General features: G+C 48.6%; 1 protein-coding gene across 1 annotated transcript; it reads left to right on the top strand.

Moving 5' to 3' along the window:
• The first annotated feature begins 17,982 nt into the window (after nucleotides 1-17,982).
• Nucleotides 17,983-209,120, top strand: ankfn1b (ankyrin repeat and fibronectin type III domain containing 1b). Its single transcript, XM_029246519.1, has 24 exons — nucleotides 17,983-18,236; nucleotides 35,377-35,502; nucleotides 71,222-71,400; nucleotides 75,828-76,066; nucleotides 152,674-152,714; nucleotides 168,210-168,332; nucleotides 187,038-187,239; nucleotides 188,038-188,245; nucleotides 191,102-191,299; nucleotides 192,072-192,185; nucleotides 192,448-192,545; nucleotides 194,978-195,068; nucleotides 197,130-197,237; nucleotides 199,232-199,331; nucleotides 200,716-200,848; nucleotides 201,394-201,513; nucleotides 201,636-201,851; nucleotides 203,332-203,498; nucleotides 204,407-204,557; nucleotides 204,890-205,058; nucleotides 205,354-205,520; nucleotides 206,322-206,529; nucleotides 206,653-207,275; nucleotides 208,373-209,120. Exons 2-24 carry the CDS (start codon nucleotides 35,486-35,488, stop codon nucleotides 208,658-208,660), a joined length of 3,960 nt encoding a protein of 1,319 aa, XP_029102352.1. The 5' UTR covers nucleotides 17,983-18,236; nucleotides 35,377-35,485; the 3' UTR covers nucleotides 208,661-209,120.
• Nucleotides 209,121-232,914: the final 23,794 nt, after the last annotated feature.

Genomic DNA, 232,914 nt, shown 5'->3' with positions numbered 1-232,914 from the left:
ACGAGACGCTGACCCGTACCGGCATCATCTCCCGGTTTAAACATCACTCAGCATGATCATCATTATCATCGTCGGCTCGGTACAGTTTGATGCTCGGACTCTGCGCTAACCGTGTGGCAAGCTAACCACTACGGCAATTAAATATATAGTAGTTATAACATTCATATTTAAAACTCACCGGGCGTCGGTGACAACACAGCAATCCTAGCACATCCTAGCACAACAACAAGGTGAAGGTGTATTTTGCGTCGGACCCCGAACGAAGCCCCCAGGCTCAGTCCGGTCAGCGGTTCACTTTGCCTCACAGTGAGTGACACTTCACCGCGGAGCCTTAAATTCCGCCAAAGATGGCTTCTGTGTGCGCGAGTGGCCACGACGGAGACGCGCTAACGTACCACAGCCCCCTGCATCACACTCCGCACGGCTACTAGTACTACCAAACACACCGCTCCGCCGTGCGCTGCTTTCCCAGCCTCTGACTTTCTTCCAGTTGCCAGCCTCCCAGCGGCGAGCCGGCTCCCTCAAACATCATCACCTCGCTCGGCCCGCAAAGCGGTCCAACACAGCCCTAGCCAGCGCCTAGCTCCATCCCACGACACCGCGCGGCTTCGCGCGCCGCCGCTCCTTCCGCTGCATCTTCTTGTATGGTTCGTTTCTTCTCCCCGCGACGGTTTTATTTCTCTCACATATATGCGCGGCGACAGCCGACGCGCTCCGCTCCTTCGGTCCTCTGGCTGCGAGTCGGGACCGCGCATGCGCAGAGGCAGGCTATCAGGACAGCGCAGCGCGAGGCCGGTCACGCAGTGTCCGTCCAGTTCGCTCGCGCCACACAAAACGCAGAACGGCGCGATGACGATCCTGCGCTTCCCAGCTATTAAAGTTAACCAGCTTAACATTTTTTATTTTAAAGACAAATAAACTTGGCGTTAACTGTACCCCATGTACAGCCCTTAAGAGTGATACAGGATGTGCTTCCGTGTAGAAATAACATCTGGAGGCGCGAGGAGATGGTTCCCACTGACCTGCTCGCGTGCTGCTGAACAGTGCGATAAAACTCGTTAGTGACATATTTACTGCTTAGTTTCTACACCAATACACAGCACAATGTACATGCTTCACACTGGGAAATCTGTGCAGTGACCTGGTTCGAGTAATGTACTGAGTGACAATAATACATATCTGAGGAATATCTCAATTTCATAAAGACTGAGAAGATGTGGCCCAGTCCAGATATGAACCTTCTCCTCTTCCATCACCAGAGAAGAATAGTCACATCTTTACTGATGTTAATCAGCTATCTTAGTAATTCTGCTTCATGAAATACTCCCTCGGTACATAACTAAAGCTGATTTCAAGTTTATAAAAAAAAGATTAATTACCACAGTTGCTGTCAACAACCGTCAGTCAACAGCAACACCAAGGAAAAGAGCACCTCTAACAAGAAATTAGCAAAATTACATATTTTCATTTATCTGATGCTTTTCTCCAGAGCAATTTACAATGTTAATCTACTTAGAATTATTTACCCATTTTTACAGCTGGGTAATTTTACTGGACCAATTTAGGGTAAGTACCTTGTTCAAGGGTACTACAGTTGTAGATGAGATTTGAACCAGCAACCTTTTGATCCAAAGACAGCAGCTCTAACCAAATGCGGATGAGGAAAGATGAAGTTTCGTGCGGCAGTAGGCGTCAATTTCCGCGGCATTGCTAGCGCTGTCGACGAAAGTGTTCACCGGCACCACCCCGTTGGGAAACGGTCCCATCAACATCCCCAAATATCCCTTAGATGCAGGATATGCAGTCTGCCATCATATGTAAATGAAAAGAAAAAAGAAACTGCATTAAGATTGAGGAAATGGGTGAATTCCTTCATACTTTATTGTTCAAAAATAAGACCTAAGTGAATGTAAATCAGGTGCATAATGATAGGAACCTTAAGAAGGCGGGAAAAAAAAAAAACAGCAGGGAAGAGGCCCATTCTGGACTGCATTTTTAAAAGCAATGTGTGCAAGTGTGTGTGTGATTATATATATATATAAAAACACACACACACACACACACACACACACACACACACACACACACACCTCAGTGATGTTGGGTTTTTAAATAAATATAAAAAAATGTCGTATGGTCAATGCACTCGCAGTTTCAGCACGTGTAAATATCAGCCTTTAAATATGTGTAAAATATGTATCTAAGGAATTAATTCACACAGCAGCATAAATCTCATTTATTTGAACTAATATTTAGACTGTCTGGTCCAAATCAAGACACGGTCCAATTATAGCTTTTTTAAAAGGGGGGGGGGGATTAAAAATTGATCCGAGCTTATCTTTCCAGAAGAGTGGTCGTACTTCAACAATCCACACTATGCGTCTAGTCTCATATGCAGGTAAAGAATGAGAAGACTTGTGTGAAATGACGGTACCAGCAATAATTAGAATTCCACAGGCCGGGCCAATTAATATTTTTATAAAGCAGGAGCAGCAGAAAAACGCAACAAACCTGGTATGAAAAGCAAACCTGTACATTTACAAACACTCCCCGTCTGGCTCCAGACCAGTTACCTGCTTCCAGTTGTCACCTGAGCAAGCAGTAAGAGTACCTTTGTTAATGCTTCAAACTTTGCCCTAACCAAACATGGAAAACTGCAAATGACTTCTCGCTAATCTCTGAATTTCAAAGAAGTGGAGGACTTTTGGTTTTCATTGTTGCACTGCCAATAAAGGAGAACAACAACAGTAGGAACAATTTTTTTTTTTTTTTTTTTTTTTTTTTTTTAAAAAGTTTGTTGGACACGCAACACAATGTGTCCACAAGATAAGACCAAGGTAATGACATGGATCCGAGGGACAGAAGAGGAAAAATGCGTCGCTGTTGCTACAACACAGTTTCTCAACACTTGACATTTAAAATGAAAACGGTACGAGTTTTAAGCACAGTTAAGCAGCAGTTGGCACACTTTTCCTGCGCCCCAATATAAGCCGCATGCTTCAAACTAAAGGACCGGTACGCATTGTAACCCCTCCATCGGTAGGTGATCCAGATGGATTTCATAAGCGGAGCACTTGAAAGAGGTTATTTTAGGTCATTAATATTACAACACACTGCCTCCGCTCTTTTGAGCCGAGGTTTTTGGCAAGTAGAAGGAGGGAGGCGTGGTAACAGGGCGAGCAAAGAAAGAGGGAGAAGAGAAGGTAACCGGAATGGTTGGAGACAACCCTTGGTCTCCCTATGGTGCCTCCACTTTGCACGTACTGTAAAAGGAGAGGTGCAGGGAGCACATGTGGCTTTCCCGAGCCCCAGGCCTCCTGCAACCACAGGGACACAACAGGTTTGCTAGGTAGAAAGACAAAAGCGTCAGTAGACCATTCCTGAAGCACATGAACACACACACACACACACACACACACACACACACACACACACACACACACACACACACACACACACACCTGCATTCAAAGTACTATAAAAAGTTTACCAATTCCATCCAGTAACCTTACATCACATATCATAATCTTCAAGGAATAAAAGGAGACTGCAAACTGGGGTATTCTCCTGCTTTTCAATGGATATTGATTGACATGTCAGTGCACCGTATCAGCTACACATCTGTCCAGTAATCTGACAAGATATTCATAGGAAGATTGCCGCAAAAAAAATAAATAAATAAATAAATAAAAAATTGATGGGCAATGGCTGCACGTGGCTGAGTCTACACTGACTGTGCATTACAGTTATAAACTCTCGTTACAACATTATGGATTCAACTTTCTTAATACAACATATTTGTTACATTTTTTTAAAATAAAAAAAAAAAAAAAAAAAGAGCTACCTGGGAGAATGGAAACCAAAACACAGCGTATAGCGATCGTTGTGAATACTGATAGACTTGACACAGAAATACAGTGACAGCTAATTTTATTTTTTCCTCCACACTGTTCGCAAGACAATTGTGGCCAAATGGCCTTCTAAGGCAGTGACAGCAAATGTCAGTAAGAATCTAATGACATCTACGGAAAACCCTTTCCTTTCGGAATACAAATGAAGAACTCCTGAACTCAATTTTAAAGGATACATGAATTCCAAATAACAAGGAGAAGATTAAATCCTATGAATTTTGCATTAACAGGTCAACAAGCTGTCTATAGAGATAATAAACCATACTTTCAGACTGAGGTCTAAGGAACTGCTAACTTCAAACACCATCCATATAACCCAATTACAGAGAGTTAATTATAGTACTTTTACTACGTTTAAGGCAGAGCAAAAGTCAGTATTTTTATGCTGATTAGAAGGATTATCTTTGAAATTATTACCAATGAGACTGTAAAGCACAGGGGTGCCATTGACCTCTGGTGGGATGCAGTCCATGAAGAGGCCTTTTAGATGCCCCTTTCTCTGTTAATGGAGAAGAAAATTACCAAAAAAAAAAAAAAAAAAAACTTCAGAAACTCTACTTTAGAGGTAGTTTGGAGAAATTAAATATACTTTCAAAACTGAAGTTAGGAAAACAAATTGTTCAATAATTACATAGCAACACAAGTGTATGAGAGTCCACCAGCAGCTAAAATGTCAGACAGAGAATCCTGCGCGCGCGCGCACACACACACACACACACACACACACACACACACACACACACACACCTGAAACCGCTTGTCCCATGCAGCATGGCGGGGAGCCAGAGCCTAACCCTGGAACACAGGGTGGAAGACTAAAGGGGAGGGGACACACCCAGGAAGGGACACCAGTCTGTCGCAAGGTACCCCAAGCGGGACTCAAACCCCAGACCCACCGGAGAGCAGGACCCCGTCCAACCCACTGCGCCCCCAAAAATCCTGTAGAACATGGTAAATCATGTGTATAGCTTCTGGAGAACACGTGACACTATCATTTGTTGGATATAAATATCGTACATTTCTTATCCATTGATGTGCACGTACAAAACGATGAATTTTACCTCTTATCTCATCCCATGGAGTGTGTCCCCTGTGGTCGCAGGCCTTCTGCGTGCGCGCGCGCGCACACACACACACACACACACACACACACACACACACACACACACACACACACACACACACTCTTCCTTATCAGCTGGTGTTGTTGCAGCTGCTGAATGCAGCTCTTACACAGTGGGGAAGGGCTGCGTTTCCATGACCGGCACTGATAAAGAATGCTGATGCTGACTCTTACGGTCAAAGTCTCAAGGAAATATGAGATGAGATTTCACAACGTAGCACAAGCATCTCTCAAAACGATATCCGAGGAGATACGAGGCACGGTTGTTCGTTACTTCGTCAGCAGTAACGCTTCCGAATTTGACACTTTGCAGCTTCTATATCGATTGGATTTTGACCGAATTCAACCAAATCGGCTACAGCCGGATTCCAGTTATTTGTAACACGTTGCTACAGAGACGAAAACTGAGAATTTGCCATTCGTGCCGTTTTTCAGTTTGAGAAAACTCCGGTCACTCGTGACAACACGTTTTCTTTCTGGTAAGGAGGTGGAAATCGACAGGTGTTGGACGGATGCTTCTCACAGGATCGCGTTACCCGCCGAGTACGGAGCCCGTGAGCGCAGATGCACTTCGGGGGCTGGGATTCGGCACGTCTCGGCTGTCGGCACCCGTCACGGCGGGCCGACGGTTCCTCTCAGCAGCTGACAGGGGTCTGCCAAGGGTGGGCTCAGGTTTGGCTGCTTCCAAGAGACTTCTGCTTCCTAGCAGTTTCCAGCGAACGCCTCCTGCCAATGATCACGGTCACATCCTCCCTCGTCTTTCCAATACGTCGTGATGGTACCTGAAACTCCAACAGCAGCAACCCCAGGCTTGCAGTACATGTAACATATACACTCAACCAGCATTCCACGTTCTTACAGAAAAGTGGTCACAAGTAATCAAAATCTTTTCTTGTTAAAGGAATTAAAATTAAACAAAAATATAAAACCATTTGCCAGTATGTATATTGGGGGGGGGGGGGGGGGGGGGATGACCATCAGAGCCCCGAAAAAGGTGTCATCACAACTTAAGACAAGTATTATACAACTGTTGGCATAAAAAGGAATATAATGATGCAAGTGCTGACTGCATCAGAACTGATAATGGCCATGTTCAGTTCCCCCCCCCCATGCCTCACTGCCTTATAGTGAGTTTTTTTTTTTCCCTTTAAAAAAAAAAAAGCACCATAAAGACACCCTTCAGTTGCAGCTATTAGTCGATACAGTACAGTACACCCAGTTATATAAGGCTCCTGTATTACATACAAAGAAAGCATTTACTCTACTGGGAATAAAGAAAAATGACCACTTTCACATCAGCTCTGAACACTTTTATGCGAACTTCCAGTGTTGAAGGAGCACCGAGACGTTTCTGAAACATTATTTATATTGAACCAGCTGCCCTTTCCTGCAATTCAGCACGTCTCCCTCCAAAATTGAAATGCAAAGGTTTTCAGAGGGCAACTAAATCTGCAAGTGTAAAAACAATCTCTGTACTGCACCCAGAAAAAGTAACACAAATGTGGGCTTTTCGCATTTGAATGCGGGGGGGGGGGGAGAGAATGGATGAACTCCATTCAATCCAGGTCTTAAATTCAGACAAATGGATTCCTTGCAGCACTTATTTGCATACATTAAAGAATATCTAGATTGACGTAGCCGAGAGGCAGCCGACATCCCGAGTAAGCATATTATCCCTGCATCCTTAGGAGGACCGTAGAATAGCAAATAATCACGCCACTTGGCCGACTGCAGCACTGAAGGCTGCGCCGCTCCCAAGCGCACGGGAGCAAACAGACGGCTTACATACATGTTAAGAAAATAAAAAGCTATGTATTTCAAATGATGCGGATTACGATTTTTTTTTTTTTTTTTTTAAATTCACCTTCAAGTTTTCGGTCACAGAAAGATCATTTGCTAGTCCTGCCTAACGCATGTACATTTATTCATTTAGCAGATGCTTTTGTCCAAAGTGACGTACATCTCAGCAAAAGTACAATTTATGCATTACATTAAGAGAAGGAGACATAGCTGCAGACATGAAAGTCTCAAGCAAACCTAGTTTGTTCCCTACCACTTGCTGCACCGAGGTTCATCGATCAAGTAGGTGCACAAGACACAGACAAATCCAGATACCCACACTGATTTTTTTTTTTTAAATTAAATATAAGATACACAAATGAGCAGAACAATACCAGAGTAATGGCTGAATAAAGGTTGTATCTGGGGATGCTTCCGGAGTTACGAAGAGTGAACAGTTACACCATAGACGATCTGAAGAGATCTTGGGCAAAGCGGATCTGGAAAAAGTGGGTTTTCAGACCCTTCTTGAAAACAGACAGAGAGTTTCCGCAGTTCCGAGTGACAGGGGAAGGTCGTTCCACCACAACGGACCCAGAACCGAGAACCTCCGACCTTTGCCTTTCGTAATGTACATGTGGTCTTCAACTTTATCTGACGCTTTTTTCCCCCCCAAAGCGGCTTGCAACGTTAAGCTACTTAGTTATTTACCCATTCATACAGCTGGGTAATTTTACTGGAATAATTTTAGGGTAAGTAATGTCCTCAAGAGTACTACAGTTGGAGGTGGGATTTGAACCTGTGATGTTTGGCTCCAAAAGTAGCAGGTCTAACCCTTATGCCACCAGCTGCCCCTTTGCAGCATACGTGACTTCCGACGACTGTCCCATTAACCTCACTGCATTGTTTTACGAGCGCTCCGTCCGCGGTACGATAACATCAGCGGGCCGCGTTGCTGCAAGGCACCAGACTCCGGAGTTTACTGCTTCAGCCTCAAAGTTTGGGTGTCCAGCAGGGATTGCGTTCCGTTTACAAAACTCCGCATTTACGATCCCGCTACTTTTTAATTTAAAATAGAGAGCCGTCGAAAAAGTGAACATTCACTTTTTCATTTTGTCTATTAAATACAGTATTTATAATCTATACTGCATTTCATTTTATAATGGCTGCACTGCATTTATATCCTGTATTAGCTTAAAAATAACGTAACTAAAACTTTATTATGTTGCTTTTTTTTTTTTTTTTGCGTTTTCCATTCAGTTCTGTTAGATTAAACAACCGTTTGACCTTCATGCCATATGTCATTTTTCTAAAAACTATTCCACATTCCTGAAATCAGCAAATTTTGGCATTGGGTTCCAGGCACCAAATATTCCAGGACCTTTTTGGATCTGATGTTTTCTACAATGTTTGGCACTTTTACAATGTTTTAGTGCCTTCTAGAATCTTCCAAAGACTGCAAGACACTATGGTTAAAAGTGGCACACTAGAAGACCTAGTTGTATTTTTGTAGTCGGTAAACTTTAATCACAACCGAAGCAAAAACTGACTCCTTTGAAAAATTTTGTATTGTGTAATATGTGCAAGAAATTGATAAGATGCATCAATGAATATTGGGCTGTTTTTACGTATTGGTTCATATAATACAGCATAAGGGTATTTTTCGACTTATGACAAGGTCATCGGAAAAGAACCTCATTGCAAGCGAAGGACCACCTCTTTCTCCTTTAGTCCAACGCTAACAGAGGCATCGCATTCTTTATCAAACCAAAACACTTAGATTGCTGAACCCAGTGCCTCTTCATTCAGGAATTTGCACTGTAGCCCTTCAATGAAAAATTACATCTTTAAAATCCAATTCAAAAATATATTACAAAAACCATAAATCTCGTACTCCTTGCCATCTTTGCGTTTTCAAAAGTCACATACAGTTTCAGGAGAACTTAAGAATTTAACCTTTGACTTGCAGGACAAGCTAGGCCATCATGATCCCATACCTGCACCGCATGCATACATCTGGAACAGGATACGGCGAGCGAATCTTCCGGGCCCGAACGACCCAAATTAAGCAATTTTCCAGTTATTTCACGAACATTACATCATTGACAGACAAGCAGCGTGAGCTGTTCCTGAGCAGTGGTGCGCAATCCCAAAGTGCTGCAGAAATCGAGCGCCACGCAAACCCAGCCGGGTTCCCTGCAGACTCCACCCGTGCTGCCGCGACTTGTCCGTGACGCATTTTTAAGAACGCAAGCTTGCCGACATGTTAGGACACACGTCGGCGTGTCACACACTGCTAAATAGCCGCTGATCAGGGCAGCATTTCGACCTTAATGTTCGAGTTTGTGCCTTACAGCTGAAATATCAGCACAGAATACTCCTCAACGTGACCAGACTGGAGAACGGCAGCACTCCAGGAATCCAAACCTCTATCCTTCCGTTTCTCAAACTCTGCAACCCAAAAAAAGAATTATATAAGGGGATGTGCAAAGAACCAACTCTCGATCTGACACAAAGGAGAACGGCTCACGTTTAACAACAAATCGATTAATTTTTTAGATCATAATCCAGTTTAAAAAAAAAAAAATTCTTAAAATATACCCAAGTGATCCTAGGAGTATGACTATATTACTGGTGAAAAATTATTGCCACTCAAATAATGGAAAGAAAGGTGTATATGAAGCTTACAGATGATTTAAGGGAAACTGACATCCTTTCTCATTTCGCAATTAGCTTTTGGCTGCTCGGAAGCAACCGATATTAAACCCCCCCACAAGAAGCCAGAGCTAAAAGAACAGCCTCTGTGCTTTCAAATGCAACTTCTATAAAAAAAAAAAAAAAAATTAAAGCTGAAGATGTCTGGCGAGCTTAGATTCCCAGCTTCCTGAGCCATTACCTTAGATTCGCGAGCGCTGTGGCTCTCTCCGCTGACAGCTGGGAATTTATGTTCCGTATCTAATTTTAAAGGGCGTTAGTCTGACTTTGGAGGAAGTCTCCGGCAAAAAAGGCTGTGATGGCAAAACACAAAAACTGTGGAGCAGTAATGATCCCTCCTTTGATTTCTTATTGTAAAAGTTAATAACTGGATGTTCGCTGCGGAACGACACAGACCGTGATTATTTTATTATGCTGGTATCCAGGGACAATATCAATAGACAAGGGAAAGGGTGTGGTAAGAGCTACATCGTTCCGCTTGAAGGACCCAGGTTCGAACCTCACCTCTTGCTTTAGTACCCTTAATCAAGGTACCTACCCTCAATTGGCCCAGTAAAAATTACCCAGCTCTATAAACAGGTCAATATTTCTAAGCTGCTTTGGAGATAAAAATCTGCTCAATTAATACACGTAAATGTGAGAAATACTTTATGCATGGGAGGCGTGGTGGGTTTGGGGTTCGAACCCTGCCTGGGGTGCCTAGCGACAGACTCTGGGTGTCCCCCCCTCCCCCTTTGACCTTGTGCCCTGTGTCGCTGGGTAAGGCTCCAGCTCACCGTGACCCCACTCGGGACGGGCGGTTGTTGACAATGGATGGACGTTATGTGTAGTTACACATAACGATATGATTTTTAATAAATCAGAGAAACAACCTAATAAAATAGAGGTAACGGGGGGAGAAAAGGATTCAATATGTGGACTACAGCCTTAGTTACACAACAATGGTACCATTATTTTAAATGTCTTATATCTCAAGCTCTTCGGAAAGGTAGAAAAGAGAAATAGGTTGCATCCACACAGATGTATTGCAGAAAAAGAATCTTTTAAAACCGACTTTAAGCTTTTCCTCTGATGCTTCTCCGCACACCGCGGAAACCCCTGACCAGCCGATGGGCTCCAGCAGAAGGGCAACTCCAAGACCCCAGCTGATGAACTGACAGATCCTGTAAAAAGCTTCTGGAAAACTCAGCCGCCCAAAAGTGCTTCCCCGCATTTCAGCAGTTCTGCAGTGAATGTGTCCCAAAGCAACAGAGTTCCCTCATCAGGTTTAATATTAATGTCAGATGTGAGAGTCAAAATTTTAAACATTTTACCAGTGCTGCGGAGCTGGGAGCAATTATTGGGTTACTGGAGTTGGTAAAAATGTACGGACTCCGACTAAACGTACTATATGTGCTGGTGACCCCCCTCCCCAAAAAATTAGAGGTGTAATATAGGTTTAGGCCCAGAAGGCAGATAAGTCGACCCCCAAAATGGGCAGTGCTGTGGAGTCGGAAGGAATTATTGGGTTACTGGAGTCAGAGGTTTTGTGTACTAACTCCAAAGCCCTGCATTTTACCAAAATCCCAGGTAAAAAGCTCCCCCCACCCACCCGTTGCATTTGCTATGTGAAGGAAGGGGGGGGGGAAACACCCCCCACAACATCACACAGAACCAGGAACATCACTTCAGCTGTCAGAAGCACATGCAGAGGATGCAAGTTTTATATTCTACCATTGCCGTTTAAAATCAAATAAAGCCATAACATACACCTGTAAGACAGAAAGCATGTATGAAAATAAGTTCACAAAATGCTGGAGGAAGAAGCCTGATGCTACAGGTATTGGAAACAACAAAACATTTCATTCAGTCATAGCTGCCATTGATTTACTTTACAAAGACCTTTCAGCTGACTCAGTAGAACACCACGAGAATCCCGTTCGGAAGAGATACGTACTTGGAACAAAATCATACCCATCTGCACCTCACACCTTGACACTGCATATGAGAATAAATTTTAATAATTATTCTATGGACTAACCAACCACCCAAACTCAAGTGTTCAACACATTCACTTCCCTATAATATGATTTCAACCTAGGGTATATTAATTGGTTTTAGACATTAAACACGTAAAACTGAATTTCTCCATACACCACACATATGTTACACACACATCCCATAAATGGATTGTAAGAGTCCCGCAGTCATTCATGTCAAGACACATGTATCTGGTGAAGGTTAGTTTATCAACTGCTTTCAGAGTATCAAACATATCATGGTGTAAAAAGTTAAGACAGCAGGAGTTGATCTATACACCCCAGGGCTTTTCACAAAGACCAGGCACACACACACACACACAGTTTGATGGAGATGGTCGCCGTTATGGCGAAGATAGCTGACGAGCAGATGAAGGTGGTGTAGTGAAGGCGATCGTGGCGGAGATGGAGCGGTGCTAATTGAGATGGAAACGGTTGAGGTTATGGTGGAGGTGGTTAACAGGGGAATGAACTTGGTGAAGAGAAAGTGATTGCGGCGGGTATGGGTGGTTGTGATGGTGGAGATGGTTGACATGGGGATGAAGGGGGTGTAGAGAAGGTGATGGAAAAATGGTTGAGGTGATGGTGGAGATGGTTGACATGGGGATGGAGGTGATCATGGTGGAGAATGGTTGGTGGTGATGGAAAAATGGTTGAGGTGATGGTGGAGATGGTCGACATGGGATGGGGATGAAAGCGGTGTTGAGAAGGTAGGCGACCGTGGCGGAAACGGTGTGGCCATGGAGGACATGGTGGCACAAGTGGCGTGGTCACAGTAGATATCCCTGCGATGGTGGGACAACAGCGTACATGACCCCGTTGGTGGATGGCGATGGAGATGGAACAGCGATGGTGCTGGTGATGTACGGCGATGGCGGAGACGGTGGACACCACACTCCTGTTCCCGCCTCCACGGAACAGGAGAAGTTGGGGTCGAAGCCCAGCGCCGCGGTTCAGAGAACTCTCGGATCACGACACGTGTTGAAGGATACAAAATTACAAATCCGTGTCGGCTGGAGCTCCAACCCCGGAAAGACCCCACACCACGGTGACGGTCAGGAGCAAACAAACAAAGACTCCGCTGTCTCTGGACTCGTGTCGTGAACCAACGCGCGTGGACACGGAACTCGTCCGTCACGAGAGGAGGCTGGTGGTGGAAACCGGACTCACCTGAGGACCGGAGCCGGAGCGGAGCGCTGGACCCGCCGGAGCGCTCAGTCTGAGGAGACGGAGCTGTCCGTCCGCGGCGCCGCCGGCCGCACGCACGGCTCTCAACTTTTCTTAACCTCCTCAAATGTAAAGCCGCGTCGTCCTCTTGGGTTTTAGGGGTCGAGTCGGCAAACTGCCCGGTTAACTCGGTAGCTCCGCTGCTAGCATCTCCGAGCAATTCCTCATAAGACTAAGCCTGTCTGACCTATTTTCCCCTTCTTCCGAAGCGAGCGACTTTGCTTTTTGAATACGAGTCAATGTACTTGAAGCTATGCCTAACATTCCAGGAAGGGGAATCGCAAAGACGGCACGGGCTTTACGCATTTATCGTTGTTTCGAACTACCCACTCTCGGCGGCCGCAAGCCGATTATCGAGAGATTGCGTACATCTCGTTCGAGAATACAACTGAAGAACTACAATTCCCAGAGTGCCGCAACCGGATTTCCGGAGCTGTTTGACAGCGGTTGTGGGGAAGCAGGCATGTGTTTCTGTGTCAGTGTTGTGCTAGTGCGTTATTATATAGAAATGGTTAACTGATTATTTAATTATGGCTACAGTACTTTGGACTTCTGCGGCGTGTTGAAATTACTGTCGAATTCGAAACTGCAGGCCTCATTTTTCTATGACAGGACTCATTATTATTGTTATTATTATTATGATTATTTTTATCATTGCTATCAATTCAGTGTTAATAAAAATAGCCTGTTGAATCATGTCAGTTAACTAGTTTTCCAAATAGAGGTTTTCAAAGTATGGATTTAACGAGTGCAGCTTTATTATCAGTTTTATGGGCTACGTCTGTACAGCACCTTTTAAATTTGATTGCATAATCGATTAATGAATGAATTACAAAAGTAATGAAGTCGTAATTTTCAGGCACCGTTCTGCCCGGTGTGCTGGACCCCGGGCTGTGTCGTCCGTCCTCATTCTCGGCGGTTTCTTTTTTTTTTTTTCTCTTCAGCTTCTTCATTTATTTATACGGCTCGATGTTGCCCCCCAGCGGCGCCGTTGAAACGTGCCGAGTGCCAGGGGCCCAGATGGCGCGCGCGCTGCCCTCGCGGCCCCTGCGGGGTTCGAGGATGTACTGTCACGTCTTCATTCTTGCACCAGCGCTGCGGTGGAAATTGCCCAGCAGTCACCGTTCCCGACTTCGGGCCCAGCTTGTCTCAGAAAGTGCATGAAGTGAACTGCTGTGATTTAGCATGTTTTTACATCAGTACCAGCGTTTACAATGATTCTGTTTTACCCACAAGGGGGCGTGGTGCCATAGTGGTGCAGCGGGCTTGGCCGGGTCCTGTTGTCTGGTGGGTCTGGGGTTCAAGTCCCGCTTGGGGTGTCTGCCAACGAACTGGTGTCCCCTCCTCCTCCAGCCTTGCGCCCTCTATTGCCGGGTTAGGCTCTTGCTCACTGTGACCCTACTTGGGATAAGCGGTTTCAGTTAATGTGTGTGTGTGTGTTTTTACCTACCTGGAAAAAGTCCAGCGATGGACAGAATGGTCGTCAGGAGCTGCGCTGCACTTAGGTTCCATCATAATGAATAATCTCAGCAGCACAGATAACAGTCCAGTCACAGTTCAGTCCTGCATGTGACACATAAAACTTAGCTCACAAACCAATACACATGTTCAGTGCTGTAATACATATGTAGAATAACAGGGTAAGCCACGGGAGTATGTTCCCATTCATGATGTAGCTTTTCCACTTCTGATAGCACTTGCAATCTATCCATTCTAGGTAGCTGATGGTGTAGTAGTTGGAGCTGTTGCCCTTGGATCTGAAGGTTGCTGGTTTGAATCTCAATGCTGTTATAACCTTGAGCAAAGTACTTACCCTAATTTGCTCCAGTAAAATTACCCAGCTCTACGAATGGGTGAATAGCTGTAGGTATTTTAACTTTGTAAGTCGCTTTGGAAAGAAGCATCAGCTAAATGAATGTATGTACCTGTAATGCAATGAACCCGTTCCCTGGTGGATACATGGCCAGCTGCCCAGTCTTTTGTATTCACTGTGAACTGAAATGAAAGGCAGCGGCACCGGTATTACAGGAGCTGCTTGGCACAGATCAACTCAAGTCAGCTCCTTTGCATTTACATTGTGTTCTATGTAAATACGGTCAATTGCAGAGGAGAGTAATATTGAAATTGCAAGGTCAGGAAATCATTAGGAGAGATTCATTGATTGAAGATGTTTGAAAGGGCTCAACTGAATGGAATGGGTAAAGAGTCCACCCCCATAATTTGCGATGCCATAAACCCATGTACAGTGACACAACCTTAGAATGATAAATATTATGCATAAATCTCAGTAATCAATAAAATTATTCAGTCATTCTTAAGTGACCTGTGCCCCCTTTCTTCCTTAATTCTGCACTCAATATTACTGCATTCAATTTGCCTTGGAATATGGACTTAGAATGTTAAACATCAGAAAAGTCTATTAATAGTTTAGTGCGTCTCCCTATTTGTGAATCTGACCTTTGCATTAAGCAGCTTGTTCAGTGTTGTGTTTATAGATTTTTAATCTTAAAAATCAACTATGTGATTATCATGAGACACGAGAGCAGCCAGGAGATCAATATTTTACAAACATTTTGTCAAATATCATTTCATACAAAAAAAAAAAAACTAATTGTACAATACAATACCTGAACATCGAAATGATGTCACATAGTAAATATGCATTGGAAGGTTGTGTCAATATGACTGACATTATGCAACATGAAAACTACAGTGAAAGCAGCAAGGTGCAGAAGAGGGTACAGCACCAGAGATTTTACATGTTCAGGAATTGGGAAAACTGGTGTTCATCCTTTATTTTATATAATTGTCCTGAACTGACCTCCTTATGTAAGATGTCACACAGTGTAAATTGGTGAAACTCTTAGCTGTAGAAGTCACTGGGAATTAAACCATGAATCTACCACTCGTTTAGAGCCTTAAACTCTTAACCGCATTGAGCCGAGGGACCCTGAGCCAATGCGAGGCCGCACATGGTGTAAAAGCAGGGTACGCTAGACTGGCCATTGGTTCAGTTCAGGGAAAACACGCACATTCAGGTTCAGCCTTGGAACTGTACGATAAGAGCACCACTGCTCCAGCAGAAGAGGTAACAGGCGGTACCCTGCTTTACTGCTTGCCACTGAGCAGCACAGTGTCATCTGCTGAGAAATTAAGTTTTAGTTTTAATTCTAGAATACAGTTTAATCATCTCTTTGTGGTGTCACGTCAAAGTCTTGGGTCCCCCTACCCCAGGTTGCGCGGCCTGCTCAGCTCCAGGGTGACAGCAGCCGCGTTACCCTGCTGTCGGTCAATTCCGAACACAGCTGATGTGCTGCACATCTGGATCTGGAGATACCGATACCGGGGTCAGGCTCTCCCGCACCTCTCCCGCCGTCCGCATCAGACACGTTGGGCCGAAACCCTGCAGACATACCGCAGAGCTACATTCCACCCCCTCAGCCCTTTTTCATATCACTGCCACTTTATTTGCCATCTTTGCTGGCACCATTCTGTTCTCTCCCCTGATAATAAAGACAAATTTTGCATGAATGTTTCACACATGTTAAGGACTTACACTGCGGCAATGAGCATTGCTTTGGAGAGAAACATCTGCTCAATGAGGAAATGCAAATGAAATATGTTATCCTGAGGGGATTAAAAATGAATAAAACTGACTTCAAATAGAAATCTATATTTTATTAAAAATCCCTTCCATTATTTTCATTTTTCTGCCAACAGAGTGGACGCGAGCGATGTATCCATTGTAGTAAAATGATGTTAATGGTAACTTCAGCCTATTTCTTTTATTTATATATCTAAGGCCAATTTTAATGTAGATATGACATGTTTCTAGCATTAGAAAGGAATTATTGGAATTATTTAGAGAAATCAGCTAAACAACTCTGGGCACCTTTTCATACTGCCGAGCATTTTAAATACATCAAATACATTTGTACAAAACGATGCAGATATGTGGTGCGCAGAAATTCTTATCTGTACGCAACAGTACAATTACTAGTGCAAAGTGAAACAAAACTGAACGCATGTAATCATTCAAAATGTTAAGAAATAAATAAAATAATAAAATAAAAGACATCTGTGCAATTTTCAGATCACGTTTTTTATATACTTTAAACTTTCTCAGGAGATTTACTTAAACACACATTTTACACTTTTTTATACCTTAGCTGTAAGTATATGGACATTGTTCAGTATGTAATCCTGTAAATCACAGAAATCACTTTACTTTTACTTTACCTCCTTAATGGTTGCTACTGCATTACATTAATTTTAATCTGAACTAGTTCCACATGTTGCAGGCCTGCTGTTTTGGTAATTCAAGGATGGCACTGCACTTACCCATTGGATTACCCTACTTTGAAGGTATTACTAAAATTTGTGGTGTGAACCGTGCACGTTGTTGTGCTATTAATTGTCCGCATTGCTCTGTGCTGTTTTTTTTTTGTATTTCATTCGTTGTATACAGTATTATATTTACAAGAACTAGATGGTCTCAACGTTGATAAACAAAAATTCACATGAATAAAAATTTTGCAAGCCCTGTTTAATCTCTTTAATACTGATGTCAGTCAATTTATTCAAAGCAAGAAGGGGTTTGGGGGATTATGTTCAGATGGTAATGGCTCCAGGCAGTAGCTGGGTTACACATTATTGCACATAAAGCCCGGTGTCCATTATTAAGAATTCATCATGAGGGAAGTAGTTAAGGATCATTACTTTAAAACAGTGAATTGTAGCATTTAATGAGTTAGGATAATTTCGTTTAGGTAATGTATTTACTTTATAATGAAATATTTTGAGTTATTATGAAGGGATTTGAGAAGTGTTTTACGGATAATATTTTATAATGGCAATAATATAATAACAGTAGTTTTTTAAAGACATCAAGTAGAGGTTAAATACTGAAAAACCTGCCAGGGCTGTACAAACTTGTCAGGTATTGGGGGGGTCCTAAAAATATTAGGAATGTTAATCTGAGAAGTTATTCACGGACACTGGAGGACACAAGTGGCTCACTCGGACATATACACAGTTTTTAATCGCCATAAATAATTACAAAGGCACGTCTGAACGCGTTAATCCAGCGCTTTTAAAGGAGGGAAAATTTGCCGTGTGGGCGGAGCTATTGCAAGGGGGCGTGGCGGAGGTATTCCAGGGGGCGGGGCGGCTTTCTCTTGCTGGGAAGCCTCGCGGGCTGGAATAATGAATGAGGCACAGACCGAGCGCCCAGTGGGGTTATTGTGCGCGTGTGTGTGTGTTCGCGCACGGAACGCCTTCAAAGTTCAGTCGCACATTCCGATAGCGAGACAAGAGATGTAGAAGCGGAGCGTCGGGACACGTGGAGGAGGATTCCGTCTCTTCTTTCCCCCCGTGCCGTGTTAGGACTTCAGTGGCTCGCGAGGAGCGCGTTCCAGCGCAGATCGTTTGTCCGGCAGCGCGCAGGAGCTCTTTGTGAAGAAGGTATGTGACGGAGAAGCGGAACTCGCAGCGCGCGCTCCATCGCCCGGCCAGGTCCGAAACGCCAAGCGACGTCGCGGGCGCACACGCGGGCTCCCAGGCTGTAATAAAAGAGCAGAGCGGCGCTCCAGGGGCAGCGCCACTTCTCCGCCGCGGGAGACTCACGCGCGGAGCGTTTGGTCGGATGCGCGAGAGGTGGCGGCGGCGAGGAGACGCGCACACTTGCCCCCCCCCTTCCGTTGTCATGACGAAGTCACGCCTTTGCGGCCGCGCGCGGTCCTTTGTTACGCGGCAGCTGCGCGGCTGGACGAAGTGTTGACGCGGAAAAAAAAAAAAAAAAAAAAAAGAAAGGTGTCTTAGCTCTTCGGGGACGATGAGTTTCGAGGAAAATTAAGTGGCGCCTTACGCGCTGCGAGGCTTCAGCGCGTGCAGTCGTTGCTCAGGTACCGCGCGCGGCTCGCGCTGTGTTTACTCACTCACTGGTCGTGTCTCCCATCCATTGTCGGAAATGTTTGTCTTTCGAAAAGCTTCCAGTAAGTTCTAAGAAAGGAGAGGGGAAAGTTCTTTGATTATCGGGCCGCGTATAAATAAAAACTGATTTAATTCTATCACGCTCAAAACAGATCTTAAACATCTGCAGCTTCTGTTTCTCTAGGGGAAAACCCATAATTTGAGTATAACGGGGAATAAGCATTTAATTATGATGAATAAAAAAACTTTTATAGGTATATAGACGAATACAGACTGAGCGGCTGTAGGAAGTGCTGCCCGCGAAACTTGCTCACCTGGAGACACGTGTCAACGTTGTTGCGCCAGGTGGGCTATTTTTGCGCACGTGACTTTTGTGTCCCTCCATCTACCTGTCTTATTTGTTTATTTTTGCAGTATGATCCAGCTGCTGTCAAACAACTTGGCCCTTAGAGCGAGCCCTCGAAAGCAGTGAGCCAAGGATAACAGTGAGCAGCCAAGCAAAATAATGCTCCATGCAGACATTCTCACTCGCCAGAGGTTCTTACTGTCAGGCTTTAAAAATTCAGGAGAACATTGGTCACCAAAAAAAAAAAAAAAAAAAAAAAAAACTCCCAGGAGCTTGCAATCCATACACTTCTGCAATTCTCGAATGGTTGAATGTCCTTTGGACGTGAGTGGATTTAACTCGACGAGAAAAGTATCACAAGAGAGGCTTTAGAAATTCCTTCGGGAAGGGAAAAAAAAAAGTTTGTGTTGGTAACGATAATCCCTGCGGTGTAGATCGGCTTAAACTGCCGGTGAGCAATGGATACAAACCCAATTTTTCGACACGCTCTCATGTGATGGATACCTGGATGGAAGCAAATTGCAATAAATGGCTTGCTGATGAAGTCAGTGTGTTTCTAAGTGCTCTGTGAATTAAAACCTTGTTAAAAAGCTGGGTAGATTTCTTCTTTGCACCCACTTGATGACAGGTGTAAATAAGTGTCGGGTGAGTCATCTGTTGAGGAAGGGAATGTTTCAGAAGTTAATTGCACAGCAAATGGTTAAACTCTGTACCTACTATGCAACAATGATCCACGAAATAGACACATGTGCAGTATTTAGTGTTCAGGGTCCCTGGATGGTACAGTGCAGCAGTGGGCAGAAAATGGTTTGAGAGCAATAATTTGCTTTATATTAAATTATTTTCTGATCAGCTGTCACACACAGTTACTTTGTTGCTGGTACGGTACTAATGTGCACATTGGTCAGCGGGGCACTGATGTATTGGCTTCAGTTGTGGTTCAATGAGAGGTGATGGTTATGAGATTTTCGGTTTATAAAGTCTTAATTCTAAATGAATACTGATTGGATGTAGCGGATTTTTTTTTTTTTTTTTCTTCTCCAGGAGGTCATAAAGTTATCCTACTTTTCTGTCCTGGGTTAATGATGAGGAAATGTAATTAAAATAGGGTTTAAAGGTCCTTCCAGTAATAAAGGCAAGCGTGCTCATTTTCCAGCCCCTTACTGTATGGTACAATCTTCAAGGGTGGAAAGGAGAATGTGTTTGTTGCTTCCCTGAAAAGAGAGGAAAAAAAAAAAGAAATCGCAGCGCATAAGTTACCGTTTCTGCGCTCCGTGGAGCCCAAAGGCACTGAAACGGAGCGTACGTTAGGGATCAGACTGCGTGCAGGAAAGCCAAGACCAACGGTTCTGTGTGAAAAGGCCGTGACAAGCATTAAATAAAGAGCCAAAACGAGGATACTCCGCTTCTTTTCTCCTGTCTCCACATGAATCACGCCTTTTGTTCGCCATTCAATGGTAATTCAGCAGGGCCTCTTTGCATCACAGACCAGCATGGTGGGCACGCATTTTTTCCAGTCATTGTGAGTTATCTGTTTGTGGACAGCATCCCTCCCAACGCCGGCATTAACAGCCAATCTCATGTTATTGGGAAGAACCAAATATTTGGCATTGTAATGTACAGCTGCCCTGTTACCAGGCATCCTTGAAAGCATTTTTTTTTTTTTTTTTTTTAAAACCAGTCTGGTCTGAATGTCCTAAGACCGAGGCTTTGCTTTAGCTTGAGTGATGGTGGGAGGGGTGTGTCCTACGCACTGCCAAACGAACGCAGCGCAAATCTGTGTCGACGAACCTCAGTCTTGGGTCGTCCCGCAGTACTACTTGGCTGACCCTCGCCTTTGTCCCCATGTCCAGCCTCGGGCCCTATGGGACCACTCAGCGGAGCCTGTTTGTGCCTATGAGTATCTTGAACTTTCCATCCCCCCAAGACTGCAGCATCTTTGGCATGTCGCGGATTAATGACAAGGGTCACTGTTGTTTCCCATGAAAATGAGGAAAAAAAATCCATAATTCTGTCCTGTGCTTGTCGTTTTGGAATTGTGGATGTCTGGTGTAGATGGCTGTAAAGCCAAAGGCGCTATAGTCCTGGGTGCAAACTGGCTCACCACATGGGCTATGGAGCTCGTGAAGTTCCTGAGATGCCAGGATGCTGGCAAATAGCAATGGGAACGTGGGTTCATGGGACGGTGGAGAATCACGAGGCCCGGGGCTGCGGAGATCCTGTGTTGACATGAAAGAGAGCGTCTGGGTTGATCTTGACTTCTGCTTAGGAAAGGGATGCTAACAGGTTGGACTGAATTTCCTTTAGACTTTTTTTTCTTTTTTTGGTTTTTCTTGCACATCTGCTGCAGTGAGGGAGCTCACAATGGAACCAGGAAAAAGCTGGAGGGGCAAATGGGAAATGCAGGGGGTGCAGCCGGAAATGAGAAAAGGGCTTTTAGACTCATACAGGGGAAGCAGGACTGACAAGCTTGTGTTTTTTTTCCCCTTTTTAAAAGCATGATGTAATATTTGAGCCGTTGTCTAATTTGGTCACAAAGGCTTTTAGTTAAAACAAAGTTTATTTCTGTATTTTCAGTAATGCTTTCTGTTTGTTTGGTGTCTTAGTAGACACTTTTGTCCCTGGGTGTCCCAAAACTCTACATGTGTACAGAGTACATCTCAGGCGAAGATCTTTACCTAAAACATCAATAAGAAAAGACTTTATGTGGTGGTTTTTTTTTTTTTTTGCTGATAAATTTTTAATCTGACATTTGTGGAATGGGTTTGACTGTGTCAGCAAACATTTATTCATTTAGCTGACTTTCTTCTCCAAATCAACTTACAGTATTAGGGTTACAGTTATTACAAGCTTGCAATTATTTACACAGCTGGGTAATTTTACTGGAGTAGTTTTAGGGTAAATACCATGCTCAGGGGTACTACAGCCATAGGTGGGGATTAAACTTGCAACCTTCAGGATCCAGAGACAGTAGCGCTAACCACTATGCTACCAGCTGTCCAAACTGAAGAAGCAAACAAAGTTTTATACTTTAATGCATAGAGTGAATTTTTTTTCCCATAACTACAGCTACATTATTTTCCTATCATTCCTGTTAAAAGATTTTTGAACTTAGTGATTCAGAGTAATTGTTGAGTTTACATTATATTTATTTAGGTGATACTAAAGGGGCCAACTGGTAGCAAAGGGGTTAGAGCTGCTGCCTTTGGATTCGAAGGTTACAGATTTGAATCCCACATTGAGCAAAGTCCTTCTCCTAAATCTCTTCACTGAAAACTACCAATCTGTATAAATTAATAGATAATTGTCAGTAGGTTAACATGGTAAATTTCTTTGGAGAAAAGCATCAACTATGTGTCAAAATGTCAACTCTTTTCTCACAAGCTATTTACAGCTTTTATACAGCCGGGTGATTTCAGTATAGTAGTTCAGAGTAAGCACCTTCATCACGGGTATGGTGGCAGAACATCGGATTTGAACCTATGACCCCCCAGGCCCAGATATAACTGCACTAACCCTTGCACCACCTGCTGCTCTTAACCATGAAAAGTGATGATGGTCTATTTATGGTGATATCAAGAAAAGCAGCCTTGCTGGTTTTACTCTAGATGCGTATTTGACTTTTTTCTGCAGCACTAAAGTAGATCCTATCCCAGAATGTACCGCAGAAATAAGCGTATACCCTAGATTCCTGCTCAACGTTACACAAGGGAGCATGGTGACCATCCTAGAGATTTGCACAGAGATGACCTCAGAAGCATGGAGTCTAGAGATTGACCCAGAGATTACTACAGATGCCTGGAGCTCTTCCACCAAACTGGCTAAGAAGTTACCTCATTGTATGGTGTTCGCAGTACAGATTAGAGCCCTCGAGTCCTCTCCAGGGATCACCCAAGGGCCCAGGTGTTTGCCTTGAGCTTCATTGTCGTTGACCTTACCCTAAAGCCCTAAAAATGCCATATGCTCAGTTCAAAGCTTTGTGGAGCAATGTGAAGAACATCACTTTTCTTGTCATGTAGACAGATGGTAGAAGTGTAGTACAGTCACATAAATATCTAGAATTAGACACAGATAAGGTGGTGGTTAGAAGTGCTGTATAAAAATCTGTTTTCCTACACTCAAAGCCAGACTCATGCACATGAATGCAGATTGATGGGCCATAACTGTGTGACAGGAGGTGCCACCTTGACCCCGTGTTGGTTTGCTCTCAGACAGATGGAGATAATGTACTTTACAGACCAACTATCCAGGACCTCCTGTTACAGGGAGGGGCCGTACTGGGCTCCTCTGTGGGAAGCATACCCTCCTCCTCTCGGGTTGGTTAGGATCAAAACTTCCTGGGAACAGCGTGCCTTTTCTTTACTGTGGTGTGCGCTGGTGGAACGATTCCATTGATCATTAATTGGCTGGTGGAAGAGCCGAAAGCAAGCAGTCGTGTCACCTCACTGAGAGCAAATGGCCAAGAAGCCACAAGTTCATATGCGGTTCAATAACTCGACTCACCCGAGTCTTTGTTTAAACTGTGCCTCCCGAGGGAAGCCTGAGAAAGTCAGCAACCAAGACCAAGTGTGGTCAAACATGTAGATGAACCTCGACCTCTCTTAGCTACTAACGTTACAATTTCAACCTGTAATCCCTGGGATGGTTCACTGCAGAACTTCGTGCTCTATTCTTTCAATCTTTATTGGCGCAAAGCATGTTGGAAGAAATGGAAAGACAGAGGAAGGGCAAATGTAAGTTTTATTGCTCTCAATCCCCAGACTAGAAGTTCTTCCCAGACTCAGACCAGAGAAAGCTCGCTGCCAAAGGTGTATGATATTCATATTAAATTTGCCACTATTTTATAACTCTTGTTCGGTTCCCAAAGAAAGAGGAAATTAAGACACGAAATTAAGACCCGCAGGGTTTTGTTGCTTTAGAAGGGTCAGATTCTCCCAATTTAAATTACGAGAATGCTTGGTTGTTTGGTTTGGGATACTTTTAACACAATCAAGGTTTTCTTTTTTGTGCTCTATGAAGGTGATTTCCTGAGAGTCTGGATGATGCTTCAACTGTGGAGTTCCTCCTATAATGATTAATTTAAATTAGCTGGGACTTGCAAGGACATCCTTTTCAATGCCTCATAGCCGTTTGCCTTTTCCGCCGCTTCATGCTTTGTTGGCTGAGTTGCTGGTTTGCAGCCCGACAGGGAACTTTCATTATCATTAGGAGGTATCACTCTGGGATGGGGGGATGTGGTGGCGCGGCAGGTTTGACTGGTACCTCGCTGTTTGGTGGGTTTGAGTTCTGCATGGGGTGTGCGGTGGGTCCGTGTTTCACCCTGCATGTGCCTCCCCAACATACAGAAGACGGCACTGGCAACCCCCATCTGTTTTTCCCTTGCCATGAAAACCATGCAGGTGGTCACTCTGGGTCAGGTTTGACTCGAAGGCATCAGCAACAACTCTGGAGTGGATTGATGTGCATTACCTTTCCAACCACGAGGGGATGTCCAGGTGGTGTCAGCCCAGGGTTTGGAGTGATGGGCTAAGGAACCGTGGAAGGGGAGGTGGGCTGCTGGGTGGGAAGGAGTGCCAGGTGGGGGACATGCAACCTCATTACGGCAGAACAGCACCACAGGGAGAGCGTAGGAAGAGCAGCTCATTTTTCCCGCAGAGATGACAGCATCCATCGTGTGTTTATACTCGGCATATGGAGAAATTCAATCCTCTGAGATAATTCGGAGGCTGGTTCCTCGCGACTAATCCGTTCTCTTGGGGAAACTGGGATGTTGTATAATGCAGAGCTTTTTTTTTGTGTATCTCCATCTTCTGTTGAAAGCAATTCTTTAACAGTGACTTTTGCATGTGCGATGATTCAGAACCTAGACATCTCCACAGCCACCTCAACCACTTGATATCATTCCTTTTTGTACATTGGTGATAATAGAGCAGCAAAATCTTTCAGTGTCTTTCGACAAGCTGATCTCTGCAGACCATCCATGTCCCGTGTCTTTCGGTTCGGTCTTGAAGGCGCAGAAGTTGCATTTAAACTGCAAAATGCTGAACAAATTCTTCCTGTCAAGAGGGGTCATCACGGTGATGAGGAAATGTAAGATGAAGAATCCATTAGGGATTCAATTGTAGGAATATGCCTGGGGAAGAACGCTGACAATGGATATAATTTATTTCTTCATCTCAGTTCATTGGGACAGTAATGGACCGTGTTCTGAAGGAAAGCAGCAGGAGAAATAGACTGAGGAGCAGTCATTTTCACACAACTGAAAACCATCACTCTTGTATGAATGTTTGAGATACTAACTATAGGCCACATTAGCTCACATCACCACACACTGCAGCGTCCAGTTTATTTCCTGAGGCACGTGCTGTTTTTCCACCACGTTTGGGAACTCGGCTCCCGGTGGCTCTCCCCGAAACGGCACTAGCCATAATAACCATTTGAGAACTTCAGCTTATATCCACCGGTACTTATCTGTACTCTTAATAATTGCACTGAATTGTGAAAGTACACAAAAATGTGCTGTCATTGTAGGGGTCATACGAAAGTTAAAGCGTTGGTGTAAGTGCAAACTTTGGAAAGTGACAGATCTTTGTCGTCGTACCTGCATTGTCTCGATACTGCTTTAGCAGGTGCTATGCAGTGTGTTCGCTGTACCTGTTTCTACTGCGGGACATTAACAGGTGAAGTGTAATGCCAAAATTCCACGTGCTTTAGTAGTGCTGCGGTTCTAAACTCTGAACTTTATTACATAGATAGCTAGATATGGAAGAAGGTAAATCGCTGGCTAGCTAGGTGAGTAGGTAACTCGATTAGGCAGGTAGTTAGGTAGCAGACTAGCTTGGTAGGTAAGTTGGTAGGTAGCTGGAAGGGTAGGTAGTTAAACAGGTAGGTAGCTAGCTAACTACCTGGGTTGCTAGGAGGTTAGGTAGGTGGGGAGCTAGCTAGCTAACTGGCTGGATCACTAGGATTAGGTAGGTGGATAGCTAACTAGCTGGGTTGCTAGGAGGTTAGGTAGGTGGGGAGCTAGCTAGTTAACTGGCTGGATCGCTAGGAGGTTAGGTAGGTGGGTGGGTAGCTAGCTAGCTAACTAACTGGGTCACTAGGAGGTTAGGTAGGTAGGGAGCTAGCTAGCTAACTGGCTGGATCTAGGTAGGTGGATAGCTAACTGGCTGGATTGCTAGGAGGTTAGGTAGGTAAGTGGGTAGGTAGGTTGTTGGGTCTTCAAGCCCTTTTGTCTGACCTACATCAACTTGCTGAAAATACTCCATGAGCTGTTAACACCAAGCAACATGCACTTTCAATAGTGAATAAAGAGCGTAAACCAGCAATGATCTTTGAAAGAGACAAAATTGTATGTACAGTCTAAAGGTCCACTAATGGTTTACTGTAAAGGCTGTGTGTGTGTGTGTGTGTGTGTGTGTGTGTGAGAGAGAGAGAGATGGCCCAGCAGTGGGAGTCAGCCCTGACACCCACCGCCCACTACAACAACATCTGGGTTGGTGGCAGCCTGACGTCACTCGTAAAATATCTCGGAGCATAATAGGATCAGGCTGTCAAAGTGAAAGCGAGGATGGAAACACAGGCCCCCATGAATTATTCATACGTTTTATAAGAATCCAGCGCCGCGCAGAAACGGGAAGACCCGGACGCGACCCTGGACGAACAGGTGGACTACAGCCGGCCGCAGCTTTGTTTGTTTCCGTAATGAACCCTGTGTGCTTCTGCTTCTCGCAGCACTCACAAAAAGCACCAAGGCCATCTTTTCCACGAAACTTCCTCAAAGAGTGAATCCACCTCCAAATGATCACCACGAACAACAGCGTAAGCATTCTCAGCAGACCAAAAGGGGAACGTGTTCGCAACGGGAACACTTTCAGGTTTAATTCCTCTAACCTTTAGCATTCGTAACATACCGTGGTACTTGTCTCCAGCAGCTCCAGCCCATGGATGACCAGTGTTGCTCTTCAGAGCATCATAAATAATAGCTAGTCTTTGAGATAAGCCTTGAACCCTTTCTTCTGAAGCTCACTCCATATCGCAGGGAAGAAAACTGTTAACTGCTCTTTGTCACTGGTGAGATTATGAATTCAAGCCCTAAACTGCTGTGCCCATAATTAGGATTCATAAACTGGACTACCACTGCAACAATCTAGTTATATGAAGTTCTTTGGATTGTACAATATTCACTGGCAAATGAATAATTGTGAGAACTCTCTATCCATAACCATAAGACCGCTTTAAACAGATGGATTTAATAATTCAAGAGTCCACTTAAGTATATACCCTTATATTTTACTTTATTATTTAATGACCTCTGTATTCTTGTCTGTTCACATAATCGCATAAACAACAAACAACATTCGGACCCCAGGTCCAAACGAAGGATCTAGAGCGCAGCCAAAGCCCATCCAGGCCTTCATAGAGAAGAAGTTAAATTTGTCCTCTTAATAGACCCTGGCATCTAGTTTTTGTGAGCCAGTAGCTTAATAATCATGTTTGCAGCTTGTTATTCAATTCTACCAGCTATGACAGTGAATAGATTGACTGCCATTAGTTTAGTGACTTGATAATCTGTTCAGTGGATTTCATGAGACATCGAACAGCACAAATTGCTCAGCCTGAAATCCGGCAGGACTCAATGTTGTTTAAATTCATCATAAACCGATTTCAGAATTGTAATAACAAACCATGACTGGTGTGTTGTTCAGTTGTGTGGTGTGGCGCATGCCCTGTGCTTCTGGGATAGGTTGTTGGCCACTGTGATCCTGCACTGGACAATCATGATGGATGGATGGATGGATGGATGGATGGATGCCCAGGAGGGGTGGGCAGCCACTGGCGCTTGGACCCTCAGAGGTTTTATCTCCCTTAACTTTCGCTTGGGAGTTTTTTTTTGTTCCTTTCCTCTGTGGCCAGTAGGCATACTTATAACTTTAATAAATGCACTGATAATGAATTATGCTAGTCTGTAGTCAACTGTCTTGTTTGTTGGATTTCTTTGCTCTATGCCTTTGTTCAAGTGCTCTGTGTCACTGCATGAGAAGAGCACTCTAGAAAAATTAATTGAATTAGGTGGATGGATGGGAAAAGAAACTGAAGTATTTATTTTCATCATGGTATCACTAGTTCTTTTACTGTCATGTGTCCCTACTTTTAGTGCATCTTCTGTTAAGCAATCTGTCTCAGAAGGATGCTTTAGGAAAATAGACTGTACTGAATTATTACGGCGGGGGGAGTGGTGGCACAGCGGGTTTGGTCGGATCCTGATTTCTGGCGGGACTGGAGTTCGAGTCCTGCTTGGGGTGCCTTGCGGCGGAGCAGCATCCCGTCCTGGGTGTGTCCCCTCCCATCCAGCCTTGCACCCTGTGTTGCCCAATGCTAGTAGACAACTGACAAATCTGGCTACAAAAAACTATAGACTGTCTGCATCCAGTTGAAGAGCATCTTCACGACAACAGTACGTCTGAAGGTTATAAAGAAACACTTCAGCCACGGTCTTTACTGCAGCATAGATGCTTTTTGAAGTGTGGGTATATGTACAGTACAAACAAACATAACAGCAAGGGCTTTTGCAAACTACAATTTTCAGAACACTTGGAAAGTACTATAAAACTGGGTTCTGCAAAATTATTAACTTTCACTTATCACCAGCTGTGCAACAGTTCGCTGAGTGTATTAGTGTTCCTTTTGGTGTTTATCTTTTGTTTTGTTTCTGTTTTTTTCGGGAGGGAGGTCTTTCTATACTACTCATGCAGCTACACTAATGTACTTAGCAGCAACTTCTGTTTTATTTGTGGGCGGCGCAGCAAGTAGCACTGCTGTGTCACAGCACCTGGGTGGTGCGAGAGGATGTGGGTTCGACCCCTGCTCAGTCTGTGTGGAGTTTGCTTATTCTCTATGTGGGTTTGCTCCAGGTGCTCTGGTTTCCTCCCACCATCCAAAGACATGCTGTTCAGGTTCACCCATAGCGTGTGTGTGCTCCACTGATGTATGGATGAGTGACCCAGTGTAAGCAGTGTATCTAGCAGTGTAAGTCACCGTGGTGAATAAGGTGTGTGGGCTCATAACACTACATAGATTCACTGGAAGTCGCTATTCATTTAGCAAATGCTTTTCTCCAAAGGACGTACATCCCTTAGAAAATACAATTTGTACATTATATTAAGAGAAAGAGACATAGCTGCAGATGTGTGACTCTTAAGTACAGTTAATTTGTTTCCTTCACCATATGCACAGGTGTTCATCACACAGGTAGCTGCATAAAACTTTACCAGAATATTGTCGATTTCTAATCAGCTTCCTAGTAGTTTTTTTTTTTTTTGTGAGGTACATATAAACATTTCTGTTGCATTGCGGAGCGGCTCTGTAAAGGATTGATCCGAGAATGATCATGAACATTTATACCTTGCGTGGGCGAAGAACGAAGAATCATGGGCGAAGTAAGTAAGTCTGGAAGAGGTGAGTTTTAAGACACTTTTTAAATGTGGGCAGAGATTCAGCAGTTCTGAGTGACAGGGGGTAGTCGTTCCACCGCAACGGAGCCGGAACCGAGAACCTCCGCGCTTTACCTTTCGTAGCTTTAGGGAAAAGCATCTGCTAAATAAATAAATGTAAATGTGTTTACTATGCTCACGGCGAATGCTAAGGAGCAGTCGAGATGGTTTGTAGTTGTACTGTTTCCTCACTGGATGCTTTATCCCGCTGAGGGCCGAGGCTATGACATCAGTGGGATTTGTATGTGTATTAAGGGATTAGCAGTTGGCCCTGAGCGGACCACCTGCACCGGCCCAGGCCCTTGGTCTTCGGGTTCAACGCTGTTCAGGGGGTCAGAGATCAGCAGCAGTGCAGTGGGAAGAGAGGCGGAGGGCTTAGAAAAGCAGTTCTTGTTTTCAGTAAAAAGTGAGGAAGCATTCTTTAATTTGTGTTGCTTTTTTAAAAAAAAAAAAAAAAAAAAAAAAAAAAAAAAATGTAAATACCAGCTTTGATGAATGATGCTTTCACAGCTTTCCAGGTATTAATGCAATAATGGAATTTTAATCGTTGACTTGCTTGAAGAATGTGCACGTTTGTTGTCAAAATGAATGAGTTACGATCCGTTGGATACAAAAACCGGTAAAAAGCGTATACAATTTAATTTTGGCCATTGTTTTATGAACAGGCTGTGTATTTTGTTCATTATGATGAACAGCAATAAAACAAATCCTAAACTGGAAAAATGTGGCGAGGTAAAAAAAAAAAAAAAAAAAATGATTTTGAATCTAATCAAGATTTTGAGGAGCATTTCCATTATTCTGAAGTTCTTCGTATTTGTTTAAACTATTTATTTTGTGTTCTTTAGGATGGTAAATAAGCATGCAGTCAAAAAAGAATAAAAAAAACAGTGTATAGAATTATGAATTCACTGTAGAATAGGATAATATGTGGTGAAACATATGTGAATCTGTGGTACCGGTCTCTTGCTAGAACATCCCCAAATGGAAATCATTGATGTAGACATTTTTGAAATGGGGGAAATAGAGAAATGAGAAATTTTGTCGTATCTTGCATTTGCCATGGAAACCTGGTCGTAATGTGGACTATGTGGCACAGCGAGTAGCTCTGCTGTCTCACAGCGCCTGGTCGGTGCGAGAGAACGTGGGTTTGATCCCCGCTCAGTCTGTGTGGAGTTTGCATGCTCTCCCTGTGTCTGTGTTGGTTTCTTCCAAGTGCTCTGGTTTCCTCCCACAGTCCAAAGACATGCTGTTCAGGTTCCCCCATAGTGTGTGAGTCTGTTTCACAGGTGCATGGAGGAGTAACCCCTTGTATGTAGTGTATCAAGCAGTGTAAGTTACTTTGGTGAATAAGGTGTGTAGGCTAGTAATGCTACATAGTATCTGTTGTAAGTTGCTTTGGACAAAAGTGTCTGCTAAGTGAATAAATGTAAATGTTTGCACAACTACACTGTGGTCCTGATAAAAGGCGGTCGGATCTTGCACCCCATATTTTTTTCGATCATCTCCTTTCCATGTGTCTCAGATCTGAGTGGTTTCCAAACACATTTCCAAAAGTCAAAAGGTAAAGTTATGCAATATAGCAATTAGTACAAAACAGACCTACGGTGAAAAATAAAAAATGTTGATGTTTGGTGAAAAACCTTTTGAACGATGCCTTGTGGCATCTGTGCTGTTTTTATCGCTCTTGTTGTAAAGCCTTTTACTTCCATGATTTTTTTGGTGTAACTTTGCTCTCTGGCTCCAAAGCAGTACGGCTTTACGCTGCTCAGATGCCGGGTCTACAGTGTCAATTGCTCAGATGTGAGATCAGATGTGAGATCAGGTCTACAGTGTATTTTGAATAGAGAAAGGAGTTTGGTTTTATTTTGTTTGGTGGGGGGTGCGGTGGGACGGTGGGCTTGGCTGGATCCTGCTCTCTGGTGGGTCTGGGGTTCGAGTCCCACTTGGGGTGCCTTGAGAAGGACTGGCGTCCCGTCCTGGGTGCATCCCCTCCCCCTCCGGCCTTACGCCCTGTGTTGCCAGGTTAGGCTCGGCTTGCCGCAACCCCACTTGGGACATGTCTCTCTCTATTATAAATACTGTACATAGTTACATTTCTTATTGTTATTATTATAGATGTTATCGTTATCATGACATTGTATTATTATTGTTATTACTGTATTATATTAAAGATGTTTTAGTGTATCTGGAAGTGTTTCTTTAATTATTTTTATGCACAGAAAGGTACACAATATATTAGATACTAAGACAAATATTTGACCAACTGACGTTAGACACGAACCGTACCTAAGTCTTCCGACTTAAGACGGACTTAGGAGGAGATCAGGGACTGCCTGCAACGTACGCGTGCATAAATGGTGGCACTGGACAAACTGAACGTGGTTCAACAATAACATCTGCACCCGTACCGGTCACAATCGTGACACACACACATCATCTGAACCGCTTGTCCCATACAGGGTCACGGGGAGCCAGAGCCTAACCTGGCAACACAGGGCGTAGGGCTGGATGGGGAGGGGACACACCCAGGATGGGATGTCAGTCCGTCGCAAGGCACCCCAAGCGGGACTCGAACCCCAGACCCACCGGAGAGCAGGACAAGGTCCAACCCACTGCACCACCGTGCTCCCCTACAATAATGAGACCTAAAGCAAAAAAGATGTTTTAAAGAAAGCGGTAAAAGAAATTTTTAAAAAAAGGACGATATTTTTGCTCTTCTTCATTTATTGTATTTTTTGTGTTTCCCGTTTACCATGCATAAAATGCCGTAGTTCCAGGCTTTGGCATACAGGATTCCTTGGTCAGCAGTAAGAGACTTCGTAGTCAGTGTGACATTTCATTATAATAAGAGCAATATGGTTACCTTCAGACTAAGATACTATAGTACCTGCTTACTTGGTCTCTGTTTGTGTTTCCGTTCGTCCTGCATTGAACTGGAGTTTTATTTTCCCCTTTGTCTGGGAAATACATTAGTTTTGCCGTTGGGAGCATTTTTTTATTTTTAAATTTTTTTACGTTTTTTTTTTTTTGTTTAAACCAAATAAATCCAGAAATACTACCACAGCTATGGAAAACTTTGAACTAGCGGGTCAGTTACCAGCATCGCTGACGGCCAGACAAACGATGAGTATAGACCTCGTATGGGTTTGCTTTACTCTAATAGGGAAACGTGGAGCAGAAGATGGACTGAAGATGAGCCCATCATTTATCTATGCGTCTGCAAACAAATTTAATAGAAAAATCACTGTATTATGGAATTGTACAGATAGCACTCATCTGAGATAGTTAAGTTAGTCTCCTTTGAATGCTTTTAGCATCATAAGGTAGTTCAGGAGTTGAGTCCAAACGTGGAGAACATTTTAGTACCAAACGCTTGCAGCGTCAACGTTCTATATGCAAGAGGGTCCCTTGCGAAAGGTACTCAACTGAAATTGCTTCCCCAAAATACATGACTTTATGATAATTATGCAAGTCATCTTGATTTAAAAATTTAACCGGTAGACTTGTCGGCCTTCATGCAATGCAGATTATTCTAGAAAGGGGCTTATGTGCACTTGTGCGCATTATTCTTTTGAACTGGGTTTTCATGTTTTGCGTTTTCGAATTATGCTGCGCGGTTAAATTTGAGATATACAGGTGCCTCGAATTTAGTCCTTAGGCCGTATGCGTCAGTGGATTAGCATAACTGGAACGAAGGAGTGATAGCGTAGCCATGGAGTGGATTTTTTCCCCAACAATGTATGCATTGAAATGAATTTTATGTGCTATTTTTCCAGTTCAACTAATGGGGCCAAGCTGCACCCAGGGACCTTTCTTGGCTTGCAGTCATGCTAAAATGCTTTAAGTGGATCTAAGCAAGTGAAATTATGCATGCAAATGAGTCTTGTAGTATTACTATGCTGGAACATGGGATTTGCTTATTATGGGAAGACATTTCTGGGGGGGGTATTGATAAACCTTTGTGTTTATCACAACAAATGTTGCATTTTACATGGAAGTAAAATCTAATGTGAGAAAATTAATTCTCGGCTCTAATAAAAATTTTAAAATGCGAAACTAGTAATGAGTAAGTCGTAGAGCAAAAAAATGCGTATATTAAGAGCAATAATGTTGGTGTTACTGTTAATAATCCTACTGTGATTTTAACGTTGTTACGTCATCATGTCCGGTCAAGAATGTATTCATGATTATTTTTATTATTGTTCATCGTTTCATTGTTTCCAACTTTGTTAGCTCATCCCAAGCGGATGGCGGCGTGCGCATCGCGAGACGGAGGGCATATAAAACCGACAGCACCGCTCGGGGCGGAGGGGTGTCGCTACAGGAATGGAATTCATGCAGGTGCTGTGGGTGGGGATCTTTTTCTTGTAAGACCGTGTCAAAAGAGGGTTCTAACATTCGCTCAGTCAGATTTCATAATTCCTTCAATATTTTCTTTACCGAGGAGCTGTACCTCCAGAGTGGGGAGGTGGGGACGTCTGTGTGCGGAGTGTGTCACGGTGGGCAAAAGGACAAATTTCTCTGTAAGGCGAGCATGCATCATCGTACATGTCACGCTGCAGCTTGAGCCGCCCGTGTTTCTTCGGGCTTGAAAGAAAGCCGACTAAAACCGTCTTCTCGTCCTTGAGATCGATGGGTGGAAAGGAACGCACACTCACGCGCGCATTTGGTTTTCACCATATGTGTGGTGGACAATGAGAAACGTCAGCGTGAAGGGAACAAGTCGTGATGTACTCATCTTCAGCAGCGTGTCGAGCACTGATAGACACTTCCTGTTGAGTCAGGGTGCGCAGATGAGGTGATACGCCCTCAGCGGGAGGATGATACGCTCTTTTCGGCGAGACCCGACGAGGGGGTGCCAGGTAGACTAAAGGTTGGGCTGCTGGAGACCTGCTGAGGGAAGCTTTCCACACCTGTTGCTGGCTTCCTGACCTTGGGACTCGGCAGGACCTCAGACCCTTGGACTTTGAAACTCAAGTCTGTTCCTTCTACTCCTTTGAGGCTTCGATCTTCGGTAATCAGTATTTGCTCTACTGGATGGATTCTATAGTTAGTTATAATCCCCTTATTATTGTTGGCCTATATCTTCTAATTAGACATACTATTATTTATTGAGAGGAGTACGGTGGCGCAGCGGGTTTGGCCCAGTCCTGCTCTCCGGTGGGTCTGGGGTTTGAGTCCCGGTGGGGGTGCCTTGCGACGGAGTGGCGTCCCATCCTGGGTGCGTCCCCTCCCCCTCCAGCCTTATGCCCTGTGCTGCCGGGTTAGACTCCGGCTCCCCGCAACCCCACGTGGGACGAGCAGTTTCAGCTGGTGTGTGTTCATAAGTGTTATAGGTTTTCTGTGTTGCTGAGATTGATAAGTTTTTGGTTTTCTTCAGCTTGGCATGTAATTGGGTATTGGGCCGTCTCTCGTTATCACTTGGAAACATTTGCCAATATTTATGGTTTGATGATGGATACAAGCATCATGTGATGTTAGCTGGGTACTTATGGTGGGTTAAGTGAATTTTGTTTTCGAAATAACATTCAGGAACAGACTCGAAGTACTTCTTGTGACTAAAATGACAAATCCTCTCCACTACTGTCTCAACTAAGGAAATGAATGGTATGGGGAGATCATATCTACACCAGTCAGGTAGTAGGTGGCCCTAAAATCCATGAATTACATGGGACGCAATCAAGCTCTTCAACAGCCAAGTGGATGGAGTGGATGATTCAGACAGGAGATTCACATAGCACTGTTAGTGTGCGGACCAGCACTGATGTGTTGATGTGTGGCTTGCGCTCATCTCACCGGGGATCCTTATCAATGTTCCTGTCTTTCCTAGCAGGTGCTGGGACCCTGGCTCTGTGAAGGGGGCGTCCACGCGTTGCATAACAGGGTCTTGGTCAAGCCCTGGACCATGGAAATGAGACAGAGGAGAACCTGATGGGGTCAGAATGGAGGTTTTGATAGGGTGAGTAATGACTTGTCATGGTACAAAACGTTGTCACACATCAGCAGCGATGCATTGGTGCATGTGACTTTTTTTTTTTTTTTTTTTTTATAGATGTGAACCCATTCCATCCTTCCTTTTGAACATAGTGTAGCATGATCAGATATTCAGCAGTACGTGGAATGAAGAACAATTTTAAATATGCGGAAGGAAGTTCCAGAGAGTGTCTGTCTGTCTGTCTGTCTATCTATCACGATGATCAGCTTATTGAAAATTCAGCACCTACTGAGATGTAGATGAATGTTTAATGGTCCAGAATGAATTGCGAGAATAGGTTAAATGTCAAGCAGCTTAAATCAGAATAAATCTTTTAGAATTACGTCTCACTGTTCAGGTCCTAAAGAACTGCATTCCGATGACCTCTGGGTGTTGTGCCAGATATCGTCCTTGGCATTTCTAATAATGTTTTGAATCTGAAGTTAAAGGGGGTGCAGTGGCGTGGCAGGTTTGACCGGGTCTTACCCTCTGGCACGTCTGGGGTTCAAGCCCAGCTTTGGGGTGCCTTGTGATGGAGTGGCGTCCTGTCCTGGGTGTGTCTCCTCCCCCTCCAGCCTTGCGCCCTGTGCTGCTAGGTTAGGCTCCAGCTTGCTGCGGCCCCATTAGGGACAAGCGGCTTTAGCCTGTGTGTGTGTGTGTGTGTGTGTGTGTGTGTGTATGTGTGTGTGTGTGATCTCAAGTTAATAAGCCAGCACTGTGATTACTGAGACCATCAGGAAATTACCTGCCATCCCTACTTACTGCATCATGAGTGTAAGACAGTGTGTTTATGCTGCAGCACAATATGATGTGGTCGTAGCAGTCAGCCGTCCAGCTGAGTGTTACTGTGGTATAATACAGCGGCCCCGATCAAATTTCTTCACCGTGTTTATGTGGCGAATCGACCGGAGAGGCGTAACGGCCTGCCGTCTTTTTCTGTGATTCAATCTCCAGCGTGACGCGGCGTGGACTTCGCGGCCGAACGTGTCTCGGCACTTTCGTTGCTTATAAGGTTCTATTTTTAGTCGTTTGGGAATTAAATCCCTTCAAAGTTCCAAGGAGATCGTTGCCTGCAGCATGGCGTGTTTCCTCTTCAGCTGCCGAGCGCATCTAGACTCGATCACTGTGACACAGACGTGTACGCGGGCACGTTCACACACATCCTTACACACACACACACACAGTGGCTAATTCTTGAAAACTAATCAGGAAGCGCAAACACAATAAGGTTAGTGTTCGAGTCGGGGATTCGAGGGATGGGCGCTAACCTCAGACGAGACAGAGCTGTGCTCTCATAAAATTAATATTAGATATGATGGATATCTTTGTGGCTGTGTATTGCGATAATTGTGTGAATGTCTTTATCTCCTTAGAAATAATAAAGCCGTGCTGTAAAACGTCAGAGTCTGAACTGTCCCAAATGGCAGGGTTTAATTGTTATTTCTGTGAATCATTTCCCTGACCCCAAGATGTGTGTTGAATGAGGTGTTTTGAGGAAAAAAAAATGTGTTGATCTCCACAAAATCAGTCAGATGGTGTTGACACACTGTTTTCTCCAGTTATTTCAATGAATTATGTACTAGTAGAATGAGCAATAAATTTATCCACCGCCAGCAATATATTTATCAGCCCACACACCTTATTCACCGCGGTGACTTACACTGCTAGATACACTACTTACACTGGGTCACTCATCCATACATCAGTGGAACACACACACTATGGGTGAAACTGAACAGCATGTCTTTGGACTGTGGGAGGAAACCAGAGCACCCGGAGGAAACCACACAGACTGAGCGGAGATCAAACCCATGTCCTCTCGCATCCCCCAGGCGCTGTGAGCCAGCAGCGCTACTCACTGTGCCACTGTGCCGCCCCACATCGTTTATGCGGTGGAGTGCAGTTGTGTTACAAAGCAGGATTTTTTTTCGATGTGCGGTAATGTAGTACTCGTGGAGTTTCACAAGATGGAGCTTTTGCACCTTGGTTTACATGGTGTGTTACTGTAATTTGTAAAGCACACACGGCGTTTCCCCTCAACATCTTGTCAAAAGGAGTGATAGCCAAGAACGAGTGTGGAGAGCTTTCCGTCAGCTGCACCTTCAAGATCTAACAATGTAAAATGAAACATAGTGCAGTAAATGACAGGAGCTGCTCTCCATTGTCCTGGTTTTGTTTTGATAGGGAAATGGTTGTATTTGTGAAACGCTGAAGCATATAGGCTCTCGAGAGCTGGAAACGGAACACCTGGGTACCTGCTGGAAGGAGAGTGGTGGTACTGTGGTAGAGCACTGGAGGGAAGTAGTCATGTTGGTGAGGTCTGGTGTTCGGGGTTTAGGGTGGCACGCTGGCACAGCGGGTAGTGCTGCTGTCTCACAGCACCTGTGTGGTGCAAGAGGACATGAGTTCGATCCCTGCTCAGTCTGTGTAGAGTTTGCATGTTTCCCCTGGGTGCTCTGGTTTCCTCCCACAGTCCAAAGCCATGCTGTTCAGGGAGACTGGTGTGTGAGTGACAGAGAGTGTGTTCCACTGATGTTTGGATGAGTGACCCAGTGTAAGCAGTGTGTGTATCTAGCAGTGTAAGTCACCACGGTGAATAAGGTGTGTGGACTGATAACACTACAGACAGTTCATTGGAAGTTGCTTTGGAGAAAAGCGTCTGATAAATAAATGTAAATGCTTGGGTAACCTTGCATAATGGCTTGCGGGAATTTGCTGTGGACAGGAGAGCGGTGGGTTCAGAGGAGTGGGAAACCAAATGCTGAGGTTGTAGGCAAATCAAAGAGCCACCTGGGAGTTTGGAGCAAAAAGTCAGTGTGAAGGGGTCAATGAAAAGACTGGAAAAAACTGCCAATTTGTGCCGGTGCATCAGTTTTCTCCAGGTTTCCCCAAAACTATAAACCTCCTACTAATTATACGTGCTCCTCAGTTAACGACGGGGTTCCATTCTGACAAGTCGAAGACCCCCTTATATGGATTAAAAGGATAAATGAGCCATTAACATGCTGGATTGCTACACTGTATAATAGGGCTTTGTTAAATTTTTTCATTGATTTCACATATTATCCATATTAAAGTAACACAAATAGGGACTAACAGTAGAAATACAGTTCAGTATTCTGTTTTCATGCAGCACTACTCATTTTCATGTCTGAATTGAAATCTCCTGCTTTTTATATATTTATCTGACACTCTTCTCCAAAACAACTTACGATGTTTACCTGCAATTTTTTACCCATACAGCTGGGTAATGTTACTGGAGCAATTCTTAGGGTAAGTACCTTGGTCAAGGGTACTGCAGTTGGAGGGGGGGAATCAAACCTGCAACCTTTGGGTCCAAAGGCAACAGCTCCAACCACCACACTACCAACTTTCTGTTCTGCATCACTGGAACACTCACTGTTTTTGCCATTTCAAATGAAAAGTAGCTTGAAGGGAATCACAAGAGGAAAGTTCTGTAAACAAAACACAGTCTCTGACTGACACCCGAACACTGACTGAGAGCCAAGCAGTAAGAAATATGGTGCCTTGGGGGAAGGCGAACAGCCGACGTTACCGTACGGCACGCGGAACGGATGTCTTCGGACATTACGGCTAAACGTCGGAACCCGAAAATAAAATAATGAAGTTAATGGGATGACCGTTGTAAGTCTAGGTTGTTGTAAGTCTCATATGTTGTAACTCAAGGACTATCTGTACTGTAAGTACTGGTACATCTTCCAGCGAAGGTAACCTTGGTAGCAAGAAGCTCTAACCTAGGTTGGTGTCTTCCATTGATTGGTCGCAACCCTAACAGTGGAGATATTGATGAATAGTTGCTTTACGGGTGGTCCTCGACTTCTGACGGTTCGACTTACGATTTTTTCGACTTTACGATGGTGAGCTGGGGATAGACATTCAGTAGAAACTGTACTTGAATTTTGAATTTTCGATTTTTTTTCCCAGGAAGGTGGTGCGATACTCTTTCGAGATCCGCAACTCCCGGTCTGTCACGCAGAGGTGTGTATTAAATGCATTTTCGACTTATGATGGGTTTCGCTGAATGTAATCCCATCGTAAATTGGGTACTACCTGTGTACAGTATGTGTATTTAGTAATACCTAAATAAACTATACTTTCTTGTACAAAAAACTATTTCATTGTAACCAGCTATGCACTAGATTGATCGGCATTGCCTTGCCAATATGAGCTGCACTGGCTGCTTAATTCAAGTTTTTGTCCATCTCAGGAAGCAAGGAGGTAGCCAGTATGCCAGATTCTAGGTAGAGGCTTTATCGTTCTTTACAATTGGCCCTTAAAGGCCTTAACTTAATTTCTCCTGTGCCTTACAGGTACCTTGAAACGCAAGCGGGTCTGCACATTTACTGAGGACTGCAGGGTTCATGGTGAAATTTAATCTCAGTCTCTGATCCATTTTTTTTTTCATGCTCTTGAGACCCAACTCAGCTTTAGATCTGGTCACAAACAGTGCAGAAGAACTCCTTTATTCTGACATTAAGACATGCAAGTCTGGGTGTTGTGAAACATGCTTTGGTTGTGTTGTGCGGAAAGCGCTTAAAAGGCTTGCGAATGCCAGCGGGGAGTGAGACACTAGGGAATCTTACCCGTTGTTGTGGCTCCAAAGCTCATGTAGCTGCGCTTTGAAGAGCGGCTTTTGGAGAAACTCGAACCGCGTGGTCGACTCCCGGGCGTCGCGTGCTGACGGAGAAAAAACCCATGATCCTCCCAAGGCAAGGGGAACGCTGACACCTCTACTTGACCATAAATCTCCCTAAAAAACTTGAGCTGGAGGTGAAGGAAGTCAAGCTACCCATACATACTCTCAGCTCTGGCTCCAAGAAGGAGCACATGTATGGTACTGGAACAACGCCTACTGTCCGTCCGTCCATCCAATGTCAATAACTGCTTGTCCTGAGCAGAATCACAGTGATCCAGAGCCTGTCCCTGAAGCACTGGGTACAGGTTCACCCTGCATGGGATGCTGGTCCATCGTAGGGTAATCACACATGCACGCACTACGGCAACGTAGAGTCACCAATCCACTTGAACCGTATGTCTTTGGACTGTGGAGGGAAACCGGAGTACCTCGAGGAAACCCACACTGACATGGGGAGAACATGCAAATGGTACACAGACTGAGCGGAGGTCAAACCCACATTTTCTCGCACCACCATGGGAATCCAGTAATTCCGTAACTGAGCAAAGCTAACTGACCATGCTTCTGCGTGTTGAAGCACATCTGAGAGAAGGTCGTGGCTGAAAGCTGTGAATCAAAAGGGTTAACGGGAATGTGAGGTAAGTGAAGGCCGGGTGCGTCCCTGGTAACTGATAGGTTATCTGCAGTGGTATATCGTCCTCAGGGCCTGGGGACAAGTCGGCAGGCACTCCGACAACATTTTTTTTCGAGGCTCAAGCCAAGTGATGAATTGTCTGTCTCTGCACTGCGGCCTGTTTCTGGAAATATCTGTTCTGTTCCTGGACTGATAAAAAGAAAAAAAAAAAAAAAAAAAAAAAGAAAATCCAACAAATTGAGCGATCTGTGATTTCATTCCTGGAGCCATGTTTCATTTTCTGTGTCCTCCACTGTACTCTTCTAGAAGCTGAAATTTTGCTGCGACCACATTTAAGGTAGCCGTGCTACTGCAGGGAGACCAAAGAGCACCCAACGTACTTTCGCACACCTCATTTATCGCTAATGAATGAACCTGGCCAATCTAATCATATTCGTGGCACCTATCTCTCCGAATGGCCCAAGGATGTCGATTGCCTCAACATGAAATCCTGACTATTAAAAACACCTGGAAAAAGATTTATCACCTATAAGTCTTTGTTATTCCGTTGATTCATTATCCTTGGCTGCTCCTCATTTCATGCACTTTGGTAATGACACCCTGTGGGCTGATCTCCGGGCTGAAGACGATGCCCTTTTTAAGTAGGCTTTCATGGCCTGGGCAACTGTATGACACCCACCCCCTCCCTCCTTGAGCCCTTCAACTGCCCGCTGAGCCTGAAAGTCTTTCGCATACCCGGCCCCTTAATTTTCTCTTCCAGATCTTGTACCTTGTCTCGAGCGGCCCGTGACAGTGTAACATCTGTGTGCCAATTTCAAGCCCAGACCTGGCGTGTAGCCTCTCGTTCATCTGCAATCACCTGGCTTTGTGGAGACCCACCCTTTGGCTGCCACTTCCTATACAAACCAGGCCAGTCTTAGTTACGGCTGGATACCTGGACTCTTAACATCGTACGAACAGTTTAGCCACATTATCCATTTCTGTTGCATACGGTCCCTCGCAAAAGTATTCACACCCTTGGCCGGTTTTCTCGTTTTTACTCAACCACAAATGGTGCTTTGAAATTTTGTTCTCTTTGATATTTTATTGTGAGGGGGTGCGGTGGCGCAGTGGGTTGGACCACTGTCCTGCTCTCCGGTGGGTCTGGGGTTCGAGTCCCGCTTGGGGTGCCTTGCGACGGACTGGCGTCCCGTCCTGGGTGTGTCCCCTCCCCCTCCGGCCTTACGCCCTGAGTTGCCGGGTTAGGCTCCGGTTCCCCGCGACCCTGTCTGGGACAAGCGGTTCTGAAAATGTGTGTGTGTGTGTGATATTTTATTTCAAATCCCTGAGACTGAAAATGAATTAAAGATGACTGTTTTGATGCCAGAAAATACCTTACGAAAAACTGAAATTTTATGTTTGCGTAAGTATTGACTCCTCGCATGTTAATGTTCGGTAGAGCCAGCTTCTGATGCAGTGTAATTTCCAGAATAATTCAGTGTGCTGTATGAAATGTGTCCTTTTTATTCTCCTGGCTGAGACTGATACGGCCTTGTCTTTTTTGGCCGAAGCCAGTTTCCAGAAACGGGCGAGTGCCACGCTTTTACTTCGGTAAGGGACTATGGCTTTAATACTCTCTTTGAGTCTTTTAACCAGTCGACAGTCAACCATCGATCACAAGCTTCCTGTGGGACATTTACTTTACCTCCACAGACGTGCTGCTCTTTCGAAACTGGAAGCCACTTCTGGTCATACACATTCATATTGGAGTACTTTAGGAGAAGGGGCTTGGAAATAGTAGGGGTAAAATAAATTACTGGGTGGAAACTGCTGACTGTCGGTCCAAGTTGCCGCCATGTAAATCAGGGAGGAAGAGTTTTGCATTAGAGAAATAAGTCTGTTGATGTTTTTGCTTTAGGCCCATGCTTATGAAATGACCGCAGTCAAAGACGAAAATATTACGTTGCACAAAACACGAATGAAAGGCTATTGATGGCAACGCGTGCTTCGGAAGAGCATGTGGAAGGCTTTGATTAGTCGCGATCGAGGCTGGATTATCGCCCGTAGATGTCGTCGCTCGATGAAAGGGTGCGGAGCGGCTGACGCCGATTTTAAAGTAAGGCTAATATTTAAGCCATGGAATCTAAATCGTAGCTTTTGAAGGAGCTGCAAAGCATCACCGTGCGTCTTGTAACCCCCGCACAATCAGCCATCGCTAATAGCCCTATATTTTCTGAAACCGACCGAGATCATATTTAATTGGGCTTAAATAAGTAATCTGTGGAAGACGCGCTGGCAGTCTGAGGCCCATTCATAATTCATCTTAAGCCTTCCAGCGGAAGTTGCTGTTGGTTTTAGTAGTTCAGCGTTGCCATTGACATCTCTCTGCTGGATCATGACTTATTCATACTTAGCTCTAAACCATAATCATGCTGATTTATTGAGGCCTTGCTGTAGCAATGGCAAAAGGAAGAAAGGTGAAGAGAACACTTGAGGCCAAACATCCTTGAGGCCAAGGGTTCCTCTGAAGATGAATTATCTGAGAGCATCTCAGCAGTGCAGGCACGCTGCTCTCTTTTAGGGTGTTCTGTTTATGGCGCTGTGTGTGTTCCGTGTGTGTGTGTGTTTCTGTGTGTGTGTGTACCAGCAGTAGCTGCTGATCAAGGTAGAGGAGCTGGTATTCATCCGTTTCACCTCATTATTCCCATCATCCAATTCTAACCTCGTAACGGTTTTTTTTTTTTTTATCTTCTTATCTGTAGACCCATCTGGAACATTGCTTAATTTTGATGCTTTTATTCAAAGTGGCTTGAACTTAGGTTACAGTTTTAACTCCATATAGAACGGAATATTTGTCTTTCTCCTGGGATATGAACCCGCAACTGTTTGATGAGGATTCCTCCAGATGCCATCATTTTATGTGTAATAATGAATGTTCTGTCAGTCAGGTGTTGCTCCGAGGGGGTGTTGTTCCCCTCCGTTTTTATTAACTTGGGTTAAAGGCTGCATTTTGATTATATATCTATTAATCATTTATATGAGAATCCTTTCATTTTCTGAGCCTGGACACTCATGTACTAGTATTTTAAAAGTTCATAAAAACACACACACACACGTTGTCAGAACCGCTCGTCCCATACGGGGTCACGGGGAACCGGAGCCAACCCGGTAACACAGGGCGTAAGGCCGGAGAGGGAGGGGACGCACCCAGGACGGGACGCCAGTCCGTCGCAAGGCACCCCAAGCGGGACTCGAACCCCAGACCCACCGGAGAGCAGGACTGCAGTCCAACCCACTGTGCCACCGCGCCCCTTCATAAAAACAATTTTTTTTTTTTTTTTTTTCTTTTCCCCCACCACTTCCCTGCTCAGTCTGTGTGGAGTTTGCATGTTCTCCCTGTGTTTGCATGGGTTTCCTCTGGGTGCTCTGGTTTCCTCCCACAGTTCAAAGACATGCTTTCCAGGTTCACCCATAGTATGTGAGTGACAGAGAGTGTGTGTGTGTGTGTGTGTGTGTGTGTGTGTGTGTGTGTGTGTGTGTGTGTGTGTGTGTGTGTGTGTTCCGCTGATGTATGGATGAGTGACCCATTGTAAGTAGTGTGTCTAGCAATGTAAATCACTGCGGTGAATAAAGTGTGTGGGCTGATAACCCTTCATAGAGTTCATTGGAAGTTGCTTTGGTCAAAAGTGTCTGTTAAATATGTAAATGTAAACTGGCATCCTGCCTAGGTAGAGTGTCTACCGTGCCTTAAGCACTATGCTTCTTTGGACTGGTTCTGCATCACTGCCACCCTAATTGGGTTATTAGGCAGGCATAGAAAAGGCAAAGATAGACTGATGGATGGATATTTGCTGTGACCTGACAGGTTGTATTACCGAGCAGTTGGTCTCTCTGCAGACCGACAGTGAGAGATCTTGAGGCTCCCGCACAGTTGGTTTACTCCTGCTCTCAGTAGCCTTTACGAATTTAGGAAACAATTTGGTTGCCTGGTTACACATAACTGGGCACCCTGGTACCTGAAAGGAGCTTTAACTCACCTGTTTGAGCTCTTACTTACACACGGAAGCTCATAGAACGAGAAAATCCCCGGGGATCCTCATATCCGCATATTCACACTCTGACAACCTCCCAGTCCCCTTTACGCACACGCTGGCATATAAGCATGCTGTTTGCCTGCAATGTTGTTGGATCAGCACAAGTCACCTGGGACACCAGAGAAGCATCAACACGAGTACATCATTTACTTTCATCAGCACCAAGTGTTTAGTATAAGAAATCGAAATTGTCCCAGAGTCGGTTTTTAACCCCCCCCCCCCCCCCGAATACACACACACACACTTCCTCCGTTACACCATTTCAATGGGAATAATATAATACAGGTGGCCCTCAACTTGCAGCATACGTGACGTATAATGACCTGGACTTACTTTGGTCGACCTGTTAACCTTATTGTATTATTTTCGAATCCCGACGTTTGGTTTAACGTGTAACAACGACCGCTCCATCAGCCGAATCAAAGGCACCAGCTCTCGTGACTACAATACCTGCTGGGTGGGTTTTTCTACTTGTCACCTTATTTGTTTATTAATAGTAATACAGTTGTCAGGATCATGTGAACCTACTGTATGCATTTGTGTGTCTGTTTCTATTGTTTTGTGTGGGAGAATGAGGTCACCTTTGTCTTTGCTCTTGTAAACTTGTATTCTAGGGGTGGAGGTGTATAAGGACAGCTGGTAGCGTAGTGGTTAGTGCTACTGCCTTTGGACCCAAAGGTTGCAGGTTCGATACCCACTTCTTGTTGTAGTACCCTTGTGCAAGGTACTAACCCTCAATTGCTGTAGTAAAATTACCCAGCTGTGTAAGTGAGTTAATAAGTGTAAGTTGCTTTGGAGAAAAGTGTCAGCTATGATGTCATGTGGTATATATGATTAGTTTAATTCATTATAGAATAGCACCCCTCCCAACATTGACTTGTGATTGCAGTTTTGGGGTACAGTTATTAGTTATTAATTCAGGGTCAGACTGGGTTTCTTGCTGGAGGAAATCCAAATGAACGATTTCATATTGTAACGCTGTAAGGTACACAGATTTTTTTGGGGTGGTGGTTCATATGATTATCACAAGAAAAAGGGCAATATTTTCTCTTAAGTTAGCTGAATTATTTTATTGTTTGGTTATTTTTATTATGCTCCGCTGGTTACTCAAAAAAAAATTGCCCTGTGTATTATTTAAAAAGACAAGAACCACATTTCTGCCCTTACATGTTGAGTCATAATTCCAACAGAACAATGCTATAACATATTGGGTGTTGAAAAACATCACTGTCAAAGACAATACTGTTTGCTTATTTGCCATGAAATGAAGTCATGCTGTTTCCAATAGACTGTAATTAATTGGTAGCAAAGACAAACACTTTGCTTATATACCATAACATCTAAATCTCAAATGTTCTCTCTCTCTAAAACAGTAGTTTGTATTCTGGGGGGCACACATGGAATTTATCGTGTTCCATATGCTCCGATGTACCAACACCGCATAGGAGTGCCTTCATTCAGCTCCCTTTCACCGTGCTTTACATCTGGTGTTTGGTGTGTGTCTGTGATCAGTAACATGCTGAACAACTAGTCAACAGTCAGCATTAAATAGGAGGTTGTGGAGGCTCTAGATTTTTATTTTCACTCATTTACAATCAAGCTGAATGTGACTTAATAAAAATGTCATAAGTCAAAGTACTGTGTTTTTAAGCTAAATTTAATTGGGTCCAAACATGTACAATTTCTCCCTTATCTTTTAAATGCAAAGAACATCCAGTTCAGCAGTGTCCCAGCTGGGACACTCAACTGGGCGGCAGGTTCTGGTCCTCCAGGGGACGCTGAGTGAAGAAGGTGCACTACACATTCGCCCGAACTCTTGATCGCAGCCTAGTACTTCCAAATTGGGGTGGGATGGTGGTGCAGCAGATCCTGCTGGTGCCTCACAGCTTCTGGGCTGTTGGTTCGGACGTAGGTTAAAATGAGCCTGTACGACGTTTTTATTGTCTCCTCGTGTTCATGTGGACTTCGTCAGGGTGCTCTGGTTTCCTCCCACAGTCAAGAGACATCGCTTCATGGTGAACCGGTGACTCTAAATTACCTTTAGCATATATAAGTGTCAGTGGCCTGCAACAGACTGATGGCCCATCCAGGGTGTTGCTCCATATCTCACTCCATGATAGGGTCCAGGCTACTGTGACCCTGCACTGGACAAGCAGTTATTGATAATGGATGGAGCAAGGATCTAGCATTCATACCTCTTTCCAATACCCTGCAGGATCACAAGATTTGTCAGACTTACAATGGTAAGGTTACAATTATTTTTACAGCTGGGGAATTTTACTGGGACAATTTAGGGTAAGTACCTCGCTCAAGGGTATTACGGTCGCAGGTGGAGATTGAACCTGCGCCCTTTGAATCCAAAGGCAGTAGCTCCAACCACTATGCTACCGGCTGTCTGACTTCACACACCTATTGGTAAAAAAAAAAAAAAAAAAAACGTATGATTTGACTTATAGAAGCACCTCTACGTCTAATGACTTAGTATGAATCTGTGTGAGACTTGAAAAGTGTCCTTTATATCTTTATAGCTGGTATTCTCAATCCAAATCAACCTTAACTGTAGTGTATCGTACTAATTCCAAACCCGCCACTAGGCCGCCGTGTTTTTTTTCCTTTTTTTTTTTTTTGTGTTGAATTTACTTCACGCAGTGCTGGCAGTGGCAGTTTATCCTCCGCCAGAGATTACTGTAGCTTAAGCTGTGATTGCTGGGCCTCGAGACAGAACAGAAAAACCATTCCTCCCGTTCTGTTCCAGCAGCGCAGCCGCTGTGGGCACGTTCCGGGTTCGGGGGAAGGAGCCTGCCGCCCGGTTCTCGTTTATAATTGGACCGACACAATGGAGCCGTTTGAAAGAGCACAATATACTGTATTTTCTATTTTTTTATCTCTATTCATTAGGAAAAACTCTGGGTTTAGAAGCAAATTTGTGTTAACAGTTTTGCCCCGAGCTCCTTCACTGCGTGTATTCAGTTTCTGGATTTTGAGCACTCGGATAAAGACATTTTGTTGCCTGGTTATCATGGTTTAAGAGACTCCATTCGTGCTGCGAAACAGATTTTAATTTGCAACCTGTTAGGGGTATGGCAGTTCCCTGGGTTCCGCGTGGTCCTGTTCCAAATTCCATTTTCCGAACGTTTCCCAGCAATAAACGTGGTGAGGATGAGCGGGTCTGAGGTCTGTCTATCTTATCAGGGCAGACCATAACCCTCACGCTCATGTCAGCTGGAACACACTGATGCTGGGGTCGGCCAACATCCATCCATCCATCCTTGTGTTGGTGCACTGATGTTGGAGTAGAGGGGGGGTCCGGCCCTGTCCAGTCCACTTTTAAGAACGTCAGTGTTTGACCAGTAAGTTTGACCAATACGCTGCCAAGATCATCATCATTATTATTGCAACGGTTTTGTTGATCCCACTTTTATGAAAAAATCCATCCCTTTACACTGCTGGATGTCTTAACGGACTGTCACGCCCACGTCCTCAGCACAACCGAAAGCACCCGGTCAAAGTCAACGCAGCCAGGTGTGAAGGGCACCAGTCCACCGCTCCCCTGTTGCGGAATCTCATCCAAACAACCATCCTCGTTGCATTCGTACCTTACCTGTCCCGCTCTCTACGTTTCCCTTCCTCGTTCTTCCTCGCCCGTCTCCCTGTCCTCGTATCCCGTCTCCCGTGGCCGTGATCATCGCTCGTCCGTCCGACCGCGTCTCTGGATCATCCTTGGAACGACGTTCGCTCCTAGGTTCTGACCCTTGGCCCGTCCCGACGTCGAGCTTCGCTTCGCCCCAAGAACTGCCACCTCAACGATCCCGCATCTAGGTCCACTTTCCCGCTCCCCGACGCGCCGGTGCCACATGGACATGCTCTTTTTAGATCCCTTTCCGCAATGTGGTCAAACGGTAACCTTCAAATTGCAGCTGAGGGCCGTTACCCATCATGCTAACATTATAGAAGGCGATTTCGAAATCGCTGTGTGTGTGACTCTACATCGGTATTTTTTTGTCCCATTCATACACACCACTAACTGTCTACCTCATGGGCTTTGGCTCAACCCAGGGACTGGTGATTTTGGACACCTTCAGGAGTGTGACGGAGGGCAGCTTTTTGGAATCCACCATCGGCGAGATCCTCACGCTCGTGTCCTCCCGTCCACAAGCCTTCGCTCTGCTTTCCTTCCCAACTTGCGCTTTGCTCTCTGCACATTTTCACTTTTTCACGTTTTCAGCGTTTGCAAAGCTACTTGCTGGGGACCGGAATGACTTAGAAATTGGTTCCCCCTTGCGAGCCGTAACTTCTCGATGTTTTCCGATGAGATTGTCTCCGGCGGAGCCGGCTTGAAAAACACAAGGCGGAAGGAGATGAGGGGAGCTATGGAGATCAGAAACGATTGTGAGCATTAGTTAATATTCATGGAGACACTCACAGCCACTCCCCCACCGCCTCCCGCCAACCTACGCTGGCACTCAAATCACCTGGAACGCAAAGACCCTTCAATGACTCACTGATGAATTGCTGTCTTAACGACACTCTCCACTGTTTCATGTGAACAAGGAGCGATGATATTTCTTTTTTTGGGTGAGGAAATGAGCACGCGTCTGATTGCACGCCTTCACGCGTGGGTTCGCGCGTTCTTGACGTCCGTGCGCTTATGTGCCATCGTGTGTCTTTGCATATGTTTCTGAATGGCTCCCTGGGCGCTGCCTGTTGAGTACTTCCCTTTCGCGTGCCTTGCATACAGACGTGTGCGGTCGTGCGCTCGGACTCGGAGAGTGTCCTTCCCAAGAACCCGCGCTTTATTTTTGACTGTCAGTCAAGTCCGCACGAGCCGCACACAGATTTACATTCATTTATTTATTTAGCAGATGCTTTTCTCCAAAGCGGCTTCTACTGAACTCTATGTAGTGTTATCAGCCCACACACCTTATTCACCGCGGTGACTTACACTGCTAGATAGACTACTTACACTGGGTCACTCATCCATACATCAGTGGAACACACACACTCTCTGTCACTCCCATACTATGGTTAAACCTGCATAGCATTTCTTTGGACTGTGGGAGGAAACCAGAGCACCCAAAGGAAACATGCAAACTCCACACATACTGAGCGGCGGTCAAACCCACTTCCTCTAGCACCACCCAGGCGATTGTGAGACAGCAGCGCTACTCGCTGTGCCACCGTGCCGCCCAGATGCAGTTGAAGGAGCTCTAATTAAAAATTTCTCTTCATTTGCCTGGATTGGGGAATGAATGGGGTTCAATGGGTGAACAGAATTCCATGGACGCTTTTGCCCAACTAGACCCCGTGGCTGTTAAAGTTTGGGCCACAGAGTTGAAGACCCCAGCTGCGTTTATTTGGTTCACTGGAAGCGCTCTGTCACTCAGCTCTCCCGGGCTCCCTCCCGGGTGTGATGGTTGGTGGGGTGAGGCAGGAATGGCAAAGAGAGAGGGGGGGCGTACCACTGGGGCCCGGCTGAGAAATCTCGGAGGCGAATGTGAACATAAGCGACGCTGCTTTGATGAGGCTGAGCATCACCCGTGGCAGGGAACCGGATCTCGTTCACTTCTCAGTTGTCTGGACAGAGTTGCAGAGCAATGGATGGAGATGTGTAGCTGATACCAGAGGAAAGACACACGCAAAAGCCACATCCATAGCGGTGGAGGCACTCCGTCGGAGATGGACTGGTACGCGGGTCAGTGAAATAATGTCTCTGAGTTCCTCTATGAGCATCTGCCACTCTTCTGATTGAGTCAATCTTCATAGGGCCTATAGCCCCAAATCTGATTTCATCATGACACTCCTGCCTTAGTCTTCCCATGTTCTCCATGGAAATAAAACATCACAGATTCATACGAAAAGGATCCCTGACAATAATCAGGACTCCATCATGAACTAACAAAGCCAACTTCTTTTTTTTTTTTTTTTTTTTTATTGATTCAGACCCCTTTCTTCCAGTACCACACCGAATCCCATTACCTCCCACCTCCCTTCCTGCCCCGTATTCAATTTGCCGTCTTACATTCTGGAGCGGTGTGCTCTGCATCAAATGCTCTGCCTCACCGATCCAGGGCAGGATGCTCTCCTTTTAATGAATTTCGTGCATTTCGTTTGGCGGCTCCCCCCAGCCCCAAGTCCTCCGCGCTGACGTCAGCGGGCTTAATGTATGCCGAGCCCTGATGTCTGCCTGCTGACAGCACCCTTACTGGACCTGCGGCAGGGTGGGTGGGGGAGCTCTTATTGAGATTCTATAGGCTGCTGTCGCCCTGGCGGAGGCTCCCTTATGTCACAGAGGGCCAGCCTGTCGTCACATTAATTCAGCGCCGGGGCTTTATGACCGGCCTGCGCTGACATGCTCTCCCCAGGCCTGTGCCCGTCAGATTCCCGGAATACATAACAAGACCTGCTGCCTGTTCATTCGGAGCCTCCTTTGCTCGGGGTGAAGGATAATTCAGGTATTGTGTGGTGAACCAACACAATGTGTGTCTCCTCAAAACAACTGCAAGCACCACTTATGCTTGGGAGAGGCTCCCCGGCCCCTTCTAGGGTAGAGTCAGTGCCCCCTGTGAATGACAATGAGCTTGCGGAACCTTGGGAAGAATCCAGCTTGAGCTGTGGCTTTTCTCATCCTATAGGGAACCAGTCATCTTTTTTTGATCTCCTGCGCTGACTTTCGGGAGGGATGGCTTCTGCTGGTTGAAGTCCTGCGGATTTACTGGTGCTGGTTTGTCCCTGTCCTTTTAGCGTATTTCACTGATTTTGGGGAGGTGTAGTAGTTTGGTCTCTCACCAGTCAGCATTCACTGAGGCTCGTCTTTAAAAACGTAAAATGCGCACACAGCCGATTCTGCGTCCGGTGTCTTTACCGAAAAGTTAGAGCACGGTTAAAGCCTTTGTTTAGGCAAAGTGAAATATTTCTGCTGCATTATGACAAATAATCTGGATAAAAGGTATATTCTTCTAATTGCTACGAGACAAATGTCAAAGGTTAAGAGAGACATCAGCATCAGCTGAATGTTAAAGGTGGAAGGTGGTATTATCATCACCATGTTCCTATGAGTTATATCTGCTATTAGGGCCATATTAAAATTAGGCAAACCTAGAAAATTGCCTAGGGGTGCCCAAATTCAGCAGATTTTACATTTGTTCATGAGATGCTTTTCACCAAAGCAACTTCCAATGAACTCTTATGTAGTGTTATCAGTCCACACACCTTATTCACCGCGGTGACTTACACTGCTAGATACACTACTTACACTGGGTCACTCATCCATACATCAGCGAAACACTCTCTCTGTCACTCACACACTATGGGTGAACCTCAACAGCATGTCTTTGAAGTGTGGGAGGAAACCAGAGCACCCAAAGACTTCCACTGTTAGATACACTACTTACACTAGGTCACTCATCCATACAAAAGTGGAACACACACACACTCTCTCTCTCTCTCTGTCACTCACACACTATGGGTGAACCTCAACCGCATGTCTTTGGAGTGTGGGAGGAAACCAGAGCACCCAAAGGAAACCCGCACAGACATGGGGAAAACATGCAAACCCCACACAGACCGAGTGGGGAATCAATCCCATGTCCTCTCGCACCGCTCAGGCACTGTGAGACAGAAGCGCTACTCACTATGCCACTGTGCCGCCCATGATTTTACTATGACCTGACCAGCTGCCTTACCTCTTTTCCTAAACTTTTCTTTGAATAGCCAACAATTGGTTTTGAGTGCGAGGGGGTGTGATGGCGCAGCGGATTTGGCCAGGCCCTACTTTATGGTGGGTATGGGGTTCGAGTCCTGCTTGGGATACCTTGCAGTGGGCCAGTGTCCTGTCTTGGGTGTGTTCCCTCCCTTTCCAGCCTTGCACCCTGTGTTGCCGGGTTAGGCTCCGGCTCGCCGCGACCCCAGTCCGGACAAGCAGCTGTAGACATTGTGGGTGTGTGGTTTCCACTGAGTTGAAAGGACATGGGATGAGCACTTGGTGGATATACACCTATGTAGGCTCAACAAATGACAGTTCCCTTCCATAGTTTCACCTCAATCAGCCCTCAGTTGATTCCTTTATGCAGATGACAGGATGTCAGATAATCAAGGCAATGTGGGAGAACATGCCTTCTGTGCCTTTTAAAATTATGCGGGGTTAACAAAACTGAAGTTTTACTTATTTCAGGTGGATTGAATATTAACTTGTGCTGAGTAGGATTGATTTGAACAAAACAACTAAGTCAGCACTCAATTTGTCTAATAATGTATCTTCTGGCTGCAGGTTTTTTTCCTCAGTTCATTTTATACTTGCACATTCCAGGATTTTGCTTCTCTGGTGCAAACATCTCAGGTTTTTCCTTTAGGATATCAAAATTACACCTCGGACAACTAGTTCATTAGGTGTTAGTATTTTTTCGGGCCACGTAGCCATCTGAGAGCATCTATCAGCGGTTTAAATCTTACATATATAGAAGGAAATTATTTTTTTTTGCATTATTAAGTATACATTTAAGCTACAGAAGCTTAATCATTGGAGGAGGTGTACCCCAGGGTTCTGTCTTGGGGTCTTTTTTTTTTTTTTATAAAGGTGTGGGTTATAGTCTGTTATTTACCAGTAAATGTATGTCCATATTGAGGGAGGTGCGGCAGTGCAGTGGGTTTGACTGGGTCCTGCTCTCTGCTGGGTCTGGGGTTCAAGTCCCCCTTGGGGTGCCTTGTGATGGACTGGCGTCCTGTCCTGGGTATGTCCCCCATGCCCTGTGTTGCCAGGTAAGGCTCTGGTTTGCCACAACCCCACTTGGGACAAGTGGTTTCAGTGTGTGCGTGTGTGTGCATATTGTCTCATTCTATAAACTGTAAATAATGATATTTGCTTTTGAAAATAAGAGCTGACTTTAGGCCCACAGCTGTCAATTCCTTTAAAAATGCAAATGGTTTGAAATACCTTTGGTTGTTTGAAATAATGTTGTATAGATTTTGTAAGACAATACGTAGTACCAGATTGGTCTGAAGCAGGACTCTCCGAGTTTGGATTGCCATTTAAAACAGTAAAAGAAAACGTACGATGGTGTGTCATCTGTAGAACAGATATAGTTCAGAAAGATTTTTTTTTTTTTTTTTGGTAGATACTGTAATACAGTCCATTCAAAATTGGACTGGCTTGAATGGTGCTAGATGCATCAAAAATTCCCCCAAACCCTATCTAAGCCATGTAATGTTTGAATAGCAATGTATACGTTTCCTGAATTCAAGAAAATGTTTTAAGTCCCAAGGGTAGATCAAAAATCCAGGAAAAAATTTTTGTTGTTCTTTAGACTTCAGTTCATGTTTTTTCATTGAGGCACTGAATAGATTTCTCATTTTCACGTTTTACCCTTTTTTTATTCAAATCTGTTTTCTATCTATTGATTTGTCAGTTTTGTATTGTCAGGGTAAGTCATTAGATGCGCGTGTTTGACGTGCTCTACCTTGTGCTGGTTTGTTGCGCCTCTCGCAGGATCCCCTTGAAAACGAGATTATTCGCCTCGACGGTTTTATCGTAAAATGAGAAAAATGCAGAGATGCACGGAGGCGGAAGTAAATGCACCCGAGCACGTGGAACCGTGTATTGAATGAGAGAGCACGGATAGAACGCGGACCGTTCCTGAAGGGGCGAGAACAGACCTACGCGTGCATGCGCGCGCACACGGAGGCGAAAAGCCACACGCGTGCACACACACCGACGAAGACGAACGCACTGATGCCCAGGGCCTTGTAGCTTGCTAATGAGCTCTGCATACTAGAAGGTGCTCCCGGCGGTATTGAGATGCCCTTCCCCCGTCGCCACCCCGTTGCTTTTTTTTTTTTTTTAAATGAATTGATTTCCTCCAACTCCTGCCTCTTTGCGGCAAGTGGCCATTCTTTACAGATCATTTCCGGCGTATCGCTTTATCGGGTTTTACTATCGATCCCAGGATTTCGGAGGGTCCCTGGGCCGGGTTGTGTGTGCGTGTGGTGTGGTGTGCCTGAAAAAGACAGATGGGAAGAAAGAGTGATTGAGAGAATCGCACTACTAATTCAGGATATTTTGAGATGTTACCCAGTGCTGATGCCCTGAGGATGGAGATATTCGGTCCATCCTGGGGAGGGCGGCTGATGCGAGAAAGACTTACGAGCAGAGATTACACCCCCGCCCCCGTTCTTTCATTCCCCGGTTTTATATGCTCGGCTCTTTGTAGGGAGCTCGCTGTAGCCGGGGTTCTGCGATGTGATGGAACGCAGCCTGCGTGCGTCTGCGCCGCACGGACTGGAGCGGAGCGCGCGTGTATGTGTGATTAAGAAGCGCGAGGGAGGGAGGGAGAGAGTGAGGATGGGAGGGAGCAAGGGCGAAGGGACCCGAGGCGGGGAGATGAGGATCGCTGCGTCTCGCATGCTGCTGTAGCTCGGCGTGCTTCGGGAACGGGGAAGGGAGTCATCTGATCGGGCGGCGAAGGCATTGGAGTACTCGCACCCTCCCTCCCATCCTCCCTCCCTCCCTCGCTCTCTCCTCTGCAGCAGGTGTACGCGGTCCCGCTGCGCTCTTCTAAAGGCACCTACAAGCATGGCTATTTCGAGGCTGCGTCTCCGGCTGCTGCGCTGAAAGAGCCTGTCCGTCCTCCTGCTGTAGCTGCTTTTTTTCTGGGGGCCACATCTGGAAAATGGAATAGAGGGATACATGGCGACAGGGTGCCCTCTGAGATAGACGGAGGAAGGCTACGGGAATCCGGTGGCTTGCCGTTCGACAGTTGGCGGGGGGGCAGAGCTCGCTCACCCTTACTTTTTTTTTTGGAGGCAGACAACCGGCTGGACGTCTCTGGGACAATGTCGAGTTTCGGGAAACTTACGGACTACTTTAACCGTCGCAAGTCCCGGGAGGAACTGCAAGGGGCGTGGAGGGACTCGAGGCGGAGCGGTAGTTACTGCTGCACTGTAGCCGAAGCCAGGTAAAGGCACACAGTGTGTCTATGCACCTGGCTATATGTGTGTGTGTGTGTGTGTGTGTGTGTGTGTGTGTGTTCTTCCTCGTTGAAGTCATCATCAACACATTGTCATCCAGAAGCCTTTCATTTTTTTTTTTCTTTTTGGGCAGGTCCTCCTCATCTTATGTAAGCTCTAAGAGGTTTGCTCCGATGCTTGCTGGCCTGCCTGAAAGAGTTCTGCGCGCAGCTGGCTCTGCAGAGCGATGCAAATCGGTGCGAAATGTGTTTTTCCCTCTCCTGTTTTATCGATATCGCACTCGCAGCCCGTAAAGGGAACACGGTCGCTGCGATTCAACGAGACGGATCGCGCCGCGAGCCGTTACCGTTGGTAACGTCAAGACGCCGCGGTTCGCCGCGTGACCGTGTAAGAACCGCCTTAAACGCTATTCGCTGTTACTGCTCGGATTATGACCGGTTATTGTTGTTCGCGTTGCTGCGAGTTAATGGTTTCGTCGTGACCGGCATGTGACCGTGACCCGATCCTGGGTTCCAGGCAGGTTTTCGGGTTGGTTAGAGCTGTGGTTACATGCACAGTCTGGGGATTGTGAATGGTTTCCTGTCCTGTGCGTTGGGGTTACCCTTTATCGGGAGCTTCGGAGTCATCGCGCACACCGTGCCCCCCTCACCACCCGCCTGCCCTCCTCCACCCTATCCGGGGAGCCCCGAAACCCTTATGCAGCGTTGGTGGAATCCCTCTATTTGAGGATGCAATGTGAAAAACAGCCATTTTCCCCAACACGCTCCCAGACCGGCGCAGAACCGACAGTGTGAATGACAGCGTAAATACTTCCACGTGGCGCGAAATGAATTTTCGAAGTCAGCTTCCACCATCGTGGAGCGTGGCGCGAACCCGTGTCGTCGGCACCGAGCCATCGTGCGGTTTCGGGTGTCCGTTGCACGGACGACTCATCCGGGGCCCCGCTTGATAACTCGGCAGGTTTAACACCGAGAGCGGGATGTCGGAAACGGAAAGGCCCGCCGAGTATAAATCCCGTGTCGTGCGGAACCGAGCGCTCCTCGATGCCTCTCTGTTGCTTCGCTCATGAAAAAGGTCCAAGGTCCCGGTGCGTTTCTCTTAAGGGCCAAGAGAGGAGACTCGGGTAAGCGCTGTTGAGTAGCAGGTTGTCAGCAGCGCTTACACCTGAGTGTTAGCGGTTGTGTGTTCGCGGGTGTGTGTCTCAGCGTTTGAATCCCGCGTGTGACTCATTGATGAAGCGGCTCCGTTCTCGTGGCTCCGGTGCCGGTGCCATTCACAAATTAGGCTGCGCGGAACGGCGCGGAGGCTCAGTCGTGGAAAATACACACCGACACTCTTCGCGCTCTCGAGCCTCGGTTGCAAGCGGGCTTACGTGTGCTCAGGCGCCTCGACGCTCTGGTTTTTAAAATTCGATCCGACGACGTGTGAGAAAATTAAAATTTTTGAACGGACCCGATTATGAAACTGCAGGAAAGCGTACGTCATTTTACGCTGTTCCGCAGTATGCTTAAATAGGTCAGCTCTGATTAGACATTAATGTTTCATCGTGAGAGTATTTTTCCCCGTAATTAAATTTCTGACGGTAAATAAAAGTAAGAATTATTTTTGCTGGAAAAGATGCATTATCTTCTTGTTTGTGTCTCGGTAATATCCTCCGCTGAGCTCAGAGAATCCGAATGTGATGCTCCAGTTGTGGAAATGATGCTCCTGTTGGGATGAAACGCTTTCATGGCGACAAAACCATAGTGCTTCGCACCTGTGCTCCCGGTTCCCTTTTTAATATCTCACTTGGAACAAAATTGTACAGGATGTCTGGGAGATATTTCCCACAATTGTCATTTCCTGCAGTTCCCAAATAATAATGAAAAAGGAAGAGCAATCCTTTCAGTTTCCTATGGGAAATTTATACCGTGAAATCACGAGCGTCACTGTCGATTTATTAATGTTGGTCAAACATCCTGGTCAACGTGAGCGTCTTCTGGATGTGGTGCTACTGGGAGGGGGGGGGGAATGTATTTCTTTATGTTTTTATACTTTCTGCTGCCTAAAAAAAATCCAGTTCAGTTGCGCTGGAGTTGAAGTCGGCCTCATGACGTTGGAAAAGGAACGTTCTAGGCCCACAGTGTCAGCCCAGCATCTCGTACCCCATCGACTAGGGTATCGCCATTCATCCGGTCACTCGAGCAAGCCACCGAAAGCCTTTAAGTTGCGGAGAGAGTTCGGCCCTCTTCGGCGTTGTGCTCGGATTGCAAGGCACGGAAATGATGAAATTACGATAATAAAAAATACGCTTATTTCTGGCTACGTATTTAAAGGCGGTTATATTATACCTACTCCTCATAATGATGTTGATATCCTTACAGCCAATGGAATGAAGGATGATCCAGATGTGACAGGGAACAAACGTTACGTGCGCCGTTGTGATCTATCCTGTATATATTCGTGATGCAGAAGGTGGAGGTGAAAGAGCTCCAAAAAGAAGAGGGAAAGGATACCTTGTATAGCTGTGGTCATTTTTTGGCTCCTGCTGCCCCGCTTCCTGAAAAAGGATGACGTACTGGTACCATGGTGCATTTGTCATCAGTCTGTTGCCTGTCTGTTGCTCCCTTATTTCTCAGAGAGGAATCGGTGTCTTTAACAAATACCTTATATCATTAGCGGTGTTACCGGGTTAATGTATTTTTCCCACAAACCGAAACAAAACTGCGTCAACAATGCAGCCGCGATGAATATAAATGAGGTGCTGTGATTTATTACTGTAAACGTTGGCTGTGATTTAGCCCGAACCGGTCGAATACGGGATATTAGGATATTTTTTTCACATTACCGTCTTCATCTGTCAAATGTGCACGTACACATTTGCTTTATGTGCTTGTACTGTAAGTTATATAAACTGTAGATGTATCATGAGTAATGTAAGATGTAATGCACACAAAGCAGTTAATACAAAGTAATATATACAAAGCAGTCATAAAGTATGTATCAAAATATGTGCAAACCAAAAAGTATTCAGTTGCAGTCATAGGGATGTTTCTTTGGATGAAAAATTGAAATAGATTCAAATCCAAATGACAGTACAATATATCAGGAATCACTACACTGTTACGGTTATTGGCACCAACGCAGTATATTTTTATTCGCTGCTGAAGAAAAATAAAAACGGAATAAACACATTCGCAAGTTGCAGCACTTTTTTCATTCTCGTAATTCTGTGCCAAGATGAATAGTTACCAGATTTATGGATAGAGTTGTATATAAAATATAGTTTTTTAGAATCAGCACTGCTAACAATACTCTTTATATATCCCAAATATGAATGAAACCATTCTTTTAAGCATCACCAGCAGTATTAATGTATTTTTTTCCACTGTTTTATGGATGAGTGACCCAGTGTAAGTAGTGTATCTAGCAGTGTAAGTCACCGCGGTGAATAAGGTGTGTGGGCTGATAACAATACATAGAGTTCATTGGGAGTCGCTTTGGAGGAAAGCATCTGCTAAATAAATAAATTAAAAAAAAAAAATGTAAAAACGAAAATTTTTGTGCCGTCGTGCAGCAATGGGAACAGATAAAGTTTGCCGGTAGTCTAGAAGCACTTCTAATCATATTTAAAACTCTAGGAGAATTGCTATTAAAATAAGCCCATTGCACTGTGCTTCATTTGCATAATTCCCATTAGGGTTTTGTTGCAAATGAAAATAGCATGTATCCTTAATCATGTAAACATTTGCACTATGCACAGGAAATTGTTTTCGGTTTATCCTAAGAGGAACTGATGCCCCAAAGGTGAGTAAAAATGTGTTTTTATGTCACAGAACCAAAGAACCACTGCAGCAAAAAGAGCGATGAGAAAAGAGCCGGGCTATACGTCCGTCGCCTTTAATCGCTCGTCGTATTCGACCGACGTTGGGTTGGACTACAACTAGAAAAAGGGATGAAAAATGGCCAAAATGCAGCTCACGAGGGGCATCTGGGGTCACGTGCGTGGAAAACCTAGCACTCATTGGCTTACTTTTCACATGTCCTACCGTCATTAAAAAAGCAGATGATAAACTGAGTATCGTCCCTGTTATCATGGAGTCATGGAACAAAGTCACCGAAAATGGAAATCCGTGACATTAAAACACAAGATAAATGACACGTTTCCACAAGTAATGCTATTTCGGAGTACAGTAGTTGAGATAAGTTATTTATTTCAACATGTTGGTAGACCCAGTGAGGGGGCATGGTGGCGCAGCGGGTTTGTCCAGGCCCTGCTCTGTGGTGGGTATGGGGTTCGAGTCCCGCTTGGGGTGCCTTGCGATGGACTGGTGTCCCGTCCTGGGTGTGTCCCCTCCCCCTCCAGCCCTACGCCCTGTGTTGCCGGGTTAGGCTCCGGTTTGCTGCGGCCCTGCTCGGGACAAGGTTTCTGTGTGTGTGTGTGTGTGTGTGTGTGTGTGTGTGTGTGTGTGTGTGTGTGTGTGTGTGTGTGTGTGTGTGTTAGACCCACTTCGGAGTGAAAAAGGAAATAATATAAATAGGCTTTCTCAAATCCTCCGAGTCATACCGATACCCCTCTGTTCGCCGTTTGCAAGGGGAGAATATTGATTGGGTCTATTTTTACCCTGCAGTTACTGCATTGCAGAGTGTAACGGTCATCGATTTACCTTGTACATTAATTGCTGCTAGCCGACGGTCACACTCTGACCCCGTGAGGGTGCTTGTGGCTCTCTAGGCACCTTCGCTCCAGGTTCCCTTCAGCGATCAAACGTACTGTATCTTCAGCTATGAGCCGCCTTTGTCGGTAGGGATCTCATAATGCTTACATAAATGTTCATTCTTATTTCTGGAATGTAGGAGGAGCCGGGAACACGGAATGGTACCGCCGCCCATTGTTTCCCATACCAAAAAACATTACAGTCTACTTTTATTATTGTTATTGTTATTAGGGTAGCAAGGTGGTGTGCTGGTACTTCACAGCACTGGGTGGTGTGAGACAATGTTGGTTTGATCCCCGCTCAGTCTGTGTGGAGTTTACATGTTCTTCCTGTTTCTGCATGGGTTTTTCAGGTGCTCTGGTTTCCTCCCACAGTCCGAAGGCATGCAGTTCAGGTGGGTTGGTGTCTCTACACTGCCCTCGTTGTGTCAATGGGTGATTGACTGTGTGTGTGTGTGTGTGTGTGTGTGGGGCTACCCAATCCATCCAGGGTGAACCCCCCTCAATCTTGCCCCCAGTGCTTCCGGGATAGGCTCCGGTTCACCTTGACCCTGCTCAGGACTAGTGGTTATTAAAATTGGATGGATGGATTGTTATTTACATTTATTCTTTTAGCTGACGCTTCTCTCCAAAGCAGATTGCAGTGTTAAGCTACCTGGTTGTTCACCCATTTATACAGCTGGGTAATTTTACCGGAGCAATTTAAGGTAAATACCTTTCTCAAGGGTACTACTGCGGGAGGTGAGATTTGAACCTGCGACCTCTGGTGTCCGAGGGCAACAGCTGTTCCTATTATAATTACATTTTGGCTGATACCTTTCATCGTGATGCTTTTCAACTTGTCTATTGCACTAAAGGAGTAATAAGAATATGGGGAGGGAATAACAGTAACACTAACCTCACAACACCTGTAGTTACAGTTAATTACTACCTGTATCCCTTGGAATCATTGGCCATCTCACAACATGGGTGGCACAATGAGTAACACTGCTGTCTCACAGCACCTGGGTGGTGCAAGAGGATGTGAGTTCAGTCCTCACTCAGTCTTTGTGGAGTTTGCATGTTCTCCCCCTGCCTGCGTGGGTTTCTTCCGGGTGCTCTGGTTTCCTCCCACACTCCAAAGATATGCTGTTCAGGTTCCCCCATAGTATATGAGTGACAGAGAGAGAGAGTGTGCCACTGATGTATGGATGAGTGAGTCAGTGTAAGTAGTGTATCTAACAGTGGAAGTCTTCGAGTGCTCTGGTTTCTTCCCACACTCCAAAGACATGCTGTTCAGGTTCACCCATAGTGTATGAGTGACAGAGAGAGAGTGCGCGTGTGTTCCACTGATGTATGGATGAGTGATCCAGTGTAAGTAGTGTATCTAGCAGTGTAAGTCACCGCGGTGAATAAGGTGTGTGGACTGGTAACACTACATAGTATCCATTGTAAGATGCTTTGGAGAAAAGCATCTGCTAAATAAATAAAGGTAACCATTGTGAAACACAACAGAGGTAATGAGATGAAAACATTTCAAGGTACTGGGTGAAATGAAAGTAATTGCGTGACACATTTCTGTTCCTCCTGTGTGTTTTGGCTACGTTTTAGTGTTCAGATGGATCCGTTTGGGGGAGGAGAGGATGAGCGACGGACGGGTTTCGGTATCGCTACATTTGTTGCTTTGCCAGTTGGTCCACTGGTGTGGGATTTGAACAGAGGGCAGATGCTTGATGTAAAGGCGTTCATGTGATGATATTTTCGTCACAAGACCGTGTGGATGGGTCAGTGGTCCAACAGCACCAGGAACCCAAACGTCGGACAAAACCGAAGCAGCCGTAGGAGTTAAATGGTTAGAACCCCCTTCTCGCATTCAAGAAACCCTTTGAACGTCGCAGGTTCAAATCCCACCTACTGTCGCACCCCTGAACGTGGTACTTTACCCTGAATTGATACAGTAAAAATGACCAGACTGAAAATAACGAGCCTAATTTAAAGACCTAAACTCGTAGTTTGTAAAAACGCCCTCCGATCCACTTCTCAGAACGGCGTTCGGTGGCGTCCAAAATGCCGGTGATGGCACTGGCCACGTTGCGGTCCCTGCGTGGGCCTGGTTCCGCGCTCTGAGCTATCAAAGCCCCTCGGACGTAAGAAGCTTATTAGCCGCACCGCCAGCCACGGCATCGTCGCTCTGTTTTAAGGCGGATTTGGAGAGAAGTAACAGCGCAGGCCGATTCCGGCGGGGTCGCCGCTCTACGGGGGCCTTTGTGCAGTTTGCTCTTATGTAAGCCCCTCTCATCATCTGGTGGGTGCGCAATAAACGCAGAAACGCAACCGGGCGCGGGAGCAGCGTCATCGGTGTCGGAAAGCTGGATGACATGTCGGCGAAGGTTTCGCCCTCCTCGGCCGCGCTCGTCCGATTCGCCGCGTGGGATGTTTCTGTATCTAAAGCGCCGGGGGCGGGTCGGTTCTCCGAGGGCACGGAACGCTGAAGCGGGTCGTGCCCGGGATCCGGCTGGTGACAGCCTGCGAGGCGTTCGCTCTCTTTGAAAGGAGCGCATCCGAGCATCCGCCCCGGGGGTCTGTCTCCGCAAAATAGCTCCGCGCCCTCCCCGACTTCCTGTCTGAGTAAGTCCCCCTTGGCGTGTGGCTCCAAGTGCCGCGAGATGATTCAGTACCAAGGACAGAGCTTTATGGCGTCAGCCCCTTTAATCTCCCCCCAACCCCCCACCCCCGAGGACGCTCTCAGATTCCGCACGCGCGTGCCAAACGGCGCCCTGACTCCTTGCTTTGTCAAACCGAGGCTTTGCCTGAGGGGGCTGGCTAATGGGGTGATGACCGCTGCTGCTCCTCCGCAAGGAGATCATAATTATGAACATTTCCTCTATGCCGAGAAGCAGACCTGTTGCTGCGGCGTCGTAATGACAGTCATCAGCGCCCGTGTATCAGTGGATACACTGCGGCACCGCATGTGTCTGCGGTGGTTTTGGGCTCCAATGTATTGGAATGAGCTCCCTCTCTCCCTCAGAACTGCTGAGTCCTTTTTGACATTCCAAGAAAGGCCTCAAAATGCATCTCTTTCAGACCCATCTCCTCATCTCCTATCTGCCTGTAAAATTACGATGCATCGTTTTTCTTATTCTAAATATAGCTACTTGTGTGTGTTTGTGCTATTGGACTAAATGACGGTGCTTCTACAGTGTCTGCTTCTACAGTCTCTTTATCTGTTGGTGAAATGTGCTTCTCTTCATTCTGAGTCGTTTGCCACTTCGGAGGAAAGTCTCTGCTGTATGAATTAATATAGCGGTAATAAGTACAAAGTTTCTCGGCTCTGGCTCCGTTGTGGTGGAACGACCTCCCCTTCCCACTCAGAACTGCTGAATCTCTGTCCACATTTAATAAGGGTCTTAACACTCACCTCTTCCAGACTGACTTTGCCCATGATTCTCTTAAGTTCATGTAAGGTGTAAATGTTCACGCAGCATAACTTTAAGACGATGCCCGGAAAAACCTTTACACAGCTACTCCTGTAATGCAACAGAATTGTTTATATGTATCTCAGAAAAAATATAGATATATATTACTAGGAAGGTGATCAGGAATTGTGGATGTTCTGATAAAGTTTTATGCAGCTACTCGTGTGATGAACATTGGTTCGTATGGTGGAAAGAAACAAACTAACTGCACGTAAGAATCACACATCTGCATCTATATCTCTTTAGGTAATGTAAAGTACATTATGTAATTAATCATCTACATTAATGTAATGCACACAGTGTATTTTCTACGAGATGTGCGTCACTTTGGAGAAAAGCATCCGCTAAATGAATAAATGTAAATGTAATGTAGCTGGGACAGTTGGTAGTGTAGCGTAGGGGTTGGAGCTGCTGGCTTTAGACCCAAACATCACAGGTTCCAATCCCCCCATTCAACTGTAGTACCCTTGAGTAAGGTGCTTATCGTACATTGCTTCGGTATAATCACCCAGCTGTATACATGAATAAATAGTTAGGTAGTTAAACATTGTAAGTTGCTTTGGGGAAAAGAGTGAGCTGAAGTATGCATACGTACATTTTCGGAACCGCTTGTCCCATACAGGGTCGCGGGGAACCGGAGCCTAACCCGGCAACACAGGGCGTAAGGCCGGAGGGGGAGGGGACACACCCAGGACGGGACGCCAGTCCATCGCAAGGCACCCCAAGCGGGACTCGAACCCCAGACCCACCGAAGAGCAGGACTGTGGTCCAACCCACTGCGCCACCGCACCCCCTTCTGTAAATTTACATTTACATTTATTCATCAAATATGAATGGTACACTTCAATAGGCTCTAACTGCCAAAATCTTTCATAATGTCCTCAGTTTTTTTTTTAACTTTATGATTTTTAACTTTTGATGATTCGTAATACCGGAACATCTGTCTATTTGAGGTTGTATCCGTTGGCTTTATGGCCTGTAGTGACGAAACTTCTGATTTGTTTGATTATGCGTTCACAGTGTATTGCGTTCTTCAATTTTCATGAATTTTCCTGTCAACTGGTTCTGCACGAAATTGTTCAAAACTGATGTAAGTAGGTTATGATGAGAAGAAGGTCAGGCAGCAGTGGAAGTGTGGAAAAAAGTCTCTGGATGCTTTGTGGTCAGAGGTTCCACATGCTGCAGGGTTATCGCAAGATCCGGCATTTTCCAAAATGACGAATCTGTGCTTTGCCATGAAGTGTAGTCAAAGGCGGAGAAGCGGGTGGAAATGTAAATGCTGTCGTGATTGTTGGACGGAACCACATCCACGGCTCCTTTCTTCGGCCTCGAGCGCAGAGTTGCAGCGCGACGGTCGGACGCGTAGCGGCCGGGCTAGTACGGTGATTTCGCATCATTAGCGAAGTGCAAGATGCGAGTTTCGCGCCCGCTTCCGCAACAGTCCTCGTTGGTCCGATTCGGGAACCGACTGTTGTCGTGCGTCTTTTCTCTCGTGCTTTATGAAATTTTGAGTCGCTTAGCAACAGGTTTTGTTCCTGACTGCCTGTATTCCAGGACTTGAGGTCCTAAAACGCGCAGCTGGGGAGGCGAGTCCATCGTCACGCTTGGTGTCCTCAGCACAGGAGCGGAGACGCTGGTACCCATCCTCTGTCCAGCGCTATCCTTTGCGTGGGCCTATGTGCGTCTATGGTCCGTGTGTGCGTGTAAATTAATTCCTGAGCTCATTTATAAGATGCTAAGGATGGATGGATGCTAAGGACTGAGGACTCTAAAGTTCAGTCTAATTCTTATGTATTTATTTATTTACTTACTTACTTGTTTGTTTCAAGTGTTCTTTCTGCTACTGCTCTTCTGGGGGTTGCCGCTCGGAATTTCATTGTACAGGCGGTCCCCGGTTCACGATAGGGTGACATTCCGCGAAACCCATCGTTCCAAATATCGGAAGTCGAAAACGCAGTTAATACACCTAATGTGCACCTCTGCGTGACAGATTGGGGGATACGGATCCCTGCTGCTGCCCAGCATCACGAGGGAGTATTGCGCCGCATGTCACTTGCCGAGAAAAAATCTAAATTCAAAGTATGGTTTTTACTGAATGTCTATCGCCAGCTCACCATCGTAAGGTCGAAAAAATCATAAATCGAACCATCATGTTGGGGACCACCTGTATTGCATACTGTGACAATAAAGTATCTTATCTTATATCTTTTATCTTATGTGGACTTTTGTTGTCTCCCTGATTTGGTGCCATTTGTCATTTAAAAAGAAAACATGTTCACCTGGCACACTTTCCACGTAGTTTGAGGTGTACTGTTATCTACCATTGTTTTGTCGCGCTAAAGAGCGTTATTTGTGTCACACGTATTTCTTTACTCTGTTCACTGCGTCAACATTTCTTTTCAACAAACAGAGATAGATATCTTGTATATAGTACATCAAAGTTTATACAGAAATTGTTACTATAATCTTCCTCTCCATCAAAGGCAGTTCCCCCCCCCCCCCCCCCCCCCATGCATTCAATCTGGGTTAAGGCTTAATTTAGCAAAGGACTCAACATTGCAGAATGATTAATCATGTGTGATTTATTTAGCTTATATGCAGGAATATTTAGACAAATCACAAGCTGTTTGTACCCATAAAAAAAAACCTATGTGGTTTTTGTGGACCTGCTGGTTTTCTGGGGGTCTTGGACTCTATATTCACACATTTACATTTATTCGTTTAGCATTTAGCGTGTTCTGAGGCTCTTACTGAACGTTGACAGGGATTCAGCAGCTCTGAGGAACAGGGGATGCTCACTGCACCGCATTGGAGCCATAACAGAGATCCGTCGTCCTTTTACTTTGGACCTTTTGTGTTTGGGACCACCAAGGGGCCAGAAGCGGAAGAGCATAGCGGTCTAGACAGGGCGTGGCAAGTGATCTTGGCTGCAGGTTCGAATGTTTGATGCTCGGTGTCTGGGCGGCGCTCTCTACCCACAGTCCTCCAGGGAATGATATAGTTGACAGGTTTCCTTTGGCGGATACTCGTCGCTCATCCATCCTCATTATTGCCTTCACACTTGCCTGTCTTGAGTTACTGGGCAGTTTCGGCCACATGGCAAGAGGTGGCCAGCAGGGAGGGAGATGATTCGTTCTTTCACAGCTTCGCTGGTGCTGCGCGTGGCTTCCTGCAGCCTCTTTTTATGCCAAGCAGCGGGCATCTGCTGACTGAGCGATAATGGCGCGTTCTCTGTCCCAGCAGGCCCTCCGCAAGCTGTCGCTTGATGTCTGCACTTTGTGCAGCTTGTCTACACGGAGCTCCTTGCGCAGCAAATCCTCCTGCTTCCAACCTTAAGAGTCCAGCGGGCTTTAAACGCTCGCTGTGTCAAACGTTACCTGACGGGTCCCTTCGGGGAAAAAAAAAAAATCTGTATCGAACGTTTAAAAACACGGTGCCGTCGGCGGGGACCGATGGCTGCCGGCGGACTGCGATACGTGACTCCGCCTGCCTCCGTCAGCTCGTCTGCCTGCTCCTGCGCTTATTTCCCTGCTGCGGCTCGGGGAGCCGAGTCCCGAAAGCACCGTCGTTGCCGCGGTCTCCAGCGGCACCTCCATTTCATTCCGTTTCACTCATCCATTTAGCAGACGCTCCTCTCAAAAGCGACGGACGGCTCAGCGTAAACAAAAGTACATATCACTAAGACGGATACCAATACGGACACACGGCTCAACAAAGTACAGCCGCTTAGTCCCAAACCTCTGTATCGTTATAAATGGCTCTTTTTACAACTGAGTGGGAGTTCTTTTTCCACTCATAATGTAGACAGGAGGTCAGAAGAGAAGTGGCTCCCGAAGAGATGTGTTTTGAGGCCTTTCTTGAATGCTGAGGGACTCAGCAGTCCTGAGTGAGAGAGGGCGCTCATTTCATCACTGGAGGAAGTGACCACCTCCTCCACGAGACACGCTTCTCTTTCTCCGCAGCGTAGAGTCCGCACTCGGAGATTCGAGAAGTGGGTTGCTTCAGTCCCCCCTCGAGCGAAATCCGACCCAGTTGTAGCCCTGCAGGAGCGCTACCCTGGCGGCGCTTCATCGTCATGGTCACCTGTGGGGTTTGCAGTTCGAGTTTTACCCTGATATTCAATAGCCTCCCTGGTGGTTAGGATTTGGTGCTGTCATGACCTGGGTTCAATTCTTTATCAAGGAACTGTGTAATTTATTTTTTTCGGTTTTTCGACTCTCCCCTGCACACGGATCAATAAAGTATTTATCTTATCTTGTCTTATCTTAAACATTTGGTGCCCCATTTTATCCTTCCAAATAGTTTTTGTCCTCCAATAATATATATTTAAAGTAATTGTTTTGTCCCAGGGGGTGCGGTGGTGCAGCAAGGTTGACTGGGTCCTGCTTTCTGGCAGGTCTGGGGTTCGAGTCCCATTTGGGGTGCCTTGTGATGGACTGGCGTCCCATCCTGGGTGTGTCTCCTCCCCCTCCAGCCTTGCACCCTTTGTTGCTGGGTTAAGCTCCAGCTTGCCATGACCCTGTTTGGGATGAGTGGCTTCAGCCAGTGTGTGTGTGTGTGCGTGTGTGTGTGTGTGTGTGTGTGTGTGTTTCAGTGCAGAAAGTGTGTCCAGAATTCCTTTGAATTGTTATGCCAATCACAAGTTAATTGTTAGTGGAAGAAAGGCAAACACTCTAGTCATCCACACATTTAAAAAAGGAACGTCAAGTGTAAACCATAATGGTAAAATGCATTCCCGTGCCAAGTATGTAACAATTAGCCTGCCTTGTATAAATTTGGGTTTTGATTCAACGTGAAGATATTTTTTCTCTTCTTTTCTGAATGAAGGCACCGAGTTGCATGAAGGTTAAAAGATTCCGCACACCTCTCGCTTGCTTTACTCCTTCAAACATCTCTGTTTTCATCTGCCCATCTCGAGGACTTTTTCTTCTATTTGTCAGAAAGCCCTTCGGTTTGTAAAAAATAAACGTGAAAAGATCCGAGTTCCAAAATGCCACCTTCGCGTGGCTTTTATGTAGCACTGCGCTGCCCTTCAATTTTTACGTGTAGTTTGAAATTTACTCCTCTCAGTGGGAAGAAACTGAATTTGTTATGAGAAAAATACCAGACTCTGTAAACGATGGGTGTATCCCTAAAGTCCATATTTCCGTTGGATTATACAATCAGTTCCTAAGGGTGTGTATATTTTAACTCTAAGGGCAGCTCTAAAGTGTAGTGTCAGTGATGTTGGGGCAGCTCTACAATATGGTGTCCACTGATGTTGGGGCAACTCTATAGTGCAGTGTCCGTTGATGTTGGGGCAACTCTATAGTGCAGTGTCCGTTGATGTTGGGGCAGCTCTACAATATAGTGTCCACTGATGTTGGGGCAACTCTATAGTGCAGTGTCCGTTGATGTTGGGGCAACTCTACAGTGCAGTGTCCGCTGATGTTGGGGCAACTCTACAGTGCAGTGTCTGTCTGTTGGGGCAACTCTATAGTCCAGTGCCTGTTGATGTTGGGGCAACTCTACAATACAGTGTCCGTTGATGTTGGGGCAACTCTACAGTGCAGTGTCCGTTGATGTTGGGGCAACTCTACAGTGCAGTGTCCGCTGATGTTGGGGCAGCTCTACAGTGCAGTGTCTGTCTGTTGGGGCAACTCTATAGTGCAGTGTCTGTTGATGTTGGGGCAACTCTACAATATAGTGTCCACTGATGTTGGGGCAGCTCTACAGTACAGTGTCCATTGACGTTGGGGCAGCTCTACAATACAGTGTCCTACAGTGCAGTGTCCATTGATGTTGAATTTCATCTTTTGCAGACAATCCCGGCTTCTTTCAAGTCTCAATACTGAGGCACAAATTGGCTTCAAATAATTTTTTACAGAGTCTCCCCGCATGATACCGCATTGCAGATAGCCAATCTGTTCCCCATCCTTATATACATCCCACCCTTATGTTCTTGTACCCACAAAACAGACCAGCCAAAACCTTCTGAACAGGGGTGCTTGGTGTTCTAGAAATTTCCAAGGCAGACATAGGAAAGAGAAGACATACGAGTAAGATATAATAGGATGAAAATGAATGAATGAATTCCAAATAGTAAGAGTAATAATGATAAAATAATGAAGAATTTGAATTAAAGATGTTAAAAGTAAGTCGTAAGGACATAATAAAGAATATGTAATAATGAAATTGCTAAAAAGTAAGTACACCCTACAATTTGTCGTTTAACTGTGCAGCGTAGAGCATTGGCGTGAGATGCAATAAACACTTAGCAAAATAAAGCTTGCCATAAAGTCACTGAAAGCGAGTGGGTGAGAAAGGAATGGATGTGGGATAGCAACTGGAGCGGCCATACCTTCTCGGGGCACACGACGAATGGGCAGCAAGCTGGTCCGTGTCGCCAGGACTGACGATCTGAGTCTGTTTGGGAGCTGGTTTGTCAGGTCATGGTGAGCAGCAGTGGTGCAACCGCCACATCACACCGGTGTGCGTTACATCATTGATGCTGAAAGAGGATCGGGGGTCAGCGAGGACTCGGGGCTGAGTGGAACGGCGGTGCCCGTTCACTGTGACTCACATCCTCCCCATCATGATATCCGCGTTTTGGCCCCTGCGCTCCCACGCTGCTTCTGCATCTTGAATGTCCCCCCTCGGTCTGTTGCAGTTATTAACCTTAGCGCCATTGTGGCATGTGCTGGAAGTATTATTATGATGCATACGGAGGCCCGCGACGGCGGAGGGAGAAATAGGCCCATTTTTGTGCTAAAAGCACCCAAATGGCTTGGATTTACCGTTGTTCCTTATCAATAGGGTTTTGCATTGAAGCTAATTGGAGTAGTTTGCGCTCAGATCAAACCAAACCCATCGCGTGGTTCACTGTGTAATTTTCCCCGCCGGCTCCTTATTGCCTGCGCTATTTTAGTTGCTAAATTGCAGCAGAAAAAAGTTATAATTAAATACTTAAGGCAGGCTGACCTTTAGGCAGCACACACTTCTGGTACTCCGCCAGAATTCCACGCAGTTATGAACTGGGAGTCTCGCTCGGAATAAATCTTTTCTTATTACTCCACTGTGGTCGGCGCCGGTAATGGGATGGCGTCACCATTAGCGCAACGGACTGCCCGTTTGTTTTGTGGGGGGAGGGTTTCCTATGTGAACGGCGAATACGAGAGCGAAAATGACGCCGATCTATTATCGATTGATCCCGGATTTATCGGATGTCCTGTCGTGTGCCCTCCCCTCCAGGTCGCTGGAAAGGAAGTTGCAGAGACCGCTCCTGGCCAAGTCACGGACACTTCCGAGCATCCCTCAGTCCCCGACCGTCTCACGAGTGCACCGCTCGGACCTAGTGAGCGGCAGTCCTTCTCGCAGAAAACCTCTTTTCAGCACCAACCACCCCAAGGCGTGCACGCTGCCCCCTGCAGGTGAGGGCGACATCTTCTTTTGCATTCGCAGTGAGCTTTGCTCTGGTGGGACCTTAACTCCGCAGGTGTTAGATGTGCATTCATATGGCTGACTGCGTAGGCCTCTGTTGTTGAGACTGGACTAATAATAGAATAAATAAATTAAAAGTAATAATAAAGTTCACACAGTCTGAAACGGCTTGTCCCAAGCGGGGTCACGTCAAACCAGAGCTGAACCCAGCAACTTAGGACATAAGGCTGGAGGGGGAGGGGACGCACCCAGGACGGGACTCGAACCCCAGACCCACCAGAGAGCAGGACCCGGTCCAACCCACTGTGCCACCGCGCCACCCCCAACATTATATATTCATAAATTTTTTTAAAAATTAAGTAATTTTAAAATAATATTCTTCCTTTAAATTTTTACCATATTTAGCATTGCTTCTGTAGCTTCATTTACTGCTGTTGTCTCATGCGGTTGCCTGCACGGAAAATAAAGTTTGCATTCAGTTCTTCGTTGTTCGGCGGTTAATTCGTTCAGTTGGTTAAGCACTTTTGTATTATGTAAAACATATCACCATAACATTGATCGAAATGTCCATGCGAATAGTTTGTAACAGTTCAACATCCACCTTGCATTTAGTTTAATTCACTTGGCTGACATTTTTCTCAGAAGTGACGTGCAGTGATTTACCTGTTTGCAGAAACGGAGCCGTTCAGGGTTAGTACCTGCTTAAGGGTACTGCAGCAGCATGTGGATTCAAACCTGTGGCTCAAGTCCAGAGGCAATGGCTTTAGCCACCGGGCCACAAGCTGCTCTAGCGAATGTGGTTAACATGGAGCGGGAAAGGTTGAACTTGTACAAAATGTTGGTCCCCTTTATGGCCGTGCCAGAAAGCGACGGGCACCACAAACACTTTGGAACACGATGCGTCGAAGGGGACTCCTGCTGTCCCTGTGTCTCTTTAGAAGCCTCCCCCCGGGACAGTAGTCACACACCTGGGCAATGTCAGAGGGTGCGCGGCAGTAACCCGCAGATGGGCAAGAGGAAAAAGACCCCAAACAGAGATGATTCATCCCACTCGCTTGACACGTTTGTTTGGCTTTCTGGCTCCTTTTCTTGTTCCACGGCCACAAAATTCCCCGTTGCCTTTGACATCGGATTTAATAAATCCCTGCTGGCTTCACGTAGTCCACAGTGGAGCCCTGTCTTCTTTTTTTTGCATCAGTGTCGTAGCTTTTCCAGCCTCAGTGTGTCAGGGGAAGTGACCACATGGTACATCAGAAGTGAAGGTCATTGTTTGGTTTGAGGATCCAAGCCATAATCAAACCTTATGGCCTCCTGTTTAGTATAACCGCGGTAGTGCAGCTGTTTCATGGATTCTTGCCTGTTTTCCAATTTTGGGGAAATCAAAGCCTTCAGTTTCTGTCAGAACTGTGACTTCTACGCTTCCTGAGTTCATGGAACCATGACATTGTACAACAAGGTGTGCTTAACCAGAATACTGACACTGTCCCCGCAGCCTGCCTTCCTTTTCCTCGAGGTCCCTGCCAGCTGTGGCACATTTCATATTGTTTTGCAGACCTGAATCGGGAGACGGGACACATCGCATCACCAGGTGTGTTTCGAAAAGCAACGGGCAAGTTTGACCTCTGTTTATTCCTAGAGCTTCTGGGACTGTGAGGAAGGCTGGGCCAGCAGCCTTGAGCAGGGAATGTGTCACTAAGTTGAAGCGAGATGGATTCGGCAGGTGCTGCTTGACCTCGCTTGACCTCACTTGACCTCGCTTGACCTCGCTTCCGCATTTCAGGGGTTTGTCTGTCGTATTATGGCTCCCATGCCGGATTCCAGTCGACCACATGAAAGGTGGGGCGTGGTAGTCACCGGTATTAGAGGAGTGAGCCAGTGCCATTCCACTGCCCTCTGCTAAAAAAAACCAAGAAAATTTTGCCCGTCACATTGAAGCTTTTCTTTGGGCACAACGTGGTAAAAAAAACACAGACTCAAAGGGATCTTGTGTATGTGACAAAATGTAAACCCCACAAGCTGCTGGCTTGGCCTGGTGCCTGTTGTCCGTGCCTGCAGGGATGTTCCCCACTGCAGTGCAGAAACAATAAGGACAAGAGAGGGGATGTTTTTTGCTGCTCTTAGCAGATGCTTAATTCAGGGAACAGTAACTGAGATGAGTCATCAAGTGGAGGAATCTATTGTAATCAGCTTTAACCCCCCGCCCACATCTGAACCGCGGTCGCTCTGCAAGCGACCTCCCCGTATCCCCTCTCTGTAGCGCGCCACTGATGGCGCTCAAGTGCTCAAGCTATAGAACTGGGGAAGAAAGACGACATTAAATCTTGGCGCTGCACTCCTAAAGCCTGTGGGGAGATTGGATCACGCTCGAAACTCTCAAAGAGGTGGAACAATGAAGACGGGGGAGGGGAATACCGCAGTAACGATGGCACCGACACATGCGCTGCCAGTGACTGCTGAGAGCCTGGCAAAAGGCCCCGGAAGGGCTTAGAGCTGCGATTTTCCACAGCTCAACTTCGGAGTGTCGTACTAACCCTCGCCACTAGGGGCGCTCTAGAGCTTTACAACAGGACCACTTCAGGAGTGTACATTTACTCATTCAGCTGACACTTTTCTCCAGAGCAGCTAACAGTGATTTATCCATTTGTGCAGCACTGTAATTTTTAGTGGTGCATTTTTATGGCAAGTACCTTACACAAGAGTCCTACAACAGAAGGTGGCATTTGAGCCTTAAACCTTTACATCTAAAAGTAGCAATGCTTAGCACCCCTTTATGACCTCGAAATTCCTACGGAGTGCAGAGGCACTCGGTTTCTCAAATTGCCGAGATCCTTGTCCGACAGGAAATAATTTCGTCTTTTGTGGGAAACTGGAAAGAATGGCCTCTTTAGAAGTCATTTGTAATTCAATACCGGCATTTCTTTGTTCTTGTCAATATCCTGCGATGATCCTTTTCTCCGGAACAAGTAGATCGTCTCGCAGTGCTGTTGAGCAGCGATTGTGACGTCTTCCAGCAAAAATCAGTGCGAGACCTAAACGAGTCAGAACCTTCTGAATTTATTTACTCCTTTACACTCTGTGAAAGGACCAGAACTTTCCTCCTACATTCAAAAAGATGAACGGCATCCAGATTCGGGCCGCTGGAATTCGATATATCTAGACGCATACAAATAAATGTCATTGCAATGGGATCGTCGATTTTTGGGAATATTCCCAACAGACTGTCATGTTTTTAATACCTGTGGTCAGCATCGTCGCTCAAAGCCGTCCCGTCTGAGACGTGCCTTCCAGTCTAGTCCAACTTTCCCTTGTTACCCAAGATCTCAACGAAGGGTTGACTGCCTACTTTCGCCAGCTCACATCTGTGTTTCCTTCCCAAGCTCCGACTTTGTGCTGTCGCTCACAAATATCAAATCGAAAGACTTAAGTCATTGGCCGCTTTTGTTGCCTGGCAACCGGTGTCGGCATTTGTGGAGTACACTTTGCCTTGAGTGCCATTCGCAGCACGTTCCTAATTCGAGAAACTAATTCACGAGCCTCCTATGTGAGCCTTAACTGCCTGATTCTCCCCTCAGGTATTCTTCGTAAATACTCTCCTTTTTCAGGTGAGTTTATCGGCAGCTTCAGGACTGAAAGCCGCTGGCTGCGGTCCAGACGGTGACGTTACATTGATGTTTGCTTGAGTCACCAAGCAGCATGAATCATCGGTGAGCAAAGAGGCGGATAAATAGCAAAAAACGACAATGAAGTGCTATTGTGGTATTTCGATACTGTGTTTTACAGCGAAGGCCATTACGTAACCTCCAGTGATGACGGAGCCTTGCTGAAAATTCCACCACCGAGAAGCTCGGGTTAGAGGCCCGTCTGCGGTAGACAGTAGGTGTTTAAGGTAGAGCGAGATGGTAGAGAGAGCTGACTTACTGCAGGTTCAAGCTGGTTAGCTGAGCACTGGGCAGATTATTAACATAAGCTGCCAAAAGCACGAGTCAACTTAAGAAGCTCGAATGTTTAGATCTTGTTTGAGCTTGAATTTCCAAGAGTGCCTCAGACCTGAGATTTATAAATGTGTGCGGTGTGCAGTACCTACCCTGAGTCTAGACAATCCAGAAGAGGCCTAGTACAGGTCTAGAAATAATTACTTCTGAGGACCTCTTCTGCATTGCGCTCAACACTTTTTTGTCTGCCTTCCACCAGCTCTGAATTCCCACCGCTGTCCTCTTTCATTCCCATCTATTCGCTCCCATTAGGCTCTTATTTGTCTCTCTTTTGTCCTTTGTAACCATTCTCTGATTTGCCCTCCTCCAGTGCCCTCCAATGTTTGGTTTTCTTCTTGCTCTGCACGTTGGCCTTCTCCAGTTCCGTATCTCCGTCTCAGTTGTGTTAACCGTCCTCATCCAGTGAGTCCCTCTGGCTCCTCCAGGAGAAGCGTGGAGGCTGGAGGACGACAACGACGAGGAGGGCGGCGAGGCCGAGGCCGGCCGACTGCGCGCCGAGGCCCGACCGCGCTCCCAGTCGCCCTTCTCGCAGCTCCGCTCTCGGGCCGCCTACCTGCGTAAGAGCGCCTCCGTGGACGACCATCTGGGATCGTCGGAATTTGGGACGGCACCGGCGGAGAACAAGAGCCATCGCGCCGGCAAGGGGAAGCTCAAGAGGAAGTTCGTAAGTTCTGGTTTCCCTCAACCTCTTCGCAGTCGGTTGAATGCGTGACGGTGTTTCCGGGAACGCGTGGAGATGTGTGTCAGCACGTGGGGGCGCGAGGGAGTCCGCGGGAACTTCTGGGACCGTGACGGAAGGTGCGGGAACCTGCTGGAATCTGCAGGAATATACCAGAACGCGTGACTCTCCTTTAGGAGTCTCTAGCAGGTCAGAGTGGAGAGAAAAAGGCGGTCGATGATCGTCGAGATGAGGGTTCTTGTTCAAACAGCCCTGTGGTTATAATTAGTTCTAACGGCGCTTTTGTGTGCTTTAGATCGGTATTGAGGTAATTGCACATAATGCACTATAAGCAAGCTTTTGAAAGGAGTGTTAGCAAGGTGCCCAGAATGTGCTACGATCAATAGAGGGCGATTACATTCAAGGTGGCCTGGAGAACCTGACCGCACTGACTAATGCCTGGCATTTTTTTTTCCTTCCTTTTCCATTGAGGAGACGGACAGCGATTTCATTTGAACGGATTACTTCTGCTCGCAGAAAATGTTTGGCAGGAAAACAAACTGAGAAAACCAGAATGCAAACCTGCAACCAGACAGGTTCTTAGCTGTTGTCATGGAAATGTCACCCCCCCCCCCCCCAAACCCAAACCTTCCTATGCTTGTTGGTCCCTTTCCTCTGCTGTAATCTGGACTCTGTCTCCAATGAGACACTTTAAGGACTGATTTTTCTTTTTTCTTGTAAACAAATCTGAATGTTAATTCTGCTCCGGGTGAAATCGGATCACACGGCTATTGGCGCCACTCTCGCGATCCTCTCAGCGCTCATCCCACACACTCCCTTGAATATAACCTGCTTCGCTGCATCGTTTCCCGCTGTGTCTAATTAGAACCAAACTTAAGATCGTTTTCCTTGATTAAACTCCAGCAAAGGAAGGGTTTCGAAGCCCTCGTGCCAGTTGCAAGTTTCCAGCTTGAAACTCCAAATGGAAAATATAACATATAGTTCGCAAAACTTTGTGGGGCAGCTGATGGTGTAGTGGCTAGTGCTGGTACCTTTGCATCTGAAGGTTGCTGGTTTGAATCCCACCTCCAGCTCTAGTACCCTTGAGCAAGGTACTTACCCTAAACTGCTTTGGTAAAATTCTCCAGCTGAGTAAATAACTGAAAGTAGTTTAACATTCTAGGTTGCTTTGGAGAAAAGTAGCCGAATTTTGTGGGCAGCACAAAAAATTTCTTTTAAATTCCCATTTTCTCTCCCATGCTCTCACATTGTTTTTTAAGGTATTTTTTCAGTCACTCGGTATTTGCAGACTGAGCCGCCAAAGTCCTCTTAACAGCGTACCTGCGCTGTAAGTGCGGCGCTTGTGGAAACGGGATGGTGTCCACGATCCGCACCAAAGGTCTGTTGTTCAGTTTTAACAAGAGTGGAAAGAATAATAACCAGTGAGGGAAAATTGTAAATATTCATGGGAAAACAAAAAAAAAAAAAAAAAACAGAAGAACAAACACACTACTTTGGATCTATGGTGTGTGGACCAAATGTGTCCACTTGTGTAAACACCTATAATGCGTAGAGGGGGGGTGTTGCCATAGATACCCACTGCAAAGCCGTTCAGGAAAGTCTGCTGGGACCCTTTTTTTTCGGTCCTGCAGTTAAAAATGGGAAAGAAATAACGACATAAATTGTGTGTACTTAAATAAAAAAAAAAAAAAAAAATGAAAGTGCTTGTTTCTCTACAGTTATTATTTTTGGTTTGACGAAGTTCGAGGGAATTGAGTCCAGTCGTGTAGCTCATTCATTATGCTCTATAAACATACACGCGGTTGCAAATAGACCTGCCTGTCATGTCTCAGAAGTCGCAGAAACGAGACAACGGAAAGGAATTCGGAACTTCTTCGGGAAGTTTGCGTCGGGTTTCGCGTCTGCGCCGAGGTCTCCGGGGTCGCCTTCCAGCTGCGCCCCAGAAACGTTACCGGAGGACCGAATTCGAACCGCGGCGCGACGCCGTTCTTTTGTTCCTCCGCTCGGGGCTGGAAGGTAACAAAGGGTGGATGTCATTAAAGTTTCAAGCGCTCCGCTTGTCCGTGGACGCCGAGGCCTGTAAGAGGAAACCTTATTAGTAGCAAATGCGGTGTAATGAGGTCCGGGACCAGTGAGCACGTGGAAAGTAATACGAGGGGCCAGGGGGTCCGTGCTGAGTGGTGGAGGGTGGAGGGGCGACGGGGCGCGCGAGGGTACCGGGACCGGAACGCAGAGCTGCGAGGAGCATTCCCGTCGACTCGGGAGGATCCGCGGGACGTCCTTGGGACATTTGCGGCCCTCGTCCGAAGGTTCTCGCGTGGCCTTTTCGTCGGAGTCGGGTGGCGGGACCCCCCCGCCAGCTGATCGGCAGGCGCAGGAGGTGGACCGCGAGTAGATCGGGTCCGGATACTTCAGGAACCGCAGCTGAGCGGTTCTCTCAGGTTCGCGTATCATCCCTAGCGAAGGCTCGCGGCATCGGGAGATCTTAAGGAGACGTGAGTACCGGACAGCGTCCGCGCAGACCCCCACCTGGGCGCGGGGGCGTTCTTCTCCAAGCCAGGGCCGATGGGGGCCGCCGTCAACGCGATGAGCCGCTTCTGCTTCGGGGTAAGACGTGCGACGTGCTTTTCGACGGCCTCTTCGAAGCCTCCGACTGTTCTTCGCGACCTTCTCCGTTCCTGCTCGTTCCTTCGGAAGCCGTTACGACAAGCGCCCTTCGGTCGGAGCAGGTGACTTTGCATCGCGAAAGACGACGGCTGCCGCGATCCTCCGGCGGCTGGCGAGCGCGTATTTTTAGGCACGTAACGAAGGAGGCGCGGTCGACCGTTATCGGCTCCGGAGAGCAACGGCCGAGTCGCAAACGGCGCGTTTCTCTCGCCTTTGTTCGAAAGCGCTCGGTTTGTTCCGCTCAGAAAGTAGCTCATTACTTGGCCCGCTTTCCTTCTTCCTGCTCAGAATGAAACCAGTTCTGACTAAATATCTGCTGTTTTTCCAGCAGATTGCCCAGTAATGAGCTCGGTGCCTGGACGTCGCCCGCAGACGTAACATCCAGCCCACAAAATGCATCTGTCGCTTACGCGTCCGACTAGAGCCAGGTTACGCGTTCGAGATCGCTCGCTCTTTATTGCGCGTCATTTCGAGCGGGCCTTTTTTAGCCGACGTTCCTCCGGCAGAAACCCTCTCAGCTTTCACGGAATAATGCTTTCGTGGCCGTCTTTCCCGATAGCGGCCGAGCTGTGGGATCGTTCCAGCCACGTCGGAAATGCACGGACCCAAAAATCATTTTCTTCGAGAAAATGATGCAGGTGTTTCTTCATCTACGACTGGGTTCCGTTCCGACGTAAATCCCCTCGTGCAATATTATACGAACCATAAGGATATGCAAACATATATACTAATATATACTTTTACTTAATTTATACTTATATTGCAGCTATTTGTATCATCCATCCATCCATCCATCCATCCAACCAACCAACCAACCAACCCATGTAAATGCTGTGTTGTATAGCCAGGCTTTGTTACATTTTTTCACTGATTTCACACATTATTTACATCAAAATAACAGCAATCTAGAACAATGATACGAATACACACACATACACACACACACACTCTGAATCCACTTGTCCAAAGCAGGGTTGCAGCAAGCCAGAGCCTCACCCGGCAACACAGGGCTCAAGGCTGGAGGGGACGCACCCAGGATGGAACAACAGTCCATCACAAGGCACCCCAAGCAGGACTCAAACCCCAGACCCACCAGAGAGCAGGCACAGGCCAAACCCGCTGCACCACCACACCCTCCGATATAAATGCAGTGTAGTATTTTTCGCTTTCATTTTCGTTCGCAGCACCACCGGGACACTCACTTTTTCTCTTGCTAGCTGTTTTGAATGAAGAGGAACCTGAACGGAATCGCAGGTCGCTGATCGCTGACAGATGCCGAAATACCGTGCTTTGCAGTAGCGCGGCCAGCCGACGTTAACGTGCGTAGAGGGCTCATCCTTAGATGTTACCGCTACGCATCAGGACTCAGAAACAACATGATCAAGGTGATGAGCTGTAAGTCTGGATTGTCCCAAGTCACGTACGTCGCAAGTCGACCACCTGCATCCGTGAAGGGTGACTGTACTTTGTTGTTGCGGTCGGCTCGAGCCGTCGTATTCATGCCGACTCCACGCCTCCAACGCTTCCTTCCTGGTTTCCCTCAAAGGCCTCCGCACCTTCTTTCTCTTGGACCCTTTGGTATCTGGCCCCGTGCATCTCTTCTCATGACTCCACAAGGAGGCTCCTGCGATCGGCTCCCGATGCTCGGTTCCCTCTCCGAGGCTTCGCGTAGCTCTCTAATCCCCGGCGTCTTCCGAAGCGGCAACCGCGCGCTTGCGGTCGGGAGGCTCTCGTCGAAGAAAGCAAAGTATCGGCGGCGCTGCCGTGCTTTCAAGTTGCATCCCTTTTAATGGCGAATGAGCACAGCTCTACTTCTGCTGGCATTACCCAGGCTCTCCTCTTTAGACTGACACTCAACCGTTCGTCTCGCTCGCTGTCGTGTAGGAAGTCCTTGCAGCGGCATCACCAGAATGGTAATTGGGGCAACTGGTAGCGTAGTGGTTCGAACTACTGCCTTTGGACCCAAAGGTTGTTGGTTTGATTCCCACTTCCAGCTCTAGTTTCCCCTGACCAAGGTCCTTAATCTAAGTTGCTCTAGTAAAACTACCCAGCTGTATCAATGGGTAAATAACTACAGATGTGTTGTATAAATGCTTTAAGTTGCTTTCAAGAAAAGTGTCAGCTGAATAAATAAAGGTAGTTCATGGTGTTACCACCCCCCTGGTATCAGACTGTATAGAATCCTTAGTGGTGTTCTTTGTACTAATGTTACTTGTACAAAGCCCCTCTATCACTGAATGTAACGGCAATAGTAGTAACATAAACAAGAAGTAAAATTACAATATCGTATGCACGGCCTAATTTTTTTTTTACGTTTCCGTGGTTTCATATGGTTAAAGTCAAATTTTGATAAGAAAACACTAGAATCTGAAGTAAAAATGTTTAAGAACTATTCGTTCCATCTATATTGGTGTTTATCAAAGGTATATTTATTTTAACGGTATTGGTATAGGTTCGAGGGGGGCGTGCTGGTGCGGCGGGTTTGACCGGTGCCCACTTTGTGGTGGGACCGAGGTTCAAATCCTGCTTGGGGTGCCTTGCGATGGACTGGCGTCCCGTCCTTGGTGCCTCCCCTCCCCCTCCAGCCCCCCCGCCCTGTGCCTTACTGCAGCATTGTAGCTAAAACCCAAGAAAACTAACTAACTCCAGGGATCTTTTTATTAAAAATAATACATTTCTCCTGAAACACTGCACACCAATTTTATAGACAGTCATTTTGGTGTCACCCCCTCTGATGGTGTCACCCAGTGCGGTCTGCACCCCCCCCCTCGTGCTGCTCAGCTCGACGCTGATACGTGCCTTTGCACCAGAAGGCTGCCGGTTCAAATCTCACCTACTGCTATAGTACCCTTGAGCACGGTTCTTACCCTAAACCACTGCAGTAAAATTACTCCGCTGTATAAATGGGTAAATAATTGTAAAACGTGTCCGCTCAGTGAATAAATGTCAGGGCGCGTCGTCTGGGGATCGCACTTGTGCAGCGAGTGTTTGGGTTGCCTTTCAGCGAAGAGGAGTAGGCATCAGCCGAGCATTAGGGTGATCTGAGTTGCCATGGTACCACAGTGAGGGTGTTAAAAAAAACATGGCAGCAGATGAAGTCAACAAGCGATGAAAACAGCCGAAGACAGCGATGTGCCCTGGAGGGGCTTTAGATCTACGAGTGTCCGCCAACCTGCGAGCCATTAACTGCTGCCCTACGGGCAAAGTTGCACATCCTGGGGGCGGGCGATTTCGTGGGATTTGTTTTCTTTGAGGGTGAGACAGGAGTGTCTCTTAACTGAACAGGGCGAGCTCGAGGAGGAGGAAATGAAACGCCCTCAGCTATGAGGCGATGCCCGCGAAGCCGAAAGCTGCCGTCCTTCGAACCCGTGTTTCGACTTGTCCGTGCCGTTGCGTTACAGAGCTCTTCCGTTGAACCTCCTTCGCGCGCGTCTGAGACGGAGCTGTGATTTTTGTCTGGGGGGGAAAAACAAACAAACAAATTGTGCCATGTGTTTTGTTCACTTGTCAGATGCTCATTATTGCAGGTATTCCTAATCTGCTTTATTGCTTTCTATGCACAGCCGGGGGCTACAAACACACACCCCACTGACTCCATACCCAGAGACATATGCGTAGAGATACAGCACACAGGAGCTAGCATATATCAATAGGCTGTCATCCAGCACATTTACATGTATTTATTTAGCAGATGCTTTCCTCCAAAGTGCCTTCCAGTGAACTCTGTGTAGTGTTATCAACCCACACCCCTTGTTCACCATGGTGACTTACACTGCTGGATACACTACTTCCACTGGGTCACTCATCCATACATCAGTGGAACACACACACAGTCTCTCTGTCACTCACATACTATGGGGGAACCTGAACAGCATGTCTTTGGAGTGTGGGAGGAAACCAGAGCACCCGGAGGAAACCCACACAGACACGGGGAGGACATGCAAACTCCTCACAGACTGAGCAGGGATCAAACCCTCATCCTCTCGCATCACCCAGGCACTGTGAGACAGCAGTGCTACCCGCTGTGCCTCCATGCCGCTTGTACCCTACTCCTGCTCTTGTTCTTGGGGGTGGGGCAGTTGAGAGTAACGGAAAACAATCGCCAGCATCCTTGGTCCTTGGGACAGCTGGTAATGTAGTGGTTACAGCTGCTGCCTTTGGACCCAAAGGTTGCAGGTTTGATCCCCCCCCCCTCTACCTGTAGTACCCTTGAGCAATGTTCTTACCCTAAAATTACCCAGCTGTACAAAGGGGTAGATAATTGCAGGTAGACTAACACTCTAAGTGGCTTTAGAGAAAAGTGCCAGCTAAATGGATAATGTAAAAGTCCACCCTGCAGGTCATCCTCCTCGGTGAGATCGCTCTTCTTCGGAACCAGCTGTACCGCGGTACACGCCGCCTACTCCGTTAGCGCTTGTCCCTTCTATTCTGACTTGAGATCGAGTACACATCCCCCACACCCCTAGTGGGCTTCTAATTAATTAACCTTGATTAAACGATTGAAATCACAAACTAGAAGCTTTAGTGCTGGACTATAATTTACATTAGTGCCAAATACCTGGAGTGACGGGAAGATAAGTTGATACATTTATACTTGGTTTTGCATCTTAATGCACAGCGAGGTTCGTGATTTTAAACTGGTCAGTGATTACAACGAATATGCGGTGCTGCTTGGAATTTGAGCCCTATAGGGACGGCCATTGTTCTTGTATAAAATATTTAGATAAACTGGTAAAGTGAATAAATGACTGATTTATGACCCTGCTTCTACTTACCTACCTGTTGTAACCAGTACAACTTGGGCTTCACTTTTTTTTACACCTGCACTACTTGCGTGTTTCTACGACGCACGATTTCCTCTAAAGCAACGTGTGGAATTGGTCCTCCTTGATTCTCATTTAATGACCATTTTGTGGTAAAACTATGAGACACAAGGGCTTCACACACTTTCAAGCAACACTGTACAGTCCATTTTTTCCTAGGCTGTCACATGGGAAAAAATTTGGGTTTGTCGACCCTTTATTTAGGGAGGGGCGTGGCAGTTTCGGCCTGTGCCCGCTATGTGGCAGGTCTGGGGTTCGAGCCCCGTTTGGGGTGCTTCGTGGCGGACCGACGTCCTGCCCAGGGTGCGTCCCCTCCCCCTTCGGCTTTGCACCCTGCCTTGCCGAGTAAGGCTCCGAATCTGGCTGTCTCTATCCTATTCTCATGGGTTTCCTCAGGTGCTCTGGTTTCCTCCCACAGTCCACAGACATGAGTTTCAGGTGAGCTGGTGACACTAGACTGCGTTGTGCTGGACTGGTGTGCCCTGCCTTGTGCCCTGTCCCTGTTGGGATAAGCTCTAGTCCACCGGGACCCTGAACTGGACAAGCGGGTTCGGAAAGCGAACAGACAGGCAGACGTTCAGCTTAACGCGGCCGAAACGCACGCTGAGTGTCAAGCGATGTGAATGGTGGAGTTTATTCCGGAAACAGCCCGGTTCACGTTACCTAACAGCCGAGCTGGTGGGCTTCTCGGGGACTTGGACCGAGGCGCCGCAGGATTCAACCCTGCAGGCATCCCTGTTCCGAAGAGCCGCTCACGGGATGTTTTTAGACGTAACTGGTATATTTAAACATCTCTTTGACGTTACGCAGCCTTTCCCAGCGGAGCGCACTGGATGCTGGGAGGTGATGTAACGGTTGAGTAGAACAGAAGGTGTGGAGCAGGTGTGAGTTGAGGGGCATCAGGTGAGCAAGACAGTACCATATTACAATTATTTATTAAAGAGCCACTTTACTCCAAAGCGACTTCCAATGAACTCTATGTAGTGTTATCAGCCCACACACCTTATTCACCGCGGTGACTTACACTGCTAGATACACTACTTACACTGGATCACTCATCCATACATCAGTAGAACACACACTATGGGTAAACCTGAACAGCATGGCTTTGGAGTGTGGGAGGAAACCCACACAGACACGGGGAGAACATGCGAACTCCTCACAGACTGAGTGGGCATCGAACCCATGTTCTCCTTCATGACCCAGGTACTGTGAGACCGCCGCTCGCGCTCTTCGTAACGCAGTCCCGCTGTCGTCGCGCCTCACTTAGTCTTAAAGGAGCCGACAGCATCTTGACCCCCCCCCCCAGCAGACAGAAACACTCGGTGGTGCCGGTGTGATATTACCCATGAAGCTTTGCAGGTGACTGCCCTCGAGGACATTCTGTGACAGCAGTAAACCTCGAGTAATTTCGTAGTCCACATTGTGGTACCCGTTTTCCCCTCACATTCCAATATTTGCTAAGTGTGTAGGGGGGGGGGGGCAAAATTTGTAAAAACTGAAATAAATCTGGGATAAAAAGTTGCGTAAAATTCGGAACTTGTGCGACGAAGAGCGCATCTCATCGAAGGAAATCAATGCGCAAACTGAAGAAAATGATCTAAAGTTTAATTGCTTTCAATCCAAATTTCCCCATCTACCGTTTGAGGAAAAAAATAGAACGTCGGCGCACTGAAAATATCGAAAATATCGAAGCGTTCTACGTCCGCACGGTGAGGGTCACGCGTATTGATGCGGGGGCCGGTTCGCTCGCATCCAACCCCGTTCCACCTCCAGGCGAATAATCACAGTAATAAAAGTGTTTGACGTGGTGGCAAAGTGGAGGATCGAGACACAGCGGCACCTTTCAGGAGCCTTTCTACAAGTCCGACAGTATCCAAGCATCCCTTTCCTTTTTTCTTATCCATCGCTAAAGATGATGCTTTTCTCCGCATTACCGTGATTTACCTCCTTATGCAGGTGGGTAATTGTACCGTATCAGTACATCGATCAAGGGCACTGCAGCAGGAAGGGGGTTTGAACCCGGGTCCTTCTGAGTGCAGAGCGGCCGCTGTAACCACTACGCCCCCCGCTGGCCTTGCGCTTCCCTTGGCAGCTGCGTTCGTGTAATTGCTGTTAAGAGGAGCCTGCCTTCGTCCGCGTGGGGCAGGACGCCCGGGGACCTTACCGTGAAATACTCCGTAAAAAGCGTCCGGCGACGCAGATGAGTAAATCGCGGTAAGTGCAGGCTGACGGTGCCGCTCGCCGTGGAGAAACGCGTCGGCTCCGGGAACAAAGCACGGACCGCCGCGCCGCTTTACGGTTTGTGAGCGTTCTGCGGCCACTAGGGGGCGGTCGTGTGCTCGATTTCTCCCGCGTCTAAAAATAGCTCTCCGCGCTCTTTCACCTGCGCTCCCTCCGTTGCTCTTCGTTGTTGTTGTGTAACCAGGCGTTTATGCGCGGTACCTCGTCGCCGAACACCGCCCGGTCGTTTCCGACATTAGTCACCGGTTCGCGTCGCCGACCGGAGGAGGATCTGAGCTCCGGCGATCGGCGAACTCGACCGACTCAACCGGGCCCCGGGTCGTTACCGCTGAGCTTCGTTACAGTAAACGTATTTGCGCTCTTTGATTATATCACGCAACAGGCACGGCCAGGGCGGCGTAATGACATCATCGGTCCGCTGAGCGGCTGGTGGAGGCCTGATCGATCGTGTGTGTGTGTGTGTCTCTGTGTGTGTGCGTGTAGAGCTCATCCTCAAGTTACGACATCCGCGACTTTCGATGTCCTCGATTTATGACGGCCGTCTTATTATTGTCAGTATATGTTGTTATGTTTCGGACACCGGGTTGCAGCGTGGTTGGAGTTGCAGCCGGTGGACCCGAAGGTTGCAGGTTCAAATCCCCCCTCCAGCTGGAGTACTGTACCCTCCATCCTTGCAGATGACACTTTGAGAGGCACTCCAGCTATTACACCCCTTTGGTTCCACATGATGGTCCCCATCTGATGTTTACCGCAGCGCGTGACGCTGCGATGTCCTGCTGCGGTGGCACTTCCGTGACCCCAACTTTCGAACCGGCGTGCCGCTTCGGGTCCGAACTCTGAGCGGCACCATCCGGGTCGGATCCCCCCGCAGAGTGAAAATGCCAAAATGGGGCCGAAGAGTCTTCGTCCCGGTGATGTCCCATATGGGCTGAGCTCTGCCGCTCGAGTGTCCCAGAGGGCAGCAGATATGAGCAGAACCAGCAGGGCGGCGTGTCAGTGGTCCGGCCCGCACGCTGGCCACAGATGGTCCGGCTCCACGATGTGGTGCCTTTCGGAAGACATGGTCGGAAGCCTCTTGTGACTTCTTCCCGCCCTGCCGTCGCGTAGCTGCGCCACGTACCCCAGGCCCTCGCTGTTGCCTCCCACGGGGGCCTGCTCCCGGCCCTGGCCGACACGTCGCCGACTCGAGCCCCCTCCTTGACCCCGCACGCACCCCTCGGCGTTCCACGCCGCTACGATCGTCCGCCGGAGAAAATCCGATCTTTAAATAGGATATTCCTCCGCCGACCCCTCGTCCTAATTAAAATTACTTTGGCAATTATCGGAGTCATTAGCTTAATAAGACGCCACATCTGGGTCTCCGTGCAACCCGACACAGTGGCTGGGGGCTATTTCCCTCCACGGGAGAATGGAATGAGAAGTGACTGTGTGTGTGTGTGTGTGTGTGTGTGTGTGTGTGTGTGTGTGTGTGTGTGTGTGTGTGTGTGTTTCAAAGAGGTGCCTCTGTGAACCGAGCTGGGCTACGTACTCTCACCCCACAGCAAGGAGGCCTGTGGGAAACCAGAGTGGCTTCGAGTAACGGGACCCCGGTCTGGCAGCACCGGTGCCCTTAATGATGTAACATGTAATGGCTTCACGTGCGGCCTTTTGTCGTCCACACGCGTTCGAGTCCTTCGGCGCGCCGTTTCGTCGGTAATTGCAGCTCGCTTGGCAGCCGCTCTCCTCCACGTAGCTTTCCGCTCTCGCTTACTAACACGCCGTTCCGGCAACATATTTAGTTGCGCTGGCAGCAGAATCCTTGAGAACTCTAATGAGCTCCAACTTCACGCTGAGCTGGAGGAGCGAAGATTCGACCGTTCGAAGCTCGGCGTCCTGTTGTCGCGCTCGAAGAGACGAGCGCGTGGGACACTTTGCGGTTCGCAACGTGTGCCGTTTCGGAGTTTCGCGTTGCCGTCGGGCGTCCCGGCGCGCCCTTCCGGCTCGGGGCGGATTTGAGGAAGGAGCGCGTGGGCACGGCCGCCAGCAGGTGGCGCCGCGGTCCCGCGGAAGTTGAGAAGCGACGGAGTCGGAGCGCGGCAGGGCGCGCGGCTCTCATGAGAACGCGCGCGACGGCGTGCGTCGGGTTTGAGGCCCGGGCCGTAAAAGCTGTCTCCGCCGGCAGCGCTACTTCGGATCAAGCCCCCCCCCGAGGCCCCTGGGATGACTCACTCCCCGGTGACTAAGCCTCAGACGTCACGCGCAAGCGAGCGGAGCCTCAAGACCCGTGGCGGAACTGGCGCAAGAGTGCCCCCCCACCCACCCCTCAGGTGCGGCGACTGGCCCTTGTCACAAACGCATAAATAAACTAACAATAAATGTCACTGTCAAAAGTGTCACGTCCCACGAAAACAAAAGTGTCGCTTTGACAGCATTTTGAACGAGGGTTACGTACCGGGGTAAACGGATCGCGCTTAGACCTCTGTGTGTCATATAAGCATCGTGCTTTTCTTTCAAAGGTTATTGATGTGTGGCACACTTCTGTGGGATATGATTCATGCTCTTATTCCTGGATGAAGGGAACGTTCCGGCATCGAGCGTCTGCCTCCCTTTTGGCTCAGACGGGCACCTGAAAAAAGTGCCGCCCACCGCTTGTCACAAATAGACAATCGAGGCGTCCGCCCAACGCGAAACGGACGGAGCGCGAACGAGGCCCCCGATGAGCCCAAAGAGGTGGTCGCACCCAGGGCACGGTGACACGGCGAGTAGCGCTGCTGTCTCACGGCACCTGGGTGGCACAAGAGGATGTGGGTTCGATCCCCTCTCAGTGTGTGTGGAGTGTGCGTGTTCTCCTCGTGTCTGCGTGGGTTTCCGCCGGGTGCTCTGGTTTCCTCCCACACTCCAAAGACATGCTGTTCAGGTTCCCCCATAGTGTGTGAGTGACAGAGTGTGTTCCACTGATGTATGGATGAGTGACCTAGTGTAAGTAGTGTATCTAGCAGTGTAAGTCACCGCGGTGAATAAGGTGTGTGGGCTGATAACGCTACAGAGAGTTCATTGCAAGTCGCTTTGGAGGAAATCGTCAGCCAAATGAATAAATGCAAATGTTTCTCGCATGGAGCATTGCCGGCACCACAGCACAAGGCCGGGTGTTGGCGTCCCCGAGGATGGGGGGGTCGTCCCTGTAACTCGAGTGCTATCGCCAGCCCGCTCGACATGCCTGCAGGGGTGGTGTCAGGAATGCGGCCGCAGCGCGGAAACAAGATATTTTGGCATAGGAGCGCATTTAACACGGTCATTACCGGGTCTCCGTATGGCGACCCGAAGAGTTAAACCCCCATCGGTTTGTACTCATCTCTTTATAGAAGTGCATACGTTACAGTTACATCTGCGAAACGCACTTCCGCAACAACGCAGTGCACGCACTACCCCGTTCTCACTTTCTAGCTGTTAAACACTAACCCACGCGGAGATACGCTTGCGCACCGGGACGGTTGCGCTCGCTCGCGTAAACCCGAGTCGGAAGGGCATGGGAATTTTTCCCGTGACCCGTTCGGTTGCCGATGGTAACCTAAGTAAATGGTCTTCATTAAGCATTTAGATGGAGGCCTCTCCTCAACCCCCCTCCTTTTTTTTTTTTTTTTTTTTCTCTCCTCCCTCCCGGTCACCATTCTATTCTTCCTATTTGGTGGAAAAGCACAAGCTGCTATTTGGACATTGGGCACCTTGAGGATTACTGAGATTAGATCAGAAAAGGACTAATGAGAGCAAATAACCCCCGGTCCCCTTCCCCCCACCCCCACCTCTCGTTTTCTCTCGTCTCCCTCTCTTTGGACCGCGCGGCCCTCTGGTTAGTACTCCCCTCCACCCTCCGAGCACCATCTCGAAACCCCACACCCACAGCGATCCGCAGCAAAGTCGACACAGGGCTTTTGTGTCGCCGTGGGCTACCTAGGGCACCCGGGGCCGCCGGTGCTGGTGCCGACGTTGACAGGGACGCGGCGTCCCGCGTCCTGCGTCCTCTCACTGACAGCGCTGGCGTATCTCCGGCCCCGTCTCGGGCGCGACGTCGGCCCGCTGTCGGCACCCGGCTCGTCCCGGAGGCCCGTTATCTGCCGGCGCGATGAGTCCGCCGAATGCCCGTGCCACGTTTAAAAGCGCTCGCGTCTCACAAAGGCCTTCGTGATGAATATTAACATTGTGCGCAAGAACAGATGCGATTCATCCGTGCGTTTTATGGACACGGATGCCGAAAACGAAATTCCGAAGAGCACGGGACGGTACGTTAACGTTTGCGTTTGTTCGTTCGGCAGATGCTTTTCTCGAAAGTGACGCGCGTCTCGTAGGGAATACAATGTGTGCGTTACGTTAGCAGGAAGAGACGTGTGATTCTTAAGTGCGGTTAGTTTTGTTTCTTTCCGTCATATGAGCCAACGCTCGTCACACAGGTAGCTGCATAAAACTTTATCAGAATATCCACGATTCCTGATCACCTTCCTAGTAATAATTAAGAAAGAAAAATAAATATATATACACACACACACACACACACACACACACACACACACACACACACACATTGTCAGAAACTGCTTGTCCCATACAGGGGTCGTGGGGAGCCAGAATCTAACCTGGCAACACAGGGCACAAGGTTGGAGGGGGAGGGGACACACCCAGGACAGGACGCCAGTCCATCGCAAGGCACCCCAAGTGGGACTTGAACCCCAGACCCACCAGCAAGCAGGACCTGGTTAAACCCCCCCCACGTATACTGTATATATACATATATATATTTTACGTTACATCACAGGAGTAGCTGCTTAAAGGTTTTTCCAGTCATCATCTTAGTTATGTTGCATAAACACTTACACCTTACATGACCCTAAGAGATGATGGGCGAAGCGAGTCTGGAAGAGGTGAGTTTTAAGACTTTTATTTAAATGGGGACAAAGATTCAGCAGTTCTGAGTGAGCGAGGGAGGTCGTTCCGCCACAACGGAGCCAGAACCAAGAACCCCCGTGCTTTACCTTCCGTCTGTGGGATCACCAAGCGGGCAGATGTAAATGGATAGTGAGCGGGATAGTAAACGGATACAGAATTTTATTGCCATGTCACCTCGGTCAAGGGCTGCTCCCAAGCAGACCGCGCTATGCGGCTGAGGTCCCGCTGGGCGGTGCAGTATCAAGCACCGTTAACGGTGCGGAAAAAAACCCCGAAACATCCACGCGCACGCACGCGTACGCGCGGAGGCCACCCCGGTCCGGGCCGGCGTCGCGAACGCATTGTTATCATTCCGCGAGCGGGCCCTGGTTTCTCAGCCTCCTCCGGCGGCCCCTGTTTTTGTTTGTCTGTACCCTGTTTGTGGAGTAACGTAGTACAAAGCAAACACTTGATCAATTTTCCTTCCTGACCAATTTCATGCGGTGGTGAGCTGCCACATTCCGCAGCTGAGGAGTGAGACAGAACCCCGAGGTCTGAGGGCTTTGGTGATAAAAATAAGAGGGGTGAAAGCGGCTCTTTGTGGTCAGGCCGGCTCCCCCTGCCCCCGTTCCTGCGTGCTCCTTCACCAGCCCCGCAGACTCCCTGTCTGCCCTGTCATTCCCTTTAATTGGAAGCGGGCTGCCCGATGCTGTTTATTTGCATTTCAGAGGTTGAAAACTTCCTCCTTAATTGATGTTCCGGTAACACTTTTGAGATAATGGCTGCCGTTTCCTAGAAATCAATGTGTGTGGACCGTGGGAGGAGTGTTGCAGTGCCCCTCACCCAGCTCCGATCCCCCCCTGCCGTAGGGACCAAGCACGGTCCCTATGGAGACGGCTCTATTCTAAAGCACATTTTTGTGTGTGTGTGTGTGTGTGTGGGCACATGCGATTGCGCTTACGTAGCCATTGCTCTGTTAACGCCGGGGTTAGGGATCGAAAACCCTGGCGGTGACCGCGCCTGTCCGCTAAGCGCGTGCTTGGGGGCACGGCCTGTCTCGTGAAGTCACTATTACCGGTCCCGGTTAAGCAGCTGGGAAATCACAGCGTGTAGTTCTCGCCATAAATTTGCTGAAAACAACACATTGAAAAACAAGCACCAGAACTGGAAACAGTAAATTTCAAAAACGGAAAATAATGTGTAGTAATTTCTTACCTTTGCACAGATTGCGGTTGTGCGGGAGAGCAATAAGGAATGCGTGTTTATTGGTTGGTCACTAAGTGAGCATTTGTGAACGTGGTCCAAAAACTGCACAGTTGTGAAAGTATGTATGGCGTTAATCGTTAATCATCAATCGTGACTGTATTCATTTGTGGTACGTCGACGAGTGTTTTTCTACATGTGTCACTGTGTGTACGGTCATGTGCCGCTTAACGATGTTTCGCTTAACGACTAACCGCATGTACGACGGTGGTCCCGTAACGTCATAACGGAGCTGAAAAATTCTTATCGACTAGCGACGTTGTAGCGCAATGTGTTACTCGCGTGTTCGTGGGGGTGCTGCTATAAACAAACCTACTGTGCTGCCTGTCGTATAGAAGTATAGCACATACCATTATCTACAATACATAATACTTGATATTAATGATAATTATTATCATTAATAATTGATAATGATAATAAACACCAATGTTACTGTTTTATGTATTTACTGTACTGTACTTTTTATCTTTATTTTACAGTGTACTCTTTCTACTTATAAATAACGTTTACTCTAAAACAGTATGCTGCGTAACGCCGGCTCCACCATCTAGGTTTGTATAAGCGCACACTGTGATCGAGGCTATACCATCTAGGTTTGTGTAAGTACCCTCTGTGATCGAGGCTATACCATCTAGGTTTGTACAAGTACGCTCTGTGATCGAGGCTATACCATCTAGGTTTGTGTAAGTACCCTCTGTGATCGAGGCTATACCATATAGGTTTGTATAAGTACCCTTTGTGATCGAGGCTATACCATCTAGGTTTGTATAAGTACACTCTATGATCGAGGCTATACCATCTAGGTTTGTAGAAGTACCCTCTGTGATCGAGGCTATACCATCTAGGTTTGTCTAAGTACACTCTATGAGGTTCGCATAATGACGAAATTGCCTCATGACGCATTTCTGAAAGCCTTTCTCCATCGTTAAGCAACACATGTCTGTATGTGTATGTTTAACACATGGGTCAGGAGTGGAGACAACGATCCAGGTTGAGCCTCCTCTGTCACACTCGTGAGTCCAGCGGCTTCCCCTTCGCTGCGTGCCAACTCTTTTCCCTTGCCCTCTTTCTGCCCCTCGTCTATCTGCAAATTCCTGTCATTTCGCCCCTCGTGCTTCTGGAAGGAAGCCACATCATGAAGATGCTAATTTGAGGGGAAAATGACAGATCGCTGCCGCCCACCTTTCACCATGTTGCTTAATAACAGCAGAAGTTTTCGGGCACTTGGGAACGTGTCGAGAAACAGGCGACAGCGGCGGTCAACACGAGACGCGCGGTTCCTGTTATCTGGGCTGATCCAGGCAACCAGCCTCATGCCTGTGGATCCGCCTCATCTCCAGCATGTGAGGTGCGTGAGGGACATCTCCGCTATCTGTAAGTGAGGTGTCCGAAGCATGCTCGTTATGAAAAGAGGACCGTTTCTGTGACATTGCTGAGCTTCATGGTATCGTATATGTGGGTGGTACAGCAAGTAGTGCTGCACATGGGTGATGCGGTAGGATGTGGGTTCAATCCTCGGTTGGTCTGTCTGGAGAACATGCAACTTCCACACGGGCTAGGTGGGGATTGAGCCCACATCCTCTTGCACCACCCAGGCACAGACAGCAGCACTACTTGCTGCACCACTGTGCCATTCTCTGTTAATCTCCACGTATCTGTGGGAGTTTCCTTCAGCTGCTCTGGTTTCCTCCCACAGTCCAAAGACATGCTGTTCAGGTTCACCCATAGTGTGTGTTCAACTGATGCATGGATGAGTGATCCAGTGTAAGTAGTGTATCTAGCAGTATAAGTCACCGTGGTGACTAAGGTGTGTGGGCTGATAACACTACATAGAATTCATTGGAAGCCGCTTTGGAGAAAAGCATCTGCTAAATAAATAAATGTAAATCTCATACGAGCACCGTTGCTCTTGGGACACTCGACAATGACAAACTCCTATCCAGAGTGGTGCCCTGGAACTCTGCAGCCTCATCACTACTACTTCACCTCTCCAAGTTTTATCAGCGAGAAACACCCCTTGGTTATTTGCACGAGCATCCGCACCACACACCCTAACCACCAACCCCCTACGCTTTCAAATCAAACCCTGACCACAGCAGTCTTCATGGATTATGAAGGACATTTTATGGTACCGGAGATATGTTGTTGTACCTCGCCAAAGAACGTCAGCAATGTCCACTTTTATGGACTTTAGTTTTATAGCAAGTAGAAGAACAGTCATCTCTGTGTGCTTTTAGAGATATATTTCTTCTTATACACTGAAAATAAATGGTCCGGCTACCCTGGAATGACAGCGAAGTTGTTAATGTGAGGCACAGGGGTCTCTCTTGAGCTACCGAGAATTGGGAATCGTAACTGCGCTCGTGAGGTTTTAAACCCGGGGTTGAAGCTCGGCGGCAGGGTTACCGCTTGAGCGCTTTGCCGCGCAGCTCATTTCACTTTTCCATCTCGGTCCTTTGCTGCTTTACGGGAAGTATTGCATCCGATTTAAATGAGCTGCGTGGGTGACGCTTTGCTGCCTGATGTAGTCAAGAAGACCCTGACAGTAAAAGTGTTGCTGCGCAGAGTGCGGCTCTGTCAAGGGAAGGACAAACGCGTGTCGACTCGCGCCGTTGTCGCGTGAGCGCTCTATCGCCCCCTGTCTGCGTGAGATGGTATAGCACCCGTCGCTGTCGCCGCGGTCGCCGTGCGGCTCGTGTCTGACGTGCCGAGACGACCGCGCCCTCTTGATTTTCGGAACGTTGATCCTCAAACTTTAGAACGTGAGAACTCATCTCTGAAGCGCTGGCCTCTCCAGAGCGGCAAGGCGGCATTGAGGCTGCTATCAGGGCCCAGACTGATGTCTTTGTCCCACTTGACAGAGCCCCCCCACCCCCCACCCCACACACACACCACCTTCTGCATGCAGCCACCGGCATCCTCACGGAGACGCCCGGCCCGTTCCCAGGATCACACACAAAGCGGCTAGGAGGAACTATCAAAGCCAGATGTTGGCCGGCAGCCCTCGCTCTCGCTCGCTGCCAACCGGGGAGCCCAGGTCTTCTGCTCCCTGCCGGCTCGGACCTGCCGCCGCCTCGGACGCAGCGCCGCGAGCCACCCCGCCGCGCCTAACCCCCCTCCTCCATCTGCTACTTCTTCGCTCCGTGCGCACAAGCCATCACTTGCTCCTTGGAAATGCTCGGTGGGTTTCCTCCACGTCGAGAAAAGGGGTCACTGCCGCAGGGGGTGTTTGCCTTTTAAGACTTTATGGAAGGGGTGATCTGTCTCCTACCAAACGTTTTACCAGTCACATGTGGGTAGTTATTATTACGGGCTTCTTTCTTGTGGTCCTGGCCCTGCGTGTTGCGTACACATAAAGCTGGGTCAGTCTCAGAGCCAGCTTTGGCTTTGGCAACTGGAATTAAGGTAACAATGATGAAAGAACAATATAAAAGAATGGCACCAGAAAACACTTAAGCGCATGCTTTATGTCTTCGGCAGGAATGTCGAAATCACGGTTAACCCGCGAGACCGGGTTTATTGCTCGCTTGGAGCTTTTTCGAGAAAGTGATCGATGCCAAATAAGACGTTAGTGCAAAACAGTAGAGAAGACGAACAGTGTGTGTTGCACTCGCTGGCCACTTTATTAGGCACACCTGGCTGTTTACGCATATTGTTTGCCTCTAACAGTTAGTGAGTCACATGGTTGTGACTCGGAATATACTGCGCGCAGACGGGGTCGAGAGGTTCAGCTGCCGTTTAAATGAACATTACAACTGACAAGATGTGTGATCTAAGTGACTTTGAACATTGTATACTCGCTGATGCCAGCTGTACTGGTCCCAGGATTTCAGAAGTGGGATTTTTCCACACTATATTGTCAAGAGTTAACAGGGAGTGGTGTGGTAGACAAAGAAAAATCCATTCAGTGGCAGTCCTATGGGTGAGAAGGTCTCACTAATGACAGTAAGGGGAGAATGCCAAGACTTGTGAAAATTAAACTGGAACTTCTAAGGAAATAATTGCAAAAGCGTTACTCAGAATGTAGAACTCAATGAACCTTGAAGAGGATGGGCTACACCAGCAGAAGGCCATTCCTGATCCATCTCGTTTGAGCTCAGAACAAGAAGATCAGGCTACGGTGGGCACGTCATCACCAAAAATGGGCGACTGAAGAGCGGAAAAACGTCACCTGACCTTGATGCCACGTTCCCATTGTACAGGCAGAATTTGGCATCTGCGGCATGATCCCATGGACTTATCCTGCCTGGTGTCAAGAGTACAGACTTGTGGTTCTGACATAATGTGTGGGGGGATATTTCTTGGCACTCATTAGGTTTTTTAGTACCAGCTGGTCATCACTGGCAGATGCCCGCTGTGTGGTGGATCTGGGGTTCGAGCCCTGCTTGGGGTGCCTTGCGATGGACTGGCGTCCCGTCCAGGGTGCATCCCCTCCCCCTTCGGCCTTGCGCCCTGTGTTGCCGGGTAGGCGCCGGCTCACCGCGACCCCGCTCGGGACAGTTGGTTGTAGACATTGGTCGGTTGGTCGGTCGGTCGGTCGGTTGGTCGGTCATCATTTCAACAGCCTCAGAGTACCAGAAAATTGCTGCTGACCAAGTGCATCCCTTCATGGCTGGGCTAGCCTTTCTCAGACTGATCCTTTCAGCAGCATAACGCTCCATGACGCAAACGGTGCAGCATCTCAGGACGTTTCAGTGCCTTTACGTTACTCCAGCGGCCTACGCCGTACCCGCCTCGCGGGCCAATGGATCACCAATGGGATGAGGTGGAACGTGACGTTAGCAGGATGAATCCACGGCCAAAAAATCTGCGGCAAATGTGTAAAGCTGTCAGGCCACCTCGGACTAAGCACCCAGCGGAATGTCTCCAGCAACGTGTTGCTGAATTCATGCAAAAAAATTGTCCGACCCCATAGTAGCTGAGGGCGCGTAACTGGCCGGTGAGTGCATAACCTGCAATGTGAAGGTAGTTTGTTCCTAGTAAAGTAAAGGAATCCAAAGTGACTTTAACGTGGCGGTGCCTCCAGGGACCACTGTGCTCTCTCCTCCTGCACCGAGACCCGCACACACCATAGGCCCTTTGTGGGCGGGTGAGGGCAGCGGCGGCGTGCTCGGGCTCCTCGATATTTATAGTCTGCCAGCAGCCTGCCGCCACACATCGGAGGTATGCGAGGTTTGCGGTGCGGAGGGATGGGGGACGTCCCGAACGGACCCCCACCTCTGACCCTGTGCAGCCAGGAGCTTGTTTCGCTTGGCCTGACGAGCTGTCGGAGCTCCAGTCCGTCCCCATTATATTGTAAGACACGACTTGTCGTAGTTTTGGCCGGAGAATAGAAGCAGAGAACAAGCCCGCATTTTTGCTTTGTACTATATTTGGCGTGTTGGCGTGTTCTAGAATAAATCAGAACCATTTAAACATTCCCCCGAATGCTGTTATATGACCCCGGCATCACGTGCGTGAGCTTTCTTCCTCCCCTCTCTGCCAGTATTTGTACTAGAGCAATTCGCAGGCTTTTCTGGGACATCGGTCAACACCAGGGGCGTCTCGACTCGGCCCGTTTTTTGCCGCGAGCGACGGACAACTGGCTTTTTGAACGGCGTTCGCCGAGTTGTTTTCGCATGGCGTGCGATTCAACACGGCACGGCCAAATGAGTGGCTCCTTTCACGCGCCCCTCTCGCGCGCTCCCTCCGCCCCGGCTTTTTAAAGGCTCCCCGAGCATTTTCCCACGCCGCGGAGCAGCGCGCTTCTCGGTCGTCGTTGTTGCGGTCGCTCCGGCAGGTTCCGCGAGGCACGGCCCCCGCTCCCCTCGCCTCTCGTCCGGGAGTTTTAACGTTTTTATGAGCGCTGAAATACTGCCTGGATCGTGTCGGAGGCGAGCGCGAGAGCTGAAGGAAAAACAAGGTCTTATTTGGTTTGAGAGCCCCGTAAACAAACAAACAGCACATTGAGTGGGTGCCTCCACCCCCACCCCCTCACCCTTCCCAGACTATGAGTCGCATGCACACTTCATGTCTCCAGCTTGTTTGGGGCCGTCTGTGCGTTTGGGGGTGGAGGCATCGAGGGGGATGGGGGGTTACTCGTTTGGCCGCTGGCCTCGGCATCAACGTCTGCATCGCTCCGCTGAGCTCGTGAGTGTGTGGTACATGTTATGGTACAGTGTGGTAGGGTCTGGTAGAAAAGTCAGTGTGTGACGCAGACATTACAAGAGTGTGTGGCACATAAAAGCAAGCGAGACCTTACTCTGTCTCACAGCGTCCGGGTGGCGCGAGGGGACGTGGGTTCGGTCCCCGCTCAGTCTGTGGGAGTTTGCATGTTTTCCCCGTGTCTGTGTGGCTGTGCTCTGGTTTCCTCCCACAGTCCAAAGACATGCTGTTCAGGTTCACCCCTAGTGTGTGTGTTCCACTGATGTATGGATGAGTGACCCAGTGCAAGTAGTGTATCTAGCAGTGTAAGTCACTGTGGTGAAAAAGGTGTGTGGGCTGATAACACTACGTAGAGTTCATTGGAAGTCGCTTGGGAGAAAAGCGTCTGCTATATAAATAAATGTAAAAGGGGAATTTAGGGCAAACGCGTTCGGTCGCATCGAGTGGGCACTTCTAACCGGTACTCAGCTCGGCCTCCTGGGTATCTATCACTGGGCTCCTGTCTCTTTAAGGTGGCTGGTATGTTTGTTTTTTGGTGAGTTTTTTCCCCCTTTTCAGACCTGTGCAGCTCAGGCACAGCTCCTTTCATAGGCTCTATTTTGTTCTTAATAAAATGGGACTCAGTGGCCAGGAGGACTGGCAGGCACCCAGCTCCGGGCCCAGAGAATGCAGGCCTTCATTTAGTGACAAACAGCCACTGCGCCGCCTGGAGAGAGTGTTTGAGTGCGCGTGTGTGTGTGTGTGTGGGTATGCTTGCGTGTTCGTCTGTGTATGTGCGTGCATGCGTCCTTGTGTGGCGTGTGGGGGTGGGGTGGGGCGGGGCGGGGTGGCGGGAGCGACGAGGCGACGAGGCGACGGCGTCCTCTTGGTGCTCGCTCGAGGCGCGACGGGGAAGCCGTGAGGGGAGGTAAGCGTAAGCATACGGACGCCACCCTGAGCTTCCGCCGCGCTCTCGCTCCTTGGCACCGCCGTGCTCGCGAGCGCCGTCGATGGAAAACGCGAAAGAAAAAAACGGCGACGTCCAAAATCGAAAGCGCAAAAGTCCTCGGTTTTGGCTCCGATGTGGCGGACTGAGCTCCCCCTGCCCCTCGGAGCTGCTGAATCCTTTTCGACGTTCGAGAAGCTTCTCGGAACAACCACGCCGACGTTTTTTTTCCCGGTCTCCTAACGGCCTCGCGGACTTGCACGACCTCATCCGTCAACGATCGCCTTCGTGCTTCCCGTCAGCCTGCGCACGTAGCTTCCCGAGCGACGCGGGGCCTGCAAAAAACACGGGTTCCGGACTCCCTGTCCGTGCCGCGAGAATCGCGTGCGCGCATCTGGAGTTGTGCATCTGTTGTCAAGCGCGCTTTCGTTTGCTCCGGGTCGTGCGCCGCTTCGGAGAGGAGCGCCTGCGGGATGAACAAAGCGAAAAGCCCGAGGCCACCGTGCAGCGTTGGAGCTCAAAGCGTGCATATCTGCACGTTTGTGCGTAGGGGAGTTCGCGGCGCCGCGCGTGTGTTTCTCTGCCGCGCCGCTGCTGGCCGCGGCCTTTGAAGGCACTCCACCAATTCCCCGAAAGCCCCCTTGACGGGCAGCCGAAGCCCTTCGCGGGCCGATAATCCGCCTTCCCGCTGTCGGGGCGGATTGATGGTCCTCTGTTATTGTCTGGGGGCCCGAGAGCGGGATCCAGCAGGGCCTCCGCCCCCCTTCCTTCGGGGAGCGGGCGGATGCCGCTCCGCGTCGCTCTGGCGCGGAAGGCCGCGAAGGACGAGGCCTCTCCCCGCGCACGCCGAGCGGCCCTCGTTTCGGCGACCGCCTCTAATGCGACGCATATGAAAGCGCTGGAAAGAGTGACTCACATGTCGCCGTGTCACTCGACTCACTCTGTTCTTTGGTAGCTCAGTTGGCGGCTGTCATTCAGCCCCCCCCCCCCACCCCCGCCTCAATTAAGTGGCTTGGGACTTTTCAGAAAACAGACTTTTCCTTTACTCCTCTTGGACTCGGTTTCGGGTGTTTTTTTTGCACTGGGTTTTATTAGATTGGCGGGGCAGCGCGAGCCATTTATCTGCGAAATGAATGAAATACGATGCAGAGCGTCGCTTCCCCATCGGAACAAAGAGGCGTCGGGCGAAATCGCGCGGCCCTCCTCGTGTTTTTCGCCGTCCTCCTTCCGCCCCGTCCGCGGAGGCAGGGCCGCCGTCGCCCGCCTGTCCGAAGCCGCGGATGAAATTTCAAAGCGCCTTCATTTTCATTACGTAAATTAATTTTGGCGCCGCTCGTACTCGGTGCCGCATGACGTCGTGTGGCGCTCCGTTCTCTTTTGCTTTACGACGCTCCGCCGCAGCCGACGTGGCTCGATGTCGCCGAACGGCGCGAGCGGTCACAATTGAAGCTCCCTGGATCATTAATGGGGGGCGGAACCCGAGTCTGCCGTCTGTTTACGTTTCCTCGGCAGATGCGGCGTCCTCAGGAGCGGGTCTCCGGAGAAGGGCTCCAGTGTGCCGAGCTCACGCGCTCTCTCGCGCACGTGCTCGCGGGCAGGGGCGTCCGTTCTCGGCACGGCCCCCCCCCCGCCGCCGAGCCGCGTCCGATCGGGAGCTGTACCTGCGCCCGTGTGCGGGTGCGTTAACCGCTCTCCTTCAGAGCAGCCTCTTCTCCTGCCTCCGCTCTGGCGTCAGCACCGCAGCATCACGCGGACGCCGCTGAGCGCCGAGCTCAGACCACGGCTCACGCCGCCCTCTCTACTAGGCCGCGCCGAGCTCTAAACCCAGGCCCTTCCATTCTCTCTCTGTCTCTTTTCCCTGGGCAGAAAGAGGGAGATCATGGGTGGTGGAGCAGATGGGGGGAGGGAGCTGGGGAAGCTTGTATAGAATGAGCGCTGGGGTCTGGCGCCAAACCTTTTCTCTTGAAACTCAAGCCTCCTGACACCGGGCAGCGGGGGAGGTGGTGGTGCCAGCGCTGTGAGGGGGAGCGTAAACCCCCAGGAGTTGTACACGGCAGGAGCTCTCCGGCCTGCCCTCTAGTGGTGAGGCGATGGTAGAACGCATTTATAATTTGCGTACAGACAAATCACAGAATTTACTTAACGTAAATTTGACCGGAAAAAATTCCCGGCACACACATTATGTACTGATAGGGGCTTTTGTTTTACACAAAACATCTGAAATACGTTAAGTGCAAGTCGACATAGCCAGACAAGGCAGGAAGCTGCATCTTCCCAGTTCTGGCGTGTTTTCAGCCATGAACATATCTCCTTTCGTTAGAGTAGTGCTTTTTTTCCCGTATTTTTCACCCTTTTCATTATTCACAGCGCCTGGCGGCAAACGTGCACTTGGAGGAAAACGACAAGCGTCTCGCAGGCGAACTGCATCGATTTGGAGATGAAATTGAAAATAATTAGAGAGTTTGAAGATGGACAAACGATTATGGTCTACAGCAGGGGAACCGGGTTTAGTCGTATCGACCGTGAACGCGATGGTGAAGGATGCTGCGCGTATAAAGGAGCGCGTGATGATGTCGAACGGTGGGGAAGGAGGGGCAATCTGACATACGTAACTCTTGACTTACGTAAGGGGATGAGGAACGGTGATCTGCGCAAGTCGAAGGGTGTCTGTATTTCACATTTATTCACTTAGCTGACACTTTTCTCCGAAATGACTCACAACGTTAACCATCCGAGCGGGAGCCCAACCCGGCAACACGGAGCGGAAGGCCGATGGGGGAGGGGACGCACCCAGGACGAGACGCCGGTCCATCGAAGAAACCCCAAGCAGGGCTCGAACCCCCAACCCACCACCCAGCAGGCACTGGCTGAACCCACTGTGCCACTGTGCCACCGCACCCCCCTACAATCTTGAGGTACATCCAATTATTTACCCATTTGCACAGCTGGGCAATTTTTTTTGGGTCAGTACATTGCTCACAGGTACTGCAGCTGGAGGCGAGATTCGAACCTGCAACCTCTGGGTCCCAAGGCAGCAGTATTTATATTATTATTATTTCATATAATCACGACTGTGACATTTAAAGAGTGCAAACCAATAAACCCCCTTTACATGTACTTTAATTTACTGTAGTTTTTACCTTCATAGATTCATCTTTGTGCCTTGGCCACGTGATGACTTAAAATTCCATTAATATTCGTACCGCCACTGCTGCTACTTATATATTCATCAAATTACTGCTCACCTGCCATAGTACTGCTGTCTCCAGGTAAATCACTTTCGGCGGATTTGAATTTCCGTGACGCTTCTCTCCAAAGCAACGTACGATTGTTTATGTTGGGTAATTTTCACTGGAGCAACTCTTGCACCAAAGTACCGTAACAGGGGGCGGCTGGTGGCGTAGCGGTGAGAGCCGCTGCCTTTGGGCCCAAAGGACACCGGTTTGAATCCTACCCGCGGCTGTTGTACCCGTGAGCAAGGTACCCGTCTTCAATTGCTCTGCTGAGCAGGAGGTGGGATTTGAACCTCGGACCTGCTGGTTCTCAAAGTCCAAAGGCGGCGGCGGCGGCAGCAATAACCGCCACCTGCTGTCCAGCCCACTCTTAATTCATCGGGGCACGAACGGATGGAGCCGCGCGAATGGGCGGCGAGGTGCGCCGGCTTTACGGAGATCGCGCGTGTCGCGGAGCCGCCGAGCGCAGCGGTCCAGGAGAGGAGGTGCGGTGCGGGGCTGGTTGCGGAGGGGGGCGGCGGCGGAGCGGCACGCAGCGCGTTGCCGACGGGGGGCCGACGCGGTCGGGCGGCACGGAGCCGTCAGGAGGCCGGCGGGCCGGGCCCGGCGCTGACAGCGCCTGATGAATGGGCCAGCGGGGAGGGAGAGGAAGAAAGAGAAAGCTTGTGGAGTGAGGGAGGGGGGCGAGGGCAGGGGGCTGAGCGAGAGCGCGCGGGGGGGGGGGGGCGCTCAGAGAGCCATTGTGTCCCGCGCCCCCGCCCCCCGGCCGTCTCTCCCGCACTCCTCCCCACGCCACTCGTAAGTCTCCAGCTGCTGCCCTCTTTCATTATATTACATTTCAAAACAAAGCCGGTCACTCAGTGGCACACAGGGCGCGCTATTTCTACCACACGTGAGGCCCGCCGCCGCTGCCAGGCCGTGAGCTCAGCCCTGCGGTATGGCCACGGCAGGAGCAGGGGCGGCAAGTGGCAGCGGAACACACGCTTTCGCCCTCTCGCGCGCGCACACACATATGCGCGCTCGCATATTCCCCGCGTGGCAGAGAACTGGCTGCTGTCTGGGTTTGCCACGGGGGGGTCCAGGTGTGGGCGTGGCACCGGCGAGGGCTGAAAGACCCACAGCTCGCCTGCACTTCTGTTTATGTGCGTATGTGGGGGTGAGCGGGTGTGCTTGGCTGCGCGAACGTGTGTGTGCCTGTGTGTCCGAGCGAGCCGGGCTTACGTGCGCGTGTACGCTGCCCTGTCCATGTGTGGATGTTTGCGTGTCACTGTGTGCGCGTGTGTGTGCGTGTGTGTGCGCGTGTGCGTCAGGGATCTCGAAGCCGAACAACGGCAGCCAGTGTGGCGGGGAGCCCCGTCTACTTCAAGGTCGCAGCCGCCTGATGCGTCCCAGATTTGGCAGCCCTTGAGGCAGTGCAGAGCCGCTGGGGCTCCTTGAGCTCGTTGCTCGGGAGATGGATGGAGAACCGCCGGCTTTTTCCATATAGGGTCCTATGGATGTCCTCCCTGCGAATCGAACGAGCGCGGTATCTGTCTGCCTCTCCCTTCGTGCCGCCTACGCTCCCAGGGATGTGTACCAGAGACACAAACAGGGGCCCCAAAGTTCTACTGGAGCGCACCGAACACACTTTACCGTGCTGTGTAGATCGCGGTGTGGTGCAAATACCGTACCGTAGTGTATTGTACACTCCCTACTGTGTTGTGGTGCACATACCATACCGTACTGTATTTTACACTCCTTACTATGCCGTGTAGGGAGCGTTGTGGTGCCGATACCCTACCATAGTGCATTGTACCCACCTTACTACCATAGTGTATTTTACGTACCTTACTCTGCTGTGTAGGTCACGTTGTGGTGCGGATACTGTACCGTACTGTATTGTACACTCCTTACTGTGCTGTGTCGGTCCTGTAGTGGTATAGATACCATACAGTAGGTATCACATATATTCCATCACTAATACCAGGAAAGAAGCAGCACTGCATTTATAAAACCCAACACTGGATGGCACCATTTCAGAGTACCCAACCCCCCCCCCCCCCCCCCCCCCCCCCTGCCAAATTCAGCATGTGGTCCTCTATCACCTGCACCCTTGGGCTGAGCTTGGGAAACAGTTTTGGGAAACGGCACAAGGAGACACAAGGCGACGCGTGCAATCACAGCACGGCTCTCCGCCACCGACTGCTTCGAATGGCCAATTTGGAGAGAGATTTCCCAGCCGATTGCTTGTCTCCTGTGGGTGTCTGGAGAAACTTCGGCTTTATCGCCCTAAATTGCCCTGAAACGCTGGTCAGTTTGCCGTTTTCCGCTCCTCCTCCTGCCTCATTGCAGCCGTGAGGTGAACTGTGGCGCGATCGGGGAGGGCACAGGTCTGCTCCGTTCGACGAATGCGTTGAGAGCGAGTGCCGCTTCGATGGGTGCCGGCAGAGTGCAGCCCGCCGTACGCTGGGATGGCACCGAGACGCTGTCCACGGCGGGCGGGTGAAACGGGCGAGCGTGCGTGTTTGTGAGCTGTGACGGGCACTCGGCGGCGCTCAGAGGAGACCTTGTTCTGCGGGGCTCGATGTGCCCCTCGCGCCCCACCCCCTTGAGCCCATCCCCTGTCAAAGCCGGCTTACGCACGCCACTAAGTGGTGCCAACTGACACTTCTCTGAATTTCCTACTCGTAAATTTTTACTGCCGTGTTTTTACGCCGTCTGTATAAATAAAATGCCCAAAAAAAACTAGATCGCATCAGCCGCGCACACCCCCCGCCCCCTACACACACACCAGCCACCCCACCCCACCGTGTCAGACCCTCCTTCCCACCTATCAGTTCACCTCGCCCCAGCACATCGGTGTTCCCTCCCCTGTCTCTCCTCCATTCCTCCTCCACCCCTGGAGCTTCAGCAGTAGCTGAGAAAAGAGATAAGAAGACGAAAAACGTGGTACAGGGGTGTGTTTCCTGGAATCTTAATCCCTCTGCTCTGGTGATGGAAATAAAGCACAGCAGCTGGGCAAAGCCACACTGTATCACCCTTCCCGGTCACTTCTCTCACCCCACCCATGTTCTCCCAGGTTTTACATTTTCATTTACTCATTTATTCATTTAGCAGATGCTTTTCTCCAAAGCGACGTACATCTCATAGAAAATCCAACATGTGCATTACATTAATGTACATAATAGTCACATAATGTACCTTATATTAGCAGAAAGAGATGCATAGTTCCAGACGTGTGATTCTTAAGTGCAGTTAGTTTGTTTCTTTCCCCCATTTGAACCAATGTTCATGAGTAGCTGCATAAAACTTTATCAGAATATCCACGATTCCGGATCACTTTCCTAGTATTTCTTTTTTTTTTGGAGATACATATTGCGTTGTATTACAGGAGTATCTGCATAAGGGTTCGTCCGGGTTATAGTGCACGAACATTTACACCTTACACGAACTTAAGAGCTCATGGGTCAAGTGAGTGCACAAGAGGTGAGTTTTAAGACCCTTTTTAATGTGGACAGAGATTCAGCAGTTCTGAGTGACAGGGGGAGGTCGTTCCACCACAATGGAGTCCAAACCAAGAACCTTTGTGCTTTACCTTTCATGTGTGGGACCACCAAGGGGGCAGATGTGGAAGAGTGTAGCAGTGTGGTTGGGGTGTAGCGGATGATCAGGTCTTGTAGATGGGAACAGTTCTGTTGATGCATTTGTAGGCGTTTTCAATTGGCCCTCCCTCATTTGCATAACTTTCCATCCTTAAATGCAGAGCCAAGACAAGGCTGAACTTGAAGGAGATAAACCTTCTCTCCCTTCATTACGTTCTTCGTCATTTTGATATTAGTGCTCCACACATAATTTGTGTACAGCGCTGTGAAAAAGCTTTTATTGCCGCTACCGAGATGTTGGGGCAAGACCTGGATGGAGCTGTTCATGCTAGAAAACCAGCAAATGTTTATGAGCTAAGGCCGTGGTCTGTGGAAAAGAAGGCCAAAATTTCTTCATAGCAAAATGAGAGCCTCGCCAACATCTACAGGAAGTGTCTAGTTCCAGTCATTGCAGTAAAATGTGGCAGCACTTATCGACTGTAACACCACAATTACTTTTTCACACTTAAGATTGTGCATTTCATTGTTTCACACACCAAGGAAATGACATTAAAAAGTATGTCAAAAAGCTGCAAAAATGATGTTGGATAGGTGTCAAATACAGGAATCCCTTGATTTCTGTACAGACTTGCGTTGCTTAACGATGGGGAAATGTTCTGAGAAATGCGTCGTTAGGCGATTTCCTCATTGTGCGAACATCATGGAGTGTACTTACACAACCCTAGATGGTATAGCCTCGATCACAGCGTGTACTTATACAAACCTAAATGGTATAGCCTCGATCACAGAGTGTACTTACACAAACCTAGATGGTATAGCCTCGATCACAGAGTGTACTTACACAAACCTAGATGGTATAGCCTCGATCACAGAGTGTACTTACACAAACCTAGATGGTATAGCCTCGATCACAGAGAGTACTTATACAAACCTAAATGGTATAGCCTCGATCACAGAGAGTACTTATACAAACCTAGATCGTATAGCTTTGATCACAGAGCATACTTATACAAACCTAGATGGTATAGCCTTGATGCAGTCAAGAGACGCGGTAAACATGAGATTTATGATGCTCTTCCCGGCGTAACGCTGCAAGCTGTTTTACAGTAAACTTTTTTATAAGCAGAAAGAGTACACTGTAAAATAAGGATAAAAAGTATGGTATAGTAAATACATAAAGCAGTAACATAGTTGTTTATTATCATTATCAAGTTTTATGTACTGTACATAATTGAATGTGCTATACTTTTATACGACTGGCAGCACAATAGGTTTGTTTACTGCAGCACCACACGAACACGTGAAAAAAAAACATTCTTATTGACTGACAACGTCATAGCTGTCGTAGCACAAGGTGACGTTACGACGCCTAGGACATAGCTAGTCGATAAGAATTTTTCAGCTCCATTATATGGGACTCGAACCCCGGACCCACCGGAGAGCAGGACCCGGTCCAGCCCACTGCACCACCGCACCCCTTTGACTGTACTTTATTTTTCCGAAATTTCTGTATAACAGCTCTTGGCTTTTATAGTTCTATATCATGCTAGAATCATAGATTAAGAGTTATATAGATATTTACAGTGTTCTAATGATATTTGGGATTTCACATGAGCTAGGGATGCATTTTTGTTCATTTTTCCGTTTTAGTGGAATAGTGGCAATTGGTCTTCTGTATTTAAACAGGTTAAATTTATAAAGTGAAGGATGTCCGTACTTTTCACAGCACTATACATTTGATACAGTTGAGAGGTTCTACTCTATAATTTCTATGTTGGGTTTCTTAAATAGCTTTTACCATGCTGTTTCCAGGAGCCTCTTACATAAGCTGTAAGCGGACCTCTTAACACTCTGATCCCCAGGAGTCGGGAGGCTGAGTCCCTTTCCTTGGCTGGCCATCAAGGAGGGGCACGTGGTTGGGTATCTGGGGAGAGACGAGAAAACCATCTAGGCTTCAATAGATTGGCCATGCGGTCAGGCTGTGAAACCAAATGAATTTCAGTCAACTGATGCGCTGTGGCGCAGTGGGTTGGACCACAGTCCTGCTCTCCAGTGGGTCTGGGGTTCGAGTCCCGCTTGGGGTGCCTTGCGACGGACTGGCGTCCCGTCCTGGGTGTGTCCCCTCCCCCTCCGGCCTTACGCCCTGTGTTGCTGGGTAGGCTCCGGTTCCCCGTGACCCCATATGGGACAAGCGGTTCTGAAAATGTGTGTGTGTGATGCGCTGTGGCTAGCATGACAAAACGTGCAGTGTATGGTCAATTTATGGACGCTTTGAATTGTTGACGACGATGACGGAAGTGGGACCAAATGTTGAGAAACTACATTACTGTGAGAATAACAGTTTGTTACCCACTACCGTGTACATTAATTCATAGAGCAGACATAATATGGTGGCGTGCCTCCAGGAATTTGACTCTGTGCTTCTGCCCTGCTGATAATGATAATAGCAACTGGGAAATATATTAACACAAACTTACATTTCCTCAGAAAAACTGAAAAACGACTTTGGATCCCAGCGTTGACATCTAGGGAAATGGTTTTTTTTTTTTTTTCTTCTTCTTCTTCTTCTTTCCCCCCCAGTTTCTAGCAGGATCATGGGGGAAAAAAACGTGAGCAGTGATCGGTTTCAGAAGACAGCGGTACACTTTGGGAGGGAATACAGTAGGTTTTCTAACAGGTGGCATCTCAAGTTGAAAAGTAAAGTCAGTTAGTTGCTGCTTATCAAAATAATGTCTCCCCTCTGTGTGTATCTGGCTGTTGGTGGAGAGGGTTTAAGAGGAAGGCAAAGAAAGAGAAGAAGCTGGAATTAGCTAAAGGTTGCCAGATCAAGTCTTGGGAAGGAGCCCTATTGTAGTACCTTTCAGCAATGTGCTCAGACTGAAATGCCCGGTTGTTTAAGTGGCTAAAATGAAATAAAGTGTCAGCCAAGCAATAAAATTACACTAGGAACTGGAAAAGCTGGACTTGTACGAGATCTTTCGATGCCTGTCTGCCATCAGTGGAATTCTTCCAAAGCTATCATTGGAATTTCACGTTTTATGGGCAGCTGAGATGAAGAGACGAGTCCTGAAGGTCTCCATAGCAACCCCACCACCTGGGCTGAACAGCCCCAACTTCTCCAGACTATAAGCGTATTTATCATTTTTATCCCACTCTCAGTGATTTCAGTCTCTCGATGCCTCTGTCTTCTGCTCTTTTGTGTTTGCCTTAGCATTTGATTGACTTCGGGGAAGAGAGTGTCACGTCGCTCTGGGTTTAGATGGTGCCTGCTGTGTGGCAGATCTGGGGTTCGAGTCTTGGGTGGGGTACCTTGCGATGGACTGGCGTCCTGTCCAGGGTGTGTCCCCTCCCCCTTCAGCCTTGCGCCCTGCGTTTCCGGCATAGCCTCCGGCTCGCCGCAACCCCACTCAGGTTGGTTGGTTCGCTTTGTGGGGGGTCCGTAAGGTTCGGTGTATGATGGTCTGACCAGCTCAGGTCTCTCTTTCACCACCAGTAAAGGACAGGGAGCCCGCGGCACCAGATGGGGGCAGGAGACTTGAGCCACTTGCCCCTGTCTGCTCTGATGGCTGCTGAAGGGAATCCCCTTGGCCTCCCAGCATGCACCTTTCCGGCACACACACACGGCCAAGCTTCCGTTCGTCATCTTACAACTCGGCGGAATGTCACGCGCTCGTAGACGGAGGGGTGGAGGGTCCAGTACATACGGTATTTTGTCCTTTCTGATTCAGGGGTAGGGGGGTGCGGTGGCGCAGTGGGTTGGACCGCAGTCCTGCTCTCCGGTGGGTCTGGGGTTCAAGTCCCGCTTGGGGTGCCTTGTGGCGGACTGGCGTCCCGTCCTGGGTGTGTCCCCTTCCCCCTCTGGCCTTACGCCCTGTGTTGCCGGGTAGGCTCCGGTTCCCCGTGGCCCCGTAAGGGACAAGCGGTTCTGAAAATGTGTGTGTGTGTGTGTGATTCAGGGGTCAAGAAGAGAAATGTGTGGGCAGGAGGGTAGATGGCATGTCACGCCAGAAGGTCCCATTGCTTTGCCAGCACAGGATAACAGCGGTGCAGTTTCCAGTTATGAACAAACTTATTTGATATAAATGCTTATACTGAAAGCCAGAGACGAGTTAAAATAAACCGGTGGGTCTTTATTGGTTCTCTTCACCCAGCGATGATCCGCGTAAATTGAAATCGGCATGAATCAAGAAGGGGTTTCGTGCTATATGCTGTATGTCATGTGCGTTACGTAGCAGAGGGAGGCACCCTGCCCCAAGGCGCAAGTGTGCTCCTGTGCCCCCTGTGCGAGTGTGTGTACGGACAGGTGAGACTCTCGTCCGCCGGGAACGGGACAGGGCCGATGCGCCGTAGACTCGGACAGAAGGGGAGGGCGAAACGGAAGGAAATCACTTTCTGTTGGTTTGGAAAAGGGCTCAGATATGCTGGCGCTGGCCTCCGGTTAAGAAAAAGACACATTCACGCATACACACCACCTATGTCGAATTGGCTGCATGACTGCCCAAAGACAAGAGTCTTTCTTTAATTGGAGGGGGGTCAGAGGGTGCTGTGTTGTATCTGTAAGGTCGGCCTCGAGGGTCGCCGTATTTCGGAAGCCTTCCTGCCTGAGCGGTCAGGTCGCGCCACCTGCGTTGTCTGGAACAGTCCCGAGTGGCTAACGTGATGAGTAACGCGAGCAGGCGGGCCTGGTCCCGATGCCCAGCGCCACTCCTAGCACTGCCGCGCAGGCTTTGTGTCTGTGCAACAAAGGAACGGTACGTAGATGGGCCGCATTTGCCATGCGAGGGCGGAATAAGAGAAGTGCCGTCAGGGCGCGGTGACCGTCGATGGCCGAGTCAGCGGACCCCCGTCATCCTTTTTCGCAGAAGCACAAAGGATCGACTCCCGCATCCTTAGTTGCTCACCCATCAAAGCCAAAATTTCATCTTGTTCCTAGTCTGGATACACGGGCTTTTATATAAACCGGTAAACGTGGGCTTTTATATAAAAAGCTTCCTCACCATTCCATGTTTGAGAGCTTTTTCTTTGTAAAGTCTACATCTGGTCCAGATGTAAGAATAATGTAAATGCAGAAATGGAAAGATTTTTATTTCATAGTTTTTTTTTTTTTAAGGCTTACTGGGGCTGGAGGGCAGTGGGGGGTGCGGTGGGGCAGCGGGTCGGACGGGGTCCTGCTCTCCGGTGGGTCTGGGGTTCGAGTCCCGCTTGGGGTGTCTTGCGACGGACTGGCGTCCCGTCCTGGGTGCGTCCCCTCCCCCTCCAGCCTTGCGCTCTGTGTTGCTGGGTTAGGCTCCGGCTCCTCGGGACCCCGTATGGGGCAAGCGGTTCAGACAGAGTGTGTGTGTGTGTGTGTGTGTGTGTGTGTGTGTGTGTGTGTGTGTGTGTGAGGGTCTATAGGGCAACTCTGAGCTGTATGTAGAAATTTCATTTTTGAGGGGTCTATGCATGGAACCCCGTGCGAAAATGGATGATCTCATGTGTATAAAATAAATATAAAAAGTAATGATTTTTTTAAGTAAACTTGTCGTGATCCCACGTGTGGACTGAGCGGAGAAAGGAGGAGGCAATATTTAATCTGTAATCAGATTCAAATAAATGAATGATTAGAAAATTAAGCACAATGGTGCAAAGCAAAGTGCATTGGTGTGAGTACGCAGGAGAGACTCTGCAGCTCAAGACGGCAACTGAGAGTGCGGGTACACAGTTCCCACAATGCAGTGCATCTCGAAGTCTCTCTCATGTAGCCACTTGGCACAGATTTCTAATGCGGCCTCAGTTTATCTTTCGGGACCAACTGTCACCATCCCAGACCCGGTGCCTCAGACCAGATTCACATTTATTTAGCAGATGCTTACTGGGTCACTCATCCATACATCAGTGGAACACACACACACACACACACACACACACACTCTCTCTGTCACTCACACACTATGGGGGAACCTGAACAGCATGTCTGTGGACTGTGGGTGGAAACCAGAGCACTCCAGGGGGAGGACAGGCAAACTCCACACAGACTGAGAGGGGATCAAACCCATGTCCTCTTGCACCACTCAGGCAGTGTGAGACAGCAGCACCACAGGGTGGTTATACCACCAGGTAATTTTACTTGAGCAATTCAGGGTAAGAACCTTGCTCAAGGGTTCTACAGCTGGAGATGGGGTACAAACCAGCAACTTTTGGGTCTAAAGGCAGCAGCAGTTGGTAGAGGATGGAAGACCCGAGAGCAGGGTATTCCAGTTGTGAAGACGGGATACCACCGTAGTGTTTGAACTGTGGGAGGAAACCAGAGCACCCGGAGGCAACTCTGCAGAGACTGAGCAGGTGTTGAACCCACGTCCTCTCGCACCACCCAGGCGCTGTGAGATAGCAGGGGTACTCGCTGTTCCACCGTGCCGCCCCTAGATCAGCGAATAAGCGATTAACGACGAGCGATATTGATAATTGCAGATCGGATACGTGAAAAATGCTGTGGGGAGACCGAATACCAGCTGTGAACGTGGAACTTGCGCTCTCCGCTCTGCTTTCGGCGTCCCTTCTCGAACGTCGGGCTCCACCGGCGGCCCGTTCGGTCTCTCCTCGCGCATCGTGTTTGCCGCGGTCCTCCGGGGCGTCGCTGATGCGACGTGCCGAAAAAACGAACGGCGTTGGAGAGCGGGCGGTCGGAACTGCGGAGTTCAGTGGGCTGGGTTTTCTTGGAAAGAGAGCTTGCGCGGCTCAGTAAAGCGACAGCGGGACGTGGCCCCGGACGGGGCGTACGTCGGCATCTCAGATGGCAAAGGGCGAAGCGTCGCTGGCCCGCTGAACCCGTTTACCCCCCACCCCCCACGTGCCCCCCGGTGGTCCGCGGCCGGCCACACGTGCTGGAAACAAAGAGGCGGATATTTTGAGGTATATCCTGGCTGTCTGGGTCCACTAATGCCCTCTGAAGAGAGGTGGATCGCAGATAAGCCCCCATTAAGACAGGAATGAGTTGAATTTAGCTCTGTCTCCATCCATGGAGCTACATTTCCATGAAGTGCGGCACAACACTTACTGAAAGTTCTTCTGTTAACCACACGGTTATAGCCCCCTTTGTTCCTAAGTATAGCTGCTGCATCCAGGGCGTCGTCCGGGCAGTTTGAAATATCATTGCTGAAAGCAAAGCAGGGTTTTCGGTAAATGACACGGTTAGGATCCGAACATGTATATGTAACAGCCATCAACTGTATATATATATATTAACGATCTGACGTGAGGAATGGTGAATACTCGCATTATTAAACAAATCATCAATCCTCATTAAATTAAATAAATAATAAATCTGAGAGGCCCAGAGGCTGACCCGGTGTGTTTATGTACACGATCTGCACAATCGCATTACAAACCAGTGTTATGAATGAGTTGAATGTGATTTTTTTTTTTTTTTTTGTTTTTACATTATTTATGGAGCGGATAGAGCTGCTGCCTTCCGACCCAAAGGTCTCAGGTTTGAATCTCGCCTCCAGCTGGAGTCCCTAGAGTGAGATCCTTACCATGAATTGCTCTAGTGAAATTACCTACCTGCATAGATGAGTAAATAATTGTAAGTCGCTTTGGAGAAAAGCATCGGATGAAGAAGCATGGACGTATGATGACGCGCTTTTCCCGTTGGTTCCGCCTTCTTGGCGGCGACCTTCTCGATGCTGAAATTTCGCGGCTCTCCCCGATTTGTGAATTTCGGCGCCTGCGTTCTCACCGCAAGCCCGCTGATGCGAGCGGCGTCACATGTAAAGAGTACCCCTAATCCGTCGTTCTGGGCCTTTTTTCCTTCCGTCGTAGTTGCACGAGAAAGGAAAACCGAAAAAGTCGATCGCTAAAACCGGTCCCGTCCCAAGTTGTACCCTGCCTCACGCCCTGTGTTTCCAGGATGGGCTTCGCACCACCACCACCCTGCACTGGACAATGAATGCATGAATGAAATAAAAACCCAAGCACAGTACGGGGCGTAACTGCTTCACAAGGTAAGAAAAGGAACATCCACACGATACCTTGACCTACCGCCTACGTGAGCACTGCGGAGTTCCACACGAAGCTGGACTTGACTTTACACGCGGGGCTCAGGATGTACACTCTAGTGTCACTCTTTGTGCAAATAGATGTGGTTGGATGCCAGCGGGTGGCAGGGTTGGGGGGGGGGGGGGGGGGGGTGTATAAGTTTTTGGGGGTTGGGAGGCGCTCTTGGTGGTTGAGGAGTCAAGGAGGAGAGGGCAGCGTTGTGGGGGTTGTGTGGGGCTGGGGGGGGCAGTCCTGTCGCAGACACAAGTTGCTCAGTTTGTTCGAAGGTCTCTGGCCCACCCAAGAGGAGGGGGTGGGGGGGGGGAGTGACCTGTGGAACAAAGCCTCATTTTAAACCCACCAAAAACAGGGGCCTTTATTCCATGACGGCTGGGCCCCTCCCTATGCGGGGAGATGTTATCGCAAAGATGCAATATCCACCCCGCCGCGGGGTATCGGCCCGCCGTACAAGCCTCCAGTGTTACACAGGGCGATCCGCTTGTGTGACCCCAATAATTACCGCTCGCATGCTGCCACGCGTGTCTCCCGACTGCTGTACCCCCCCCCCCCCCACGTTTAGACAGGAGGTGTCTGCGCATCTGAGCGCCTCCGCCGGGGAGCATCCCGTTCCCACGCAGCGCCACGCGGGCGCACGGCACAACGTCCGCGCTGGGCACGTTGCCGACCGCCCTCTCGGGAAATCGCAGGCGGAGCCGATATGATGGATAACTTTGATTTTTCTAATAATTCCAATTCATCGAACCCACGGAAGCTTGATCGCTTCCTGCGAACGCGCCGATGTCGACTCGGGCGTGAGCTCAAAGTCGAAACGCGGTTGTTTTGTTATTAAGCCGACTTGGTGCCGCGTCGATGGGCCGTTCGTGAAGAACGGAGACCCGGAGCACGATTGACATCGTTATTTCTGTTTAATTTGCGGATTCGTGGTTTGCTAGCCGGAGCCACGAACGAAACGAGGCTCACCGGCGTGGAAAGAGCTGCCGGTGTTGAAGGGAGCGTGTTTTTTTGCGTGTCGTATCGCTGGGGATTCTTGGTTCAGATGTTTGGACTCAGCTGGCGAATCTGCCGGAAGGTGGGATGACGGGGGGGGGGGACGCCGGCACGGGGTCCGACTCAAGCCGTCGCCGTGGGGACGGGACTCACTTGTGCCGTCCTCGTAACTGGGAGGAGGGACGGTTGGGAGCGTAGTGGTTAGAGCTGCTGCCTTTGGACCCGACGGTCGCAGGTTTGATCTCCAGCTACGGTACCCTCGAGCGAGGTCCGTCCATCCAGCCGTCGTCAACAACCGGGATTGCGGCGACGCAGGGTGCAAGGTCAGAGGGGGAGGGGACACGCCCAGGATGGGATGCCAGTCTGTCGGAGGGTACCCCAAGCAGGGCTCGAACCCCAGACCTGCCGCGCAGCTGGCACCGTCTCAACCTGCCACGCCCGCCGGTAACATCAACTAGCTGCATAAATGGGTCAATAACTCCTTTCGGCGGATGGGACTCGCTTTGTTTGCCGCCGAACTTGCGGAGCGTGGCGATTTCCGCTCGCCCGCACCTCCTAATCGCTTTGTTGCGCCAGTTTTTTTGGACGGTGAATCGGCACACCCGGCCGTTAGGTGTAAATCAGGTGCTGGTTAAAAAAAATAGCCCATCGCCCGCGGGGACTCCTGCGTATGGGCCTCCCGTTTCTAACCGTACGGTTAAGGGCCGCCGGTGTGGTGCGCTCAGCGCCAAGAGAGGAGATAAGTATTTATTTAAAGGGAGTCTGCTCCCTGGATTTATGGACGAGTTTGTTATATAAACAGCCGTAAAGAGTCGGAGGCTATTAGACACGCCGAGCCCAGAAGTGCGTGTTTGCCGGACCTCGCAGGCGTCAGGGTGGGCAGGATGTCGGACCTCTGACCCGAGGGCGACGCAGGGAGGTGACATTCGCTGCTGGGGGTGCTGCGATCAGCGATTAGCAGGTGGGTCAGCGCCCTGATTTAGTCTCGCCTTCGGTAGGCGACCGCGCCCGCGCAGACGTGGAGGCGCCGGCGCTCCGACGCTAAGGTCGCTTTCACGCGTGACCTCGGAGGCGGGCGCGTCACGCCGATCCTCCCCCTCCCCGGTCGGGTCGACGGTTCGGCCGACCTTGTCTCCGATTCTACTTCCTGTCGTCGCTTCGTTCATTTTTCACTCTCCGTTCTTCATTCGCGCTTACGTATAAATAAATTCAATGGCTGGAAGGCTTGCTTAATGTAGACCGGCATAAACTGCGCTCACGTTGCTGCTTCGGGACGCCCTAAATTGGGCCGTTGTTATTTTTGTAATTCATATGACTGCCTTAAGCTTTTTTTTTAATAACGTTTTTCATTCTTATTACAGCTAAGTAGGCAGGTCATAGTTTACCCCGTTATCCTCAGCATGTCCGATCTGGTAACGTCCGGCTCTGGTCGCCATCACTTCAATTATCTCATTAAAGACGGTTATTAAAAGTGCTCTCGAAGGTGTCTTTGGGTGGGAGATGAAATGGAGCGGAGGGCACTGAGCAAACACTCGAAATGACGGATGAGAGTACAATTATGATAGATGATAATTAATTAGTGATTCTTACCGGCTATGCCATAATCTGACATTCGCCAGCCTGGTCTGAGCTCGAGAAAATGAAACTGCAGCATTATTAAGGACTGTTATAAAGATTCAGACACAACCATAAGCCAGCACAGGTGATGCAAAGCTGTCTGTTTTAATTTTACTCATATTTGACGCTCTCATTTAATCTTATACCTGTGCAAGAAAGGATCTTAGAACTTAATTATGTGTTTAAGAACTGAGTGTATTTCAGCAGGTCTTACGGTAGCTCTGGATGTCAGATGAAAGGTGTGAACGAAGAGTATTTTCGACCCTCGTTGTGTGACGCCCATCAGTGCGGCGTGATGCTGCTCTACCTTTATTATCTCACACACACACACACACAGCGAATGGGGTTGCGGCGAGCCGGATCCTAACCCAAAACAGGGCGCAGGGGGCACGTCCGGGATGGAACGCCAGTCCGTCGCAAGGCATCCCAAACGGGACTCGAACCCCAGACCCGCCAGAGAGCAGGACCCAGCCAAACCCGCCGCGTCGCCGCTCCCCCCCCTTTATTATCAGAAACCTGGATATTGCAAGATCTCCTTTGCATCTGCTGTGACACCCCCACCCTGCTCCCCCTCTTTGTGATCACCCCCAGAACGGAGCGTGTGTGTGTGTGTGTGTGTGTGTGTGTGTGTGTGTGTGTGTGTGTGTGTGTGTGTGTGAGCGAGGGTGTTCCAAATTGGGCAGTGAGTGCACCACGCGGTGCTCCGCTCCATGCCATTCCCCTTGTGAGGCAAAGTGGAAAGTTTGCTTTAGCACCAGGGGCAGGAGATGAAAGAGCTGGGGGTTGCGGGGGAGGGGGGGGGGCTTATATCTCTTTATCCTGTCTGGCGTGCGGCACCCCCGCCCCTCCCCGCCTACCTCAGCTGTCCTGCCTTTCCGCATCCACAGCGGCTCAAAGCTGCGCTGTCTGTGGCCGGATTACCTGAACAACACCCCCGGCGGAGCCCCCCTCACCTGAGCCCCCCCCCCCATTTGGCCCTGGGTCATTTATAAAAAGATAAAGGGGGTCCGGGCGGCGGAGGGGTAGAAAGGGGATTACAGGGGGCTCTGAGTTATTGATTCAATTTGAAATGCTTTTTTATCTTCCAGCTTCCAGCGGTCTGAGCACGTGGCGGTGTCCCACTGTCTCCTTAATCCCAGCAGGTTCTGCGTGTATAAATAGAGGAATATATTTTAACAGCACCAGAGAGATGCCTGGAATGCCGCTCTTGAAGGAGCACCATTTATCCGTTTCGTTCGGAAAGTTTGGAACAGAAGCCGGCGGCGGCCCCTTTGATGCCCGGGGCTCGCGGCCGCCGCCGGTCGCCGCCGCTCGCCGCCTACGCCGTTTTCCCGCGTCTCCCCGTTTCCACTGCGAATCAGCAGGCGGGACCGGGGATTCTGTCCGACGGAGGCGTCGCGGCTCCGTTCTGCAGGTCGTGGGGGGTGGTGAGGATGGTAGGGAGGCCGCTTGGGTGCGGACGGGAGAAACTCGTCAAAGTGACCCGTCCAGCCCCGGTGAGCGGCGGCCTAATCGGACATTAAATCACGGTAAAGATAAACCCCTCAGCTGTGTTGTGAAAAGCAAATTGGCTCTTTCAAAGTCATGTTGCTCATGAATGAGCCTTGAGAAACGACAGGCCCGGAGGCCTGTATGTCAACAGGTAACTATTTCCAGACGGCGGGCCGCCCGCGTGCCGAGGCGACCAGTGCCAGGGCGGCCTCGGGAGCCATTAGGCCGCTTATTCCGCATCGTGCTCCGGGAAAATGCGTGCGATGCTCCCGCATGAGGCTGCGTCGCAAATGAGGCTGGAGGGGGCGGAGAGCTGCAGGACGAGTGCGACGCAAAGCATGTGCAGTGGTGCGAGGCAGAGAAAAATGCACTCATTTACATCATGTTACATTTATTGATTTAGCAGATCCTTTTCTCCAAAGTCACTTCCAATGAAGGTGTTATGAGCCCACACACCCGATTCACCGCGGTGACTTACACTGCTAGATACACTGCTTACACTGGGTCACTCATCCATACATCAGCAGAACACACACACTCTCTCTCTTTCTCACTCACACACTATGGGGGAACCTGAACAGCATGTCTTTGGACTGTGGGAGGAAACCAGAGCACCCAAAGACTTCCACTGCTAGATACACTACTTACACTGGCTCACTCATCCATACATCAGTGGAACACACACACACACACACTCTGTCACTCACATGCTATTATTTGTATCGTGTGCCCAGCGCATACATGCGTCGGTGTATGTACGCATATACGTCCACATCTATTCACTGAGCACCTTTCTCCAAAGCAGCTTCCTATTTTAGGTTGCCGACAATTATGTATGCATTTAATCAGCGGGCTCATTTTTACTGGAGTAATTCAGGGTAGGTACCTTGGTAAGGAGTAGAGGTGGGATTCAAACCAATGAGCTCAGGGTGCAAAGACAACAGCTCTGATTCTGCTCCCAAACGTCTACATATATAATTCATACATGTAATGTAACCTATATATACGTACACACACACACACACACACACACACACACACACACACACACACACACACACACAGAGTCTGAAAGTGCTTGTCCCGAGCGGGGTCATGCTGAACCGGAGCCTAACCCGGCAACACGGGGCGCGAGGCCGGAGGGGGAAGGGACGCACCCAGGACGGGACGCCAGTCCGTCGCAAGGCACCCCAAGCGGGACTCGAACCCCAGACCCGCCAGAAAGCAGGACCCGCAGCCTCGTTATGAAGAAACTTTTATTCAGATTGCTTGAGACTGACAAATACAGGCACGTGCTGGTTTTATCGTGCGTCATTCACCTTTAAGGGTGAGGTACATTCTTCATACGAACCCATTTACGGCATCTGCGTGTTTTGTCTGTTCCGGGAAAATCCCATCGTTCTTCGTCAGTCATTCCCACGTCGACCCCCGCTGCAGACCGGCGCTTGCTCAGCCGCGCGAAAGTCACCCGCGGACAGACGAGAGCGTCGATTCCCCGGAAAGCCGCACGTAGCCACGCGCCTCGGTCAGCGGTGCGAGGAAAGGCCCGCCGCTGCGGAGAAGCCGCTGTCCCGGCGGGACCCCGCGCAGACGGTCGGTGCTTCGGAATGATGCTGCGGGAGCACCGAGTTTGGGGTGGGTTGCGGTGGGTTGTGTAAGGGGGTCCAGGTGGCGCAAGCTGCAACGCAGCAGCCGCACACCTACGCGCTCGCTCGGCAGCGGGGTGGGTCACGCGGCCTTCGATATGGACGACGATCGGCGGTGGATGCGTCGGCCTACAGAAGGCACTTTAAGCGGAGGCGGCGAGCGCTGCCAATACCCTGCTGACCTCTCGCTATGCCCAGGCGGCACCGAGCTGCTGCACGGTTTCTGTCCACAAGAGGCTGACAAAACAATGTGACTGCAAGTGGCCCGGAGGACCAGCCGTTAGGCTCTGCTGAGTGAATTTACATTTATTTGTGTAGCAGACGGTTTTCTGCAAAGTGGGGGGGCGTGGCAGGGTTCAGCCAGTGCCTGCAGTGTAGCAGGTGTGGGGTTCAAGGCCTGCGTGGGGTGCCTTGTGATGGACTGGCACCCTGTCCTTGGTGACCCCCCCTTGGCCTTGCACCCTGTGTTGCCGGGTAAGGCTCCGGTTCACCGCAACCCTGCTCGAGGCAGGCAGTTGTTGGTGATGGATGGATTTTCTCCAATGCAACTTCCAACAAACTCTATGTAGTGTTATAAGCCCACATACCTCATTCACCGTGGTGACTTACACTGCTAGATACACTATTTATGCTGGGTCACTCATCCATACGTTAGTGGAACACACACACTCTTCCTCACTCACTCACCCACACTATGGGGGAACCTGAACAGCATGTCTTTGGAGTGTGGGAGGAGACCAGAGCACCCGGAGGAAACCCACGCAGACACGGGAAGAACATACAAACTCCACACAGATTGAGCAGGGTTCGAACCCACGTCCTCTCGCACCACCCAGGTGCCGTGAGACGGACAGCAGCCCTACTTACTGCGTCACCACGATGCCCGAGTCCCTCTGCGTGGTTTTAATCACGGAGCCGAGCGCAGCTGAAAAGCCCGTTTCCACCTGTCAATAGGGGCACGAATGCAGCCGAAATACTGGAAACAGATGCGTACGATCAGCATAATCTCAGGGTAACTGAATGGAATTTCGTTAGAATCGCGTTGCTGTATTGCGTTACTTCGTCAGAGGCGCCCCGGCGCCACGTGCCTCGTTCGCCGAAAACATAAGGGGGGAAGGCAACATCCTGGCAGGCGACTCTCCACCCGTGCAACCGGAGCCCCTGTGCGTATGGACAGATACGCAGAGCTGTTTGCAGACAGGGCCGGAACGTGAACTCGGAAGGAAGGGCCTAATTGAGCGGCTTGGCTGTACTGCGTTTTCACCGTGAGCCGGATCTTGATGGGACTGTTGACCGGCAGCAACAGCAGCGCATTTTGGTCTCGATACGTTTCGTAACAACGTGTCCGCGCTCGTCGCCGGGTCCTTCCGAGCTGCCTAACGGGGTCCCGAAAGAGCCCGTTCCCAAACCAGGTCTCCGCCGCTGCTCCGCCCGCCCCGCCTGCGCCGGTCAGGCTCGGCTCGACGGCTCATTACGGCGGGCGCCCTGGCACGCGTGCTCCGCGGAGCCTAACGAAGGCTCTTCCCGGCCTCGGCAAGCGGCATCCCGGCCCGTTTCGCATCCTCGCCGGCGAACCCGCGATGCAAAGCTGCTCGCAAACATCCTGGCTCCAGGAGCGGCACGTTAGGCCCTCTCCTCGCGTGCCGGAGCGTTTCGGTGACAATCCGGCCCGTTTGCGGTCAATGGAAGGTGGGTAGATCCTCGACTTCCCGAGAGCGTCCGCCGGCTAGGCTCCCGAGACACGTGCGGGATTTGACCCGGCGGCGCTCACGCGGCGCTGGATTGGATCGGGGATTGCGGTCCGGCCGCCAACCGAAGCGCGATGAGAAAATCGGGCTTCCGGCCACGCTCCGGCACCTCCGGGCCGCTGGCCGCTCGCGCCAGACAGGATGCGAGGGGATCAGGGCATTGGGATGGGGGGCCGGAGCAGCTGCCCGGCCCCCAGCTGGCCGGCTTGCCTTTCCCGTCTCTTTGGATCCCCTGTTCCCCGCGCTCCTCCGCTGCTCCGCTCCCAGGATCTCTCCGAATGGTCTCTCTCACCCCCACTGGAGACTCAGTGCTTTGCCAGTTTCGCAAACCTTCGTTCATCTGTCATGCCCGCTCATTTGCAGAAGTTAATTTTTTCATAAATGTAAGCCCCGCCCCCCCCCTTTCCATCCCGCGTGCAGCGCGGCGCTCGAGTTTCCTCCTGAATATCGTTCTCCGCTCGATGACTGTCATTAAAGCCCGGTGCCCTGGAAAATAATTGCACGAAGCTGCACCGTCGCGTTCGATTCAGCGGCGGCGCGTGGAGCCGGTCGTGCCGAATCTGTTAGCGGCGGGTTAAATTTATTACCTGGCATCCGGCACGGACGCGCGTGTGTCCGTTACCGTCTGTTATAGAGGTTTCGGGGAGTAACCGAGCTGGAAGGGCGTCCGTTTTACATTTATTCATTCAGCAGATGCTTTTCTCCAAAGTGATGCACATCTCATAGAAAATACAGTGTTCATTACATTAATGTGCATAATTAATTACATAATGTACATTAGATTAGGAGAAAGGGACATAGATGTAGATGATCCTTAAGTGCAGTTAGTTTGTTTCTTTCCACCCTGTGAACCAACGTTCGTCACACAAGCAGCTGCATAAAAGTCAGAACAGACGATTCCTGATGACCTTCCTAAATTTTTTTTTTTTTTTTTTTTTTTTTTTTGGAGATACACCAACATTTACGTACAATACAGGAGCAGCGGCTGTGTAACGGCCTATCCGGGAGTGATCGTAATTGATCGTCGTCATATTTACCTGATGCTTTTCTCCAGTGCAACTCTCGGCGTTAATCTACCTGCTATTATTTGCCTATTTATACAGCTGGATAATTTCACCAGTGCAGTTTAGGGTAAGTACCTTGCTTGAGGGTACTACAACCGCAGGTGACGTTGAAACCAACGGCCTTTGGATCCAAATGCCGCGGCTCTAGCCACTACAGCAGGGGTGCGACTGAAGAAATTTATATTGAGTAGTTAACAGTCAAAGGTGGGTTTTAAGAAAAATAATAAGTAAAATTAGTCTTACTTTCAAAGAAATTACACAGTCCAGGGTTTTCCCGTGTCTCGCGATACATTCTACTCAGCACCTGGTTCAGACTATGGCGGTATCCCGTCTTCACGACTGGGATACCCTGCTCTCGGGTCTTCCATCCTCTACCAACTGCTGCTGCCTTTAGACCCAAAAGTTGCTGGTTTGTACCCCATCTCCAGCTGTAGAACCCTTGAGCAAGGTTCTTACCCTGAATTGCTCAAGTAAAATTACCTGGTAGTATAATCACCCTGCGGTGACACGGCGGCACAGTGAGTAGTGCTGCTGTCTTACACTGCTTGAGTGGTGAGAGAGGATGTGGGTTTGATCCCCACTCAGTCTGTGTGGAGTTTGCATATTCACCCTGTGGCTGTGTGGATTTCCCTGGGGTGCTCTGGTTTCCTCCCACAGTCCAAAGACATGCTGTACAGGTTCCCCCAGAGTGTGTGTTCCACTGATGTATGGAGGAGTGACCCAGTGTAAGTAGTGTATCTAGCAGTGTAAGTCACCCTGGTGAAGAAGGGGTGTGAGCTGATAACACTACATAGAGTTCATTGGAAGTTGCTTCGGGGAAAAGTGTCAGTTAAATGAATAAAGATATTCAGGTACTGAATATTTTCTATAACACCGCTGTTGGTGCAGCTAATGAAAACAGATAATTCACAGAAACTAAGTAGTTATATACTTCTTGAAAATGACATTCTATTTTCTGACAAACATATGACCCTAATGCAACCGAAGCAATAAATCGCAAGCAAATGAAAAAGGGCCTGGAAACTATTATTACATATTATTATTACTCAAGACTCGGACGCCAGCTCTTTGACGCCGGGTTTCCTCGCATACGGCCGTCCTTCCGAAGCCGAGCGGCCTTTTCCTCGTACGACGAATACGTTTAGCATCTCCCCCAACGTGTCGGTACTGAATAACAGCCATGTCTCGGCGTGCGTGAAATTGACTGATTACGCTGATGTGACCAGCTGCAGATTCTGCACTAAATAAACTGCGCGGCAGCAGAGCCCCCAGATCCCCACGCTTACGTCGAACAAGCGACACGAGTCGACACAAATGGAGCTCGCAAACGCTGCGTTCATCAGCAGTGGTGTCAGGTGGATGGTCCAATGTTACATTTTTTCATTTAGCTCACACACACACACACACACACCCAGGGCGGGACGCCAGTCCATTGCAAGGCACCCCAAGCGGGACTCGAACCCCAGACCCACCGGAGAGCAGGGCCCGGTCCAACCCACTGCCCACGTTTAGCTGACACTTTTCTCCAAAGTGACTTACAATATTCAGCTTACAATTATTTACCTATTTATAGTAGACAGCTGGGTAATTTTACTGGAGTATTTCAGGGTAAGTACCTTCCTCAAGGGTACAACAGCCAGAGGTGGGGATCAAGCCTGCAGATTTTTTTTATCCAAAGGCAACAGCTCTAACCACTACATTACCAGCTGTCCCTTAGACTATATAAAGGCAGTCCCTGATTTACGATGGTTCAGCTTGCAATTTTTTCAACTTTACAATATTGAGCTGGCAGTAGACTCAGTTTTAGATTTTTTTTTCCCCCCCAGGTAAGGGATATGTGAAGCAATACTCTCTCACGATGCTGGGCAACAGCAGCAACCCGCATCTCCCAGCCCGTCACGCAGAGGTGTATCAAATGCATTTTCGACTTATGATGGATTTCAGGGAACGTAACCCCGTTGGATGCCAGTCCGTCGCAAGACGCCCCAAGCGGGACTCGAACCCCAGACCCACCCGAAAGCAGGACCCAGCCAAACCTGCCGCACGATAGCTGGAGGCAGGGAATCAAACCTGTGACATCGGGGTCCGAAGGCAGCGGGTCTAACCGCTGCTCTACCGGCCGGGCTTTTGGCCACATTGCAGATGGAAATGGAATACAGCACGAGGAATCGGAAGCGCGTGTGGTGACCCGTGAGTTTGGGTCGAGTCCCGGCAAATCGTTCGGTCTGAACAAAGCCGAGTTATCGTGACATTTGTCGGCGAAGCCGAAACGGCGCCCCTGTGCGAGGGACCGGGGTCGCTCCGCGGCGGCATGGCGCGGCAGCCGAAAGCCGAGTAACGGACCGGATCGGACGACGAGCTTCGAGCGGAGAACGGACCGCGTATTCGCACGTAGGGAGAGGCCCGCAGCTGGATGGAAGGGTCAGGAGCTCCTGTTCCTCAGGACGCGGGTCCAGCTCGCCCGTGGCGAGCAGCCAGTTGTTTGTCGATCGGTGGCAAATGGCGGAACGACCCGCTTCCTGCTCGGCCAATGCGTGGCGGATGAAGCAGATGCCTCCGCGGTGCGGTCACTGCAGTCCTGGCTACCCGGAGTGAGCTCAGCCATGTCAGTCTCATAAGTATCCGTGTTGTTTCTTCGGGGCCCGATCGCTGCCCAGACGCTGCTGGAATTTGTGGCAGTTATGCGCAGTTGTCATCGTAAAGCCACTCCAGCACGGAGCCTCAATGAGGGCTTGTGTTGCCCATCTGTGAAGGATATCGCTGTGTCACTGAATGGGAGTGCGTGCATGCGTGTGCATGCGTGTGTGTGAGTTTGTTAGCTTGCTGAGCGCAGGCCTGTGTATGGTATGTGATTGGGTTATTAGTGAGCACATCCTTTGGAGTGTTTCTTTATAATTTATTAGACGCTTTTCTCCAAAGCGACTTGCAATGAACTCTATGTAGTGTTATGAGCCCACACACCTTATTCACCGCGGTGACTTACACTGCTAGGTAGACTACTTACAATGGGTCACTCGGCCATACATCAGTGAAACACACTCTCTCTGTCACTCACACACTATGGGAGAACCTGAACAGCATGTCTTTGGAGTGTGGGAGGAAACCAGAGCACCCGGAGGAAACCCACGCAGACGGGGAGAACACGCAAACTCCATTCTCTCGCACCACCCAGGCTCTGTGAGACAGCGGCGCTGCTCACTGCGTCGCCGTGCCCCTTATTTGCATTAACATGCATGAGTCTGTTTCTGTTTGGCTGGATTGTTGGTGTTAATAATCACTGCAATAATACACACACACACATTTTCAGAACCGCTTGTCCCATACGGGGTCGCGGGGAACCGGAGCCTACCCGGTAACACAGGGCGTAAGGCCGGAGGGGGAAGGGGACACACCCAGGACGGGATGCCAGTCCGTTGCAAGGCACCCCAAGCGGGACTCGAACCCCAGATCCACCGGAAAGCAGGACTGTGGTCCAACCCACTGCTCCACCGCACCCCCGGTGACTGCAATAATAATCAAGTAGAAATGTGAAATCATGAAAAAGGAGTTTTATCGCTAATTATAAGCGACGTATTCAGGCGACGTGTTCTGTGTCGAGAACTAGGTGCGACCACAGAGTCGGTTGCGCCCTTCGCTTTCTTGCACGTGGTAAAAAACACTGTTTATTACAGTACTTCTGTTAGCAGTTCATTGTTATTGACACACACACACGGAGCCGGAGCCTAACCCGGCAACGCAGGGCATAAAGCCGGAGGGGGAGGGGACGCACCCAGGACAGGACACCAGTCCGTCACAGGGCACCCCGAGCGAGACTCGAACCCCAGACCTACTGGAGAGCAGGACCCGCTGCACCCCCTTGTTACAGCCACTAAAATTCTATTTTATTCCTGGGGCTAAAGTACACACCAAATCCACGTTTTGTGCCAAATTCTCGTTGCGCTGATTTTCTCTTCATGAGATGCGTGACATTTAATTGTGAGCAGATTACAGTTTAAAGCAGCTGCATCTCTTGCCACCTTTACAAGTGAAAACGAGCCCTTTCTCCGAGTTCTGCGCGTTCGGAGTAGAGAACGCGGGAAGAATCGCGGGTGGGTTGAGTGATTAATTTGAGTTTCTGAACTCACTGACTGAAGAGGGGAGGAAAAAAATATTTTATTGCATGTTCAATATTTCATTTCTTAGTATTTCATAGTTTAATGTGATTTTAACCTATTTTTACCTTAGTTTTGTTGAGACCTCCTGAGATTTGGTGAGTGCTCGGTGCTGTCGGTCCATAGGCTCTGGAATCCCTCCTGCCAGCCAGAGCAGCCGGCGCGCTTAAGAGAGCGACTACAAGGTGACGCCCCCCGTCCCTGCGCGGGCGAGAGCCAGTGGAGAGCGCACGCAGCCGCCGCAGCCGCCACGCCCCCCCCGGCGCTTATTCCTGAGAAGGCCCTTAGTCCTCGCCTCGTCCCGCCGGCATGCTTATTCGCGCAAAGACCGCGGCCCCGCCGCTGCTCCCGGACGTGTCGAGTCACGGGAGCCGGGCCGGGCGGCGGGCGGTTTCCTGCGCTCCGGCTCACCTGCGACCCGCGCGTCGGCAACAGCCTCGCGTCCGGGGTCTCGTGTCCGGAGCCGTTAAGGTTCACCTTATCGTCATGCCACGCTTACACGAATGTACAGGAGGGAATGACGTGCGGGTGCAGCAAAATACGCTTCAAAGTCAACCAATCATCATGTAATAGCAGAAAACAAGGGGGATGGGGGGGGGGGGGGGGGGGGTAGAGGCATATAAATAAGAGGTGAAATCAGTAGATAAATAAATAGGTATATTATACATAGGTAGGTAGATTACTCATGTAGAGGTCAGTACAGTGTATATATAAAGGTATATAAATAAGAGTAATAGATAGATGTGTGTATAGTGTATACATAAAGGTATGTGAATAAGAAGTCAATAGATTAATGAATAAATACGTAGGTGTGTTATACATAGATTACTTATGTAAAGATTGGTATAGTGTATAAATAAAGGTATATGATTAAGAAGTGTAATCGGCTGATAGATGGATAAATATATAGGTACGTTATACGTAGGTAGGTAGATTACTCATGTATAGGTCAGTACAGTGTATATATAAAGGTACATAATAAGAAGTGTAATCAGCTGATGAATAAATATATAGAGGTAAATTCTGCATATGTAGCTACATTACTCAAGTACAGGTAGATTACTTGTGCATGTTTCTTAAAGCCTGGAATAATATGCACACGCTGTCATTCTTGCTCGTGCACAAACTCTCGCTTACGCACAAACACACGCGTTTCTGCTGCTTCTGTCGCCAGCCTGCCTGGGCGCGTGTGCGTGCGTGCGTGCGCGCGTGTCGCTCGGAGGCGCGCCGTGTCCGACCCTGTAAGCGACGCTCGAGCCGCAGGGACGGCCCGCTTGACGGAGAGGGTTGTTTGTGAGTGTGAGTGTGTGTTCGCTGCCCCCACCCCCACCCCCACCCCCTCCCCTGCGTGGTCTTGCACACAAGCGGGGCTCACAGCTCTGGCCAGCACGCAGGACATGCCACGGGGGGAGGCCGCGGCAGCACAAGCAGCCCCCTCAAAACCCCAAATCAATAATAAAAAAAGCGAAACACCTCCTCGGGCTCGCTGCCAGGGGAGGATGTGGCAACGCTGGGCGAGTCCGGGGACGGGATGGGGCGGGCGGAGGATTGGGACCCGCCGTCCGCCGCCGTCCGCCCCCCCACGTGCAAACACCGTCCCGCGTCCCGTTCTAAAATCCCGAGTGCGGGAAGCCGGCTTTAAAAAGGGGCCGGGAGTCTCCGCGTAACCTGGAGGATGAGGAGAGTCACCCAGTCTGACACCGACCCCCCCGCGAGAAAGGGATCCAGTGCTGATGATGCAAGGCGGAGCTCGGGTTTCGCTCCCCGCCGCTCGCATGGGCCTCGGCGTCCACCGGCTCGGGAATCTGAGGTGGCGCCCAGACAGCCCTTATTTACGAGGCCTACGGAGCTGTGGAGACTGTGGTTTTTTTTCGTTCCTCCTCTTTCAAAATGCCAAGGATGTGAATGAGCGTTGTGGGAATGTAGCTCCTTTCGGAGGCCGCCCGCAGCGAGTTTATGCGCGCGCGTGCGCGCGGCTACGGGCGTCTTCGCCTGTATGTTTTTACGGCCGTTGCCACGGCAACCCGCGATACCCTCTATGTTTTATGCAGCGGGAGGACATCCGGTGCCAATGGAGGGAGTGGGATTCCGGACCCTCCTCTGCCCCCGGCGCTGGGGGAAGGTGCGCAGACGCCGAGGCATCGTTGTCCAACATTTCTGCAGTGTTCCGCGTGCCCTGGATGCTTAACTTTTCACGGATATCCTAGGATGCACAAACACTGTAAATTAGCAAGATGGAAGAGGAACAGGGTGCGGATGGACATGCTGAGGGGGGTGTCGCGGGCGGCGGACTGTGGAGTCAGCAGGGGGCAGGTTTACATCCGCGGTGTCGCCTACCGGCGTTGACGCAGAAACCCCCCCCCCCCCCCAGCAAACTGGAGAAGCGATTAGGGTCAAACGCTCGCGGACCCCCCGGAAGGTCACGGATATAGCCCCCATGGACAGCTAAGGCTGTGGGGGGGACGGGCTGTCGTGCAGGAATATGTGACATTTATTTTTCCGCCTTTGGGCCGGTTTCTTAAAATGGAAGGGCCGCGGGTTCCGTCCCCACCGTGTGGGGCCAACGGGGGGCGCCGCTTGACACTGACACCTCAGAGTAAACAAACCAAACACCGTGGGAAAGGGTGCGTGTCAGCGTAAGGGGCTCTCGTCCCCGCGGCGCTGCGGACGCCTGCTGCCTCCCTTGTTCCCCTTCCCTGCCCGGGGGGAACCAGAAATGCAACCCCAAGACATGATCCTCACCCCGTCGCTCACCAAGAGTCCGGCTCCTGCCGAACGCATACGTGCTATTTTTTCCACGAGCGATTAAATAAATGCCAAAAAACGCGTAAGCCAAAAGCATGCGTACGAACGAAATGAAAAAATTTAAAAAATGTGCGCGGATGAGAGTTCGCAAAGCACCTGCTAGAGGCAGGATTGTGATGTTAAAATAAATATTTATATTTAATGTAAAACTGCAGTGGGAAAATGTTTGGTTCTCATAAAAACTTTTTTTGATATATTTACACCAAAGCTCGGGGACTGGCTCTGGAACGGTTCAAGGCTGAGCTTTACCGGTGTAAAGTGTGAGTAAGCCCCTCCCGCTGCACCATCCGCTCCGCACGGTTCTCAGTGCCGCTGAGGCACAGCTGTTTAAATGCCAGGAAGGCAACATCCATCGCCTAAATTGTTCTGATCAGACCAATAACCTCGTTCCGTCACTCCGGTTCCCCCTGAACCCGAGGTCAGCCCGCACCCCATACGTTCAGGGGCGTTTCGGTTGCGTCCGCTGGCGAAACGTGGAGCTGCCAACACTCTATTGTGCCATCTTGGGTGAAATGGAACTTCATATGTGGAACAGTTTTGTTTAATTATACACAATTGATACACAAATTTACATTTTTTTTATTTAGCAGACACTTTACTCCAAAGTGACTTCCAATGAACTGTCTGTAGTGTTATCAGCCCACACAACTTATTTACCATGGTGACTTACAGTGCTAGATACACTACTTACACTGGGTCACTCATCCATACATCAGCAGAACACACACACTCTCTCTGTCACTCACACACTATGGGGGAACCTGAACAGCATGTCTTTGGAGTGTGGGAGGAAACCAGAGCACCCGGAAGACTTACACTGGGTCACTCATCCATACAATCAGTGGAACACACACACTCTCGCTCACGCACTATGGGTAAACCTGAACAGCATGTCTTTGGAGTGTGGGAGGAAACCAGAGCACCCAGGGGAAACCCACCCAGACATGGGGAGAACATGCAAACTCCACACAGACTGAGCAGGGATCAAACCCACATCCTCTCGCACCACCTAGGTGCTGTGAGACAGCAGCGCTACTCGCTGTGCCACCGCCCAATTTCTTTGCTTCTTTAAGTGAAGAAACATTAGTTCCTTAACAGGGATCCTAGAGGAAGTCTTTTGCTCTGCTTCCATAGCTTGGTTGGATTTAAACTGGTCATTACAGCAAAATTTTCATTCATCCGCTTTGCCCCAAAAGCAACTGTGATAGCATTTATTTACCTATTTATACAGGTGGGTAATATTAATGGAGCAATTTAAAATAATACTATGCTCCAGAGGGGTGTGGTGGTGCAGCAGGTTTGGCCTGTACCTGCTCTCCAGGGGGCCTGGGGTTCAAGTCCTGCTTGGGGTGCCTTGCGGCAGACTGGCATCCCGTCCTGGGTGTTTCTCCTCCCCCTCCAGCCTTCTGCCTTGCTGCGGGGTTAGGCTCCGGCTTGCCGTGACCCCGCTTGGGACAAGCGATGTCAGCCAGCGTGCGTGTACTATGCTTTGTGGTATGACAGCTGGAGGTGGGTATGTTATCCAAACCTATGACCTTTGGGTTCAAAGGCAGCAGCTCTAACCACTACACTACCAGCTGTCCCTGAACTATCCTCCAGTTATTACAACATTAGTATGCAAAGGGTGGTACGGTGGCACGGCAAGTAGTGCTGCTGTTTCACAGCACCCGGGTGGTGTGAGAGGATGTGGGTTCGATCCCCAGACAGTCAGTCTGTGTGGAGTTTGTATGTCCACCCTGTGTCTGTGTGGGTTTCCTCTGGGTGCTCTGGTTTCCTCCCACACTCCAAAGACATGCTGTTCAGGTTCACAGAGAGTGTGTTCTACTGATGTATGGATGAGTGACCCGGTGTAAAGTGTGTGGGCTGGTAACACTACGTAGAGTTCATTGGAAGTCGCTTCGGAGAAAAGGATCTGCTGAATGTATAACCCTATTATAAACAATATTCTTTTTCGATATTCTAATTTTTTACAAGCTTTTTCTCACTAAGAAATCAGAGACAACCGTGAATAGAATTAGCACCTCCGCTGTGCGTGCTTTATTTTCTTTCTTACTTCCGCCTTCGCCAAATGTGGTCGTTGCCGTAACTGCGAACATCCTTATAGCGAACGCTCTGAGGCCGCCGGTCCACAGCTCCCACGAATCCCCAGAAACCTTCGCGTCCGTTAACGGCAATAATGCGAGACACACGGCACGGCCCGGTCTCCCCGGGGATGGAGAGCCCTTCGCGGCTTAGTTCGCGGTCAGGAAGCTGTGCCGTCGACCACGGAGACGCGAGCGTGATTCCCAGGTGCCTAAATTCCAATTGTCGGCCCAGTCCAAAGCATATCGGCTTGCGTTTCGGTTATGACTTTATGATTCACCTATTGGAGGATTTCGACGACTGTCACAGGGCGTTAAAGTGCTCTTATTTAGAGACAAATGGAATCGTCGCTAAGCGATGTCATTGGAAATTCTTGTAGCGCCGTGACCGTGTAAATAATATCCTTTGCTGTCGCTAAGTGAACGCTGAGTGACAGAATAATAACCTTCGAGGCCGAGAGCGAAGAACAAAGAATCGGCGGCTTGAAGCCAAATCTGCTCGTCTGCGGCCCTTCGAACCCCTCCCCTCGGTTAAGTGCCGCGGCGCTTCTTAGAAGCCAGCGAAGTTGCAAAATTGCTGAGGAGGACCAATCTCGGAAGCCACGGACCCTCTCCTCCGCCGTCACGCGCCGAGCCAAGTCGAGCGTTTCTTTTTTCGTGCCGCGTGAGCATCTGCGTGTCGTTGGGGGGTGAAAACCACCGAGAGCGGAGGGGACCGCGAGAGGTGGCCCAGCGGTCCCGACGGTCGAAACGTGATTCGGCCGCTCGCTCGCTCGCTCGTCTCGTTCGAAACCCACCTTTTCCCTTCCCTCCTCAAATAACCGCACTGTTTTTTCAAATATTTGGGGAGAAGGACACGGCTGTACTCTGGTCTAGAAATGCAGAGCCACAAAAGATCGGAAATAAATAAATAAAACGAGGGAGCTTAGGAAACTCGGGCTTGTGGGAGTAGCTGGGCTATTTCATCCAGAGACGCCGGGCAGCAATTAGGGTGAATGTTGCTCGGCCACAAGAATGAAGAGAGTCTCCCAAGACTGGTCTGACCAGCAGACACCCCGGAGTATGGAGGCCGGGTAAGACGAGCGCTGGGCAGCCGGGGAGGGTGGGGGGCGAGTTTACATTCATTCATAATTTTTTTTTTCTTCTCAAAAACATCCGCTGTAACGGCACGCCAAACCTCCTCGGTGAATCACTGCTCCCCATAAACAAGCGGCAAACACACAATGGCGCCTCCGACCCCAGGGACCGGGGGAGCCAGCCAGCTACACGGGTCCCAGTGCGGCGTTATAAAAGCAAAAGTAGGGCGAAAGCTCTCCGGGGGTGCTCTGGTTTCCTCACCCGGCGGCCAACAACACCGCGCTGTTCTCCGCAAGGGTGCTCGAAGGAATAATTTTGCCTTTGTTGACGGAAACTGGCATTTACTCTGAAGTACCTTTATTACCTTGTCACATTTTTCTTTATTTATAACGAAATAAGAGCGAGCTTTTGACACGCATACCTTTCTCTGTCTGGTCAACGGCGCCGCAGAGGTCCGTATTGCTTCCTATAAGTACCGCTGCTTTATGGCTGTTTTTGAAGATTTGAAATTTGGCTCGACGTGCTGTTTTAATTGGGTCGAATCTGAAGCAGCTGGTTCCAAGTCCAAGCGTATTTCTTTCTCCTTGATGTGAACCGAACCTGTTTAATCGGTAACACACACCCCCGCTTTTTGAGTCCGGTCGCCTTTATCCTTCGGCGTTTATCGCTTTAGTCTTTGCGCACCTTTCTTGAAGACAAGATAATAATTCTGAACGTTAGAAAAAAAACTGCTTCGGTGCTGGACGCGCAAGGCGGCCGCAGGACGTGCCGCGCCGAAACGGATGGCGTGCGCGGTAAATGCGCGGCTGCACATTACAACTTGTTTAGTCTCCGCGATCCCCGTCCGGGCATCGGTATTGCTAATTGTGACAGAGCGCCTTTCAAACAAGTCGGGAAAAATCGGACCGTGGATTACTTTATTACCTTTGATCTCGTCCTTCCGAAAACATCGTCGGGCCTCGGTGAAAGCCGAGGCCGAGCGAAGAGCCAAGGGCGGCCGAAACCTGGATCCCTTCAAGCCAAGAGCCCCCGGTGCTGTTCTCGAGACGTTCCCCGCTTGAACACAACGGATGCTTATTTTTACCCTAATATATTCAGATTATAGGCAATTATAGCACATTATTGGTGTGGGAAATGGCTCGCTCCCTACTGCATGCCTCTGTTCTTGCTCACTTGTCTGGCTCAGCTGCTGCGTTTCCCGCAGAAAAGGTTTTATATTTTAGATTTACGGCTCCGTATCGAAAAAGTGAGACTCGTTTCCCTTCCTTGAAACTCGCTTGTGTCGGTTCGAGCATGCAGTTTGCATCTCGAAAAAATTATGTCATTTAATTATTCTTTTAAAGCATGTTTATAGGGATAGCTGGTAGTGCAGGGATTAGAGCTACTGCCTTTGTACCCAAAGGTCACAGGTTTGATCGCCACTGCTGGCTGTAGTACCCTTGAGTGAAGTACTTACCCTAAACTGCTCCAGTAAAATTACCCAGCTGTACCAATGGGTAAATAATTGTAAGCTTTGCCTTAAGAACATGGTAAGTTGGTAAGGGTCTGGTACCCTACCGGAACAGGAGCTGCATGCTTCTGCAGGTCTACTCCATCAACTAACATGCTAACATGTCTAGACCCCATTGGGTGAAAAATGGAAATCTGTGTCGTCGTCCTCCTTTTGTTCCTTTAATAGGGTTGGGATGGAGCAAATAAACATGGAAACGTCATGCCTCGGCTTAATCCTCCTTGTTTCCACCTGTTGTTCTATCTCCTCCCGTGTCTGAGGGGGATTATGCTCCCTTAGGCTTCGCTTTTGAGCGGTCACGTCTTTGACCTTCTGAGGTCCAGAGAATGCGGAGCGTCGGGGACGCTTCTACGCATTAAAGGACCAGGAGGGGGGCCCCGGAGTCACACGTGGGCACGGCCGCGCATTCCCTACGTTCCTCCGGCGGCGCGGACCTTTCGGCAGTCCACACATATACGAAGTGCGGGATATAGCGCCGTCGTGAGGCCTTTCCGGATCTTCAGGTTAACCCTCTGCTGCGTGAGACTGCCGTGTACTTCTCTGGACCTTTGGTTGCCACCAAAAGACCACCTGTACGATCCTTCCGGGCCATCGTTCCTGCTCCCTCCTGCTGACCTCCAGAAGGACGCTCGAGGGTCAATAAGTGGATACCTCTTGGGTCTTCCTATGACTATTTCTATGAGGGTCAACAAGACCATCATATTGGACTTTCCCCATCTTTGCCCTCTTAGTGACCCCCAGAGATTCTTTGCTCTCGATGGGTGTTCTCGTACAGCTTAGTACTTCTCAATGTACTTAATGCGTTAGTCGCTCCAGCCTCAAGCATACTTCTTTGCTCCAACATGTTTCTGGCACGAGTCTGCCTGTCTGCTGTGCCTGACATGTTTTATTTTACCGAGGTGCCTTTTTTATTTTTACTATATGTCTAGTATCAAGGCCATTTCATCTGTTTGGGCCTAATTTCAACCCCCGTTTCATAACCGTGGAATCCTGCAAGTAATCAGGCAGTAATGTCTTTGTAGTGGTGAGAGCTGGGACTGGAAGAGATTGTGTTTCAGCTCTGTTAACCTTGCTAATTAGCGTGTGTTTGATCTGCAGTGCGTCGTGCCGTCTGGGCCGCTCCCGATAGCGATGCGGCTCAGCGAACGCCGCGCGCAGAGATAGGGTACGTGCGTACGCGCGGAGCCGAGCGCCAGAGCCTCCCTGGGCTCGGACCTACCCCGTCGCCGCACAGAATGTTCCAGAAGGAAGCGATAGACTTGGCGGTTGATGCCGAATAATTGCTTTAGTGTAAGCGTTTCAAATGCGGCACGGTGGAAATGCGGGGAAGGCACGGTTTTAGTTCGAGCGCCCGAAAGGTGGGGAGGACGGGGACCCGACTGTTATCTGCGTTCATCCGGACGGACGAGCAGCACCGTTGCGTTGGTCGATCGGAGCGCTCGGCCCCAGAACGTGGCGTGCCGACGAGCGGGTGGGCCTCGAATGTGGCGTTTGACAGTCAAGGAGCAGATATGCGGACCACCCTGCCGCTGGGCTTCGGAACGGCGCGATCAGAGGCGAGCGACGTCTACGGAGCTCGACGAGAGGAAGCCGGCGTTGCTTTGTGGGTGAAGCGCTGCCATTTTCGCTAAAGCTGAGACGCTCGGAGCAGTCCGAAGGAGAGGCTCGAATGGATAAAAATACAGCTTGCAGCTTCTGCTGCTTGTTTGCTTGTTTGCTTGTTGCCATGTGATCGTTGCGCTCGGTGCTGTTTTCTGGTATCGCTCTCAGAAACCCTGCTGTTTTTTTTCTCCCTGGAACGCGTGTCCCCCTAGCAGAAGATAAAATCCAGTCAGCAAGCAAAGAGAATAGCATTATATTTCTTTTCTTAGGGCTGTTTTCTCTTCCAGAACATGGTCTCCAGCAAGCCCCAGCGGTGCAATTATATCGGCTACAGAGCGAAATCGAGAGCAGATCTGGAAACCGCTCTGATTGCCGAGATGATGTCACCTAGGGATTGTTACTGGCATGCCTCTGCTTCTGTTAGCCTCCTCCTGAAGATCGTCTCTGCTGTGTCTACCCCCTTAACCACCGCAAAAACCCCCACCCTCGGAGAGCTCGTAAAGTAAAACGTACAAAGCGCTTCGTGGAAACGTTCCCTCCCATTCCGTTTTTATGCGTTGCGTTCGTGGAAGAGAGGAAAAAAAGCACTCCCGCCGCCGCTTAGAACCCCGACCCAAAGCAGCGCCACCCACCAGCTCATCTCCCGACTCCCACCCCCAAAGACGCGAGAACGTGGCCTCCGGGGGCGACGGCCACACCGCGAGGGCTCACGCTCGCTTTCAGGCCTTTTCCATCACGGGGTTGTCTCTAGTAAATGGCATTGCCTTTCCGTTCTTCGTTTTCCCATAGCCCCCTCGTGCCTCGATGACGCCTTGCGACCGGCCCGGGCCTCGGCTCGAGCGGCCCTCGGGAAGAGCTCGGCTGGGGGAAATAGACGTGCGAGGCACGTTCGGTTTCCGGCCCCCAGCGGCGAAGAAGAACGAGCTGCCGCTCGATAAAGAGGAACGAGGTGCTTGGCATGACCAGGAGCAGGAGCTTCGGTCGGCAGCCTGCCGAAGCCAAATTGAAGTTCGAATCCGAAGCATCTCAGAAGCCCCGAGAGAGAACACGGCAACCGCGGGGCTCCATTATTGCCTCCGCCACAATCACAGCTCAGCCTTCCCCTTCAGGCCGATCCCGGGTTATCTAATCTCATCAAACCAATCGTATTCACGGCGGAGTCCGAATCAAATTACCTGCTCGCATCCGGAATCGAATCTGGCGCACCGCGGCGTTTATCATCATTTTTTCTTTTTTTCCTTTTCTCAAATGAGCTGCCGCACCTCATCTCCCGTCAAGAGCGTGCCAGACGGACAGGCAATGTATTACTTCCTACTACTTCCAGCAAAGCTCTGTTTATCTTCTCTTCATGCAGCCCTAATCACCGAAAGGATTAACTGCTCGGCGTCCCTCTCTTCTCGTCCTCAGCTTGCCTCGTCCCTTTATGTGCACGAGCCCGTGCCCCACATGACTATAAATTCTATCGCTCCACGATACTGGCTGACAATCCGGTCCCGATCGCTGTCGCGGCGTCGGAGTTTCGCGGCCGAAATAGCGACCGGATTGATCACGCCGTCCTGGCCCACGAGGCACGGCTCTGCCGTCTTCTTGTAATCCCCGTCCACATAGACACTTTATTAAGTGAAAGATCTGCTTTCGCATTTTGCGGAGGCGGCCCGGGCCTAAGCCGCTCTTGCCGTGCAGTTTTTGATTGATAACGGAACGGCAAAAGGGAACAAGCCGCCGCGCGCATGTTGCCTTTCAAGGCTGCGGGCGTTCGGCGGAGAGTACCAGCGACATGAAAGCCCAGCACGCCGCAAAGCCCAGAGCAGTGATTAGAAGCAGTTCTGGGAACGTTTCGCTGGCCAATTTGGAGCTAACGAGGGAAGCTGAGCTGACGAGGCTGCTGCGCATGGCCTGGGAGGACCTGTGGTCCTGCATCCTCGCCCACTTGGTATAACCAGGCAGAAGCATTAAAAACCCTGCGGCGTTCCATCGTTCGCATTTACATTTGGTCATTTAGCCGGCGCTTTTTTTCCAAGGCAACTGACAACGTAAGGGCTACCGGACGCGTAGTGGTTAGAGCTACTGCTTCTGGACCCGAAGGTTGCTGGTTCAAAGCTCGCCTACTGTGTTGGTACCCTTGAGCAAGGTACTTTTGCTAAATTGCAGGGGATAGTTGGTAGTGTAGTGGTTAGCGCTACTGCTCTTAGACCCAAAGGTTGTAGGTTCAAGCCTCCTCTCCAGCTGTAGCACTCTTGAGTGAGGTACTTACCCTAAATTGCTTGAGTAATGGGTGAAGTAATTGTAACCTCAACTGTGTAAGTTGCATTGGAGAAAAGTATTGGGTAAACTAATGAATGTACCTGAAGTTGCTCCTGTAAAGTTACCCTTGGCTTTTCTTTAAAGAAACTTATACCATTACCCTACCACAATCGGTGCCTACGTTTACATTTATTCATTCAGCAGATGCTTTTCCCCAAAGCGACGCACATAGAGGAAAAACACAATGAGTGCATTACATCAACAGAAGGAGAGGCTTGGATGCAGAAGCGTGATCCGAAAGCACAGCTAATTGGTCACATTCCACCATATGAACCAATATACATCACATGAGTAGCTGCTTAAAGGTAATGTACTCATTCGCACACCTAGAATACCACTGTCACTTACATTTATTCATTTGGCTGACACTTTCCTCCAAAGCAACTTACAATTATTTACCCATTTATGCAGCTGGGTAGTTTTACTGGAGCAATTGTAAGGTAAGTACCTTGCTCAGGGGTATTACAGCTAAAGGTGGGAACTGAACCCACAACCTCTGGAGCAGAAGACAGAAGCACTAATCACTATACTACCTGCTGTCCCCTCTTTCTAGCTCTAGACCCATAATGGTACTTTTGATACTATGCCCATTGCAACAGGGAAAAATGAATATATCCCATTTCACTGTATACTGTACTCCATTCCTTCAAACACTGGTGCTACCTTTATTGTTATTCTGATACGTGATCAACAATAATCAATGATCAGCCATTATGATTGTGAGACAATAAGCCATGAGTGGAGTAACTAAGAAAGAAACAAAACGGCAGGGAAAACCACAGCAATGCCGTCATGTGCCCAGCAGTGATTTTGACAAGGAGTCTCTTTGTACCACTGACAGCTGTTGCTCTTACCCCATCTCACCAAACCGATCCAGACAGCAAGAATCTACATGTTGTTTCTGAATTTTTGCTTCAGATATCCTGACGGATCATGTCTCCGTAGAAAGCGTTTCGAGCTGTGCCTGAATAATTACTGTTTATATGCGAAAATATTGAGAAAAGGAAAATATGAAACCGGGCTCTTCGGCTGCAAAGTGCTGTTTAAATACTAAATACAAGCTAAGTGGTATTTTAATTTCTCTATTGACAGCTTTAGTACTGTGATGTGCAGCATGATTAATTATGCCTGTCACTTGGGTTCTACGTGGAAATTCATGAAGGCAAGTCCATACAGGGAACATAGAGGGAGAGGTAGTCTGTAGGCCCACCATGAGCTAAATTAAAAAAAAAAAAAAAAAAGCTCAAAGTTGTATATGAACACCAGATTATTGTATAACTGTATAACCCATGCTCACACATACCGACATGCCCCTCCCCTGCTGATCTGTCCCACCACTGCACATTGGCAGAGCTTGCGCAGGCCTGACATCATAGCTGAGATGACAGCATGTCTTCCAGCTCCATTAGACTGATTCTAGGTGGCTCCGCTGGGGTGATTTATGGGTAATATTTTAGTCCCCCTTCACCAAAAGCCACAGACTTTGGAAAGGCAGATCCCATTTAAGTAATGACATTGTAAAACGGAAGAAAAAAAATACCCACCCCCCCAACAACATCATCCCTCAGAGAGAAGAATCACAGTGTTCAAATGACAGTTCGGAATAACTGCATAATTGTCATCATTTTTTTTTTTTTTTTTTTGAGCAGCACTCATTCCTCTGCCTTCACAGGAGCCTGTGGCTTTCCTGTGAAACTGGAATCCTTGATTGTTTCTCCGCGGAGTGAAACACGGTGTGAAAACTCCCTTCGGTCCCATGCATTAGCTGACGTACGGAATACCGGAGAAGATAGGTCACCTCTTTATAACGTCTGATTTTTTTCGGGTCAAGATTTTCTCATCTTGCGACAACATTTCTTGGGGACCGGCTTTTGCTTTCACTAAGTCCCGCTCTTCGTTCAGTTTGAACGCTGAGGTGAACAGCGCTGACAGCTCCGGAAGATGTAGCTCACAGCCCATCCCCTCCACATCTCAGATCCATAACATTGACTCTCCAAAGCAGATGAAATCAAGTGTTCTAATGACATGTTTTATTTGAGCTTTTTTTTTTTATGGGACTGCGACTATTGAATTTTGGATTTCCTCAGGCACTTAGTGCCGCACAGAGGTTCAGCTACTGGGGGAATGTGTTATTTTCCTATTTGGCACCACTTCTAAAACAGACGAATTTTCCATCATCTTCATCCATCAAGCGTCTATAAAAACACCCATCCTACAGCCCTCAGCAGTATTTATGAAACTCTAGCTCTGCTTGTTACATGTTCTCCCATGAGTCACTGCTCACCATGTTTACCTGCAGATCCTTGTCCTCGACCGTGTTCGAATGCTGACCGGTGCTGCTGTTGCGCTGAAAACGCAATTTGTTTAAGGAGATCCGTCGGTTTTTTGTCTTATCAAGCTTATGAATCCATCAGTGAAAGGTCAATCTATCTGTGAATCGCCGCCGAAGACCTTTCCACCAAACTTATGTGAGTCAACTTAATATTTTATGCCACACATCGTACTCGTGCCTAGTAGCACCTTGTGGTAACATCTATAGTAGGTGTTCCCCAAGGACTCTCCAGGAAACCAGAACCGAAAGGCTGTTCAATCACCTGTGAGCTGTTATATGATGAAAGACCCTCGGACTGTTGATGCTATTTTTAGCGTTCCCTTGCTCTCTACCGTCCTCTTGCCGGCTTGACGGCCAGAAGCCTGAGGTCCGGCGGTAACCCCCTTGCCCTGTGGGTGTCCAAAGGGTGGGAGGGTCTCTTGGACACCTCCAGGAGAGGATATCTGCACAAACTGTTGGCCGGGAGACAGTTGTCCTTGACATGCCATTCCTCTTTATGTCTTGTGGTTTGGCGTATAACCTTAGTCTACCATGACAGGTAGGGGTATAAGAGATGGATTCAGCTCCATCAGTTCGTCGGTCGTTAGCAGAAGAGTTTCATACACGTAGTGTTTCTGAGACGTTTAATGAATGCCTTTAACAGTGGTGATGAATGTGTTTAATGGCAATCCAGAAGCTGACTCATGATTTATTATTTCTATCAGAATCCGTATTGAATGGTCTAAATCTTTGGGCATCCGCACATTCTCCAATTAGCACAATCTGGCAAATTTTATTTTACAGTCGATACACAAGGCTGAAGTGATACTGAATATATCTTGTTGGTTATACTTGCATTGCACACTTCTGGAATATGAGAGCTGGAAGTGGTGCTTTCCTGGTTATTTTTTTATCTCAGGAGCAACAATTGCTGGGTTTCACATTGATTTTCTGGACCGCTGAAAAATTTTTTTGCAAATTTTTGCTTTTTCTCCTTCAATCACAGAGTTCAGGGGGCTTTTTTTCTACAAGTGGCAAACTTCGTGCTTCATTAGCCATACCTGTGGTTGGATTTAAAATCCTGATCCCAACACAAGGCCTAAATAAAATACGGCAGCAGCAGATGTTTTTTCCTGCTTACTGAATTCATGTACTTTGGAGACGGTTTCCTGTGAGGCCTTCAAGTGATGTGATAGACAGTGGGTGGCCAGCCGTTGTGTCGTGTGATTCATCATAACTTCTCTCGAGTCAAAGGTAAATAATGTTTCCACTTCTCTCGCGTCTACGACTCATTGATCGGTCAGCATCCCCTGCATTACTGCGGTTGCTGAAACCTCCTCCAAATTGTACACGCTCCAGTTCTGTGACTTATCTCATTCCAGCAGACCCACGTATCGTTCCAGAGAAGCCGCGTTCTGAGCGAGACGTGACGATGCCGTTTGCACGCATCCCAGGATTCATACCCTGTGAGGTGGTTTTCCGCTTTCGCTCAACGGCATTGGCAAGAGACCGCGAGGCCGTGCTGCGGCGGAGCCGGCTGACCAGACAGGTGCCGCGTGGCTGGGAATGGGTTCAAGTGAATGATTCTTGAATTTGACTGACAGCGGATGAACGTCGAGCTGGAATCAGAGGAATGAGAAGTTCAGTCCTTTATAGGCATATAGCGTTCTGTGGAAGATCTCCTAATGTCACTAATAAAATTGATTAAATCATTGACAAACACAGGATAAATTAAACTTAACGGTGTAATGGCCGGGAGGCGCGGTGGCGAAGTGGCGCAGTGGGTTGGACCGGGTCCTGATCTCTAGTGGGTCTGGGGTTTGAGTCCCGCTTGGGGTGCCTTGCGGTGGACTGGCGTCCCGTCCTGGGTGTGTCCCCTCCCCCTCCAGCCTTATGCCCTGTGTTACCGGGTAGGCTCCGGTTCCTCGCGACCCCGTATGGGACAAGCGGTTCCGAAAATGTGTGTGTGTGTGTGTGTGTGTGTGTGTGTAATGGCCAGGGTGAAAAAGCGAGAAGGAAACGGAGCGAGGTAGAAGATAATTTTCTACAGTTTGTAATGGCTTCTACAAGCTGAGTATCGTGAAGCTGATAATATCAATCTTGCAGCATCCCAGCCCACACATCCCCCAGCATGCCCCTTTACAGGCCGTGTCCCTGTCATGTGGCCAGCAAAGACCTGGGGACATCTCTTTGAATCGTAACACAAAAATTGAGAGCGATAAGGGCACTGTTTTTTCGAGATGGAAATGTCAGTGTAAGCTGGGGGTAATATTGACAGTACAAGGCTTAAAGAATGGGCACGAAACTATATAACCGGGTCTCTCAGCAAGTATTACCAGATGGCATCTCATAGGGTCAATATCATGAACCTGTGATATCATCAGTGGTGGTTTCAGTTAATTAGCCTGAAATGAGCTACCGGTCTTCAACGCCATCTTCATAAATAGGGTATTTATATTATGACCCCCTCATATTTTTAGCGAAAACCATTAATTTTAAGATACATGTGATCAGCCTTGCAATGGACTGGCGTCCTGTCTAGGGTGTACCCCCCCGCCTTGCACCCAGTGACTCCAGGATAAACTCCGGACCCCTGTGACCCTGACCAGGTCAAGCAGTTAATGAAAATGGCTGGATGGATGTATATATAATCACATTTTGAAATAAAAAATCTCAATTATATAATGTGTCTGGATTTAAAATATTCATCATGAGGTGCATATAGTTTTTAAATAAGTTTTTTGTTTAACAGTAACAAGCACTATCTTCTTAAAAATGTGAAATAATATGCAAATATTAAAAATCTTAAACTAATGAAAGCAACTTAGAAAAATTATGTCAAATTATTGGGTCTGGACACATTTCTCATTTCACCGTTATGTTTGTTCAAATGCGTGATACAGTTACAGATTATACAAGGTATGGGATAAAGGTTGATTCTTCCATATTGCTTCGCTGAGAAGTTAAGATTAACGATGAAGACCAGCCAATGTCGACAGCTGCTTGTCCCAAGCCGGAGCTTCACCTGGCAACACGGCGTGCAAGGACAAGGAGAGAGGGGACAAACCCAGGATGGAACAGTAGCCCATCACAAGGCACCCCAAGCATGGCTCGAACCCCAGACCCGCTACACAGGGGGTACCGGCCAAACCTGGTTGGCCACGACAACCCCTTCTAGGCTCCATATGAGGACAAGCTGTGCTAGTATTTTGTTTTCCATGTATTAAAAGTGTTTCCTTTGCATGCCCTAAAATACCATGGATTCTTGGTGTTGTAACAGGTCCTTGCTGAAAATCTTAAGTTTAAATAAGACATTTATCATTTTAAAAGGCATTAGAGGGCCTAAGATGACATTAGCGACATTTTTGCTAAGTCATCATGGCTGCCACCACTGGGGCAAAAATGCAAAGGATTCCGGTTACCGTGAGACAGTTTTCTCACCTGGGTTTTATTTAAAGTCCGCAAAACTGACGCCACGCCGTTACCGTTTACCGAACTTCTTTTGCAAGAGGATCGCGTGCGTTTGGTTGCAGGGAATTACAGCGCGTCGAATAGCGCGTCGCGTTAGCCGCGTTCTACATACTCGCGCATTCTTTTGTCCCGATCGCAACAAAGGGGCGGTGAGACAAAAGCGAGAGCTGCTTCTTTGGCAGCGGATTCCTTTAAATCAAACTTTTTGCTGCATATTTCTGAGGCGGACATTAATCTTACCTTTACTGCTGATCCCAGCAGTAATAAACAAGGAGAAGAGAAGAAAGGAAGGAAACTGGGAAGCCAAGCGTGCTGTCGGAAGCGTACGCGGGGTTCGCCGGGGCAAACGAAACCGAGCTTCGCGCGTGCATCCTTTTCTGCAAAATAAGTAGGAAGTGGACTCCTCCCGGGAGCAATTTTATCAGCGTCGCCCTGAGCGTTTCACGGTCGTTCTCGGGAAAACGCGCCCCGCTTGTCGGAGGAAATGCTTGTTGAAGGCTCGTTAACGTTAAGGCCTCCGCCGCTAAATGAAAAGCTAAAGGTTGTCGCTGAAGAAAACATGAGCAAATTGGCAGAAACTAAGCTGAGGATTAATTTAGGAGAGGGAACCGGTCTCTGCAGCGGAAGAGGTGTGCGTGAAAGGTTTTCTCTCCTCTCGGCAGCAGGTGGCGTAGCGGTCGGAGATGCTGCCTTTGGACTTGGAGGTCACCGATTTCAATCCCACCTCCTGCCGTAGTATCCGTGGACGAAGTGCTTACCCTCGATCACTCCAGTAAAATTACCTGCCTCTATAAATGGGTAAATGATTGTTGGTAGCTAAACGCCGTAAGTCGCTTTGGAGGAAAGCGTCAACTAAATGCAAATGTCTTGGGTAGAGAATGAGTTGCCAGGGGTCTAGACTCGATATGCTCATCTCTCCTGCGGATTCGTTAGGTCTGTGTCCGTTGCTTTTGTTGGTCTTCGTGACTGTAGCGATTCTTCCTTTGTCTCCTCGCATGATATGCTTCGTATTTGAGGCGGAGCCTTATTTTCGATAATACGTGCCATCGCGTCAGCTGTTCCTTCTGTCCCGTCAACAGCTCTCGTGGGTGGTGGTGTGCAGTCATGATGATGCTGCCTGGTTCATTTCAGGCACTGATTTCAGCAACCTGTGCAAAGTGACTAATCCTCAACTGGGCTGGCGGTGACAGAGACGTATTGCACTGCACACCTTTCAAACTGTCAGTGAACGTTCAGAAAGTTTTGGAAGGGGTGGGGGAGAGGAAGGAACTTGTTATCGCGGAAAAAAAAAAGTGCCTGAAACCCATCTCTGGAATAAAAATTATCCCTCGGCATCCTGATGTTTTGTATTTCCAATTAATCTAAACAGGAGTACGTGTGGAAAATGTATAAAATTCACAGTGTTATTATCATATCTCATTGTTTGACTTACAGTGAGCTCTTTAGTAGCCCATAATTTCTCCAAAGTATTCTGAAAATTATAATTTAGCAGATAAATCTGATATATATCTGATATTATTACATAGCGTATCATTATGTTATATAAATAGCATTTTTTTGATAATGCAAAATATTTCTTAAAAAGGAAATCATTGGAATTGGAAACATCCTCCAATAAGCCGATGCAAATGTTCTTAATGATTTAAATTTTGTGTCCCTGGGTAATTCGAACCAAGGTGTAAAGTGAGAAAATCTAACCAGAGGGTTGATACTAAAGGTACAAAAATGATCGCATCAGTCATGCATCAGTTATTGAATAAAGCAGAACTTGAGGTTCGAATGAAACAGTCACTTTGTGGCTCAGTTCAGTACTTCGTGGGCTAAAAAACAAAACAGGTAAAAAAAAAAAACTCTATATTAAATTTTGGAAGTGAAAGTATCTAGGGATGAGACCAGTGAAATTGCACAAAGTCCACTTACCAGAGCTGGGTTATTGCAAAGCCAGCGTTAAAGGTGTGGATCCGCTTTTTTGGTACAAATGGGAAGGTTGCATCATTAATGAATGTAAAAAAAAAAAAAAAAAAACAGCATCCTCCTTTTGGCAGACGGCTCTTCAAATCGAGGCAGAGTTTCGTTAAAGTGCAGAAGAGGAGCCAATTGGTGGTAATTGACGACTTGCGCGGCTGATGACCCTTCAGCCACTTCTAAGCGAGTTGAAAAGAATCTTCTGGAATATTCTGGAAGAGGACTTTTTCTGTGCTAAGCAGCGAATCTGAAACTTGCCTGCAGTAAGGCATCTGTGTGCTTGGAGCACGCACCGTGGTTTACTTAAGCGGTAGCTGGAAAGCATTTCAAAAGTGCACCTTTGTTACAGAAGGCCAGTGGCAGAGCTGATGATACAGCTAATCTTACCTTATGCAAAACATGCTCTTTTTCACTGAACGGAGGGAGGGTTTGGTTTCGGCTCCGAAGCTGGGAGCAGCACTGAGCCCTCACTGTTTTTGTGCATGGAGTGTGAGGAGTTCTTTAAAGGGCGCTTAGCTGCAGAGGGTTGAGGGAGATCTTGTGCTTCTACAGTTACACACCATCTCCAGCAGCTGTCATCCCCGCAGTAGCATCGTGACTCTTTCCTGGTGCGTCAAACCGCTCGGTCTCTTGCAAGTTCGTGATTTTTCTGCAACAGCGAATACAGTAATCATCGCCAACACAAGTGCGATAAAAAACTTTTTCGGATGTTTTTGAGAAAATGCATTTTGAAGCAGTGATGCTGGGCATACAAGAGTGCAATTTCAGTAGAGGCATGATGGCACAGTGGGTAGGGCTGGTGCCTCATAGCTCCTGGGTTCTGCTTTTGGATCTGAGTTCCGGTGCAGTTGTCCATGGGCTTTGCATGTGCTCTTTCTATCCATGTGATTTTCCTCCCACAGTCCAAAGATGTGCGTTCAAGAAGGTAGTGGTAAACCGCTTCTGAAACCCCCCCCCCGGTGTGAAAACCTCCCATGTGGTCACTGTGAATGCATAGAATGTGGGTTCCAAGTTCGGTAGACTGGTTACGGACTACAGCAGTCAAAGGATCCACAGCCCAAGACCTGATCGGTCCTTCCACCCCGGCAAGAGTGCTACACTCCTCCACCTCTGGCTGCTTGGTGGTCACTCTCGGGAAGGGTCCGAAATCAAAGGTTTCTTACGTTTTGGTTCCAACATGGTGAAATGAGTGCCCGCTCTCCCTCGAAACTACTGAATCCCTTTTAGTGTTTCAGGCATGGGTAGCACAGTGAGTAGCGCTGCTGTCTCACAGAGCCTGGGTGGTGAGAGAGGATGTGGATTTGATCCCTGCTCAGTCTGTGTGGAGTTTGCATGTTCTCTCTGTGTCTGTGTGGGTTTCCTCTTGGTGCTCTGGTTTCCTCCCATAGTCCAAAGACATGCTGTTCAGGTTCCCCCATAGTGTGTGAGTGACAGAGAGTGTGTGTGTGTGTGTTCCACTGATATATGGATGAGTGACCCATTGTAAGTAGTGTATCTAGCAGTGTAAATCACTGCAGTGACTAAGGTGTGTGGGCTGGTAACACTACATAGTGTTCATTAGAGAAAAGCATCTGCTAAATGAGTTAATGTAAGCAGGATCTGAAAACGTCTCTCACGCTCCTAATTTCTTACCAGATAAATACATACAGTATATAAATTTTCATCGTACCAGCTGTCAGGATCATCTTCATATCTCCTACGTGACTCAACCATATAGTAACGTTCACCGGCCAAATACAAACAGTACTGCAATAATTGCATGTCTGTGTCTAAAGCTCTTCTTCTGTTGTGAAAAGCACTATTGTTTACCACGGGTTGTATGGCCCATTGGGGAGAAGTGTCTGATATATGAATAAATGTAAATGCAAATGAGTCGCCTTACAAAAGTTCAAAGTGATAGGAGTTCTCTCTCAGAGGAGGGAGCTTTGCATGCGTTGCTAGAAAAACATGAAAAGGTATTTCGTGGAGGTGGACGGCAAAGCAAACGCGCTATTGTTTGAAAAGGTCCGCGCAATCGGCCGGACGTGTACGGTGCGGTGTGACCGTACGCGGATCAGAACAGAAAGGCACCGTTGTGCCGGTGCAGCCCGATGCCAAAGAATGCGGTGACAACAAATCATGTTGCTACAACATCCAAATGTTTGCTGCTGTGCTGTACGTTCATTGGACGCCAAGTTAGCCTCTACTAGGTAACTCGCGGTGATGGAACTGGGTGATAAAATGCCCAACCCAGCCCAGCCCAGCAAAGCTGAGGTCCTGAGAACAATGACCTGAGCAGCTCCAAGCCTTTCAGCGTCCTGAGCTTCAACGGGTTACTCATTAAATACACGTCACCAGCTGCTGGCGTCGCCGTATCTAAGGCGCCTCCTCGGCCGCTCCGCCCCCTGCTGCCAAGCCCTGTTGGCGGCGTCGGATAATTGGCCTCGCATATTTGCATGTTCTGGGTCGTCTCAGAGGTCTTCGGAGAAGTCAGATTTGGACAGATGGCTGCGGACTGGACGTGCTGCGGAACCCGAGTGCAGCGATCGCCGTTACATTAGAATACACCTCATTTTAGTGAGTCGGTGTTTGATTTTTTCCCTATCTGTACCGTGATAACCTGTATGTGTACATAACAGGTGACTCACAGAGACGCGGAGGTGCTAGAGAATAAGATGCCATGTCACTTAGGCAATTGCGTTTCCACTGCTTCGGCCCGGCTTCCTGTTAATTATAACACATATGTCCACACGGTGAAGGTATTTGATTCTTCAGCGCTGCGTATTCTGCCGCGGAGAAAAGAGGTAATTTAGTCTCCCAGGATGTTTCTTGTTGAAACACTATAGGTTGTAGGCGTACACACACACACACACACACACACACACAAACACACACATGCACACGCACGAGTCGGAAAAGTTAAAAAAAAAAAAATGTATTCATATGTCATACATATATATGCATGTATATTTAAAAATAGAAAAAGAGAGGTATGAATATAGGTAACCTCTACCCCAACTTCCCAGCTGTACCTTTAAACCCACACCCCCCACCTGCTACCCACTCCACTCCACCCACATAGGTACCTGTAGCAAAACTGACAGGGGAGTGTGACAGTCGCAGTCGTGCATCTCCCCCCCCATTCCCCCCCCCCCCAATGTGTAGAGTTAGAGAAGCTTATTGCCTGGCAACCACAATTAAAGTACAACAACTCGGCAAAGGCAGCCACCATCTGAGCGCGCTTGAGCGCTTGCTGTGTGCGCACTGGAGGGAGAGGTGAATTAGGGGGGAGACGAAAAGAGAGTGACAATGGCGCCGGTGTGATAGCCGCACGGCGGCCGGCGCGGAAGGAGAACGAGAGGAGGGGACGCCACGGTGAGAATTCGCCCTTAGGAGCAGCGCGGGAGTCGGCAGGTGCGTGCGCACGGTGAGTTCGGGAGGTATGTCTAGGGAACCGAGCGCTCAGCCTGGAGTTCTGCTCGTGGTTCATTCTGAGACTGCTTGCGTCCGGAGGGGCAAATGCATGACATTTGCCGTCCCCACGTCGCATTGCCGCGTACCACCTTGCGAAATTGTGCCTCGATGCTGCTCTTCCTTGTGTGCAAGGTTCGGGCACGTGCAAGCGGCAGCCCTCCGGAGAGCGAGGTGGAGTGCCGCTGCGGATCAGCGATGGGATCGACCCGTTCCTCGTCCTCCTTTCTTTCCTCCAAATGGGCACGTGGGCCGGAACCACACGGATTCTCAGTTTTTCTGCTTTTTCCGATGTTCTTGTGCTGGGCTGCGTTTTTGGCATGAAGGTTCCCTCACTGTGCATCTACTGTGCAGAAGTATCCCGCAGCCCTTTACGGTTCTCATGAGATCAGTGTCATGAAAGTCACTTGTTACTTGTGTTTTCGGTGCTTATTGGACGTGTTCCGAATGCTCCTGTTTGTATCGTCACCTAAATCCCAAAGTTCTTATTGAAAGTTTGATGATCAAGAAGCAGAGCTCTTGTTGTAGGTGCCAGTGCGGATTCTCCTCGACTTAAGATGGTTCGACTTACGATTTTTTCAACTTTACGATGGCGAGCCGGCAATAGACATTCAGTAGAAGCCCTACTTCGAATTTTGAATTTCGATTTTTTTTCCCGGACAAGCGGTGTGCGGTGCGATACTCTCTCGTGATGCTGGGCAGCGGCAGCGATCCGCATCTCCCGGTCTGTCACACGGTTGTGTTTTGTGCATCCATAATGTCGCAGAAACGCCCATCTGTGTCTCCTGCTACTCGTGAGAAGAAGAAGAGGAGGACAGTTCCTCTTGAAGGGAAACTCAAGATAATTGGCCGCCATGAAGTCCGACAAGCCCGTAATGGCCATCGCACGTATGCTAGGCTGACGTTCAGTAGGTTCGGTACGATATTTTCAATTTACAATGGGTTTCGCGAAACCTAACCCAATCGTAAGTCAGGGACCACCTGTACTCTCGAGGAACACGGAGGACGTGGAGGTAACCTCAAAATCCGACGAGTTTACGGATACGTGTTCACCCGTGGGCTTCACGACGGATTAACACGATGCAACAGCATCGCCTAAAATACGGGGCGTCACGTAGCATGAGCTGACAGAAGCCCCGGTCGAAGTGATCTCGCAGGCTTGGAAAGGTCACGCAGACTGTGTGCCACTTCCCATCCCCTGCAGCAGGTAGAAAGGGATGAAAGGCACCGCGAGATAATCCTACCTTTTCAGGTTCCGGTAGCTGGTCAAATGTCAAGCACCCCCCGTCGCAGGGTGGGCCTCGCAGGTTTTGTAAGTGAAGAGACCGGGATCGAGCGCGTCTCACATGGAACGGAGAAGAGCTCCACGCAAGTCAAACCCGGGATCCGGCGGATTGGTGGCGGGGACTCCTTTCTCAGGGCTTGCGCGCCGGCGGAATGGAGCGGTCCTTGAGTGGGATTCGGCAGAAGGTGATTTGTTCGCGTCCTTCCTTTCCGAGCAGTGCTGAAGGTTGTTTAGGAGGCTGGTGGGAATTGCCTCCCTGCACAGGTAGAGCTTTAGAAACCCGAGCCCTGCTGCGTACATCCTAGACGGACAAACCTCGTCCTACGACCGGTTTTAACCCCAGGGCTCTTAAACTTGGCTTCGTTCCCATGCTATACTGTAGGTGAAGAAGAACGCTGATACCTACTGTCAGACGTAACGCGCTCAAGTAATAAATTTCTTTCATGGGCCAGTTTGACTTCTTACCTTGCTACCTGCAAAAATATCCTTGACTGTCTCCTTTATTTTCAGAAATTCTGAATTATCCTCTCAAAATACCCAACGGAACCTCTGAAAGTCGTCGCCGGGCGCGACCCTAAACTCCTTCCTCCTAGTTTTTTCACAGACTGTCTTAAGTCTTTCTTAAGTGCTGCAGGTAAGGTTTCAAACAGCAATTTGAACCGGGGCAACAAACAAACAAACACAGTTACTAATAGGAGCTCGGAAAGACGCAGGGATCGTAATAAGAGGAAAAAGCCGGCGCTGCAAAACGCGTCTGTGACTGTGTGTCCATTACGCTCCGAGGTTTCCACGTCGCGTTAAAAACAAGTCCGGGTCGGCATGCGAAAGCGCTGCAGAGAATTAAATATGTACACAAACAACCAGGGCACTGTAGCAAATGTGTGTGGAAGTGTACCCCAGGGACAGAAAATATTTGCCCTACTTAAAATGGAAAATGACCATTTTAATGTCTTTGCAAAAATGTATTTAGCAGATTTAATCTGGGGGGCAGCTCTCACTCATGTTCGAACCCCGTCGTCTTATTAACGGCGTGGAGTCTTTCGTCTGTGTGTAACGGAGGAGTCGGGGACGTGCGATTCCCTCCGCTTTTAGACACGGTGAGTGAGCTAAAGTACCGTTCCTCCGGTGACACTGAGTCATGGCGGAAGGGTACTTGCCTACTAGGGTAACTCACGATACCCCGAAAGGTACATGTCCCCCAGTCTAACTCATAGAGTTGTCACTTTGCCGAGTGTGTTAAAGTATTTGCGGTGTGTCAAATGTTGTCTCCTGGTTGGGCGCCACAACCTCCCGCTTGGCTCTACAGCAAGTCTTTAGTCTACAGTGGGCTCTTATTAAATAGCCCTTTATAATGGAAGCACGGACACCCCTCGACTTACACAAATAGACCATTCTTCAAACTCTTACGTAAGTCAAAAGTTACGTATGTCAGAGTTCTCTCCTCCCCACCATTCAACGCAAGCTACCCTACCAAAAATGACGTTGCGATAGACGATAATCTTCTTCCACCGTCATACTTCCTTATTATTTTCAATTTCTTCTCCAAATCGATGCTGTTCGCTTGCGAGACGGTTCTCGTTTTCCTTCGAGCGCACGTTTACCACCAGGCACTGCGAATAAAGAAAAGGGTTAGAAAAATGGGGAAAAAAGCACTACGCTAACGAGAGGAGATGCCTTCGTGGCTCAAAACTTGCAGGAACTGGGAAGATGCAGCTTCCTGCCTCGTCCGGTTACGCCGACTTGCGTTTAACGGATTTCAGATGTTTTGCGTAAAATAAAAATCCCTATCCCTAAATAATGTGTACGTCGGGATTTTTTGCGTTAATCCGGATTTATGTCAATCAAATTCACGTGAGTAGAGGGGTGTCTATATACTGCAATGGATTGTTGTCCCATCCAGGGTGTAACCCCTCCCAGACTTAGCCTTGCACCCAGTGCATTGCAACCCTATTCGGGATAAGCGCTTATTGAAATCGCTGACTTTTTCAACATACATTAAAATGATTTTTTACAGTAGGTTGAAGCACTGAAAGTAGTCATGTGAAGTAATTTTAGAATACTGGATGTCTAGAATTTTTCGCTTGCCCAGGTTGTCTACTCTGGGTCCCAACAGAAAAGAAATACAAAGACTTTCAACTGTACTGGTGCCTTTTTTTCTTTTTCCTTGCCAGTCATGTGTGACATAGACTGATGTCCTTCTCATCTTTTGTTTCGCAGAGCCTGGGATCTGCAGACCGGAAGGAGACCCAACAGAAGAAGTAAGTGGCATCTGTGTGACAACTGCACCTAAGAGTATGTGTGGGATGGTGAAACTGTGTATCATTGTATACGTTGTGTGCACGAGCAAATTGCATGTTGAAGATCAGCTCGACAAAGCGTAACGTGCCAGTTTTCATATCAGCATCCCTCCACCGGCATCGTGTGCCTTTTTTGCAGTGCATCTGTCATAAGAGCACAGAACGACCGAACTTCATCTGCCTGAACTAGCAGCTCTCGCCGAACAATATGTCATCATCAATTTCTCACATTAAAGACAACTCTATGAAAATTTGTGGTATAATTTCTGGAACACACCCTCTGCCATACTTACTGTATAAATAAATCTCTGGTCTCCACACATTTCCTTTCATAAATTCTCTGTGTTGATAAGTTTATGCTAGTCCATCAAGGAATGGAAAAAAAATTCCGTTAACAAACTTTCAGTCACAGTAAAAGATGTGTAAATATATGAATGGTTTAAAAATACAAACTACCCAAATACCCAAAATTTTGATCTGATCTGTGATGTTGCAGTTAAAATCTAACGCTATGTGTTTTTCCCTACGGGCATTTAGCTCGTTTTTCGATGTAGCGTAGTACTGAGCTTAATTTAAAAATACATTTATTTTTTATACAAGCATTTTAGAGAAAGGTAGCTAATTTATGCACAAACTTTCTATACAGTGTTCTTGTGTATTTTTAGTCTGTTGTCACTGTTGGCAGTCAGTGAGTTTTAATTGCTCCTGTAATAATTAGGCTGAAGATATGGAAGTAATTTCTGCCTATTGCCAATTAACTGCTGTTCTAAATCCACCTTATAATGTTATTATGGCCAGCGGAAGATATTACTTTTATTGAATTTGTGCAAGGCTCAGATCGTTTGTTTAATGAACCAAATCTGTTAATGATCAAAAGCTGCTAGTTCCTCTCTCCTATGGGGCAGTTGATTTCCTTTTTCTTCAACCATCACATTACATTTACAATTACATTTATTCATTTAGCAGACGCTTTTCTCCAAAGCGACGTACATCTCATAGAAAATCCAGTGTGTGCCTTACATTAATGTACATAATTACTTATATAATGTACATTACATTAGTAGGAAGAGAGACACAGTTGCAGACGTGTGATTCTTAAGTGCAGTTAGTTTGTTTCTTTCCACCATATGAACCAATGTTCGTCACACGAGTAGCTGCATAAAACTTTATCCAAATATCCAAAATTCCTGATCACCTTCGTAGAATTTTTTTTTCTTTTTTTTGAGATGCATATAAACATTTACGTTACATTACAGGAGGAGCCGTGTAAAGGTTTATCTGGGCATCATCTTAAAGTTATGGTGCATGAACATTTACACCTTATATGAGCTTAAGAGATCATGGGCATAGTGAGTCTGGAAGAGATCACCCAAACCTGAAACAACTCTGGACGATTGAATAGATGAGATTACACTCTAAGTTTCTCAGTGACTACATCAAACACACGCCAGGTTTCTCAGGGCTAAGGATTTTCTCAGCACATAATATGAGCCGTGATGCTGCTCTGCCGGCATTCCAGAGCTTTTCTGAGCTCACATCGTAGCCAACCTCTGTTTGCACTGCACTTCCAGCTGAGAGGGAACACCAACCGGCTTTATTTGGCTCCTATTTTGCAACCCGCCATAGTGTGTTTACCATGTGTTGTTGTCATTGAAACACTTTGGCCGTTTTTATTCCACGCTGAGCTAGAAAGACGATCATTAAAACAGCGTGTCTGAGATTCCTATTGGAAAAGACTTCTTGGACTGCCCCCATATGGCACAGCATTGTAAGCTTAGATTGCCATGGTTTCATAGCAACAAGCTCTCCCTTTCTTTTTTTATAGTAGAGGGGCCAATGTGATGACTTTCATAGCCATAAGATTGCCATCAAACCAAGCTTGACTTATTTAGTTAACCGAAGGCAAAATACACTCTTACCCTCACGAAAACGAATGCTCAAACACAAGCTGTACTTAGTATGTCTCCAGGTAGGTAAAATTCAAGGGGGGGATGGTGTGCTCTGCTGAGATTTTGCAGCCATTGATCCCCAGTGCACCTCGTTGGGGGTGTGTGATTCTGTCCAGTAAAGCTGCAGGTTTTAGATGTTGAAGGTGGGATGTGGACCGGTCCTGTTCAATATGGTTCCGTCTCCTGCATGTGTTCCTCTTGTCCTTTGTTCCCCAGGCTGACTCCTGGGGCCCCAAGGCCCGCAACGTCCCTTCCTGCCCTTAGAGAGATGAGAACGATCTGTATCTTGCATGCCTTACTTGAGTGAGTCACTTGGTTGACTCACGGCTTTCGTCGGTACATTGCCGTCTCTGCTGTATGGATCAGAACACCCCCGAGGCCCTCCTTGTCACTTAGTCGCACGGCCTCACCATTCTAAGAACCCTCCTGTGTGGACATACTGCCCATGATGTTGTGATTTTTTTACATCCCTCTCTTGTACCTTGGGACTCGACACGGATGCTAACGGTGTCTACTAATGATTGAACGATGGGCTTTGCAGATGCTATAATTAATGAAAGCCTCCTATTAATTAATTCACACTTTGATCGTACCGAATCATCATGCTGATGTTTTGTATTCACTCCTTTTTAAACAGGCATTACGAAGTATATCCGTGCAGATATCGATGTGTATGAAGGCCGTGTTGAAAACATGAAGCATGCAGCCCCTCCCGGTACATCTATATATGTCTATGTACAGGTGGTCCCCAACTTACGATGGGGTTACGTTCCAATAAACTCATCGTAAGTCGAAAATGCATTTAATACACCTAACCTACGGAACATCATCGCTTCCTATCCTGTAAGAAGGTCGAGATCGTTGATTGCAAAAGTCCAAGTTCACAGGCGATGGTCATTACGGGCTTATCGCCTTCATCAAAGTCAAAAGTGGTTTCATTGTCATTTGAACCATGTACAGCCGGTACAGTGCACAGTGAAACGAAGCAACGTTCCTCCAGGACCTTGGTGCTACATAAAACAACACAAAGCTACTCACACGGGACCACATAAAGTGTGTGTCTAATATACTGTACACTAAAAGGTAAACTGACAGTGAAAATACTAAATATGAATGATACATTCATCATAAAATTGTGCATTTATGTACTTTACGTTCTTTTGATGATAGGTGTGAGGAAATATAAGCAGTAATACAGTTTGCTGTTTCGAACATGTGAAATAGGAAAATATGCATAAATAATGAAAATGGACTCAGAACAACTCAGATGTGATTAAAGCTGTTTGGTGTGCAAAACAGCACAAGACAGTACACTAATTACTAAACAAACAATAAAGACAGTAAAAAACAGAAGATATTGCAATATCATAATAAATACTAGAGATAGAAACATACTAATTCGAGTTTCTCCTCAGGAGTATCTGCCTTCCTCTTCTTCTTCTTACCAGTAGTAGGAGAGACAGATGGGCGTTTCGTAGACATGATGGCTGCACGAAATACAACGTAGATACGGGGGGGTATCCAAAAAAACCCTGGCAACACAGAACACTGTAGAGCATCAGCTGTACACACTAGCGACCACGTGACACACTGCCCAACATCACGAGAGAGCATCGTACCGCATATTGCTTGCCCGGGAAAAAGTCAAAATTCAAAATTCGAAGTACAGTTTCTACCGAACTCCTATCGCCAGCTCACCATCGTAAAGTCGAAAAATTGTAAGTCGAACCGTCGTAAGTTGAGGAGTATCTGGACCGGCCCAGGAAGGTGGTGAAAGGTTGGGAGATCGTGTGCTTCAAGTGGTTCCTGCTCCTTGGTTCAAGGAAAAACTGGAAGTACCTCAACATGCACTGCCTAACTCCGGTCACGCGGCAGGGAGTTGGTCTAAGACAAAATAGAGGCGAACAGCGCGAGACACCGTGGAGCCTTCCATCCTGTTTTTTTTCCTTCCCCGTTATTAAACACAGTCCAAAGTGCAGGCATCTTCACAATGAGCAAAATGTAGCTGGTTGAGAAAGTCTTTGTCCCATGGGGTCAATAGGCTTGTAAGGCAGGACATAATGTTTTAAAGATGTACTGAATGCCAGTTTGTGAGTGTGAGAAGATGTAGTGCAACATCGCTGCATGGGGCCGTTGAGCAGTCTTTGCTACTGACCGCATGTACACATTATTCACTGAAACAAACAAACTCTGGAAACCGAGGTGGCTTTGTCAGCCCTTAAGAAATATATTGTGCCCAGGCGCTATGGTGGCGAGCCATTGTGAAATTTTTCCTTGTTGCTGAAACTAGCAACGAGTCTGCAGATTGACCCTTTCAGAGGCCCCATTCCTTTGGTTCCATCATAGGCGGTGCATGAAGGACAGGAGATGCCTTCGGTCTCTGACTATGAAGGATTACAGCACGGATGTCAGAAAAGGACCGTGATTGGACTAATTTATTCAAAGGCAAACGGAGAGTAATTGCTGTCAGATGAGGACTAACCTGTGCAATAGCAGAGGTTAAGGGATGGCTGAAATTGACGGCGGTTGTCGGTCTGTGTGTGTTAGCGGGAGGTGGAGTTGCCGCAGTGCAGTTCATATGGTAAAAAAAAAGAAAAAGTTGACGCTTTTGGATTCATGGTTCCATCTAGACGATTCGCAGCCCGTCGCTGACACGCGTCACTCTTTCCGCGATGTGAGAAAAAAAAAAACGTGAATCTGAGTCCGACTCATGGTTTTGCAGCCATTCGCTCAAGTTCGAGGACTTTTCCCCAATAATCATAGTTGCTGTTGCGACCGCAAAGCCACTGACCAAAGTGTGGCCTTAGTGATGGACCGGCCCCCTTTGCACCTATGTCCTCTTCTCCTTCGTCCCTGGTTCCTACTGTTTGCCTCGCTCCCTGATTTCATCTACGGATCTTCGCTCCCGCTCCAACTGCCGATCGACCGACTCTTCGCCCGTCCCCGACAGCGAGAACTCGCCCGATCCCTCGGTTCCAAATAAACGATCCTGCACTTGGGTCCGGCTTTCCTCACGTCCGCGTGACAGATATGGAGATCGAGAGTGACCCTCTGCTACCAGAGTCCTTGAGCTTCAGCAATACTCTACCAAGCCGAGATGATAGCAAGGCAGCGCCGGATTAACATTTACTGTAACAAAGGCCTCTGCCTCCTCCCCCGCCTGACAGCTGTATTAGTGTAAATCAGCATAGTTGTGGTTTTGAAGGCCTCCCAGTTTTGTCTTTTGGTGGTCTCTTGTTTCATTCCTTGATTCCCTCCATCATTTGTAATACAGTAAAGGTCTATTTTGGAAAAGGCGATAAACGGAATGCTGAACGTTATGGAGAAGACCGTTTATTTGCTGAAGGGGGTGGGACTGTGGCGAATGAAAGGCGCTGATCTAGAGATGATCCCCCCCCCCCCCCGATCAGTGAGAAGAGTACACAAACATAACTTCACGCATTTGCAGCAGCAGGAGAAGCAGCAAGGGCAGCCCCGGCAGACGGCGGGCTCCCTGGCTTTCTTCTGGAGCGTGGGGCGGCGTGTTTTAATGCAATGGCCGGCCAGGGCCCTTTGAAGTGGCTTGGCCGGGGTGCCGCTCTGATGGTTCAGAACTTCCCCAGCATAAGCGCGGATGCCAAACATTTCGGCGGCAGAAACTGAGATTGTTTTGGAAAGAGGAACGGGCCAGTTTTCTTTTTTTTTTTTTTTTTTTGTTTTTTTTTGTTTTTTTTTTTTTTAATTTAATTTTTCTGTGTCGTTCTTTTTTTTGCTTTTCTCAGGGGTTCTGTGAAGCGTGGCCTTTTCCGTTCTGTCAGTCCGTGAAACGAGGAAAGCGCTGCTGAACAAATAGACCGCCGTGAGGCTTAGTTAGTAACATGTTGGTTGGCAGCTGCTTCTGAGGCTCGGAGGTAATGAGCAAATTTGTTGGCTTCAATTTTAAAAATTAACAAAAGAGCATAGAGAGCTGAGGGAATAATGGGTATGTGGGCAGGTAGTTCCCATTAGGTCAGAGGGATCCTAAATAGCCCTAACGCTCCTTTGAACCCACTTTCTGTTTAGATAATGCTTCCTCGGCATCTGAGATCAAGGGCCAACCACCTCCGTTCGTCTCTTGCAGAATAGCCAGGGGTCCAAGCGCACCCAAACGGATAGGGGATGTCTCATACCCAAGGCTTGCGTTCTGCTTTGCACAACCCTGGATGTGATGTTTGCTTCGGAGCAGCAGGTAACATAGCGGTCAGGTCTCCTGCCCCTCAAATTCCGCCATTCCTGCTGCAATATCCCCGAGCACGGTACTTACCCTGAATTACTCCAGTAAGAGTTGCCCGGCTGTATAAATGGGCACTTAGTTGTAAGTTGCTTTGGAGAAAAGCCTTAGTGAACTCAGTGTAACGTTCAGAGGACACAACAGTGGTTTCCACGATGGCCGTGATGAGTAGCTCACGGGTGGCCCGTGGCAGACAGCCATGGTGTTCTTTCCCCGCCGCCAAGGAACCTGCCCCACCTTACTATGGCTGAGGGTCCAGCATATGGCCCTCAGGCTTCGCACACCCTGTTTCTCACACACCTAAAGGATTAGGTCACACACATGTGCGTAATGGGAGATTCTGAAAGTCACACCACACCGAATGCTTCAGCCCATCTGCTGGTCTTGCCCTCTTTTGCCACACTTCACATTTCCGCTGCTGCCTTTCGTCTGTCATCTTTTCATGATGTAATCCATAGATCCGCAGCATCACCACCAGCAAGGCAAAGTCAGATGGCGGAGGTGGAGTCCGCGTTGTGCGGCCTGACATCGGTTCCCCACGAGGGCGCCTGCTCGCGGCGCATTTCGTCATACCCAAACATCTATTAGCGCTGCGTCGCGGCCCATAATGTCTGCCGAGCCCCCGTCTCAGAAGTTCGGGGCCATCGGCCGCCTTCGAAACAGCCGTGTAACCGTGGCAGGGCTTCAAACCGCGAACTTCACTCGCAGCCGAGAGTCACGTTTTCACATCACATCAGACAAGAGGAGCTGGGAGAACATTTAGGCTTCAGGGCTTCGGCAGAGTTGTTTTTTTTTTTTTTTTCTTCTTTTTTTAATCTGTGAACAGATGATTCCATAGAAGGGTATGGGTTATGAAAAATTAAACTTCATAAGAAGGACTGTGCCACCGCTGCCAGAATTCTAGACGATGCCAAGAAAACCTCTTTAAGGCACATTGGGTTAAATAAATCATTGCGGTGTAATGTGCATCGGGCAGAGGGTTAAGAAAAATCACTTTATCTTTCCACGGTGCGTAGTTGCTTATTTGCAGTTATGGTGCGATTAAAAAGCGGGTAAACGATGATCTCCAGCGACGGCTTTTCTTATTATTCGACAGACTTACAGTCCTCCCATAGGGAGTGTTTACAGTGACCTTTTGATCGCAAATGAACCCTGTCAGTTTGTGACCATTAATATAATTAAACTGTTGCCATCAGATATGAGATATCCGTCCTGAAATGTCTTTTTTTTTTTTTTTTTCCGGGAGCTTTTCTCCAAATGAGCCTTCCTCCTCTAAACACTTGCTGTTATACAAAAAATAACAGAAAGGCCTTAAAGAGATTCAAAGCTTTATTTGTCGTCGTTTAATTCATCCGAAGCCTTCTGACTGTACAAAAAGGCACGCGAGGATATTTCAAAACGGACTTTGAAGTAAATAGCCAAAAAAGAAAAGTCATCAATAAAAAAAAAAAAAAAAAAGTATTTTTTTGCGCTTCGTTTTGCTTCTTTTTATCGCGTTAATATTTTCATGCGGCCGAACGGAGCATCGTTTTGTTTTAGTTGGCCCTTTTACTTCGAACTTTGATGTGTCTGCCTTGTTCTTCCCACATTCACCAACGTTATTATGGTGTATTAGTTACCAGTATTACTGCTACCGAGAAACACGAACTGTCTGTTGCAGGTTTTGTGGTAATGAATTTAGCTTTTAACGTGTGTGTGTGTGTGTGTGTGTGTGTGTGTGTGTGTGTGTGTGTGTGTCTTTTGGGCATGTGCATCCATCCTGGGATCCCCTTCCCCACCCAATCCCAGTCAACCCCCCATCCCTGGTTCTCCTCCAGCATCCCTCCAAGGTTGCCTTCCAGCACAAATAATCCCAGCGTCTGCAGACTCGGCCCTGATTGGAATCTTGACGCCGCTCTCAATTGTGGGCTTGGGAAAGCAGGGTGTCCCGTCTGCTGCTGTAACGGAGGCACGCACCGCCTGTAAACAACATACCAGAGGTCTCTGGTCGGCCCCGCATCTCCCCTTGCTTTCCCCCCGCTGGCAGATGCCGCTGTTCTATTAGCATCGTTCAGATTTATAATGTGTTGATTGTTTTGTTTTTGAAACATTTCTGTTCGTGTTTTTTTAACATCTGGCTGCCTTTCTGGAGCTCGGATTCTAGAAATGCTTTTTTGTTTTTCTGTCTCAAGCTTCCCTGGGTATCAGCAAAGCAGAGACCCTTAAAATCCTTGCGGTTTTGGAGGGAAAAAACACAGGAGGATTGCTAGCCGGTCTGGGTTGGCGGAAGACCCTTACGGCCGTTGAGTCCGAGCGAATCGATATAAACGGCGTGGGCCAGCTTGTCTCGCTCTGAAAGTTTTGCTCGAGTTTCGCTTTGTATGTTGCGAGCGCCCACGAGCGCTGCAGACGGACGAGAAACCGCGGGAAAAGCGCGGAGATTCGGCACGTCCTTTCCAAGGGCGTAGCAGACGTGCCTTCTCGGTACCTGCCCCAGATGGAAGCGATTAGCCCCCAAGCGCTCTTTAATCTCTGATAAATCATGACGGAGAAAACTGCTGTCAGAGGTAATTGTGGAACAGGAAACGTGTTCGTTTAGATACATCTCCCGTGTTTTGCTGCTCGGGCGGAGTCGTGGTGGAGCCCCGCGCTGTACCCTTCCTGTATGTTCTTGTTCCTCGGGTGAATTTCTCGTGCTCACGCTGATGTGCCCAAAGGACTGTTTACATTTACATTTATTTATTTAGCAGACTTCCAATGAACTCTATGTAGTGTTATCAGCCCACACATCTTATTCACAAAGGTGACTTACACTGCTAGATACACTACTTACAATGGGTCACTCATCCATACATCAGTGGAACACACACACTCTCTCTCTTTCTCACTCACACACTATGGGTGAACCTGAAGAGCATGTCTCTTTGGAGTGTGGGAGGAAACCAGAGCACCCAGAGGAAACCCACACAGACATGGGGAGAACATGCAAGCTCCACACAGATTGAGTGGGGATCAAACCTACATCCTCTCGTACCACCCAGGCGCTGTGAGACAGCAGCAGCACTACTCCCTGTGCCACCCTGTTTACCGTTTGTTCTCTTTTAATTTACATTACATACACACACACACACACACACAGTTTGAACCCACTTGTCCCAAGCAGGGTCGCGGTGAACAGGAGCCTAACCCAGCAACACGGGGTACAAGGCTGGAGGGGGAGGGGACACACCCAGGATGGAACGCCAGTCCATCACAAGGCACCCCAAGCGGGACTCGAACCCCAGACCCGCCAGAGAGCAGGACCCAGCCAAACCGCTGCACCACTGTGCCCCCTATTTACATTACAGTTTACCTTTATTTATCTGACACTTTTCTCCAAAGTGACTTACAATGTTAAGCTACTTCCCCCAATTTACACATTTATACAGTACAGGTAATTTTACTGGATCAATTTTGAGTAAGTACCTTGCTCAATGGTATGACAGCCAAAGATGGGATCTGAACCTGCGAACATTGCTTCCAAAGGCGGTAGCTCTAAACACTACGCTTTCCTAAAAATTGTTCATTAGAAGCCTCATAACTGAGAAATCCTGAATAACAGCAGTTTTCTTTTTCCCCACTAGTGACAGGATGCGATACTTTATTTCCGTGTTATGTTGCTCCCAGTTTAGTGAGCAAACGCAGCCCTCAGTCAGGATGGGACATAACACTGTGATGTCTTTTACTGTGTAATGTGATCACTATTAAATGGCTCTGTTGCAATTTCTGAAAATCACAATCACATTATTATCTCATTCTCACTACGTACTGGGAGAATTAAAAAAAAAATAAAGAAAAATTGCCGTTCTCTTTAATACAATATTCAAGTTATGATTATAATGGCTCTCATACAGAGAGGTTTTTACCGTGCTGCCAGAGCGTTTTGTCTCAAACTTGAATCCAGATCGATCTTTTTTCCACAAGAGATGAATCAGAGCTTCTGACTCGGAATTGAAAAAACTTTTTTCAATTCCGAGTCAGAAGCTCTGATTCATCTCTTGTGGAAAAGTGCCTAAAGAATAATATTAAGGAGAAAATCATGGTAGCTGGAATGCGATGCCTTCTTCCGTTAAAGGGGGTTCTGTTGGCTCCTCAAAAAGAGACTCAGTTTAATTTCATTGTTGCTTGCGTGGTGAACTCGGGGTGACTCAAAGGTGTACGTCGAAATCATCATGACAGCATGGAGGCCTTAAAATAGGCTGCTAAGTCACGCTGCACAATTTTACATCTCATCCGAGATGATTTATGTTAAAAATAACTCCGCTCAACACTTAAAAGGATAAGATTTCACTTGGGTCTCTCGCTTTGTGTTTTAATCATCACCACATGTGTTTCTGTTTTTTATTTTTGTTCATCCCTCAGTCTGATAACATTATTAATACATCGAAGTGGGGATCTGATTATAATGTAATTCTTTCATCAAAGAATAATTTTCGTAGGTCTGATTACCTGGGAGGAGCAGTTTTTTTAAAAAAAAATTAATGCATATAGTCGAGAGAGACTATATACGGCATGTTTGATCAAATGCATAAAAAGTTTTTGCAAGCATATTTGAACCAGTTTATGTGATTTTTAATGAGATTTTTTTATCTGCAATTCCAGATGGTACATATAGCCATGTGTTTAAAATGAAATATAGATTGGGGGATGTTGGGCAAAACAACTTTTTCAAGAACATTTAATTATGAGTATTCATAGTTTAGGCCCAGCAGTCACGGCATGAAAAGTCTTTTTTTATTTTACAAGCTGAATATTTTTGGATTAATTTCTGTTTGGTGTTTTTCTTCTTTATTTGGACTCATTTGGTGTGGATGAGAAATAAAGTTAAGAGCAAAGAAGGGACACTGGGCTTCGTTTTGTACCCCAGTAGTTTGAGGGCAGTTCATCCAGCCCCAGTGCATTCTGGGAAATCTGGCTTCCTATTGCTCCAGTGCACCTGATTGCTCCATGTCTTTGTGTAAGTACATCGCAGCTCTATCATCCAGGAAAGAAACAGAAGTGGGCATGAAAGATAAAGACTGCTTGCTTTCCTAGTAAAGACCCTTGTAGCCATCCATCCATCCATCCATCCATCCATCCATCCAACCATCATCAGTAACTGCTTTTCCAGTAGAGTAGTGGTGGTCAAGACCATTCCTATTCCATAAGCTGGGGTACACCTTGGATGGAATGCTATTCTATCACAGAGCAATTACACACACACACACACACACACACACACACACACTGAGTGTTTTAAAGACAAACTTTGTCTTCGACAATGAAAATTAAGTGGTTTGTGAACTGGAGGTCCCTTCCCTTCTTAAAGAAACTTATTCTTTCAGCTCCAACCAAAATCAAAGCAACTCATCAACTGCATATTGTCCAGAACTAAGTAAACTGATGGACGATGCCACAAATAACATCAAAAAGAAGAAAAACAAAAATGAAGACATGCAAAGACCCAACATACCAGAACAGAAAATGACAAGGATGTTAGGCACTTGCTTATGAATTGGTTGTTCTTATCGAAGAACCCATGCTGCAGTGTTTCATTTGCCGTGTCTGAACCAGAGACACTGTTCTTAAATTAATACAAAGACCCTGTTGTTCTCATGGAGAGTCCCAAATGTGCAAGAATTCGACTTGCGACTGGAGAATCAGTAATCTGAGTCATGTTGGGAATCTGTGTTTGTGTATTTGCGAGTACATCTTTCTCTATATAAGATTGATAACGACAGTGAAATAAAACACGTGTCTTACCTCAGATCACTGTCCACGTATGATCTGCCTATAAGAAAAAACATCACAACTTTCGGTTTGCCGCAGTTATGCATGTATGGCAGTTGGCCTTATTGTACTGTCCAGGGTTTTAACTGGCAGAGCATCGGCCGTCACACCAGGAGGAAAACTCCATGGCAGAGCCATCCCTTCTACGTTCCCAGGCAGCAACAACAAAGAAAAAACCTGTTGGCTAAGCCTGGAAATGGGCTAACAAACGGGCTTACATCATGCATCTCCCGTCATGTCTGATGTCATCTGGAACAGCTGCAGAGGAGAACTGGCCTGAGGAGGGAGCCCAGTAACCAGATAGTTTCCCTGGCATGCTGCCCACCTTACCAAACCCCAGGTGGTCGGTGGGTGCTATCTTGCCGCCCGCCCACTTACCCACCACCTTGCTTCATCCCATGTTACATTCCCAGTTGTTATCTTGACCTTACTCGACCATACTCCATTACTCTGGTCAACTCATTTTTAAGACGTGTTGACTCTTTTGGAGCGCTCTCAATTCTGAAGCTTGGTGACATTGCTATGTTAATGCTGGAAAGCTCTTGGCTCTTGCAAGAACCATTATCAGACAACTGGAGACGGGACCTCGATGGACGTACACGGATGCATCTTCTACTTCCAGCTTGACTACGATCACGCTTTCGAGTCAGTGACACCAGATTCTTTTTTTGACAGCTATCTTCCAGTTCAGTGAAGAAGTAACTTTGGTTACCTGTCCCACTCTATCTGTCCATAAAGTGATCCTCAAGTGTGTTTTTATCGGTGAAGTTGGAAGCGGGGGAGCTGGCAAGCCTGCACAGTGGCACTAATCAGATTTTAACACTTTACAAGAGAACCTCTGCCAGACTTAATCTCCCATCAATTAGACTGCCATCTGAGGTTCATCTGACACTTCTGCAGATGATTCATGTTGGAAAATATGCTTTTTGTTGCTGAAATGAAACAGCTAAGTGGGTTACGCAGGGTGTTATTAGGAAACTGGCAGGAAGGAGAAAAAAAAGGCCCTCTCCTCAGATAAGCCAAGCATAGTAGGAACAGCGTTATTCAATGTGGCAATGGGGTCGGCCCTAGGAGCTCAGCTTTGTAGGGAATCGATGGCTGACGAGAGCCTGAGAGAGGAGGTCAAAACACTTTGGCAGCTTAATTAATGGAGCCCACCTATGCCTTTAGCTCTTTAGAAAGTTGTCACCAGCGTGGTCCCACACCCACCCTCGAGGAGGGCGTTGGAAAGCACCTTTCGAACGGTTGGGTGGCTTATCCATCAAGCCCCCGGAGGATCTGGTGTCCTGGGCCGAATCCCGGACCACCCGTGTCACTATGGCCTGGGCTTCGGCCAAGCCCAGCTGCCAGGCACTGTGGTGGGGCAGTAATGTGGTGTGCTGCCCGCCAGGGGTTAAGCCTTCTTAATCCCAATTTCACCTCAGTTCGGCTGAGCCAGTGCTCTCTGGATCAACCTCCGGAGAAATGGTGGTCAACCCTTTCACCACAAGAGTCGGGCTGGGGTTTTTCTATTTACTTTTATTTAATAATTTTATTTTTTTCTGGAGTATGCTGTCGCTAAATACCTTTGAAACAACCGACGTTTTCCCAAAAGTTAGACCCACAGTGTGTGAAAGAAACCGTTAGGAGTTATTTCACGTAGCAGGATTTGCCTTAGCTCTAGACCGTGGAAAGGAAACGGTCACTGAAGTGTCCAAGATTTTGGCCTTCTGTAGACTCTGTTTGAACTGAATCTACTGCTGGGCATAAATGAGGTGATGGAGAGTTTCTGCGGTCACACTCGTCCTGTTTTTGGTGCCAACGCACGGTATGGCTCGTTCTGCGACGTGTGAGATGCCGTTCTCTGCGGTAGGTGATGTGGTCCCTTGTGGAATGAGCTAAGTGGTATACCAACTCGTAGCCTTTATCTCCAGGTGTGGTCCTTCCTTCTTCCTCTCAGTACTGGCTATTCATCCAAGTAAAGCTCATGTTCTTCTGACACTCTGATATCAGTACGGAGGATCATATCTAGACGCACCTGTCTACTCGAAAACGAGGAGAAGGCCGTGGATTTTCAAGAGGCTGCTGAGGTGGGAAAAGAAATTCGCAAGGCAGTCACATTTTTGTGTGTGGTTTTGGCCATCGCATTGAACTAATATTATCACTGCATTTGTGCTCTTGCCAAGACAAACAAAACCAGTATTTCCAGCTAATATTTATGACAATTTAGGCTCAATTAAATGGATTGCTTTGTAAGGCAACACGTCCTCCAAAATGTGGCTCATTTGCACTGTATTTTCCATTTCCACTGTGCAATCATTTTAGCTAAAGGAGCTATTTTAAAGCCTTGGCTAAAGGGATGCATGAGAGTAGATTGCCAAGCTGAGATGAATATAATCATTTAATAAGAGACGCAAAGACTGTACGGTACCTTGGAATGTGTATCTGAGCCCTACTATAGGACGGCGTGGCATCCAGCAACCCCTGTCACTGTCCGTCTGCCACTGCAGCCCAACCCAAACAAAACTCTCCATGGAGACTAAAACATTTTTTGGCTTGTGCTATGAAGAGGCCAGCGTGAGTCATCGCCAGTTCTTTTTGATTATTCTTTATTAAAATGGAAACAAACGCATTTGTTTAATTAGGTGTGAATAACATGGTACAATATGTTGGGAGCTTCCCTAAGAGAGCACGCAGGCAGGCGGATGACTTCACCGTCTGGTGGGCGGTGTTGCTGCTCGTAGCATTGCTGGTGGTGTCCATAGCGGTGGTGTTGCCCGTGGTGGCCAGGGTGAGAAAAATCGTTTCGTCCGTAGCCGCAAGAATGGAACGCGATTGCATTGTGATGAGTCAACAGCAGCTCAGTGGGTTTTAGCGGTTTCGGTTGTGCATGAGCAGAAAGATCATGAACCGAGTTAGGCGTGTCTGGCGTGGGAAATTAGAGGGCTGTTTCGTCTGCTGTTATTCACCATTCTTCTGTCCAGACAGCAACCGGCGTATTATATGGACAGTAACATTTTATACGGACACAACAAAAACACATACTATAACCCCTACAAAGCATTAAGTCTCATTGGTAGTGCATCCCCTCCATTGTCCGTCTTCTGCCTCCTCGGTCCCGGCAAACACGGTTTTGCAGAGCTTGGCGCCCACAGCCATTTTTACATACTTATCTCACGTTTTTATGGCTGCACCATATCCGAACAGACAATTATGTTCACAGTGTACTATCTGCAATAAACAAAACTTATTTGCATTCATGCATAATGGATCAGGCTTGTAATTGCTCCCAGAAGTCAGGTGCAGCGATATTAAAAAGCCGGATCTCATCAGCCGAGCCAATGGGATGAGATGGGAAATAGTAGCACACTGTTCTGTCTAGTCAGTAGTTTAGCAAGACAGCAGGAGACCCAAAAATTTTGTGACTGTAATGGGGTGATGCTTTACAAACTCTGTGTCTCCCGACTCAGTGTATTTCTTGCTTCTCCGTAGGACAGAGTCTGGAATCTCCAAGTTTACCCAGCGCCTCTCGCTGAAAGATCGACACTTGAAGCCCGAGAAGACAGCGGTGGACCGACCGTTCTCATACAGGAGACGTTCTCTTAGTCTTGACTGGTAAGATCCAGAAGCCATGCGTACTTCACTTGATGTAGAAGATAAAAATAATTCAGAAGAAAAGTAAAATAACCAATCCAAAAAAGTCCAGAATTGCCTTGGTGGAAGACAGTTGACTAAAGCTCCTGAATCTAGAAATAAAAATAATTCCTACCAATTAAAACCAATAGTAAGGAATTGATTTAAAATTGATTTTAAAAGACAGAAAAATCTGAATATGTTGTTGATGGACAAAATATGAGTTATCTCCTATGTGCTATTTATGATAGCTATGCTTTTCCCGTTGGGCCGTAGGGTGGTCCTTGACTTCCAGTCAGCTCAGCACCCTCTGGTAGGTCTCCGTTCAGTAACCCTGTCTTCAGCTTGGGGTCAAGTCAACTAAGAGGGTTGACTGAAAAATGTTGAGACTCTACCTGTCATCCCGCATCTGAAGATTCCTCGGGGTCGGGGTCCTTTTCCTTCCTTAACACCGTGTAGACTTCCAGCAGCACTCCAAAAAACTTCTCAAAGACATGCAGCAGTGAATTTTTTGACATCACCTTCAAGTTGACGGCGCATGATTCCATCTCCGAAGAGCTTTGACCGTCTGAACTCCACTGCTTTATTCATCCGATCTCTCCATGTGCCTGATTCAACATTTCTAAAATGTCTTGACCGTTTTTCCCAATCTGTACACAAAATTCAATCGCACGTCTTTGTGACACAGCTGAAGAAACATCTCTTGCAGCTGCCATCGCAAAATCAGGTTAAACTATTGGGAGTGACAACTGAACGACTACTATTGATAGTACAGACTCGAGACCTTGACCTACAGGGGACACATGCAGTACAGCCAGTGTAAAATCCTGGCATTTAGGATCTCCATCTTCATGGTTTAGGTATGACGTTTCTGTCATTATTACAGCCATCGGGACACAAAACTTACATTATTATGATTGTACTATGATGGCAGTACCCCGCAATAACGTCAATCCTAACGTTTAGTCGTTCCGCAACCGGTTTCTATCAGAATAGGAATGGATCATAAAATCCCTTCCAAAGATAGTTTTTCATGAGCAGCTTTATGAATAAAAATCATTCTTTCGTGAAAATTAGTCAGTTGTTTCAATGCTTAAGGACTATTTTCATGTTTTGGCATGAGAAAGCTCCTGCTGCTCCAGTCCCAGTATCACTGAAATGTTTTTGGATGCTTCACTGTGCGTCATATTGCCATGTGAGATGAATAATGTCTGGAAAACAAGGCTCGCCCAGGCTTCTCTGGCCTTACATTGCATTTTACATGGTTTCCTTTGAAATTATTCGCTGTCTTGTGTGGGGGCACAACAGCAGCCTCCCACATAACATATTGAAGTACTGGAAACTTTGATAATCAGAAGTCTCGTTCCGCAAAGGTGACTCCGCACCCGCGGGTATCTACGGGAACTCTTGTACGCGTTCCTCCGTGCGTTACGGTTTGCCGGGTCTCGTTTTCTGCCCCCCTCCCTCACGCACCTTTATTCAGGGAATTGAAATAAAATGTGAACATGCTGGCAGCAGTCATATAATAATGCGGGAAATGTTTAAGCTTCTCTCGAACCCAGGACTCGCGGGACGTCTTTTTGTGCTGTTCAATCGCAACGTTTTACATTCTTTCATTTACTGGCCGGTTTATAAGTCGAGATAGCCTTTAAACAAGAGCCTCATTAAGGCCCATCATTATCAGGACTCTGAAGGGTGGGAGGTGGAGGGGAGCTGAGGGGAGGGGAGGGGAGGGGACGGGAGGGGAGGGATGCAGCCCACTCTCTGTCGGCGCTCCGCGAACAGCGCCAGCATACTTCAGTGGCGCCGGCTCATCTTGCACTTGTAAACCTACGGTTTTCAGGCAGCCGATGAAAGGCGCTTGAAACCTTTCCACGGCGAGTCTGCTTTCCTGCCCCGCCTACGGTAATCATTGCCACCGCCGAGCCTGCCGCCTGGGCCTCCCTCTGGCTCTCCCCACGCGCGCCCCTGGCTCTCGCCGCTCTGCTCTCCTGGCCGCAGCACAGCCGCAAGGGATGATGGAGTGTTGCTGTGATAATGACACAGCGCGGCTCCAGAAAACCAGCCTCCCGAGCGCAGGGGCGAAAACGTTCCGCTCGGCGAGGATGACGGCGGCCGGAGCGCGGCCCTTCTGAGAACTCTTGTTCGCCGAGCGCAAAGGGATCGTTCTTCGTCGGCAGGCCGGCAGGTAGCCACGTGGGTCCCCGTACCCAGAATTCCGCTGTCGGCGCCCCCCGTCCCGGCAATGCCGTGTCGCGGCGATGCTTTTTTCGAGGACGCCTCGTGGCGGCTCGACACAGTACTCCCCGTCAGCTGCCTCGCCCTGGAACATTACGAGGGGGGCTGCGGAGCGAGACCGGTGCCGATCACCTTACTTCGGTTTCCCTTGTTCTCCGGTGCCCCGTGAGGTTGTAGAAACAAGGCCATGTTTGCAGCTTAGTGGAGCGCGTGTGCGTGTGTGTGTGTGTGTGTGTGTGTGTGTGTGCTAATGAGTGCACTGTCCTGCCTTTTTTGTTTCCCCTCCCACTGATGTGGTCTGTTTTTAATGAAACACTCCGCACGGTTTTGACACCGACTTTATGGGTGTTCTGCCGCGGTTCGACTGCAGCTCGTCCGAAAACGGTTGATGATGTCACGGCTTCGCGGACAATAAAACTTACGCTAAACGGCATCCCGGTCGCATCTGACCGAGTCGACTAAAATGCCGAATAGACTTTTGCCCGGTGGATCTGAGAGCCGGGAGTCGTAGCTCAGACGGGCACGCCGGGCTGTTTCTGAGCCGCGCTGCGGGATCCGGCTTCCAGCTGTGCCAGTTGTGCCCGGCGGCTTCTCTGCAGCTACTGATGTGGGAACCGGGAGAGTCTCTGGTTCGCGTGTGTGACGACATTCTCGCCCCCCTGCCGGAGTGTCTGTCTCATTTAACGCTACATATCCCCCCTTATTACCGTGCCGCCTGTCTCAGCGTGCGAGGCCGTGCCGTCGTTTGTGTTGCAGCTCCAGCCCGCTGCACGGATTCGGTCATTAGTAACCTTAGACGCAGTTATGTTAAACTGCACGCTGGATTCCGTAAGCAGTCTGTCAGCTTCAATTCCTGTCATTTCGCTTAAACACTCCTCTCATCCACCTGGAGCATGACTGGGCGGTATGGGTTATGAATAATAATTCGTGGGAAAAAGTTCATCCCGAAAGTTGCCGCTCTCTGGAAATTGAAAAGAAAAGAAAAAAATGGAAAAAGCAAGTGAAAATCTTGGAAATCGTTTGCTTTTTCATCAGCGCCTCAATCTGTCTGCCCTCTGTCTGCAGGCCCCCCGGGGAACTCATTTTCCAGTGCAGCGATAATAAAAAAATAATTCTTATTATTGTTAATGTTATTGGTAATCAAAATAAATCTTGGGGGTGGGGCGCTCGACAAAGGCCGAGCGGTCGAGCGAGTGGCACTTGAAATGTTTTTCGTCGGGAAACAAGCGCGGTTCTTGTTTTTGAAGGAAGTCCAGGGGACTGTGTGCAATTCAGAACATGGACCATGTACTACATGGGCTGGTGGTGAAGATGCTGGTGATGCTCCAGGGGTTTCATAGGTCGCTTCTTTTATCATGGCACAGCTTAGTAGACGGAGCCGTGGTGTTCGGACCTCACGGTTCTAAGTCCTGTCTGCTGCTCTAGTACCTTTGAGCAAGGTACTTACCCTAAATTGCTCCAGTAAGAGATACCCAGCTGTATAAATGGGCAAATACGGGCGGTCCCCGACTTACGGTGGGGTTACGTTCCGCAAAACCCGTTGTAAGTCCAAAGCATCGTGAGTCGAAACTGCATTTAATACGCGTAACCTACCGAACATCATAGCCTAGTATACGTGCGATGGCCATTACTGGCTTTCCGCCTTCATGCTGGGCGGTTATCTTGAGTTTCTCCTTAACAGTAATAGTCCTCTTTTTCTTCTTCTTCCCGTCAGTAGCAGGAGACACAGATGGGCGTTTCTGTGACATTACGGATGCAGAAAACACAACCGCGTGGCAGACTGGGAGATGTGGATCGCTTCAATTCAAAATTCGAAATACGGTTTCTGTTGAACGTCTGTCGCCAGCTCGTCATCGTAAAGTCGAAAAACTGTACGTCGAACCATTGTAAGTCGAGGAGCATCTGTAATTGTGAGCAGCTCAACACTGTAGGGATCAGCTGAAGGTTGGATCTTTCTGACCTCGAACTTTGTCCCACTGTCCTCTTTGCCCTCCTAGGTGTGTTCTAACCAAAAGAGCATTTCACTAACAGAGAGATACAGACACAGACACGCAATTCTCCAAGTACAGCTGTTTAGTCGATTAGTCCAATACCACCTTTTACCAAAAACCAGTAACTGCTTATAGGATAGAGAGGAGATTTTTTTTTTTATAATACTAATGATAATACAGTGCATGTTTATGGAGCAAATCAGTATAGAAGTGAGTTCAAAAGAGGTGTGTTTTGAGGCCCTTCCTGAATGTTGAGAAGGATTCAGCAGTTCCGAGTGAGAGAGGGAACTCTTTCCATGGGCACCGGAGCCCAGAACCGAGAACCTTCTTGAAACGGTGCATTTTTCACATTGCTGAAAGGAAAAGACATTCCTATTAACTAACTGGATGTTAATTTAGTCCACATTGCGTATCGCTTACTCTTACACTGGGGGCTGTCCTGTAACACTCGGCCGCGCCGTTTTAAACAGAATCAGCCAAGACGCCAGGCACTCGGAAACGGCAACCACCAAACCCCAGGGACGCCGACCCAAACAATGCAGTCTTTCCATCTTAATCCACACTTCCTTCTAAAATGCTTAGAGCTGGAATCTCCACGTCTGGAATGAGAACATATAAAATATGACATATCAATTCTGACATGCGTTTAGATTGTTAGGTGGTGGTCTGGGGCGAAGTCTGTGCACTTCTCCCCGTTAGGGGGGGGGGTGCTGTTTGAGAACCCCCCACTAATTTAGCTGAAAATGCCCCTCTGTTTAGTCATGCATCTATTGCGGCTTTGTGTTCCGTAATGTCAACACAAGCAGATGACATCTCGCTGGGGGTGATTTGTGTCTTTTACCCCCACCCCCCCGCCGCAAACACACCTCCCATGTTGCTTCTTTCACGCACATCCTGTACACGCAAAGCCACACGCGTGGTCACTGGATCACTCGGGCGCAGCGGGCGCCAGACGCTAATTCCTGCTGGCAAAAGTGTTGAAATCAAATAAAAATGCGCTTGAATCGTAACCTCCCTGGAGCGGCGACAGCACAATGCTCCGGGGACTCGAGTGCAAACTAACTTTGCACAGCCCTTCTTACAGATCCATTTGGTTCTGGTTTAGTTTGGTTTTTTATTTATTTGTTTTCCATTAAGAGTTGTCGGCTCAGACGAGAGAAACGGATAGTAGGCAGAAGTAAAAACAAAGCCCGATTTTGTGAAGCCGAAGATGCCTTTACAAAGTCGATCGGCTGCTCATCGACGTAATTGTAATTTAAGGGCATTTAAAAACAGAGGCCCTCTGCGCTGCCAAACCGCTGCAGATGTCTTCAGTCTTCCCCGAGATGCTTTTTTCAGGTGGTTAAAGAAGGACATCTGCAGCACGGCAGTCATGGCTCAGTAGGTTGGGAGCGCGTGCTGATAAAACGTCTCATTCTCAAGCTGCGGCTTTTTCATGGTGAAATGAAGCCTCTCGTCATGCCCTGTTTCTGCCGTTTCATTGCACTGTAAACGGCTCTGATGAATTGGACCTGCTTTAATTCATTTATGGAGTGAAAATTTTCACATCGTTTTTTTCTTTTTCTCTACATCTGAAATGGCAATAAAATGAAATTGAAAGTCACAGCTGTAAAACTGCTTGTAAAGTGAACTCTTAATACAATATCCTTACTAGAAAGGCGCTGTTTTGCTTTTTTTTTTTAAATCTCTAAAAGTATACAAACTAAAGCGCAGATTGAATGTAGAGCTTCCAGTCCCTTAAATTTGGCTTTTGTTTTCCAGAGAAAAGTTATGACTGATAGATGTTATTATGTCACTGGCCAACTGTGTCCAGCTCTCTGCCTCTTGCTTCATGACCTTCTGACCTAATTCTGTGTCCAGCTGTGCCTCCCTTCTTATATTTACATGTATTTATTTTGCAGACACTTCTCTCCAGAGCAACTTCCAATGAACTCTACGTAGTGTTACCAGCCCACACACCTTATTCACCGTAGTGACTTACACTGCTAGATACACTACTTACAATGGGTCACTCATCCATACATCAGTGGAACACACTCTCACTGTGTCACTCACCCACTGTGGGGAACCTGACCAGCATGTCTTTGGAGTGTGGGAGGAAACCAGAGCACCTGGAGGAAACCCACGCAGACACGGGGAGAACATGCAAACTCCGCACAGGCTGAGTGGGGATCGAACCCATGCCCTCTTGCATCACCCAGGTGCCGTGAGACAGCAGTGCTACTTGCTGCGTCAATTAATTTTAGCGCTCGCTCACTTGCTCGCTCACTTTCGCTGACCGCTTCTCCTGGTCCGAGTCACGGTGGTCCAGAGCCTATCCTGTAATCCCTGGGCAAGAGAGAGGATATCCTATACAGGTTGCCAGTCCATCGCAGTTAACTTTCGCACCAGATCTCAAATATAGACCTGGTGGTTTAAACATCTGAAAGTATCTGAACATTTCGAAGATCAGTGTCTTATGTAGGATTGTTTCACTGTGTCTTACAGAGAATGAAGAGCTACTGTTTTTACAGTGAACATTTTCTAATGATTGCCTCCGTGTCCAAGACTCTGGCTAAGCTCTTTTTTGGTTTTTGTTTTCGGCATCAAAGAGATGCACAGTCAACGTGAATTTTCCTAGTAGGGCTGGATAACGGTGAGAACTTCCTGTTTGCACAGGAGCGCCTTAGTGTAACTACCAAGAGATTTGGCACATTTTATAATTCGGTTTGCGCCGACTGGCTGCTTGCTGTCAGAGCTGGTTTGAGCCGGGCGCACCTCAGCGTGGTTTATTTCGTTAGTAAGCTCTGAGACCAGGTGGTCGGCAGTTTTTTCCACTCTCAGTGGCTTTGCAGCTCTTGTTGTCATATTAAAATTGATATAATTTAGGGTATGATGGGTACGGTGCCGTCTAAATAGCTTTTCCGAGTCTTGGTCCTTTTAGAAGATAATTGCGAGTTAAATGCCAGGGCCCACATCTGACATTTACTCATGTTTTTCTCCAAAGCAACTGACAGTGTTAAGGTTATAGTTATTTACCCATTTATACAGCTGGGTGCCTTTTATTGGAGCAGTTTAGGGTAAGTAGCTTGCTCAAGGGTACTACAGCTGGAGGTGGGACTCAAACCTGCAACCTTTGGATTCAAAGGCAGTAGTGCTAACCCCTGCACTACCAACTATCTCTATCACTAGTTCTCTAACAGGCCAGGAATTCGCTCGTACTCTGCCTCTAAAGGAAAAAGAAAAATGGCATCATCTACCAAGGTGAAAGATTTCAGTACAGGTGGTCCCCGTTTTCTGATGGTTGTATTTTATCGACGGTAAGCTGGCGATAGACATTCAGTAGAAACCATACTTAGAATTTAGATTTTTTTCCCAGGCATGCAATAGGTGGAGCGATATTCTTTCACGATGCTGGGCAGTGGTAGCGATCCGCATCTCCCAGTCTGTCACGCAGAGGTGTGTATTAGGTGTATTAAATTCGTTTTCGACTTACGATATTTTCGACCCATGATGGGTTTCGTGGAACGTAACCCCATCGGAAATCGGGGACCACCTGTATATGCAGTATAAGCTTCGCACTGCAGACTATGCCGAACATATAGGACCACACTGCAGACTAGAAGCTGAATTTAAGTGTGTTTGAACCAAAGTGCACACTATGGAATGAAGTCTAACGCTGACTGCAGTCTACAAAATGAAAATGATTAGATCACAACTGTAGGCTGTGGACTAAACAGAAGTGCGAGATCCTGACAGCAGTGCATAAACTCCAATATTTGTGCTTTTTGCCAATTTTTACTCCTTCCTGCTTGTGGTGAATATACCACATTTACCATGTTGAAGAAATAGGTACAGTTAGTAATGCAAACAGTGCTCCCATTTAGTCAGATTTTCTGTTTATCGAATTTTTTGTGTGTAAATGTACTTGTCCCGCATTAGATTGACCAAAAGCCAAATTCATTTTAATTACTACAGACAGTGTTCAGTAATGAAGGCCATTACTGAATATTAATGACAATGTAGAGAACATTCCATGTATTTTATTATGTTGTTATACAGCTGTTATATAATGTCCTGGATTCAGAATAAAGCTTAGACTGAGGCTGAACTTCAGAACAGAGGCCACAGTTTGCCAGGGTAATAAGTTTTTATTTTTAAAGAATTTGACCACCCACCATGTCCAGAATCCACTGAAAAATGTTTAAAAAAGTCTTATAGTTTATACAAAGTTTTAGCCTCCTTAGCTTCGCTGCTGATTGTTAATATGGTTAATTCATTTTTTCTTATACGAAATGCAGTAATGCATGACTCACGGTGATCCTTCTTTCCAGTCTGTGCCACTTGTCGGTATTGTTTATATTGGGCTACGATCTAAGGGTAGAAGAGTTGTGTAGATTGGGCCGATGGGTAGAGTCACAGAGGGCAGACCTACATGCTCTTGGGCAGATTGGGCTACGACCCGAGAAGGCAGGGTGAAGGGCACCGGAATCCACACTTACTTGTCCTGTCAGTGATGGACGTGGACCGATGTCTTTCAGACTGCGGGGACCACGTCTGCAGACACTCTGGCTGAGGACGTGGGTCTTCTGAGTCTGGCTTCCCCCGTGCCTACTTGTGGGGCTCAGGTTTCTAAGGGAAACCTCGTCTCGGCAACGGAGGGACACAGAGCAGGAGAGAGAGTCGTGGTTTGAAAGCAGCAGCGCTCGCTCCGTCATGAAAAGGCAAAGAGTCCAACCGTTTGGTTGTTAGAACTGGATTAGCGTATACAAGTGGCATCTTTGTTTCACCGTGCTATTTTTTACGCATTTTTCTGTTCCTATGTTAATCTGTCTCTACAGATGAGGGGAAAATTAAACCCCTGTTAAACATCACTATTAATATTTTGTTCCTTTTCAAACCCCTTTATCCATAGTGACTTACACATTCATCCTTTTATAAAAATTGGTATTTTGTAACAGAGTTTAAGTTGGGCAGCCCAGTGGCACAGCGAATAGCGCTGCTGTCGCACTGTAAAAGAAAGTTTTTTCACATGCAAAACTGTTACCCTAAACAGGTCACCGTTTCATTATAACTGGCCTGTACCTGTGAATCATTAAATTAACTGATATTTTTTGCGTAAAAGCCCAACTGTTAGGGTCTTTAGTTAGCCTGGGAATCTGAAGGAAAGGTGTGAAAAATTGAGACCAAAAAGTATAGTAAACAAGAAGGAAAATTCATTCACTTTGAAGGCTCTGTCGAGATCAGTAGATGAGGGTGGAGTACAGGTGCCTCAATCCACCATGTTAAGAGCTTTACATAACACTGGCCTGTGGCCTGGGAGGCTGACACAAAAGAAACTATTACTCAAAAAGAATAATCTTAAAGCAAATTTGGGGGTTTCTAGAAAGCATAAGAGTGACTCAGCTGTGATGCAGGAAAAGGTATTATGATCAGAGGAAACAAAATAGAGCTTTTTAGCCAAAACTGGAAGCGTGGGTGGCGCAAACTTAACGCTACCCATGCTCCAAGAACCACCATCCCTACAGAGAAGTGTGGTGGTGGTGGTAGTATCATGCTGTGGGGATACTTTTTATGAGCAGGGCATCTTGCTAAAATGGAAGGATGACTGAAGCAAAATACTAGGAAATATTGTAATAAAACCTGCTTCTGTCTGTTAAAAATTGAAACTTGGGAGAAAGTTCAGTTTTCATCAGGACAATGATCCCAAGTACAAGGCCACAGCAATATGTGAAAAGCTCAAGAAGGAAAAGGTGAATGTCCTACGGGGGACCAGTCAAAGTCCTGACCTAGAGTAAATCTGCCAGTGGAATGGGTCAAAATCACTCCTGAACAAAGTGCAAAACTGGTATGTACTAACCCTGAGTTAAAGCTGTTATTGCAACAAAAGATGGCTCTGCCACATATGAATGTGTGGGAATGCAATGCTTGATTAAATATAATTTTTCATTTTTTTTCTCTTAAAATATAACATAAAAACAATTTCACCTTAATTAAAATTTACTTTCAGTGTTTCAAAATAAAATATTAAAGCAGAGGAAGTTTCAGAATACTGTTTCTGATTCAGCAAGATGACAGAACTGGTCAGGGTTTGGATACTTTTGTAAGGCACTGTATGTGATTGCCCCATGTGTTTTTGCTTCTTTGTGCACTGATGTTCCTTGTATGACAGCCTTGTGACAGTAGGTCAGTTGACAGCATTCACAAAACAACACTTCGTGGACAACCCCCAGTGACCCCTAACCCTAGGCTGCCCCCTCTCCCCTCAAGTGGAGCCAGGGGGGGTGCGCTGGCGGCAGGTCATCCACGCCAGCCTAGGCAGAGTGTCCCATCTCGCCTGGGAACGCTTTCCCAAAAGTGCGCTCCAGTCCTGCTCTGGTTACGTAATGGAATGCGGCCGCGGCCTGGCTGTCTGTGGCATCTGTAACCCAACTGGGAGAGCAGCACAGCGGAACATTCTAGATAAATAAACCCAGGGCCGCTTGGAGAAGTGCTCCGCTGCGGGCCGTTTATTAAGGGAAACAAAGCTATCAGCAGCACATAAATAAGGGAGTGGGGATCAGCCCCACAGGGTCGACTGTTTGCCTCCTCTGTGGCCTCCACCCTCTACCACCCCTCTGCAGGAGCTGCTGGTCCCCCTACACCTCCTATGTCACACCAACTCCCAACGAAGCTCCCTAAAGAAATCTTACCACAGTTCGCAGTCTCGCAACTTTTAACAAACCTACGACTTACACAGTGATATCAGTGCTCTTAGTGTCTGAAGTTGCAAAAAAATTTGATGCAAAGAAGGGCCAGAGGCCATATGGTTATTTAAACACGCAAATAAGTGAGGGGGACAGCCTCTTGGCTTGGGCCTGTGAGAGCGTCTGGCAACTGGCAGGTCCCGGAGTCAGCGGGGAGGTCATTCCGCAGCCGGAGCATATGGCGGACAGAGCGCCTCACCCCACCACGAGCTGATTTACCTCCAGCCTGTCAGAGGCTCCACGGCCCCTCGCTGGAGCCGTGCCGTCGGGGGGCATGAATAGCCCGGCGGCCTGGAGACTGGGTGTCACCAGGCCTGGCAGGCTCCATGTGCACAGCAACACGGCGGCCTCAGTATTAAACGCGTCGGGCTTCAGCGGGCTTAGAGGGAGAGCCACACACACACACACACACACACACACACACACACACACACACACACACACACACACAAAACGCCAAGCTCCCTCCGTCGCCCCGAGAGCATCCCCATGGCGACTGCTGTCTGCGCTCATCTAAACCAGAGAGATTTACCTACCCCCCCGCACTGCCCTCCCATCACTACAGCGAACAGGTGGCAGGCCTCCCTCTACCCAGCGCAACCAACGCAACCAATACGAAAGTTAAGATGTGCGGCGGGGCCGCGTACATATTTCACCGCACTCTCTCCCCGGCATAACGTCAGTCTAGATTCGCACACGGTGCTAAAAGGCAGCAGAGTTTAATAGGACAGACCTCTGGCTTAGTGACTGGTAATGTTATGGCTGCCCACGGGCTCCTCCTACTCCAACCGCGGGTTAAGGTTGCGCCTCTGTGGCAGACAGACGCGCACAACGAGATGCAGATGTCACGACTCCTCTGTAGTGGCCCGTGGGAATGCGCTGAATAACCTGCATATAATCCTCCAAATCTAGTGCTCGGCCGTACAGCCGGGAAACGCTCTCGCAGCTTCTAAGCGACGTCCCACAGAAGCCGCACGGCCTGGGCGCCCTTGGAGGAGTACTGTTACTAACGATATGTTAGCAGCATCTAACTTGAGGCTGGACCTACAGCTGTTGGCAAAGCCCGCATATTGAGCCCCCCTTAAGAATCTGTCAATTCCTCACCTTGTTTTAAGAAATTCCTGTACAGAAGGCAGCATTTGCCTTTTGTCTTGTCGGATGCAAAGTCCCTTTGTCATTCAGACCTTCGGAAAAGTCGTGAAGAACATTTGGACTTCGCGTCCAAGCAATTGCGAGGATATCCCAAGAGCGCGGGTCTCGGCCGTGCGCGTAGGATCGCTCCGCCCCGCGGAGAAACATTCGGCCGAGCTCTGACACGCCGCTACCTGCACATTATCCCTTTCTGTGGGCTTTGCACCTTGGCCGCCCCTGTTTTGTGGTCTGGACCGAGTCCACTGTGGCCACTGGGGCCGGGGACGGGGATGGGCCACCCTCCCCGGAACCTCGTTACGGAGAGTGAGGAGGGCTGGCTGGGCAGGGCGGGTTCGAGGCGCTGCCGCGCATCGAACTCGCCGTGCCCGCGGGAAGGAGCCGTATCTGACGGAACAGGGAGCTTTTATTTCGTTGCCGAAGGATCGGAATTCAGCGGAGGCGTCCGTTTCACGGAGAGCGTGCGGTATATTCGGTGGGATGTCACTATTTCCATCCGTGTTTACTTTTACCGGCTCCCCTTTAACCTCCGAAATCCTTGCTCTTCGGTGCATTCGTCAGTTTTTTTGTCCCCCTCGGCCCCTACCTTCTTTGAGTTCCTTGGGGACGGGCCGAGTGTACCCTGTGCCCTCTCCCGGGTGCCTGCCTGCTGGCGTGGCAAGGGCGAGCGTCGGTCTCGGTGATCCACGCCCCTGTGTGTTTGTGTGTGTTGTCAGGGTCTGCTGCGTTCCCATGCCAACCCCAGTGTGTCTGTGGCTCGGGGGTCATGGGGCTAACTTGGCTCTGAGTCGCTCATAAGCAGATAAGACCTGGGTCCGGGAAAGTATGTGGATCCTAGTAACGCTGCCCTCCCGCCCCTGCCCCCACATCCAGCAGGCCCGCCCCACAAGCCCTCACCCCCCCCCCCACCCCCTCATCCCAACCCCCTGTCCAGCCTGCTGCCTCCAGTCTGTCTGGTGCCAAGAATCAGATTTCAGAATTTACTTCTACAAGCCACATTTAGAGCTTGCAGTGCAGTCTACACCCCGGAGCCCCACTCTCCCCGTCTCCACCACCGCCACTCTGCCTCCCCTTCTCCCTCTGTCTTGACATCCTTTCCTGTAAATTTCAGCTGATCTTTATGTAAGGTGTATTTGTCTGCTGTCGGTGCATCGCTTCCCTCCGGCGGCCCACATGTAAACACGCACAGACCTTCCCCCGCTCTCCGTGTCCCCGTGTGAATGGATTCCAATGACTCTTCAGGCCCGCAGTGTGGCTCAGGGCCTGGCTTATGTTCCTGTACCGAGGCCACTGTCTGTGCCTGCCCCTCCCCTCAGACCCGGCAGACACCCTCACAGGTCTGCGACGCTGCCATCCACGTGGTTCCCATGTGCTTCTCCCGGTGCTTCAGTGCAACGGCAAAGCAGAGCAGTCAAGTCCTTTCCTCCACTGTTTTGAGATGCTGAATGGAAATCGGTCGGGGGGAGTTGATGGGGGGCATCCATTTCAATAAAGCGGGTTTCCCCTGAGCCCTCTTCTTCCCTCAGCCCCCCCCCCCCCCAGTCCCACCTCCAACAACAGCACTGCCACCTAAGATTTATGAAGGCTGCAGGCTTGTGGCGGCAGACTGGCCTGGTTTGGGGGGCCAAGCTGTCAGCAAGCGGCCGCCCCGCATTCGGGAGTAGGTTCACTTTTAGACTGAACTTACCGTGATCGAGAGAAGGAATGGGGTAAAGAATGGCACCAGCGATGACAGCTCCCTGGGACATGCATGCCGCGCACACTGGACATGCCGCCGCAAATGACGATGCGTAACAAAAGTTCATCCACTGTGCATCTGCTTTTTTTTTTTTCCCCCCACAAGGCCACGTTGTCTTGCGTCTGTGGACATTCCAGAAGCGCATTCCTCTGTGCCAGGAAGTGGTTCACGGTTCGGCCAAAACACTTCTGCTTTTTTAGCCGATACATTGATTTTTTTTTTTTTTTTATATTCTTTCTATTGAATTTTCTAGGAGGCACATATCCTGGGGTCATTGTATGTTTAATTCAAAGACTTCTATAAATGTGCAGTAAATTTTATTGAAAATTTCCCTGCAATGCACTGCATCCATGTCTGGGTTGTATGCTTCCGGAACAGGCTCTGGACCACTGCAATTCTACATCAGGAGAAGCAGTTGTCAATAGTGAATGAGGGATTGTCTTGGAAATGTACGTGGGCTAAGATCAGTTTTGAACCAGCAGCTTTCACAAACTGTCCACTCCCCATACAGAGGTAGCTTGCGGTTATTTAATAAGACTATGGGTGTAAGGGGTAGCAGTCAGCATGTTGCATGCTTGGGGTTGTCACCTGGAAATCACAGATGAGCTGGTTAGGACATTGACAAAACAGTACTTTCACAGTGTTGAACCTGTCCCTTTTCACTGTTGCCTTTACCAATCAGGATTTCGACCTTAACGCCACCTTAGACCCATCCAGTTGGAGAATGCAGTCAAGGATGTGATGCAGTAAAAAATTACACAAAGCAGCGCTATTGTCCAGAGACCCTTTTTTTGGTTTTTGGAAACCATGAAAGTCTCACATTTCATATAATTAAACCTGTACATGGAATCCAGCACACAATAAGCCTCACTTACAATTATTCATGAGTCAAATATCACGTCAGATGTGAAATCCAAATGATTAATATATCCTTCCTATAATTTATCAGTAAGCCCCCTGCATTCATCTTTGTATATGTCTTACCCCGCTACCTTCTGCCCTCTAGCCAGTTTCTCTCCTCCGGTTTGTATCTTCCTTTCTGTGTGTGCCCCTGACCCCTGCATTTAATATGGGGATTTTAAGATGATTCGGGCAGCTATCTGGGGATGGCATCTGTAATAAGGCCCTCCGGCACACTGTCGCAGGCCAGCTATGCAGCAAGCATTCATTTGTTATCTGACTGAACAAGGACTTGTAATTCCATTCGGCAGGTCCAACTTGGATACCAACACGGTTGGGGTGGGTGCTGCAGTTTTATTTTTGGGGGGGGGGGTGTACGCTGTACGCGATGCAAGAGACCATGTGGTGGAGTCCTGCTTGCTATTCGATGAGGATTGCAAGAATGAGAAGTTGGTCAGGGTTCCTGCCCGATAGCCCAAGGTTTTTGCGCATCGTGGCTTCCTAGCAGGACGACTTCCTGCTTATGCCACGTTGACCAGAAAGACTACTGACTTCAACTGGTACGTCCGACCACCTAGTCTCCTGTCCCAGCTCGCCCTCTAGGGCTCCTCTTTGTATCTCTGTGTTTGCGTCTTCCGTCATACCAACAAGATAGAGGCTTGCAGGATCCGCACCGCAAGAGCGCTGCTTGACCAGCCCAAGTCTGTCCTCGTTGATTGAGAAGGACTGTCTCTCGGGCGTATTTTGGAGACCTGGAAATACCCCTTTATGAGGAGGAAACCACACGCAACCACATGTTTATGTCACTGTTGCCGGGCCTTTTGGTGTCACAAATGGATTGTTTAGAGGAGCGCTCCGGCCGGCGCCGGCTCACGGAGCAATGGGCCTGCCGGTAGGCCCTTGTGAGCTTCTCGGCCCCGTGGAGCATGTGCGTTTGGAGACAGGTTTCGCTCGAATGTTATCAAAGGGTGATGGCCATTCCTGTGGCTGACAGAAAATGTCTGTTACATCTCACACATGCAACAATAAGCCAGCCGCATTCTTGGTGTCTTTGAAATTGATACGCGGCATTACAAATATATCTCTGTTTATCTTCCCCAGCCCATGGAAAAGTTGTTATTTTAAATACCTGTGGCGTTTATCTGTTTGGGGTCTGCTCCGGGAATAGGTTAGCTCAGGGAACATGGGGAAGTCTAAAATGAGACATCTATTATAAGAGCCGAAAGGAGTTTTTATACAAGGATATTTATACCAGGTGCTCTGTGAAAGGAGCTGATGCCGACTGATAACTTTGTCACGTATCCTCTCTACCGTGGCAAGATAACCTCTAAAATGCAGCCGCCGTCCCGAGGATCGATGCGGAATTCCCGTGTGCGTTCGTGCGTGCCGCCCGCTCGCCACATCTTCCCCGTCCCTCTTCGGGTCATGTCGCTCCCAGTCCAGCTCTGTTTTCCATCCCTTTTTTCCTTTCATTCTTGTCTGTAGGAGTGCATTTTTGCATCGTCTGGACTTGAGTTGCCAGTCACCCTCTTGGCCTTTCACACTCGACGGCCTCGCGCCGCCGCCGGGTCCTCTTCTCCGAGCGCCATGCCACCCACGGCTCTGGTCCGGACCGGGGCTCTCCCGTCTGGAGCCTGGCGAGTTGTCTGCAGTCTTCCCACTCCTCCGTTCCCACTTCTCCAAAAAAAACGAGCCAGTGTTAACCGATGACTGGCCTCCTGTTGCCTCGTGCACACACCTCTCCCTCATGGCCTCGGACCGGCCCAATTTCCAACCCCAAAAGACCAAACAGTGGCTTGTTGGGTTAAGACACTAAGCTGTCAGAGATTCCTGCTTCTCTTTTTTCCTTTTTTTTCTTGGGTGTCTGGAGCTTGCTGTCAGTTTTCCTCTTTGGTGTAAGTGTTCAGCACTGGCATCGGCAGCAGTGATGTGTGGGATGGCAAGATGCTTGAGGTTTCGCCTTTCCGGCGTCCGTCGGGGTCCACACAAAACCTCAATAACAAAGATAGATACAGCAGCGGCTGCTAGGCTAACAAACAGCCCCATTGCTCGTTCTCTCCGTTGGGTTTCATCGCAGAGAGGAGATCTGCTTTGGAGGTGCTGGGGAGGAGATTTCCGACGAAACTGAAAAGGGGGAATTTGCTAAATAAATAAACAAATGAGAATTTTCCTGTTGACGGAGAGGGGGTAGGGCCGAGGGGTAGGCTGGAATTCCGGATGGGGCTTGGTGGGATCAGCAGCATTAGATGTCACTGTCACTCGCCATCGTGCTGACATTTACATCAGCAGCTCTGCGGGTGTGTGTGGGCACAATGCAGACTTTCCAGCCACAAGAGCTATCAACATTGTTCCAGTTGCGGAGCCGGTGAGATTGTTGGAATGCCTGAGATGCCAAGATAGGAGCAGCCGCCATAGTCTGCAGGCTGTCGCGGAGCTTTAACCGCAGCGTCTCAGCAGGAGGACCACCCTGATGGTTGACCACTTCAGGGAAGACACCAGACCAATAAAACAACAAAGTCGATGACAGCGGCCCAGATTCCATCAGTCGAAAGACAAGGTTAATTGGCCAATTTCCCCAACGTCACATGTCAGGTGAGATGGTTCATTAGATAATGATCCGCGTACAACCAATTAGAGTTACGGGTTCGCCGAACGCGGTATGTCCCACGCTTCCGGGTGACCGCGGCCCGTGTTGCGACACCTGTTGTCAGTTATAACCTGTAACAGAGGAAAGAATTCTCTTTTGCAGCACCTCTGTAGGACGTTTCAGGAATCTACTTGGATGAAAATGATGAGAAAGCGCTCCCATCCCATTCACCCCATTTGAGATCTTGCCTTCGTGAACCCAACTAGTCTTGCTGAGCAGCTAAGAGAGGCGAGGGAAGCTCAGTGTTCTGTGCGAAAACAAGTTTGGTTCGCGTCTGCTGTAATGTTTATGTATCAGCCGTGCTCCCTGTTACTAAAACACATTCAAACCCTCTGTTGCTAAGCATTTACCCAGAGCAGGAAATAAATAGGTTTGGGTATAAATGTGATGAGAGATGCCAGCTGGTGCAAAGGTTTAAAAAAAAAAAAAAAAAAAAAAAAAAACGTATGGGGAACAGATTTACATTTGTTTGTTTTTATTTTTTGTGGCGGCACATTAAGGCCGTTTTTCCACCATATAATCGCATTGCCAGTCCTTTGGTGCGGACGCCGACTGCTCCCGGTGACATCATTCCACACCACAGGGGAGAGTTAAGACGAGGGTCTGTGCATGAAGCAGAATGATAAATCCTTACACAAGTAGAATGCCAGTGTGGAGACATGAGCGTTCAGTCTGTCCACCCCCACTAAACCAACCCAGACGTCCTAACACACTTGTTCTTAGGCTGGACATGAAGAATAATGCCCATGTGCTTATGGAAATGAGTTAGTTCTACAGGAAACAACCTGCAGAGGTTAGCGTATGAACCACCGAGTATGGCAGGGTAGTTATCATCTCCGAACGTGTCTACACCCAGGTCCTTTGTGTTTCATGCCTTTACGTTTTTTGTTGTTGGATTTATGTACCGAATATCTGATAGAGGTGGGGAGTCAGAGCTGAAGTGTTATTTTTTGTTACCGTTTGCAGTTGCATGGGAGTAAAATGTGGGATCTAAGAATTCAGAGAAGTTCTGAAGGACATTTTAAGAGATGTGTATCGGGGAATGTTGCACTGCTTGGACCCATAAGTTGTGAGAGTTCTGCCTTGATTGCCTTCCGTTCGTTTTTCGCGAGGCCTCCTTCTTTCAAGTGAAAGCTATCTAGAGCGTTTTGTTGCCCTGTTTCACCCCACTCTCCCCAGATCACCCTGTCCCTGGACCCATTTACCATGAGGCCACACTCTTCCCTCGACCACATTCATCCACAGAGCCCACTCCCCACCAGCTCCCCACTGTTACCCACAAACCCCTCTGTTCCCCAGGGTCCACTCACCCAAGATGACTCAGCAGATGCGTGAGCCCCTTCCCGCGTCTACCAGGAAGTCGGCTAGCGTCTCTTCGCCCAGTGCTGCACGGCGCCTGTATCGGAACCTCTCCGGCAAGTTTCGTGTGGGGAACCCAGGCGTGGAGGACGGCGTGGTGAACAACCGCGGGGACAAGGAACGCCTCTGCAAATCTGCCATGGTGAGAGAGACGGGAGGACGTGTGCTTTCAGGTCACCTCCCTCTCCCGCTCGAATTCACCACTGGTTAATGAATATACATTTCCTTGAACAAGTACATTTTAAAGATACAGGTTGTTAAGTTAACTTTATTATTTTCGGGCAAGGCAATGCAGCGGGTAGCACCGCTGCCTCGCAGCACTTGAGTTGTTGAGGCGTTGGGTCAAATCTAGCTCAATCTGTGTGGAGTGTGCATGTTCTTGCCATGTTCACATGGGTTTCCTCCAGGTGCTCTGGTTTTCTTCCACAACCCAAAGACATGCATTTCAGGTTAATCGGTGACTCTAAATTCCCTGTTGTGTGCGAAAGCCTCGCATCCTCTGCTTCCGGGATAGGCTCTGGACTCCTTCTGACGATCCTATCTTGGACGAGAGGTTATTTATTGATAGTGAGTCGGTGTATTACGTGCAAAATACGAAAGCGCGTTGCGTTGGCTGGCACAGAGGTGTTTTTCAGGTGTGTTTGCATCTGACTTCCGTTTCTGTGAACTTTGCCTGGGTTTCATCAAACACTCAACTTCCAGCATTTCAAACACTTGCACTTTTCATATTGCTGAGTTAGCTAAAATACATCTCTTTGTGATCGCCCTGCTATGGCGTAGTGTTCCTGCCTAGATAACCTTAAAATCCATGGATAAGCAGCTATTGGTAGAGTATCACATAATACTTTGGGGAATTTGCTGAAGGTCTCTGGTCTGCAGGACCTGGTTATCAGTCTTGCTACCTCCCACTCCCCACATCACAATGTTGTGCTGGGATCAGTTTCAGAGCAACGAGGCCCTGTTTGAAGCTGTGGAGCACCAGGAGCTGGACCTGGTGCAGCTGTTGCTCTCCCAGTACAGCCTGGAGGAGCTGGATCTCAACACACCCAACAGTGAAGGCCTGCTGCCCCTGGACATCGCCATCATGACCAACAACGTCCCCATGGCCAAGCTGTTGCTGCAGGCCGGGGCAAAGGAAAGCCCGCACTGTGAGTTTCCGTAGCAACAGTGGTGCCACAGCAACAGGGACAAGATTAAAACTTGCGACCGACCCTGCGCTTCATCACTGCACATTCACCAGCTGCTTTTTCATCTGAAGATCTTCGTAGCATGTCCTAAAGCTTCGAGCTTCTGTGACGCACGCACAGCGTTGGGTAGATCTTAATTTGGAGAAAATGTTAATCCCAATACTGTGCTGTAATTATTATAAAAAAAAAAAAAAAGTAATTCCATATTCTCGATGCGAAACCCCAGAATCCTTTCCGCAATGGCGTCTGGATCGGTTCGAAACCCGCACCTGTGATACACCTTAAAAGCGAGGTACAAGTCAAAGTAGAAACGCTTGCGTCGAACGTGGTATTTGCTGAAAGCCCTTTGATTACTTTTCGCACTCAGAGTAGAGATTTTAAAATGCAAGCAGGGAAAATGAAAGGCTGTTGCGTCACGAAAGGCCGAGATGCAGAGAGATTTTATAAGAGCATTATAATCAAAATCCATGCGGGGAGAACTGAGATCAAAGACATAAGCTTTCTGCCTGCTTCAAGAGGAAGTCACTGATTCAGCACTCCAGACTTGAAGGAGCTGGGGTTTTGCGACTGGGGAGAGCTGCAGATACCCAGAGTTCCTTGCACCGCACCACCCAGCGCATAGCAGACCTTTGCCAGGCGGTCCCTCCTGAGTATTCTTAACAGTTTCTCAGCTGATGCCTTGCACCCTAAGGACCATATTGCAGTACCCAGTCCACATTTACCCATTCTTATACATATTCCATGTAGCATCTGGGAAATGACATTCTCAAGGCTCTACAGCAAGGGATTTAAATCTGCAAAGGTGCAAACGTGGTGCCTTAAGCGCACAGCTTCCTTTGGATGATCTAGGTCTGGTGGTGGGACAGCAAGAGGAGGTGAAGCTCAGAACGTGCTGGTTTACCTTCACGAAGCGGTAGCTTACTGCGTTTCAATGGGATTCACAGTATGAAGCTGCGTAAAAGCTGGGAAGCTATTATGAACGTGTGGAACAGGGGCAACAGGTGGTGCGATTACTATGTATTTATTTATAGGCCCTTTGAAGACCCCTGCAGTTGTACCCTTGAGTGAGATCCTGTACCTGAATTGCAGCAGCAAAACTGTCCAGTGGCATAAGTGAAATAAACGCGTCAGCTGGGCACTGAAATAATAATAATACATGTAATAATACCCCGGTGGTTAGTTCCTTGATGTATACCAACGGTCACAAGCGGAGCTGTCAAAGCAACAACAAAGGCTGCGCAGTGGCGCCGCTGGGTTGAGCAAAGCTGTTGCCGGGGAAGCACGACGTTAGCGAGGGAAACGTGAGGTTAGAGGAACGGTTACTCCGTGGCAGTGTTTTTTATTAGTCAACTGCATTGGGATCTGCGCCGTCTGGATACCATAAAAATGTGTGGGTTATAAAACCATTTTTTTCTGCAAACTTTCCGAATTTTCCTGCCCAATAAGCATTTTTCTTCCTCTGTCTCTCTCTCTCTCTCTCTCTCTCTCTCTCTCTCTCTCTCTCCATCCATGGTCTGAAATTCCCCTCATTTTCCAAATTCCCGAGCCAGGCGAACGCAGAAGATATTTTGATGGTGTCCGTTTGAAGACTCAAGCCTGGCACATTAACAGATATGAAATAAAAACAAAATAGAGAAAGGGCGGGGAGGGCAAAATTGTTTTATATCCTTAACGCTTAATGAATAGCAGCTTCAATGGGAATATGCTTTATTCTTGAATTTTCACTTATATAATTTAAGTTGCTGTTAATACAGACTGACAGCTTTTTTTTCCAATCAGCACCACCAGTGAATACACTAATAGAAAAAGTGCGTCTTTGTAGAGACTCAAAGCACATTTCGTGTTTGTATGCTGTTGGATAAGGAAAAACCTGCTTTTGCTCGACCAGGGGTATCGATCAACGGTTAATAGTTACAGTAATAGTTGGAGATATACTGTATATCTCTTACTGAGTACTCTATGGCCATTAGGTAGGACAGTTTTTAGGACCGCTCTCTTTTTTTTTTTTTTTTTTTTAAAACAAGTTTTAAATCCCACCTCTTAAGATGGTACACCTGTGCAAGGTACTTACCATAAGTTCCTCCAGTAAAAATTACTCAGCTGTATAGATGGGTAAATACTGTAGCTAAACACTTGAGGAAATGTGCTTTTTACAGGTAGTTAACCTTAGATTCAAATATGACTCTTATATATCAAGTATATAGAACCCATATTTGAATCTTAAGCGTGTAAACAGTCGTGTCTATACATTACTTTTATTCATTTAGCTGATGCTTTTCTCCAAAGTGCTACAGCGAGAGGAGGTGGGTTCGATCCCTGCTCAGTCTAAGTGGAGTTTGCGTGTTTCCTCCGGGTGCTCTGGTTTCCTCCCACAGTCCAAAGACACGCTGTTCAGTTTCACCCATAGTGTGTGTGTTCCACTGATGTATGGATGTGTGACCCAGTGTAAGTAGTGTATCTAGCAGTGTAAGTCACCGCAGTGAATGAGGTGTGTGAGCTGATAACACTACCTGGAGTTCATTGGAAGTTACTTTGGAGAAATATGTCTGCTAAATAAATAAATATAACTGACTTTCAATATTAAGGTACTCTCACTTATTTATACAGCTGGGTTTTTTTTTTCTTTAGCTGGAGCAATTTGTAGGGTCAAGGGTATTACAGCCAGAGGTGGGAATCAAACCTGCAGCCACTGGGTCCAATAACAGTAGCTCTAACCACTATGCTACCAGCTGTTTGAGCGCTAGATGTATGTATTCTGTAGTATGTAGCGTTTCGGTGTGTGTCAGTGCTCTGGTGTGTGTTTGTTCCGTACCGTAGTTGTGAGTCTGGAAGGACGCGCGATGCACCTGGCCACCCTGGTTCGGGAGGCCGAGCAACGCGTCGCAGAGCTCACGGCCCAAGTGGCGAGCGAGGGGCCGGGGGAGCGCGAGACCTCTGACCGGGAGAGGCAACTCAAAGCCTGGGAGTGGCGCCACCGGCTCTTCAAGCGTATGAAGACAGGGTTCGAGCACGCGCGTGAGTCCCTGCTGCCCCAGCACCGATTGCCGTGCACGCGCTCTCGCGGTGCTCATGGTTCTCCACTGAGAGGGAAACTTGCAATCAATCAGCCGATCAATTTTCACCGAGGTCCCATTTTTAATAAGCCGGTTAACTGCTTCACGGCACAGCGTTGTGACACGGCTGGCAAAGGTGCGCAAAAAAAAAAGCAGCCTAGCGACCCACGGTGGGTGCCGTGCGGCCCCTGCACTTTCACAGAACCCCGGCGGATGTTAAGCGCCGGCCTGAAAGGCTTTGGTTTCACTTCAGCATCTGTGCACCCAACCCAGAACCTCCCAGACGCAGCACGTCGCTGGAAGACCAACTCCCAGGTGTGACGTGACGTTAGCACCACTCGGTGCAAAGATTGCCCCTCCCCCACCATAAAAAATACGTTCGTTCTCGCTCCCGGGTTTGGCGGCACTCTGAGTAGGCTTTACTGCTCATGATTGACATGTTGAGCTGTGCGCGGCGTGTCTCGGCTCTGTTTCGAATCTTTTACTAGCTCCTCAACACACCCGGAACACTGCCGCCCCCCCCATGATGCATGGGAATAAAAGCGAAATCTGGAGTATTTTCCAACACAGGAAAACACTGTAACACTGTGTTACCAGATGTGTCCACCAAGAAGTGTGCACAAATACGTTTTAGTACACAATTTATATGTAGTTTTGACAGAAAGTGATGAGACAATACTGAAACCAACATGCCGCTGCAGTGATTTAGCTCATGATCAGGCTTCCTTCCTCAGGCCCTCCTGATGCTCCGTGCAACGTCCGGCTGTCCGTCTGCAGCAGCACCAGCCTCGTCGTCCAGTTCCAGGAGCCCCTCAGCGTCAACTCGGCTGTTGTCACAAAGTACAAGGGTGAGAGCACAGCGGAGACCTCAACCTCAAACCACTTTCTAAAGCACTACCCTGAAAAGCCATGGCATGTTGGTTTCGCACTTTAAAAACAAGCATTCGAAACCCCACTGTCTCTATCGGTCATCTTCCGGTGCCCTTTCTTTACGTGATTGTGATCCAATGACTCCCATGCTCCACCGCAGTTGATGTGCAGATGATAGGTCAGCAAGTCTTCCAGATGAAGTCAAACTCAGCCTGAGAGGTCAGTTTTTGTGTCCCTTAGTGAACTGGAGCAGTGTTCCATCCATGAACCCCCTCTTGGGTGAGATAGTGGTGGAGGACACCAAGGCTCTACAGTGCATCATAACCGGACTGCAATCGGTAAGAGATCCCAACCGCTTGCATCTCTGCTTGTCTCTACCCAACATCTCCAACCACTGTTCCACCCGTAAACCACCAGCCATTTCCCGTTGAAGCACCATCAGCAGCGTTCCTTGTATCAGATTAAGGTTTCCTCCAAAGATTCCACGAGGCCTTGACTTCATCCTGTTGTTCATCGCGTCTCCTGCAAATTAAGGTCTTAATCTCGGATGTAACAATCTAGAAACCTGAAATCCATTTTGCGCCAGTAAGGCAACTTCCAGCCTGTTTCCATCTGTCTGGAATTGTATTTTTGTCTCTCCCGTCTGGCACTCGTTTGGCATTTAAGCGAAACCAGAGAAGGGATGCTGTTAAGTTAAACAACCCCTGTTTACTGTTGAGAAAGTGAACAAAAACAATATTTGGGTTTTCAGCGTCTGTTAGAGGCGACTTATAAAAAAGTTCACATGAAGCCAAGGCCATGTGGAGGATCTTGTATGTGCTACGCATTAACGGGGTTACGTCTACAATTTTGACTAGACTCTTCAGCGAACAACGAGGTAATCCGCGGTCCTTCGGTACGTCCACAAGCATTCCTGTCAAAAATTATGTTGATATTTTCCCTGCATATGATTATTTCACGACTTTTTCATGGTGCCCTATAAGCTGTTGGTTGCCCTTTCAACCCTTGATATGTATGAAGTAAATGCTAGGTGTCCGCTGGGCATGGACCAAAAAACTAATGTGAATGGAGCCTCGTACAGATGGTCCCCGTCTTACGATGGGGTTACGTTCCATGAAACCCATCCTAACTCGAAAATATCATAAGCCAAAAATGCATTTAATGCACGTAACCTACCGAATGTCATAGCCTAGTATACGTGCGATGGCCATTACGGGATTGCCACCTTCATGATGGCCAGTTATCTTGAGTTTCTCCTTAAGAGTAATAGTCCTCTTCTTCTTCTTCCCACCGGTAGCAGGAGATACAGATGGCCGTTTCATAGACATTACATTATGGATGCACAAAACACAACTTAGATACGGGGGGTATCTGTATAGCGAGATGCGGATCTCTGCCGCTGCCTAGCATCGTGAGAGAGTATCGCACCGCATATCGCTTGCCCGGAAAAAAATCAAAATTCCAAATTCAAAGTACTGTTTCTACAGAATGTCTATCGTCGGCTCGCCATCGTGAAGTCAAAAAATCGTAAGTCGAGGAGCATCTGTACATGTTTAGTTTTATGGCTCTTCTGCTGAGATGTTCTTCTTGAGCCACCCTTGCCTGTATAGGCGTATCGTGAAGAAGGAGTCTTTCCTTCCCTGCCGCCGAGACTAAGACCCAATCAGACTGGTGTGTCTGTCGAACAGTCGCACAGAACCCTTGTCCAGGAGTGCGGAGGCTGGCGGGAGCTGGTCCCGTCTGACGGGAGTGCTGCTGAGAAGCTGTATAATCTTTTAAGGCCTTTTCCTTTCCTCCTAATCTTTGATGTAAGACACATGTACCAGTCATTTTTTTAATCCCAAAACTGTTATCGCTTTTTTAAACTTTCTAAGTTTAATAACAAATACGGAGCGCTCTGTGTGCATTAAAAGCCTAGCGTGAGCTTCCAGCACCAGGACACATTTCATCATAAGTCGTGCAGTCCTGCATTTTGCTCCCGGCCACCCAGACCCTGCCTGTCCCCCCCCACTCTTTGTCCTTGAGTTGTTTGCTCGCATGCAGCCTGTTATGAAAATGATTCCCTAATAAATCAGCCTCTTCGCACCCCCTCTGGCCCCCCAGCCCCTCGGCTCCCCTACCTGTGAATATGAAGCCTCACACCAGCTCCGTGGCTAATTGGGGTCTGTAGACATGCGTCGCCATCTCAGCGGCCCCCCACGTCAACGCTGGGGCCTCCCGTGCCAGGAAGGGTCAGGTTCTGGTCACGGGCCCCCGAACCCCCCACCCCGCCCCCTGCGCGGTGCTGATTTATCATGCTGAGAAAGTGGAGAGTGTTGTACTTACACGGACATGGACAGCAGAGACTCGCATCTTCCAGTTTCAACACCCCTCCCCCAAACTCTTCGCCGCACTGTAAACGCGTCGTACCTCTGCCTCCCGATATACCCCGGTCCCCTTTAAGGATGCCCTGGACCGCTCGGGTTTCATGGCCTCTTGCGCTGGCTGCCCGTGTCCGTGTTAATACCGGACGTCAGGGACAGATGAGACCGCAGCTTCCTCATAAAGAGGATTTATGAACACTTTGGCGTGCATCGGTGTTCACACATATGAGTAGCGTTCATGAAAACCGTACTTCATACTAATTCGTACCCGACAATGTCTCCCCTAAGAGCTCCCCGATGCATATATGCCCGTGCGCGACAGGGCCGGCCCCACGTGACGTTCGTGCTGCAGTGTTGTGATGTATTTCTTGGCGATAACTGTGTTTCTGGATGGGTTCTTGTTGCAGGGGAGCCCTTACTACGCGCAGGTGTCCGCGTACAACATGAAAGGATGGGGTCCCGCGCAGACGTCTGTCCCGGCATGCGCTGTCCCCTCCAGTAAGTCCCCAACTGCCCCCGTTGGCTCCGCCTGTCCTGCTCTCCTCCTCTTGCTTTGCGCCTATCCTCTCCATCACACTTGTGTTGAATCGAATAGGAATAGGAGAAGACTTGTGGAGGTGATGAAGCAGTTTGAGCTTCCATCTGCTTTTCGGTGCGAGGAAGCTCAAGCTCTGCTCTTGCGAAGGGTATTTGGGCTGCGAGAATCTGCTTCTGCCCCGGAGCTATTATTTTTAGACAGCGCAGGGCTGTGAGTGGCTCTGACAAGTCGTAAGCAAGTAGCAAGTCTTGCACGACGGTGCGGGGCCGCCATCCAGGGAAGCCCGACGCCAGGCGGGCAGGGCTGCCGCGGTGTAAGACTAGCGCCAATCCCCCCCCGCCAATTGGCTCCCACCCCTCCTGGCACAGCCAAGCGGTCTCACCTTCACCTCTCCCAGGCAGACAGCTCGCCACACCAGGTCCCGCAACGGTAAAAATACACCCGGGCGCAGGACTTGAGGAGGGGCAACAGTGCACGTCTGTGACGCTGCTTCTCTCACGTCAACAAAACCGGGGAGCGAGAATATGGCCTGCAGCCACAAGAGTACCGGTGCGCTCAAAGTAAGCATGGCTCACTCCTCCCGGCATGCAGTGCCTTCGCAAGGAGGTGGGTGCAACAGAGCGAGGCCTTGCACGAGCACACGTGGCGTAGGGTTAGGAAGACAGAGCGCCCTAAATGTGCGGAGGTGTGATCCTGCCTCATGGCGGGAAAGTTTGAGTCGTTCCCCTGACAACGGAGCTCTCTGAGAACAAAACTGGGGTGCGGACATCATGGGCTGTTAAGCTGTAGCTGGACTTTCAAGTGGGAAACCCAAGTTGAGGTCAGGGAGCCGCTGCCGTTAAGTCGTCTCGGGCGGCAAGCGGCCAGAACGGTTTCCTTCTGGACCTCCGCTCTAGTCTTCCCATTGTCTTGCCATAACGAAGATGCCGGGCAGTGCCTTGACTATGCTTCTAGAACCCTTGAAAGGTCCAGAATTCTCAAGGAAGACAAGAGCTGCGGATTCTCAGCTACGGCCAAAAACTCCGCTCTGAAAAGCATAGAAATAGACGTGCGAAGCGGAGAGAAAAGGGAAAAGCAAATGTTTACCATCACATATAATGTTCATTATGATCCGTTAGATCGTTGACGTCAAAAGTGCGTCAAGCCTCGCGACGCGAAAGGTCACTGACCTTTCTAGTGCTGAATTGAAGCTGAGAAGAAACAACACTTTGGGGGCACGTCGTAAAATATTATCCTATGGTGTGGCTTGCCGTGGTGTGTGCGTGGGGGGCGAGTGGGCCTTAGTGGTGGTGGGTGCTTTTGGGGGGGGGGGGGGGGGGTGCTCCCTTTTTTCCATGTGCTAATTTCAATTTGTATGTTTGTGCTTTCCGTTTCTGCCACCGCTGGAAATATTTCCATGTCTGCGAGCATGTAGTGGAGGGGAACAGTGAAGCCCTTCTAGCTGAAAGCAAACATATTAAAGGGCCCAGTTGTACTGTCAGGACAGGAGGCATTCGGGGAGAGCAGAGCAACGGCATTCATAAACTCCCCCGGAGCTGGCCGGACAACCAAGACGAGCCTTATCGCCATCCCATCTTCCCCGCGCCACCATCCCGAGCCCGGCCTTTTGCGCTAGACCCGTCCCAGGTGCCTGGGAGGAGATGATTCCGAGGCCTGGTTCTGGTGCTGAACTGCGCGGAAGGAAACAAACAGCAGTTAGTAATCTTATTTTCTCAGTGATTACACCCAGCCGAGACGCTAAGGTAGCACGGTCCTTCATCCCCTCTGCTGCGGCGGGCAGGGTTTTGCGGGCTGATAACATCAGAAGTGGGGTAGAGTTGTGGTTGCAGGGTAAACTTGTGACCAGAATGCAGCTGGTTGAAATCCCTAGGGCCGAACTGTTATTGTAAGGCACTTAGCCCATATGGCTTCTGCCAATACCCAGATGTATGGGTGAGTAAGGTGAAACTCTTACCGGCCCAAAGACTGGTTTGTAGCGCTCTGCAGAAGATCGGTGACACCCGCTGTCTTCGCGTGTGCAGGCTGGAGGGAGATTGACGGACGGGCACCGCGGCAGAGAGGCCAGAAGGAGGCGTTGGATGAGCTCTTGGGACAGATCAAGGAAGCCCACAGGCACTGCGTGTGCCACGGTAAGAGGCACTCGCCTTTCACATCCCACCCCCCGAAAAGCCCCCGGACGACTGGTCCCCTCCCGAAACGCACCAACCGACCCTCCGTGTTCAGTCCCTGCCGCTCCTGTAAGCATGGCTCCCTGCTGCTATCGAGCGGGTCGACCCTAGTTTGCCAGTTCCGTAGTGACCGAGGACATTTCTGAAATTAATTTCACGGACATCTGGAGCTCATACGACGGGAACTCGTTCGATTATGGCACCGCAAAGGATCCGGAGCGAGGCGCGTCGGGTCTCTTTCCGAGGCGGATGAGCGGCCGCTGCCTCGCCGCCGCCGTTGTCTCCGTCACGAATTGTCCGGCGATTCGGAGGGCCGCTACAGTGCGCCAGTGTTGTGCGGATAATGGCACGCTTTCAACCTTGCCCCCTGAGCCTGGGAGCGCTCTCCGGTTCACGAACGGTAGCCGAGACCCTCTGCGCGGGGTCATGTTTGTTGTTCTTGCAGAAATGGAGCCTTTCGTTTCAGGGGTATAAATTGACACTGACTCGAGGAGCGGTCCCGCTAAGACTCCCGGACTCCAGTCGGCTACCCCACGGGCCCGGTGCCCCCTCCCTCTCAAAACACTATTAATTAAACTGTGAAAAGGGGCCTTCATCGACACGGTGACCCCAGCGGTGGACCTACCTGTCTGTCTTACTCAGTGTCAGGGAGGTAGGGAGGCAGCAGGAACGAGGGGGGCCTTTTCTTGTTATTTTAGTGTCTTGTGAAAAGAAAATTAGTTCATTCGCCTCAACGCAGGATTTATTGACGTAAGTGCTGTGGATCGGGGAGCCCAGGCGAGATCCCTCCTGGGCCTTGGGGACCGGCGGTCTGTAATGAATCGCTCAAGCATTATCCCCACCTACCCCGCCCCCCAGAGCCGTCCCGCAGATGGCGGAGAGTAAATAAGCACCCCGTCACATGGAACTGACCTCCTTGGGTAAGTCAGGGTCCTGGGTCTTGATGCCCCAGCAGCCTTGCGCCCCATGTTCCCGCATCCAACTCAAGGCAGCGTTGCCCCGGTGTTCGTCGGCATTGCGCTAAACGAATCCCTCGAGAGACAAAAAAGAAACAAAAACGCCGACAGCCGCACAACAAGCGCATCCGTTACTCATTAACGTCTCCCCGTAGTCACCCGGGGAAGCAGAGGCGACTCTGAAAACACTGTCATTTCTCATCATACTTCTTAACAAGAGCCGGTGTCCGCTGTAGCTCCCGCGGCGCTCGAGTCAAATGGCGCAGAGAGATGTATTTGTTTTCATGGGCGATTTCGACTTTAGTTGAGGTTTGTTTGCCGAGCACATTTAATAAAGTGCAGTTCACACATGAAGGCAACTCTTAAGTGCCCTCTGTAATGACGCCCTCAATTAGAATGCGAACGAGAGACTAGCTCAGTGTGCGCTTTGACTGAGAGGAGTTTGCGGTCTTGTGTCATTTACGAGCGTGATATAAACCTGGGATTTCGGTTGTCTGCAATAAAGCGCGCTGAGATGTCTGCTTGCAAGCACGTGAGTTCCATAAATTCAGCTGCAGTTTTTTTTTTTTCTAAAGCACTTCTGCAGGCTACTCTACATTTACTTTGGTCTCGGCAGAATGTGCCCGACTGTTCCAAGCTGCTTAAGTTAATTGAAAAATTCTGAGAAAAAAAAAGAGGGAAAAAAAAAATACTCAAGCAGTTGTCCTCGCAAGCAGCGGACAATGGGGTAATTGAGGCTTACGGAGGCCGTTCCGGTCCCGTTCGCTCTCCGCGAACTTAAGTCGCGCTCTACATACAAATGGGAAGTATTTGTATTTGTGTCTGGGATCTGCAGGAATGACATCCTTCATTTCGTATTCTCATAGTTCAGGTTTGTCACAATAACCTAACTTCACTCGCCGCCTTTGGTATTTCTCTTTTTTTTTTTTTGCTCTTTCTGCTGAGATCTAATGGTTTTATATTTGTGCTAAAAACTTTTTTCATCTCTTTGGATGCCAGAGCAATGCAAGGCCCCCCCTAACGCGAGGAAGCACTCGGTCTCCAAGAGCCTGCGCCACCTTTTCCAGCCCACCAGCAAATTCGTAAAAAACCTGAAGAGGTAATAACCTCCATCTACTTGCTCCCTCATAGACTGTTTACTTCTCTTCTGCCTATGTTGTCTGCTGCTTTTCTGCTTTTTCGTTCAGCACTATTGGACAGTTAAAACACCCGCTGTACGTGTTATCTCTGAGACCATTCATCTGAAGTTCTGCAGCCTCGCTGCTCTCTTTGGCGAAGGCTCAGCCCAGCAGCAGCCTCGCTTGATCAGTTCAACCTGCTCGCAGGCCCGCAGCAGGGCCCCCCTTCCTAAGCCTAGTGGTTGTGGTTTTCCCTGTCACCTTTTATAGTCCTACCACAGCGTCTGTTTTACGGGGCGCGCTCTGAAATGCGATTAGGTGCCCTCGGCGGAAGGCCAGCATGAGAATCAGCCCACCTGCTCTGCTTCGAGATTTTTCCGCTTTCTGCCGTGAGCGCCGGACTCCCTCAGTGCCGCTGCGCATGTGCTGTGTCCTTGCATCCCTCCGTTTGCAAATGAGACCTCCGGCACTGAGTTATGAGCAGCGCACAGCGCACCGTTGAAGAGAATCGGAAACCCTTCATCGGCACAGTTTTTGGTATAACGGGATACTGTAACTTCTTAGGAAGAATGCTTTATAGTTTCATTTCAGTTCAGTTTTCCCTCTATCACAACAAGGACTTCAGAAGAATTAAGTACAGGTATATGCTGAATACAGTAAGCTTTTGGTAGTCTGCTGTTTCTGGTTTTAAAACTATGGATGATCACATTCACTGGCCAATTTATTTGGTACACCTGCTCTTCAATGCAAGCAGCAAATCATGTGGCTGCAACTCGTCACATATAAAGAATGAAGGCAGAGTTGAGTTGGACTAAGTGTTAGAATGGCCAAGAAGTGTGACACAAGCAGTTTTGAATGTGGTATGATGGCTATTGTACCGATGGTCTCGGAAACTGCGACAGTCTGAGGATTTCCACGCAATGCGCATCGATTACAGAGAATGGGGCAACAACCCATAAACATCCACTCAACGGCACCTCTGTGGGATAAAACATTTTGTTAATGAGAGACATTAGAAGAGAGCTGATAGAGCTAAGGGAAAAGCCACATAATAAATAGCAAGTCAGTATAACAATGGAATGTAACAAGACCTCTCTGAATTCCTGGAACTTGTCAAGCCTTGAAGTGGATGGGCTATAGCGGCAGAGGACCATGCTGAGTTCATCTCTAGACAACTCAAAACAAGAACTTAACTGGTTGTCAAGCATATTGGTGAAATTTTAATAGAAAGGCTGGACTGGATTAGATAGACACATAATCAGTATTGCTCCTGAAAGTTAAAAATTACATAATATGGCAATAAGCCTTTAGGGCCAGTGTTTTACTCCTGAATAGCTTTTTAGTAACCAGTGACTTGTTTCATAGGGGGCTCTACTTGACCGCAGTGTTCTACAGAGAGGACAACATCTTGGTCACCGCAGAAGATCAGATTCCTATTGTGGAAATCGATGACTCCTACTCCAGCTCATTGTTGCAGGACTTCTTCTGGTTTACAAAGGTGAGTTGTTCCTGTAATTCCATGCCACGATTCAGCCTTTGTGTCAAATTTATTCATTTAGCAAATGCTTTTCTCCAAACCAACTTACAAATTATTTACCCATTTATACAGCTGGGTAATTTTATTGGAATGATTTTAGGGTAAGTACCTTGGTACTACAGCTGGAGGTGAGACTCAAACCTGCAACCGCTCAATCCGAAGGCAGCAATTCTAAACACCACACAACCAGCTGTCCCAGTGTTTTTTTTTTTTTTTTTCACCTTATTGTTGTGTGTGATGTGCTTCCTGAATAGAGGCTTTGTCGAAGGGCTATCCTAATACTGCATATGCAGTTCTAAACTGAAAAGGGAAAAATAATGACTTCTTATTGCTAATATGCACTATTTTCCTTGTGTTCATTTAATACTCTAAATATTGTAACAGGTACAATAGCAGGGCGCTTCTGGGATTTGAATGTTCTGATCTCAGGTGCAGGTCTTTAGCCAAACTTTTGGTGCAGTGATGTGACGTAACGTGCTCCTGTTTCGTCAATCTCTGCATTCCAGGTATCTTACCTGTGGGAGGACATCCCTTGGCTGCAGCAGTGCCTGAACCCATCTCAGTCCTCCTTCTCCTGTGCCCTGCAGACACGCCTTAAAATGTTGCAGGCTGTGTCGCAGCTCCAGGTACTTTCACAGTTGCCTCATCTGACCGTGTTCCATCCAGGGCAAATTTTGAAGGCAGCAGCTCACCACTTATTGAAATCATCACGGACACTCATGCAGGTGTGCATGTTTATGTTTCGCAGGGCATGCTGGGAACCCAGCACTTGGGTCAGGTGTACTTCGAACCCATCAAGGACAAACACGGCAACGCTCTGCTGGTCACCCTAAGAGACCTGAGCTCGGGCCCCAGTCTGGACGGTTCGCGCTGGACCCAGCTGTGCAGACTGCAGCTGCAGCGCAAGTCCATCTCATCCCCAGAGGAGCCAACAGCCCTGGACATGCTCTTGATCACCCTGCACGTGGGTCTCGCTCTTCCTACCGTCATTCTTTACCCCAGAGTGTTCAGCATCATATTAGCTCTGGGTACCATTGGGTTACCCTACTCTGCAACAGCCAACAAGGATTTCATAACACTTTTTAAACGCATGGTTCTTCTGATCAAGATACCAAGCGCTGGAGGTGGGAGGATCGCTGATGCTTTCTTAGCTACTGCAGTCGAGGATTACAACCCACCGTTGGGGAACCCTAACATTTACCCCCAGCTTCAAGTCCTCAGTCCTGGAGTGAAAATGTAGCTTTTCTAGGCTTATCGCTGCTCCGTGAGCTGCAGATGAGTGTTGTGTGGATGGAAGCTGGTCCATTATCTAGGATCTGAGCCTGCAGTGAGCAGCATCCCCTCATCAGCTGAATGGGGGAACCCATAGGGTAAACAAACATTCGTTAACACGAAACTTTTGGAGAGGAAACGCTGCAGGAGAATGTAAAATTGTTTCCGACTCGCAGTCTTCCGTTGTGTTCTCCTCTCTCTGTGGTTCCCCGCGACGCAAGCAAAGCTGCCCTGAAAATCTGCAGGCCTCTTGCAAATTGTAGTCGATTTTAACAAAGCGTACACCCAAGAAGAGCAGTTGTGAGATAAAATTAAATATACATGGAAAAATTAAAGAATGAAGCAGCTTAATTTCAACAATAATATTCTAATAATTATATAAAGGCAGTACATGCTCTAGTTTCTATACATTGTGAGAAATCAGAGTGAATGGTTTTTTTAACTGCTTTCAAATAAGCAGTTTAAGCATTATTATTATTATTATTATTATTATTATTATTATTATAGAAGAAGAAAAATAAGAAGCATGTATGCTGATCCGTGACCATTTCTGTTTATTTTAAAGTTCACACAGCCTCACTCGACCATAACAATGAGGTCAAACATTTTTGTTCAAAAAGGCTACGTTCAGATTTTTGTTTTTGTGGTTGAAAAATTGAATTCCAGGCTTTACTTTCGTGACACTGTGCCAAAAAAATTGTTTTCTTAGAGCTCTGCTGCCACATACGCTCAGGAATATCCTTTCAGGTTACATTAGGAGGAGACAGACTTTTTGCATTATAAAGCTCGAAAGACTAAACATTTATTATAAATATTACGACTAAGGTGCTCTGGTTTAGTCTGTTATTTCGGTCACTTTATATGTCACTGCCAGAAACAAGGAGATGTCTAGAATTGATTTATTGTGTTTCTGTCCTATCCAATGTTATCCAGTGCCTATGTATTGTTTTCTGAATTGTATTTGTTTTCGAAGTATTTGCTCTCCTTGAAGTACACAGTGGTCGGAACCTTGAAATAACAACGATAACATGTCTCAGTGCTCCGTTCTTTGTTCCTACTTGAGCTGCACTCGTAGCCATTTGGCAGTCTACCTCCTCAGCCCCATCAGTCCCCCACTTCCCTCAAGTGCCTGGTTCTTGAGCTTCTGAGTACTGTGCCTCTGGGTTCCACAGGAGAAGCTGGCCTACCACCGGCGCAGCAGGAAGCTGCTCCCCCCAGGGCTATACCTGGGCTACCTGAAGCTTTGCAGCACAGTGGACCAGATTCGGGTACTGGTACCGCAGAAACTGCCCAACGTTCTGTGCCACGTCAAGGTCCGAGACAACAGCAACGTGTCGAGGTATGACACGTTCTTTAATTGTGGGACTTGTGGGAATTATTGGTTCAAATCGGTGTCTCCGGGGCACCCAGACGTGGCTCTGCTTTCTGTTTCACACAGAACTCCAAATCCCTCAATGTGATTCGTTATTGTGCTCAGTTAACATAGTGGCCATGCACTCAAGGTACTTCGTATTTCCTTAGTCTGAAACATGAAATCCGGAATAAAAAACTGACTGTGTAAGAGTGAGAAAGCAACTGTCAATGCCTCAATTACCTATTCTGTATATATGTTTTTATATATATCTCTCTCTGTCAATCACACACTATGGGGGAACCTGAATAGCATGTCTTCAGACAGTGGGAGGAAACTCATGTAGACACAGGGAGAACATGCAAACTCCACACAGACTGAGTGGGGATTGAACCCATTTTCTCTCACACCACCCAGGCACTCTGAGACAGCAGCACTACTTGCTGTGCCAGCATGCCTCCACACACACGTGCACACAATTAGTAACAGCAGGAATACCGGCTCACAGCAACATAGATCTATTCTGTGTAACTAAAGTATGGAAGCATAGTGGTTAGAGTTGCTGCCTTTTGCTGTCATACCTTTGAACAAGGTAATAACCCTAAATTGCTCCTGTAGAAATGACAAAAGTTGAATAAATGGGCAAATACTTGGAATTGGCAGCTTAACATTGCATGTCCTTTTGGAGAAAAATGTCAGGTACAGTGTTACAATTTTGGATTGTAGATCTCTATAATGTGGTCATTTAAAAGCAGGTGTCATTTCTGAGCTGTCGATTGGCTTCTTTAGGCCTTTGCTTTGGTAGACGCTGTACTTTTTCAGCGTGTGTGTCGGATTTCATCTACTGCAGCGTGTGTTCTATGTGTGCCGACCTGCTCTGGGTGTGTCTCCGTCAGGGAGGAGTGGCAGTGGCTCCAGGCCCTCAGCTGCCTGGAGGAGTCCCTAGAGATGGACCAAGACGTCCAGAGTGCATCACACCGCTTCCTCCAAGACCTGCGAGCAGCTTGCAAGGAGCTCATGGTCCACATTGACATCCCAGCCAGCCAGGTGAGTCTCACACTCCCATGTGTAAGTACACTCTATGATCGAGGCTATACCATCTAGGTTTGTGCAAGTACATTCTATGATCGAGGCTATACCATCTAGGTTTGTATAAGTACACTCTGTGATCGAGGCTATACCATCTAGGTTTGTGTAAGTACATTCTATGATCGAGGCTATACCATCTAGGTTTGTATAAGTACACGCTGTGATGTTTGCACAATGACAAAATCACCTAACGACACATTTCTCAGAAAGTTTCCCCGTCGTTAAGCAACACGTGTCTGTAGTCACTTGTATATATGGATCAAGATGTATTTGGCTCTTCTCTTTTTCAGGCACAAGAGTTCCGCATCTACACCCAAGAGGTTCTCGAGTTTGGAGAAAATGTTTCCTTCCTGCTCCTGTTGCCCCCTTCCGATGACGTGTGCACAGCCCCGGGGCAGAACAACCCCTTCTCTCCACGCTCCGGCTTCCTCACCCTGCCCCTGCAGATATTTGAGTTGGGTAAGCACACCGTGCTCCTCATGATTACATTTTCCTATTACACCTCTGCGCCTCTTTCGAATTTACTCTCTTTCACGTCGACCAAAGAGAGCACATGCATTTGTGTTCGTGACCAATCTCAAGGAAATGAGAGGTAATTTATCCGAGAAAATTGCATCTGTGAAATTGCAGAATCCGGAACTGGGAATGGTAAACGGCACCTTCATTTTTCTGTTCTCTCGCATAATAAATTGCTCTTCTCAAGCTTTTCCCAGTCGCGATCTCACTGATGAGAGTCTGTTTGTTCCCCCCCCAGTCCACTTTGACACTTATTGCCAGAGCTTCATCGGCCAGTACTGTCGTGTGTCAGCCCTGCTGGAGCTGGAGTCCCTCATGGCCCAGCAGACGCTGAGGGAGGCCTTCTCTGAGTCGGAGCTGCTTGCCGCCAAGCAGAAGCATCAGCAGGTCCAGGAGCACATACAGGTGGGGCTGGGTTCTTCACCTGCTGAAAACCCCTCCAGATGTCCAAACTTTAAAGCAGTCTCAGCCTAAATCCAAGCCTAAATCTAATCCAGTCTCAACCTAAATCCAAGCCTAAATTTAAACCAATCTCAGCCTAAATCCAAGCCTGAATCTAATCCAGTCTCAGCCTAAATCTAAGCCTAAATCTAATCCAGTCTCAGCCTAAATCCAAGGCTAAATCTAAACCAGTCTCAGCCTAAATCCAAATAGAAGGCAGATATCCCTCCAAACCTTTCAATTGTTGTTCTGACTGGTTCCGCTGATATACTGATCCACTGATCTACTCTTCAGAATCATCTAAAAATCCAGTGTTAGGTATGGAGGACAAAGACCTGAAATTATCAGTTGTCCTTTATGATTTGAAATTATGGCCAAAAACATGAAACTGACTTTGCTATACTTTGCTGGTTAATTAGGAGGAGTAAAATCACGCAAACATCCTCAGCTGGGGTTTTTACGCTCTCCAAACCAAGGTTAGAAACAATAGCTTGTGTTTTTGGAAGATGAACGGCACCTTGCAGTCAAAAGACCTGGCTTTGAATCCCCACTTCTCTCGTATCACACTTGGCCAGGGTACTCACTCTAGATTTATATGAAATGGTTTCCAAATCGTATTAATGCGCAAGAAGCTTGGTACAGTACAGCAAACGTAACATCTTAAGATGTTTTGAACATAAATGTCAGATAAGTGTCGAGAGGTTTTGTTCGGAAGCCAGGAGTGAATTTCAGGGTTTCTTTGAATGGTTTGCTACTCGTCTTCAGCAAATGGAGGAGCTGTGGAGGGAAGCCCGCTGGATCATGGAGGCCCTGCAGTATGCCCGCTACAAGCAGCCCTCAGGGGGCATCTCTCTGAGTTGGATCGTCGATTTCTCCAAGGATGTTGGTCCAGAGAAGCCGCGATCCACATCATCCCAGCTCGACTTCCTCCCCTCCCCCATACCGTCGCCGGAGACCGGCCGCAAGCACAATGGTGAGTCTTCAACCGAATAACTGACTACCACCTGTAGACATGTTGCCTGCATCTTTGTGCCTCAGCAGACCAGTGCCTGCAAACCAGACCTGAATTTATCACGAAAACTCACCGTTTCTTCAGATTTTCATGGCCTGTCTGACGAAGAGGGCTCCTCCGAGGTCTTCCTCACCACGGACAGTGACTACGACTCCAGTCGTGCTCAGAGCCCCCGTGAGCTGGACCTTCTGCCCTCCTCACCCTGCTCTTCGGCCACGGAGCCGCAGGGTTGCCGCCGAGAGGTCTTTGGCGGGGTAGGCGGGGGCACCCTGAGGGGCTCCACGCCGGATGTGCTGCAGGCTTCGGAGCCCCAATCGGCTGAACCGGCGGAGCAGCGGCAGCGCATGGCCGAACTCTTCGACAGCGACTTTATCCTGCCCAGCCGGCAGATCGAGCTCTTGCGCATCACTGAGAAGCGGCAGGCCTTCTGCGTGCGCACCAGCAGCCTGGAGTTCCCCGCAGGCCCGCCGCCATCTGCTTCGCCCATCACTTCACCGCACCGTCGCTGGCACCGGCCCTCCTCCGTGGACCGTTGCTGCCTGGTAGACCGCTGCCCGCACCCACCCCCTGCCCGTACGCTCTCGGAGGACAGCGGGTCTCGGAGGTTCTCTGCCCTGTCTCCCGCAGCCCCCAGGAAGATCCAGCATGTTACACTCAGGGTGTACCCCCAGTACCGAACAGGCCTGCCTAAGGAAACAAGTGTCAAGGTTTGCAGTCGACCCTCTCTTTTCCGTATCACCTCACTCACGTCACAGGATCAGTCTAGAAATCTGAAAAATGCATCCTATTACTATTGCTCTCTTTTCTTTGTCAGTTAAAATAAATGGTTCCAGTCATTTTCTGCATTCTAACCTCATGCTGGGCTGAAGCATGGAGGAGCGAACTGAAATTTACCCACAGTGGTGTGAAAGCCTGGTCAATAGTTACAAGAAGCTGCAAGTTGCAGTCATTGCAGCTAAAGGTCACAGTCACGTGTATGATTTAATATTCCAGTATGTCCCACACAAAAGAAATGACAGAAAAGCAGTACTAGAGCAGCCCGGCGGCCCAGGGGTTAGCGCTGGTGCCACACGGTACCTGGGTGGTGCAAGAGAATGTAGGTTCGATCCACGCTTAGTCTTTTGTGGAGTTTGTATGTGCGTGTGTGTGTACACTTACTGTGTAGGTTTCCTCCGGGTGCTCTGGTTTCTTGTCACACCCGGAGGAAACCTACTGTGGAGAGATTTGGTGACGCTAAACTGCCGGTAGTGTCTCAATGGATGTGTGTGTGTGTGTGTGTGTGTGTGTGTGTGTCTGGTTACCCTCCGATGGACTGGCTTCCCATCCAGGTTGTGCCCCCATCTGGATGAGGACAAGCCAGTATTGAAATAGGATGGATTGGATAAAAGCAAAACTCGTGTCACTTTTCCTCTCTCTGACTCCGTTCATACAGCACTAGAACTGGCAAAAAGATCTCAACAAATTTAACGTCAAAAAGATACAAAAAATCGAGATAACTGGAAAACTGGGGGTAAATAGTCTTTCCACAGCGCTGCACTTTCTTTCTTATTCTCTACTTCCATAGTTATGTCTTGGGTAGACGTTTAAGTTCACGGTTACATTTTTACCGCAGCCGTTTATTTTAAGCGCCCCCCACCGAAGGGTACAAGAGAAGGTCACCTACTGCCATTTGACTCTGGACTCTTAGTCACAGCTCCTGCCAGTTCTGCCTGGCAGATGGTATTAGTGGATCCAAATGCAGAGGATTTTTGGGTTCGAATGGGTCACCTGACACGTGTCCCGCCCTTCTTTCTCTGGCTTTCAGCTGCGAGTGACGCAGCGCACCTCGGCCAGGGAGGTGGTCCGCCTGGTCGTGCAGGAGATGAACGGGGTGTCGCGCAAGCTTCTGGGGACGCCCGAGCCGTTCGTCTACCCCGAGGAGCAGCTGGAGCACTTTGGCCTGGTCCTGGTGGTGGAAGACCGAGAGAAATGGCTGCAGGATGACTTCCGCCCCCTGGAGCTGCAGAACCCGTGGCTGCGCGGGAAGCTGTGTGTGCGTGTCAAGGAGTACTCGCCGCTGGCTCTGCAGTTCAGCCGCGCCACCACCGTATGAGGCGGGGGGGGGATCAGCCGACGGGAGCCGGGGCCTGAACGTGGGACTAGACCCAAGACTATCCCATGCGAGGTGGCAGAAGAACCCACCTCGGGCCCTCATCCTTTGTGCGTTTTGAGTTTCTCTGCCACCGCGCCCCCCCCCCCGTACTGGATGGGCGAGGTGAGGACACATCTTCACCTTTTGTATAATGCTGTGAAATTTACTCTCCTCCAACCCGCAAAATCTTCCCAGGCGTCGTTTTTACTTTCACCTGGGCACCAAATGAACAAAAAAGAAATGACAGCTTTTATATGTGAATGCTTGGATGTAAAAAGGGAAATAATTCTGTTCTTTTTCAGCGTAAGTGATACTCGGGTGATGTTAAACCTTTCTACGGCAACATTACCAATGCTAGCTAACCAACTCCGATAACCGCTTGTCCCGAGCAGGGTCGCGACAAGCCGGCACCTATCCCGGAGACATTGGGCGCAAGGCTGAGGGGGGGCACACCTTGGACGGGGTACCGGTCCATCACAAGGCCGTAGCTATTTTCCCAGGCACGCAGCTGGGTGAAGGTACTGGAGCAACTGCAGGGCAAGGACCTCGCTCAAGGGCACTATGGGCAGAGGCGGGGATCGATCCGGCAGCCGCTCCGACCACGAAGCCACCGGCCACCCCTCATTACCGACGCGAATGGAACAAAATGTTGTTTTTTCTCTGCGTACAGTCCGCTTCTATTTGTTTTCAAGAGACGTCTGCGAATGCGTGTCTCGCTCTTTGGCCCAGAGCCTCCCCCAGAAAGCAGCTGGAGTTGCTGTAGCCGTGCCGCTTGCCGTTCATGCAGTAAATAAACTTGTCGGTTGCCTGCCCTCAATGAGAGGTGAAGGATTCTTCTCTGGCTCCGGATTCAGGGCTCCAGCAAGAGGTTTAGGAGGAATCCAAACACGCGTACGCATCCAAACGAGCGGGGAGGAGAGGGGAGGACACGTGCGAAGGCCTTGCCGCTCGACTCAGAGACTGGAAGGGGTTTACAGCTTCACGTGGAGGTCGATCGAAGCGGATCCGCGCTGGAAAGAGCTACGAATTGAACGCGTTAACGCATGGAGAGACGCAACTTTTCTTTTTCCACCTATGAGACGTTTGCTCGGAAGCTCGAAAGCTCGGAAAGCTTCGGAGACGTCGACAGTGTCGCACAGCGGTGTGTTGTCGGTCCTAGAGCATCGCAGTGATTCGTATTCTAGCGGCATAAGCGCCGCTCCATTTCCTCAGCTTGGTTCTGCTGTCTTTCAACACTTGGATGAATAACCCGTTGAAATGAACGGCTGTGTCGCTCCGCCAGGGTCGCCTGGTCTAGAAAAGCAGCCCCAGGGCCCAGGAATTATGGGGGGACATTTTGCTTCTTTAACTTCCAAAGGCTGAGCCATATAAGCAAAGTTCTCTATTTACCGGTCAGTCTACGTCCCTACCCTCACCTATGGTCATGAACTCTGGGTGATGACCGAAAGAGTAAGATCACGGATACAAGCGGCTGAAATGAGTTTTCTCCACAGGGTGGTGGGACTCACTCTCCGTGACAGGGTGAGGAGTTCGGACATCCGGGAGGAGCTCGGAGTAGAGCCGCTACTCCTCTGTATTGAGAGGAGCTAGTTGAGGTGGTTCGGGCATCTGGTAAGGATGCCCCCTGGGCCCCTCCCTTTGGAGGTATACCAGGCACGGCCAACTAAGAAAAGGCCCCGAGGTTGGCCCAGGACCCCCTGGAGAGATTGTATCTCCCAGTTGGCCTGGGTGCGGCTGGGGCTCCCCGGATTGAGCTGAAGGAAGCTGAGGGACAGGGACGTCTGGGCTTCTTTTCTTTCCCTATTGCCACCGCGACCCTAGAAGTACAAGTGATCAAGAAAGTGGATGGATGGATGGATGGATGGATGGATTTTGCTTCTTTAACTTCCAAAAGCCTTGTGTTTCGTTGTATTGGTCCACTAGGAATTAGTCTAAAAACTGCTGTTTATTTGTAACTGACAACATCTTGGTTTCACTGACATTTTTTATTCCGCAACTGTTGTGTTATTTGAGCTATAGCGTGATCTTTTGCAAAAGTCACCACGTTCGACGCCGTTTCGACGGGGTTAAGCTACGGGAACGCACAATCTGCCAGTGGAAATGGGTAAGAAAAAGCTCTAAAGGTCCACAGTATCCATGTGACCCAAAATGTCAGTGGTGTTTTCTATGGTTGACATAAAACATTGCTGAGATTGATTTAAATATGTCCAGCACGGTCCAAAGGTTTTGACCAATTACGTTTTCCGGGCTGTGACTTATAGGACACACTCCCTCATCCGTTTACTTGATAAGGCTCGTATTGCCTATGGTCAGTTGGCGCAAACATCGCTCCTCCTACCGGGCGCATTCATGAAGGAGACGTAATGTCATTTTTTAAAATCTATTTTTATTGAACAATAAATGAGGATAATAAAAGGATGCCATTGTTTGCAGATTTTTTTTATATATTACTTCAACTATCGCAGGAAGAACCAGAGTTCGTTATTTTTGTTGCCTGACAAACGTCCAGGTTTTTTTCTTTTTAGCTTCATTTTAGACATCCTGCCTTGGCGAGGTGTCCGAGAACTCTGCCACGACTCGCTTCCAACAGAGAATGGGTGCAATTTCATGAGCCCTGGTCTTCATTTAGTGCACTGTATAATGCACGTTTTCAGACTGATTTGTGTTACATATCTACTTTATTTACTGCAAGTGATAACACATGTTCATCTGCCAGTGCTTCAGTGGCCAAAGGATTCTTTGTTGGGGGAAGAAAAAAAAAAAAAGCTGTACAAATGCGGAAAAGAGCCGTGTGCAATATGAACTGACATTTACACAAACCATGGAGGAAGTAAGCAAAACAATGATTGTAAAGCCAAAGTGTTAAAAGATCTTCATATTCTGCCCCATCATGAAGTGTGATGCTGCAATCTGAGTAACATAGAGCACCCAGAGGAAACCCCACGCAAAGATGGACTCCACACAGACCGAGCAGGGTTCGAACCCCTCTCCTCTTTATTTATGTAGCAGACGCTTTTCTCCAAAGCGACTTCCAATGAACTCTATGTAGTGTACCGTGGGGAAACCTGAACAGCATGTCTTTGGACTGTGGGAGGAAACCAGAGCACCCCCACGCAGACACAACATGCGAACTTCACGCAGACTGAGAAGTAATCAAACCCGCATCCTCTTGCACCTCTCAGGCGCTGCGAGGCAGCAGTGCTACTTGCTGTGCCAGCGTGCCGCCCGCATTTACATTTTACGTTTAGCCCTGCTTTTGGTGCCTTGCGACGACGGACTGGCGTCCCGTCCTGGGCGTCTCCCCTCCTCCTTCAGCCTTGCGCCCCGTGTTGCCGGGTTAGGCTCCGGCTCGCTGCGATCCCTCTCGGGTCAAGCAGTCGTTGACGACGGATGGATGTTTGTTCTTGACAGTAGCTTTTATTTTGTCCTTTCATATCATATGTGATGCTAGGGCAGAAACTCCAAAACTAAAGTGTGTGGCTCTGTAGTGCAATGGATAGCACTTTGGACTTCTAAGGGAGCCCTTGAAGAAGTGATTCAAATGTTGTGGGTTTGAGTCCCGCCGGGTCTGTTTCTAGATGTATGTTACTTTGGAGAAAAGCATTTGCTAAATGGATGAATATAAATACGGATGGCACCGCTGTCTCATAGCGGCTGGGTGATGTGAGAGGACATGGGTTTGAACCCTGTTCAGTCTATGTGGAGTTTGCATGTTCTCTGTGTGGGGGTGCTCTGGTTTCCTCCCACAGTCCATTACATACCTGAACAGACATGCTGTTCAGGTTCACCCACAGTGTGTGTGTGTGTGTGTGTGTGTGTGTGTGTGTGTGTGTGTGTGTGTGTGTGTGTGTGTGTGTGTGTTCCACTGATGTATGGATGAGTGACCCGTTGTAAGTAGTGTATCTAGCAGTGTAAGTCACCGCGGTGAATAAGGTGTGTGGGCTGGTAACACTACAAAGTATCCATTGTAAGTTCTCTTGGAGAAAAGTGTCTGTTAAATAAATAAATGTCCATATGAGCCAGGCTCTTCCTGACTGACCGCTCACCTTCCCTGTGCCGGTGCTCCGACCGCACACCTGGGTCCAGACTCTGCCCCCTAGTGGAGGTCAGCAGGCGAAGGTTGCGCAAACAGCGCTTCGGGTTTAGTGTAAGTGCCTGTCAAAGCCGCTGACCAAAGACAGATGGAGAATCTGGAAGACAAAAAGGCCGGTTTGCTGTTACCGCGTGATGACTTTGACTAGAGGCAGAACATCACCACCTCGCGCCAACTCGTACCCCCCCGCCCATCGCCGAATCGCACACGCGCTCATCGATCCGTGCGTACGCGTAGCTCCTTTTCCAAAAAACTGGATATTATGTTGACGCCGGCGCCTGCAGCGTAAGAGAAAACACCGTCGGAATTATTGAGGAGATGGCTTTTAAATAAACTGGCCTTTCTGTTTACTCTGCGGCGACGAAATTGCTGCGTGCTTCCCCGTCTGCCAAACCTGCCATGTTAACCTCTCTAAACACACGGGCAAAACATGCAAATAAACACACGGACACTGGCCTTTTAAGAGGAGCCCTTAACCATTTATCGACGGTAACTTAAGAATCGCTCTTGAATTCTGACACCTCCTAATTTTAAACCTGAAGGCTCCGGGAAGAGCCGCGCTAATATTAGGCTCTGGCACATCTCTTTAGGAAAACATTCCAAAAAGTGCGTGAATAGTCCGGATTCACGCTGATTAAAGGAATGCGGGGGACGTACTCCGGCTCGCCGCGGCCGTCCGGCCTTATTGAGCGGCGGCGAAACGCTCGGAACGGAACGAGGCGGATCCGGCGGACTCGTCGGAGAGAAACGCCATTGTCTGACGGAGAAGAAAGGAAGCTCGGCCGGCGCGAAACCCCATCTCGTATCCGCCATCCTACGTGCCAACCGCTCCCGGGATGTCGGCTCGGCCTAAGCCCTTAGCGTTCCTGTTCGCTGGGCTTTTCCCGGATCCTTGACCCGGGTCGCGGTTCGGAGCCTCGACGGGCCCGAGAGGAGAAGATCCGAGAGCGGGGGGGCCGATTCCGCGAACCTCGGACGGCGGCCAGCTCGCCATCGGTCGGACGCATCCCCCGTACCTGCTTCGCGACTCGAAGCCCGGCTCCGCGCTTGAGGAAGGTTCTCCCTCCGGTCTGGTCCTCGCAATGAGGGGGTCTAGAGTGGAGTGAGAAAACAAAAAAGAGAAAGATGATTTATAAAGTTAGGAAACCTCCAGACATACCTTTATTTTTGGTCTTAATCATAGTTACTGCCATCTGAACGACTTGCATATGATATCATGCAAGGTGCTGTTACGGTACAAAGTGATGTCGTAATTACAGGGAGTCATCGACTCTGATAATGGCCTTTCAACTGTGTTTTTTAGGTGTTTTCTGCAGATGATGTCAAAGAAGCCAGCCGCAGTAACGTGCATTATTGAAAACACGCCCTGCAACATGCAAAATCATCCCTGTTTTGTGGCTGCGTTGGAATTGGAGCAGCTGGTAGCATAGTAGTTAGAACTGCTGCTTTTCAACCAAGAGGTTGTAGGTTCAACCACCCAGGTGTAATACTGTTAAGCAAAACACTTAACCATAAATTGCTCTGGTAAAACTACCCAGCTGTACAAATGGATAAATACAGGTACTTCCCAATTTATGATGATGAGCTGGCAATAGACATTCAGTAAAAACCAGATTTTGATTTTTTTTTTACTGGGCAAGTGATACGTGGAGCGATACTCTCTCACGATGCCACGATGCCGGGCAGTGATCCGCATCTCCCAATCTGTCACGCAGAGGTGCGTATTGGGTGTATTAAATGCATTTTTGACTTACGATGGGTTTCGGGGAATGTGACCACCTGTAATTGGGGAGGGGGCCACGCGGTGGTTCAGCGAGTAGCGCTGCTGCCTTACAGCGTCTCGGTGGTGTGAAAGGACGTGGGTTCGATCCCCGCTCAGTCTGTGTGGAGTTTGCATGTTCTCCCCATGTCAGCGTGGGTTTCCTCTGGGTGCTCTGGTTTCCTCCCACACTCCAAAGCCATGCTGTTCAGGTTTACCCATAGTGTGTGTTCCACTGATGTATGGATGAGTGACCCAGTGTAAGTAGTGTATCTAGCAGTGTAAGCCACCGTGGTGAATAAGCTGTGTGGGCAGGTAACACTACATAGAGTTCATCTGAATTCGCTTTGGACAAAAAGTATCAGCTAAATGAGTAAATGTAATGCCTTCCCCTTAAAATCTACCGCTATATTTCGAGCAAAATAAGACCGACTCCGTAGACCGTAGCGTGACAGAGGCGGATTTAATGATTTTCTATGTGTAAATTTTTTTACAGTTGGAATGAAAGTCCGGTACTGAACGGGAGGGGTGCGCAAGCTGGGTTCGAGAGTGTGAGGGTCCAGTAAGGAGCCGAGCCACATTTTAGGCACTCATGGTGAGCGGCTGTCACACCAGTGTGGGACCGGGACACTTGAAACCCTTTCTTGGAAGTACCCCACCCCGAAGAAGAAGCAGAGACCCTGCAGGGGATGGTATTGTAGCAGGGGGTTGGAACCGGGGGGTGGGGGCAGGAGGTGGGGGGGGTGCTTTGTTGAATGGTGTGTGTGTGTTTAGGACACTGCTTTTAAAGACAACATTTTACACCGGGTCACTATACTAGCGCCAGGGCCGTTTACACCGTTTGCCTTCGCCAGCAGTAAATCAAGGCGCGATTAACCGAAATACGCGGCGAAAAAACCTCCGGTTAAAGCCAACTGTCAAAGGAGGTTTTAAAAATCCGCCGCCTCGTGTTTTTTTCTTCCGCGTTTTGCAGGGTGGCCCAAATGCCGCGGACCGGGGGGAAGGCGAGCTCGCGGATGAAATAAACCTGCAATTTGCCGTCGCTTATCTCGCGACGCTGACGGTTTTACGGGGCGACGGCCGCGGCGATGAAAGAAGCCATGATTGCGTCGTCGCTCCAGCTGATCACCTGTTTCCCCAAAGTTTGCCCCAGCGCTGTCAGTGAGGAGAAAAAGCACCGGGGCCATAGATTACTGCATCACTCAGCTCCCTCCCCAAGGGCTATAAACCTTTAAAGTACCTATAAAACACTTGGCAAGGGCCTTTTTGAAGTTTTTATGAAGATCTGCCTTTATTGTTCCCCAGAGATGAGCCCAGCTCCACTGGCGCCTCTGAGCTTTCTGTAAGTGCCAGTGAATTTGAGGGAGGGGAAGGGGAGCCCAAAACAGGCATGGGGCAGGACAGGGCCAGGGGGAGGGGGAGGGCCGGGGGGAGGGGAGGGGAGGGGAGGGGAGGGGGCCGGAGGGCGTTTGCAGAGGTCCCGGAGAGGGATGAGAAGAGGGTGTCTGCACGAGCGAACGTGTCTTTGTGTGCGTCTGCGTGCGAGGATGCTCCGCGTCTCGCCGGGGGGCTCCCTGCCGTGCGTGGGGTGACACGGCGCACACCCTCTCGAGAAGCTGGACCGGCGCTCAGGTTCGCGAGCGAACACACGCGCGCACACACAGACTCGCTCGTGCCGCAGGTGCAGACAGTGGAAGTGACAATTACTGTACATTTTACACACACTTTATGAAAAGTCAGACCGAGTTGTATTAATACAGCATGTTTTCGTTAGTCTTCTGTCCATGTGGATAGACCCCCCCAGCCCCCCCGACACCCATCCATCCAGGCTATGATGGTGCCTCCTGGGGAAGAACGTGAAAAAGGACAGATTGAATGTAGTTGTCAGCATGCATCTTCTGGGTCTATCGATTGCTGTCCTCACAGAGAGGGGTAAAAGTTACCTTGATGTGGTCTCTCACCACATAGACACCACATAATGGACATAGTCAAAGTCCTCTTCTCCTGAAGAAATATATTAAGAAGACATCAAACACATCTAGTGTGGGTGGCACAGCAAGTAGCGCTGCTGTCTCACAGCACGGGGGAGGTGTGGGAGGATGTGGGTTCGATCCCCACTCAATCTGCGCGGAGTTCGCGTGTTCTCCCCGTGGCTGTGTGGGTTTGCTCCGGGTGCTCTGGTTTCCTCCCACACTTCAAAGACATGTTGTTCAGGTTCCCCCCGTAGTGTGTGTGTTCCACTGATGTATGGATGAGTGACCCAGTGTAAGAAGTGTATCTAGCAGTGTAAGTCACCGCGGTGAATAGGGCGTGTGGGCTGATAGTAACACTACATAGAGTTCATTGGAAGTCTCTTTGGAGAAAAGTGTCTGATAAATCAATAAACTTAATGTAGACATCTGTTGTCGACATTCACTTTAGAGAGACACCATAGGTTCGTGGCCCAATACAAGGCGCACAGATTCAGTGTGTTATGGAGCAGTAATAGAAATTAATAATTAATTGGTTGCAAGTGCTGTTGCTACTTTCGTTAACTTAGATGATATTGTGAATAAACCGAACTTTAATTCGCGCTCTTGACATCGAGGGAGGCTTGTTTTTGGCCGACATACCGCATTCCGAGTGTCTCCACAGAGTATTACTGAAACAAAAAGTACAGAAAATACAAGTAGATTGAGAAATTCCGTTTTTTTTTTTACTTGCACATCTTACTAACCTCATATACTACTCTGTGGTTTGTCTATGAATAATTATTGGCACAGTGATATAGTGGACCAGAGGACATTTCTCTATGAAAAATACTCAACGGGTAATGATAGATACTCACAGTGAAACACGGTATATTGCGCGCGCAGTGGGAGGGGCTCGATCCTCAATCATCCGTTACGATGCGCAAAGGTGTCTGAGAGATACGGTGAAAAGGCCGGTGGAAACGAGGGAAACGGATGAAAAAAAACAGAGTGGGGAAAGAGTAAGGGAAAATGTGGTATATTTTGCCCTTAGAGTGTGTAATGAGTCGTGTTACTTGTGCTTCCATAATGTGTAAGTATAGAAACACACACACACACACACTGTCTGAAGGCTCTTGTCCCATGTGGAGGTCGTGGGGAGCCGGAGCCTAGCCCGGCAATACAGGGCGTAGGGCTGGAGGGGGAGGGGACACACCCAGGACGGGGCGCCAGTCCATTGCAAGGCACCCCAAGCGGAACTTGAACCCCAAACCCACTGGAGAGCAAGACCCAGTCAAACCCCCCGGTACAGAAACGGTGATAATAATATAACAGATATAACATAATATTACGTAATATGATAGATATTATAATAGATTATGATCTCCCGTGAGCTGACCCTGAATGAAACCCGGCGGCAGTTACGGTGGGGATAGCTGGTCCGGAGAGCGCAGGGCGAAGGCGGCGGAAGGCCCGAGAGGTGCGAGACGAGCTGGCCGGAGACCGCTAAGCCCGCGGGGGTCCGGGGGACGGCACCGTTTCGGCTTCGGGGGGGAAGCCTGGCACGCGAAGTGACGGGACCGGCCCGGGCGTCCGGACGAAGTACGACGTGTGACGGATCCGCTTTACTGGTACCTTCGCCGGTATAATCCTCCGCGAGGCCCCCTCCCTCCCCACGTCCCCTTTTGTTTTTGCGGTGATGTCATAGCTTTTGAAAAGAAGCTTTCCTTTTAAGTGAGCGCAAGTTTTTTTTTTCCACCAGGCGGCGGAGGGCGCCGGAATGAATGGAGGCCTCCCGCGGGCCCTGGCCCATTAGGCACGCTCCAGCCCCGGCATCAAAGGGCCCGCTTCGCTTCCCCTGTGTTGTTCTTGTTTTTAAAATATGATGGCTCTGACGGATGGAGTGATGACGGGGGAGTGTCCAGCGCGGAGCGGCAGGCTCCGCCATTGTTGTGCGCCGGTGTGGCGCTGTGTCCATATCTATAGAAACCAGCGGAGCCCGGGAAGGCATGCTTTCATCTCCGCAACCTGTGCACACTGGTAATAAGAGGTCAAACCCCCCGGCCCCCACCCAACACCCGATGCACACGCGCGCGCAAACACACACGCACACACAGTGCCTCCTTCCTCCGCGTCGCATTGGCAAATACGAATACTTGGACGCAAGCGTGAGAATTAAATTACTGCCAGACTTTTTTAAGATGAACCTCGTATCGCCGAAGGAGCTTCGGTGACCGTCGGGGCATTTTGTAACCCTATCGAGGGGAACAATTTTCAAATAGTTTTTGCTGTAATTTGCATGGAGAAATTTGCAAAATCTGCCGGTTTGCCGCTTTACGTGTCGAGAAATGGATGAGTGTGTTAATGAGTTAATGAGTGCGTGTGTGTGCGGCAGCAGGCCCAACTGCACTCATTTAACACATCCCATCAAGGAATCCATCCCCGCCGTTCTCCCAGCTGGCTCGCTCCTTCGTTCACCGAACGTATTTGTTGAGCGTGCGGCAAGACCTCATGTCTCGGCCCCAATTGCGGAGCGCAGGGTTGCGACGTTCAGTTCAAACATTCGCAGAGCCGTGACACATTCCATCCCGAGTAACGCTTCGCCGTTTTCAAAACGCCTAACCTCCGGAGGAAGACTCGCCTAACTACCGATGCTCGAGCGCTGCACGGGTTGCTGCTGAAGTCGAAGAACTGGCGACGCTTCACGCGGACGAGAAACGGGTCGAGCGGCTCCGTCACCCAGCCTGCAGAATGGCGAAGTTGCGTCTGGCATCCTCCCGGCTCCGCACGCCGTGGTGAGAGCTCCTTGCGCCGATCTAGCTCGAGCAACAAAGGCGACAAGATCGGCAGACTATTGTTGCGGGGCAAACGGGGCTGGAGCCAAGCAGACGGGATTCCCACCCGCAGACCTCCGAGCGCCATCCTGTTCACACCTGCGTGTGAGCAGGGAGCGCGGGCACGCCGCCTCCGGCAGGGAGAAGCGGAGACGCAGACGGGGATGGAGGGTCCGGGACAGATGGAGCGACAAGATCCGCTGCCCAAGTGCCTGGAAACCACCGTGTGCCTTTGGTCACACCGCCGACCCTTCGATCCTTCAGCTTGCATCGTGAGGCAATCTGTTGTCACTGCTCATGGAGAAGCCTAAACCCTTCACTGTTAGACCTTGCGTGTGTGTGTGTGTGTGTGTGTGTGTGTGAGCGTGTGTGTGAGCGCGAACGGAAATGTCAAATCGACACACTCTGCTCAACTGACAACGTTAAGGATTAAGCTTGCCTGCCGAAATCCCATCTGAATGTGTGCAAATTAAATGTATTTACAAAGTCTCAGATGTGCTTTCCCCATTTTATTCTAAGCAAATGCTTATAAACAGAAAAAAGAAAAAATACTAATTTACATTTACATTAATTCGTTTGGCAGACACTTTTCTCCAAAGCCATGTGCCATTCATCGTGAAGAAACATGCATTTTGCCAACAGACAGATACAGATGCAGACACACAATTCGTAAAGTGCAGTCAGTTCCTTCAATACCACCATTTTTATGAGTAGCTGTATGTAGAAGTGATAGGGAGAGATATTTTTTTAAACACATAATGTAGTGATCGTTTGTAGAGCTGATAGGAGATCAGGAGAGAAGTGGGTCTGAAAGAGACGTGCTTTGAGGCCCTTCTTCAATGTTGAGAGGGATTCAGCAGTTCTGAAGCGCAGAGGGGGAGCTCATTTCACCACACTGGAGCTACCTCGCCTCCCACCAGGTCATTACTGATAAACAAATTGACTTAAACGATAATGATTTTACACGGGTTCATTTATTCCTACATTGGTTCCGATAATTAGCAAATTATGAAAAATTCTATTGTATTTTGTTTGAAACAGAAATTTGTGTTGTTGAAAATGCACTTTTTATACTGATACAACCATTGCAAAGTCTGCTGTCAAATAGCTGTGCTTTTATTAGGAATGTACACACACGCATGTCGCCTGAACCGCTTGTCCCAAGTGGGGTCGCGGGGAGCCGGAGCCTAACCCGGCAACACAAGGCATAAGGCTGAAGGGGGAGGGGACACACCCAGGACGGGACGCCAGTCCATTGCAAGGCAGCCCAAGCAGGACTCCAACCCCAGACCTACCGGAGAGCAGGACCCGGTCCAACCCACTGCACCACTCCACCCCCCTTATTAGCAATGTCGTGGTGCTCTTATTAATTGACCTTCTTGTATTTAAAGGACCTACTCGGGAACTGAGTTCCCCCAAATGGTACCCTGGAGCCACTTTCGTAGCCTGTGCTCTTCATGTCCGTCACCCGCCAGTGGAAACGTGAACCGTTCATCCCTCCGCTGAGAGTCCGCGGCTGTCTCCCGTGCCAGTCCGTCTGGCATCCCGAGGTAGACGCTCTCATCGCCTCGTGGCTCCAGGGCCCTGCAGCTCTCGATTAGCAAATTAGCGTGAGTCAACAGCTGGTGCATCCCCCTGGGCACTCCGCTGAAGCCCACCCTCCTCCCCAGACAGCCACCCCAGCCCACCCTGACTGCTTGCACCCCAGCGAGACATTTCCCAAGCCCTTCACATCACACAGGGCACCTCTAGCCCAACGCCCACCCGCTCCATATGCCGGCTTCCCCGGTGCGGAGGGCAAGGAGGCCACATTTTACACGGGGCTGTCACCGCGGGGCCAGCGTACGGCGCGCTCCCAGAGGCCCTGGAGCCTTCAGAGTATGCATATGGCGTCTGGGGTGCTAGTAACACAAGCATACTTACTGCGGTTAATGTGACAATAGTGGAGCATTGCTCACTCCATAGGGCATAAGCACGAAATTATAAACTACAGACTTTGGCAAATACACCGTTCTTCATCCCCTTACGTAAGTCAAAAGTTGCATATATCAGATTCCCCCTCCTCCGCCACCATTCAACATCATCGCGCACTCCTTTATACGTGCAGCATCCTTCACTATCGTGTTCACAGTCAATACGGCTAAACCTGGTTTTCGTGTGTTACAGATGATAATCTTTGTCCATCTTCATTAATCGATTGCTGTTCGCTTGCGAGACGGTTACATTTATATTTGCATTTTTTCATTTAGCAGATGCTTTTCTCCAAAGTGACGTACACCTCATAGAAAATACAATTTGTTCATTATATTAGGAGGAAGACATGGCTGCAGATGTGTGATTCTTAAGTAGTTAGTTTCTTTCACCTTGGGCATCGACGTTCATCACACAAGTGGTTCTCGTTTTGCTTCAAGTGCACATTCACCACCAGCCATTGTGACTAATGAGAAGGGTAAAAAATATGGGGGAAAAAAGCACTACGGTAACAAGAGGAGATGCGTTCAAGGCTCAAAACACGCGGGAACTGGGAAGATGCAGCTTCCTGCCTTGTCTGGCTACGCCTACTTGCGCGGAACGTATTTCGGATGTTTTTGGTGAAATAAAAGCCCCGTCTATAAATAATTTGTATGCCGGGAATTTTTCACATAAATCCGGATTTATGTAAATTGAATTTATGTAAGTAGAGGGGTGTCTGTATGGGTATACTGTATAAGACTCCTGTTACAAAAACCCTTCGAAAAGAGTCCAGCCTCGGCATAGTCTTTGTACAACAAGAGCAAGTTTGATAAGGTGCAGCTATTATATTGCTTAGCATACAAAACCATAATCTGTCACTCGCTCGCTTCCAGGAACAATTTGTCCAAGTCAGGACCTGAGCGGTCCAGAGCATGTCCTAGAAATACAGGACGGTGGTCTAGCCAAGGTACGCCAGAGCGGGGCTCCAATCCTTCGTAGACAAAAGTGTAATCTTCACACAAATTTGGGGGCTAAGTTCACGTCATAAAAAAAGCGCTCTTGAAATGAACACTGGCGGCAGTGTAGGGAAGGCCGTCGATGAGAATATTGATGCCGAGTTCTTCTGTGTATCGGGAAGGGCGCCGCGGTGGAACCCGGGCAATTAACAACACCTCATTGTGAGAGGTGGGAATGGGCGGCTCGCCAGGGATGTCATCATGGAGCAGGAAAGGCTGGAGGGAACGCCTCCCTGGCGGCAGGAATGCAGTTGTTTTATCTGTTGTTCCGGAAAGCTGTGTTCCGTTCAATTCAGCTCCTGTCGCTTGGCTACAAAAATAAAAAAAAAAAAAAAAAAAAAAAAAAAAGTGGCCCTTAAGAAAAGCCTGCTGGGCCGCCCCCTAACCCCCCCCCGCACCCTTTTCCCAGCGGGCCGGGACATGCAGCCCGCGAAGAGGACGGGAAGCTCCGGGAGCCTCAAAACTTTCATTTTGCAGACATGAATAACGGTAATCGAAGCGGAATGCAATGAGGTCACTCTGCAGCCCCAATTAAAAATAACTGGAATCATTAAAGAAGAATGAGAGCCGGTTCAGAGAGACAGCAACTTTGCCCCGGGTCCCGCCTACATGTAAGCCCTTGGCTGCCGCTACGGGTGCGAGGTGTATCCCGCCACACTACCGAGAGCCTCGAGGCACCGGAGCTGGGAATGTAAGGAAACGTACGGAAACATAGAAGGTCCTTCTCTGCCATCTCTTAGGCGGTATGTCCGGTAATCTACCATATTTAAAAATACATGTGAAACACACAGGTGGTGTGTATGCAACATATCGTGCCTTGGTTTATTTTACTGCATAACCCAATACAACTGGATTGCAACAATATGGAGGAATTATCAAAATGCTGGGAAAATGATACTTTAAGGCCAGGTGTACAGTAGCCAGAAAAGGCCAAAGAACTCCACTTAAGAATAATTTAAAAATGTTTTTTTGGGGTAATTTCCGTAAGTGCAAATAACAACTGGTAATAGCAACTACTGTATCTCTGTCTATTCTGTGTGTATCCTAGTTTTTCCAAGAAAATCTCGCTTTTACTTAACACCTCGCATTCTAGTAGTTACTAAATTCAATACGTTTGGAGGAGCAAGTGTTGGTGGATCCGGCAGCGTGAGCAAATGAGACCCACCTCTGGAGCTGTGTTGAAATACAGCGTTAATCCCTCACGCAGGGGAGATCCTGGCTCGGCAGCCGCCGCGTCTGCGCGAACCGCCTCCCACCCCCAATCAACCCCGACCAACCCCCCCAAACCCCAGATCAACGGGAGCCACTTGAGATCACCTCCTCAATGGCGAGCGGCAGCTGACACCAGGCGAGGAATGCCCGGTGTTGCCGCCCTGTCCGTGCGACCGGAGACCAGGATCACAAAAGGTCTCCCTGGTCAAAAAGTGACAAGAAAAGAGATTATGTAACTGGTGATGTGAGAATACACTGCTGGCCTCAGTGATGTATAGGGTTACACTGGCAATAAGGGTAATACAGCATGAGAAAAACAAAAGGAGGCGCTAATGATGGTGTTTTTTTTTTTCTTTTTCTGACACCCAAGAGATGCTCATGCCTATGTTTGAAGAAAGAAAAAGAAAGGAAAACTATGCTTGGCGGAGGTGCGGTTTTCCCATAGTTCACTGCAATGCTGTGATTGCGGGGAGGCCCGCGGTGCACCGAAGCTCACACACTCCTGCTTTCTGGCGGTTCGCATATGTGACCCATTTTAAGCAGTGTACAGTACATTGTTAAGTCACCCAGAGTGTGTGAGTGACAGAGAGAGTGTTTGTGTTCCACTGATGTATGGATGAGTGACCCAGTGTAAGTAGTGTATCTAGCAGTGTAAGTCTTTGGGTGCTCTGGTTTCCTCCCACAGTCCAAAGACATGCTGTTCAGGTTCACAGAGAGTGTGTTCCACTGATGTATGGATGAGTGACCTAGTGTAAGTAGTGTATCTAGCATTGTAAGTCTTCAGGTGCTCTGGTTTCCTCCCACACTCCAAAGATATGCTGTTCAGGTTCCCCCATAGTGTATGAGTGACAGAGAGAGAGAGAGAGAGTGTGTGTTCCACTGATGTATGGATGAGTGAGTCAGTGTAAGTAGTGTATCTAACAGTGGAAGTCTTCGAGTGCTCTGGTTTCCTCCCACACTCCAAAGACATGCTGTTCAGGTTCCCCCATAGTGTATGAGTGACAGAGAGAGAGAGAGAGAGAGTGTGTGTTCCACTGATGTATGGATGAGTGACCCATTGTAAGTAGTGTATCTAGCATTGTAAATCACTGCAGTGAATAAGGCGTGTGGGCTGGTAACACTACATAGAGTTCATTGGAAGTCGCTTTGGACAAAAGCGTCTACTAAAAAAATAAATGTAAATATAAATGTAAGTTTGCGTGTTCCCATCATGCACGTCTCCCTGGCACCTGCAGCATCGGCGCTCCCGTACGTGATGGACGAGCTCATTTTCAGCGCATACAGTTCTGCTCATGTGTCTCCTCTTTGGCTCAGATGAAAACACGGCGCAGAATGTAAATGTATCCAAGGCAACCGAAGTCACGCAGCCTCACTCCGCGCATTCCTCCAGCAATAATTTTCGCCAGCAGACGACCACTTCCCATTATTGTTCTTTTATTGCTTCTTTCATCATTAATGCAGCTCTGCATATAAATTCTCATGAGTTCAAAGACCCAGACTCGAATTCTCTTGGGCCGAGGCCACGTCGGGAAATACGCTTCAAGAGGAATATTTACATTTGATCAAACCGGATCGAGTACAAACTATGGATCGTACTTCAATTGTACTTCTCCGAACGCCAGAGCCCGTTTATTTACATTAATGATAGTAATCATGTTGGGATTTTTCCAGCAAACTAATTATTCCATCAGAGGGTAAATAAAGAATTATGATTCAGTTTCGGCATAACCTTGTCGCAATTAGCTAATGTGCACAATGTTTAGGTCACGCTTGAATTATGCCCAATAATGAATTGCGCGCACACACACAGTCTGAAACCATTTGTTCCGAGATGGGTCGCGGCAAGCCGGAGCCGAACCCGGCAACACGGGGCACGAGGCCGAAGGGGGAGGGGACACACCCAAGACGGGACGCCAGTCCATCGCAAGGCACCCCAAACGGGACTCGAACCCCAGACCCGCCAGCGTGGGACCCAGGCAAGCCCACCGTGCCACCGCGCCGCCATCTAATGAATTGCAGAACAGTAAAAAAATTATTTCTAATGTAAAGTCCTGAGAAATTATTCTTTACACACCCTTATTATACATTTCTCTCTCTCTCTCTCCATATGCAGTATATTACATATACACACTATATATATATACACACACACACACACATTTTCAGAACCGCTTGTCCCATACGGGGTAACGGGGAACCGGAGCCCACCCGGTAACACAGGGCGTAAGGCTAGAGGGGGAGGGGACACACCCAGGACGGGACGCCAGTCCGCCGCAAGGCACCCCAAGCGGGACTCGAACCCCAGACCCACCAGAGAGCAGGACCCGGTCCAACCCACTGCGCCACCGCGCCCCCTCTATATATATATATATATATATATATATATATATATATATATATATATATATATATATATATATATATATATATACTGTATGTATATAAGAACGTTGTCCATATATGGCATTTCGTTGGACGTCTCTCCTGCTGTTCTGGAGGGTGTTAGGAGTGGAGGTCAGTTTGCATGCCACTTGCAAACAGACCTGCATGACTCTGTGTGTTTTACATGTGTATGATGAGGGCGATGGAGGCTGGAGGGTCGAATGGGTCAGACGTGTGTGTAGAGGCGTGGCAGGAAGCGAGAGTGAGTGCGAGCGCCGTGCAATATGTACGTGTTTGTTGTACCCGGCGAGTGACGGTTGCGCTCGGGACTCGTGACTCTGTCTCTGCGGCGTGACCCAAGTTACCGGCGGTGACGCGATGGCACTTCTGGGGCCACCCGGAGCGTGCAGGTGTCAGGGCAGGGAAGAGGTGTCGTCCTCAGTGGCATTTCATGAGCTGATGACAGATGCGAAGCCTGCGAGAGACACAGCAGGCGAAGGAACTGCTGGAGCGCAAAGTGCTGTGTGTGTGTGTGTGTGTGTGTGTGTGTGTGTGTGTGTGTGTGTGTGCAGGGGATGCTCGCAGGTGGGCCTCCACACCACAGTCTCAACTCATACACATATAGGATAGGACATGTTGTCAAAATAGACATCATCTACCACGCTTCACCCTTTTTTACAACGCCATCTGTAAATGCATTAGGTCTTAAAACCATCGTACAAAACAGAATCATTAAAACGCTCGTGATGAAATGGAAAAATTATTTCTATTGTTTGCGGCGGACTGGCGTCCCGTCCTGGGTGTGTCCCCTCCCCCTCCGGCCTTACGCCCTGTGTTGCCGGGTAGGCTCCGGTTCCCCGTGACCCCGTATGGGACAAGCGGTTCTGAAAATGTGTGTGTGTGTATTTCTATTGTCAAAACTTAAATCGTACATTTTATGGTTTTTTTTTTTTTTTTTAACAGTTCAAACCTGCGGTCAATCATTAATTTTGGAATGAAAACAGGCCTTAAAGAAACTAAAATAAACCGATGCGTCTCGGACACGAGTTCTTTTTATTTCGTTCTGATGCCCGTATTTCATATCACCGCACACACACGCACTGCAAGAGGAAGCACCGTTGCGGAGTTCCGGTTACACTCCGTACGCACTTTCCTGACGGGACTGATTATTTTTTCGGATTTGCTGGTACTATCAGAGATTCGCTTGTTTTTCTGCGTACGGCACCGGGAGGGTGTGCGATCTCAGCCAGAATGTAATGTCATAACTAAATAAAACAACACTGTGATATTTCCAGCTCAAGATGTATTTAAAGCTCAGGTCGACGGCGGGTTGTAATCGCGATGGCGGTAGGGGGATCTGAAAGGCTCAGCACATTTCTTTCCATCATAAAATAAGACCTTTTGTCACTTTCATGTTGTTTACTGGCTATTTGGCAAAAAAAAAAAAAACTTTTTTTTTTTTTTTTTTTGAAGAATAAAAAGCAAATCTTCAAAAGTATCTGCTAACAGAACACAGATTTTTGTCATGCTTCCCAAGCCATCTGCTTCTGGTTTAGCCCTGGAGTCGGGCGCAGGGGATGGCTGCGCGCTCGCTGGGAGCAGCCTGTCTTCCACACTCATGTGGGACTTGGGGTGGGTTGGGGTTGGGGGTGGTATTCGTGCGGGGGGGGGGGGGGGCTTCGCTTCACGTGCGAGGGTCCGCCTCACCGGGACGGGACCCCCTCGTGGCCGCGCATCCGGACTCTAAGCGCCTCGAAAAGTACGCTTCCGTCCGACGGCGGCGTCACCGGCTGTCCTTCGCCTCACCTGCCGCATCGGCGTTTGCCTTGTTTTGGGAAAGGCGGTATGTAGTGGTTAGCGCTACTGCCTTTGGATCTAAAGGTTGCAGGTTTGATCCCCACCTGCAGCTGTTGTACCTTTGAGCAAGGTACTTACCCTAAATTACCCAGTTGTGTAAATAACTGTGACCTTAACAGCGTAAGTCGCTTTGGAGAAAAGCGTCAGCGAAATGAGTAAACGTAAACGTTCGCTTACCGCGCGTAATTTCGGCGAGTGCTTGTCCTTGAAAAAGCCGTCAGATAAAATACACGGCTGTGAAAATTTACCTGGGCTATAATGAGAGCGGAGGGGGGTGCAGCGGCGCAGCGGGTTTGACCGGGTCCCGCTTGGGGTGCCTTGCGATGGACTGGCGTCCCGTCCTGGGTGCGTCCCCTCCCCCTCCGGCCTTATGCCCCGTGTTGCCGGGTTAGGCTTCGGTTCGCCGCGACCCCGCTTGGGACGAGTGGTTTCAGACAGTGTGTGTGTGTATGTGAGAGCAAAAAAAAATTATCATAGAGGAACACATCACATCCAAAATGAAGCGTCGTCTCAGAGAGCTTGGACAACATGAGAGGAGGTGGGTTTGATCCCTGCTCAGCCTGTCCGCATGGGTTGCCTCCGGGCGCTCTGGTTTCTTCCCGCAGTGTCTTAAATGAACTGGTGACTCTAAACTGCCTTTAGTGTGTGGGTGTGAGACAGAGCGTGTTGCTCTGGTGTAAAGATCAGCAATTTACTCCAGCTAGTGTACTCACACACATACACACCAGCTGAAACCACTTGGCCCATGCAGGGTCGCAGCGAACCGGAGCCTAACCCGGCAACACGGGGTGCGGGGCAGGGGACACACCCAGGGTGGGACGCCAGTCCATCGCAGGGCACCCCAAGCAGGACTCAAACCCCACACCCACCAGAGAGGAGGCACAGGCCAAACCCGCCACGCCACCGCACCCCCAACTAGTGTACCGTACTCTAGTATTTCAATCACTGTGAGCCACCAGAGGTGAAAAGGTGCCACATAAACACTGCATGGTGTTTTCTGGAAGTCGCTTTGGAGAAAAGTGTCTGCTAAACGGATGCACATCAGTGTGTTTCGTACCATGCTTTTGTTAAAGTATCATACTTTTTTTAATATGGGCAGCCATGCACCCCAGACTTTGCTTATATGGCTAATAAACCAGAATGTTTCTTGAACCAACTGTTGGGGGGGGGGGATCCTAATTTGAGCAGATCTGTTCATAAAGACAAAAGAGAAAACACCGACTGACTCTGAGCATCATTTTGCATTTTTTCGCCGTCGAAAATTCGCGGCCTCGATTTCTGCCGGGCGCCGTATCAAAAAACGAAAAACCCCCGAGGGATTTCGTTTTTCTCAGCAGATCGGCTCGGAAACAGAAGTCGATGTTTTCCAGAATTCCCTTCCCCGCAACAAAAAAAGAAACAAAAAAACCTCTCCAGACCGGCCTCGCGGCAGAGCTTCTCGCTGAAAAGCGACGGCTTTCCTCCCGACCGGCCGGGACGTCGCCGCAAAAAGCCGTTTCGGGTTTTGCGCAAAACGTACGATCGGAGGTAATTGGGGGGAAGAAAAAAAAAAAAAAAAAAACGGACCGCTATTCTTTGCATTAATCGCAATGAATGTGCTTATTGTCCTTTAACGAAGAAAAAAAAAAAAGAAATGAAGACAAAAAGACTTAGTTAACCTTTGTGTTCCTTCCTGGTGGCACCGTTTTGTTTTGATGATGCAGCAGCGACACCACCTTACCTCCCCGTGCTCCTTCCCTCCTCTCCCATTTCTCTTACAAGCACCCCCCCCGGAGCTACCCGCAGTGCTTTTGGCCTCCGCAGACAGTCAGTCTGGCTCTAGCCGTCCCTGGATCCCCAGCCAGTAATCTCCCCGCACCTTCGGAGGCGCTTTCGCGCCGAGCCGCTCTCCGCTCGCAGCCGCGGGGAACGGAGCCTATCCGGGCGCGGGGCTCCCCTTAATGATCTGTCACCGTGTGCCCTATTGAGACCTAAGGAAGCGTGAAAGATCGCAGCAGAAACAAAGAGCCGAGTCCCCTTGTCGTACAAGGCCAATTTCTGCAGCCAGCCCACCTCTCGCCGTGCCCCTCGCATCCCGGGCTTTATTAAACCAAGCCGGTTTTATTGCATTATTTAATTAGCCGTTCCGCAGTAAACTGTCGCACACCTTCACCCAACCCCACCCCCGGGCGGCGCGGCCCTCCGTTATTGCCCGGCTCTGCCCCTTCCTGCCCTCTCCCCCTCTCTCCCTCTCTCGAGCCCTCTCCATTGTGCGTCCCGTGCAATTAGCCGTGGGCCGGGAGCCGCGGCGCGGATACGCGGGGTAAGAGGAGAGCGATGGGAAAGGGAAGCGCCCGGCGGTGGAGGCTGGGGCTGAGACCGGGTCACCCGCTGCCCCCACGCGGGCCGGGAGACCACGGACGTCACCGTAACCTCCGGCATGTCGTAGGAGCGGGGCGGCGCGCTCGCGTTCTCCTCCGAAGCCGTTCCGAAAACGCCGCGCCGTCGTTTTTGTTCCCGTTCTTCGCTTCCGTCCGAGCGGGCCGTCAAACTTACGTTTAGATCCGCGCGTTTGCCGGAAGCTCGTCCCCAAAAGGGACGCGGAGCCCGCAACGGGGGGACGGCGATACGGACGCACGAGCTCCTACGCGCGTACGTGTTCCTGGAGCTCCCCCGCTGAAGTGACGCACAGCTTGAATCGCACCGCTTCCGGAACATTCAGATCGAGCCAAGTGGGTTTTTACCGCCCGATTCCTCCAACGACTCGAAGGTCGCAGGTTCGATTCCCACCTCCGGCTGTAGTTCCTTCGAGAAAAGTACTTACATTAAATTGCTCCAGTAAAAATTACTCAGCTGTACACACACACACACACACACACATTTTCAGAACCGCTCGTCCCTTACGGGGTCACGGGGAACCGGAGCCTACCCGGCAACACAGGGCGTAAGGCCAGAGGGGGAAGGGGACACACCCAGGACGGGACGCCAGTCCGCCGCAAGGCACCCCAAGTGGGACTCGAACCCCAGACCCACCGGACAGCAGGACTGCAGTCCAACCCACTGCGCCACTGCGCCACTGTGCCCCCTTTTACTCAGCTGTATAAATGGGTAAATAATTTCAAGCTTCTAGTAATTGTAACCTTAACGTTGTAAGTTGCTTTGAATAAAAGCGTCAGATGAATGAATTAATGTAAATATAAGGTGGCAGAAGAAGAGCATCGCACACCGAGCAGCAGAAACAGGGGACGGGAACGTACGGATGAATCTTCCCAGAAAGCTAAAATTTAAAATGAAATTTTTTTGATGTAGGGATGAACAAATTCGGCCCCGATTAATCTCGGCGCGTCTTTCGCTCGCTTTTTTTTAGCCGACGTCTCACTCTTCGCTCTGCCATTGCGTGCGCCGCTGTGTTCCGCATCGAAAACATGCCCGATCCACGACCCGCGTTCCCCGCAAACCCACCAGCAAGCCTCCGTTTTCTGCATGTCCAGTTGTCCAGAAACATGATGTCATGCTCTTTAGCTGACCCCCCAAGGATCCTTTAAAAAGATGATTATTTTTACCCCCCTCCGAAGGAGCTGCGAGGGGAGGGGTGCTGTTAATTAGCTATTCTTGCTGTCTGGCTGGAAGGGAGGGTGGTTCCCAGTGTGGGTCTGGCCCCACTCTTTAGGCCTCAGACAATGGCTGCTGGCGGGCCGCTGCCTTCCCCCGGCGGGGGGCTCGGGGGCCGGGTCAGTAGCCCCCCCACATCTCTCCCTCCAGCCCTGCACTGCATGGGATCCCCGCTCTGCCTGTCCCACTCCCAGCGCCTTCATTTTCTGGGGCAACGTAGATGAAATGGAAGGGATTAAAAGGGTAACTCTGGGGTCCGTAGACCAACGTGAGGCTTCTTTTGCAGTTGTGGATTTAAGGAATCAAAGCATAAAAGTGTGAAAAAAAAAAAAAAAAAAACCATATACTTATATACATTGTTTTATTACCCATATAAGTAATGTCTGAGTTTTTTTTATAACTTCTTTTGCTTTTTTATTAAAAAATATATATATTTGGGGCTAATATTTGTTGGAAAGGTTTCCAGCCAGACTCGGTCAGTTATTTCCATGATATGCGATCAGATTTATTAACTTGGGTGTAAAGCCGATCTTCAGCCGTTGCAGCAACAATATTAATCGGCGGGTTCCGTCCAAACGCCCATGCGGACGATCCGGAGAGTCTCAGTTTGACAAAATGTTCAGCTGAGCCAGAGCCATTGGCAAACTGGTAAACACATGGAATTTACTTCATTGCAGGTAAAACTCACTGTTTGCCAACACCCTGCGTGCCGCTCCGCGGAGCTCCCGTACCGATGACGCGCCGCGCAGCCGACAAAAGGAAAACGAGCCACATTTAAGAGATCGCCTCTGGTAACGCCATAGTTTGCGATGATGTCACTGGTTTACTCTGATTTGATTCGCGTATTTCGTAGATGCCGAAATATTCTCGTCTGGCTAGACATCGTCGCACGGAACGCGGTAAAGGTTACGCAGCTTCCGGTGCTACGGGCGCAAATGCAATACCTCCTTTTCACGGTAAGGTAACGTTCCGGTGTGCCAACTGGGAGCTGAGCTTCTGGAGGCACCGGTCCACGTTGGAGCAGAAAAGCACTATTATGAGGTGGGTGATTTATGCAAACCTGCACGCCGGCTCTGTAAAACACAGAGGTTTGGGCAAAGAGTAGCTGGTGCGTGGCATATTTACAGTACATTCCACTCCGCGTGGATAAAAATAATGTTACAATGCAAGAGTGCAATAACCTGACCTTTACTACCGAATCATAAAACGTTCGTCTGCGGCTCCCGTTCTCGACCCCAGGCGCGGTGCCAGCGTTCGACTTTTGTTTCGTGGCACCTGGTTTGGCAGTAAATGTGGCGCCCCTCGTTCGGTTTTATAATAAACAGCTGTTGTTTTGATGTAGGCCGAGGGTGGGCTGGCAAAGCCGAGGGAGGGGGGGGGTCTGGGAAAGGGTTAAGGGCAAGGAGCGAAAAACACTTTTCTTTCTCTTCTTTTTTTTTTTTTTTTTTTCCACGGCACCAAACGTGTCATACGAAAGCGGGAAGACAAGCTCTTACAATCGCGGAGGATTGTATCGGCTTCTCCTCCCGTGACAGGGTAGCCCTTGTTTTATTATCATGCTAATCACAC

This window comes from Scleropages formosus, chromosome 20 (genome assembly GCF_900964775.1).
Source record: "Scleropages formosus chromosome 20, fSclFor1.1, whole genome shotgun sequence".
NCBI classification, from domain to species: Eukaryota; Metazoa; Chordata; class Actinopteri; order Osteoglossiformes; family Osteoglossidae; genus Scleropages; species Scleropages formosus.
This window is presented reverse-complemented; position numbering and strand designations above follow the sequence as displayed.

Coding starts and splice junctions, on each gene's coding strand:
- ankfn1b (XM_029246519.1), top strand. Junction 71,401..75,827: donor GTGCACGCTGCCCCCTGCAG/GTGAGGGCGACA, acceptor TGGCTCCTCCAG/GAGAAGCGTGGAGGCTGGAG. Junction 207,276..208,372: donor CTAAGGAAACAAGTGTCAAG/GTTTGCAGTCGA, acceptor TCTGGCTTTCAG/CTGCGAGTGACGCAGCGCAC.